The 239,259-nt window shown below is 42.8% G+C and overlaps 61 protein-coding genes and 1 non-coding gene across 62 annotated transcripts; 29 read left to right on the top strand and 33 right to left on the bottom strand.

The window, feature by feature from the left end:
• The first annotated feature begins 2,389 nt into the window (after nucleotides 1–2,389).
• On the top strand, nucleotides 2,390–4,182 carry F5B22DRAFT_615408 (uncharacterized protein). Its single transcript, XM_047975531.1, has 5 exons — nucleotides 2,390–2,775; nucleotides 2,848–3,312; nucleotides 3,435–3,482; nucleotides 3,547–3,947; nucleotides 4,038–4,182. The coding sequence occupies exons 1-5, from the start codon at nucleotides 2,457–2,459 to the stop codon at nucleotides 4,053–4,055; spliced, it is 1,251 nt and encodes a 416-aa protein (XP_047828859.1). The 5' UTR covers nucleotides 2,390–2,456; the 3' UTR covers nucleotides 4,056–4,182.
• On the bottom strand, nucleotides 4,183–6,700 carry F5B22DRAFT_615402 (general substrate transporter). Its single transcript, XM_047975530.1, has 8 exons — nucleotides 6,340–6,700; nucleotides 6,256–6,278; nucleotides 5,819–6,124; nucleotides 5,690–5,736; nucleotides 5,460–5,633; nucleotides 4,841–5,402; nucleotides 4,630–4,776; nucleotides 4,183–4,569 (listed from the first exon to the last, which is right to left on the bottom strand). The coding sequence occupies exons 1-8, from the start codon at nucleotides 6,405–6,407 to the stop codon at nucleotides 4,346–4,348; spliced, it is 1,551 nt and encodes a 516-aa protein (XP_047828858.1). The 5' UTR covers nucleotides 6,408–6,700; the 3' UTR covers nucleotides 4,183–4,345.
• A 604-nt stretch (nucleotides 6,701–7,304) lies between these two features.
• Nucleotides 7,305–8,671, top strand: F5B22DRAFT_307979 (uncharacterized protein). Its single transcript, XM_047970598.1, has 2 exons — nucleotides 7,305–7,690; nucleotides 7,742–8,671. Exons 1-2 carry the CDS (start codon nucleotides 7,547–7,549, stop codon nucleotides 8,024–8,026), a joined length of 429 nt encoding a protein of 142 aa, XP_047828857.1. The 5' UTR covers nucleotides 7,305–7,546; the 3' UTR covers nucleotides 8,027–8,671.
• Nucleotides 8,672–9,141: 470 nt separating this feature from the next.
• F5B22DRAFT_648674 (metacaspase-1) lies at nucleotides 9,142–10,480 on the bottom strand (the record flags this gene model as incomplete). Its single annotated transcript, XM_047979052.1, has 2 exons — nucleotides 9,142–9,167; nucleotides 9,220–10,480. The coding sequence occupies 2 exons, from the start codon at nucleotides 10,478–10,480 to the stop codon at nucleotides 9,142–9,144; spliced, it is 1,287 nt and encodes a 428-aa protein (XP_047828856.1).
• A 1,611-nt stretch (nucleotides 10,481–12,091) lies between these two features.
• F5B22DRAFT_637813 (uncharacterized protein) lies at nucleotides 12,092–13,380 on the top strand (the record flags this gene model as incomplete). Its single annotated transcript, XM_047977493.1, has 3 exons — nucleotides 12,092–12,182; nucleotides 12,239–13,039; nucleotides 13,076–13,380. The coding sequence occupies 3 exons, from the start codon at nucleotides 12,092–12,094 to the stop codon at nucleotides 13,378–13,380; spliced, it is 1,197 nt and encodes a 398-aa protein (XP_047828855.1).
• A 35,131-nt stretch (nucleotides 13,381–48,511) lies between these two features.
• Nucleotides 48,512–50,613, bottom strand: F5B22DRAFT_648670 (uncharacterized protein; the record flags this gene model as incomplete). The annotated part of the gene is made up of 2 exons (XM_047979051.1): nucleotides 48,512–50,146; nucleotides 50,296–50,613. The coding sequence occupies 2 exons, from the start codon at nucleotides 50,611–50,613 to the stop codon at nucleotides 48,512–48,514; spliced, it is 1,953 nt and encodes a 650-aa protein (XP_047828854.1).
• Nucleotides 50,614–51,956: 1,343 nt separating this feature from the next.
• On the top strand, nucleotides 51,957–53,590 carry F5B22DRAFT_307750 (putative cyclase-domain-containing protein). The gene is made up of 4 exons (XM_047970596.1): nucleotides 51,957–52,305; nucleotides 52,373–52,920; nucleotides 53,016–53,147; nucleotides 53,264–53,590. The coding sequence occupies exons 1-4, from the start codon at nucleotides 52,118–52,120 to the stop codon at nucleotides 53,437–53,439; spliced, it is 1,044 nt and encodes a 347-aa protein (XP_047828853.1). The 5' UTR covers nucleotides 51,957–52,117; the 3' UTR covers nucleotides 53,440–53,590.
• Nucleotides 53,591–54,163: 573 nt separating this feature from the next.
• On the top strand, nucleotides 54,164–57,335 carry F5B22DRAFT_307752 (uncharacterized protein). The gene is made up of 2 exons (XM_047970597.1): nucleotides 54,164–55,920; nucleotides 55,971–57,335. The coding sequence occupies exons 1-2, from the start codon at nucleotides 54,279–54,281 to the stop codon at nucleotides 57,071–57,073; spliced, it is 2,745 nt and encodes a 914-aa protein (XP_047828852.1). The 5' UTR covers nucleotides 54,164–54,278; the 3' UTR covers nucleotides 57,074–57,335.
• A 1,218-nt stretch (nucleotides 57,336–58,553) lies between these two features.
• F5B22DRAFT_637809 (uncharacterized protein) lies at nucleotides 58,554–59,369 on the bottom strand (the record flags this gene model as incomplete). The annotated part of the gene is made up of 1 exon (XM_047977492.1): nucleotides 58,554–59,369. The coding sequence occupies one exon, from the start codon at nucleotides 59,367–59,369 to the stop codon at nucleotides 58,554–58,556; it is 816 nt and encodes a 271-aa protein (XP_047828851.1).
• A 4,328-nt stretch (nucleotides 59,370–63,697) lies between these two features.
• F5B22DRAFT_615371 (alpha/beta-hydrolase) lies at nucleotides 63,698–65,854 on the bottom strand. The gene is made up of 2 exons (XM_047975529.1): nucleotides 65,027–65,854; nucleotides 63,698–64,777 (listed from the first exon to the last, which is right to left on the bottom strand). Exons 1-2 carry the CDS (start codon nucleotides 65,424–65,426, stop codon nucleotides 63,903–63,905), a joined length of 1,275 nt encoding a protein of 424 aa, XP_047828850.1. The 5' UTR covers nucleotides 65,427–65,854; the 3' UTR covers nucleotides 63,698–63,902.
• A 1,421-nt stretch (nucleotides 65,855–67,275) lies between these two features.
• F5B22DRAFT_637807 (uncharacterized protein) lies at nucleotides 67,276–68,523 on the top strand (the record flags this gene model as incomplete). Its single annotated transcript, XM_047977491.1, has 4 exons — nucleotides 67,276–67,452; nucleotides 67,657–68,008; nucleotides 68,076–68,389; nucleotides 68,494–68,523. 4 exons carry the CDS (start codon nucleotides 67,276–67,278, stop codon nucleotides 68,521–68,523), a joined length of 873 nt encoding a protein of 290 aa, XP_047828849.1.
• Nucleotides 68,524–76,107: 7,584 nt separating this feature from the next.
• Nucleotides 76,108–78,083, top strand: F5B22DRAFT_648663 (uncharacterized protein; the record flags this gene model as incomplete). The annotated part of the gene is made up of 2 exons (XM_047979050.1): nucleotides 76,108–76,614; nucleotides 76,680–78,083. 2 exons carry the CDS (start codon nucleotides 76,108–76,110, stop codon nucleotides 78,081–78,083), a joined length of 1,911 nt encoding a protein of 636 aa, XP_047828848.1.
• Nucleotides 78,084–78,586: 503 nt separating this feature from the next.
• F5B22DRAFT_307514 (uncharacterized protein) lies at nucleotides 78,587–79,328 on the top strand. Its single transcript, XM_047970595.1, has 2 exons — nucleotides 78,587–78,807; nucleotides 78,874–79,328. The coding sequence occupies exons 1-2, from the start codon at nucleotides 78,675–78,677 to the stop codon at nucleotides 79,113–79,115; spliced, it is 375 nt and encodes a 124-aa protein (XP_047828847.1). The 5' UTR covers nucleotides 78,587–78,674; the 3' UTR covers nucleotides 79,116–79,328.
• A 63-nt stretch (nucleotides 79,329–79,391) lies between these two features.
• Nucleotides 79,392–81,432, top strand: F5B22DRAFT_648662 (uncharacterized protein; the record flags this gene model as incomplete). Its single annotated transcript, XM_047979049.1, has 4 exons — nucleotides 79,392–80,132; nucleotides 80,396–80,669; nucleotides 80,817–81,148; nucleotides 81,298–81,432. 4 exons carry the CDS (start codon nucleotides 79,392–79,394, stop codon nucleotides 81,430–81,432), a joined length of 1,482 nt encoding a protein of 493 aa, XP_047828846.1.
• Nucleotides 81,433–89,603: 8,171 nt separating this feature from the next.
• F5B22DRAFT_648661 (uncharacterized protein) lies at nucleotides 89,604–90,374 on the bottom strand (the record flags this gene model as incomplete). Its single annotated transcript, XM_047979048.1, has 1 exon — nucleotides 89,604–90,374. The coding sequence occupies one exon, from the start codon at nucleotides 90,372–90,374 to the stop codon at nucleotides 89,604–89,606; it is 771 nt and encodes a 256-aa protein (XP_047828845.1).
• Nucleotides 90,375–91,145: 771 nt separating this feature from the next.
• On the top strand, nucleotides 91,146–93,862 carry F5B22DRAFT_657826 (uncharacterized protein; the record flags this gene model as incomplete). Its single annotated transcript, XM_047980078.1, has 8 exons — nucleotides 91,146–91,377; nucleotides 91,492–91,538; nucleotides 91,632–92,100; nucleotides 92,178–92,382; nucleotides 92,450–92,512; nucleotides 92,659–92,903; nucleotides 93,045–93,494; nucleotides 93,606–93,862. The coding sequence occupies 8 exons, from the start codon at nucleotides 91,146–91,148 to the stop codon at nucleotides 93,857–93,859; spliced, it is 1,965 nt and encodes a 654-aa protein (XP_047828844.1).
• A 159-nt stretch (nucleotides 93,863–94,021) lies between these two features.
• On the bottom strand, nucleotides 94,022–95,642 carry F5B22DRAFT_307378 (cytochrome b5). Its single transcript, XM_047970591.1, has 3 exons — nucleotides 95,629–95,642; nucleotides 95,311–95,561; nucleotides 94,022–95,225 (listed from the first exon to the last, which is right to left on the bottom strand). Exons 2-3 carry the CDS (start codon nucleotides 95,367–95,369, stop codon nucleotides 94,772–94,774), a joined length of 513 nt encoding a protein of 170 aa, XP_047828843.1. The 5' UTR covers nucleotides 95,370–95,561; nucleotides 95,629–95,642; the 3' UTR covers nucleotides 94,022–94,771.
• Nucleotides 95,643–96,203: 561 nt separating this feature from the next.
• F5B22DRAFT_307423 (glycolipid 2-alpha-mannosyltransferase) lies at nucleotides 96,204–98,173 on the top strand. Its single transcript, XM_047970592.1, has 3 exons — nucleotides 96,204–96,886; nucleotides 96,946–97,384; nucleotides 97,523–98,173. Exons 1-3 carry the CDS (start codon nucleotides 96,372–96,374, stop codon nucleotides 97,820–97,822), a joined length of 1,254 nt encoding a protein of 417 aa, XP_047828842.1. The 5' UTR covers nucleotides 96,204–96,371; the 3' UTR covers nucleotides 97,823–98,173.
• On the bottom strand, nucleotides 98,038–100,016 carry F5B22DRAFT_307323 (EXS family-domain-containing protein). Its single transcript, XM_047970590.1, has 3 exons — nucleotides 99,825–100,016; nucleotides 98,375–99,756; nucleotides 98,038–98,306 (listed from the first exon to the last, which is right to left on the bottom strand). The coding sequence occupies exons 1-2, from the start codon at nucleotides 99,913–99,915 to the stop codon at nucleotides 98,621–98,623; spliced, it is 1,227 nt and encodes a 408-aa protein (XP_047828841.1). The 5' UTR covers nucleotides 99,916–100,016; the 3' UTR covers nucleotides 98,038–98,306; nucleotides 98,375–98,620.
• A 944-nt stretch (nucleotides 100,017–100,960) lies between these two features.
• F5B22DRAFT_615286 (Pex12 amino terminal region-domain-containing protein) lies at nucleotides 100,961–102,583 on the top strand. Its single transcript, XM_047975528.1, has one exon. The coding sequence runs from the start codon at nucleotides 101,193–101,195 to the stop codon at nucleotides 102,456–102,458; it is 1,266 nt and encodes a 421-aa protein (XP_047828840.1). The 5' UTR covers nucleotides 100,961–101,192; the 3' UTR covers nucleotides 102,459–102,583.
• A 615-nt stretch (nucleotides 102,584–103,198) lies between these two features.
• On the bottom strand, nucleotides 103,199–105,526 carry F5B22DRAFT_307233 (uncharacterized protein). The gene is made up of 3 exons (XM_047970588.1): nucleotides 105,275–105,526; nucleotides 104,530–104,652; nucleotides 103,199–104,456 (listed from the first exon to the last, which is right to left on the bottom strand). Exons 1-3 carry the CDS (start codon nucleotides 105,293–105,295, stop codon nucleotides 103,260–103,262), a joined length of 1,341 nt encoding a protein of 446 aa, XP_047828839.1. The 5' UTR covers nucleotides 105,296–105,526; the 3' UTR covers nucleotides 103,199–103,259.
• A 2,830-nt stretch (nucleotides 105,527–108,356) lies between these two features.
• On the top strand, nucleotides 108,357–110,704 carry F5B22DRAFT_615258 (Alpha/Beta hydrolase protein). Its single transcript, XM_047975527.1, has 4 exons — nucleotides 108,357–108,991; nucleotides 109,141–109,184; nucleotides 109,306–109,944; nucleotides 110,140–110,704. The coding sequence occupies exons 1-4, from the start codon at nucleotides 108,884–108,886 to the stop codon at nucleotides 110,297–110,299; spliced, it is 951 nt and encodes a 316-aa protein (XP_047828838.1). The 5' UTR covers nucleotides 108,357–108,883; the 3' UTR covers nucleotides 110,300–110,704.
• F5B22DRAFT_615252 (uncharacterized protein) lies at nucleotides 110,705–112,382 on the bottom strand. Its single transcript, XM_047975526.1, has 4 exons — nucleotides 111,906–112,382; nucleotides 111,785–111,844; nucleotides 111,593–111,638; nucleotides 110,705–111,321 (listed from the first exon to the last, which is right to left on the bottom strand). Exons 1-4 carry the CDS (start codon nucleotides 112,070–112,072, stop codon nucleotides 111,235–111,237), a joined length of 360 nt encoding a protein of 119 aa, XP_047828837.1. The 5' UTR covers nucleotides 112,073–112,382; the 3' UTR covers nucleotides 110,705–111,234.
• Nucleotides 112,383–112,503: 121 nt separating this feature from the next.
• On the bottom strand, nucleotides 112,504–114,692 carry F5B22DRAFT_615249 (thioredoxin-like domain-containing protein). Its single transcript, XM_047975525.1, has 4 exons — nucleotides 114,492–114,692; nucleotides 114,147–114,300; nucleotides 113,865–114,081; nucleotides 112,504–113,812 (listed from the first exon to the last, which is right to left on the bottom strand). Exons 2-4 carry the CDS (start codon nucleotides 114,289–114,291, stop codon nucleotides 112,657–112,659), a joined length of 1,518 nt encoding a protein of 505 aa, XP_047828836.1. The 5' UTR covers nucleotides 114,292–114,300; nucleotides 114,492–114,692; the 3' UTR covers nucleotides 112,504–112,656.
• Nucleotides 114,693–117,136: 2,444 nt separating this feature from the next.
• F5B22DRAFT_648651 (uncharacterized protein) lies at nucleotides 117,137–120,395 on the top strand (the record flags this gene model as incomplete). Its single annotated transcript, XM_047979047.1, has 2 exons — nucleotides 117,137–117,814; nucleotides 117,885–120,395. The coding sequence occupies 2 exons, from the start codon at nucleotides 117,137–117,139 to the stop codon at nucleotides 120,393–120,395; spliced, it is 3,189 nt and encodes a 1,062-aa protein (XP_047828835.1).
• A 1,151-nt stretch (nucleotides 120,396–121,546) lies between these two features.
• Nucleotides 121,547–123,995, bottom strand: F5B22DRAFT_306863 (vacuolar fusion protein MON1). The gene has a single exon (XM_047970587.1). The coding sequence runs from the start codon at nucleotides 123,858–123,860 to the stop codon at nucleotides 122,022–122,024; it is 1,839 nt and encodes a 612-aa protein (XP_047828834.1). The 5' UTR covers nucleotides 123,861–123,995; the 3' UTR covers nucleotides 121,547–122,021.
• A 7,685-nt stretch (nucleotides 123,996–131,680) lies between these two features.
• F5B22DRAFT_615243 (putative regulator of reproduction dopa) lies at nucleotides 131,681–138,007 on the top strand. Its single transcript, XM_047975524.1, has 6 exons — nucleotides 131,681–132,040; nucleotides 132,102–132,229; nucleotides 132,300–134,710; nucleotides 134,765–135,003; nucleotides 135,055–136,517; nucleotides 136,570–138,007. The coding sequence occupies exons 1-6, from the start codon at nucleotides 131,944–131,946 to the stop codon at nucleotides 137,860–137,862; spliced, it is 5,631 nt and encodes a 1,876-aa protein (XP_047828833.1). The 5' UTR covers nucleotides 131,681–131,943; the 3' UTR covers nucleotides 137,863–138,007.
• Nucleotides 138,008–138,216: 209 nt separating this feature from the next.
• Nucleotides 138,217–140,202, bottom strand: F5B22DRAFT_648648 (uncharacterized protein; the record flags this gene model as incomplete). Its single annotated transcript, XM_047979046.1, has 4 exons — nucleotides 138,217–138,958; nucleotides 139,169–139,724; nucleotides 139,929–140,020; nucleotides 140,174–140,202. The coding sequence occupies 4 exons, from the start codon at nucleotides 140,200–140,202 to the stop codon at nucleotides 138,217–138,219; spliced, it is 1,419 nt and encodes a 472-aa protein (XP_047828832.1).
• A 328-nt stretch (nucleotides 140,203–140,530) lies between these two features.
• Nucleotides 140,531–143,378, bottom strand: F5B22DRAFT_615239 (RNA polymerase I-specific transcription initiation factor RRN3). The gene has a single exon (XM_047975523.1). The coding sequence runs from the start codon at nucleotides 142,952–142,954 to the stop codon at nucleotides 140,855–140,857; it is 2,100 nt and encodes a 699-aa protein (XP_047828831.1). The 5' UTR covers nucleotides 142,955–143,378; the 3' UTR covers nucleotides 140,531–140,854.
• Nucleotides 143,379–143,640: 262 nt separating this feature from the next.
• F5B22DRAFT_615236 (histone-fold-containing protein) lies at nucleotides 143,641–145,808 on the bottom strand. The gene is made up of 4 exons (XM_047975522.1): nucleotides 145,117–145,808; nucleotides 144,703–144,813; nucleotides 144,521–144,648; nucleotides 143,641–144,424 (listed from the first exon to the last, which is right to left on the bottom strand). Exons 1-4 carry the CDS (start codon nucleotides 145,274–145,276, stop codon nucleotides 144,221–144,223), a joined length of 603 nt encoding a protein of 200 aa, XP_047828830.1. The 5' UTR covers nucleotides 145,277–145,808; the 3' UTR covers nucleotides 143,641–144,220.
• A 4,256-nt stretch (nucleotides 145,809–150,064) lies between these two features.
• F5B22DRAFT_648645 (Prefoldin beta-like protein) lies at nucleotides 150,065–150,685 on the bottom strand (the record flags this gene model as incomplete). The annotated part of the gene is made up of 3 exons (XM_047979045.1): nucleotides 150,065–150,329; nucleotides 150,390–150,597; nucleotides 150,649–150,685. 3 exons carry the CDS (start codon nucleotides 150,683–150,685, stop codon nucleotides 150,065–150,067), a joined length of 510 nt encoding a protein of 169 aa, XP_047828829.1.
• Nucleotides 150,686–150,850: 165 nt separating this feature from the next.
• Nucleotides 150,851–151,453, top strand: F5B22DRAFT_306260 (cytochrome c oxidase biogenesis protein Cmc1-like protein). The gene is made up of 2 exons (XM_047970585.1): nucleotides 150,851–151,049; nucleotides 151,125–151,453. The coding sequence occupies exons 1-2, from the start codon at nucleotides 151,016–151,018 to the stop codon at nucleotides 151,331–151,333; spliced, it is 243 nt and encodes an 80-aa protein (XP_047828828.1). The 5' UTR covers nucleotides 150,851–151,015; the 3' UTR covers nucleotides 151,334–151,453.
• A 196-nt stretch (nucleotides 151,454–151,649) lies between these two features.
• Nucleotides 151,650–152,072, bottom strand: F5B22DRAFT_648643 (transmembrane proteins 14C-domain-containing protein; the record flags this gene model as incomplete). Its single annotated transcript, XM_047979044.1, has 3 exons — nucleotides 151,650–151,843; nucleotides 151,900–152,010; nucleotides 152,066–152,072. The coding sequence occupies 3 exons, from the start codon at nucleotides 152,070–152,072 to the stop codon at nucleotides 151,650–151,652; spliced, it is 312 nt and encodes a 103-aa protein (XP_047828827.1).
• A 91-nt stretch (nucleotides 152,073–152,163) lies between these two features.
• On the top strand, nucleotides 152,164–153,460 carry F5B22DRAFT_306503 (defender against death DAD protein). The gene is made up of 5 exons (XM_047970586.1): nucleotides 152,164–152,784; nucleotides 152,927–152,984; nucleotides 153,087–153,150; nucleotides 153,216–153,344; nucleotides 153,402–153,460. The coding sequence occupies exons 1-4, from the start codon at nucleotides 152,596–152,598 to the stop codon at nucleotides 153,280–153,282; spliced, it is 378 nt and encodes a 125-aa protein (XP_047828826.1). The 5' UTR covers nucleotides 152,164–152,595; the 3' UTR covers nucleotides 153,283–153,344; nucleotides 153,402–153,460.
• A 120-nt stretch (nucleotides 153,461–153,580) lies between these two features.
• Nucleotides 153,581–154,818, bottom strand: F5B22DRAFT_648641 (GRASP55/65 PDZ-like domain-containing protein; the record flags this gene model as incomplete). Its single annotated transcript, XM_047979043.1, has 3 exons — nucleotides 153,581–154,438; nucleotides 154,513–154,596; nucleotides 154,654–154,818. The coding sequence occupies 3 exons, from the start codon at nucleotides 154,816–154,818 to the stop codon at nucleotides 153,581–153,583; spliced, it is 1,107 nt and encodes a 368-aa protein (XP_047828825.1).
• Nucleotides 154,819–155,132: 314 nt separating this feature from the next.
• F5B22DRAFT_306236 (RNA cap guanine-N2 methyltransferase) lies at nucleotides 155,133–156,243 on the top strand. The gene is made up of 3 exons (XM_047970584.1): nucleotides 155,133–155,357; nucleotides 155,423–155,521; nucleotides 155,583–156,243. The coding sequence occupies exons 1-3, from the start codon at nucleotides 155,275–155,277 to the stop codon at nucleotides 156,196–156,198; spliced, it is 798 nt and encodes a 265-aa protein (XP_047828824.1). The 5' UTR covers nucleotides 155,133–155,274; the 3' UTR covers nucleotides 156,199–156,243.
• Nucleotides 156,244–159,975: 3,732 nt separating this feature from the next.
• Nucleotides 159,976–163,117, bottom strand: F5B22DRAFT_306142 (WSC domain-containing protein). Its single transcript, XM_047970583.1, has 2 exons — nucleotides 162,967–163,117; nucleotides 159,976–162,865 (listed from the first exon to the last, which is right to left on the bottom strand). Exon 2 carries the CDS (start codon nucleotides 162,661–162,663, stop codon nucleotides 160,018–160,020), a length of 2,646 nt encoding a protein of 881 aa, XP_047828823.1. The 5' UTR covers nucleotides 162,664–162,865; nucleotides 162,967–163,117; the 3' UTR covers nucleotides 159,976–160,017.
• Nucleotides 163,118–168,708: 5,591 nt separating this feature from the next.
• On the top strand, nucleotides 168,709–173,223 carry F5B22DRAFT_615182 (uncharacterized protein). Its single transcript, XM_047975521.1, has 5 exons — nucleotides 168,709–169,878; nucleotides 169,935–171,465; nucleotides 171,559–171,716; nucleotides 171,770–171,909; nucleotides 171,963–173,223. Exons 1-5 carry the CDS (start codon nucleotides 169,427–169,429, stop codon nucleotides 173,030–173,032), a joined length of 3,351 nt encoding a protein of 1,116 aa, XP_047828822.1. The 5' UTR covers nucleotides 168,709–169,426; the 3' UTR covers nucleotides 173,033–173,223.
• Nucleotides 173,224–173,766: 543 nt separating this feature from the next.
• On the top strand, nucleotides 173,767–174,994 carry F5B22DRAFT_306050 (uncharacterized protein). The gene has a single exon (XM_047970582.1). It carries the CDS (start codon nucleotides 173,985–173,987, stop codon nucleotides 174,900–174,902), a length of 918 nt encoding a protein of 305 aa, XP_047828821.1. The 5' UTR covers nucleotides 173,767–173,984; the 3' UTR covers nucleotides 174,903–174,994.
• Nucleotides 174,995–175,466: 472 nt separating this feature from the next.
• Nucleotides 175,467–176,391, bottom strand: F5B22DRAFT_306048 (uncharacterized protein). Its single transcript, XM_047970581.1, has 2 exons — nucleotides 175,965–176,391; nucleotides 175,467–175,865 (listed from the first exon to the last, which is right to left on the bottom strand). Exons 1-2 carry the CDS (start codon nucleotides 176,132–176,134, stop codon nucleotides 175,577–175,579), a joined length of 459 nt encoding a protein of 152 aa, XP_047828820.1. The 5' UTR covers nucleotides 176,135–176,391; the 3' UTR covers nucleotides 175,467–175,576.
• A 2,117-nt stretch (nucleotides 176,392–178,508) lies between these two features.
• Nucleotides 178,509–181,196, top strand: F5B22DRAFT_657809 (kinase-like domain-containing protein; the record flags this gene model as incomplete). Its single annotated transcript, XM_047980077.1, has 12 exons — nucleotides 178,509–178,641; nucleotides 178,707–179,071; nucleotides 179,140–179,537; nucleotides 179,648–179,682; nucleotides 179,748–179,771; nucleotides 179,822–179,846; nucleotides 179,938–180,128; nucleotides 180,203–180,267; nucleotides 180,344–180,390; nucleotides 180,462–180,513; nucleotides 180,579–180,713; nucleotides 180,774–181,196. 12 exons carry the CDS (start codon nucleotides 178,509–178,511, stop codon nucleotides 181,194–181,196), a joined length of 1,893 nt encoding a protein of 630 aa, XP_047828819.1.
• Nucleotides 181,197–181,343: 147 nt separating this feature from the next.
• F5B22DRAFT_305997 (glyceraldehyde 3-phosphate dehydrogenase) lies at nucleotides 181,344–183,000 on the bottom strand. The gene is made up of 5 exons (XM_047970580.1): nucleotides 182,385–183,000; nucleotides 181,990–182,317; nucleotides 181,707–181,930; nucleotides 181,463–181,535; nucleotides 181,344–181,397 (listed from the first exon to the last, which is right to left on the bottom strand). Exons 1-3 carry the CDS (start codon nucleotides 182,871–182,873, stop codon nucleotides 181,728–181,730), a joined length of 1,020 nt encoding a protein of 339 aa, XP_047828818.1. The 5' UTR covers nucleotides 182,874–183,000; the 3' UTR covers nucleotides 181,344–181,397; nucleotides 181,463–181,535; nucleotides 181,707–181,727.
• A 949-nt stretch (nucleotides 183,001–183,949) lies between these two features.
• F5B22DRAFT_637784 (terpenoid synthase) lies at nucleotides 183,950–186,664 on the bottom strand (the record flags this gene model as incomplete). The annotated part of the gene is made up of 8 exons (XM_047977490.1): nucleotides 183,950–184,025; nucleotides 184,091–184,248; nucleotides 184,319–184,517; nucleotides 184,575–184,731; nucleotides 184,880–185,226; nucleotides 185,299–185,355; nucleotides 185,441–185,570; nucleotides 186,658–186,664. 8 exons carry the CDS (start codon nucleotides 186,662–186,664, stop codon nucleotides 183,950–183,952), a joined length of 1,131 nt encoding a protein of 376 aa, XP_047828817.1.
• Nucleotides 186,665–186,989: 325 nt separating this feature from the next.
• F5B22DRAFT_637783 (cytochrome P450) lies at nucleotides 186,990–189,000 on the top strand (the record flags this gene model as incomplete). The annotated part of the gene is made up of 7 exons (XM_047977489.1): nucleotides 186,990–187,239; nucleotides 187,301–187,435; nucleotides 187,548–187,966; nucleotides 188,026–188,358; nucleotides 188,409–188,516; nucleotides 188,590–188,747; nucleotides 188,811–189,000. The coding sequence occupies 7 exons, from the start codon at nucleotides 186,990–186,992 to the stop codon at nucleotides 188,998–189,000; spliced, it is 1,593 nt and encodes a 530-aa protein (XP_047828816.1).
• Nucleotides 189,001–190,287: 1,287 nt separating this feature from the next.
• F5B22DRAFT_657803 (cytochrome P450 monooxygenase) lies at nucleotides 190,288–192,080 on the top strand (the record flags this gene model as incomplete). The annotated part of the gene is made up of 5 exons (XM_047980076.1): nucleotides 190,288–190,369; nucleotides 190,488–190,924; nucleotides 190,998–191,028; nucleotides 191,091–191,287; nucleotides 191,358–192,080. The coding sequence occupies 5 exons, from the start codon at nucleotides 190,288–190,290 to the stop codon at nucleotides 192,078–192,080; spliced, it is 1,470 nt and encodes a 489-aa protein (XP_047828815.1).
• A 1,112-nt stretch (nucleotides 192,081–193,192) lies between these two features.
• On the bottom strand, nucleotides 193,193–195,255 carry F5B22DRAFT_637781 (cytochrome P450; the record flags this gene model as incomplete). Its single annotated transcript, XM_047977488.1, has 8 exons — nucleotides 193,193–193,247; nucleotides 193,331–193,427; nucleotides 193,537–193,587; nucleotides 193,654–193,768; nucleotides 193,846–194,161; nucleotides 194,254–194,824; nucleotides 194,911–194,948; nucleotides 195,017–195,255. The coding sequence occupies 8 exons, from the start codon at nucleotides 195,253–195,255 to the stop codon at nucleotides 193,193–193,195; spliced, it is 1,482 nt and encodes a 493-aa protein (XP_047828814.1).
• Nucleotides 195,256–195,559: 304 nt separating this feature from the next.
• F5B22DRAFT_648628 (uncharacterized protein) lies at nucleotides 195,560–196,065 on the top strand (the record flags this gene model as incomplete). The annotated part of the gene is made up of 3 exons (XM_047979042.1): nucleotides 195,560–195,625; nucleotides 195,718–195,839; nucleotides 195,924–196,065. 3 exons carry the CDS (start codon nucleotides 195,560–195,562, stop codon nucleotides 196,063–196,065), a joined length of 330 nt encoding a protein of 109 aa, XP_047828813.1.
• A 1,172-nt stretch (nucleotides 196,066–197,237) lies between these two features.
• F5B22DRAFT_648627 (cytochrome P450) lies at nucleotides 197,238–199,220 on the top strand (the record flags this gene model as incomplete). The annotated part of the gene is made up of 5 exons (XM_047979041.1): nucleotides 197,238–197,609; nucleotides 197,705–197,804; nucleotides 197,876–197,944; nucleotides 198,052–198,660; nucleotides 198,775–199,220. The coding sequence occupies 5 exons, from the start codon at nucleotides 197,238–197,240 to the stop codon at nucleotides 199,218–199,220; spliced, it is 1,596 nt and encodes a 531-aa protein (XP_047828812.1).
• A 374-nt stretch (nucleotides 199,221–199,594) lies between these two features.
• On the bottom strand, nucleotides 199,595–201,067 carry F5B22DRAFT_637779 (MFS general substrate transporter; the record flags this gene model as incomplete). The annotated part of the gene is made up of 2 exons (XM_047977487.1): nucleotides 199,595–200,207; nucleotides 200,268–201,067. 2 exons carry the CDS (start codon nucleotides 201,065–201,067, stop codon nucleotides 199,595–199,597), a joined length of 1,413 nt encoding a protein of 470 aa, XP_047828811.1.
• A 2,936-nt stretch (nucleotides 201,068–204,003) lies between these two features.
• F5B22DRAFT_637778 (nucleotide-diphospho-sugar transferase) lies at nucleotides 204,004–205,097 on the bottom strand (the record flags this gene model as incomplete). The annotated part of the gene is made up of 2 exons (XM_047977486.1): nucleotides 204,004–204,540; nucleotides 204,600–205,097. 2 exons carry the CDS (start codon nucleotides 205,095–205,097, stop codon nucleotides 204,004–204,006), a joined length of 1,035 nt encoding a protein of 344 aa, XP_047828810.1.
• Nucleotides 205,098–206,296: 1,199 nt separating this feature from the next.
• On the bottom strand, nucleotides 206,297–206,701 carry F5B22DRAFT_648624 (uncharacterized protein; the record flags this gene model as incomplete). The annotated part of the gene is made up of 1 exon (XM_047979040.1): nucleotides 206,297–206,701. One exon carries the CDS (start codon nucleotides 206,699–206,701, stop codon nucleotides 206,297–206,299), a length of 405 nt encoding a protein of 134 aa, XP_047828809.1.
• Nucleotides 206,702–207,335: 634 nt separating this feature from the next.
• On the bottom strand, nucleotides 207,336–208,853 carry F5B22DRAFT_615132 (uncharacterized protein). The gene has a single exon (XM_047975520.1). The coding sequence runs from the start codon at nucleotides 208,492–208,494 to the stop codon at nucleotides 207,568–207,570; it is 927 nt and encodes a 308-aa protein (XP_047828808.1). The 5' UTR covers nucleotides 208,495–208,853; the 3' UTR covers nucleotides 207,336–207,567.
• A 422-nt stretch (nucleotides 208,854–209,275) lies between these two features.
• Nucleotides 209,276–210,950, bottom strand: F5B22DRAFT_615131 (WLM domain-containing protein). Its single transcript, XM_047975519.1, has 3 exons — nucleotides 210,716–210,950; nucleotides 210,478–210,652; nucleotides 209,276–210,426 (listed from the first exon to the last, which is right to left on the bottom strand). The coding sequence occupies exons 1-3, from the start codon at nucleotides 210,846–210,848 to the stop codon at nucleotides 209,418–209,420; spliced, it is 1,317 nt and encodes a 438-aa protein (XP_047828807.1). The 5' UTR covers nucleotides 210,849–210,950; the 3' UTR covers nucleotides 209,276–209,417.
• Nucleotides 210,951–211,471: 521 nt separating this feature from the next.
• Nucleotides 211,472–214,169, bottom strand: F5B22DRAFT_305692 (galactose oxidase). The gene is made up of 6 exons (XM_047970578.1): nucleotides 213,506–214,169; nucleotides 213,281–213,435; nucleotides 213,159–213,220; nucleotides 212,243–213,103; nucleotides 211,917–212,168; nucleotides 211,472–211,862 (listed from the first exon to the last, which is right to left on the bottom strand). Exons 1-6 carry the CDS (start codon nucleotides 213,973–213,975, stop codon nucleotides 211,587–211,589), a joined length of 2,076 nt encoding a protein of 691 aa, XP_047828806.1. The 5' UTR covers nucleotides 213,976–214,169; the 3' UTR covers nucleotides 211,472–211,586.
• A 172-nt stretch (nucleotides 214,170–214,341) lies between these two features.
• Nucleotides 214,342–216,652, top strand: F5B22DRAFT_615128 (amino acid transporter arg-13). Its single transcript, XM_047975518.1, has 3 exons — nucleotides 214,342–215,055; nucleotides 215,111–216,287; nucleotides 216,358–216,652. The coding sequence occupies exons 1-2, from the start codon at nucleotides 214,951–214,953 to the stop codon at nucleotides 216,002–216,004; spliced, it is 999 nt and encodes a 332-aa protein (XP_047828805.1). The 5' UTR covers nucleotides 214,342–214,950; the 3' UTR covers nucleotides 216,005–216,287; nucleotides 216,358–216,652.
• Nucleotides 216,103–217,285, bottom strand: F5B22DRAFT_305696 (TspO/MBR family-domain-containing protein). The gene is made up of 2 exons (XM_047970579.1): nucleotides 216,744–217,285; nucleotides 216,103–216,673 (listed from the first exon to the last, which is right to left on the bottom strand). The coding sequence occupies exons 1-2, from the start codon at nucleotides 216,856–216,858 to the stop codon at nucleotides 216,201–216,203; spliced, it is 588 nt and encodes a 195-aa protein (XP_047828804.1). The 5' UTR covers nucleotides 216,859–217,285; the 3' UTR covers nucleotides 216,103–216,200.
• A 1,754-nt stretch (nucleotides 217,286–219,039) lies between these two features.
• On the top strand, nucleotides 219,040–222,391 carry F5B22DRAFT_305560 (uncharacterized protein). Its single transcript, XM_047970576.1, has 3 exons — nucleotides 219,040–219,322; nucleotides 219,457–221,435; nucleotides 221,488–222,391. The coding sequence occupies exons 1-3, from the start codon at nucleotides 219,202–219,204 to the stop codon at nucleotides 222,007–222,009; spliced, it is 2,622 nt and encodes an 873-aa protein (XP_047828803.1). The 5' UTR covers nucleotides 219,040–219,201; the 3' UTR covers nucleotides 222,010–222,391.
• A 215-nt stretch (nucleotides 222,392–222,606) lies between these two features.
• F5B22DRAFT_637771 (endoribonuclease L-PSP) lies at nucleotides 222,607–223,246 on the top strand (the record flags this gene model as incomplete). The annotated part of the gene is made up of 3 exons (XM_047977485.1): nucleotides 222,607–222,653; nucleotides 222,776–222,859; nucleotides 222,958–223,246. 3 exons carry the CDS (start codon nucleotides 222,607–222,609, stop codon nucleotides 223,244–223,246), a joined length of 420 nt encoding a protein of 139 aa, XP_047828802.1.
• Nucleotides 223,247–224,062: 816 nt separating this feature from the next.
• F5B22DRAFT_305580 (uncharacterized protein) lies at nucleotides 224,063–225,984 on the bottom strand. Its single transcript, XM_047970577.1, has 3 exons — nucleotides 225,356–225,984; nucleotides 225,158–225,194; nucleotides 224,063–225,060 (listed from the first exon to the last, which is right to left on the bottom strand). Exons 1-3 carry the CDS (start codon nucleotides 225,462–225,464, stop codon nucleotides 224,220–224,222), a joined length of 987 nt encoding a protein of 328 aa, XP_047828801.1. The 5' UTR covers nucleotides 225,465–225,984; the 3' UTR covers nucleotides 224,063–224,219.
• A 1,800-nt stretch (nucleotides 225,985–227,784) lies between these two features.
• Nucleotides 227,785–227,884, top strand: F5B22DRAFT_t139. Its single transcript has one exon. It is a non-coding gene; the product is annotated as a tRNA-Ser (tRNA).
• Nucleotides 227,885–228,623: 739 nt separating this feature from the next.
• On the bottom strand, nucleotides 228,624–230,711 carry F5B22DRAFT_615119 (uncharacterized protein). The gene is made up of 2 exons (XM_047975517.1): nucleotides 230,050–230,711; nucleotides 228,624–229,887 (listed from the first exon to the last, which is right to left on the bottom strand). Exons 1-2 carry the CDS (start codon nucleotides 230,106–230,108, stop codon nucleotides 228,864–228,866), a joined length of 1,083 nt encoding a protein of 360 aa, XP_047828800.1. The 5' UTR covers nucleotides 230,109–230,711; the 3' UTR covers nucleotides 228,624–228,863.
• On the bottom strand, nucleotides 230,712–234,651 carry F5B22DRAFT_615117 (component of IIS longevity pathway SMK-1-domain-containing protein). Its single transcript, XM_047975516.1, has 6 exons — nucleotides 233,884–234,651; nucleotides 233,689–233,803; nucleotides 233,541–233,625; nucleotides 233,428–233,477; nucleotides 232,059–233,369; nucleotides 230,712–232,007 (listed from the first exon to the last, which is right to left on the bottom strand). Exons 1-6 carry the CDS (start codon nucleotides 234,001–234,003, stop codon nucleotides 231,127–231,129), a joined length of 2,562 nt encoding a protein of 853 aa, XP_047828799.1. The 5' UTR covers nucleotides 234,004–234,651; the 3' UTR covers nucleotides 230,712–231,126.
• Nucleotides 234,652–239,259: the final 4,608 nt, after the last annotated feature.

Raw genomic sequence — 239,259 nt, 5'->3', positions numbered from 1 at the left:
AAAAGGTTAATATTAATTATTATAATATTATTAACTTTTAAATAATTAATTATATAAAATTTAATAATTTTAATTAATAAATTTTATTAAATAAAACTTTAATATTATAATAAAAAAACCTTTTTAATAATATTAATATTATTAAATATAAAATTTATAAAGGTTTAAAATTTAATTAATTATTTAATATATTAATTAATATTTTAAATAAATAAAAAAAATTAAAAGTTTTAATTTATTTTTTTTAAATTAAAATTTTATTAAAATAATATTATAAAATAATCCTAAAAATATTTTACTTTTATATTATTATTTTAATATTTAAATTAAATTTAATATTATAAATAATACCTTAATAATGCTTTTCTTTAAAAATTAAAAGCATTATAAGATTTAATATAAAAAGGTAATTCGATTAAATATAAAAAGAAGGTTAAAAGGTAAAAACTGACTACGTTGGGTATAGGGATTTATATATGCGAATTCGCATAAAAAGCGCGTGGCGGGGTGGCCCGTGACGTGGTGGCCCGGGACCCTTGCGATTTGCTTATTGCGCCAAATCCACCATCGCTATGACCGGCGGGTGAGAAAATGGACGATAAGAAATTCACAAGTATTAAACGACCGTGGTTATCAGACCCAGCCATTTAGTAATTTGTAGTAATTAGGCATCTTGTATCCGCAATAGTAGCCGAGCCAATGCGAGCGCTAATGTGACTGTAAGCTCCGTAGGAAGCAACCTCTCGAGATCACAAGAATCTACCCATGGACATTGATATATATCTATTAAATCATTTCAACTTTTTCATGTGATTTGGGTTGGAAACATACAGTGATGGATGGCGTAGCAATTGCATCTTCGTGGGGTGGCATCGACCTTTTATTCGCCTCGCCAGTCAGCATTCACACTAATTAGAAGCTATCAACTCTGCATTATGCCGGCATATGTCATGCAGCACATCCTCCAATCGAGCGTAGACGTCCTTAAAACTAGATAAGGCAAAAGACACCTTCATAAGCTCTGCTTTCACACCGTTGTGCAGCATCGAAGGATTCAGCTTGCTATTGTCAGCGGTGTTCAAGCTTCGCACATATTTAGAGACTGTCATTCAATGTATGGTCGGGATGGCACATATTTGCAGAGCAGCGTTGATGGATTCAGATCATTCCTATCATTACCGGATAATATCGCCATCTTCAGTAAACGTAGCGTCCTCGTTTTGTGAGTGTAGTAGGCGATCCAAATGTCTTCAAGTCTAGCGTTGTAGGCCATTATCGCCTTGAAGCCACTTTCTCTCGACGCAAAGAATGGTTCGCGAGTGGCCAGCTGACAATAAATAAGGGGTAATATTGCAGCCCCTATTATGTATGGCATATTCAGTTCTAGGTTGAAGAACGTGTCGGATGTCTGCCGGCGCCGTGGTGTTCGCCTAGCTTAGTCAGACCAGGGACGGTAGAGTTCCAACAACACGCGCCACCATTGCAAGGCTATATATCATTAGGCATCGCCTAATTTCAATGGTCTGAATCATGAAAGCAAGGTACCTACTGAATTGAAGCCTGGTCAGATCAGTTATACTAAGATTAGTGTGAGCTACTCATGTCTATCGATGGAGGGAGAATACGGGGAAAACAAGGCTTTTTAGCAAAAAGACTAAATAGAATTGAAAATACACTTACCAGTAGTATTTGGACGGCTATGGTTCTGTTCCCATTTTCCCTTCAAATTGCTACGCGTGCAAGTGACGTGAGAGTGCTTCCAGGTAACCCGCCTGTAACGGTGTGCACATCCACTGAAGAACCGCTGCTACCTATTTGAGCACAAGCAGTCATCTTGACTCGATCTGCTCTCACGAACATAAGACACGGAAAAGCGACCTGTGAAGCTTTGAGCCGCGCGCAAGGATGCAACTTAGCAAATTTGATCAGATCACCTCGTATCCATCCAGGCAGAAGATCTTGATGTTGAAGTTCCACGGCAGGCGATGTGGCGATGTGTCGACACTCAGTCTTCGTCTTGCACACCTCCTTCAATATACATGCTACTATGCCGTTGAATCCTCCCCCCTCTTAAACAGGGACGTCGCACACAATCTTAAGTACAGCCGAATAAAGCAGAATGTAATGCCCATTATGGAATACCAGCTCTCCTTGCTACCTATGATTCACTACCGAATTAAACAACAGGTTGCATTGAATAAGCTACTGAGGCAGCCTTCATACGGTGAACATCCTTCACCAGCTCTCCTCTTTCCTTATCAGTAGCATTCGTGAACTGTTGCGAGCGCCCCTCTCCAAACGCGGACGCCCGCCAAGGCTCTATGCAAGCTGATCACGATTCTCACTACTACCCTCCTGTAAAAGCACTTTCTATGCTACCCGAAGTATCTGGGAGGTTAGTGTTGCGGCAATGTGCCTGTTCATGAGGTTTCCTGACAAATTTCTATATCTAGGAAATGACCTCTCCATCTGCTTCCTGGCAAGGAGATAATATTCATTATGCATTCATAACCAACTGCTTAGTTCCTGATTCATCAGTTGCCGAAATGGCCCCTGCCACTAGAGACCCTGCTCCGCAAACCTCCCACTCTCACGACTCACTTAGTGGAGAGGTGATAGCTATAGTGACAGTTTTCCAAGCCTTTTCTACCTTAGCGTTAGTGCTTCGGTTATGGACCAGACTCAAGATTCAGCACCTTCGCCTTGGCGCAGATAATCTCACAATTATCGTAGCTTGGACTCTCAGCCTCGCTCTCGACGTCTTGATCGCTTTCCGTAAGTACCACGCTCAGCCCTTCTCCTAACGCCGCTGCTAGTTCGAATCAGGGCTAACTTGAACCTCGAAAGAGACGAGATATGGCCTTGGAAAGCATGTCACAGAAATCCCTCCGGACACGGACTTCATGACGTCCAATATCTTGTTCTATGCTCATCAACCCATCTACTATATCAGCGTATCGCTGACAAAAGTCTCCATTATCTTATTTTACTTCACCCTCCTCCCACAGCGATCGTACCGAAATTTCCTTAGAGGTATGATGGTCATCGTCATCCTCACAGGATTAACTTGTACCATTGCTGGCATCTTCCAATGCAACCCGATCGCAAGTGCGTGGAATGCTAACATCCACGGCACTTGCTTTAACCAGCCAGCGCTCTTCTTTGCCAATGGTGGTTTAAACATTACTCAGGATTTGGTGCTTTACGTTCTCCCAACGCGGATACTCTGGAGCATGAACCTCCCCTTGAAGCAGCGCATAGCCCTTGTTGGGATCTTTGTGGTCGGTGGTCTTACTATCATTGCGGGAATAAGTAGGTAATCAAAGCTACTTCAATACTCGTTATTTAGGAAAGCCGTCTCGACGATCCAACATGGTCACGATTCGCTAGGGGTTCGTGTTCAAAGATATAACCACTGATCACTGACGTTCTAGTACGGATACCCAGCCTGCAAGAGGCAGTGATGTCTAATGACCCAACTTGTAAGTTTCCACCCCATTCGCTTCATTACCTTCATTAGGCAAGCTGACCAAAGTCTTCTAATAGGGGATCATGTGGGCTCATCAATATGGTCCTCAATCGAGTGTAATGTAGGCATTGTGTGTGCCTGCTTAGTGCACTTAAAGCCGTTAATCACCCACCTCATCCCTACATTCTCCAGCTCTTCCCGGTCCTCAAGAGGGGGTAGATTGCTGAAGTTGAGCGACAAGCCAAACGAGGGTGGTGCAAACAGTCCTCTCCAGACAGTCGGTCGGCGTCAAGGAAGTAAGCCTGTCGGAATCTTGACCGAGATAGAGCAAGAGGAGAGCGCTGTGGATAGCCCAACGCAGTTGGTACCCGCAGGATACATGGGCGATGCCAACGTCACCGTAGAGCACCGTGAAGTGAAGGCTCAAAAGACTGACTCGAATGCAATCTACGCTACTCGGCAGTATGCTATTCATTATGTAAGTTGACTAAAGTCTTCATGAGACACATTCAATTTCTTCTCATTTGAATTATGCACAATGTTAGATGCAACACTGACGCGTCATTAGGATCACAACTGTGCCTGATAATTGCTAATGTTATATCCTGATTCTGTAGGCTGTTAGCAATTTGAGCCCCCCGTCCACTAAGGCTGTATATCAGAGAGAGTGTCATAACAAGATAATCACAATATTACAAGAGGACAATTCATTGATGTCATGATCTTGAAGGTGATAATTACACACACTCTTTTTAGTGGTCTTCACTGTTAGCTTAATACTTCTCTCATTTTAGACTAGGTGTATCTATATGCAAGGAGTGCTGCGAATATAATACCGGGAACAATTCCACGTCGTAATAGGCCTAAAATATATTCCTATACATCTTGCTTTTCGACATATTCCGTCCTTGTTCTGCCGCTCTGCGACACCTCCTTAGAAATACTCGTGGTCTGTGCCAAGTTATCTGGTTCGCCGAGATCCGGAGTCCAGTGAAGCTTGACCTTATCGCCCTCGAATAACTTATCAATCTTCTCGAGGGAAAGATTTTGGGTTTCGGGGTAAAAAAAGTATATGAGCGGTAAGAAGAACGCGTTGAAAACTAGTGGTATATGTTAGTTCGGTGATGAAAGATATCATTTGGGGATTTGCGTTAACATACCGGCAAAATAAATGTACGTGCGCCACTGAATGTTGGTGATACTAACAGGAGTTATCTCGACGACGAGGAAGGTAAAGATCCAATTTGAAGCTGTGGCAAGCGCAGCGGACTGCGTCCGAATGGCCAGAGGAGCATATTCAGCGGGTACTAAAGTTCCCTTGTCAGCTTAACTCCTAACAAGAGCGATGTCCTGCGAGAGTGAATCACTTACGTAGCCATGGAATTGCAAGTAGACCGACAGCGAAGAAAAAGTTGAACAAAAAGAGCACTACAATTGCAACGATACCCGCAGGCTTAGACCCGTTCGATACTGTGCCGGCCAAGATCGCCATGCAGGCGGCTTGGCCCGCAGCCGCAAAAAGCATGAGCTTACGGCGACCGAGTCGATCAATGATCCAGATGGGTACGAGAGACGAGAAGAAGTACGCGACGCCGTTAAAACCGGCTAGCAGGAGCGACAAATCATGTGACAGTCCGACAGATTGCTGGAAGATAACGGGGGCGTAGTAGGTGATGAGATTAATACCGGACAGTTGCTGCATGAACTGACCGCCGATTCCAAGTAGGGTTCGGTGAAAGAAGCGTTGAGGCCCGTTTGTGAAGATCGTCTTGAAGCCACCATGAGTGGCAGCTTCTCTCTCTTTCGTGATGGCATACTGGATTTCGTCGATTTCTTTATCTATAGTTGCATCATTGATATCGAGTGTTTTGGCATTAGCCTGAACCGCCCAGATGATTTGTCTTGCCTCGTCGGTTCTGTCATGAGCCAGGAGCTACGTAGTCTTAGCAATGGCTCTTCCGTTAACGTATTGTTTGTTCAAATAGTTTACCCATCGAGGCGATTCTGGGAGAATCAATACACCAACACAAGCGACAAGCGCAAACAGAATTTGCAAAGCCAGGGGAAACCGGAACTGTGCTTCATTGGTTACAAAGGATAGACCATAATCGACCCAGTACGCTGTCATGACACCGAAAATGTTGATGGCAAGCTCGACACACAGCTAGATGTTTCGTCAGTACGGTGCAATCAATGCGAGGTCGAGACAAACTTCCATACCCCTTTTCCCCGTGCATCTGCTTTCATAAGTTCGGAGTGCCACACAGCTATTCGCATTTAGCAAAAACGTTTCAACATGGGAAATTAAACAGTGAAGAAGAAGAAATGCCAGGAAACAAGGACACCTACGAATCGTACTAGTGTTCATGCCATTTCCCAGGCCAGCTACAATCCTTCCAACGATCAAGTGAGGAATGCTGTAAGCGGAGGCTTGCAAGGCACCACCGATGGCTAGGATAAGGCAGCCAATCATTATAGACCAACGACGACCAATTTTCTCGCCAAATATAAAGCAGAAGATTGCACCGAAGAAACACCCAATTTCATATATAGCAACAACTGTTCCCTGCAGACTCGAACTCCCATTGCCGCTCTCGGTGGTGTCGATTTCAGGAAATTGCTTGGTGAACGCGGCGCCAGTCAACAGACCGGACACTGTATGAAGTCAGCATTTGGAAAATGCTAAGATTATTCATTAAAGGTTGAGTCTAATTTGGTGCTTGGTGCTGATAGAGTTAAAAGTAGATATTGTAGGGAGGCGTAAAAGACGAGTTTAGGATACGTACTAACACCCTGATCATAACCGAACCTATCGGAAGTGAGATGTCAGGCATGAAATTCTTGACTTATCAAATCGCAATACCACTTACAGCAGGAATCCTGCACCAGCCGTGGACGTAATAGCCCATTGCAAGGGCTTGCCAATCAGAATTGTCATGGTATTAGGTAGGGCAATTTAACGAAGTTCGACTATCACCCTTTCCCGCGTTTGAAGCACGGAACCTGACACAAGCCTAGTAGAGGAGGATCCAGCAAGTCGGATCTAACTAAGGCAGAAGAGTGGCCTAATAAGGCTTTATATCTACATCTAGGAATGGCATTGTTTCAAGTCAGCCAAGAAAATTAAAGATTAAATTGACATTATAAAACCACTATTCCGTAGCTTGGACGTTGTGGGCATGGGCTGGCGGCAATATGCGGAGAGAATCTGGGAGAGTCCGGGGATTATGGGGCTTGGCATATGGGGAAACGTGCACTTTACAGACGTGGAGATCATACGGCAGAGAAGTTTTGGGCGCTTCGGGCTACCAGATTGGGGAGATGGGAAGTGAACTCGCCTAGTTCTGCCCCGGGTCGCGAGAATAACCCGCCGAACACGTGGAGAAACTCTCCACCGTTAACAGATGATGTACACACCACACCAAGATCACTTGGCGGGGATCATCATTGCTGGTAGCGGATCAAAGCGCTGTAACGATCACATTGTACGGATTCGATTCCCGCTAAGTTCAAAACCGCAGGATGGCCAACTACCGTGGCGGGAAAAACAATGTCCACACTTAAGACCTTTTCTTGCAGTATTTCACCGCTAAGAGCGCCGGTTCAGTGACTCTTGATTCATGACTAGGATACATTTGGATCTGATCATGAATATTGGAGTGTCAACTGCTTCCAACGTAGTATGAGCCGTTATGGAGGTCTAGCTACGCTAGGTCAAAGTGCTGCAACGTGCCCACTATTGTAACAATCATCTGCTCAGATGAGGATATGCCGCGTACATCGATATCAATAGCACATATAGCAATAGGGCGAAGGCACCTAATATGACTGGTTTTTCGCAGGATCCCTAGCCAGTGGGAATGACCCCTTAACCCCGGAAACTCCCACAGAACAAAGTAGTACGTTATCAATACGGGTGCCGGAACCGTAGGCGTAAACGCAGGAAATGTAAGTACTCCGAGTTCATCCACAGGCTACTGTGAATACCCCTTACCAAGCTGATGGGCTGCATCATCATCGTATATGCCCTTCAGATGTGACATCGCTGTTGACCATATAGGTAATGGATAACGACCGATGTGTGAAACGGGCTCTCAAAAAGGCAAAGTCTTTCAATTGGGCATCAGACTCTCGTCCCGCCCGGAAAACAACTATTCGATATCTAAAACTTATCATTCCATGCGACAAGCCTCGGCTCTTGGTCGAGACACTGTTATTGAAGTGAGTGTTATACGGGCAACTAGTTCTATATGTACTGATAAACAATCCCAGTTCTACAATATCACACATAAAATCATCAAATATTATCAGTTTGAAAGTCCAGCATTTGAAGGGGGTCAAAATGGTTCAGAACAAGGTACTAGCAACAGTGAGGAGAGAGGCATCTCTAGCCCAACACCAATGAACCAAGCATCGGTTCCCTACCAGCGACCGAAGAGCATTGGCACCTTCGCATATTCACGAGAACTAGGCATTATGACAAGGCCGAACTATACCAACCGTCTCACAACAGCGACATGCCTGAATCAACCGACTTGGGAAGTCCAGGGAGCATGAATTCCACCGAGTCAATGAGCATGCTGCGATCCGCAGCGGGACAACTCCTAGATCTAGACTGTGCGCCACCGCCGATTGATTCTGAAGGAGATCCTACAAAGTGAATACGGGATCGAAACTCGCGACGTGAGTTTTCCGTGTCAGAGGTTATTTTGAAAGACAATCACGTGAGTATAAAGCGCATGTACTGAAATATCGCTCCCGAACGAAACGCGTGGTCATCGAGGCGTATGCCGCGCAGGGCTGAGAGCGGTATGCGCATGCGGGATACTTGATAAGTACCTTCGGGTACGATGCTGGGTTGGTTGCGGAGAGGGCTAAGGGGTTTTTGACTCACTTGAAGGCTGAGGGGATTGAGGAGCTTGATGGGGAGTTCTGGGATTTGAATTTTAGGAGGCAGTAGTCTAGAAAGGGGTCGTGGTGATAGGTAATGGTAAAAAGGAAATGAGAGAGGGAAGCGGGGAGATGTGATGATAAACACTAAAATCTTATAATATTGATGTAGAGTGATGGAAAAAAGGATGGATGATCATAAATTATGCCTTTAGTTTCTGCAATTGTCAAGGTTCGAGTTTTAGAGGCATTAACTAATACTAGGCGTAAAATAGAGCCAAATAAGTGTACGGGACAAAATGTCTAGGGAAACCTGAAGTCAAGTTGTTCTAATCAAATGGGGAGAACATATTCCTGTGACATGATAAATGTGAAGTTGTTGAGTGTGAGTGTCACGTTACATCTACACGAAGTGAGCTAGTAGTAAAAGATCCCTATTAGGAATTGTGAAAGGAAAGCCCTCATAATTATGAAACAGATCACCTTATAGTAGCCTAAAATTATACTTTTCGGCTTCCTGTACTATAAATCCTTCTTCAATTCTAGAAGAGGCCAGTTGTAGCTTGTATTTCTCAAAGTCTTGTTGTTTAGGCTGTGAGGAGACGTCACGCCTACCTAATCGATTGGTCTTACATCTTCTAGAACGGTGACAACTAGTAAACATAATCCTTTTATTACGGATTTTGTTAAGCACGGTATAACATGCAACACAGCGATTGAAAGCTGCCGGACTCCAGTGACCTCGTGTCTATATGGGGCCCTGTATTTCCACTTCGATTTCCTCACATAACGAATAGCAAGTCGGTATCTAGATAACATGTTAGCAGCTAATTGACAGTTCACGACAGAATGTTCCTTACCCAGCGGATGACTGCAAGAAAGCTGCGGCTTTTGACTATATTTGGTCTCTAGCACATCTCGGATACTGTTGAGCAGCTCGACATAGCTCTGCTTGGGGTCTTGCTTCAGGGCCGTGACGAAAGCCCACGACATGGCACCAGTAGCCTGCGAGGCAATGGTGGCATCGGCACTCGTCTGGTCGTCCTTGCTGCCCGACCACATAATAACATCGGCGGGTGATGTCTTTGTCTCCACGGTCTTCTTGTAGCCCGAGTTTCCTTTAAACGCCGACTTGGCGAAACCCATGACGGCACTTGCGGCGCCGCCAGTGTCACCCGTCGCATACGACATGACTGCCGATAGTAGGCCCTTACCGGCCTCGGCCGCTAGGTTGGGTTCTTTCAGTACACCCTTGGTCGAGTAGATGTAGGGCAGGTCCAGGGCAGAGCCAGAGTGGCAGGCATCGAAGATGGCAGTTAATCTGACACCAGCGACGAGGGGCTTGACTACAACATGATGTATCTCGTCATCCACGATGTGGCCGGCTTCCTTGAAGTCGACAGGATAGATAACCTCATCGTAGCCGTCTTCCTCGTCACCATCTAAATCCTCTGTCTGGCCGCCATGTCCCGAATAGTGCAGAAAGAGGGAGTCGTTGGGCTGGGCGTCCCTGACCAGCCATGACATGGCTCGGAGAATATTAGCTTTGGTGGGTATCAACATTGGGTCGTGCTGGTCATCCGTCAGAATAATCGTGTCTTCTCTCTTGTATCCGTAGTTCTCAGCAAGAAAGCGGAAAAGGTTCTTGGTGTCGTTGATGCAGCCTGCGAGCTCCCCATCTTGACCATAGTAGTTGATGCCGATCAGCAGGGCCTTGCGCCTACCGGTACAGTTGGAGTACTGGAATGTATAACCTTCTGGGGCGCCGTGGCCGAACTGTTGGGGTGCAGACGGTGGGGGAGGCCCGGCGCGATGTTGTCCACCGTACCCTTGCACAGTCAGGTAGCCATAGGTATCCAGTCCCGGAGGAGGTGCAAAAGGAGGCGGCGGGTAGCGGTTCCGCGATTGCTGAGGAGGAGGATACTGGTTGTAGCCGTGATGTGATGGCGGTTCCCCTGGCGGTGGGTATCGGCTATAGTCTTGCTGGGGTGGTTGATAGCCTCCTGCGTAACCGCGGCCATGTCCACCTCCGTAACTTCCACCATAACCGCCTTGCTCAGGGCGACCGCCGCCATATCCTCCGCCTCCGTATCCGCCTCCATATCCACCTTCGTACGACATTGGTTATGCTAGAAGGAGATAGAAGATGATGGTGACGATGTGTCCCTGGTCAATTGTGATAGTGCCAGTCGGCAGAAGAAGTGAGCGAAGTCCGGCGGTGACGACCACAAGGACGGATAGACAGGTTATAGATCAGCGGGTTAGTGCTATGTAATCTAGCTGACGTGTGTGTCCGTTGAGGCGGTGGGATGTCGGAGGTGGAGAGGTCAGGATGTCACGAAGGGTCCCTGCCAGGTTACTCGAAGTACTAAGCACAACACTGCGTGTACTTCGTAGACTCCGTAACCGTTGACTATATGGGCACCGGATAGTGAACGCTAGAGAAGAATAGGGCAGAGCAGAGGCAGAGCTAGGATCTGGCTAGGGTAAGTAATGTATGAGGCCGGAGAGCTTGTCGTGGGTTGATTTGGGGTCGCTTCAGGCAGCGTGGATGCTCAGTGGACAGCTTGAGGCCTCCACCCCACCCGCTGCAAGTCCTTGAGGAGCGCTAATGCATCAGGTACCGCGCGCCGCGCCCCACCGCGACTTTGTCCTAGGTATCTTGTCATCTTCAAGAGTCCCCTCTTGTCTTCATGAGTTATATTTACCACTATGTAGATCTATGTATCTTAGGTACATACCTACCGTCTACAGCCCATGAGGTACATACATACATACCTACATATGTATGCAAGTATGTAGGTACCTACTGCCTAGGTAGGTAGAGGTAGGAGATAATGAGTGAGCGAGGGGCAAGCGAGACGAGGGAGGGGCAAAAGGAAGGGGTAAGGGAGGAGGGGTGAACGAGGGGTAATTGCACTGTTCTGTCTTGTGTTCACCTACTACCCCGCCATCAAGTTGGTCCAACTCCATATCCCAAACAGACACCGCTCCCTTCTTACCACAGCTTTCATGCAAATCGCATAGATGGTATACATGCTTGATCACTTAATTGTTGACTGAATACAGTCGTCTTTTGAAAGTCTCAAGCAAGAACGTCAAAGGTCTGGGTCGGGCTAGACCCTCAACCCTTCTGAGACTCCCTACTCCTCCTCGTGAATTCAGCAAGTAATAAGGGTCCGATGCTGACAGGCCCAAAGCCCCTCATGATCTTACAATCCATCTTACAGTAGTAGGTACATCTAGGTACAACCCACAACCAACAATCCACAATCCACCGTTGGTCGTACTATGTACACGTAAACGTCCCAAGCCTTGGCTGCATCAGTGCTCATCGACGGCGGCCTCTTGGGAACGACACACACACACAAACAACGCTGCAAACACGGCAAGAAATTGCCGAACAGCTTGCCCATCTGTCCAGAATCTGTTCAGAATCTGTCCTTGCCGGTTTCAGCTGTGCAACGACCCTGATAGGAGCGTCCCTGTATACGTACCTTCGTGCGTGCCTGCGTACTGCCTGTGTATCATCGCACCTCACAGAAGTCGTGCGACCCTTACGAAGTAGTAGCAGATCATTTGGAGGGAGCGGGTTCTCCCTCGCGCTAGTTAAAAGCCACCAGCATCAACACTTATCAGCACTATCAACGCCATCATCTCATCACAACCTCTCCTCGCACTTCACCCTTTCTCCCCCCAACCTAGACCACGACACGGGTCTTATATACGATTATGTCGTCTTTCTTCAATAAGCTAGCGAGCAAGCTAGACGATCTTGATCTCGGTGGCAGCAAAGACAAAGATAGGGACGAGCCCCAGCAGCGTAAGCATACATCCCATAGCTGAGCTACATGTGATGATAGACTCACATGTTGCCAGATAATCGCGATTATCCGCCTCCTTCGCAACAGTACGGTCAATACGGCCAACAGGGTGGTCCTCCACCCCAATCATACGGATATCCAGGTCAACATCAGCAGTCGTACGGCAGTCCCCCACCCCCTGAGGGATATCGCCAGCAATCTTACGGTGGCCCGCCACCTCCCGACGGATATCGTCAGGACTCATATGGTCGCCCGCCACCCCCAGAAGGATATCGTTCGGATTCCTACGGCCCTCCTTCTGGAGGATATCACCAGGACTCATACGGTCGTCCTCCTCCTCCTCCCGAGTCGTCAAGAGATTATCCCGGCCAGTACCAGCCACCGTCACAGCATTACAGCAGTCCGCCACCTCCTGGCCAAGAACCCGTGTATCATCACCCAGAAGGAAAGCCCCCTCTTCCTCCTGGATGGGTTCCCCAGTGGGACCAAAAGTATCAACGCTGGTATTACGCTGAAGAGGCTACCGGTCGTACTCAGTGGGAAGCACCCGGTGGGCGTACTCACGACACTCGTGGATATCCCGGCGAGCATGGTGACCGTGGGGCTCCTGGATACAGTGGGGGTTATGGACATGGAGCCAGTGATTACCAGGACCGTGGACACTCTGGTTACGAGCAAGGTGGCGGCTATGGTGGTGGATATGGCGGTCAGCCTGTAGAGAAGAAGAAGAAGGATAACACATTGTTGTACGCCGCCGGTGGTTTAGCCGTCGGTGCCATCGGTGGTGCTCTAATAGCAGATGCGCTAAGTATGTATCATCTCAGAAATCTATCACACGCACAACAGGAGACACCTGGTGCAAAAGTTAAGGAACTTTGCTAATCTGTCACAGATGACTCTGACGATGAACACCATGCTCCCCCCCCTCAACAATCATATGCACCTCCTGCCCCGGCGCCAGCGCCAGTCGCATATCAGGATCCTTATGCAGCCCCAGGACCTGCCTACGAGCCTGCATATAACGCGGATGGAGAATACGTGGATGCCAGCGATCGTGAGTCCGTTGCTGAAGCCCGAGAGGAATACGAGGCCGCACAGAGGGCTGCAGCCGACTCTGATGCCAGCAGTAGTGAAGAAGAGGCGCTCGAGGAAGCTCGTGAGGAGTACTACGAGGAGTACGAGGAGGCCTATGAGTAACACTAATGGCGGTCCAGTTTATTTCTGGACGAACTGAGAAGGTGGTACGTTGAGTTTAGATTAAGCAACGAGTTTTATGTGATGTACGAAGTCTCTTTTTTTTTCATCAAACAGCTGCGGCATGCAGTGGAATATGCATGGACGGCGCGATGTCGTCTCTCAGAGGTCTTGTCAGAGAAAGTTTACGATGCTAGTCTAGATTAGTATTCATCATTGAGAAACTCAACGTCAACCGCATATTGCACATGCCTAACATGTTATCCAAACTAGCTCAGATCATCTACGGGGTTAGATCATCAAGTGACCAGGGGGGGGGGGGGGCGGAAAGCGTCACGTCAATTGAGCCGAAATCCGAAATGGTGGGCGTCGCGACTAGGTTGCGCCAATCACCTAATTGCTACAGTAGGATTTCACTCAGCCCAACAGGAACCGATCCGGTTCCAGTAGTAGCTCCCGAGCATCCCCGTCTCCCACGTGGATTCATCAGGCCCCTGGGTCTGTTCCAATGCACAGGTAGGATGTCACACTTAGGTGGGCCTAGGAATATACGTGAGACTTCCCATGTCTGAACGTCGTCGCTTTGCAGTGCGAGATACGATACTCCTGGTCACTGACACGAGCTGCTTACTAACATCACAACTATATATATACTTACTGTAGCCTTATTTTCTCTATATGTATGTTGTCAGAATAGAGGATATGTTAGCAGATAACGCGACATAGGGGGTAAGCTAAGATAGCTCCAACTCCGGGGATCCACCCTATAAAATTACTAATACACGCCCTAAGGGTAAAGCAGATTTTACTTAACAACAATAAATACACTTTTGAACCTCCAATTAATTAGCTTGCCTATTCTAACAATTAAGAGTTTTATATGCTTAAAAATATAACCCTATTAACCTTTAGGACTAAATAATACAATATTAAAAAATAATATAATAATATTATTAATAGTTAAAATAATATTTGTTAAATTAAAAAACTTTAATTAATAGGAATATAATTATATAATTAAAGTAAAATTCTTAAACTTATAAAATTATTTAAATATTAATAATAGAAAAGTATAATTAAAAGAATTATAATCTTTATAATATTAAAATTATTTAATTAAACTTATAATAAATAAAGTAATAATATTAATAAACTTTATAATAAAAGGAAAGGCCTTATTTATTTTAAATTAAAATATATATATATAAATAAATAAAAAATATATAAAATATAAATAAAATGTTAAAAAAATAATTATATAAATATAAAATATTATTACTTTAAATTATAAATTTATATTTTTAAAGCTTAAGGAAGAAATTTATTAATAGTATAATAATATTTATAAAATTAATACTATTATTTAAATAAATATTAAAAGGAAAATAAAAATATAATATAAAGTAATAATATTTAAACTTTTAATTAAAGTTTTAAACCTATTTATATAAATAAATAATTAAAAAATTATTATAATTAAAAAAATTAAAAAAGGCTTTATTAAATTAAAGTCTTTAAATATATTAATTTTTAATTTAAAATATATATTTAAAAAAGTAATCCTTAATTAAATTATTAATTATTATATAATTAATTAAGCTATAATAAAAGTAAAATAATTAACTTATATTAATATAATAATAATATTAAGGTAATATACTTTAATATATTTATTATTATTTAAAAGTAATAGGATATTTAAGGATATATTCTTTATTTATAGGATTAATAAATAAGAAAAAAGTAATAAAAATAAATAACTTTAATAAAAAATAAACTATTTAAACCTATATTATTAATAAAAATAAAAATAAAGCTATATTAATAGTTAAAAAAAGGGTTTATAAAGAATTATATTAAAATAATTATAAATTAATATTTAAATATATAAAATATATTAAGGATTTTATAAATTTAAAAATTATTAATATATATTATTAAATAAAATTATTATAGGTAAGTTAAATCTTAAAGGTTAAGTATAATGTTATAAGTCTTTTTAATCTTATAATAGGTATTTAATAAAATTAAAGCTTAAAGAAGAAAAGAATCTCCTTTAAAGTATATATAAAAAGGGTATATAATATATATAAAGTATATATACTTTAAAGGCCTTAAAATATTATAATATAATAATTACTTCTTTTTCTTTAATTAGGTTATTTTTAATTTAATATATAATTAATTTATTAATTAAATATAAAATAAAAAGTTTAATTATATAAATATATAATATAAAGTATTATAATAAATATATTAATATAGTTTATTTATATAAAATATTATTATAATAAAAATATATAAGTATTAAATTTATATTTATATTATAAATTATATATATTATATATTACTTTTATAATAGAATTTATATATATATTTTTATTAATTATTTATTAACTTTATTTCTTTTTTTTTCTTTTTTTTTTAATTACTATTAATTTTAAAAATTAATTTTAATTAAAAACTATTATATTACTTTTATTTTTACCTTATTTCCCTTTCTTTTTTTATTATATTTATATTATTATTATTATTGTTTAAATTATACCTTTTAAAGATAAAAAGGGTAAAGGTAAAGCTTAAACCTTAAAAAGCAATTATATTACCTATAATAATAAAGGTAAAGCATTACTATTATTACCGCTATTTAAATATAATAAGGATATAGATAAAGAACGTATTAATAACGAAGCACCTATATTGTTACCGCCAGCATTACTAATACTACCTACTTCTTTAACACTACTAGCACCACTACTAAGCGGTAACAATAATAACGATAATTACGGAAAGGGTAGTTTAGGCCAGGACCACGGTAGATCTACTAACCCTCCGCCTAATAATTATTCGAACTATAGGGGTAACTTAAATGTTAAGGGCAAAAACCCCTATATAAAATATAAATAATCTGTAAAGATTAAAAACTAACATTATAAAAAGCATATTAACCTTATAGCTATATTATCTATATTAATATATTATAATTATATTAAATATATTAAATATATATATTAATTTAACTTTAATCTTTTATTTAAATTTAATTATTTATTTAATAAATTTAGCTCTATTAATTATTATAAATATATTAAAATATATTAAATATATAAACCTATTAATATTTTTATACTTATATTATATATAAATTATTATTTATTTAAATTTAACTTTTACCTATAATAGCTTTTAAAATTATTTATTTTATTAAATTCCTTAAATAGAATTAATAAATATTTATACCTAAAATAATTATTAATAATATTTAACGCATCTCCCACTTGACCTAGCCACCCAATTAAGCTGGCCACCCTAATAACCTATATAAAATCCTATTATTTCAATCTATAATAACTTTATGAATATTGATCGTATAAATTAATAATTAATACCTTTAAATCCGTTAGTTAAAGGGGAATCCAGCGGTATTTTTTACTATTTTTTACAAAATTTATTAAGCGAGATATTAAGGGATACGCTAAAGGAGCGCTAAGCAAGGATTAATTTAGCGCTTACTTTAGCGTATTGCTTAATAACTCCGCGAATATAAGTCGTAAAAGTTAGTAAAGGGTACCGTTAAATAGCTCTCTTTATTACGAATCTAATGGTATATTTTATTATTTTATACAACTAATATTCGTAGAGTTATTAAATTATCACGTGATTAATGCACCGACGTTATTTATATGGGCTAGGGGGGTGGCCAGGTCAATTGGGTGGCCAGGTCAAGTGGGAGATGCATTAATAATAAAGCCTAATAGTTTTTTAACTTTAAAGTTAAAGGTTTAATTTCTTTTATATTAAAATAGTTATTTTTATTTTTTTTATAATTAATTTAAGATTTTTTAAAATCCTATTAAGCTTACTTTATATTTTATATTAATAATATTAAATATAGTTTTAATTTATACCTAATTTATTATTTTTAATTTTTTTCTTTTATTTTTAACTTTATTTTTTTTTAAAATTTTTAATTACTTTTAATATTAAAATATTAAATTATAATATTTATTAATTATATTTAAAAGGCCAGCCTTTTTATTTAACCTTATAATATTAATCTTTATTATATATTATTTTATTTATTATATTTTTAACCTCTTATTCTTTTAAATTATCTTCAAGGTTTAATATAAGTAGATTATATTTATATTTAATAATTTAAAGCTTAATTAATTAAATTAAGAAAATAAAGTAAAGGTAAGTATATTATAATAAAAGATTAATATAATATACCTATACATTAACTTTATTTATAATTTTAAAAGGTTTTATATATTTAAATGCTAACTTTTTATAATAAAACCTTATATTTTTTATTAATAATATAATTAAGTCTTTAATTTTAAAGGTTATTAATTTATATTTATTATTATAATATTTTATATATTATTTTAATATAATTTACTATTATTTTATTATTTTATTTTTAATTGTTTTTAATTTATTAAATTATTCTTATATAGTTAAAATTTCCTTTAATATAAAGTTATTCTTAATAAATAATTTAAATTTAAAAATATAGCTATATAGGGCTTTAAAAGGTAACTTTTTAATTATTAAATTAATTATTAAATTTATAGCAAAAAAGGCTTATAAAAAAAGTTAAAGTTAATTAATTTATTCTTTATTAATAAAATATTATAAATAACCTTTAATACTTTAATTTATTTACTTTATTTAACTATTAGTTTTAAGGTAAAATATAATTAAAAGATATTATTTTATTTTAAAGTAATAATAAAGGTTAGATTAAAATTAGCTTATAAAAATAATACCTTTATTTAAAATTATATTTTATAAGTTATTATATAAGCATTTAATTTTATTATAAAAAAGGATAATTAATTTTATTAAAATAATAATAATATTAATTAAAAATAAGTATATAAGTTTAATAAATTTATTAGTAATAATTAATATAAAGTTAATTAGTTTTTCGTTATAAAAGGTTTTAAATAAACTTATAATAAAGTTTATAAAAAGTTCCTATATAGGTTAATTAGGAATTAATAAAGTATTTAATTTATTATATTTTTAATAATGTTTTACCTTTATTTTAAAGTAAATTATATAGGATTTTATATACTTTTAAATATTATTTTATATATTTTTTTAAAAAAACTTATAATATAAAAGTTTTAAGGTATAGGTTTAATTAAAGTAATTAATAATAGGTTAATTATAATATAATTTAATAAGTTAAAAATGGAGGAACTTTTTAAAGGAAATATAAACCTTTTCTTTATAATAAATTAAGTTTTTTTTTATTAACTATTAAGGGTTTATAGCCTTTTTAGCTTTAAATTAATATAGAATTATTTAATATTTAAAATCTTTCCGTTAAACCTTTAGGATTAAATTATTTAAATTTTTAAATAGCTTTAAGTTTTTATTTTTTTTAATACTTATAGCTATTTATATTTATTTATATATAATTACCTATATAAAAATAATTCGTTTAATAGGTATATATATAATATATAGCTTATTAATTAATATTTTAAAGTATAAATTAAAGACTTTAAATTGTTATACTATAGTAATTTTTTTTTCCAATATAGGAAGAATATTTATATTAATAGGTAAAATAGCTATAAAATTAAAGCGGTATAAAGATAAATTAGCTCTATTTTTCTTACCTACCCTATATTTAATAATAAAGTTAAAAGGAGCTAAATATATATATTAATAAGCTTACTTTCCATTTAATTTTAAGGTTTTTATAAATGCTTAAAAATTATTATAATTAATTAATACTTTAATTAATAAATAGCTTCCTTAAAGGTAATACTATTAATACTTAAAGCAATTTATTATTATAAGCATTTTTTAATTAAGAATATTATATTATATTTCTTATTTAAAAAACTTATAGGAATAAAATATAACTAATTTAAATATACTTTAATTATCTTATTAAAATAGGTTATTTATAAATGCTACTTTAAAGGAATTAGTTTTTAATAATATTTGCTTTTTAGGGTTAAAATATATAAGGAAAATAGCTTTCCTAAATATAGCTTAAAGATCTTTAAATACCTTTACTATAATTATATTTAATAAAATTTAACCCTTTTTTATTTTAAATGTACCTTTCTTTAAATAATATATTAATAGTAATGCAATTTAGGAAAACCTATTTATAAAGCAGTAATAAAAGTTATAAAACCTTAAAAATTATTATAATTCTTTATAGGAATTTAAAATAAGCTATTAATTAATTATATTAATCCTTAAAGAATCTATTTTAATATTTTAATTAAAAATAATAACGCATCTCCCACTTGACCTGGCCACCCAATTAAGCTGGCCACCCCTTTAACCTATATAAAACCCTAATGTTTTAATCTATAATAACTTAACTAATATTGGTCCTACGATTTAATAATTAATACCGTTAAATCCGCTATTTGATAAGGAATCCAGCGGTATTTTTCACTATTTTTTTAAAAATTTACTGAGCGAGATATTAAGCAATACGTTAAATGGGCGCTAGGCAAGGATTATTTTAGCGCTTACTTTCGCGTATTGCTTAATAACTCCACGAATATAAGTCATATAAATGAATAAAGGGTACCGTTAAATAGCTCTTCTTATTACGAATCTAATAGTATACTTTGTTGTTTTATACGACTAATATTCGTAGAGTTATTAAATTATCACGTGATTAGCGCACCGACGTTTCTTGTATGGGCTGGGGGGGTGGCCAGGTCAATTGGGTGGCCAGGTCAAGTAGGAGATGCGTTATATAATTTTAGCTTTTTTAATTAAATTAATTTTAATAATTGGATAATTATTTAATAATATAGTTTATTTTTATAAACTTTTATAAATTAATATAAGGTAAATATTTTAAAATAATAAGCTTTAAGTTTAAAAAATTAACGATTTATATTTAAATTTAATATAATTCCTTAATCCTTTAAGGTAATTTAAAATAATAAAATAAGATTACCTTTTAAATAATAATTATAATTAATAGCTATATATATATATTTAAATTTATAAATAATACTATAATTGTTAATTAATTTATAAGTAACCTAATAGGCCTTATATAATAAAAAACTATTATTTATAATATATTATAATAAAGGGGTTTAAAAAGAAGCCTTTTTTAATTTATAATAAAATATAAAAGTAAAGTTAATATAATTATATTTAATATAAAAATTTAAGTTAATATAAGTTTATAAAGGTAGTTTTTTTAAATTAGGTATATAAATTATATAAAGGGTATAAAAACGATATATAATAGGTATATATAAAGGTAGATTTAGCTTAATGCCTTTTATTAACTTAAAAGATATTAAGCTTTTAATCTATTTTTTAATTATTTATTATATTCCGGAAAATTATAGCATTTTAATAAAAGGGGAGTATAAGAATAATATAATAATTATTATTTATTTTTAGCTTTATTTTACTTTTTATTTATTTAAACTTTTTAAATAGTTTACTTTTATATTATATAATTTATATAATTAAAGTTCCGGTTTTATTTAAATTAAATATAGTTTAAAGTAATGTAGCTTAATTAACTATAATTAAAATAAATTATTCCTTTATAGTTTTTTTAATTTAGTTTATTTTTATTATTATTTTATAAATAATTTAAAGGAGCTTTAAAAGGGGGTTAACTTTTTAAAATAAAGTTATTAAATTAATAATTTTTCTAATAGTTAAAACTTTAAAAATATTAATAATAGCTATTATTATTATTTCCTTAATAATTATAATTATTATTATTGCTTTAATAGTTATTATTATTACTATTACCTTTATAACTATTAATATAATTATAATTAAAATTGCTATTATAACTATTACTATTATATTCTTTAACGCATCTCCCACTTGACCTGGCCACCCAATTGACCTGGCCACCCCATTTTCCTATATAAAATCCAATACTTCAAACTTGAATAACTTTACGAAAAGTGGGCCTATAAACTTATAATTAGTATTTTTAGAATATTAACTTAAAGCGAAATCCAATAATATTTTTTATAATTTTATAGCTAATTTCCTTAGCCCTATATTAAAAACCACGCTAAAACTTTAGCGTGGTTTACTCTACAGCTAGAAATAAAAATAGTTATAAAATTATAAAAAATACTATTGGATTCTGCTTTAAGTTAATATTCTAAAAATACTAATTATAAGTTTATAGGCCCACTTTTCGTAAAGTTATTCAAGTTTGAAGTATTGGATTTTATATAGGAAAATGGGGTGGCCATGTCAATTGGGTGGCCAGGTCAAGTGGGAGATGCGTTATATTTATTTTTATAATTATTATTATTAATTTAGCTATTATTTTAGCTTTAGCTTATATTTATAAGTAATTTATTATTAATTTAAGTATTCTTTAATTTAAGCCTCTTTTTTTTATAGTTAACCTATTGGTCTTTATTTATTAATTTTTAATATTATTATATTATATTAATTATTTTAGTTTTAGTTTTTAATAAAGGGTTATAAAAATTTATTAATTCCTTTTAAAAGGGTCCACTTAGTTTTCAATAATATAATAGCGCTCTTTTACCTTTATTTCGTTTTAAGTTTTAACTTTTAATATTAATTAAATATTAATTAAAAAGTTTTAAGTTTTAATTAATATATTATATAGCCCTTTTAAATTATATATTAATATTAACCTATAGGAAGAATGATTAATATAATAAGGTTTTAATTTAATTTAAGAATATATTTTAATTAAATTTTATTTATTTCCTTTTTATATATTTAAACCTTTTTTTTATAATTTAATATATATTTTTATAATTTTTATTTATTTTATTATATATATAAAGAATTTTAAGGGTATTAGTTTTAAATTTATAATTAGCCTTATAGAATATAGTTTTTAATTCTTTTATTTATTTTAACTATTTTAAATAAATAAACTTTATATTAAAGGGGTTATAATTAAATTTAAAAAGCTAATTTAAATTAATTTCCTTAAAAAAATAGCATTTATAATAGTATATATAATTTAAATATAATTAATGTATATAACTATTTTAATTATACTTTATATTAAAGTTAAATAATAAAGGGTTATTATTATTAAAATTGCCTTCTTTTTAATTCTAATAATATTATTAATTATTAAAGGTTTATAAATTATTAAAGGTTTATAAATTATTAAAGTTAAAATAATACCTTAATTTATTTAAATTTAATATTTTTAAGTTCTTTTCTTTTTTATTTAAATATAATTTAAAAGGGGTATAGGTTACTTTTAAACTTTAAGTAACCTTCTTTCCTTTAAGAAGTTATTTCTTTAGCTTTATAATTTTAATTAAAAGTTAAACATTTATTTATTATAATAATTAAGCATTAGCTTTATTTATTAAATTAAGGTTATTAAAAGATTTTAATAGTTAATTTTAAGTTTATCGTTTTTCCGGAAACGAATTATATTAGCTTTATCCTTAAACTATTATTAAAGACTTTCTTTAATTTAAATTTCCTAAAAAAGCGCTAGCTTTAATTATTTATTTATATATAGGTATATTATAATTAATAACATTATAAGTAACCTTAAAGGGAAGTTTTAAAATTATTATAGGTAGGTTAAATCTTAAAGGTTAAGTATAATATTATAAGTTTCTTTAATTTTATAATAGGTATTTAATAAAATTAAAGCTTAAAGAAAAGAAAAATCTCCTTTACAATATATATAGGAAGGGTACGTAATATATATAAAGTATATATATTCCAAGGGCCTTAGGATGCTATAATATAATAGAAATACCTATTTATTAAATAGGTTAAACCTTTATAAGATAAATTATAATATAAATTATTAAAAATAACTTAAAATTAATAAAAGAAATAATTTAATTAAATAATAAAAAATAGGATATAAAACTTAAAACTTAAAATAAATAATTAATTAATTAAATTATAAATAATATATTTATAGTTTAAAAAGCTATCTTAAAAAGAAATAAGCTATAATACCCTTTTAAAAACTTAATAATTTTAAATTTAAAAGGAACCTTTTATATCTTTAATAAAATAATTAAATTTTTAAACTTTAAATAAATTAAGCTAAAAGATTTAATTATAATAAAGAACTTAATAATATTTATTTTAAGCTATAAAAAGGTAAATATTAATATTTAAAAATTAAAAGGGTTAAAGATTATATAATTATTAAATATAATATATTATAAAAATTTTATAATTAATATAGTTTTATTAAAAAGATTTTAATAAAGTAACTATTAATAGAATATAAAACTTAAACTATTAATACTTTAAAGATAAAAAGATAATAATATTATTTATTAAATATAAAAATAATTTAATTAATTTATATTAAAATATTTTTTATTATTATTAATTAAATAAACATTTTATTTATAAAAAGAATAATTTAATATATATATAAAAAGGAAAATAAGCTTTATAAATATTTTAAAATAATACTTTTACTTAAGTTATATTAGCCTTAACTTTTTTAAATATTTAATATAGGAATTTTTAAAAATTAAAATCAAAAAGAACTTAAAGGTTAAAATAGCTATAATAAATTATAATATTTATACTTAAATTAAATTATAATATTAAATTAAATAAATAAAGCATATAAAACTTAATAAACTTAAAATATAAATTATTATTAACTTTTATAATTTTAAAAAAACTATATACTTTAATAATTTTATAATAATTATTATAAATAAGTATTTAAAATATATTTAAAATTACTTCTTTAAAAATAAATAAATTAAAAATATAATAAATATATTTAAAAAGCTAATAAAGCATTTATAGAATTAATATTAAGTTAAAGTTAAAGTAATTAAATATAATAATAAAATCCTTAAATATAAGGATAGTTTAAAAGTATTTTAAAATATCTTTTTAAATTATAAAATTATATTTAAACCTTTAATAACTAATATATAAAGTTAAAATAAAGCAATTAAATGCTTAAGGGGTATAATAAAAAATAAAGCTTATATAATATATATTAATTTAAATTTATTTAAATCCTTATAGCTTAAAATTATAAAAGTAATAATTTACCTTTATAATAAGTTTTTAAAATATATATATAATTAAAAAACTTTATATAAACGTTTTTATATATATTTTATATTAAAAGATAAGTTAATAAAAAATAGGAAGTTAAAAAATATTTATTTAAAAATATATAAATATAAAGCATTTATAATAAATCTTAATGCTTAATTTAAGGAAGATTGCTTTAATCGATTAAATCTAAAAGCTTAGATTAATTATTTAATTAGTTATAATTTTATAAATATATATAGAATTTAAAACCTTTTAAATAACTATATTAAATTAATTTAAAATATATAGTTTTAAAAGAAATTTATTTATTTTAAAACCCTGGAAAACCTATAAAAATATTAAAAAGCTTTCCTTTAAAATAATTAAAGCATTATTTATAAAAAAAGACCTTTAAAGAATTTAACCTAAAATAATTAACAAATACCTTAAATTAAATTATAAGGTTTATTAAAATATAATAAAAAATAAAACTATAAGCTTTAAAGTAATTTATAAATTTAATTAACTTTATATATAAATTATTTTTATATTATATCTTTTACCTTTAAGTTTTACCTTTTTATTAAATCTTTTTAATATTATAATTAAAAAAGCTAATTAAATAGTCCGCTTTATAAAAGCTATATTAGTTATTAATTATTATATTATAATATCCTAAGGCCCTTAGAGTATATATACTTTATATATATTATATACTCTTCCTATATATGCTTTAAAGGAAATTCTTCCCTTTTTTAAGCTTTAGTTTTATTAAATACCTATTATAAAACTGAAAAGACTTATAATATTATACTTAACCTTTAAGATTTAACTTATTTATAATAATTTTAAAGCTTTCCTTTAAGGTTATTTATAATATTATTAATTATAATATATTTATATATAAATAAATAATTAAAGCTAACGCTTTTTTAGGAAACTTAGATTAAGGAAAGTCTTTAATAATAGCTTAAGGATAAAATTAATATGATTTATTTCCGGAAAAACAACGAACTTAAAATCAACTATTAAAATCTTTTAATAACCCTAATTTAATAAACGAAGCTAATGCTTAATTATTACAATAAATAAACGTTCAACTTTTAACTAAAATTATAAAGTTAAAAAAATAACTTCTTAAAGGAAAAAAGGTTGCTTAAAGTTTAAAGGTAACCTATACCCCTTCTAAATTATATTCGAATAAAAGAAGAAAAAACTTAAAAATATTAAGTTTAAATAAATTAAAGTATCGCTTTAACCTTAATAATTTATAAACCCTTAATAATTAATAATACCGTTAGGATTAAAAAAAAGGTAAGTTAATAATAATAACCCTTTATTATTTAGCTTTAATATAAAGTATAATTGAAATAATTATATATATTAATTATATTTAAATTATATATACTATTATAAATACTATTCCTTTAAAAAAGTTAATTTAAACTAGCTTTTTAAATTTAACTATAACCCTTTTAATATAAAGTTTACCTATTTAAAATAGTTAAAATAAATAAAAGAATTAAAAATTATATTTTATAAAACTAATTATAAGTTTAAAATTAATACCTTTAAAATTCTTTATATATATAATAAAATAAATAAAAATTATAAAAATATATATTAAGTTATAAAAAGAAAGTTTAAATATATAAAAAGGAAATAAATAGAATTTAATTAAGATATATTTTTAAATTAAATTAAAACCTTATTATATTAATTATCCTTTTTATAGGCTAATATTAATATATAACTTAAAAGAGCTATATAATATATTAATTAAAACTTAAAACTTTTTAATTAATATTTAATTAATATTAAAAGTTAAAATTTAAAACGAAGTAAAGGTAAAAGAGCTTTATTATATTATTAAAAACTAAATAAACCCCTATAAAAGAAATTAATAAATTTCTATAACCTTTTATTAAAAACTAAAATTAAAATAATTAATATAATATAATAATGTTAAACATTAATAAGTAAGGACTAATAGGCTAACTATAGAAAAAAAAGGCCTAAATTAAAAAATACCTAAATTAATAGTAAACCATTTATAAATATAAGCTAAAGCTAAAATAATAGTTAAGCTATTAATAATAATTATAAAAATAAATATAAAAGATATAATAATAATAACTATAATAATAACTTTAATTATAGTTATATTAATAGTTATAAAGGTAATAATAATAATAATAACTATTAAAGTAATAATAATAGTTATAACTATTAAAGAAATAATAGTAATAGTTACTATTAATGTTTTTAAAGTTTTAATTATTAAAAAAACCGTTAATTTAATAACTTTATTTTAAAAAGTTAACCTCCCTTTAAAGCTCCTTTAAATTATTTATAAAGTAATAACGGAAATGGACCAAACTAAAAAAACTATAAAAAAATAATTTATTTCAATTATAATTAATTAAGCTATATTGCCCTAAACTACACTTAACTTAAATAAAACCGGAACTTTAATTATATAAACTATATAATATAAAAATAAACCATTTAAAAAGTTTAAATAAATAAAAAGCAGGATAAAGCTAAAAATAAATAATAATTATTATATTATTCTTATATCCCCCTTTTATTAAAATACTATAATCCTTTGGAATATAATAAATAATTAAAAAATAAACCGGAAGCTTAATACCTTTTAAACTAATAAAAAGCACTAGGTTAAATTTACCCCCTTATATACCTATTATATATTATTTTTATACCTTTTATATAATTTATATATTTAATTTAAAAAAACCCCCTTTATAAACTTACATTAACCTAAATTTTTATATTAAATATAATTATATTAACCTTACTTTTATACTTTATTATAAATTAAAAAAGGCTTTTTTTTAAACCCCTTTATTATAATATATTACAAATAATAGTTTTCCATTATATAAGGCCTATTAGGTTACCTATAAATTAATTAACAATTATAATATTATTTATAAGTTTAGATATATATATATAGCTATTAATTATAATTATTATTTAAAAGGTAACCCTATTTTATTATCCTAAACTACTTTAAAGAATTAAGGAATTATATTAAATTTAAATATAAATTATTAATTCTTTAAACTTAAAGCTTATTATTTTAAAATATTTACCCTATATTAATTTATAAAAGCTTATAAAAATAAATTATATTATTAAATAATTATCCAATTATTAAAATTAATTTAATTAAAAAAGTTAAAATTATATATATTTTAAATAAAATTTAATAATATTTTATAGGAATTTTATAACCTTATTAATTTCTTTAATATAAATAAAGCTAGTATACTTTTTTATTTAAAAAGAGGCAATTTAACTATTAAACTTAAAAAAAACGCTATAGTTCCCTATTATTCTATATATCCTTTAATATAAAATAAATTTAAAAAGCTATAAAGGTAGTTAAATAAAATACTAAAGGTTAAAAAAATTAAAAAAATAATTAATTTAATTAAAGCATTTATCCTTTTTATTTTTAAAAAAGATAAAAGCTTATACTTATATATAAATTATAGGGGACTTAACTATATTTTATATAAAAATTATTATACTTTACCTCTTATTTTAAAACTATTAAATAAAATCTTTTAAATAAAGATATTTATAAAAGTTAACCTAAAGGACGCCTATTATTATATTTATATTTATAAAGAAAATAAATAAAAAATAACCTTTTATACTTATTATAACTATTATAAATTTTTAATTATATTTATAAATCTATTAAACATTCTTACTACCTTTTAAAATTATATATAAAAGGCATTTAATAATATTTTAAATATTTTTTATATTATTTATTTAAATAATATCTTTATATTTTTAATGGATAAAAAATTATATATAAAAAATATTCAAGCTATTATTAAAAGATTATAAAAAGTAAACCTTTATATTAAGCCCTTTAAATATTAATTTTATTAAAAAAAGATTAAATTTTTAAGCTATATTATCTTTAATTAAAATATTAAAATAGATCCTTTAAAGATTAATATAATTAATTAATAGCTTATCTTAAGTTTTTATAAAAAACTATAATAATTTTTAAGGTTTTATAACTTTTATTACCGCTTTATAAATAGGTTTTCTTAAATTATATTACCATTAACGCATTATTTAAAAAAAGGTACATTTGAAATAAAAAAGGGTTAAATTTTATTAAATATAGCTATAATAAAGGTATTTAAAGATCTTTAAGCTACATTTAAGGAAGCTATTCTTTTTATATATTTTAACTTTAAAAAGTAAATATTATTAAAAACTAATTCCTTTAAAGTAGTACTTATAGGTAACCTATCCTAATAGGATAATTAAAGTATATTTAAACTAATTATATTTTATTCCTATAAGTTTTTTAAATAGGAAATATAATATAATATTTTTAATTAAAAAATATTTATAATAATAAATTACTTTAAATATTAATAGTATTACTTTTAAGGAAGCTATTTATTAATTAAAGTATTAATTAATTATAATAATCTTTAAATATTTATAAAAACCTTAAAGTTAAATAAAAAGTAAGCCTATTAATATATATATTTAACTCCTTTTAACTTTATTATTAAATATAAAGTAAATAAAAAGAATAGGGCTAATTTACCCTTATATTACTTTAATTTTATAGCTATTTTACCTATTAATATAAATATCCTTCCTATATTAAAAAGGAAGATTATTATAATATAATAATTTAAAATCCTTAATCTATACTTTAAAGTATTAATTAATAAGCTATACGCTATATATATACCTATTAAATAAACCATTTTTATATAGGTAGTTATATATAAATAAATATAAATAGCTATAAATATTAAAAAGAATAAAAACCTAAAGCTATTTAAGGATTTAAGCAACTTAATCCTAAAGGTTTAATAAAAAGATTTTAAATATTAAGCAATTCTATATTAACTTAAAGCCGGAAAGGCTATAAACCCTTAATAATTAATAAAAAAAGACCTAATTTACTATAAGGAAAAGGTTTATATTCTCTTTAAAAAGTCCCTCCATTTTTAATTTATTAAATTATATTATAATTAACCTATTGTTAATTACTTTAATTAAACCTATACTTTAAAACTCCTATACCGTAAGTTCTTTTAAAAAAATATACGAAACAATGTTTAAAAGTATATAAAATCCTATATAATCTACCTTAAAATAAAGGTAAAACATTATTAAAAATATAGTAAACTAAATGCTTTATTAATTCCTAATTAACCTATATAGGAACTTTTTATAAACTTTATTATAAGTTTACTTAAAACCTTTTATAAAGGAAAGTTAATTAATTCTATATTAATTATTATTAATAAATTTATTAAACTTATATACCTATTTTTCATTAATATTATTATTACTTTAATAAAATTAATTATCCTTTTTTATAATAAAATTAAATGCTTATATAATAGTTTATAAGGTATAATTTTAAATAAAGGTATTATTTTTATAAGCTAATTTTAATTTAACCTTTATTATTACTTTAAAATAAAATAACATTTTTAATTACATTTTACCTTAAAACCAATAGTTAAATAAAATAAATAAATTAAATAATTAAAGGTTATTTATAATATTTTATTAATAAAGAATAAATTAATTAACCTTAACTTCTTTTATAAGCCTTTTTTACTATAAATTTAATAATTAATTTAATAATTAAAAAGTTACCTTTTAAAGCTTTATATAGTTATATTTTTAAATTTAAATTATTTATTAAAAATAACTTTATATTAAAAGGAGTCCTAGCTATATAAGGATAACTTAATAAGTTAAAAACAATTAAAAATAAAATAGTAAAGCAATAATAAATTATATTAAAACAATATATAAAACATTATAATAATAAATATAAATTAATAACCTTTAAGGTTAAAAACTTAATTATATTATTAATAAAGAATATAAGGTTTTATTATAAAAAGTTAATACTTAAATATATAAAACCTTTTAAAATTATAAATAAAGTTAGTTTATAAGTATATTATATTAATCTTTTATTATAATATATTTACCTTTATTTTATTTTCTTAATTTAATTAATTAAGCCTTAAATTATTAAATATAAATATAATCTACTTATATTAAACCTTAAAAATAATTTAAAAAAGTAGGAGGTTAAAAATATAATAAATAAAATAATATATAATAGCAATTAATACTATAAGGTTAAGTAAAAAGGTTGGCCTTTTAAATATAATTAATAGGTATTATAATTTAATATTTTAACGTTAAAGATAGTTAAAGATTTTAAAAAACGCTAAAGTTAAAAATAAAAAAAGAAAATTAAAAATCATAAATTGGATATAAATTAAAACTATATCTAATACTATTAATATAAAATATAAAGCAAGCTTAATAGGATTTTAAAAATCTTAAACTAATTATAAAAAAAATAAAACTAATTATTTTAATATAAAAGGAATTAAACCTTTACCCTTAAAGTTAAAGAACTACTATACTTTACTATTAAGCTATATATAAAATAAGGTTAAATTTAATAATTATTAAAATTAATAATATTATAAAGCTTTATTTAATTATAAACATTGCTCTATTAAGTATTATTATACTATTTAATTATAAAAGTCTTTACTTTTATTATAAATAATAAAATAAAGATATATTATATAGTTAAATTAGGATTTTATAAATATATATATAAAAAAATTATTTAAAAGTAACCTTAATATTAAGCTATATTCTATTTAAGTTAAAAATATATATAAAAAGAATATAAAGCAAAGTTATTTATAGCATTAATTAAAATAAATATAATTATATTATAAGTAATAAATTATTATTTAATAATAATATAATTATAATTAAATAAATACTTTTATTTAAATATAAATATAATATTATTATATTATTATAATATATAATAAATTTAAAATAGGTATAAAATAGCTTTATATTTTTTTATTAGTTTAATTATTAATTATATTAAAATAATTTTAATAAATTAAAAGAAGGTATAAATATAATTTAATAAAGTAATATTAAATAGTTATAATATTAATATAAAATTTAAATAAGCTGGATTAAAGTCCTACTTTATTATTATTTATAGCTTTAACATTATTAATAGTTATTTTAAATATAAATACTTATTAATTCTATTTAAAGAATTTAATAAGGCGGATAATTTTAAAAGCTGTTATAAATAAAAGTTAAATTTAAATAAATAACAATTTATATATATTATAGGTATAAAAATATTAATAGGTTTATATATTTAATATATTTTAATATACCTATAATAATTAATAAAGTTAAATTTATTAAATAAATAATTAAATTTAAATAAAAAATTAAGGTTAAACTAATATATATATTTAATATACCTAATATAATTATAATATATTAATATAAGTAATATAGCTATAGGGTTAATATACTTATTATAACGTTAATTCTTTATCCTTATAAATTATTTATATTTTTTACGGGGGTTTTTACTTTTAATATCTAAATTACCCCTATAGTTTAAATGATTATTAAGTAAAAGGTTAATAAATCCACCGCAGTCCTAGCTTAAATTACCCTTTCTATAGTTATTATTATTATCGTTGCCACTTAATAACGGTACTAGTAGTATTAACAATAGTAACGTAGGTACTTTATCATTAATATACTCTTTATTTATATCTTTATTATACTTAAATAGCGGTAGTAATAGTAGCGCTTTACCCTTGCCGCTATGGGTAATGTAGTTGCTTTTTAGGGCTAAAGCTTTACCTTTTCCCTTTTTACTTTTAAAATGTATTATTTAAACAATAATAATAATAATATAAATATAATAAGAAAAGAAAGGGAAATAAGGTAAAGATAAAGGTAATATAATAGTTTTTAACTAAAATTAATTCTTAAAATTAATAGCAATTAAAGAAAAAAGAAAAAGAAAAGAAATAAAGTTAATAAACAATTAATAAAAATATATATATAAATTCTACTATAAAGGTAATATATAATATATATAATTTATAATATAAATATAAGCTTAATACTTATATACCTTTATTATAATAACGCTTTATATAAATAAACTATATTAATGTATTTATTATAATACTTTATATTATACATTTATATAATTGGACTTTTTATTTTATACTTAATTAATAGATTAATTATATATTAAGTTAAGGATAACCTAATTAAGGAAAAAGGAATAATTATTATATTACGGTATTTTAAGGCCCTTAAAATATATATACTTTATATATATTATATACCCTTCCTATATATGCTTTAAAGGAAATTCTTCCCTTCTTTAAGCTTTAGTTTTATTAAATACTTACTATAAGACTAAAGAGACTTATAATATTATACCTAACCTTTAAGATTTAACCTACCTATAACATTAATAAATTTAAATTTAAAGTTAAAAAAGAACTTTTAATGCTTTATATTATAGGTTTAATATATAAAAGATATTAAAAAGCTATATTTAATATAAAATACCTATATATTATAAAATTGTTTATTAATATATTAATAAGTAAAGTAAAAAAAGCTAAAATAATAAACTATCCTTAATATTACTTTAATTTTAAAAAAAAGAAAATAAACTTTATAAATAAAGCTACGTTTAATGCTATAAAAGATTTTAATATAAAGTATTATTAAAATTTTAAATAAAAGCTATTAATTAAAAGAAAAGTTTATAAAATAAAGCTACTTTTATTATTTAAAACTTATAAAGATTTAAATATATATTTTATAAAAAAGGGTTTTTATATAATAAAAAAACTATACTTTAAAAGCTATAAAAAAATAGCTTTATAATATAAAGTTTAACGGATATTTATAGTTAACGGAATTAAACTAGTATTTTTAAGCAGCGTTTTTAAAGTTAAGTTGAAAGTGTTATTTTATTTTTAATCCTATAATAAAATGCATGGAAAATTTTAACTATATAAACGTTCCGGTTAATTTTTAAAGCGTAGCGCCCCTATTAAAAGCGCCTTTATAGGTACGCTTTTACTGGGGCGTAGTATACCCTTATTAGGGGTATATTGTACTATTAGCTAGGAACGCTGTATTATTGGCAAAAGCGTTACGCTATTAATAAAAGCGCTGTACTATTGGTAAAAGCGTTATGCTATTTTATTATATACCCCTTAATTAAATAATATTGCTATATAGTTAATTATTTAATTTTAACGTTCTGTATAATTAGTAAACTATAATATACCTAATATTTCCTTTATATATTTAAATTTATTTTTACTTTTTTAACTTTAAAAACATTTTTATTTAATTTCCTTTTAATATATATTTAACCTTTTATTAATTAAAATAAATAAATTAATTTAAATGCTTTATATTTTATTTTATATTAATATATTTACCTTAATTAATATTTTTTAAATTTATAATATTAGGTTATATAGTTATTTTTATATATTATTTATAATGCCTTACTTTTAGTATTTATTATAATAGTATTTAAAATTAGTATATAAAGTTTATATTATTAATTATTTAATATTTATTAAAATAACCCTTATTGCTTATATTTATTAAATATAATGCTTAAATTTAATATATTAATAAATATTTTATTAAAAAGCATTATTATTATATAACGCATCTCCCACTTGACTTGGCCACCCAATTGAGCTGGCCACCCCCCTAGCCCATACAAGAAACATCGGTGCGCTAATCACGTGATAATTTAATAACTTTATGAATATTAGTCGTATAGAATAATAAAATATACCATTGAATTCGTAATAAAAAGAGCTATTCAACGGTACCCTCCACTAAACTCTACGATTTATATTTGCGGAGTTATTAAGCAATACGCTAAAGTAAGCGCTAAAATAATCCTTGCTTAGCGCTACTTTAGCGTATTGCTTAATATCTCGCTTAATAAATTTTGTAAAAAATTGTAAAAAAATACCGTTGGATTCCCCTTCAACTAATGGATTTAACGGTACTAATTATTAAATCGTACGATTTATATTCGTAAAGTTATTAAAGATTAAAATAATGGGGTTTTATATAGGTTATTAGGGTGGCCAGGTTAATTGGGTGGCCAGGTTAAGTGGGAGATGCGTTAAAGTTTTATTATTTATTTACTTAATATTATTATAATAACTATATATTTAAAAGTATAATATATAAAGGATATATATCCTTTTTAATATTTTAAAGTAAAGCTTTTTTTCTTTTTTTTTTCCTTTTTATTCTTTTATAATTTTTAATATATTATATAACGTATATAATGCCTTTTATTTTATAATAACGCATCTCCCACTTGACCTGGCCACCCAATTGAGCTGGCCACCCCCTTGACCTATATAAAAATCCAATGTTTCAATCTGGGATAACTTAACCAATATTGGGCCCACAATAAAATAAGTAATACCATTGAATTCGTTATTTAAAGGGGAATCTAATAGTATTTTTTACCATTTTTTATAAAATTTATTCAGCGAGATATTAAGCAATACGCTAAAAGGCCGCTAGGCAAGGATTATTTTAGCGCTTACTTTAGCGTATTGCTTAATAACTCCACGGATATAAGTCGTATAAATCAATGGAGAGTACCGTTGGATAGCCCTTCTTATTACAAATCTAATGGTATATTTTATTATTTTATACGACTAATATTCGTAAAGTTATTGAATTATCACGTGATTAACGCACCGACGTTTTTTGTATAGGCTGGTGGGGTGGCTAGGTCAAGTGGGAGATGCGTTATATTTATTAACTTTTTATTTTTTATTAATAGTTAAAACCTTATTTAATAAATTATTTTTTTAAATAGTATTATTTTTTTTAAAATATATACTCCTTAAAAGTATATTTATTATAATTTAATATTATTTATATTATTAATATTATATACTTTTAAGGTTTAAGGAATTATATTAATATATATATATAGAAATATTATTGTAAGCTTTTTTCTACCCCTACTTTATTAGCCTTTTCTTTTTAAAGGAGGGTAATAATTTTAATATATAAATATATTTTTATAGCTTATTTTTAATTAATTTTTATAAAGTATAATATACTTTTATTTAAAGTTTATAAAAAATATAATATAAATATTAATATAGGAAAAATTTAATATAAATCTTAACCTTCCTTCCCTATATTTATTTAGCTTTAGCTTTACCTCCCCTTTTTCTTTTATATTTATATTACCTTTATGCCTAGCTCCCCCCCCTTACCTGCCTACCCCTATCGCCCCTATTATTACTATTACTAATAATGAAAATAAAGATAAAGATAAAGATAATAATAATAATAATAAAAATAAGGAAGAAAAGAAAAAGGAAGAAAATATTCCAGCTATTGCATATATTACCTATACCCTTGCTTGCTTTTACTGTATTTCCTCCCCTATTATACCTTTGCCTGCCTTTTCTACTGCTTTTAACTTTAATACCCGGTTATTAATAATATTAAAACCTATCCCAATCCCCTATAATTAATACATTTAATCCTCCTTTATAAAAAGGTTAGGTATTTATAAATAAATAGTTAGGAAGGATTTCTAATACTTTTAATATTAAAAGAACTATAAGCTATATATACCTATATAAATACCTTAAATATTTCTTTTCTATTATAAGGTACTTTTAATACTTTTAGGTTAATAATATAAAAGAAGCTTAAAGTAAAATTATTAAGCTTTTATAGCTATAAAGTTTATAATATATATTTAATTAAAATAGTTAAGCTAATTAATCTTATAGCTTTTACTATATTATTATTATTACTATTACTATTATTATTACTCTTTTAGCCCTTATAATTAATAAAAATATAAATTTAATTCCTTTTTTATAATTCTTTTAATATACTTTAATTATTTAATAAATGCTTAAACTATTTAAAAGGTTTATATAGCTCTTTATAAGGCGTTTTTTTTAAAGGATACCTTTATAAAAGCTATTAAATCTTATTATACTATTTATTCTTTAAAGCAATAAAAGAAAAAAAAGATAAAGAAGAACACTATACCTTTTTTTATTAATTAAGTAATATTTATTTTTAATATTGCTATACTTAATAGTTTTTTATTTTTTAAAAATGAAGATAAAAAAGATAAAGAAGAAGAAAAAGAAAATAAACCTATTATATCTAGCTCCTTTCTTTAAAAAGAAGACTTTCCTCCTTTTTTTTCTCCTTTTATTATTATATTATTATTTTTATAAGATATAATCCACCGCTTATTATTTTAGTTTAGTTTAAATTTTTAAATAGAAATTAAAGGGAGCCTTATACTTAAAATTAATTATATATTTATTTTTTTATCTACTTTTTATAACTATAATACTTTTATTTTTTAAATTAATAAACGCCTTAAAATGTTTAAACTATACTTTTAATATATTTTTAATAAATTTATTAATAAATATTTATATTATTAATAAATATATAACTTTAAAAAATCTTTTAATATACTTTTATTTTATTTATATATTTTAAATATTTATATAGCGGAGTTAAATATTAATATATTTATTTTCCCCTATTATAAAATATATAGCTTATTAGTTATTTAAAAAGATTATTTATACTTTTTTAAAGTTATATATAATATCTTTAAAAAGCTATTTAAATATTATTATTTCCTTTTTTATAAATAATAAAGCGTTTATTTTAGCCTTAATTATTAATATAATAATTATACTTTATTATATTGCTTTTTATATAATTATACCCCTAAATAGTAAAATAATATACCTATATATAAAGTATTTAATCTTTTAATTATTTATAAAAAAGGCATTTCTTATTATAATAAGCATTTATATACTTATATTTTAATTACTATATATAATATATAAGAACTTTATAGTATATATATATTTAATAATTTAATCTATTACCTTTAAGTAATTTAACCTAGGATTAATTAAGAACTTTAATAATTATATTATTATATAGGTTATATTTAGTTTTAATATAATAGTATTATATAAAATTATTTTAATATATTCTTAAAATGCTTTAATTTTACACTTTATAACCTATTCTAAGAACTTTTTTAATTCCTTATATAATAAAGGAATTATTAATACTTAGCTTTAATTATTAAGTTTATAATACTTTACTACTTTTTTAATATATTAATTATAAAGTAGCATTATAGTTTTTTATTTTCTATCTTTAACTATTTTTATATTAAAGAACTATAAAGTATTTCTTTATTCTTTAAGCTTATAAATACTTTTAATTTAATTAATAATTTTTTATACTTAGGATTAATAATCCTTTTTATATAAAATTAAAAAATTATTAATATAAAAGATAATAAATATATAGTAATTTAAAATATAAAATAAGTATAGCTTTTTTAAAAAAGTAATTATATTATTAGCTTAAAGTATTTTTATAAACTTTTTATATTATAATAGTAATAAATCCTATAACTTATATAAAGTATATATTAATAAATTAACTTTATCTTTATTTATAAATCCCTTAAAGAAATTTACTATAATTACACTTTACTCTTTTTAAATAGTATTTAAAAATACCTTTATTATATTATACTATTTAATCTTTAGGTTTAAATATATTATTAATGCTATTATTAATTTAAACGTTTTTATAGCTAAAATTGTAGCGTAGGTTAATTATAGGGTATCTTCTATTTAAAGGTCCCCTTTTATAATTATTTATAATTTATATATTTTTAAGTAGCCCTTTTTATTAAACTTATAAATGAACACCTATTTTAATAATAGTAAGGCATTTTTAAATTACTTTTTAAATATAACCTTTAAAGTGCTTATATTTTTTAACCTTTAAAATTCCTTTTTAACATTTTTTTTAAACTTTTTTCTTAGGGTATATATTTTAAAATCTTTTTAACTTTTAAATAGTAGATTTTTTAAATTGCTATAATATATATACCTTTAATAGGATCCTAATTATACTTTTTTATTATAAATAACTATAGCTATAAATATAGTATAAAATATTTTATATTTTTTATCCCCTTAATATAATACCTTTATTATATTTAATAAAAACATTTATAAGAACGCTTTTTAATATTTATTATATAGGATATATATTTTATTATCGGAGAATATTATAATTAAAAAAATAGTAATATTAATATTTTTCTTTAAATGCTTTTAGTTTTTATTTTAAAGCTTTAAAGCTATACCTTTAACTTTTCGATTTAACCTTATTATTAAAAGGAATACCCTTTATTTATATCTTTATCTTTTAATTAGTAATTAAAGCTTTACCTTAAGTATAAAAGGTGCACTTATTGATAATAACTTATTACTTTATACGTTTAATATAATAGCTCCCTAAGGTATATTATTTCCTATTTAATTTATATTATTAAAGTTGCTCTTTATTATATAATGGTACTTATTTAGCTTAAATATTTCTTAAGGAGTTATAAGTTTATATTATAAACCTTTAAAGGATCCTTTTTTTTAATCCCTGGATATATCTACCCTTAACTTTTACTCCTTTAAAAGGGTAATAAAGGGCTTAATAAAATTATACAATATTTTCCCTTTATTATTAATAGGAATATTTATATTTAACCTAAATATTATATCCTTTACTTTTAATTAAACGTCCTTAATGCTATTAAAGTTTTTAACTTTTTTTATAATTTATAGGGGCTTTATATACGCTTTAATAACCTTTATTGCTAAATATTCCTACTTTTTATTATAATAAAGCTCTTTATTAAATTTTATATTTTTAATAATAATAACTTCCTTTAATTAAAGTATTTATATTTAATATACCTTAATTAATTTATATCTTATTAAATACTTAATATATATTTAAGGTTTAACTTTATAATTATATTTATATTTATTTATATTATAATCCTTTTTTAATAGGTATACTTTATATTTATATATATAAATACTATTTTAATTAAGCCTTAAGTTATTTATTAGCTTTTTTATTCTTTTAAATATATATTATTAAAAATATTAAATAAATTAGTACTTTAATACTTTATAAAGTATATATAAATTATATACCTTTAAGGGGCTTATATTATATAGCTAAGCTGCTGCTTAGGTTACCTTAAGCTATAACTTCTTTAGGAGCGCTGTTCTAAGTAATATTTTAAATGCCTTTTTAATTATTTCTTTTTCTATTCTTTTAATTCCCCTAGAGCTTTCCTTTTAATAAAGTAAAAAAAGTTTAGCGTTAATTCTTTCATTTTCTACCTAGATCTTATAATACGTTTTGCCCTTTATTATAATTATTACTTTTTTATTATTACTTTAAAACTTATAAATAAGGAGTTAAAAATAATATATTACTTAATGCTTAAATTTATATAATTTATTAAAAACTTTATTTAATAACTTATTTATAAATAGGTATATTTAAATATAGCTATTAAATTTATTTTTAAATATAAATAATTAATTTATACTATTATAACCTTTTAAGTAATTAAATAAATCTTAATTAACTTTTTAAAACAATTTTATAAAATACCTTTTTAATATTCTTTTTAAAAGTATTTAATAAATATACATTATTATATAATCTTTATATTTAAATTTAGGTATATTTAATATTTTTATATTCCGTGCCCTATATATAAACGCTTAAAATATATATAGTTTTAAATATTTTAATTTAAAATATTATAATATTTTTATATCCTTTTATAATTTTAGGGAATTATTTAATAGCTTTTATAAGCACTTTTATTTCTTAGCTTTATTAACATTTATAATTAATTTTATTATATTTACCGGAATTTTTATAAAAAAATCTACTATTAATATTATAAAGGACTTATTTAAATAAATAAAAATAGGTTTATATTTAAGGAATATTAAATTATACTATTTAATTAGCTTTATTATAAAAATATTATTCTTAATTTCTTTAAAGTATAATATATAATTTAAATTATAATATTAAATTCCATTATCCTATAAATATACTTTAAAAATAATATTAATATAAAAGCCTTTAATAAATATTACTTTAATAAGTATTAAATTTATAAAATATAACCTATATTTATTATTAAGCATATTTTTAATAATCCTTTTCCTTATATTAAAAATTAAAAATTATATTATCTTTATATTTATTACTTTTTTATCCTTAATTAAAATAAATATATTTAATTTTAATAATTCTTTTTAATTTATTAGGTATAATATATTATAATTATTAATAAATGTATTATTTAATAATATATATAATATTTAATTAAAGGTTAAATATATTCCTAAATTAAATTTATTTAAAAGGTAAAATAGGTTAATAATTATTCCTATAAAGCAATCTTTATTAATAACTTAATATAAAAGCATAAAGTATAATTTATAAAGTGCTACATTCCTATTATTATAATTTAAAGAAATAGGATATATTAATATATAGATTATTACTATTATTTATTTAAAGCTATATTATATAAGGATACTTTAATGCTTTAAAAACTTTTTAAAACTATATTACCTTTATTTATATTAATAATAAATACTTTTTTAATTTTATTAGCATTAAATAAATGTGCCCTAATGTTTTAAATGCTTTTTAATAGTAAATTATTAAAATTATATAAAATTAAAGTATTACTTATAATAAAAATGCAGTTCCTTTTCCTTTAAGTTAAATCTTATTAAGTATACCCCTAATAATAAAAGCATTAAGCTAATTATAATATATATAACTTATTTATTAAAGAACTTTTTTTTCCTATTTAATTTTTAATTAAATAAAGTTCCTTTATAAATAACTTTCTATTTATTAATAAAAATAATTCTATATAAATTATTTTAATAAATATATTTATAATATATTTTAATATCTTTAATAGTTTATTTATCCGGTAATTTTATTAAATATAGGTTACTTTTTTTAATAATTATAAATTATAATCTTTTATACTTTTATAGTTTTTATAAATATATTTCCTTAAGGTTTAATATATATAAGTATAAATATCCCTTCCTTTTTTTATATACTTTTAAGAACTTTTAAAAAGTATTATTATTTAAATTATTATTTAAAGAGGTTATATTAAATATTATAAAGATTATTATACCCTTATATTTTTATATATTATTTTTATTAATAAAGCTTTTAAATACTTTATTAAAATTATTTAATATTATAATTAATCTTTTTAACATTTTATTCTTAATAACTTTTATTAATTATATATTTATTTATAAAGGCGTTATATATTATAAAAACGCTTTTAAAAAGTTTTTTACTATTAGGATTTCTTTAATGTTTAAAATATCCTTTATTTTAATATATTAATATATTAAGTCCTACTTTTAATATTATTTTATTATATTAATATTTTTAATGCTTACCCTTTTAAATATAATATAGTAATCCTATTAAACTATTATTAAAATATTAAACTTTAATAAAATAATAACATTTTAAAACGCTTTAATAAGGTTTTAAATTTATAGTTTATTATTATTAATAATTATTATATAAATAATCTTAAAGCAATTTTTATTAACTATATAATTAATTTAATTAAAAAGTATATTATATTTAATTATAAAAGTATTTTATTAAACTATTTTTAATAGTTATATTATTATAATATTATTATATTATTCTTTAAGCTTTTTATTATTAATGTTTTTATTTAAGATTAATATTAATTTATTAAAATTATTATACTTTAACCCTTATTTAATTATAGCTTTAATATAAACTACTTTTCTTTAAGTTATAATATCTTTTTTTATAAATTCCTTTATAGGAATTAAAGGTATTTAAAAGCTTAAGAAAGTATTAACCTTTTTAAACATTTATAAAGGATTTAGGTTTATTATCCCTTAAATATTATATACCTTTATATACGTTTAAAAATAAATAAATTAACTAGCTTAATTTTTAATTAAGTATAATATAACATTATTTAAAATAATAAATTCCATTAAGTTTAATTTAAATATTATATATTTATAAAGTATACTTATAAATATTAAATAATTAAAGAGTAAAAAAAAGAAATATACTTTATATAATTAATAATAAAAAAGTATTAATCCTAATTAAAAACTTAATTTATAAACGAACCGAGCTTATAACTTTAATAGATATTTATAATTAATAAAATTAAACTAATATTTTTAAGCAACGTTTTTAAAGTTAAGTTAAAAGTATTATTTTATTTTTAATCCTATAATAAAGTATATAAAAAATTCTAACTATATAAACGTTCCGGTTAATCCTTAGAGTGTAACGCCCTCGTTAGGGGTGCATTATACTACTAGCCAAAAGCGCTGCACCATTAATAAAAGCACTACACTGCTAGTAAAAGCGCCGCGCCGCTCCATTATATAAAGTTAATTAAAAAATTATTTATAAAAAACTTACTTTTAATTATATATAGGTATATATATATAAGTTTAATAAATATAATTACTTTATAAAGTATAAAGCTTAATTAATAATTTAAGGAGATTAATAACCCTATTTAAGTATAAAGGAAATATATACCTTTATATTAATAGGGAGATTATTTAAAACCTTAATAATAATAGTAGTTAAGTTTAACTTAAAACTAAAGTAATATAATATAGTTAATACCTTTATTAATATTAAATTAAATAAAGAAATTTATATAAGGATACCTTTAAAGTATAAAAAAAATAATACTTTTTTATAGCTTTAAAAGGCTTTATATAAATTTAAAGAATTTCCTCTTTTATATTAAAAAGAGTTAATAATTATATTCTTTTATTTAAAATATATAATAATATTATATAAATTATATTATTATATAAAGAATAGAATATTAATATTTATTTATATAAATAATATTATCCTTATTTATTAAAGTTATAAAAAAGCTTTTATAATAAAATTAATTTAAAAACTTAAAATTAAATATTAACTTATAAATGGAAAAGATTTTTAATAATTTTTAAAAATTAAAGTAATTAAAGATTATTAATAAAAGCTAATTTAGCTTTTTTAATTTTTATATATTAAAAAGATTAATAAGTTAAATAATTTAAAAAAAAAGAAATATTTAACCCCTATAAAAACCTAGGAGTTATTTCCTTATTAAGGTTTAATTATAATTAACGAAATATATTTTTATTAAAAAAAAATAAGCTTTATTATATATATTATAATAATTATATACTTAAATATTATATTTTTTATATTAAAACTTTTCCGATTTAATTTAAATCCTAATTTAAAATACTATTATAAAGTTAATTAAACCTTAAATTACCTTTTTTAAATATAATATTATACCTTTAAATTTAAAAAAAAATAATAACCTTATTATTATAAATAATTCTTTATTTATTAATAATACTATTAATTATAAAAGTTTATAAACTTATATTATAAAGCTATTTAAAGGAATTATTAATTAAAAGGTAAATAAATAAAATATTATAATTATATTAACTATTAAAGCTAAACTTTTAATTTTAATATAAATTAAGAAAGAAGCTATATTTATTAATTAATTAATTAAGGAATTTAAAGTTACCTTAAATAATTAATGGATTATTTTTTAATATAATAATTAATAAATTATTAAACTTTTAAAAAAGGAAATATTTATATTAAAAATTAAACTTTAATATATAAATATATATAATTATTAGCTATAATAAAAGGTTTAAGGAAAAACTTTAAATATTACCTATATTCCTATAAGTAATATAATTATAAATAAACTTATAAAGGTACTTTTAATAATTAAATAAATTAAATTTATAATTTAATTAAGGTTAAAAGATATAAAAGTATATATTTTAAAACGAAAGTAAAGAAAGATTATTTAGGAAAACCTTAATATCTTTAAAGATAAACTATTTAAAGGAAAAGTAAAAATTTAAATACTATAAAAGTAATTTAAAGGATAGCTTTAAAGTAAATTATAGGGCAATTGGCCTTAAAGGGGTATATTAAAATAAAGGATATATTAATAAATAATACAATATAAGGGGTAAGCTAAAATAGCTCTAACTCCGGGGATCCACCCTATAAAATTATTAATATACGCCTTAAGGGTAAAGCAGATTTTGCTTAACAACAATAGATATACTTCTGAACCTCCAATCAACTGGCTCGCCTATTCTGACATGTGTTACTTTCAGATTTGAGATTTTGTTACCCTGCTGATGTAGGGTGATTTTAGATTAGATCCCATCTCTTAAGATGGGTAGGATTGCGCTAGGCCAGCTGTCTGCTGCTTCTAAGCGAAACTCGGCGATTGGCTAAGCGTGCTGCAGACGTTTGCTGTGCTGACCTGTGCCGCCCCCGAGTCATGGAAAGATTATTCTATGCCGTATTACCTGTTCGCCCAGTTGGGAAACGAGCCGCGCTCTTATTGAGCGCTTAGATATAGAAGTGGCACAAATCTAGGTGCATACGCTGTAGAGACTACTGATCTCGGGCAGTATTAAGTCGTCACATGTGTTAGCATCTGGTTAAATTGTGGCTATATTGGATGGAAATAATGAACAGAAAAGAAGCTCATATTCTCTACTCTACCTCTCCCAGTTCTTTTAGGTAACTATTTTCTTTTATAGATAGAAACTACCTACATTGCCTGCACATATAGGAAGATAGTTGTTTATTTACTCCCCGGTTCTACAAAACAGGATCAGCAAAGTCTGCAAGACCTAGCAGTTTCATTTAATAATTAATAACACAGTCGTTATAAACTTTAACAAGGACATTAAAAGTTAAATATTTAAATATATATAATAATTAAACTATAAAACTTAATATAAAATAATAATATAATAAAAGTTAAATAGGTTTATTTTATAATAATATAAAGCATTTTAATATATAAAGCAGTTATATAATATAAATAACCTAAGGGAAATAAATTAAAAAGTATAGCTAGCTTTTTTAAAGGTATTTAAAATACTTATATTAAATATATTGTAAAAGCTTTTAAAGCTATATTAATGTATTAATTTAAAACGGAATTAAATATACCTTTTATTAACCTATATTTAAGCAATAAAATAATAATAAGCAAAAGTTAATTAAAAAACTTAATATATTATAAAGTATTAATAAAAGTTATAATAAAGGTTAATTAACTTATATAAGCATTTTAAAAATAATAAGCTAAAAAGTAGATTAAAGGGAAACCTATAAGTAATATAAGGAATTAATTATAAAGCAACCTAATTATAAATCTAAATTATTAATAAAATAAATAAATAAAGGGGAAAAAATTAAATGATACCCTAATTAAAAAGTAAAAAAAAAAAAATAAAGCTATATTAAAATAAAATATAACTATCTTATAATAATAAAGTAAAAGCTTAATAGGAAAAGGGTATTATAAAAGTTTTATAAACTTTTAAAGTATAAAGCAGCTTTAATTATATAAATATAAATCGGAAAAATAAAATTTAAAGCTTTTTTATATAAAAGGAAGGTTTTAAAGTTTTTAACCTCCCTTTATAAATATATAAAGGGTAAAGAAACTTTATAATATATAATTTTATAATATAAGCTATTAAAAAATAAAAGGAAAACTTTAATTAAAAAACTAATTAAAAAATAATTATAGATTAATAAAAACCTATAAATAATAATAAAGGACTTAATAAAGATAAAAGTAATTATAAAGTAGTTATTAAGTATTAAAAGAATAACTATATATAATAAGGTTAAGGGGATTAGGAAGATTAAAAAAGGGGAAATATAAAAGAAAAAGAACTTAAATAGGAAGGCTAAAAGGGCCCCCTTAAAGGTTCTTAAAGAAAGGAAGAAAGCCTTCCTTTTCTTTTTAAATAACTAAAAAGTATAAAGAAAGTAAAAAAGTTCGAACTTTTTTACTTTCCCTTTTCCTACTATATAGTTGGATAATATATATTAGCTTATATAGGGTTAAAAAATAGCAAAGCAATAGCTAGAAGTTATATAGGGTTTTTATCCAGCTATTATATAGTTTTACTTATAGCTATATAGGTAAAAGTACCGTACCGTATAAGCAGTATAACGGGTATATAATAATAATAATAACTTAATAAATTAAACGATAAAGTTAATATTATATTAAAACTAATTTAATATTGCTTTAAAAAAGGAAGGAGTAAAGATTAATTAATTAAATTAATTTTATAAAATAAATATTTTTTATATATTAAAGGATTAATATTTAATTTAATAATATTTATATTATTAATCTTTAAATAATTTTATAACCTTTTTATATTTAAATAGCTATTAAAGTTTATTAAATTTATTAAAAAAGTAATAAAGGATAACTTAAAGTACTATTTATAAAAAAATAAACCCTTTTAAAATATAAAATTTATAAATAATCTATTATATAAAAAGCGATATTTATAAATATTTATAGCTATATAATAAAAAGTAATAAAAATAAAGTATAATATATAAATAGTTAAATATATAAAAATAAATAAAATATTAAAACTTATTATAAAAAACTTTTAATAGCTTAATATTAAAGTAATTATAAAGAACTTTATATAAAGCTATTACGTTTATTAATAAAATAAAGCTTTATAATATACCCCTTATAAATTATTTTAACCTTTAAAATTATATTATACTTTATAATAATTAATTATAATAAACTTTATTATTAACCTACCCTTATTTAATAGTTATAACTTTATTTAAATAATAATAAATCCCTTTATAAAAATAAAATATTTTATACCTTTAAAGGTTAAAAAAAAGAAGATTAAAGATTTTATTAAAATCTTTATTAAGTATTATTAAAAATTATATAATATACCTTTTAATATAATTTTTAATAAAGACTTTAAGTTTATAAACTATTTATAAAAGGATTTTTTAAAGCTTATTAATATTAAACCCTATATAAGTATAGCCTTTTATTTTTAAATTAATAAATAAATAAAATAGTTTAATTAAATTTTTAAAATTTACCTTTAAGCATTTATTAATTATAAAATATTCAATTAGGAAAACCTTTTATTAATTATTAAATTTATATATAATAATACTATATTAATTTTAATATATATATTTCCCTTTTATATAAATTATAGCTATTATTTAATTATATATAACCTTTTTATAATATAACCCTATAACTTATTTAATAAATTATATATTTATTAAATAATATAAATATATAAAGAAGTTAAGGAATAATTAAAAAAGGCTTAATAATATATAAAGGAATAAATAAATAAAAAATAAAGGGCTTTACTTTAATATATTAAAGATTAATTAATAATATTAAACATAAAGAATATTAAAATAAAAAAACCTATTAAAAAGTTAAATAAAAAGATATTTAATTCCTTTAAAATTTATAAGGTAATTTTACTTATTATTATTAAACTTATATTATTTAAAAGATAAAAAATCTATAATTTATTTTATATTTTATTTATTAAGCTTTATTATATTAATAATTAAGTATTATTTAACTTTAATTAAGTTTTATAAAAAGTACTTTTAATAAAGTTTAAAAACTATTAAATAAAAAAAATTAAGAACTTTTTAAAAATTTAAAGGAATATAAAGTACTTAATTAAATAAAAAGGTTAATTAATTAAAAAATATTAGATTTAAAAACTATATAAATATATAAATAATATTAATATAAAAGCTTTTATTAAATAATTCTATTAATAAAACTTAAATAAATTAATGGATCCTTAAACTATTATAACTTTAAACTTATAATCTATTTAAAAGGTTGAATTATATTTAAAGTTAAGCATTAAAAAGGAAGAAAATAGTATTATATAATTAAAACTTTAAAACTAAAGATAACCGATATTACTTTTAAAAGAAAGTAAAGCTATAAGCAATTAAATAAGAATAATTTATTAGCTATAAGAAGACCAATAGTTAAGGCATGAATACCTAATAAACAAAAGGGAGTTATAAATTGTATAAAGCTTGAATAAGCATAAATAGCTAAGGAATCTCCCACTCCAGGAGAGGGAGAGAGAAACCAAGGCCCTAGAGACCCCTAGTCGATTATTAATGAATATGACTAAGTTCCAAGCCCTCTACAAGAGCCCTTGTCACAACGTCCGCATATCTTGAGTTATGGTCTTGTGCAGCCTCAACGGATATTCAATTAGCGAACTCAACTGAAAATTGCATTAAATACCTAGGCGACACTGGCAATCACACCCTCCAGCTCACCCTTTTTATAAAAATCGTCCAACATGTCCAGAAACGCAGGGAAGCCACTGCTCCAGGGCGATCTCTTTGCCAGCTTAACGAGTTCCTCCATGCTCTTCCCCTTGGTGGAATCTCCGGGCCCAGTCTCGGCAGTCAGATAGCTCGGCGTGCAGACGGAGATGGTAGCGAACCGCGCTGCGCCCTGCATTATGCGGTAGCCCCAGTTCATCTCGGCGGCGGCGTCGATCTCAGTAGTGACACGTCTCTGCGTCTTCGACTTGTCGCCGACTTTGGCATGGCTCTCACCGACCATGTATGCCGCTAGTTTGGCCAACGTGTCTAGCGCCGCGGCGTGATTCGCGCTGATGGGGCCCTGCGAGGGACCCAGCCAGAACAGGTTCGGGAATCCATTGGACGCGACGCCGTAGAGCGTCGACACGCCCTCCGTGAAGAACTTCTCGGAGAGATCCCGCCCGTTTCGGCCCAGCACCTTGATCCCGGCGCGGACAGACGGGTCGCCGCCGTCGATGGCAGGCGTGACGTAGCCCGTGCTCAAGACAATGATATCGAGTGGGATTTCGGTGCCGTTGGCGACGATCCCGGAGGTTGTAATGCTGTCCACACCCTTACCGTCCGTATCCACGAGATGCACGTGCGGTTCGTTGTAGGCTTGGAGGTACATGTCGCTGTAGGTTGGTCGTTTGCACCACGTAGGATACCACGGTGTCAGCTTCTCAGCCGTCTCCGGGTCCTTTACAATGTCCTTGACGCGCTGGCGTACCCGCGCAGTAGTTGGGGTATCGACCTGCAGGAAGTGGCCGACCACTTCGGAAGCCTTCTCTGGCGCAATAGCACCAAATTCTCTGTCGCCTGTAAGCGCACGGTAAGAGCCAAGATGCGTCCACTCGTCATCAACGAGATTGGGGACTCCTTCCGGTAAGCCATCTGCCATCGCCTGTACAAAGTTGCGGATGCGTTTCTGGGACCATCCCTTCCCATTAGCTATAGAAGTAGCCCACTCATTGGGGTCCGTCGGCTTCTGACCGCGCGAGAAGACGGAGCTTGGCGTGCGCTGGAAGACGTAAAGTTCCTTGACATATTTTGCGAGGAATGGTACCACCTGGATGGCTGTCGCGCCTGTACCGACGATTCCGACTCGTTTACCGGCTAGCTTGGACAGTTCTGGAAAAGGCTCTTCCGACGAGCCGCCTGTGACATCGTAGTTCCACAACGACGTGTGGAATATATCTCCCTGGAATCCCTCAAAGCCGACACCACCGACTTTGGGTATTTGTGGCGTCGTTAGTAGGCCAGCTGTCATGTAGACGTACTCAGCAGTAACCGAGAGGGAACTCTTCTCATCCCCCTTTGGTCCTCGCCGAGCGGTCAACTCAACCTTGTATTGACGGGCTTCATCGTCCCACTCGATCTTGTCCACTTGCGCTCGGAAGAGAATCTTGTCCGCTAGATCGTACTTTTTGACCACATCTTCGAAGTAATGCCGGATTTCGGCCCCAGCGGCATACTTGTGCGAGGGCATGAAGCCCATTTCTTCTAAGAGAGGCAAGTATATATACGACTCAACATCGCAGTGCAAACCTGGATATCGGTTCCAATACCACTACAACCGCTGGAGTCAGTAATTACTCTTTTAGGTAAAAGTTTCGGAAGTTCTGCGTACTCTTGAGTCACACTTGTGCCCTTTGATAGGCAACTATGGCCTCTGGGAGTAACTAGAATAGGGAGAAAATGACTCCAGTGGATACATACTGTGCCGCCAACTCCGCCGGCGGTCTCAACGAGCCGTATCTGATCAGGCGTAAACCCTTGCTGAATAAGCCGAACAGCTGATGTGATGCCGCCAAGACCGCCACCAGCGATCAGGAACTTGGGGGAATCGCCCGTTTTGAGAGCAGGAGTTTGCGCGTCAAGAGCCGCGTGGTCGGCCCAGATATCGTCGACAAGGTGACGCAGACGATCATTGTCGCTCTTTTTCAATACTTGAAACTGCGCAAGGCCTTCTTCCTTCACACGCTTCTGTGCTTCCTCGGCGTATTTCTGTTGAACTTGGCCGAATTCAGCGGCCATGGTGGCGGTGACAAAGAGAGCTGTATACTTGCTCCAGACGAATCGGGGTCGCTCTCAGCGGTAACTGAGAGGACTACGGCTGAATATATCTCCAATCCTTCTCACCCGAATACGCCAGGTGTTGTGGAGTCCAACCGGATACCCTGGATCCACAAGACCGGTAGCACCATCACCAGTCTTACGGTAGTACGCATAAATTGGAAATTGTGATCAAGCCCCATCCTGATTGCTTTATACTGTAGGTGTCCGGCCTTACTATTCTATCTATCTCTTGCGTTAGACGCTGTCTTCTGGGCATTCCGCGTATAGAGTTATGCTTATCATAAATTATACAAATCTCGGTGAGAACTACCCAAGCTTGTGCGCCAAGGATGGCCTGGCAAGTCTTTGGACAAGTGTCTTCCCTGGTGCGATGTCAGGCCTACTGTAAGGCGACCGATGATCCTTAACTACCTACCTAGTCTAGGTTAACCGCTCTACCCCTGTCCGTAGTGTGTTATCCACTTACATATGGCAGCAACTTGTTGCTTTAGTGTATCGACAAGGTGCTAAGAGTCTTCCAGAAACGACAATCATAAAGACTGTCCAGTACCCTTGGAACTAGCGTAGCCCCGGCTTGCGGGGATGACTCGCAAGAATGACATTGGGAAACGAGTGATGTGGCGAATTCATTCCATATCTGCTCAGATTGCATAACTCGCTCCTCGGTAACTGTACTCCCGGAGAGTGACATCCGAGGCGGTGAAAGAAAAAAGTGAGAGACTCAACACCTCTGTACTCAGTGCAGAGTCCCTCACTTTTTTCTTTCACCGCCTCAACATCCACGAGTTCACATGCATATGTGCATGGAGTTCGTTGCTTGACCCCGCGTGCAAGCAATAAGACTTCAGCCACCCCTTGCTACCCCTTCTCCCTTCAGCGCGTATTCGGTTTATGGCAGCGCGGTTCGGCCAATGAAACAGTCTCTACACGACCGAGGCAAGGGTAAATGTTTTGGTCTTCAAACGCTTCGGTGCACAGCCCATGGGAGGAAGGCGATGTGCTCATCAATATCAATATGGCGTGTAGTTATTCAGGAATTTGCCAAGAACATGTGTTGTTCTTCACGCCCTGGCCACGATGGGAAGTATTGTTGGGGTATCATGTGTACAGTAGTAGTCGAGGTACCTAGTATCGTATGAATTAAGTAGGGTGAACCTAGACCGCCTGCCCCGCACCTCTAAGCGAGCCCGCGGTACGACGATGGATGTTTGATCTAGCTAACAGCAATTATTTTAGTATGCAGGTATACAGCCTGCATAATAGTGTGCATGGTATAACGAGGCACAGATAGATTGGTCATGCGGTAACGGGGGTGTCAGAAAGTAGCTGCCAGGAGTGGTGATGGGTAGGGGGTGCTACCTAGTCTTACTTAAGTATACCCATAGCCGACCCAGAAAGTATTATGTGTAGACGTCCACCTACAACTAGTACCTTCGAATTCCAAAATTGAACAAATTGGAAGATGGGTACCCCGGAAGTTCCAGACTTCGATGACCTTCCCGAAGTGAAGGGAATGCCTCAAGGCTGTGCATGGGGTGTCTTCGACAAAGACGGTAAAAAGGATTTGCTAGGAACTCTAAATCTCCTGACCACAGATGTCGTCAAAGCGGCATGCTTTGAGGCCAGAGATGGGGTCTCAATATCTCTTAAGTGAGTTTCAAGAGCTCATCTCTCGGTTTCTGGTCCAACTTACTTTTTATTAATGCGTTGCCTGCAGCTGGCCACTCAATGCCATGGGCTTTCCCCTGCCGGGGAGGATGCAACCCGTTCACAAACAGGTGACCTTGAAGGAAATAGGCTTATCCGAAGGTGCAGGGTGGGATGATGAGATCCATTTCAACACGCAACTCAGCAGTCAATGGGACAGTCTGGTGCACTGGCACCACCAACCTTCCGGTCTCGCATATAACGGCATCAAGGTGACCAAGGAGGGACTAGCAGCATCGAACACAGCCTCAAACACGACGCCAACACTGGATCACTGGCATGCTGCCGGCGGGCTCGTCGCTCGAGGTGTTCTGATCGATTTCAAGGAATGGGCAGAGGAAAAGGCACGGGCCGAGGGGAAGACAGGCGATGATGCTATCGCCCATCCACTCGACGGTCATCGTATTACGGTGGAGGATATAGAAACAATAGCCAAGGATCAGGGTGTTGAGTTCCGGCACGGTGACGTTCTCATCGTCCGTACTGGTTTGACAGAATATCTCCAGGCCCCGACGCCAGAATTATTTGCAAAATTGCAGGGTGCGAAGATAGCAGGCGGTGAGTTGCATTATCCTATCCAGAACCCACACGATTCTTTCTATTTCTTGTTGTTCGCGCTACTAGTGAATGGCAAACTAACTGTAGCTCGTCAGTACATGGGACCGTTGAAACTGCCAAATGGCTCTGGAATAAGCATTTCGCTGCTGTGGCTGGAGACGCATGGGCATTCGAATCGCTCCCTCCGGTGAAGGAAGACGGCTCGGTGGCAACACACACGGATTTGGGTAAGCCTCGAAGCAACGCACATCACGTATCAAAGCCGGAGAGGCAGACATGCCCTCGTAGACGACGCCCCCATTGCACAGCGTATAGATTGCTGACGTGATATTCCAACTGTTAGTACTCCATCCTTGGTTGCTCGCCATGTTCGGCATGCCAATTGGTGAGCTGTGGGATCTTAAAGCTCTCTCAGCCCATTGCAAAGCGTCTGGACGGTACAGTTTCCTGCTCTCTTCGGCGCCGTTGAATATCCCAGGTCTGATCGGTTCGCCGCCCAACGCAATCGCCATTTTCTAAGACAGAAAAGGCCCAAACAACACAAGGTAGGCAGGCCGTTTGACATCTGTATGGGCTTATTCGTGAGATAGTGAAACGGTTCGTCTGTGGCCAGTGTTATCAGTCAATGAAGGCTATTTCAATCCACAGAGTGTGCACGACTTCTCAGACGTCGTCGTCGTCGTCGTCTGTGTTACGTTTCCTTTGCATGGGATGACTTGATGCTGTGAAACATGCAAATAGAGGCCACTCCACTTGGTCCAAATCATCATTGTCTGTCGGTAGATCTACAGGCCGCACTCCTTGGCGAAATTCCGGCAAGACTAGCCGACGGGAAGGATGAAGCAGGGTATCATAACCGACACCCCGGTTCCAGCCACGCCATTCACGGTACGAGATGAAACAAAACGCGTGGCACTGGAGCAGGTAACATACCGTAACATTGGGTAACATTTTATTCGTGACCGTCGTATGCAAGCGCTACTGTACATACAGTACGGTAGGTACTGTAGGTCGGGAGAAGTGTCAAGCTCCACCGCAGCTGTACCAGTAACAAACAACACATTGTAGGAAGAGGTAACAAGATTCAGGTAACACATAGCAAGTAACAGCAGCCAAACTCCCATCATGGATCATGGGTGACTGTGACTGATGGAATGGACGGGTAGGATGGCTGCCCTCCACTCTCCATTCCCTCCCTTTCTCGCCCCGTCCCCGTCGGCGTCCGGTTCTCTAGACTCCGTGAGATTCGTCTATCGGCGCCTCTCTCTGCCGTGGACCTAGCCAGCGGCCAAATCCACCCAACACCTGAGCTGGAGCCGTGGTGCTAATCGAGTCCACTTACTCCGCCCGCGCCGGCCATGGAGTCTACTTCTTTGGACTCCCGTCTTCGCGAGTCACGCGAGGATTCCATTTCAGTCGTTGTGAACGATCCAGCTAAAGACCCGAGCAATAACATCACCACTGTTGCCGCCTCCAATGCGACCACAGCCACCGATAGTGAAGATGCATCCCTAGATGCTTCATCGCCGCAGCAACAGCTGCCGCCTCTAAACACGACTACAACTCCCAACGTTCCGCCTCACACTCCGTCCCACAGTACCTATCCGCACCCTCTCAACACACCAACTAATACCGTCGCCATTGCTCCTACTCCCACTACCGCCTCGGCGACCCCACACGATCCCAACGATCCCAAGCGCCCCCGTGCTTGTGAAGCTTGTCGCGGTCTGAAAGTCAAATGTGAGCCTGACCCGCTCAACCCAGACGGTCCTTGCAAGCGATGTGCGAAAGCCGGGCGGGAATGTCTAGTCACACAACCAACGCGGAAAAGGCAGAAGAAGACTGACAGTCGTGTCGCTGAGCTGGAGAAGAAGATCGACGCTTTGACGGCGAGTCTGCACGCCAGTAGGAGCAACGCAGGAGGGGCACAATCACAACCGACGTCAACAACGCATCCTCCTCCTAATCACTCTGCCGTAGAAGACGAAAATACAAGAATCGCGCGAGAGTGGGGTCCGCCCATGTTTCCTCCCATGGACCATGTCAGAGACGGTCGGAAGCCCTCGCCGCCCCAACCAGGGCTGGCCGCTCAAAAACGGAAATTCGATGCCACCAAGGATATCGAATCGGATGAGCAGAAGAACCTGGGCGCGAAGCGGACCTTAGCTTCTGGCGAGGAGCAGTCTTGGTCCGATATTGTGGATCGGGGAATCATCACCATTGACCAAATGGCCGCTCTCTTTAAAAGATATACTGACTCTATGGCTATTCACCTCCCAGCTGTTGTCTTCCCGTCCGGCACCACTGCAGCTGAGATCCGGATGACAAGACCCATACTTTTCCTCTCCATCATGTCGGTCGCTTCTTCGGAAACGCCTAACATGCAACGCCAGCTAGTCAAGGAGCTGATGCAAATCTTTGCCGACAAGATTATCATGCGCGGCAACAAGAGCCTAGAATTAGTACAGGCTATTATAGTGAGCGTAGTGTGGTACTTTCCACCGGAGCATTTTGAGGAGCTCAAGTTCTACCAGATGGTTCACCTTGCTGCTGTTATGGCCCTAGACATGGGCCTGGGAAGGAGGAAGAATAGTCCCAAGTCTAGCTTAATCCCCTATACTTGGCGAGATCACCCCTTCCGGAAACACCCTCTCCCGGATTCCTCCTCCATTGAATCACGCCGAACATGGTTGGCCGTGTATTTTCTAGCCTCCAACGTCGCCATGGCCTTGCATCGTCCAAATCTAATTAGGTGGCAGTCATTCATGACGGAGTGCATGGATATTCTCGAGTCATCGCCTGAAGCGGCGCCTAGTGACAAATATCTTTGTCATTTAGTGTGGACTCACCGCCTGGCTGAAGAAGTAGGCATTCAGTTTTCAATGGACGACCCTAGCGTTTTTATCAATATTACGGAACAGAAAGTGCAATATGCGCTGCGAGGATTCGAGAGAGACCTGGTGAAGTACAGCGAGAGCATACGAGAGGAAGACAAACAACGTAAGCGTGTTGCTACCCAGCCATATCATGACTTCGCTAACCAACCCCAGCGTCACTTCTCCTCAGCTTCAGCGTCATGAGTCTGTATATGCACGAGATCGCGCTGCAGACCAACGAAGAAAGAACGGCACCATCCAGCGCCGAAGCACTACGCGACCCAATTCCTGGCCTAAATGACAGTCTCACCCCCGCCCACATTAGTGCGCTGTCTTCCTGTCTCACGGCGATAGACGGAATTTTCGAGACCTTTCTAGCCCTCGATGAGTCAACTATTCGCTGCTTGCCTATATTCAATCTAGTCCGGGTTTCGTACGCAGTAGTCGTGCTTATCAAGATCTACTTCAGTGCCACCTCACCTAATTCCGAGCTTGGGAAAGTAATTAACAAGGATAACATGAAGGTTGCGGAATATCTCGATAGCCTCTACGGCAAGTTTCGGGATACGGCAGCCTCAGATAAATCTCGTCCTGCGAGCAAGTTCCTCATGGTTCTAGACACGGTGCGCAATTGGTTTCATAAGGGTCAACAAGGCCGCCAGAACGGTGATAAAAACTTAGATAATGCCTTGAAGACGCAAGCTTCTCGAAGTAACTCTGTCGCAAATCAGCGGCCCAATTCTCAGGACAGCGAGTCCAGCCCCAACACATCTCACTATCAACAGCCACATGTCAAGACCCAGCCCGAGTACAACTCGGCTAACACCCCGCTTCAATTGCTTTCCGAAATAGCCACAGGGAACGGTCCTACCCGAAATTCTTCTCACTACAACAGAACACAATCAGCTTCTAACCCGAACAACACCTCGAACTATTCGAACTGGATGGGTCCCGGGTCCCAATTGCCGTACATGTATGGTCCGAACTCGGGTCTGCCGACATCAGCGCCTGCAACAGTAGGATCAACGGGCCAGCCGCTCAGCAACATGCCCTGGATGGCCGGACCCTTCGGAGGCGACATGAACTACCTGAGTATGGGCGACGGCTTCGAGCAAGCTATGGACCTCACGCTGACAGGATTTGGCGGCAATAGTCCCAGCGACTGGGCCAACTATGAGAACAGCTGGCGCATGATGGCGCAGAACGACACTAATTTAATGGCTCCCCTCCCGGATGATTTCTCTGCGAACAGCAGGGATGAATTCCCGGGGTACTAGCCCGTTGCACACCCTCCCGCGCTGCTTCCTTCTGGGCATTGTCGTTTTATAGTGGGATAGGAGCTATTACTTATTTCCAAATCCTTAGAGACAACTACCTCATAACTTTCCTCGTTCCAACAACCACCCTCTCACGGCCTTTTCCAGCGCTCGGCTATTTACATTGTACCCCTACGGCAGAAATGTTCTTTTCCGTGTTTCTTCCGAGGCAAGGTGACGCTTTTGGTTTGTCACTGCATTTGTCAGCGATCGTGTTTATTGCGTCCCCGTACTGTATAACATCTGTTTCTATCCTCATTTCAAGATCTGGGCTTTAATAATATTAGCGGGAGTGCGGGAGTTAAGAGATTGGAACTCATTCATCATCATCGCTTAATATTGTTAGCATAATCTTCACCGCGCCGGAGCAAGTGTGTATACTCAAAATATTCATATTTGGCGTACTAGGGACTTGGGGATTGTCTGGTCTGGTTGAAGGATTCCTGTGGTTATTATCATGAGTAGTTAAATAGATAGCGAGATAGTCAGCCTGAGGGCTGGCGTGCTTTTTTATAAACAGGATTTCTACTCAAATAGGATGAATGCCGATTACACTGCTCGATTGTGCATCTCTTTGCCTTGAGTGAGTGCTTTTCTAGCGCTTGTGATTCTTGACGTGCGTGAAACTTGTATAGAAGACGATGGAATAGGATAGCGGGGCAAGATATTGACATTGATACTCGGTAATCAACGAAAATAAATCAATACGACATGGGCGAATATAAGTCCCAACACAATCATCATAAGAGTTTTTGAAGTTGAATCATCTCAATCTTGTTGTTAGCTACCCGTAATGAAACATATCTGCAGATATTTCGTTTCGTTTCGTTCATACATAATGCAGCCTAGGTTTCATCTGGCGCATTGTCCGGCAATTTATGCCTACCAAAAGTGTGGATGAATAATCCCGTCAATCGGCATCCTCGTCCCTCGTCCCTCGTCCATTTCATATTGTACATGTAGGTACATTGAACATTTCATACCGCGACGCCTGTCCGTCCTGTCCCTTGGAAAATGGGGAAGAAAATAAAGCTCTTGGGCATAGTGCCGTTACCGTACTCCATCCATCATTTCAATCCCAAGCCAAATTTTGAGCACAAATTGTGAAACAGCCAATTGCGCCTTGAAGCGCTTGAGCACATAATTCGCCGGGTTGGCCGAGTTCAACTTTCATAGATAGGTACAGGTGAAGTACCCTTGATGTTTTCATCTTTGAACGCTAGTGTGAGTTGGGCAAATCTTGTTTCCGTAACAGTTTTCAGCTTACACATCAACGCGGCCAATGGAGAGAAGCAACAAGCTCCGAAAAATGGAGCAATGAAAGGGGATTGCTGTAAGTGATGTAAACTGGAATGGTAGAGCAGTCCATGTCTACCACCATGGGCAAACTGAAATATGATTTCATTTCGTAGATTCATCTAGGACCTCTAGCCACCGGTTATCAATCCATGTAGAAATCGCCCTTGAGGATACGCTCCTGCATATAGTCTGGCTTTGGCCGCTCGGGTTGTCTGGACTTCATAACCTCAGGCTGTCTCGGCGGTGTTGGCATGTCAGAGACTGACTTGGCACGGTCATGAGGTGTAGGACGCGGGGGCGAGCCAGGTATGGCTGTGGGACCAAAAGCAGGACGGTGGCCGGTAACGCTGCTTTCAGCACGAGATCTAAGCTGCTCAGTCCAATTGTAACCGTTGTCTGAGCGAGCGGAAAGCATGTCAGAAGCTGTTCTTGCGGATAGTGTGTTGCTTGCCTGAGAGACGCTCATCCTCCTGGAAGCGAAGGATGAAGTACTGGAAGGTGGTGATGGGCGTGGGGCTGCAAAGGAGGTTCGTCTAGCCCGTTGGGTTGGCCTACCAGAACCGGGACTTGTTTGGCCAGTTCGCATGTTGCGCATGGCCTGAGCACCAAAGCTTGTGCGACGAGCAAAGGGGGAGGTGGTTGGCATCTTAGCCGGCTCATCGTCATCAATTGCATTTTCGTCGATGGAATCTGAGTAGTTGGTGGAGATGCTGCCCCGGCGAATACCAAAGGGAGTGGTTGCTGACGACGGTGAGGAACCTGACAGGCCCAGCGTGGTTACAGAGAGTCGTCGACGTTGATCCCGCGCGGCAGCAGCTGACACGGACTCACGACCACCACTTCCATTCCCAGAGGCTGAAACCGAGTTACTACGGTGGAATAGGTTGGAGAAGGCAGCAGAGGTGACAGAGCCACGACGCTCGTGGGATTGTCCGTTGCTTGAGTTGTCGTTCGACATAGTGATACAGAGGGTGAACCGAAGTTCAGGCTGAAGTAGTTCCGACAAGAGTTCGAGCCGGCCGAAGTTGCACAATTAAAAAGGGCCAATGACTTTTGTATTGATTGATCAAGAACAAGAAGTAGTGGTAGTAGTCAATGGTGATGCGATGGTTGTAGGTGGTAGTGGTGATTGTTAACGTGGTTGTTCAAGTTGGGGTGGTAGTACAGGCACGCGACACGTTTGTGGCAGTGGACGATGATGAAAGAAGAGGAGAGAGATGGGGAGAGCGTGGTTTATGTGCAAGGTTTATGTGTAAGGCAGGCGGTCCGGTGGTGTCGAGGCAGTCGACAGGTAAGTTGGGGTCGTGAAACAGTCGATCGGAAGAGATGGTCCTTTGTCTGGCTGCATGGAATCATGTATCGTACGAAGGCCCAGGCAAACCGTGTGACGTTGTGACGCCAGATGCGACAGCCGGCACTTTGCTTTGACTTGCGGGATACAGGAGCATGGAAACCTGATCAGAAACCTGCCAAACCTTGTCTGTCTGTTCGTCTAAAGCCGTACGCTTCGTGACAGGAGCAGGGTGTGCGTTGCTGACTCGAATGCAGGGAGAAATGAAGTTGGTGTTCAACACCTAAGGAGAGGCTAGCTGGAATCCGACGGCGGCGTTTGGCGCTGGGATGATGGGGTCTGGGACAAGGCGAGCGGGGTAAAATGGGCTAGTCGTACTAGTCGTACTAGGGATGGGTGGACGAGTACCTAAGCTCAAGCCTTTGAAGGGTAGACTGGAGCAGCCAGAGAGGCAAAGAAGGAATGTTAAGGGGGTCTAGAAAGGTGTTGTCGGCAAGGTCCTTATCTTGGACTTTGGCTGAGCCTTAGGCTAAAGGTTGCTATAGCTCGATGGCTAACGGGAAGGTACTACAGGGAAAAGAGAGCCCTCCAGTACAATTCGAACCAATTACTTAAGCTTCTTTTAGCTGCTTCTAGCTGAGGTGTGGAAGACTAGATAGGCAGTAGGCTGAGATGATGGTTGTTTGAAAGGGGGGATCGTGATGATAGAGCTTGTGTGGGGGTTGATCAAGGATTGGATTGGGTTGGGTTGAGTTGGGTTGGATTAGATCTGCTCGATAGAATCAAAGTAGATATGAGTAGATATGAAATGATATGAAATGATATGAAGTTGGAAGTCATAAAAAGGCGATTAAGAGATAGAGAGAGAGAGAGAAAGAGAGAGAGAAAGTGGTAATGCACTGTAGCATTGACGCGGTCCACGTAGGTAGGAGACATGATATAGTCGTTCGATGCCTCGTCCGATTGCCTGCCACGAAAACATGTGCCTACCCAGATGCTGCCCAGATAGATGGTGGATGCATCTCAACATGGCGCAAGGGGTATCCTTGCCCCCATCTCCTGCCTCCATCTCCAGCCTACCTACTACTACTTAATAGCATCCTCTAGTGGATACCTACATACTTAGAGTAGGTATCTACCTACTTGTCTATCTGGATGAAATGCTGATTTTCAATATCTGATGAAACGGCCATTCGAAAGGGGTAGGGAGTCATCATATCAGGTGAGAGGTAGTGTTACATGGTACATACATACTTACCTAGGTACATCGGCCGAAGCCGGTGGTGCAAAGCACGACCGGTCAGACCTGCACACTTTACTGTAGACAGCAACTACCTACATACATAGACGGTAGGTAGGTATCTATCATGTCCAATACATACATACATAAGATACATACATAAGTACCTGCCTCTGTACCCGGGGTACTCGACCACGCTGGAAGCTCCTACCACAACCCCTACTGCCCCCAAAGACAAAGACAAAGACAGAAAAGTAGGGAACCGGGGAGCAACCGGGTAAGGTTCAATGATTTATATCAGTGATGTACAGTAGGTACATGGCGAGCACTCCTGCTACAGCTCGTCGACGTCACATGTCATCCAGACCCTCGATAGATTTGCGGGGTAGGTGCAGCACCCACTCTGGTAGCTAGTCTGTAGTCTGTCTGTAGCTACCTAGGTAGGTACTTCATAGAACTCGGTAGACTGCAGCACGCTAGCGCTGTCGGCAGGGGGTCCCTTACTGTAGAGGGGCGTTTGGAGTGTTTTGGAGCCAATCCCTGCCTCATTCTGCTTCGCCTGATTTGCTACCACGGTGCCCCTCCTTTCATCTCCAATCAGACTTTCAATCAGCCCTCTCTTTCTCCAATCAGTTGCGTCTGTCTACCTACGTTATGGCTGTCTCCCTACGTTGTGTTGCTTGCGATCATGGCCGTCTCAATTACGATTCACTGGACCTAAGCCGAGGGATGTAAGGGGGAAAGACGTCAGTTGTTACTGGACTGAGCAGCCAATAGAGCAATATCGACGGTGGCAACAACAGACTATCTATCTACCGTTATAGAAATGAATAGCCAGTGCTGAACAGAAGAGTGAGCAGAGTGAGTATCTCCTTGAAAACATCCATCATGGATATGTAGATCCATTGCCCACTCTCTGGGGATCAGACTGGGATGACGAGGAGTGGCTCACCTCCATCTCACTCTCTACCCATCCAAGTGCCCTTTCCATTCAATGCTCAGTCATCGCCCCAGTAGAGTGAGGAGTTGGCTTGTAGTAGTGTCAACTGTTGACGGAAGCCTCTCCGTTCTGTCAATCCCATCTACACTTCTCATGTAGCCTATGATCTACGTAATTCGGTACCGTCGACGGCGCATCCGTGGCTCGGCCACGCAGTCTTGGTCCTTACTCAGAGAATCCGCCGATCAAAGAGGGATACCTAGGAGCAGCAGGTCTGAGCAGGGGTTGGCATACCATGTACCTAATGATGGCATATGCACCCTAGACTCCAACCCATCTATGTATTGTCCAGTATCGTCCAACCAATTCAACTCTCACGACTCCACATACTGTAGTTCGCATAGCTCTTAACCACGTCCGTAGCCTTACATGTATCCTCGACCGCCTCCAGTTTAAGTCGAGTCAAGCTTACCGTCACAGAGTACGTGTAGGGTATTTTTGACTGGTTCTGACTGGTCTTCTCGATTCCACAGTAAGTTTGCGCCAAGTGACTAGTTGAACAAAGTGGACGGGGTTTCCCCATACCCACACCACCATCACCATCTATTTCGCTCCTCTGCTAATGTATGTCGGACAGATTTAGGCATGAAAATGCCAGGGCCTAGTTGGCATAGCACGCTGCTATACGGGGGTGACCACCCAGTATGAAGAGAACACATATTAGGTAATGTCCATCCAATTTCCTTGGATACGACCTGATTGCGTAGATACGCATGTTAGATAGGTCGTACTATGACGAAGTTATCTTAACTGCTTGTATCTGGCCATGCTGTTTGTATGCATACAAAGAGCTGGTGGCAATAAGTATGCCTTTCTTTCCGTTGCCTACTTCCCACTAGCACAGCATGCATCTCATCATCGTCTCGTGAAACGGAGCCCCATAAGATGGGTACCCTGGATCATGCTCAGGCATCTATCATATAAGAACTCTTTAACCGCTTGATACCACACTGACTAGTATCTTACTGCATAACTTAGCGGTTGATCATCGAAAGATACTCCAACCGACTTGAAAGCGGCCTAGTATGAGATTATTTGTATTCTCTCTTGGAATTTGAAGAACGTCGAGCCCGCTCTTCGATTTACTGCAGTCTCGACAGCACGCAGAATACAATAGTTGGTCAGTGTTCAGAAACCGTCATGGTAGGTTTGAAAGTGTCTAAGGCATCACATCGCAGCCCGGCACCAAAGTAGGGGGATTCCATGTTTAGGATATACTTCGGCTATCCCGGTACAGCGTCTTATTGTTACCAACACCAATGTTCTACGAAGACCCTCTGTACATCCTGACTCACTCGATTTCAATAAGACTGGGTTGCGTGCGCTTCATTCCACATGGTTGTCCCTTGAATCGAAAATGGTATTATATCATCGAGCATACATTTTACTTCTTCACGACATATTTGCTGCCGTCTTCTACCATGAAATGAGGCGCATCTTGCAGGAATCGTGCGCGCTTTAGTGGTATAACAACGCTGTCTTGCGTAAGGAGCGAGCGCAATATACTTCGGCTACTTCTGCCGATCTTTGTCAACCCCGACTTTTTACAAGTTTAGGTAAAGTCAACTCCACTGATAGTGACACGAGCATATGGTTTACGTACATGTATATTTCAAATCCGACAGGTACGAAAGCAGCGTGTCACCAGTTTTCTCACCGTTTATGTTATCGCAAGCAATGCTGTGTTAGTCGAAGTAGATCTTTGATATATGAATCCATTGCAGTTATTCTTATAAGCGTACTATCCCGGCAACGTCCATTTAATGAATTATTCTGTCATCCGTCAGATATGGCTCGCGAACTGATATAAATTTAATTATATTACCACGTTCCACGTAGGGTAATCATCGGCTACAAATCTAGGGTAATTATTGCTTTCTTGACGTGTACGCTTCAAAATATTCCCTGTCGCTTGGTACCTGTTCCCACCCATCTCAAAGTTTATCAAGCCCCGATGTCTCTATATAATTTTCCAGAAGCCTTCGATGGACTCTGCGACCCTGCCACTTGATGTAAAAGGTAACTCGTGTCCTCCCTCAAGGGCCACAAACTCAAATGCGTCGCGACCCAACACCGATGTTGTGTCCTCGATCATCTCGTCCGGGACGATCACGCCATCATCCTTCCCTAGCACAAGGCAGATCTTGCCCCCTTTCAGTCCGGCCTCAAACTCCGTTTCGTCGTCGTCAGCGCGAATGCCAGTACTTCGTGTACACCGCCTAATCTGGAGTATCCTCGCTAATGCTTGCCAATCCTCCTGGGGCGCGTAAATAGGGGCATTGCGGATCGTGCTTAGAAACGCCATCACGAACCCCTCGTGACTATCTACTTGCCAGGCCACCACGTCCGAAACTGTCACATCCGGCCTTGCCTTCGAGATCGGCGCGCTGTCCCACCCCGCGCCGCCGGTAGAATCCCCGTCCCCCCGGACGTTCCGCTTATGCCCTTGTTTCTCACCTCCTTCAGCAGCTAAGATATCCTCAGCTCCCGCTGCTGTGGGCTTTTTCGCTACAACAGGACGGATCCGTCGTCTCACGAGGTATTTTACGAGAAACTCGGGTAATATCCCGGAATTGTAATACAGCCAACTGCGCCAGCCCACGTGTTTGTCGCGGATGAAACCGCAGGGAGCGATGAGGATCAGAGAGCGTAGGAGACGCGGGAAGTACCGTGTGAATGCGACACTGAGGCCGCCACCGAGGGAGTATCCTACGAGATGGAAATTTGACCAGGGAAGCTTGGAAGAAGCGAGTACCAGGAGGATTTGTGTTGTGTAGAGACGCGCGTCGTACGTTAGGTCGGACGGGGCGTCGGAGTACCCGCGGCCGAAGAGATCTGTGGTTTTTTACTGATTAGGAACTGCGCGCGGGAAACTCTATTCGGCGTCAATGGATATTTGCTATTCTGATTTCCCCCCACCCTAATCTTTACAAGCGGGAAAGGAGTTAATCTTGACAATGAGAGATGTGACATAGATGGAGAGTGAATATTTCGAAAGAGAAATAAATAGAAAATAGGTTCCAAAAAAAAGTAAAGAAAAGGGGTGATTTTTATGTTTATGGCATGAGACGAAGCCAAACATACCAAACAGCATAACCCTATACCCTCTCTTCACCAGCTCATGTCCAAGTTCTCCGAGCGCAACAACGGGAGTGCTAATGCCGTGCACGAAGAGCACGCACTCTCCGTCCTCGGGGCCCCACTCGTACACGCGGATCGAGCCGTACGGCGTCGAGACGTCGCGGGCTCCCGGGAGTGCGTCCTCGGGCGGGTACGGCGCTTTCTTGAGAGCGGCCTTTGAGAGGGTTTTAACCGGAGATGGGATATATGGTGGTGGAGACGATCGAGAGTTATGTCTAGATTTAAAGACCGGGCGGATGAGGAGTTCTGCGCTTATGGTTATGCATAGTGCTGCTGCGGTGATTAAGATGAGTTTTGAGGGGAGGGATTGTGGCTTGAGGGGGGTAGGGTTGAGGGTTATCATTGTTTGTGTGGATTAGGCGAAGGGAAGTCAATTTGTGATTTGGTATGATGATGTAAATAAAGGGTTAGCTCTTAGTAGCTTCGGATCCTATCTCACACTCTCGTGGCCTCTGTTTCTTTCAAATGAAGAGGTGTTCGTGTTGGGTTGTTGCTGTCGAACTACCGGCTAGGGTCCGTCCTGGTCTGCCGAGGTGGGGCCTGGGGTAGCAGCGGGCTGGTTTGTGACTGCAATCCAACTCTCTCCTCGTGGATTCTTCACGCTGTGATTGTTATGGCACTGCTTGTTAACTCCCAAGTAGTAAGGCTGTTTTTGTAGTCTTTGCGCTGGGTCACCGATGATTATATGTTACTTGGGTCTCCTCCCGAACCTTTTGCAGAATGTTCGCCTTGCACTTCGGCTGTACAAAAGGCCATTGCAGGCTGTTCATGATCATTCAAAGATATGCAGGCAATATTGGAAAGTGAGGTTATATAGATTTCGCTTTTTGAAACAGATCCATGAGACCTAGGCGGGTCCGGGCTGGTAGAGTAGTTGTATAGAGTCGAGTCAAGCCACCAACAGCTGAGAAGAAGTTGGTTGGTCAGGACTCATGTAGCCCTAATTGATCATTGTAGTAATCTGGATAGCATCAAGTTCCAAGCCTAGTTATCTGCCCTTGTTATAGCTTACGTTGTATTAAGACCGAGGCAAGGCATACAACTCGGCGGCTAACAACTTTTTTCTTTCTTTTTCTTTTTAAGTACTTGATCTTCGATTAGACTTAGCCCCATTCTTGATATGCCGTATTACTTCGTGTATTATATTGGGGTTTCACTGCTTAGAAATTACTTCGTACAACGGGTTTTTCTATGTCTTGTCGTCTAGCCCCCAGTCATCATTGCAGCCATCAACTACTATTACGCCGCAACAGCGGTGCTGAGCATTGCCTAGGGGTGTAAACTCGGAAAATTGAGCGTGGTTTGTCCGATACCTTAAGGAAGGACAGGAGAGCATATTCCTAACAGCCGACGAGAATCCAGGGTGAAACAGATGCTAGACACAGTCATAGTGTCCGATGCCTTTTGTATACGGTACCTACCTAGGTATGGCGACTCGGGATGGCTTGAGCAGACGCATGTACTTGAAGTAAGTATGATGCGATCGCTACCGAGTACCGAGAGACAGACCTATCGGTACCTAATGCGGCGTAGAATCCCGCTCTCTCTCATTGGTGAACCCTTACAGGGCTTCTACTTTGTTACTGGTTGGCGGTTGCCTTCTGCCGAGCTTTAGTGAGGTAGGTACCTTGCTGATAGACACAGCCTACGGTAGCCTCCTAGACTCCCTAGCAGACCCCGTAGCTTAGCTTGGACCTGCTTACTCCGTGCTCGCATGAGAATAAGGGATCATGCGATCAGCTTGGCTAGTTATCGACCGGGCACTGCATTCGGGCTTGTATCTGTAGATATTTGACTACTCTCGTTTGATTCTGTGCCGAGCAAGTGGCCATTGGGCTGCACTCATGCTTGAATCCCGAAGCACGTTACCTATCTCGTGCTATTGTTGAATCATTCCGTGTCACCACACCTTAGCTAAGTCAAGATTACCGTTTGCCGGTCAGCCACCCTGCCTCAACGGCCGGCCTTTGTCAAGTCGATCCTGGGCTAGATCGAGTCTTTGGTTCCGATGAGCAGCACACTTGTGGGGACCTTGCTGCAGGCGCTTCGACCTTGGTGCATCGATCGGGCGACGGGGACACAGCACGCGCCGGATTGAGACTCGACCACGTTGAACGAGATAAGCCAAATCTGGATGCGCATGCCACTGTTACCGACAACCTTATTCTAGGCTGGCCATTCCATTAACGACAATGGCTTCTGGTGAACCTTCCAGTCCGGCCAAGCCGTCCACGCCGACCCGGAGGACCGTCTCTGCGCAGCCCGTGCTACAGGGACAGCAAATACCGACTTCACTACCGCGTGCGACAAGCTTCGGCACGTCGCCGTCACGCCAGTCGACCCACGACAGACTCAACGACATTCTCGAGGTTCGTCTCCCCTCGCTGCCACTATCAGTGTTTAGCGAAAAAGCCAAGCTGCAATTCAGCTGCAATTAAGCTTCTAGCCCCGCCGCTGCGATCCACACATTCGTCTGATGTGATTATGCCTAAGATGGAATCATCTCTAAATGCACTAGACCCGACCCTGAAGAGTTTGGGAGATCTGACTGACCATTTCCCAATCGTCTCCAGGTCGGCATACGGCGCGCCAGCTCCATGAACCTTCGTGACCTTTCTCCGAAATCGAGCCCCAGCATGCCTTTTGACAATGAGCCTCCCATGTCCGACCAGGTCGATGGACCCGACGAGACAACGAGCTTCGGTGCGGCTAGGAACACCATGAACTACCAGGCCACACAGACGACGTCGAGCCTACGTATACGTCAACCATCCTCCCGGTCTGAGGCGAATCCTGCGAGTCAGAGTGGGAGCACAGCAGTTCATGATGCCGAAAAGAAACACTGGTTATGGGACGCCTTGGACGGCTTCTGGTCGATCGAGCTGGAGAACAAGGGCAGTGTTGCCAGGGATCATCTGGCCGTGGGTATGACATGACGATTTCTCATAGCTAGCGAGGAATCGTAGTACTGACATGGAGGGTGCAACAACAGAACGAACATTCCTCGCTTGGATGCGGACTTCCCTCGCATTCGCCTCGATCGGCATAGCCATCACCCAACTGTTCCGGCTCAACTCTTCTCTGGCCAATGAGGCAGCCAATCAGCATTTTAGACGCCTGGGAAAGCCGCTCGGCATAACCTTCATCGGTATATCGATACTGGTATTGTTATTGGGGTACCAGAGGTTTTATCAGCCCCAGCAATGGCTTTTAAAGGGGAAATTCCCAGCATCTAGAGGGCCTATCATCCTAATATCTCTTGTATCATTTGCTCTTATGCTTGCCAGTCTCGTTGTAGTTATCATCGTACAGCCGCCGGACATGGGGGAGCACAGCCTCTCTGTGTGACGGGCTGCAGAGGCTTGGCTCGCAACAATTTGCACAAATCATAATGTATAGTGTTAATGCAGCATCTAATCGGTAATACTGCCATGTGTTGATATACTGGTCTAGCTCTACCTATCTAGAGTTGCATGCTGTAGTTAAGCCTGCAGACTTCAGCTCAAAAGTTCAGCTGTCCAGGTTCTGACGTACTATTACCAATAGGTAGATCATCTTCCTTCTTCCAACAGCTCCAGGCAGACTCCAGAAGCCGGACTTCTGCACTGTTGCGGATTCGCTAGTACTCCACTGAGCTGCTAGCCAGCCAGCTTCCACTACACAACCCCGGAACGGACCGAAACCACTCGATTTCCTGTAGCAAGAGAACTTCCCCGCCACGGCCATAAAATAAATAATTTCCGGGGCCGGGTAAACTATGTTAAATTGTAAGATGAGCCATTCTGAAAAACGATAAAGACAACAAGAATGTCGCTCCTCACGGAATCGGTCGACATCCCCGCCTTTGCGAGCACACAGCTGGCTTTGCTAGACGCAGAGCTGCAGAGTGAGCTGCAGGAGACGAGCAGCCTCATCTCCAATACTAGTCCCACCTCGCTGCAGCGTGCTGGTCTCGCCATTACAAATCTGGTCGTCTCCTCGCAGCGCACCGGCCTAGGTGGAAGGACCGTCCTCGAGCTGAGTCCGGACAGCGCCACAGCAGGGGCTGGTGGCGAGCTCCCTGAACATGGCGTCCGAACCGGCGACATCGTGCTGGTGTCTGAACAGCCTGCCGGGAGCGCCAAGAAGCGAGAGATCAAAGACCTAGAGAAGAAAGGCGCGCGAGGTGTGGTCACGAAGATCAAGAAAGACGCCGTTGCCATTGCGGTTGATGAGGACAAGGAAGATGCCCTGTCACTGTCTGGCCGCATCTGGCTGGTCAAACTTGCTGACGATGTCACTTATCGCCGCATGAACTTGACTATGGAGAAGATGCAGAAGATGACTGAATCTGAATACAGTAGCTTCATGCGTGTACTCTTCGGGATGAGCAGTCCATCGCCGGTGCCTCGTGATCTTAGCTCTGGTCCGGAGTATGGTAAGATAGAATGGCTAGACCCAACGCTCAACAATTCACAGAAAGATGCTATCAGGTTCGCCCTCGCGTCACGCGAAGTTGCCTTGATCCATGGACCACCGGGAACAGGCAAGACTCATACTCTCATTGAATTGATTCTACAAATGGTGAAGCGAGACCTGAGAGTCCTCGTATGTGGACCATCGAACATCTCTGTCGACAACATCGTCGAGCGCCTATCACCGCATAAAATACCAATTCTACGGCTTGGACATCCCGCTAGATTACTTCCCTCTGTTCTTGACCACTCCCTAGATGTACTCACGCAGACATCAGAAGCCGGCTTAATCGTCCGCGACGTGCGCTCCGAGATGGACTCTAAGCAGGCATCTATAAAGAAGACGAAAAGCGGTAGAGAACGCAAGGCTATCTACGGCGAGCTCAAAGAGCTGCGAAAGGAGTATAGGGAGAGGGAGCGAAGGTGTGTCGACACGCTAGTCAAGGGCAGCAAGGTCGTTCTCGCTACATTGCATGGCGCTGGTGGGTACCAACTTAAAAACGAAGAATTTGATGTCATCATAATCGACGAAGCAAGTCAGGCGCTAGAAGCCCAATGTTGGGTACCACTTCTCGCAGCCAAGAAGGCCGTGTGTGCGGGTGACCATCTCCAATTACCCCCTACTGTAAAGTCAACCAATTCGAAAATCAAGTTGAAACCGAAGGAAGGAGAGAGCATAATCAAAGGCGTGAGCCTAGAAACAACGCTCTTTGATAGGCTTTTGTCAATGCATGGCTCATCCATCAAGAGGATGCTCACAACGCAGTATCGCATGCACGAGGCCATCATGCGGTTCCCATCGGACCAGTTATACGAGTCTAAGCTGATTGCTGCAGAAGCTGTCAAGGGTCGATTGCTCAGAGATCTGCCTTATGATATTGAGGACACTGAAGATACTAATGAGCCCGTGATCTTCATCGATACTCAGGGCGGTGACTACCCAGAGAAAAACGAGGAGGAAGAGCACGCGGGAAGGAAAGGGAGCATCAGGTCACTTTACGGGGAGAGTAAAAGCAACGAAATGGAAGCGGCCCTGGTGAGACAGCATGTTGGGAAACTCGTCAATGCCGGTGTGAAGCCCACGGACATTGCGGTTGTTACGCCTTATAATGCGCAGGTGAGTGTGGGGTCAGGGATGCAGTTCCTTAGTTCGCTCGTTTGTTTGTTGTTTCGGCATTGACCTGATCCGTTCTCTTGTGTGATAAATAGCTCGGGCTCTTGGCGCCGCTCAAGGAAGCCTTCCCCGGCATCGAGCTCGGATCTGTGGACGGGTTCCAGGGCCGTGAAAAGGAGGCTGTCATCGTAAGTCTGGTTCGGAGCAATGCCGAAGGCGACGTGGGCTTCCTAAGCGAGAAACGCCGGTTGAATGGTGAGTCACTTACTGTTTATACACGTGGCGCCTACTTGAGCTACGAGGGCAGATGTCCGTGAGCACCGGAGATATGGGTACTGACCAATCGCAGTGGCCATGACCCGGCCGAAGCGGTCACTGGTAGTAGTAGGCGATTCGGAGACCGTTAAGAGGTAAGCATTCTTCATTTGATTCAGTCTTTCCGTTGCACAGAACTGGGTACATTTCCATTGGCAGCTGTTTCCATATTTGTCACGCACGTTCTCAAGCTTCAAAATCTGGATTTTTCTAACTCGTATCTTTCACACCCTTGCCCCCGAGATAGAGGGAGCAAGTTTCTTAGTAGCTGGATGGACTGGCTCGAGAATAACGCGGATCTCCGCTATGTCGATGCGTCGTCGATCGAGACGGCATAATGCTTGGGCCTCCATCTTAATTTAGCTCTTGTCGTAAACGACGGGAAAGAACCATTCGCTCATGACCGATTACCCAAAGCAGCCTTGCCGCCACCGGCTTTCATGCAACGAACTCTGGAGTCGAATGTTGTCGAAGCCTGGGCCTTCAGCCTGAATGAATAGCGTACAATTACCAGTCTATATAACTGTTGCGATTGGCGGCCGATCCCAACCTACCGGTTACGCTGACGCATCTTTACATTGTTGTGAGAGCATAGTGGCGTCTTAGCATACTAGGTATGTGTGTGAACCAGAGAGGAATAAAGGGGAGACCCCTGGTCGATAGTTGAAACTTAAGATGCAGTTTCCGAATCTGCCGTAGCTGCAGCGTGCGTGGGTTACTCTATTCGTGTTTGAGAGGTTCAGCGGAACTGGGCCTGACCATGAAGATCAGACGATGGATGTCGGCGCTGCTATGCCCGCCATTGGTCGTTTCAGATTGTTGGTCGTGGGGCTCAACACCAAGGTGGTATTACCTAAGTTATCAATGCGCTACAGCAAAATGCCGGCAGTCTGATTATACAGGTTCTGTGCGGTAGTAAACTCTTCAGACGTGTGAAAGCGAGTGTACAGTCATGCGGCATTCCACTGTCGGCGACTCACGCTCAAGACGTGCCTAGCAGACCGATAGGTATTGCATTCTTTTGTACCTACCCAGCACAAATCTCATACTTATTTACGTGCGTGACTGTACTACCACATCGCATCTCATCCAGGCTAGTTCGAAAAACGCCCTCGAACACGTGGCAGGACGTCAACAGAAAGCCCACTTGTCATCGCTGGCACGTTATGGTAGGTTAGGGAATATAGATTGTCCGAGCCGCACCGCTTGACGTACGGCCAGGCTTACATACTTACATATATAGGTACCTACATGCATACATACTGTTCCACTTACCTACTTTACTACAAACGTCGACACATATGTATCTACATGCGCGTAGACGCGCAAACAGAGCTCAGCCAAGGCGCGGAACTCGCTTATTCCCCGACGGCCATTCGCTGCCTCAGACAATGCATGATTTATATATTCTGCAAGAAAGAAAACAGCAGTTGTGATAGGTCTACACAAATCGCTGGCATTGGCTGGGGAGGTTTTGGCGTTAGCATAGCTTACACACTTACTTCGTAGTACTTCGTAGACTGACTGCAGTGTCAGTAGACGCAGCGACATCCGGCACAGGAAGGTCTACGCAGCTCGCATACTTACCCCCACACACTCACACAGCCTACGAAGTAGTCTACCTACTAACCTTGCAGCTGTACGCCCGCAAATGTATAGTAGGTCACAAGCTGCCGATAGGATGAGAAGGTAAAAGGGGATGGGGGGCAAAGAGGAGCGAGACAAGCGAGACAAGCGAATGGGCTGGCGGAGGCATCGGCCGAGCCAAGCTGCTTTCCAGAATAGGTATGAGACCAGGGGCCTCCTTGGCGAGCGTACCTCCGCGCAGCAAAAGATGTCTGTTTTCGGATATAAATCGAATGATGAGATAAATTAAAAAGGGCACGTGTGTACGCACGCAGGAGAGGGAGGAGGGAAGAGAGAGAATGCGCCTTGTGACCTATTTGTTGCATTAGGTATGTGGAGAGGTAACACGTATTAGCAACACGGAATAGTAGGTAACACTCGCACGGCTTTTATTTCATTATATGTGCAACTTGACGTCCGCGCAGTGACGAGACATGCATGGTTAAACATATACCTACTGATTCACACGCATACCGTTACGTATCTAGATTACACAGAAAGAGGGACAGAGAAGTGATATGTAGAGGCAGCGTCCGTGTAGAGAGAACGAGGCCCATACACGCACACAGACACACACATGGAGAGACAGAGAGAAAGAGAGAAGCCCCCAACCCATGAATATCCTAAGGAGGTGGTATTTTTAAACATGCAGTGTTGGATTTGTGATACAGTACGGTGATAATACCCTACCAACATACCCACCTACCTACCCTCAGAGTCACATAGCCTTGTGCGATGATGCGCATGACCTTTCTCCCTCCCTCCCTCTCTCTCTTTTAACGCCTCCGGAAGACGTCCGCTAAGGAGGATGTTCGGTAGGTTTCCGTGCCCATACATACTTATGCACATACCTAGGTACTACGCTGCTGAGACACTACACCGGATTGCCCTGGTATGCTAGGACTTGTCAGGAGTTACATACAATATTCCTCGTAATGATGTGCCGCTAGGCTGAGCGATATCATGCCCGTGTCCGTATTTTTTCTACGGACTAGGTGCACTGCTCGAATTAGCTATGTCCCCGACATATCACATCTAACAGGCGAAGACGTCGCGGCCGCATGGGGCAGACCTGCCATTTCAGTCACGTCTGAAGCTGGGGAAGGCCGTGACACTTGAATACTTGTCCCCCTTACATTAGGTACATAAGGTAGTTTGCAGAGTTGATGTTGCGGCATGCAAAGCGCAACATTCGACGTGGACCTTAAGTAATAAGCTTAGGCTTGCTTGCCTCGGCGCACTGTCAAAATTGACTTACTTGCATATGCAGCATATACTACGGGGAGACTACTGTAGCTAGTTTGTCTCTAACGTGCTGCAACCCTGAAAAGTAAATAAATCCCCACCTTGGGGAGCGTGAGGGGAGGGTTTTCGGTGAGATCTGGGCTACTTAGTATACCTAGTACAGTTGCAGCTACTATGGTATGTACTAAGTAGCAGAAGGAATGGGAAGAAGGGGTGCCGAAGTAAATAGGTACTGTAGTAGTGTCCGGAGGATTTTCAGAATGTAACCACTGCAGCGCTTACAGTATATGTAACACGGCTACAGGTACGGTTGGAGAAATAGGGGGCATCTGATTACATACATAGTATTTGCATACCCTTCATTCATAGGTGAAAACAAACTTCTGCCGAGACAGATCGCGTTTACATGTAATAGAGTGAAGACATTTCGTCATCGACAAGCTGACCCCGTTTGCTAGCGACATGCCTTACCATCTGTTTCCCGAGTCAGAGTCTCAGACAGACTTATAATAGCTCTCTATAGACCGAGATAGCGTACCAGTCTACGGGGACCATGAGGAGGGGTCGGGTCGGGGTGTGGTGGTGGTGGTGGTGGTGGTGAAAATAACCTGTTTATCAACTCCACCCTTTTTCTTGGCTTGTGATGCATGGGAACCCTGACTAAAACACGCAAACTAGAATGCCTAGATATAGTACGGTAGATGAATAAACAGAGCTACATACCGTAGGTATGTACTTAAGTGCAGGATAAGCAGGGAGAACGAAGGAGGACTGGCTGGTAGTTACTGGTGTGTTGTTACTGTAACAAGGTGCTGGCATGTAGGTAACTAAGTAGAGAGAAAACCCCTTGTAACTTGCTTTGTAACTTGCTAAGATGGTACGGTAATAGGGGTCGATGTGGGGTGGATAAAGTACCTACTTCGTACTGCCTGCTGGTTATCGGCCTTCCAACACCTTTCAATTTTCCACGATCTCTCTGCTCGGGCGCTCGATCATTGCAACCAGTACATTAAACTTAGCTAGGTACCAGGTACGTGTAGGCTCGGGTAGGTACCTACATATGTACGTACCTAGGTAGGTACATTAGGTAGACTAAAGTGCTGACCGATCTTGATCTTCTACGATTATCTCTTGTTGTATCGGACATCTCATTGCGCATCGTCTCGCTATCATTCGCATGGTTTCTGTTTCCTGCCCATCTTGCTTGCGTATCCGCAGGCCAATCAATCGTCAGTTGGTCCGAATCCCGGAATCCAGGTAATGGCCAGCCAGTGACGAGACCACGGACCGCCTCTCTGCCTCTCTCTCTTTTCTCTCTTGCCCTGTAGGATCGTGTAGCCAGGATCATGTATGTGATGCATTTGGCGTAGTGCAGTGTTGTGGCATGTGTGGCCAATGCAGGTCCGAGCAAGGGCTGAGCCATCGCAGTACCTACCTACCATCATCTCAATCTCTCTACTGTACCTCCGAGCGAAGGCCCTTCAGGTATCATCATCCTGGTCCCTTTCTGGTCCCTTCGTCATCCCACCTTCAACCCCCGGTTTCTGCCCCGGTGTCCTCTGGCTGCCTCCCCTGTCGGCTGTCTTAGATTGGTCTTTTCCGGCCAACGGCGCTGGGCTGCATGTTTCATAAAGCCACTAAGTGGTAAGTAGACGGCCCTGCCAGATCAAAATAAAATCTGGCGTGCTGCCTACAGGACCTAGTAAGTATGTAATAGGGTCTGGGGTTTGCCTGGGCAGACCTGGGTTCAGACGCTGCTTGATGCATGGCCGTTGCAGGAGCTCCGTTGCAACGCGCCGCGCTGCGCTGCCAATTTTGTCCCAATTCTGTCACTGCACACGGCCCGAATCTTGTTGCCTCCCTTTGGTCTTCACTCGCTCTCATAAATGGGCTGGAGGAAGCTTCCATCCATCCCTCCCTTCCTCCCCCCCCCCCCCCCCCTCCGCCCGCCAGCCTGCCTTCGTTTCTCCGATTGCTATGGAGTGGCCCCTATAGCTACTGACATTTCCCCCACTTCTGATTCGAAATCCGACGACTGTGTCTCGATTCCTCGCATTGCTAGCGATGCGTACACACAGAGGACTGCTGGACCATCACCTCTTACAAATATGAAGTAGAGGGAGAAAAAAGGAGAGAGACAGAGAGATCGTGGCATCTTAGTATACCATGAATCGGTCTCAACTACAACTCCTCTACCCCTCGTCGTTCACCTTGCGTAAAGGTCTTGCCAAGTCGACCATTCAGAGCACTCACATAACACTTTACGCACAATGAATCTATTCAAGTCCGCCTCCAACGCCGGTCGAGACCGACCTGGCCGGCCGCAACCGCGCTCCAACATCCGCGGCAAGATTAGTGGGCCGATTCCCATACCTGATGACGAGTTCCCATTGAGGACTTCTGACCCGCCTGTAGCCGAGGAGGCGGTACCGGAGCATGTTGAACCAGCGGCTCCAGCCCTACGCGACTCTGGGGCCGAGTCGACGAACACAGGTTCCAATGCCACTCGCGAGGAAAAGACTGACTCAATTGCTCAATCTGGGCCTAGCCAGGCCTCGATGACATCGAACCCCATACAGCGGCGCACTAATCGGTCTAGTGTCGTGAGATACTCGCACCTCAGTGAAGCCACAGACAGTGCATCGCCTTCGAGGAAGAAGTCAAGTTTTAGGTTGGCCATCAGCAAACTTTTTGGGAAGCGTAACAGGAAACGGAACAGTCGTTCGCAATCCGACTCTGAAGCCCAGCTACGCCCATCTCACGATCCCCATCATAGTGTGAGTACTGCCTGTTTCCTTGCTTTCTTTATGCGTCGTCGAAAATGACTAAGCTTTATAAATAGAGCCCTGTTGCTCGGAAGCGAAGCTTGAGTGATCCAGAAAGCGAACCAAAACGTTCGGCATCTTTACCTATCACGGAGTTCAATAAGGCCCTGAGGTCGCATTCTATTGGTCCGGACGATTATATTGCAATTCACAGTGCCCGCAACTCCTTACAGTCGGATTCGGCATTTTTGAGGAGGAGAGCTGTGACAACTTCCGGTGGACCAATCAGCTCTCGGCTACGCGATGATGGCATGGACATCCTGGGTCTAACCCCAAGACCGGCGAGCACTCATGGTAATGATATGGGTCATGAGCATGATCCTGAGTCAATTGGTCGTGCTGTTTCAGTCGATATATTCCCGGCCCGGCGGAGATCGAGGAGTCTGTCACAGCTGCAGGACGTCTCAGAAGAGCATGGGCTTGTCCGGAAACGAAGTGAGGAAATTCGGTATTGGCGAGCGAGCAGTATTGGGCTTTTGTCCCCAGATCTATCAGTGTCACAAAATGAGGATCCCGAGACAACCGATGCAACTGAGCCAACTACGGAAACAAATGAGGAGGTGGCCCAACCGATCCGCACTCCACCGCAACCTTTTAACTTCGGTCCTCTTCATACCATGAAGATCACGCAAGCCGCCAGCCTGGAGGATCGCGTAGCCACCCTAGAAGTACAGAACCAGAAGCTTGAAAAGCTTGTTTCCCAACTCTTTCATGTAGTATCAGGTATCGATTCTGAGGCTCTCTCCCCTACGGCGCCATTTGCCAGCCACCATCGGACGAGTTCTACTGCTGTGCAAACCTCTAGTCATCATAATTTGCCCCCCGATGCTGGACCCATTCCTTCCGGCTACAGTGTGTCAGAGCAGTCAAACGTATCTTTTGAGGATGAGCAAACCTTCATTGGCTCTGTGCACCCTTCTACCAGAGAAGCCCCTCGACCCATATCAAATGTTACGGTAAGAGGTGCAGCCAGTCTCGTGAGGGATCCATCTGGTGCATTTACTCCAGAGTATGCCAACACGCTACAGGTGATGCTTGATACTGAACGCGCCGCACGACATGCACTGGAATTACGCGTTACCAAATTATCTCATACTATTGACATGATGTCCCTGGCAATGGACAAGCTTGGTGCCAATCCGCCCGCACCCATGAACATATCAGTTTTCGACCATGATGATGATGATGATGATGATGACGATATGGGCCCCCCCAGCGCGAGCATAGATGACGACTCGGAAGCGTTCAAAACCCCTCACGAAGAACAGCCAGTTCATGATTACGGCCTGTTCGGCGATGACGTCCCAGATGAAGCTGACGATGGGTCCAGAAAGAGAGCGGCTAGGGCTATTTCTTTGGGTCAGCTAACACTTGGCAAGCCCAGGCTTTCACCACAGCCCGGTGCTGGCGTTGATTTATGACTACATGGCCTGAGCTTGATGAACGAGTCTAACCATGGCCCGCAATTCTTCTAACAAAACTTGGGCAATGTTTTAGGAAGCCCTGAAACTTATATCATCGCGCCGTGAAGCAGCAACGGATTCCGCACTGGAGATTCCAGTTTGACTCTTCGTTCCCACTGAGCTTCATATGCAGGTCAGCGCTGCATCTTTCGAAACACTTTACACTATCTTCACGCCCACGCTTCTTCTCCTGTATAGACGTACAGGACACCTACTACTCACAGTATACTTATGTCTTCAACCCCCTCCTCCTCCTCCCTCCTCCTCCTTTGCCTTGGTCTGGTTTCATCAAGGGAGCGAGCTTCATCTTCTACGATTCCTAGCGCCTCTGCACACGACCCATTGTCAGCTACATATTGTAGTGCCTTATAGTTCGTAATTTATTTCGACTCTCTCGCTTATCTCTTCCCTTCTTCATTCCAACTCGGGCGGCCAAGTGCTAGTCTTCTCTTCTCTAGGGGAACAGAATTGAGGTTATACCCCACGACATCCCGCGAAGAACGCGAATCCCCAGTGTAAAATAGCCCTTATCTACGTAATCATGAGTGAATGACAAAAATCATGAAAAACTGCCCGCAAGACTCTTTTCCTGACCTTGGGATTTGTTTAACCACCAAACCTCATACAGAGTATGGCCCTGTCGCTTCAGGTCTTCGAAATGGTGTCAAGCGTATGTCGGTCGGTAAGTTCCTATTGAGCCCCACCACATTATGTGACAGGTAGCATATCTAAGTTTCGTTTTCTATAGTAATTTTCAAAGGGAAAAATGGTCTTCCGAGGCCCTTCGACAGTATAGTCCGTGATGCCACAACCTACACTGACCACGCCAAGCGCACGACCATCACGTGGCTAGACGTCGCCTATGTCCTAGGCCTTCAAGAGATATGGTTGACGATCTTTCGGTTTTCTCAACAAAATCCCCAATTGACCCCTCTTCAATGTGGTTTGAGCTTCCATATACAGAATAGCAGCAAGACAAATTTTGTGTGATTGTACCATATTCTTGTCAATCGCTTATCGCCATGCATCTAGTGGGCGTCGATCTTATTGGGTAATGGGCTCGCGACAATGTAACGAAAGGAATACTTGGCTGCCCTTCCGAGCCATGTAACCGGCTTCGCAACGAGGAGAACCCAGCAATTCGGAAACAGGGATTTGATAGCCGGCGACTATTAGAAGCTTGCTTCAGAATGGACCTCGCCCGTGAGCAGAGTCTTAACACTTTCACCGTCAAAAATACATATAAGCCGAGACCGAGGTCGCGCAATGTGGTCTAGATTTGCAATTGTGTTTCAGGCGGTTCTAGCCGTCGCTACACCTCTTATATCGAGGAATCCAGCCAACGTCCTGTATGATCGTGCAAGCACCATCGCCGCTGCGGCTCCGGTCTTCGCTTGCTCGGCGTCGAGCTGGCCGCCGAACACCATCGGCAAGGCCAACGAGCCACAACAGCCCTCGGAGGATTTGACCGCGATCCTCGCGGCTGTAGACCCAGCGCGTATCCAAGCGACAATCGAGAAACTAGTGTCCTTCGGTACGCGTCACACGCTCTCGAGTCAGACGTCTAAGACAAGGGGCATCGGAGCCGCGCGCGATTGGATCCATGCTGAGTTTCAGCGGTACGCAGACATGAGTGATGGACGGCTAAGCGTTAAGACGGTAGGTTATGTACAAGAACCCGATGGAAATCGGGTCACATTTGCGACGAGGATTAGCGACATCGTGGCTACGCTCAAAGGTACAGATGAGAACCGGCTCTATGTCATCTCGGGCCATTACGACACGCGGAACACGAATGTCCTGGATTATGAAGGAGATGCGCCTGGCGCTGATGATGATGCCTCTGGCGTTGCGGTCTCGCTGGAGTTGGCAAGGGTCATGTCGAACCCAAAGTATCCTGTGCCGAAGGCGAGTATTGCGTTTGCCGCTGTAGCGGGTGAGGAACAGGGGTTATATGGCTCGCAGTTCCTTGCACAGACATATGCGAACAGTACGCCGAGAGTGAATGTATGTTGCCGTTTCTTCTTTGGGCTGGATAAGCTGGTCTGGGACACATTGGGCTTCCCACATGGATTTGTTGCAGCTGGCAACTAGACTCTTGACCATTCCTACCTTTTTTTTGTCTGCCTGCTACCACATATCCATCGAATCATGATGTCTTCCTCTCTGTATATTTGCAAACTCTCTTCCCCTACTTAATAACCTACCGGCTCTCTATCTCGCGTGATACTCATATATCAACTGTGGATAACTTACTCACACACCCGCAGGTAGAAGGAATGTTAAATAACGACATCGTCGGGTCCCCCAACGAAGCAGATCCCCACGTGATCCGGCTCTTCGCACAAGGCCTTCCCCCCCTGACCGTAGAAAACTCCACAAAACGGGAATCGCGGCTGCAAATCGGCGGCGAGAACGACACGCCCGCGCGCAACCTCGCGCGCTTCGTCAAAGAAGTCGCAGAGAACCACGCCACGGGGATGAACGTCTCGGTCATATACCGGCTAGATAGGTATCTGCGCTCAGGCGACCACCGCCCGTTCCGTATGTAACCACTGGAGTCATTTTCTTCTTGTTCCAGTTACTCCCGGAGGCCATAATCGCCTAATAGGGGCACAAGTGTGTGTCTCAGGATTACACAGAACCCGAGATATTTTACCTGAAAGGGCAATTACTGACTCCAGTGGACAGTCGAAGCCGGGTATCCCGCGATCAGGTTCACGGAACCCCGCGAGAACTTCGCGCACCAACATCAAAACGTGCGTGTGGATAATTCCACTGGCAACCCCGTGCAATACGGGGATCTGCCGCAGTTCTGCGACTTCGAATTCATCGCGCGCGTGGCACGCGTTAACGGGGCCACGCTTTGGAGTCTTGCGAATTCACCGGGTGCGCCGACGAATGTGCGGATTGATACGGAGGCTCTGGGGAATGAGAGCACACTGTTTTGGGATCCACCGCTGAGTGGTGAGGAGAACGTTGCTGCGTATGAAGTTGTTTGGAGATCGACGGCTGCACCTGCTGTATGTAATCACTGGGGTCATTTTCTTCCCGTTCTAGTTACTCCCGGTGGCCATAGTTGACTATTGGGGGGCACAAGTGTGTCTTGGGAGTATGAAGAGCTTCTGAAAACTTTACCTGAAAGAGTAATTACTGACGCCAGCGGTTGTAGTGGACGGATGTGATTGATGTTGGATTGGTGAATCGGGTTACGCTGGACCTGAGTAAGGATAATGTCGTGTTTGGCGTTAGGGCGAGGAGTAAGGAGGGGAATAGGGGTGTTGCTGTTCTGTCGTTTCCTGGGTAAGGGAGATGGTTGGGAGAATGCTCGGCATATTGAGGTAGACGTTGAGTATATTTCTCCATAAACCATCGAAGAATGATTGGGTTGATGGGGGTGAATAGCTATCTTCGATCAGTGAGAACCCGTGGCGAACGTCAATGATGCATTGATAGATCAAGGAGGGCTTAGCTGGTATCTTTGCTTTCGTCCTTTAGGCTGACCGGTGTCTGCGATGGCGTCACAGGACGATGTCTTTGACGGTGTCTCTGCAGGCCCGCGGAGTTTGCTCTCGGAGGCTATTCGGGTCAGCTTAGGTAATTGCATATATATCTTAATAAGCAGTTCAGAAGATGACTAATAAGTAGGGTAAATGGATGAGTCATTTAGTTATCCAGTATGGAAGGAGAGTTGTATGAATAGGAATATAGAATATGGTTTTCCTGATTGCGGGGATAACCCGCTGTATATAGACCTAGCCGCTGCCCTGAAGGTGCCCTGAAGGGTACCCTAAAGGGTTCCCTATCGAACCCATTGGAAGGTTCGAATCTATGACTCATACCCAGATAACTAATACCCTACAGGTAAATTACCTAATTAGGTATTAGGTAAACAACCTAATTAATATCCCCCTTTAATTTTATAAGCTGAATACAACTTATAGAATTAGTAATCCAATTCTAGAAAAAATAGATAAAATCTATTAAATTAATAAATAAAGGAAAAAAGTAAAACCTTTATAAGAATTTTAAGGGAAAAGTGAAAAAACCCTTTATATATATATATATAAGGTAGTAAATACCTTAAGGTGAGGAAAAAAGCATAATAGTTAATATATAAAAACCTCGTTTATTAATTATTATTAGTTATTTAAACTTATAGCGCGCAATTATAATAAATATAAATAAATATATTTAATGAAAAAACTATACATTATATAAAAAAAAGTTATCTTATTTAAAAAAACTATATAATAGATAAAAAATTACATTAAAAGTAAACCTTTATATATAAGGAAAAAGCTTTTACGTATATATACCCGTTAATGCCTTAAATGCATTAAACCCTAGTTTAGCTAATATTTTAACCAGAAAATTAGCTAAATTGTCTTTAAAGGGGGTATATATTAATTAAACTTATTTATTATTTACCGCATCTTTTAAAAAGTAGTAAATAATAAAAATATGCTTGGATTTTTTATAAAATTCTTAATTTTTAATTAATTTAATAGCGGACTAATTATCTATTAATATAATAGGAATATTATCCTTATAACCAAACTAAAGGTTAACGTTTAAAAATATAGTTATACTAAATAAACAAATAGCTTCTTTAATTGCTTCCTTTAAAGCTATATATTCTGCCTTATATATATTTAAAGTAACGGTTCTTTATAATTATAAAGCTTAGCTAATTATATTATTATTATTTAAATTACCTAAATAGGAAAAGGCATAACCACTTATAGATTTTCTAATATTAATTTTATTAGCCTAATTATTATCTATATAACCTTTAAGGGTTAAATTATTATTAATACAGTTATATTTAATACCAACTTCTTTATATTTTAATAAATAATACTATATATAATTTAAAGCATTAAAATGCTCCGTATTAAGGTTACTTATAAAATAAAAATAGTATATTATTATAAAAGCAATATTTATTTTAATTTTTAAAGCTAGGTATAATAAACTGCCTATTTGCTTTTAATAGCTATTAACGTCTTTAAGGCTTATAGTTAAGTTATTTTTCTCGAACTTAAGTTCTAAAGTTTTAAATAGGTCCTTCGGCCTATATAAAAGGTTATTCATTATATTAAACTTATTTAATAGCTTTTCTATATAGCGGTTCTAATTTATAAATAATTCTTTAATATTATAATTTATATTAATATTATTTCCTAAAAAGAAAAATATTAGGCCAAAATTTTCCAATTTTATAAATTTATTTAACTAGTTTTTAATTATTTCCACTTCTTTATATAACGGGGCTATTAAAAGTATATCATTTATATAATAGATTAAAGCAGTTTTTAACGCTTTATTTATAAATACCCCTTCGTTTTAAAGTAATATAATAAATCCTATTTTATATAAATAGTTATATAGGAATTTATACCATAAACGAAGTAATTGTTTTAAACCATATAAAGCTTTATTTAAAAGCCCTACTTTATTATTAGCTTTTTCTTTATTAAAAAAGCCTTAAGGTAATTTAATATATATTTCGATATTAATTCCAACATAGTAGAACGCGTTTTTAACGTTGTATTATATAATTATATAGCCTTTATTTACTGCTATTATTAATAGTAAGTGCTAGAATTCTAGGCGATAGGTTGTTAAAAAGGTTTTTAGGAAATCAATACCTAGTTTTTAATTAAAGCTTTAAATATAATATTAAGCCTTAAATTAAATATTTTTATTTTTATTTAATATATATTTATCCTTTATTAAATTAGGATTATTTATCACCTTTTCCTTATAAACCCAATAGTTTAAAAGTGCTTTTTTACCCTTAAGTAAATTAATTATATTAAAAATTCCTTAATCTTAAAGTTCTTTTATTTTTATTAAAGAAGCTAAATATTACTCCTTTTTATTATTAAATTCTATAGCTTCTTTTTAATTTTTTAGTTTAGCTATAGCTATAATTAATATAAAATTCCTTATTTCTTTATTATCTTTTTAATTTTTAATATTATTTAATACTATTATAAAATCTAATAATAAAGTATCTTTTATACTATATAGGTTATCTATATTAATTACTATAATATTACGGATTTCTTCCTCTTTTTTATAGGGGTCTTTAAAAATAATAGGTTTATTAGCGTTACTTTTATTCCTTTTATTTCGTTTTTCTATTTCTTAATTTATCTTTTCTATATTTTCATTATAAAAAAGGTTGAATAATTCGATATTTTTCAAATTAGTAAAATATATATTTTCTAATATACGAATATTTTTAACATATTTAAATCTTTTCAATAAAATATTATATACTTTATATATATTACTCTTATATAGCTAAAATAAATATATAGCTTTATTACCTTTTAGAAATAGCTTATTCTTCTTTTTATTATTGTTATAATAATATAAAAAACTAAAAGCTTTTAAATTATTTATATAAAGTGCTTTTCTATTATAAGCTTTATAAGGGGTTTTTAACTTTAAAGCTATATAAAGAATAATATTATATAAATAAACAACTTATAATAAAGCTTCCCCCTAAAGATAAAACGGAAGATTAACTATATATAATAATAATCTAACCTTATTTATTAAAGTTAGGTTTATCCTTTTAATAAAACCATTATACTCCTTATTATACAAAGGGCTTTTAAGGTATTTTATCCCATATTATCTAAAATAGACTATAAAGCGGTTATTTATAAATTTACCGCTATTATTAAAGAAAAACTCCTTTATTTTTTCACTATTATTAATACTATTTTCCACTTATTCTTTATATTTTTTAAAAGTAAGGAATATTAAATCCTTATCTTTTAATAGCTTAACTTCTAAATATTAAGTTTTCTTATTAATAAAGGTTATATAATAGCAATATTTATTATAGGTTAACGGAAAAGGTCCACCTAAATTGCTATATATCCATTCCAACTTTATATATTAATTTTTATTATTAAATTTCTTATAAATCTTTTTCCGCATTTTAGCTTAAAAGCAGGTTTTACATTTAGTTAAATAAGCTTCTTTTATAGCTTTATATAATATTTATATCTTTAAATTCTTTAATAAGCGTAATAAAGGCTTTTCGCTTATATGGCCTAAACAAACATACTATTTATAAAACTTATTATTAAATAAAGGAGTTTTTACTAATTAAGTATTTACTCTTTCTCCTAGCCTTATAGGGTTATTCTGAATAATCTTATTAGCTATATTAGTAACCTTTTCTATTAAATTAACTATTTTAATAAACGTATATAATTTAATATAGAAAAGACCTTTATTCTCCTTTCCTTAAATTAATAACTTGTTATTTCTTTTATTTATTATTTTAATTATTAGATTATTAATAATAGTAATAGTATAATTAAGTCTTTTTACGCTTATTAGATTTATTTTTAATTGGGGAATATAATAAACCTTATAAAATTTAAAAGATTTTCCAATATTTTAAAAATAACCTTTTAATTTACCTATTCCAATTATACATATAGTTTTAACTTCTCCCCACTTAATAGACCTATTAACTAGTTTATAATTATAAAGAATATCCTTATTACAAATTACGTAAACTATAGCAGTACTATTTATTCCAAACGGAATTATTTTATTATAAAAATTCGATTTTTTATAGGTTTTTAAATTTTTATTTAATTTTCTATTAGTTTTTCTTTTAATTATATTAATAGATTAATTGTTAAAGCAAATATCCTTACTAATTCCTTTATTTAAGTTATCTATTTTAAAGTTATTAATTATAGAATTTATAAAAGGCATAGGGGGGTTATTTACCTCTGTATCCCCTTCTTCTTCATTTTTATAATCCGGTTTACCTACCGGGGTTTTAACTTAAAGGTCGAAATTAATATCCTTGGTAATTATATCTTTATCGTTGAATATATTGCTTAAGTTTATAAGGTTTTTAATTTAGTTAACTTTTTTAAAATTTTTTAATTTCTTTAACTGTTTATTCTGCTTCTTTAACGCGGCAATTAAAGCTAACTACTTCTATTTATATTTTTCCCGTTTAAATTTAATATTATCCTTCTTTTTCTTTATCTTTTACTTATTTTTCTAAATTTTTAACGCCTTATTTAAGTATAAAAAATAGCATTCCTTTTTAATATAACCTTTAAGCTTACAATAGGAATATTATTTGTTTTTATTTGCTTTTTTAGCATTTTTAGCTTTATTTATTGTATTTATAACCTTATTATTATAATTCTTTAATTTAAATGTATTAATTAATATTAAAAAAAGCATATCAAAGGTATAAACGTTAGGGTCCTTTTATAGGTTTTAAATAATATTATTAATTAATCCTTTATAATTACCATTTAAATAATATAATACTTAGGATATTATTACCTTTTTAAGTAATTTAATACCCTTTTAATTTAAGTTATTATTTAATTCTTTAACTTTATTTAAATATACTTTTATAAAAGTGAAATAAAATAAAAAAGTATTAAATAGTTCTTTAAAGGTAAGGAATTTAATTGTAAAGCCTTTTAAGTTATATAGATTTTCCAGCTTATTTTATACTTTAATCGGGTTATTAATGCCGTATAAATATATAAAAGGGGCATCCTTATATAATAGTTAAATAATATTAAATGCTTTTTCTTTTTTATGTAGGCTAGTATTCCTATTTATAATAGCAGAATAGTAGTTATCCTTTTTTAAGGTTACCTTTACTTTCATTTTTTAAATAAGGTAATTAATGGAGCCTATAAACTTTACTACTTTATAAATATTTAATTGAAATATATTTATCCTTATATAGCGTATAGTGCGTTTAGATATATAGGGTTATAGGGGTAAAGGGGTGTAAAAGTGTAGCTTTTTCGTGGAAAAAGTAAAGGTTTTGCGATTTCGATCGAAAACGTTTCGGTTATAGCTTAAGTATAGCTTAGTTAATTCGATTATAGCTTAGTTCACTTAATAGGGGTTGTGAAAGGTAGCTTAGGGGTTTCGAAAGGGTAGTTCGAAAGGGTCGAAAGGGGTCTTCATTTCCGGTGAATATATACGCAATTATACCGGGCTTATAACCTCTCGGAGGCTATTCGGGTTAACTTAAGTAATTGTATATATATCTTAATAAGCAGTTCAAAAGATAACTAATAAATAGGGTAAATAGATAAGTTATTTAATTATCTAATATAGAAGGAGAGTTATATAAATAGGAATATAGAATACGGTCTTCCTGACCGCGGGGATAACCCGCTGTATATAGACCTAGCCGCTGCCCTGAAGGGTGCCCTGAAGGGTTCCCTATCGAACCCATTGGAAGGTTCGAATCTATGACTCATACCCAGATGACTAATACCCTACAGGTGAATTACCTAATTAGGTATTAGGTAAACAACCTGACTGACATTTGCGAGGATCAGTTGGCAGCCAATTTGGCCCACATTTGATCGCCACTGCACCTTGGCAGCAAAGTAAATAATTATCTTGTGTCCCAGATTCAGACCACGTGGGTGATATTTACAGGCGTTCATTTATGTGATTAATCTTAATGTTTGAGCTCCAGTGGACGCTCTAACATGTAGTTTCGATGAATTTGATATTCTAAATAAGGCCCTGTGTTAGCCAGCAAACTACAACTACGAATTCAATAATGGCTACTCAACTTTTCAAAATAAAGAGCGTCGATATTTGGGTATGGTTGCTATGAAGGCGTGCGTCATTTATGATTGCATAGCCACCATTAGTACTAGTAACTGGCTGGGCTGGGTCACTTTCATCCCAAACTTCTTCAGGTCTGTCACAAGGCTACAAGGCAGCTACAAGGCTGTAAGGCAACAAAGAAATCCTTCCTATATGTAGCTTCAGCTTTTCCCCCAAGAAGGTTGGAGGGACCCTTGCGCAACAGTAGAAGTTATTAGAGGTCCCAACATGGAAAGAAGACCCTCACCACATTGGAGCACAGTTCAACGCTCTTAGATCAGTCTCACATGCTACACCTAGTCCCACAATGATCAAGCTATGCTGACTTTCTTTTTACTGTATAAAGCACTTGACGAGCTGTTCTATTTTGGAAGGACTAGCTATAAGAGCGCTTAACGCTCTTAAGTGACTGTGAAATGATGTCTGAGAATTATGTCCTATTTGGCATTATTTACCCTTTTCTAGAGCAACACAATGATAACATAGGGCAAGGTTTGACTATGATAAAAGAAAAGATGGTAAGACGTGAATCGCTTGGTTGTAATGTTGCGTTGCTTTGAGATGGCGTTTTGACTCCGAGCGACTTACCAGTGCAACATCATAATGGCGGGCGTCTCCCAACCTGTGAATGTTGATTGAAACCGGTAATTTCTGCCTTAGTGTGCCTGATATTAGCCTCAACAGGAGGCCCAGATTTGCTTTTGTTACTGTCAAAAGTATAATTACTTGCATACATACATTCCTTGACTAGTGCAGTGTATTTTAACGGGCGCTTACAGTAGGAACTTGCTTCAAGATACTTGTACTAAATCTATGGCAGATTTCGATGCTGCGCAATGACCGATCGGTACTCCTCTTTTGTCTGACAATGCTGAGCACATCCCCAGTAAGGCTTCATACTAGAAAATAAAGACATTGTAACTCTATATATCTAATCGCTTATAGCTTCACTCTCGCAGAGGATATGGTTGGCTGCGGATGGCCTAAAGGGTCTTGGCAGTCTCAGTCGTGTGACATCCCGCTTGCATTTGAGATCGATCAAATTGTTATGCGCTACGAAGAATTACGAAAGATTCAGAGAATGGATTATGGCACACCAAACTGACAATTTATTGAGCTATTGAGTAGGGTGATAAGTTATCTTGGTATGTAGCAGAAAAATTCGTTGTCCCCTAGTTGTCCCCGTGCGCAGATATTGGTACCTATCTTGACTCCTGCAACGACTTATTGCTAATTTCTTAGGGGTACTTGACGATCAAGTAGTGACTCAGCCATCTTAGTAGACAATTGCGGAAGAAAAATGCGGTTGAAGATTCCGTAAATTTAAGCCCTGAGAGTTAGAGCTAATTATTGCTGATTACCCTCCATGTACTGGCCGTGTTTCACACTGTTACACGTGCAACCTCTGTATTAGCTGAATATGCAGTTCGCCTTGCACTTCGGCCGTACGAAGGATTTTTGCAGGCTGTTCATGATCTTTCAAGACATGCAGGCAACATTGGGCAATATTGGAAAGTGAGGTTATACAGACTTCGCTTCTTGAAACAGACCCCAGAGACCCAGGCGGTCTGGGCTGGCAGACCAATTGTATATAGAGTCAAGTCAAGCCACCAACAGCCGAGAAGGAGTTGGTTGGTCAAGGACTTATGCAGCCCTAGTTGTTCATTATAATCTGAATTGCCTAAATTCCAAGCCCAGTAATCCTGCCCTTGTTATACACACGACGGCCCTTTGTCCAGGAATCATAGCCCAAATATTACCCGATAACCAATAATAGTTCAACTTTGTACATTTTCGCCAAGTATCCAGAATATGCACCGCCTACTAATCCCAGAAGGATTGTCTGATCTCCTGGGGAGGCGTAGGAGGGCCCGAGTTATCGAATTTGGGTTTTTTACTCCTGGGCGATTCCAAAGATAATTGTGCCATACCATCTAAATCAGGCGTGCCTATCTTCCGCTTTGGTCTAAGACCAGATTTTGGCTTGGCATGCTCTGTCGAATATTTGTTCAAGGCAACGCCAGTTCTCGTAGCGTCTAACTTTCGCAATAGTCTGTCAACATAGGGCCGAAGAAATGGAAAGTTGTTGAATTCAGCAATCAGGCCACGCAAGACCCGAAATACGAGGTCCGGCGAAGAATCTTCACGGTAGATGGCCGTGAAGATCGGACTATCGCCATAGATATATGCGTCCACACAAGAAGCTAGCAATTCACAATATCCCCGAAATATGAAATCCCACCCAGGATGTGGTAAGGCAGGGATTAGTAACGAAAGGTCAAGTGGTTTGTGATCTCCATTAATAGCCTGCAACTGGGAATCCAAGGCTCTCACTTCAGCAACAAGTGTTGGGTCCACTGGGTCGACCGGAGGCTCTTCCTCGGCAATGAGTAGAATTACCAAGTAGGCATCTTCACAAACCTCGCAGATCAACCAATCCATGTCGAACCCTACATTGGGATCCAAATTTAGTATAAAGCTTCTGAACTTGGAGCGGAGGAGGGGGAGACGCTCCTGTTGAACTTTGAGAAAATACGGTGATAAAATTGTGTGGCCTTCAGGCCAGTCGGACTGGGATGCCAAGGATTTAGCCATGATAGAGTGGTATGCGATGAATCCGGTATAGGATAGTGCTTGAGCTGTGGATTAGGGAAATTTGTGATGATTTTCTGGACTGGGTAAGAGGAAAGTTGAATGATTGCGACAAAAGATATACGAACTATCCACTGATGCCTGGGATTTCCTTTGGAGACGATAACCGGGCTGACATGGTTATGGAAACAATTTCCATAGACAAAGCGGATAGGGACAAAGCCAACATCATGAATACACTTAACATTCAGTTGGACGCGGACAAGGAAACTTGCCGCAACCAGGATACGACACAAAGCGGAGATATTGCCACAAGGAAACATGTAAGTTCATGTAAATGATAGCAACTAACGATCTAATAGCTGGTTCCGTGTGAGAGGTGAGCTCCAAACTTCTACCCAATTCACCCGAGGAACGCTACGACAAAGACCATCCAGGGTGGTTCATAATGCGACAACATTCAACGATCCAAAAAACTACTTGTTAAATCTCGTTTTTGATGCAAACATCCTTCTCGTACGACTCGTATACTTCACGCCTTATTCACCAAGTATGAAGAGGGAAAGATCTATGTTAGCCATCAACATACTCACCTCCCTATATACAACATCATTCCTACCACCCAGTTTGTCAACGCTTAGCTCTTTTCTGACACCCCTATTTCTGGCAAGTATCTGTGGAGCTAGGGATAGGCAAGCACGATATCATTGTTTCCGACAATAGGGCAGAAGCAGTTGGCTATACCCTCCCTCAATAAATTGGCGAAGAGTCATCATGTCGTCACTGACCCCACGTGAGAGGCGTAGATATCAGCTACAGGTCAAATACAAGGAAAAAGAGCGGTTAGCTTTCCTCGGCTTATTCCCTGGCTTTCCGGATCGCGCCAGATGGACGGTGAGAGGCATATATAACATGCTAAGAGTGGAACTAAACAAATATTCGGAGGAGTTCCGAGAGATGACAGCGAAAGAGCTAGAGGAATCAGGAGAACTACGAAAAGAAGCCAGTACGTAGTTGTTAGCCTGAAGAATGTTGCATCACACCCAGTTCTCCTTCAACAAACTCTGCAGTAATATGTCATTGTAAGCCTTAGTGGTGGTTCCTAATGGATGTCTTATAGTACTGTTATGGGACCCTGATACTGAAGCCGAGAGGTCGCATCAGCATGTATGTAAAACCACTGGAGTCATTTTCTTCCTGTTCTAGTTACTCCCCGAAACTTTTACCTTGGAAGAGTATTACTGACTCCAGCGGTTCTAGTGGATCGAGGCGCTTGAATCGATGGTTCATCTACTGAGATCACCGTTGAGTGTTCCTGGAGTTGAAGATCGCCAGTCTGTGGCTGCATCACCACCTAGACCCTTGGCTGGATCCGCGGCTGGATCTTCGTCATCTTCTCCTTCACTCTCGCGCTCGTTCCGAACTTTGGCCATAACTTCGACGGCAACTGCACCTACGCCTGTTACACCCGTTACACCGCCTCGACGGCCACCGGTACCTAGGCCTGTTACACCTCCTCAACCTGTAACTCCGCCTGCACCTGTGCCTGGATCTCCACCCATATCAGTAACTGGATCGCCGTCTTCCGTCGTCGATAACGGCGGGGGTGCGTGGAGTACGCTGGACTTGGTTATTTGTCTCCAGGAAATAACCTACTGGCGGGAAATGGTGGCCAAAATATGGCAGAAAGCCATAGACGATCCAACTGAAATGAGCATGGCAGATTTATGTAAGTTGTTTCAAAAGATGGTTATTAAAGTAGCTATGCATAATGAACCATGAACGAGCTGACGGCGCTGGGACTAGCGCTTCAAGCCGCTGTACAATTCTTCAAACAAGAGCTTCAATGGATGCAAGAAGCCAATATGGAGTGGTACGAAACCAACGATCCAGCCTGTTGGAACCGTGAGACCTTGGAATATATGGCAGAGCAGCAGCCGAACGGGACCGGCGGCGCTCTATCCCGAATCGCAACCATGCTTAGAGAGGGGGGATTCGACCGTCTGAAGGAGTGCGTGCACCCCCGTGAACACAGAATGATAATTGAAGCAATTAAGTACTGACATTGAGTGGTTCAGGACAGTATTATATCCTGCCATCGCGCCTATCCAACAGGGGCCAAGTGTCTGGTTTACCGCCGAGTTAGTTCCCTGGAGTCATTTATCCCCCCTCCCCTCCCCTCCTTCCCCTTAGGCAGGCTTTGCGCTTCATTGCTCCTACAATGCTGCCGAAACATGAGTAGTGCTTTTGATCTTTCTGGTTATTACTGACTCCAGCGTGTAAATAGTGCAGCAATGCACCAATCCCCACTCTTGGACTGGCTGGCGCAAGAAAAAAACCACATGCACCCGGCGACTTGTGTTGCCTGGCTGTTGTGGGAGGACTCAGTAGAGCTCTCAAGACAGCATGTAAAAGACCTAAAGACCGCAACTGTCCGCCGTCTTAGTGAAGCGTTGGTCGATTTTCTTCCGCTGCAGGGCATAGGTGTGGGCAACAGGATCTATGCAAGAATAGGAGAAAGGGTAAATATCAGTAAGTCGAACTTACAATACCATCTATGTTTTTCTCCTTTACTTTTTGCCTACGACAATTTTGAAACTACTATGAACCCTTCTCGCCTTTGACTATCGTAGCTCTCGATGCACCCCAGCTAGCTAATTTGATTCGCCGTAGTGACCAGATATGCTCTAGCCCAAAATTGCGTCCCGTGCTTTGCTATTGCCCATACATGGGCGGATTATCTTAGGATCATGGGCAATATTTTTGCTTTTGAGTTCTGTGGACATGCTATACGGGCAGTTACGTACTCGTACGAACTCAACGCACTACTGGGGACCTGGCCACCAGTCAATGGAGCAATCGAAGCTGAGCAGTTCTGTAACAAATTCGGAGGTTATCTACATCCCGGATACAAGCGGCCTACCAAATTAAAGGAGGGCAGGAGAATGCTGTCTCAGTGGTTGCGTGATGCCAATAGGATTGCAAATCAGGACACACGGCAAAGAGGGGCGAGATTGGACTTACGACTACGCGACCATAAGGTTGTCGATGAGTACAAACAAAATTGGGCACGAATTACCGTAACCGAAGCCCGGTTTGAAGTACGCCGCAACGAATTTATACGTAAGCCCCCCTCCCCCCTCTCTTTCTTTTCTTTTCTTTTTTTCTTTTCAAACCCTCAATTATAAGGCTCACTTGGTTATAACGGGCAACTTCTAAACAATTTATTTATAGGGAATGGAAGCAATGAATGGTGGGAAGCGATAGCGGAAAAAGCCAGACAAAACTTCAACGAGCCACGTCTTCTCAAAACTGCTCTCAAGATGCAAGGTCTCATGGTTCAAAATCGGCCCGATTGGAGAACCCGGTTGGAACTGCTTAACAAGATAGAAAAATGTCTTGATAAAAAAGATGAGGAGGGGGCTAAGAAGTTCCTCGCTGAAATGCTATATAGAAAGGAGTTTTTTGAACATGTAATTATCCTCTAGTCTATTGAATCAAGAAGTAATCACGGGTTTACGGAAAGATTAGCTAAACGAACCCTACATTTACTGGTATATTTATGCATAATAATCTGTTGGTGTTAATACTGTTTACAATATAACTAACGTTAGTTATAACTAAAGTTAAATTTAAATTATTAAAGCTAAGGAGGAATTAATTAGATAAGGGCTTTTATAACCTTGCTAGACTGTTGTATTGTGGATAGTATTAAGTTCTAAGCCTATATCTCCGCCCTTGTTATATTCGGGATCACACTATTCAATTGTGTATCATATGGCTTCATGATTCTGTGCCATAGGACTCACTCTTGAATTCAATTTGCAAATATGAGTCATGTAGCAACTCTCTGAAGAGTCTCGCATGACGCTTCGAGTGAGACTTGTCCAGAATCCCTTAATGAAATTCATCGAAATAATATGTGACCGTCTTGAATGCCTTTAAATACCGTCTCCAACAGCATTAACTCGGGTCACATTCAAGAGATTTCGTAAATGGCACATACGCTTGCATAGTAACTTGCGTCATTCACTAATACCAGAGAGTACGAAGACAAACTATGCAAAATATAGCCATGAGATAGAGATGTTGCAGCTTTAGGGTACGGCGACAGGCGTGTCTAGTAATATCGTCTAGTTTCACAAACTTAGCACTCACCTAGTAGTATACATACTCAGTGGCATACAACTACATCGCTGCCATGTCCTGGGATGTGGCCGAAGCAGGGCTTCAGGGCACGTGGATTCCGACGGTTGGGCATACTGACTTGACTCTAGGAACCAAGATCAATCATATCTTAAATTCATATGTCATTCCGAGCTAACTGCCAATATCGTGTCTCTCGACGGGCGATGAAATAAGATATAGGAGCGTTCGTTTGGAGAAAGCAAAGCACTTGCTCATTTCTCGCCCTGGGCGACCAGCTTGCCAACAACAAGGTACTTGCTGAGAAACCTCTCCTCCCAGCCCTGCAAGCTCTCCATCTCCTCGGCGCCGAGGCCTTCGAGTGTATCAAGCGGGCCATCGAGGTCCTTAGTTAACATCTCCTCGTCGAAGCTGTGGCACGCGAGACCACGGCTGGCGTCGCGACCAGCGAAGTTCTCGTATGGCCCGCCCGGCCCGTAGAAATTGCGGCCGCTAGTGACGTCGAAAACACGGCCCCGGACGGCCATGTACACGGGCATGCCGTTGGTGCCGTTGTAGGGTAGCAGGACGTGTGGGGTGAAGGTGCGGAAGACGACGGCGGGTGGCTCGCGCGGGAGTGTGGCTGGTGGCGCGGGCTTGTAGAGCAGATAGGTCGTGTAGAGGGTGATGGCGACGAGGATGAGGTTGAGAGGCGTCACGAGCCCCGTGCTAAAGTTGCCAGTGTCTGTTAGTCGGGCCGGTCCGTAGTAGAAGCTATAGGGAATCGACGAGAATGAGGAGGGGCACTACGAACTAGAGCTCGGCCGTGTCTCGGGTGGCCTCTTGGACCATGCGCTCCTGGACGTAATCCATATCGGCGTAGTCGAGCAAAATGTCTATAGCTTCGAGGTAGAAGAATGTCTTCTGGTCGCACCGCGTAACAACGATGTCTAAGCGATAGGCGCGAGAGATGTTTCCGATGACAGTGGGTTGTTGGGTTGGGTCAGTTTCCGGGCTGTCCGGGCTTTCCGATCACGCCAGTCCGAAGAACTGGGGTGGCCGGACCTGGGCACAAAGCTGGTGGTAAGCTTGGGTGGTCTAAGCGTTATATAATCGTTCTATTATCACCTACCTACCTTACTGTGTAGGTATGTACGTAGTAGACATGAACCATTACGTCAATAAGGTCTTGTTCTTTCAATCAAATTCTACTAACTAAGCTGTTTTGAAAGTCGGCCTATTATCGTCTTCAAACACATCTGCTAGAAGGAAACGAGAGTTGATTGAAACAATGCCTTATTAACGAGGTTCGATCTAGCAGCGCGGTCCCTTTTAAGATATTAAGATGCACGCTAAGTCGGCAATTGAAACTTGACACCCCTTAAGATGATCAGCCAGGTTACCGTAGCCCCTACGGTTAGATACCTACTACCTACCTGACTAGGTATTTGGAAATGCCGCTCCTGCATCTTCATCTCTGTGAACAGTACCTCATAGCTGTCTGCCATGACAATTGCGCCGTACTTCTCTTCGTCCATTCAATACGGCTCCAGGTCTGGATAGCTTGAGAGCCCGGGGTGTCATAGTAGGTATGGCAATGTGGAACCCCGGCAGCTTTGCATTATTTGTCTGCCTGTTTGCGACTCTCTTTTGCCGACTAGACAGCATCATATCCTCCTACTAGACCTGCGTTCATTCATGATACGACTGATCGGCATTCTCTTGATCGAGCATAAGCATTCACGATAACAGAACACTTGCGTATCGTGCGACACGTTACTGCTATTGCCGATATCAATCGTGACTATCTATCTATATAGCAAAAGGAACTATGCCAAGCGATGCCCTTCTGACTTTGAATATATACCAAACATCATGCTGCTGAGGCGAATCAGCCGCGCAGCGCGCAGGCTACCATTCTTTCTCCTGCTTGTCACGGCCGCGCCTTTTATTCTTGAGGCCATAATCCACGTATGGAGGTCGCAGGTCCCGCGCCCCGCCAGGGACCTCGACGCGCCCTTCTTTACGACTTGCCAGGAGCCTGACGTCGCTGCCGAGCGAGAGAACGCCGTGCTTGTCATGCTGGCGCGCAACTCGGAGCGCCAAAAGGCGAAGAGGACGGTCCGGTCTATCGAGGCACATTTCAACCAGTGGTTCGAGTACCCCATCCTGTTCCTCAACGACGAACCTTGGGACGCCCGCTTCATAGCTGAGCTGAACAAGACCGCCGGGGGCAGGGGCATTTTTGAGGTTATCCCCAAAAACCAGTGGACTTTTCCAGATTGGTTGGACCAGGATTCGGCGAAGAAGAGCATAGAAGCGCAGGGCCATGCTGGTGCGCCACACGCAGGAAAAGAAGGGTATCACCACATGTGTCGATTCTATTCGGGGTGAGTTCAACTGTGTTTGATGGAGCGCAAAGATGTAGCCCGCTCATCCCCAATTCTAGCAAATTCTATCAGCTGGAGGCTCTCAGCAAGTATAAATGGTACTGGCGACTAGAGCCAGACGTTGATTTCACATGCGCCATCACGTATGACCCTTTCGTGCAGATGGCCAAGCATAAGAAAGTGTACGGTTATACGATCGCGCTATGGGAAGTCGGGAAGTCGTGCCCTGGTCTCTTCCACGCAACCACGGCCTGGAAATCATTAAAAGGCATACCCTCGAGCAGTTTATGGAGCGCCATGATGGAAGCGTCGTGGATGCCCTTCCCTTTTCGCAGCTTTCTCAGCTGGCTGCCTCACCGCGATGCTGCTGGCGACGTATGGAGCCTGTGCCATTTCTGGAGTAATTTTGAGATTGCCGACATGGACTTTTTCCGCTCAAGGGCGTACCAAGACTACTTCGAGTATTTGGACAAGAAAGGCGGTTTTTATCAAGAGCGGGTATGTGTTCATGCACAATATAAATCTACTCCAGCCTCCACCGTTCTCCCCCACCCTTGGCCTTCTTGGCGATTCATTTTTACACGAAAGCACAGCACAGCACAGCACAGTAAAGTACTGACAATATTCTGTGAATAGTGGGGCGACGCCGCTGTGCATTCGCTGGCCATCGGCATGCTGGCCGACCCTCAGCAGGTGCATCATTTCGAAGATATCGGATATCGGCATGCGAAGTTCTATCAATGTCCGGCCAATGCGCTTGATGGCCAGCTACCCGACTCCCCGTCGCTGGTGAAGAACAAGCCGTGGTCGCCCGAGTCTGCAGGCGGGATTGGGTGTCGATGCGAATGTGACGGTAAAACGGGACGCAATTTCCAATCTTATTGTCTCGATAGGCTCAAGCAACCAAGCAGCCCTAAGAAGGGATGGTTTTCGTGAGGATATTATTTCCTCTAGATCGAAAGTAAGATGATGATAATTATTTGGCTATCTTCTACGAGATGAACCTGCGTATATCGTAGGGGAGGGGCTATTCTGGAGCAGATTCATTAATACAGCCTTGGATGACGGTTGATAAAGATCAATATATTAGAGGCCAACGATGAAAATACGAGCTAGCCTCCCTCGACCATCATCCTGAAGACGAACAGCCATGAAGCCATGCTCACCCAAGTTGGGTCAATGATATTGAGATTCGGCAAGCGTATGCTACCAAATGGTATGATCAAACTACAAGCAGCTTCCTAGGAAAAGGGCAAGCATAATTCTAAGCATTCACGAAAGCAATACCATGTACCTATACCTATATCATGACGAGCAATAGACAGATTTGACTCAGTTACTAGGTTAGACAACAAAGGTTGCCCTTAGTCAGCATCCATGAAACACTCAAGTAAGCTTCAGTGTGCTCGAATACGTGCCTCTTAATAAAGAGAACATTAAAATGATCAGATTGGTTCTAAAGAATACAGTGAAGCTATGTATACATACTCGAAACTGGTAAATCAGCATGGTATTAGATAACAAGCCCAAACCGTGATGGATCACGTCTATGCCAACGCCCCAAGTAAATGCATCACAAACGCCGGTATTGGTCATTTGAAAAGCCCTGCGTACCCTCATGATATGCATTAACATCAACCACTAGTCGTTACGCCTTGGGTTTAATAACTAGGCCAAAATCAAAATTCACCATCACACCATCTTGATACCGCGGACCACGGGACGAGGTAATCTCTAATCCTCGTCCTGGTACTTGCCCTGGTAATCACTAAGCATGATGTCTTCTATGCCGAGGCCGATAGGCTGGCTATTGTTGCGAATCCACTCTGTCTCGACACGGAAGAAGATCCAGATCCAGCGGCGCATGACCTCGAGGAGCTCAACGATGAAGATGGAGCTCTCGAAATCTGCCACACGGTCGAGATGCGGACTGAGCTTAAGACTCCACGTACAGCGCAAAACGAGGTCGAGCGCGATGACGCCGTAGTATAGCCCTGGGGGTCCGAGGCGCAGCATCCGCCGCAGTCCGAAGGCGTGCTCTGGGTTATTTCTTGCGCGCGCGCCGTCTAATAGAGTGAGATCCCAATCTTTGGTCACGTCCCAGTAGAAGCTGTAGAAGCTGTTGATGGTACAGGCCAGGACCCAGAGACGGTATATCGTCACCGACCCAGGCGCCCAATTGCGCTGGAGCGCGCTGAGCAAGATCACAGGGAATGCCGTAGAATACTTGAGTGCGTTAGCGAGATGCTGACCACCCCATCCCCCTGACTCCGTGATCGGGCCTCGGCGCACGCGACCATACTCGATCAAACACTGGCGCAGCCGGATTATGGATGGGATGGCCAATATCAAAGGCACGATGATAGTGCCGCCACATCCACGGTCAGGTCGCGCTGTTGCAGAGCCATTCGTCCTAAGAAACATGCATAGTGCGACGTAAAGGTCACCAAGCACCTTGGCGTAGCTGGTCAATACATCGGCGAGCAATATGTCGCCGAACTTTCCATCCCTCGCCTCTGCGATACCACCAATGGCTATCCGGCGCAAAGTGGCGCGGAGGCGCGCACGCCCCGCATGCGGAAGTCCCGTCGTGCGTGGGAGGGGAAGAGCCAGGAAGGCGAGCAACACGAGAAGGTATGTAAGTGGCAGCCAATCCCATGCCAGCACGAGATGCGGGTTGCGTTGGGTGAAGATCCAGAAGATAAAGAGGGAGAAGCCGAAAATACACGAGAGGACGCTGGCAAGTCGGTATACGGAGAAGTGATGCGGCGGATGGTGCGGTGAAGGCCGGCCGGGGTATCGAATCAACGAGGGCACGTCGATCTTGAGAAGGTACAGGCAGTGCAGGTTGATGCCCCAACCCCAGACCGCTAGAATCGCGTTCTATCAGCATTTCCTACATCAAAGCGGCTTGAGGAGACATGGAGAGGCGCCATACCTAGAACGACAATAAATGCCACGCGGTATGGTAAAGGAAAAGTCAAGCTGAAAGAGTCCAGCTCAGACTCGACCGCTGGATCACCGTCCATGGTTTCGAGGCTATATCAGAATGTGCATCGAGTTCCGGAGGAATAAGGATTCCGATGATCCAGCTGAGGGCGAGAGTTTGGAACAAAGGGTTTGAACGAATGTTGCGCCGTCAACTAACGTGGATTCATGATAAGGCCAAGATACAATCGGTACCTATTGCAAGTGCAATTCTGCACAAAGTACAAATTAGGGGAGATCTACGTCACCCGTAATCCCTGTCGGCTCCGAGTCGCGCTAATAATAAATGGGAAACCGTCCGACACCGTCCCTGGCAGCCTGCAGCCTCAGTGGGCAGCCCACTAACAGGACAGAACTGGGAAGTACCGTGTCTGACCGTGAAAGTACTGTAACATGTACCAGAGTTGTAAACGACATTGTTTAAGTAGGTAAGTCTCGTCAAAGTCTTCGAGCTGTTTTGAATACGTATTCCGGCGAAATCCTGTTTACACACACTGACCATTCTATACGCCCAATAGAAACAGTCTGAAGGTTAGCAATAGACATCAATTATACCTAGGTATCGAGCCAGGGTCAGCTAGCAGGGTCAGACATAAATCCAAATGAACCATATAAACCTTTGCCAAATCAACTATAGTAGTGTCCTTGGGAACAACGTAATTCTATTAATGAATGAGTTAGTATTAAGACCTGAGAACGAGCGCTAGATGCCGAGAAAGGACGAGGTCCAAACCAAAAGCGACCTTTGGTAAAGTACTACTATATACCGTAGTATTGATGGATCTGTCATGGAGGTATATCAAGTGCCTATTCCATTTAGACCTTTTAAGAGCCCGTGTCCTGTTCGAGGCATCGAGCTCGGAATAGACGCGTGTTATTGAACGATGAAAATCATTTCGAGATACGGATGGAATGCCCGGATACTCATTCTTCTTCACAGTGAACATTGTGACATATTGGGCTCTCTAGAGGACTCTCCATGCTCATTGACGCGCTTACCTAATGTATGTATAGAGTGCTATTAAGTGGGGATAAGTTGGTGGTATGGGGGCGTGGTCGGCAGGGAGCTTGTTGCGCCGAGGTTCAGCACTTTGAGCCTTGAAGCGCTCGCTTCATCATACCGGTATGCGACTCAGCTACTATCTACATCACGCTACAACATCGACGAATTTCCTTCACGTAGATAAGAATTCACATGTGCCGGAAGTTCTCTGCACCGTAAATCAGAATCTAGCGAGCAAGGACTCCACTAGCACAATTGGCATGCCCAGCCGGGCGGGAATCAGGGCGACGAGATAAATAAATAATACTGCCGACCATGGCAACATCGTCAACCTCATCATCACCACCGACCTCCTCATCCTCCCTCGCCACCTCGCCATACCCATATGCCTTCGCGCCAGACATAATCCGCGCGCACCAGAAAGATGCTTATTTCCAGGGTCTTCTCACAAACCAGCTCACGGACCTACACCGGCGACTCCTGGGAGCACGGTCCGCACACTCCTGGTCGACTGAATCGCGCACGCTCGCCGACCTCATATACCTATGTCTCACGACGCTCCTAGGGAACCGCACGCTAGGAGAAGAGTACTGCGGTCTAGTCCAAGTCGAATCGTCTTCCTCTCCCCTACATCCGGACCAGGGCCGACGTCTCCCTTCCATCCAGCGCCGCGCCGCGTACATCGCCGGCAGCATCCTCCTCCCTTACGGGCTCGCCCGGCTTCTCCCCGTGATACGCGCGCGTCTCCGGGCGCGACTCGAGCGGAATCTAGCGCGAGCCGAAGCCCACGCACAATCGACGAAACCGAGTAATCTGAAAGGCGGCTCGAAACCGCCGACGCAGACGTGGAGATACAAGGCCCAAGCATATCTCCTCGCGAATCTCTCGACACTTACATCCCCGGCGCCCGTGCACGCCCTCAGCCTGGCACTTTTCTACTTCAGCGGGTCGTACTACGAGCTCGCGAAGCGGCTTACGGGTCTCCGGTACATCTTCACATCTCGTGCCCAGACAGGGGACGCGAGCACGGGGGAGCCCGGGGCGGACCGCGCCGGATACGAGGTGTTGGGTGTGCTCCTCGTCGTACAGATGAGCGTGCAGGCATATCTGCACATCCGGTCGACACTCTCCTCGTTCTCTACGTTTTCGCAACAAGCTGCATCACGCGAACGGAGCGCCGCCGGCGGAGGGGGGAGCGTCCACGTCTCGCTAGACGAGCACGCATACAGCGCCAACAACGCCGTTCTCCTCACAGAGATGGGCACGCCGGGCACGAGCGGCAGCCAGACCACGCGCGTCGACATCGCGGCCGTGACGCACACGCCGGCGCCGCCCGCGAGTCCATCGTCGAACGGCGTGCGCTATGACCTGACGGACGAGGACGCAATGCGCTGGATCAAGGGCGTGCAGCAGCGCAAATGCACGCTATGTCTCGAGGAACTCAAGGACCCCGCCGCGACGCAGTGCGGACACGTCTTCTGCTGGGCATGTATTGGCGACTGGGTCCGCGAGAAGCCCGAGTGTCCTCTGTGTCGGCGGGAGGCCATGGTTCAGCACATCCTGCCCTTACGAGCGTTCTAGATCCCTATCACGGGACACCAGCATATATCATGTACACTAATATGACACGTATCCGTATTACCCATAAGCCATCACGATAAGCATAATCATCCAATGTCACATAGCGAAGCATAGCAGGGAAGACAATGCTGAGAATCAAGTTTCATGCAATTTGAACTGATAATTCAAACATATTAGTTAGTGCGTACATGTGATGTGCCTCGCATATCTATCCTACCCAGGAACTGAAACATTGAAGGAAAAGAAATGCTTCTTCCGCATCAGCTAGACTAGATCAATTACAGAGCGAAATGGGCGAAAACAGCAAATGTAAACAAGACACGCTTCAAATGACAGTTTCCATCAAACTATGAATAACGCCGCAGAAGTTGGACTGGTCCCCCGCATGTCGTATGTTTCCGAATACTGAACAACCCCCCTGATTAGATGACGCGCGTCCTGTTCTCTCTCGCCCCAATTGCCCCCAAATGCTCCAATCCTTTGACCCTCCGCAACACCGTTTCAAGTCTCTTCATCCCGGCTCTATGAGTATGGGCTCCAAGTCCAGCTTCAAGAGCAGAAGGGTGGCGATGATATGCTGTGTTCCAAGTGGAAAAGGTTGCATTCGCACAAAAGAAAGTGTGTGTAGGTATGCCAACCGTACATCCTCGACTCCGCCTTGCCCGTGTCGTACACTGTAGTTCCTTAGGTATCATTGATGTTTCCGAGTAATCCTCGACCGCCGCCGCCCCTTAAAAGTCCAAAAGCAAGCCTGTTAGAACGCCATGTCCAAGTCTAGATCCCCATGCATCTATACTCCTCCTATTGCCCTTCTTCAAGAGAGAAGAGGACAATCTCGCCACGCTCGTTCCGTCGCATGCGCAGAGATCTCCATAATTCCTTCTCCTCCAGGCCCTTGCCGAGACTAGTACCTGACGAGGACCGTTCGCGGTGGTAACGCTTCAGGGCTTTGTTCACACTGCATCCACGGTCGCTCTCCGGGCCCTTATTACAGAGGCTTAGGAAGAGATCTGATCGGGGCTTAAAGACAACCAGAGCACCGCTCTCGCCGTCTTTCTCGTCACCAGATTTCGCCTTGAACTCAATGAGCTTCGGAGCCTTCCGAGAGCTGGAGCTGGAATGGCTATGTGTTCGGCGCTTCTTTTCTTTCCTCTCGGACGAATGCTTCCTCTTTTTTGAGACCTTTGACTTTGAGGTTCCAGTTACAAGTGCCTTTAGATTGCTACCAATGCTGTCTGTTCGTCTAGCCTTGGATGGCTTGGTGTGCTTCTTCTTTTGAATTGAGAGTGCTGGTGAAGTTTCGCCAGCATCACCTCCAGAATAATCCGGCGATGGTGGGAATTGTGATGGCCGCATCATGCGGTTCAAACCACCTGTTAAACCAGAATGTAGAACAGGGGGAGCGTCTGTCATGACTTCGTCGGTACGCGCTAATGCCGCCGGGCTCGTCTCAATATGCAGTCGCTTCCGTTTTTTGTCCTTTTTCAGTTCACGTTCGGCATCCTTAGTCTTCTTTCTATGTGCTTTTGGCGCTGGTGTTTCGAAGGCTGTTCCATATTGACCCATTGAACCGTCATCGACCATATAACCCGATTCATCGATATAGTTGTTTGAGTCGTCATCGAATCGTATGAGTTGACGGCCTCCTCCGTATCCCATTGGGGTTTCTTGCGACTGGAAAGTTTGCGCTGGGAAATTGACTTTTGAGGCATTTGGGGTTGCATCTACCATGTAGTCGAAGACATTTACATTCGCCTCCTCAGGAACAGCTGGCGGAGGCATAGGGGCTGCTGGCATGCCATTGTACGAGTCACCATAGTCATCCGCTGGTTCGTGGACTTCGTAGACCTGGTATTGTTCATATTCCTCCACCGCGTCCTCGACGTACGCTCTGTGTGCCATGGCGTCGTCGTTGGTTTGTGCTTCTGTCTGATTGGGCTTTTGCCTTTTGGGCTTGTATAGCGCGCCTTGATATTTTTGGTCTTCTGTTATACAACTCTACTCAGAACATCAGCGACACGAAAGGAACAACCCAATGCAGGCTTAATGATTAAACCCTGATGCAACCTACCGTATGCGAGCGATACTCAGTGCCAGGAAAATGGACCATGCAGTCGATGCAGGTGAAAGTTGCGCCTCGACAACGATTTCTGTGTGGGTCAAGCTTCTTCTTGGTCAAAACATCACCACACTCCTATGGCGGAGGGAATACAGTTAGATTACACAAAAACGAATGGCAAGAATAAGTATTATACAGATGCGACGAAGGAGACGTATACAATTGGACTTAAGGGAGTGTAACTGGCGAAGTTGGAGGGTTGGAGGGGCGGAGGGGTGGAAAAGGTCAGGAGATGACGGCTGTCCAGGTGCTCTGCTTCACGGGGTTCTGACTGGGGCGGGATGGGATGACAAGGGAAGGCCAGTGCGGGCCAGGGGTCAAGGTCGCAGCCCCAGTGTCTGCCCCAGTAGCCTTAGCGCCCAAGGACTCCAAGGAATAGACAGGGAAGGGGCCGAAGTGGCAGATCAATGTCCAGGGTGGGCGAATGGCGATCGATGAACAAGAGAGGATGGTAGGAAGAAGAGAGGAATGTGGTGTAGGTGTGTATGTGTGTGCGTGGATGCACCTAGAATCGTGAGGGAGGGGAGAAGCAACACAACAACGCGGAGCTATTGTCTTTTCCTGTTTTCCTTTTCCGCGATCACGCAGGGAGAGGGATGGGTAAATGCGTTGGGTAGAGACGGGTACAGGGAGAGAGGCGATGTGATGTCAGGCATCTGTGGTTACTGTACATGGCTTATTAAACTGACTGACATACCTCGCACGAAAAGGAAACCATTGTTCCTGAGTGGTCTAAGACTGCTGTAACTCTGGTTCGGATCTGATTGGACAGGGCGTCCTCAAGTACTTGGACGCGTTGCCCGAGGTCGTTACCGGCTAGGCGATAAATAGATTTGATGTTTATGCGCTCCTCTGGATTGGCCAACTTGGTATGAAGACGACGACAGTAGAAGCCGACGCTGGCAGTCCAGAATGCCAAAGCAAGAAGCCAAGGGAGTCAAGACACTGGATTCCTGGAAACGGCCCGCGTCTGGGGATTGGGCTATAACAGATAACTGACTATTAAATTTGAGCAAGGTGTGGCAGCCACCACTAGACGTCGATGGCCAAGTAGAGCAAAGTGAAGAGCAGAGGGGAGCACGAGATAAACAAGTAGCTGACGTAGATCGCAAGCAGTACTACCTAGTAGCACCTGTATAATCTCTCCCCACGTCCCAGATGAAGAGGTGGTGTATCGGTACACTCACTGTACTTACAGTCAGTATACGCTCCGTCGCACGGCACGAGAAACGCCACGACTGGGTTCAGTCCAAGCCGTCGGGTTCCGGGCCACAGCCTTCTTGGGGGTTGTTTTTGGAACAATGTGGAGGGGCTCGGCAAAGAGCTTTCCTGTTCAGGTCTGGGGTTGTTTCTGCAGGTGTAGATAGGAAAGGGCTGGATGGGGAGACGGGGAGGATGGAAACAAGACAAGAGGATGATTGTCCAATGGTGGGAGGAATGAGGATCGCGATGGATGTGATAGAGCAGAATTTCAGAGTCAATGGCACACAGTCTCTGAACCTCGACCACCTATAGTAATGTAGCGTATAGGTCCACGGGTACGTTACAAGGTATAACAGTACCTACAGAATAGAATAGCCTCAGCGCAACAAAGATCTGTAACAGCTGGAGTACCTAGCGTGTGTTCGTGAGGCGTGCCGTTGTTTTTGTGCAAGTTTTTTTCTTTTGATTTCCTTTGTTTTTCTTGCTCATTATTGGTAGTACGGGCAGATACGGGGCATATGATCATTCATTAACAGGGATATCCAATGTTATGCTCGGCCCAGAATCCCCTCGGACCGTCTGACACTCCAATACAGTCGTTTGGCAGGGCAACTGGCCCTTCGACAGCCCGACGGGCTTGGCAGAGAGCGATGGACGGAGATGGACATCGTGATCGTTCGTCGAATAGTTTCACACCCCTACTAGGGTCGTCTGACACCTCCTACTTACGTCCCTGAAGACCTCAGACACTGGGCGAAACTACCGAATCTGGATCTGCCCAGCTATGAGTCTGTTACGCGTCAATGGGACCACAGCATGCCACCCTACACTCTTGGACGTCTTACTACCTACTTACTGTACGGAGTAGGTATTTGTATGAGAGCCATCAATCTGCTGTAGGTATGTGCTATGTGCTATGTTCTAAGTACAAGGGAGCCCATGAATTTACCTGAAAGGTTGAGACGTGATCAGTTAGACCATGTACCTGGAATGAATATCTCAATTGGACTGGCTTGGTGGGAGGATCAGCAACTGCGCATGACCTCTTGCGAGCTCTTGTTTGATTTGATATCGTCAACTGACTATTGACAGATATCCTCCCCGTCTCCCTACGCATGCATAATGATGAATGGCGACAATCAGTGGGGTTGTTCGAGCTGTTGTTCCTGTGGCGTACTCCGTACAGATCCGTACTAAGTGCATACATGTGTTCTAGGTATTCTAATATCAACTTGTACATTGTTATTCTTTTCTGTTCTTTGTCGAGCTTCGTCCCATCTTCGTTGATCGGAACCTCTACCCTGCATTGCTTTAGAAGTTCCAGCTGATACACTAACGCTACCAAGGAAGTAGTGCGCTACTACTTGTCTCCTACCTAGAGCAAATTCGCTGCTAGGAGTATTGAGGCGAGCAAACATCTAGCAGCACAGAGTAGACCTGCCCATGCTCTATGTCAAGCTACCAGTACTGCGTACGGTCATTAGTTCAACATAGCAACAACGGATACATAGTATTGTTAGGAGACCACTACGTAGACAATACATGAGCTGCGAGCTGCGAGCTACGCGAAGGAAGACGAGTTGAGGCGCGCGTCTGCATATACCTGAAGCACGGGATGCAGCCAAGGAACCAATCAAGATGCCATGCCGGTTGTTTCTAATTTAGCACCGGAACAATCGCGAGTCAACAACCTGCCAGTCGCGCGCACGCGAGTCGCCTGCAGCTAACTAGGTATATATTTATATTTATATATATATATATATATATGAATCCATATATTTCATTCAATCCTTGGTGTGCCTACATGTACCTGCGTTACTTATTTGTAAAATACAATACATAGTAGCTAACTATCGACATGCAAACCTCTCTTCGTTTTCAAAGTGGCAGCCATGCATTTTATATTAACTCCTCCATAGCCATGTAAAGTGTGTCCTCAATTGGCATGTCGATCACCCCTGTCTTCGGCGATACAGTCTATATCCCAATATAGATACATTGAACTTCGGAAACAATCCTCTTTTTCTGTAGATATTCCTCCGGCGCGATTACGAACAGTACCAACAGGTCTATCTAGCTTGAGACTTTGCCTATACCGTATACTTCTATATAATCGTACGGTACAGCTGATGTCAGAAATGGCTAATATTAGATTGGTATGCACACTTACCTAATGTAGGCTAGTAGTAGTATACTGATTTACGCCGTCCATATCATAAGTTTCAGTGCTTTAACGATGTGTTTCGATTACAGTAGGTGACCATATAGCGAGCACACATTCGACTTCATCTACTATGTAGCCGTCTTCAATTCAAGGTACCTACTTGGTGTGCATGGATTTGCTCATTAGGTACACATAGTTGGACGTAGGTAGTTACAGGTACCCAACTGGCTGTTTAGGATTCTTTGGAACCGGACCACATTCCATTTGTAGAAGCTTCAAAGGCCCCCGATAAATCGCATTATGCCGTAACATACCTAGATATCCATGTAAGCACCTGAGGTCATGCAACTGAAAACTTCCATGCAGACAAAGGTACTCTTCTCGCAGGTACTTACTTGTATACCTACTATCAGACATGTCATTGGCATGGATTAGTTTGCTCTTAATATCCGAATATTGAAGGGAGTGCATAATAGTATAGGTAAGTAGTCTCAATAGACTCAGCAGTGGGTAAGTTGGCATACAGTCGACCGGTGACAATTGCAACCCTTAGCGAGTTCCAAGGTTGCTTATTGAACGTTATACACGTGTCGAGGTGCTGAATCGGGATAGCCAAACTTTTGGGGTTGCCAAGGTTTGCTGTCTAGCTCCAAGTTCTATAGAATATCATTTGCTGGGCGGACGGACAGAGAGAGATAACTCACCAAGTTTCTCTGCTAGCTTGCCCAATTCAAGTAAGCAAGGCATGAGACACACCCAGGCCCGTCGTGTATATACCTACACCGATCCAGAGACAGACAGTCCACGTAGGTAGGAACTGTGGGCTTGCCAAGTGCCTCCTCCTGTCTCCTTCAGGCTTCCCGTCCTCCTCCCCCCGACTTGGTCGTTAGACCCCTTACCCAACCCAGAGAGACCCGTCAGCGACCCAATAACCTAGACATGTCTCCTCCGGGAGCCTCAATGTCACAACCGACCTATCTCGAGCAGACCGCCTCCCTGCTCAGTTCCGTCGCCGGCTACATGCGCCTACCGGCGTTGGCGACTTCGGTATGCCTCCTCGCTCATCGTCCTTTCGGTCAACAGTCTCTACTTCAGCTTCGTCCTATCACTCGTCCTTGACTCGAGCCTACCAGCGCGCCCAGTCTGCCATTGCAAGTCGTCGCCGTGCCGCCGCCGAGCTAACTGAGGTTGCCCAGGGTGTTGCTGCTATTCTAACATCGCTCCTATATTTCAAGCAGAAGTGAGTAGCCGTACCGTCGTTTATATACCTGGTCCTCCCTTTGCAAGCCCTATACGATCTGTACCACCGAGACATAGAACACAAACAATTAGCTGACGAGTCCTATTTCACTCCTATGTAGGACTTTGATCTATCCCTCCAATATCCCCGCCAATGCCCGAACGGAAGTACCTCGACCTTCGCAGTTCGGTCTCAACAACTTTGAGGAGCTTGTAATACCAACCACAGATGGCGAGAAGCTATCCGCGTTCTACATCCGTGGGCCAAAGCGTGGTCGCCTCGCCAATTGTACCGTGTTGATGTTTCACGGCAATGCAGGCAACATTGGGCATCGTCTCCCAATTGCTCGTATGCTGATCAATACGATTGGCTGCAATGTATTCATGCTAGAGTATCGAGGCTACGGCATGTCAACAGGCGAGCCAGACGAAAAAGGCATCACATTAGATGCCCAGACCGCCCTCGACTATCTTCGGAGCAGAGCTGAGACAAGTAATCACAAGCTCATAGTATACGGGCAGAGCTTAGGAGGCGCTGTCAGCATCAAACTCGTAGCGAAAAATCAGCAGGCTGGCGACATTGTCGGCCTTATCCTAGAGAACACATTCATATCTATGCGGGCCTTGATACCATCCGTTATTCCACCAGCCAAATACCTGACCATGTTATGTCATCAAGTATGGCCCAGCGAATCCATATTACCAAGCATCACTGAAGTCCCGATATTATTCTTGAGTGGCTTGCAAGACGAGATTGTTCCGTAAGTCACCCTTCCTCATTTCTACAATAATTAGCATATGGCTCCCATGATGACTTGAAACAACCATCCACAAAACCTGAATCCCATCGTGGATATGGATTATAACCATGTTTCCTGACTATTCCTATACATCTTTATGCCTCGCATGACTTGTCCACGAGACTCGATTGGATGCAAACTAATCAACTGGCGTAGTCCTTCTCATATGCGCAGACTATATGAAGTCTCCACATCCCCAACTAAAATATGGAAGCCATTGCCCGGTGGTGATCATAACTCGAGTGTTCTGGAGGACGGATACTTCGAAGCTATATCTGAATTCATTGCCAATGCTGCCGGAGGCGAGAAGTCATGATTGCATCGGCGTTACGGGGAAACGGGGTTAATCAGATTTGCATACATAAGTTAGGGGCGGCCACTTGATTTTTGTTTTCACTTTGTTTTGGCAAACCACGGCAGACCCCATAGCAGATGGGATCAGTGTACCCTCTCCCACCTAAGATACCCCTACTACTAAAGTCAATAATTTAGCCCATTCCGTAACAAATTATTGATTCTAGTACGACTGCGCCCTAAATATGTATACTTAATACAGTATTGCTTCAACCAAATTTCACAGCAAAATAATGACAATCCAATCTTATTGGGGAAACTATGTCTCATTGACGTCTTGGAGATAATTCAGATCAACTGTATTAGTATCGGGTAATTTAGTGATTAGGTTCCCTTGCACAACGTAACATTTTAGTACTATACCTAGAGTCTAATCAAAAGTCCCGATTCATAAGACGATTTTGCATTTTCAATGGTCTGACTAATATGGGAAAGACTGTAATACCATATCGACGCAGAATTTTTGTCTTCGCACTTTTAGACACCACTAGCTAGTTGTCGATATTTGTAAAGACTACAAATATCAATACGTCATGAGAAAATGCGCAAGCGTCAATTCATGTAAGACTAACAGGAATCGAAAGCGAGAAAATGCGGCTGCTACTATTTGTACACGATGATTTGGTTTTCAGGTTTTCTATCGCTGACAATGCCCAAGAACTCCCGCTAACAAATTCCGTAGAGTTCTCACACAATCTTTTTTCCTTTTTTCCTTCTTCCTTCCTACATGATGACTTCAGTCCTTCTTAGTGTATTTGATTGTCTGTTCGGCAAGCAGACACGATGGAACTAGTGAAATTTGTGCCTTTTCAGACTCACGTCGCGTACGCATGAGTGCTCAGAGTGTATGTGTGTTTCTCGGTTGTGTAGAAAAGATAAAAGCAATAAGCCTCCCATTTACTTCCGTTTCCGTTCCGCGGCGTCCATCCTATCCTCCAACTCCTTGACATAAGCGTTCAATCGTTGGCAAGCCGCCTGCAGTGCCTGTTTCATAATCATTCATTAGCAAGAATTCTCATCGTACGGGTCGCTTGTGGTAGTGGTGGCGAGTGTATTCTACGGAGAGAATGGAGATGGCAGAGGTATGAGGGCATATGTAGGGTGTGAATAGGTAAGGATTCTTCACTGAAAAACAACGCAAAGAATTGGGGACCCGTGAGCAGTTGAATGTCACGAGTCCCCGTCCCGTCCTCCCTTTCCCATATTCAAGAGGCCAGGCGACGACAAAGCGGATCAATCAAATGCAGTAACGCACATAGATGTCTTCCGTCAATAGCTCGTTCGACGCCTTGTAGTCTCTCCTGCGCGATATTCAAGTTAGCGAGTGTTCGGCAGAGGCAAATCAAGGCATCGACAGGAAGCTCGAGTAACGCCACGACAAAATACTGTTTCTTCGGGTATAGTGTGTGTGAGCTTCGGGCAATCGGGGAAAGAAGACTGTACTGACAAGGTATAACCGTAGACACCACCTCCAGCGAGGGTCGTGCCCAAGAGGAAACCGAAGAGACTATTCAGTCGCAAATTGTTAGATCGTTGTACATTTCCATCAGTCGTTCGTTAGTACTCACCCGCCGCGGAAAGCACCGACGGGCTTGCGGACTGGCAGCGCCGCGGCGGCATCGGCAAGATTTCGTGAGGTCGCGTGGAAGCTGCGGGCAGTAGCGCGCATAGTCAAGGAAGTCGAGGAGGCCGCGAAGACGCTTCGGGCCCCCGCAGATACAATCGGCGTAACCATCTTGGTTTCGTGGTTGGGTTTGGTCGATTTTGAGTAGAAGTGTGACTAGTGCTAGTGATGGTAAGAAGAGAGCTCGAAGACGTCGACAGGGTGGCTAAAAGTTGCCCGGCGGCGATATGCTCAAGACCGTCCGTTCAGGTCAACATACGTTGCTGACAGGTAATTGGCAGCGGAACGTCCCGGCGGTCTCTACGGCTATTGGTCGGCAAAACCCACAACGGGGTGGCCGTCTCTCCCTATAGTATCTCATTCGCCTCCAATATCTAGATGACAGCACCCGGATTATACTTTACGTTACATTGGAAATTTCTGCTCTCACCTCATGTTACTTGCAGGTTTCATCACATGTCCAGGCACTCATTGGTTCCAAAATCTTGAATGTTCTCTCAATCATCTACGCACAGTATCCTGAAAATTAAAGGGACGAGGGGTTCATGCAAAACCGTTAAATTCATTAGATATGCTAGCTAACCGAAGCCGGCAATTTTTACCATAATCCCGTAAGAGTGTTGCTTAAGGGTAGTCGATTGAACTTCCCAAGACGTAACCATAACCGCATAAAGAAAATCACCGAGGTATACAATCTATAGTTCGTCATGCTCCGTCTCCTTGGCAGCCTCGCTGCTTGCTGTCTCAGTCGCGGCGGGGGCAATAGGGGTCTCCTCCTCAGCAGCCTTCTCCACGACCTCGGCCTTGTACTTTCCGTTCTCCTTGACAAACTTAATCAGATCCTCAACTGTGCGAGAGCCACTGTAAGTGACAGGCTCGCTCTTGGCTCCGGCGGGGTACAACTTGATTGTAGGAAAGCCTCGGATCTCATCAGGAACATCATTGGCAGTGGCGTCAACCTTGGCAATAACAACCTTGTCCTTGTACTCATCACCGTAAAGAGCGGCAAGTTCTTCGTACTTGGGGGCCAAAGCCTTGCAGTGACCGCACCAAGGAGCGTAGAACTCAATCAGGACATCCTTGGTGTCATCAAGGACAATGTCTTCGTAGCTCTTGCCAACGACAACAGTAACAGGGCCCTCCTGTGTCTCAGGGATAGGCTCAGACTTGACGCCGGGCTCAATCTTACCAGCTGAGAAGTCCTCAACAAAGCTGCCAATGGTCTCGACGGTGATCTCCTTCTCAATATCGAAGGGGAACTTCTGGTTCTTAACCGTCTCCTGGATGGCAAAAGAGGGAAACTTATCAGTGGGGAGATTGAGGTTGCCGGCATGAGCGCCGAAGGCTTTGGCGTCAATGGTGGCGAAGTTGATCTTGCCACGGTACTTCTCGGCGAGGGGCTTGAGAGCATCACCAAGTTCCTTACGCTCCTCGGGGGTCTCGGCGAAGATATACGCAAGAGGGATGCCAGCAGACATATAGTCGGAGTAGGTTTCAGGGCCGACCTCGCCAACCAAAGGGGTTGAGGCAGTCTTGGTGAAGCTTACAATAGCCTCCTCGTCGAATTTGTCTGAGAACACAGCCTTGCCCTCATCAAAGGACTTGTATAGAACGATGGCAGGGGCGGTGACCCCCTCAGCTTCGGCCAGAGCGGCATCGTTTGTAGCACCGAAAAGGTAGTTATCTCGAAGCTTCTCAGCAATAGCGGAATAGACTTCGTTGGATGCCTTATCGGAGGCATCCGTGTAGGCGACCAAGACAACCTTGTCGGCGGTCTTGAACTCCTCGAGGGTCTCGGCGTTCAACTCCGACACGGCAGGAAGAGATTGCTTGATCATGTAGGAGGTAATGCTGTGAGAAATGTTAGCACGAAATAACGTTATGATACCTCCCGGAGACTTACGCAGCAGATTTCCGTTGACCAGAGTAGGGAGTGATGTTGTCGGGTCCCCGGAAGATCTTGAGCGTCGGGTATCCTTCAACGCCATATGTCTGGCAGAGATCCTGCTCCTCTGTGCAGTCAACCTTGACTAGCTTGATATCCTTCTCCTTTAATGTTGTGGCAGCCTCTTCGTACTCTGGGGCGAGGGCCTTGCAGTGGCCACACCACGGGGCAAAGACTGGAGGCAAATGAGTTAACCGGTGTCCCAGATAGCAGTTCCAGAACCGAGATTAGACGGCTTACATTCTGCTAGAACGAGGCTGTTCTCTTTGATGAAGGCGTCAAAAGTGTCCTTCTTCAGTTGAACGACATCAGAGGGCGCATCAGCTGCAGATACGACGGCAACAGCCGCGAGCAAGCCGAGGGCGATGTTCCGTGCCGAACGCATGGTGGCGGGCTGCGTATGGTAAAGCCAATTAGCAATTGAGCAGCGGAAGAAAGAGACAGAAGAATGTAATTGTCCACGGTTTGCTGTGCGACGTTGCAGGATCGAGTCCTCGAAAAGTGGACAGCAAGCCGAGGGGAAACGAGTGTAGACAGGTAGGAAACAATGTCGAGCAAGCACACACAGGCAAGTTGCAAGGTTACCTTTTTCGAGAATGTAACGGAACTAGAAGATGGTGGTTGCGGAGAATGAAGAATATAAAGAAACAATACGCAATATTAAATGCAGGGCCAAAAGACTTTATTCGGCAACGTCTACTTCGTTTGAAAGGCTAATGGAGATGTGTCCCTTTGCGCGCCCTGGATCAATGGGGAAAGAAAGCTGGATGCTCCGAATATAAATCTGGCCACATGGGATTACAGAGCAAAAAGGTAGAAGAGCTGAGTTGAGTCGCACCACCAACGGAGCCAATAGAGTGTCACGTAGGCCACCGTGGCGGGGGAGCAGAGGAGTGGAGGGGTGTTGGAGGGGCGTATCAGGGCCATTTCTAAGCTCCATCAGCGGGTCCACCAGCACCCTGGACAGCCTGCCCGCCCTCGCCTGCCCTGGATCAAGCGCCCTGAAGTTCCGAGCCAAATGACAGGTGTTCTTTTTGATATACACATACCGGTACAGTAGGTAGGTAGGTATGCCTACGCAGTAGATCAGCGGCGGTGTCCAAGCCAAATCCAGCCTCCTAGGTACCCTCCAGCGGCTAGTGGCTAGACGCCCTCCCCTGTCTCGCCCAGCCTTCTGTCGAGCCAGCTACTACAGTACCTACTGGATACCTTGGTACCTGGTACTAAGTACATTATATCCTAAGGTGCAGCATCTATGTACCTGGATAGGTATGTACATACCTAAGATAAACCAATATCTGACTAACTTATTTTGGCCGGTAGGATATCATACCAGACCATACCTGAGTACCTAGGTAAGTATGTACCTGGCTCTGTCTGGCTATGGTACATCAAAATTTCCAAGTTCAATGTTGGTACCTTAAGTAGATACATACATGCATGTAGGTACAGTTGCATGGCACTAGAGGTCTTTAGTGGGCCCCTTGCCACTTTGTTGGCCACCTGGGCAGAACTTGAAGCCTGTTCTGGCCTTGGCACACTGGTACAAGTATGGTATACCTATGCTTAGTCATTCAAAATAGAGTACGTGTAAGTACCTAATTGAGACCAGTTAGCAAGGGAAATTACATACCTAGTAGAATCGGTCTCAACGTCCTCATGGATATCCAGTTTGTGGTGTGGATTATTTCTTGCCTTGACGCATAGCTTTGGCTACGCGTCTATTGATCCTCCGTCTTACGCTTCGTCAGGTAATTTAGCACATGTCTTATTACGCCTCTCTGCAATCCTTTGCCCTTAACCTTGATTGAAGATAATTAGAGATAGAACTAATCACATCTAAGATACCTACTACCTGTCCATAATTACGTGGTGCTGCCCATTGACTGAACTATATACTTCGCGAGGAAGATAATTTGATACTATGTAGACAATAAAGGTCACAGTAGTACAGTCGGTATGAGTCGGTTCTTCAAACAGTATATACGTCTCATTGAGATAATAGGCGACTGGTTCCCCCAAAATTGGATCTTACAGTTAATAAATGTTCAAGGCCACGACGTATTCTCTTACCATGATGTTATCTTGAGTATCGTTCTCATCGAAGAAACTTGGACGCCGCTTGAAAGACACTGTGTATGGCTAAAGTTTGAATGCCCAAACTCTATCATGAACGCGTACTCCCTACAAGACTATACAAAGTTCACAAAAGACCTAACAATGCTGCATGGTTTGTCAAGACCATGCGAGCAGCCTTATCATAACTATCTACCAGCTTCTCATTCTTGTAGACGCAACCCCGGTGAGCTTGGCATTTAGAAGGCTAGCTCATCAACCATTACAAGACGACAGAGTAGATTTGCAGTCAAATCACGTCCCAGGATAGTCACCGGTGATTGATTTATATAATACCCTTCGAGATAGTCTCTCAGCACATATTCCAAGTGTGCGTATCTGGGAAGCTGAGAGCCGCTAGCGAGGCTTCCGAACATCTTCATATTGTGAGTACATACACAAAGTAAACATTTAGATAGCTATGAGCTGCTCGGGCAGCCAAGATAGCGGCCAGGAGGTCGTTTTCGTATAGCAAGCAATGAAGACATGCCTATGTAGGTAGTATCATGCGACATGTCGGCATTATGGATGATGAGGTTTGCAGTATTTCGCTACAGCTACGGGAGAAACATAGCTGACATGAGCTCTAGACTCCTTGCTGTTAGTTGCTACCCGTGACAACTTGATGATAAGGCTTCGAGAGTGTATTACATATTACACAGAGATCAGTTCGCTTTTCGGCAACTGCTACGGCACGCCATTAGCGACTTCTAGATATCGCGCTACCCGTCCCAGGTCGATCTTTCCAGCACCTGTCTTCGTCTAAAAGGGTGCTTTCCCCCTTGGAATTACCAAAACCCCATCACAGTCAAACTTTGGAAGGCATCTCTATTTGTTAAAGTGACACCAGTTCATTCTACCTCTCTCTCCTATTCCAACCCATTGCCAATATCTACTTCACTCTCGGCTCTCGTTGGCGTTGCTGGGCTGCTGTTCTAGTGCTCGTCAATAAAGCCACTGGAGACGAGTAGAGTGCACTTGAAAGCTTCTGTCTCAGTGGCTACTCGTCTCTTCTTTCTTACTCGTTTCTATACTATTTTATTTCATACTATGCTCCTCCCGTTGAACGTGGTGTTTCTGTGTCTCTCCCGATCTTCGAAATAGTTGCTCTTATAATGGAGCAGCATCACTTTCCTCGACGAAGTGCTAGTCATGGCACACTTCGCAGCAGCTACTCATCCCATGGAGGCCCAGCTCCTGGTCTCCCTCCCTTTCGCCCCCTTCATAAGCCGCTTCGTAGCGTTAACGAGAATTCTGTGCTCTTGCATTCTCCAGGGGCGCTGGAAAGCATGCTCAAAACGACAACTGAAACTGGAGACATTGGCATATTCACCATCAGGCCCGTGCCGCCTTCACCTCTACTGCCAAGAGATTCTCTCTCAGAAACCGGCTATCCCCACTGGAGACCACGTCGTTCAGTTGACAATCTATACCGTCAAAACCAAACAATGAGGCCACCGTCTCATCGAGATGCTACATCCGAAGTCTTTTCTGTTTATGGGTCAGACAGTTTGAAGTCAGGGACAAGCACCCTTTCTCCCACCTCGACTGAAGACGCGGGCCAGCGTTCCTATTCCATGACAACTTGCGGCTCTCGTCATCTATCCCACCACAGATCAACCAACACTCTGCAGAGCCAGGCAAGCGGGAGTAGTCAGCTCCAACGTCCACGCTCTCCATTTCCATACCCAACGCGCTTGAAGCGCCCAGGGGTTCGTCCTGCTTCCCCAGCTGTTACAGAAAATGGGCGAATAGATTATAGCCGTATGGTGGAAATCGATAGAGTCTCCTACGTGAGCACTCGCGTCCCCTGTTCTTTTCGGTTTGTTTAAATGACTCGGAATTGCTAACTCTAACTTGTAGAGAACGGTTCACAGCCACTTCAAGCATGTGTGCTCGCCTATGGCGAGGAGACCGCCCCCACTGGGACTAAGAGCAGACATCAATCGCTCAACTCCATCGCTGGCTCCTCCTGGGCCACCCCCTAATCGTGGTCCACCTCGTCCACGGTCTATTAGGACTCATTCGCCAGCGTCAATGGCGTCGTGGAATCCTCCTTACCATGAGAGATTGGATAGCACAGCAATGAGAACCTCTAGCCTTACTTCAGTGACAAATATATACCGTCGGGTGCCGCCTATGCTCAGAGATGGCCAAAACTACCCTCCGCAGACTTCACCTCGCTACTACGACTACACTGAGGATTTTGAGGATAAAGATTCTCAATTAACTCCATTGACACACACATTCACACCATTGCGTGCTCAGATGGTCAGATATCCTCGGTCAACAATGTGTCGAGATGATGACGACTATCTTGCTACACGCCATCTTGCTGCTGTTTTTGGTGAAGGAGATTCGGCTTTCTTTGATTGCGAAAGCCAAGTAGTTGATGAGCAAGACGTTCCCCCTGTTTTAACGACAATTCCGAGCCGAAGTCAGAGTCGCGCCGAGTCAATAGAAGGATCAATATCCCATCGCCCGGACTCCGCAATATCCCAAAACAGCACAATTGAGCTTGACGCCTCGGAACTTGGTGGCAGAAACGCAAGAAGCAGTGATATTGATTTACTCCCATCACAAATTGGGCGAGAATCAATTGATACATTTAACCCGAGCCTTGACCTCGAATCCAGGGATCTACCACTATCGTATAAGTGTGTCACTTATCACGCACACACAGCCCCGAAGACTCAGAAAAAGTCACCCGAAAGACGTGTGCAGGTGTTTGGAGGCCGGGCTCCCACAATCCGAAGTGAACAAGGGGTAATTCTTCGGGATGATACACATTACGAAACAATTGACAAAATAGCCCCAGAAAGCCATCAGCTTTGTGCTGAGACTGGGACGGGTGAACCGGATGAGCTACACGAGAGTAGTGATGTTTCTTATCACCACGTCGCAGGTGTTCCCGAAGCTTCAACCGCGAACGGGCCGCAGGGTACCCTTTTTTCGTCTAGCCACACCGAAAACATGTCTCCTAGTGTTGGCTTAGATCCGCATGGATCCTGTGGATCTGCATGTCCGTTGGCGGGAGATGCAGTAGCAGAACCAGAAGAAACGAGAAAAGAAGAGACTAAAAAATCGCCAGACAATAATGGAGTTGAGATTAGCTGTCCTAATCAGTTTCGCCGTCACAGAAGAAACCATGCTGCGTTGAGGATTAGTACCACAGGTATACCCCGGAAAGATAACGAGGGCCATCCGCACATCACGCCGACATGTTCTATGGTACCTCTCGTCTCTCCAAAGCCAATTTCCCCTGCTCGTCAACTCAAAGTTAAGAATAGCATTCCTCAGCTTATGAAAGCCCTACCTCCTTTGCCAGGCGTTCTAGGATACGGTCTGCCTTCACCTGCCACAGAAATTGTGGATGAAGACGATTTCGCAGAGATTCTCGTCCCATTTAGCTTTCACGGATCAGATGAGCCCTTGCAGCTTAATAAGCCGCAAGCTCCCAATCCTGTGCATATGATGCGAGATGAGGCGATCCTAACCCCACAAAAAGAAAGTCCCAAGTTCAAGCTGAAAATCAAGACATCTGGGCTGTCTGAAGCTTCAAATTCGTTGGAACATAATGTACGATCAACCACAAATAGAGGAATCCCTCGCCTGGATCATATGTCAGGTGTAGAGACTATCGATGGATCTAACGAAATGCAAGGACGAAATCAAGACAGAAACAGGTTTAAAGTCAAATCTCCCAGACATCGTTCCGGCTTGAGCTCCTCTCAGTATTCCACTGTTCGGCACAACCCAAGAGTTGAAGCATCTGAAGTTGTAGCAGAACTCATGAGACAAAAATCCCAAGATCTCTTTGGTGGACCTCTGAACGCGGAGACAATGCTGTTACAGGAACGTAGGAAGCCCTTGTCCCACCTAGTATATTCATACGGAGTCAATAAAATCAATGTCTCGGACTCTACTTCAATGGATAGAGGAATTGAATCGATCCGCTATCGAATACCCTTAGCTATGCCGAATTGTACCAATGAGTTGCCTCGAATGGGTAGCGAGGGGCTCACCAGCTCGATTCCTTGCCGTGGATTGATCAAACGCTTATCTAACCTTCGTACACTTCTGTCTTCTTCTTCTACCTTGTCTATACGTCAAACACAAGAGCTTGATGGCTCAAAACTCACTAAAGTCACGGCTAATACCTTAGCAAGCTCTGATATCAACGTTGAGAAATCTGTGTCGACGACTGAGTCCACGGCGACAGAAGCAGGTCAATTACGAGTACGTCAACGCATCCGAGCAAAGTTGAATAGATGGGTTAAAGGTGCTAAAGCCGCAATGCGAAAGTATGGGAGAAATACCTATAACCACCACAAACAGGACAGCAAGGAGGGGGGTAATATAACCCACGTATGATATGATGGTTTTTTAATGTTTTGTTTTACAAGAATCCCAACATTATTGGATTCGATCGGAGGCCGTTCAGGAGTCCTTCATTATCTGATTTTGGAACCCTTTTGGACCAGCACTCTCCAAGGCTGAGCTATACTAACATGTTTGCCTTGTCTTCGCTCCCTTTTTAGCAAATCGGTTGGCTGTGACCTTGGTATAGGCCGAGAATGGTACGGAAGGCTTTCAAACCCAGGGTAACGGAAGTTTGGCAAGTGATCGAAAGCGATTCATTCTCTAGATAACTTACTTACCATATCCAATATACATGTTACCATTCTGTTACCTTGAGAAGTGGCACCCTCTTTACGTTTAATATGCGCATCATTCTTTCGCACTTTGTAGAACTTACCACACCTGCAATTCGTTCTCAAAGCCAGTTGGCCACTGTTGCGGCCCGTAGGTAATTAATCCGTACTGGTTTGTTGTAAATATCGGTTCAATCGGATGGCGTGCTTTGATTAGTATCTGGGTATCTACTGGAGGATCATTGGGAATTTCTCTACAGTAATTCTACGTTTGGCAGGCAAAGAACTAATTAGTTTGTATAATTGATGCAAATGATATATGGGCCGGAGCTGTTTACAAGAAGAGAACGCAGTGACATCTGAGCCAAGAGACTGATGCCTTGAGCAGAAGCGCATTGGAAGCAAGATAACTGGTGATTGAGTCCAGACTGATTAGCTGAATGGAGTGAAGACAGATATTTGCGCCATCTGTTGGTCTAGCTGGGGTTTCATCTTTAAAAAAATATAAAGAGCAGCCATCCACGTATGCACACTTCAGTGTTTGTGCAATTACAGCTTTCCATCATGTTAGAATTGGCTTATTGCAGTCAGGCAGAGGGGCAGAAACTGGTTAAGATTCTATATAGTAGTTGACTCTGTTCTTGGAGCTCTTATATAACCAAAGGTGTACGTATGAATATGTATATGTCCAAAGTCCAAGATAGCCACCCCTAGAGTCTATGTGACGATATACATTGACGGACTGCATTCGTCAAGCCCACTTTGATCTGTGCTAGCTGGAATGAAGTCATTTTAGGGCGTCGTCTTGGAAAAAAGATCCCGGTGTCGTTATTGTCCACAGAACGGTTGCTTCAGTACCATCGTTGTCACGATGGTGCGTTGTGTGAGCGGCATTCTCAGAGTCGTCATGCATACTGGAAAATTCAGAAAAAATTTGACATATGTCTAGGATCTTCCAGGAAAAGCAGTAGCAGGACGCTGGTATGGCCACAGGGTCGAGGCTGTGAGTTTGACGGGATGGTGCATAAACTACTGCCGAAGAAACTAACGTCGGACGACTGTAGTTAAAATGGCACCAACAAAGAGCTAAGGCGAGTCCAGCACGACCTCCAAGCCCCAATCTCCCCCATATCCCTCAAATGGCCGGGGAAAGAATTTGGGCCAAGTAGTCGCGATAAATGGAGTGATATGTTGGGGAAAAGATGTTGGGCCTTGCCTGTAGGGCATGCTTTTACATCCTGTAAACATGGCGGCACTGGGAGAAGCCTTTGACAGTAGAACTTGGTATTGCTATATCTAGCAAATAAAGCTTGGAGCTTGTAGTAACGTTGGGAACAACTTGATCTCAGAAGACCCCTCCGCCAATGATGAAGAGTCGCTCCTCTTCGCGTTTTGCCCACTGCATCACCTTGTTAGCCCCTTGTGTCAGAACAGCCCGAGAGGTGTTGGGCCCAGCAACACAATAGAACTCGAATATAGGGGTAACCCAAGCGAGTGATGTGGCCTCATCACTGACACAATGAAGCACCTTCAGATGTGAATGTCTGGCATGCATGTTTGTGTGCAGCTGGGAATATAATGAGATGAGCCTTCGATGCGAAACCAGGCTGCTAAAGGTGGGCTGCAGCGCCGGCATGCAAAACTGAACATTGGCTCTTGATTTGAACAAGAAATGGCTGATGTGTGTGTTGGGGGCGATCTCTGCTGCCGAGGGGCGACCTTTCAGTGCTGTTACTTTGATAAGGTCCAAGTGTCCCTTTTTCTTCAGCTCAGTTACGACATCATCCCGCATTTTCTGGAGGGCGAAGAAGCTTTCTTTATCGGGGCTGATGAGAATGATGGCAATTGTCTCGTCCACGCTTGGCGTATCTATTGTAGGTGTAGATTCTTCTGGGCGATCGTCCAGGAAGCTGACGTACATATAGAGATAGCCTCGATTGTTGAAGGCTGGTAGACATAATGGTATCCAATTCTCTCCACCTGCAGCTTTGATTCCACCCGATTCGAATAACATGTTAAAAATAAGCTGCAGGTCGCTCGGATGGAGGGAATGCCTGCGAGGGCGGATAACGCTGACAAGTCTTCCACCGGCTACTATCAAGCCATAAAGAAGAGGCTCAGCTCTAGCTTTCAGGAAAGCGTTATTAATGGAATGTCGATGGGACTTCCGCAGCCGAAGACATTCCAAGGCTCCCAACAGAATCGATGGCGAACCTCTTGTGAAGCTATCAGCTAGTGAGGACAGTAGTGTTTCTGTTCCTTGCAAAGGCCGTCGCAGATCGGTAGAGGGTCGGTTGGCAAAGATGTTAGTTAACACAGGAAGCGTCAGTGTGGACAAAATTTGCATATATAGTGCGTTAAGCTGGGCTCTTAGTTGTGAATCGCTCTCGCCGAGTCTACTAATAGCTACGAAATAGAGGGGACCTTCTGTGACAATGACGAAGCGCGCATCGCCGGCAGTAAACCCTAGAAGCGGGCTCTTAGCACCCTCATAGAATGATATAATAGTCTGAACCACTCCCATTGAGGAGTTGATCAATCCTAAGTCACCATGTCTACTGTAAATAGGTTTACCTGCTGACGACAGTATCATGTAGTGTTTTAATTTAGATTTCCAGAGTTGGAGGCGGTCCCCGTCGTTCCAATCTCTGTCCAATTCGTCTGGGATACCCTCAAATTCTTGCTCAAAGCTAGCGAACGTGGACGTCTGCTCTGGTGGGGTTGTTTCAAATGGCTGTACGGCGGCGGACTGTGAACGTAGAAGCATCCAGGCCGGGCTTTTCTTGGCCATGTCTCCGACAAGCAGACTCTCAAGGTCTCCAGGCGGCCGTAATGTAGGAGCCATACTCATGACACTCATAGACTCGTCTGTATCCTGCTTTCTTGTACTACCGATGGAACGAAACCCCATGGCAGAGACATCAAAGCCATCTGTAGGGTGGACCGTGCTATCGTCAGCTGCCGAGCTATCGACAGCTGTTGAAAACGTACCGCGAGAACCGTCGGGAAATGACAGTGTCTGGATGTTCATGGACGATAAGGCGGTCGTTGGTTTCGACGCCAAACGAGGCCTGTCATTTGGCGTCGATGGTTGAGAATGCCTTGGAGGCAAAGGTGGTGGGCGCTCCTCATCATGCGCCGTGCTGGCGCCGGACGGTAAGCCAGCGTCTTCATTGCCCGTCATATTTTGGGATCAAGATGAGCTCCTATCATCATTCGAAGCAGTTTAACGATCGTTAGATATGTATTTGCGCCAGCCGTATCCCGCGTTGCGCCCGCGTTAAGATGTACTTCCAAGCGCATGCATCGTGTCTTTATCTCTCTCGTCCGCTCGAACAGAGGTGCCGTTGAGATCGAGGCAGGCGGCGGTGAGGCTGTCTTATGTTACTGGTGGGTAGAGCTTGAAACCATGCTCGAACTCAGCACAACCACATGTTGCGAGATGTGCATAGAGTCAGGTAAGGTTGGGACGAGCCGAAGATCCCTGCCCCCACGTCATTACCCGCGTGAGATACAAGTACATGGTACTTACACAGTACCTAGGTAGGTACTTACTTGAAGTGGGTAAGGTACATACATAGGCAGGTGGTACAATTCCCCTTGCACCTTTGCGCTTCTAAGTCTTAGGAACAAGACCGGCAACCAGGCGAGGCGGTCTGATAAAAAACTGTCAGACTCAGCCCCCCCCCCACACCACCTATTTAACCACCTATTCAACCCCTTATTTTTAAAGCTATTCATGCGCCTATATATTGTCCTTTTATGTTAATTATATTGAATATACGTTTAGGTTTATTTTTAACTTAATTATTTATTATATTTTATGATAACTTTACTTAACTTTTTTTTACAGCTATATAAAAGGCCTTTACGTCTTAAATTATATATTATTTAACTTAACCTTTTAATATACGTTAGGCGTTTTTAATAGGGGCTAAATTAGGGGCTTTAAAATAGTTAAAGAAGTATTTTAAGCTATTTTTTTCTTTCCATTACTATATAATATTATTATTAAAGTTCCTATTATAATTAAAAGTATTATCTTTTTTTAAAATAAAGTTATAACCTTATTTAATCTATTTTTTAATTATAAGTTTTAAAATTTAATCCTGGTAAGCTTATAGGGTAATAGTATTATTATTATTAATTATATATTAAATAAATTAACTTTTAAAATTTTAACTAATTATAACTTAAGTTAAAAGGTAAACTTAATGGTTTTTATTTTTTATAAGCTATTAATAATAGTAAATATAATTTATATAATATTATTTATTATATTATTAAATTATATTAACTTTACCTTTAGGTTTAAATTTGAAATGGACTTTATTAAAATAATAAATATAGTATTAATATATAAAATTTAACCTATAATTTATTAAAGCCTTATAGGTAAAGGCTTTATAAAGTAAAGCTATATTATAGTTGACTTAAAATTTATTATATATAATATTACAATTGGGGTTTTAGGGTATAGCTATATTAATGCTATAAATAAAGATTTTAAGTTAAAGAAAAAAAGAAGGAAAAATAAAATTAAAATATATATATATATAGGAATATATATAAGCTAACAGCTATTATAAGTTATATAACCTTATTAATATATATTTTATATATCTTTATAATATCCTTTTATAATATATATAATATTCCGGTATAATATATATTTAATATGTTTATTATACTTTCCTTTATTAAAATTAAAATATGGGCGTAAAATAGGTTAAGGAATTATTTATAGCATTTAGGTTTAATTATAGTACTATTTTATACAGCAACATTATTATTAGGGTAGTTAATAGTAAATTTATTAGCTGCTATAGCTTTTATCTATTTGTTTAACTATTTAAGCAGTTTTAATATATTAGGTTATCTTTTATAAAACTTTTATATTTTAATTAATAAATTTTTAAAATTCTTTATTAAGTATTAAGTATTATTAAGGTTATAACCTTTTTAAGTAATTTAATATTATAGCATTTTATTATACCCTATTATTTATAACCTAAATAGCTATTTAACTTTTTATTTTAGTTCTTTTTTAATATTTTTAAGCTTTAACGGCAGTTAGGTTTATTAAAGTAATAGGTTTTTATTCGCTTTATATAATCAATTTATATAAAAAAGGTTAATTATTTTTATTAACTTTAAAAGGTTTAATATATAGCTATATTCTTTTTTTTTAAATATTTTAAAAGGTTTAACCTATTAAAAGTTTAATTAAATAGTTAAGCTATTAATTATAAAGCTCTTTTTCTTTAGGAAGACCTTATCTTTTATATTAAAGTCTATTAAGCATTGCTTTTTATTTATTTATACTTCTTATCTTTTTTATATAGCTTTTACTATTTTATAAGCTACCTTTTATACTTTATAGGTTTATTATATTAATTGTTAGGTTAGCTTTTTAGGTGTTATTTTTTTAATAATATCTAATAAGAGTAATAATAAAGGGTTCCTTATATTAGTTCTTATTAGGACCTTTAATAGTACTATATTAATAATTAAATATTAAGAAGTATTATATATAAAATTTAATATAGATAAATAAAGGCTTTAATTATTTTAATATTTATTAATATAAAAGTATAACTGTTAGTTTAGCTTTTAATTTATAAACTTTATAACTTTTTATATTTAAGGGTAAAGGGTACTTTTATACCAATATTTAATATAGGTTAATTTATTAATCTTTATTAAAAAGTATAAAATAAAAGGTTCTATATTATTTAAAATTTATACCTTTAAGAAATTTAAAAAATAATAGGTATATTTATAATATTAATATATTATATTTTCTACTATATTGTTTTTTTATTAAGTATTATAATTAATAAGTAGTTAAATTTATTAATAAATACTTATATATAATTGTAGCTATATTTATTTAAAGGTATATTTTTCCTATTAATTATAATATAGCGTTAAATAGCTATAAGGATTAATAATAAGTATAATAGTTTAAGTATTTTATTTTAAGGAACTTTATTCCGCTAATAATTATAATAATTATAAATATATATTTAAATATCTTATTTTAATAAGGGTTAATAATAATCCTATTTAATTATTTTAATGCATTTATTTTATTTAGGGTAAATAGCAATTATTAAATAGTAGGCTTTTTTAATTAGGGTTATCTAAAGATAAATCTTTAGGTTAAAGGTTTATTTTAAAATGATTAACCGATAGTTTTTATATCCTAGACCTTATTTTTCGTTTTTTTATTAGATTAAATCTATTAGGTTGGAGCTATATAGTACTATTGCTTCCTTTTCTATAGCTATTACCAGCCCTTTTAAAGCTTTAAATAGGATTAAGGTTATATTCCGTTCTTTAGCTTTATAAGCTTTAACAATTAATAAATTAATTGTTTTATAGGATAATATATTAACTATTATATTCTTTTAATTAAACTAATATTAAAAGATAATGTTAAAGTTAAATAAAAAGTTTACCTATTTTACTTATTTTATAAAAAGGACTTTTTTAATAATAAAATATAATAAGGCTTAATGGTTAATTATTATAAAAAACTTTATATTTAATAGCTTTAAGCAATTATACTTTATAGTTTAAATTATAATTAATAGTTCTTTATTCTATATAAAATAAATTTGCTTAATTAGTAATATAGTTTTTAAAAAGTATTTTATAAGCTTTTAAATACTATCTTTTTATTATTATTAAATAGCTTTATTAATAATATTTTAAAAGGTATTGGTTTTAATTTTAATAGGTTAGCTAAGTTAAAAGAAGGTTAATATTAATGCTTTATAAGTTAGCTTCTTTATTAATTCGAAAGCTTTTTATTATTTATTACTTATTTCGAATAGTATACCCTTTTTAAATAAATAGTTTAAAGGTTTTGCTATATTATTAATATAATATATAAATATTTAAACAAAGTTATATAGCTTTAAAAATAAATAAATAGCTTAAATATTAGTTAAATCTTTAAATTTCTAATTAATAATAGCATTTATCTTTTTAAGGTTTATTTAGATATCCTATTTAGCTTTTAAAATTATACCTAAATAATCTATAAAGGTTATATTAAAGTAGGATTTTTTTATATTTTCTTAAAGCTTAATATTATAAAAGCAATATATTACCTCCTTATATTATTTCTAATATTCTTTTTTATTATTTATAAATATTAAAACATTATTAATATAAGTATTAATAAAAAGGTTAAATAATTTATATAGTTAGGAATTAATGAAGTTTTATTATTAGGCGGGGTTAATCTTTAATTTAAAGGGTAAAATTAATTATTAGAACATTTTTTATTAGGTTTAAAATGTTATTAAATGTTAGGATTTTAAAGCTATCCTTAATTTATAAAAAGCTTTAATAATATTAAGCTTAATATAACGTTTAACTTTTTAACTATTATATATAATGCTATTTAAGTTTAATATTAAAATAATATAATTCTTTAAATATTTATTCCTTTATTAATAATTAATATAAAACTATTTTTTAATTAAATTTAATTTAAAGGTAAAAAGGATAAAGGAGGTATTTACTTTTATATAAGGTTTAATAAAGCTATAAGTTAATAATTTATCTATTACTTCTTTTTTTAATAATAGGTATTAAATTAGAATTTAATATTAAAGGGGGCTATTTAAAGGGTTATTAATAATAGTTTTAAGGATTATATTATATTTTAATTATAATAAGGGTAATTTATTAATTTCCACTTTTAAAAAGAACCTTTTTAAATAGGTTAGCTCCTTAAGGATTAAGTAATAAATTAACTTAATATATTTAGAATTTTTATTTTATAGGAAGGGAATATACTTATTATTAAAGGTCTTTTAAGTCTTTTTTAATATTATTATAGCTACTTTTAAGGCCGCTTTAATAAATTTAATAAGTATTAGTTTATTTAGAAGTACCCTTTTCTTTTATTATTTCTATTTAGGGTTTTACTCAGTTTTTTTAATAAGTTATTAAATAATCCTTTTATTTTAAGATTGCTTTATCTTTAGGTTTTTAGGTTAGGTGTTTTTTTAAAAATGTATAGCTAATTACTTTAATATAATATATTTCTTTTTTAAAGCGGTATCCTTTTAATTAGTATCCTATTAAATAATAGGGTTAACTTATTAATTGTTAAGGGACTTTTATACAATTTTAATTATAGGTAAAAATAAAGCAAAGGGGAATAAATCTTTTAATTAATATAATATATAATAGGTATAATTTAAGGTAACCTTATTTTTAATTAGCTATTTTAAATTAATTATAACGTTATATCCTATATTAATAATTTAAAAGGTTTAATCTTTAAACCTTTATTTATTTACTTTTAAAGTAGTAATAAGGTATTAGTTAATTATATTAATAGGTTATCCTTAATAATTATTTAATTATTATAATCATTTTAAGGTAGTTAACCTAGCTTTTAATTAATAGTTAATATAATAAGCTAATTTATAATTAATTATTAAATACATTTAAGCTTTAATATTATATAATATAATAGCTTTTATTTTAAAATTATTTATTTATATTTAAACGAAGTATATAAATCGAATAATATTTCGATTACTTTTTATATAGGTTAAGGATAGTTTATAAATTATTAAGGAATCTTTTAGCAATTTAGCTAATTTTCCGATTTAAATTTAATAAAAAAGAAGTTAATAAGCTTTTCTTTACTTTCTTTGTTTTATATTTAAGCTATATTTTTACTCTTTTTAAAATAGTTTATAATATAGTATTTTATTTTACTATAGTTAAAGTAGGTATTATTTTCCTAATAAGTCTTCTTCTTTTCCTTTAAAAGCTTTATTTCTTTAAGCTTTATTATAATATTTCCTTTATTTATATTCTTTTTATTATTAAAGTTATAATTAATGGAGTTAATAGTTTATTTTTTCTTTTAATAATTATAATAATAATTATAGTTATATATTACTTTTATTACTTTATTATAAAAGTGTTTATATAGTATTAATAGGTTAATATTAGCTTTAAATACTTTAGTTTTAAGGTTAAGGCTTATATATTTCTATAAAAATTAAAACTATTTAGATTTAAATAATTTTAACTTTAATGTTAAATTATTAAATCGAAAAATAAATTGGTAAATATTGGAGCCCAGCTTAAAGTAGAATTTATTTAAGGCGTTTTATACCTAGGTAGCTTAATTTAGGTTATAATAAGCAGTTTTTAACGTTTATACCACTTTGGTTAAATTGCTATATAGTTGGATAATAAAATAGAAATAAGTTTTAACTGCTTTTTTAACATCCTTCTTTAAGAGGAATATAATATAATATATTTAGCTTTTTTTAATATAGTATATTATTACGTTTTTTTTAAGTTTATTAGTTAACTTTCCTAATTAATTATTAAATAAATCCTTATTTTTAAAAAAGGTACCCGGATTAATTTTATAGGTTTTAACCTTTTTTATATATTTTAAGTTTAGGCTTATAAGGTTACCTACCGGGCTAATTATTTTAAAAATAGTTTATATAACTATATTAATTAGCTTAAAGTTAATTTTACTAAAGGTACTTTTAACTATATCTTTTTATAACGTTAAGGTTAAGCTATCTTTTTTTATTTAAGCTTAAAGAGCAATAATTTAATTTTATAATTATTATATTAAGGTAGCTTAATTAATAGCATTTATTTTATTTATTAATTAGGGTAGTTTTATTAATCCTTTATTTAAATTAAGGTTTAATAATAAAAGCGTTATATCTTTTAGTTTAAGGTTTAAAAAGTTTTAAAAGCTATTTTTAAATTTAATATTAGTTTTTTTTTTTAATAAAAAGGATAGGGTTTTAAGTTAATTATTTATTAATTGTAGGAATGTTAAATGCGGTATATAATAATAATTATTAAAATTATTTTAGGTTATTTATTTTAATTAAGGTTTTTTTAGTTTTAAGGGGTATAGGGTTTAATTTTATCAATTAGGTTTATTATAAAGTTATATTCGTTTATTATTAAATACGGAATATAATAATAAAGAAAGGTTTAATTTATAAATTATAAATAATAATAATTAAATATAGGTAATATATTTATATAATATTTATTAATAAAAAGAAGGAGCTTAAAATAGTATTACAATTAGGGTTTTAAGGTATAGCTATATTAATGCTATAGATAAAGATTTTAAGCTAAAGAAGAAAGGAAGGAAAGATGAAATTAAAATATATATATACGTAGGGATATATATGGGCTAACAGCTATTATAGGTTATATAACCTTATCGGCACATATTTTACATATCTTTATAATGTCCCTCCATAGTGCGTACAGTATTCCGGCACAGTATATATCTGATATGTTTGTTATATATAGTACATTTCTTTTAACTACGTTTATTTAAGTATTTTTAAATTGTTTAAGCTATTAGTAGTCCCTTTTGCATTGGAAATTTAAAGCTAGCGGTATTATAAAGGTTAACCTAAGGTAATATACGCCCTTTATATCCTTTAGCTTTTAAAAATGTAATTAATTAATTAACCTAATTATTTATTAAGGCTGGCTAATGGCTATAAATTTCTTTACAGAATGGATTATTGTGAAATTGTTATAGATGGTCTTTAAATATATGATAGCCCATATAGGGGTTAACCTTAATATATTTAAATAGGGCTTTATTTATATATAGAAGGTTATTTATATTACGGAACTTCTTTAAGGTTAATAGTTCCGTTTTTTTAGGTATATCTATATATTTTAATTAGCTTTGCGGAGGAATAGACGGGCGAGTTATATTGGAAATAGCTTTAAATTAGTAGTTGAGTAGGTGGTTGAACAGGTGGTTGAACAGGTGGTTGAACAGGTGGTTGAATGGGTGGTTGAATAGGTGGTGTGGGGGGGGGGGGCTGAGTCTGACAGTTTTTTATCAGACCGCCTCGCTAGGCACATACGGTATGTAGGTAGGCTAAAGTCTACCGACTTACCTAGGTGGGTATCTACAGTGAATGGGGTTCCTTAAGTACGCGGTACCGGCTACGCGGTCTAGCGCCTCGATCCTCCTTCTACTTATGTATCTTCACCAGGGTACCTACTGTAGGTATGTACCCAGTAGGTAGGTAGTTACTTACACGTATGTCCCCTGTTGCGTTTCGTCTCTCAGCCTTGACACCTTGAGAGCCGCGAGACAACTTGCGTAGGACGCATTTGCGAAAGGAAAAAGCGATGCGCCTTGACCTATTCTTCAGCTGCCAGCACGACTCCATGTTTCTTCGACCCGTACCACCTTGATACCTGAGCCAGATATGGCGCTCGAGCCCGGTCCTCGACGTTCCATGTCTCCCAACAGCTCTGGGCGCAATACTCCCACCCTACGACAATGGCGGAATCAACTCAGTGCAGGTACGGGATGACCGCAAGCTGACTGCAGTTAGTGTTCATATACTGATGTTCGGCTCCTTAGATGATGACCTCCCCAAAGACAAGCATTACCGAAAATATGCTTCAGGTGTTGAGCGAGCCCTGGCGCTGTTCGATACGGCTTTGGAAGAATGGGCAGATTACATTTCTTTCTTGAGTAGGCTCCTCAAAGTTGGTGCTCTATCCTGTTACATCGCCTTGCGAGCCTGTCGACGGGGCACTGACACCTCTCGTTCTTTAGGCCCTGCAAGCCCGACAAGCGAATATTACAACTATACCTTCGAAAGCACTAGTCGCAAAGCGTCTTTCTCAGTGTCTCAACCCGTCCCTCCCGTCCGGTGTTCACCAAAAGGCCATCGAAGTATATGCATATATCTTTTCCGTTATTGGTGATCATGGACTATCGAGAGATCTGCCGTTATACCTCTCGGGCTTGGCCCCGACCCTTTCGTTTGCTTCCTTGGCGGTTCGAACTCGGTTCCTGGATTTACTTGAGAAACACCTTCTCCAGGTTGAGCCGTTAGCCTTGCGCCCAGCCCTGAAATCTATTATAATGGCACTTCTTCCGGGTCTGGAGGATGAAACAAGTGAAGATTTCGATCGCACTTTGCATCTAGTCGAGAGCTTTAAGGCTGTTATTCGGCCACCTAACAGTCGTCCTCTTACAGAAAAACACTCGACCGGTGACGACTTTTTCTGGCAGTGTTTCTTTCTGGCTGCAATAACGAGCGGAAGCCGGCGTCCAGGTGCGCTAGCATACCTAACCCGAAATTTGCCCCAACTTGGACAACCGCTAAATTCCGAGCCTGGACTTTCATCTAAGAATAGTGAAGAAACGGAGAGCCTCAATTTGACAGCCGCACTGTCGAGTATGGTAACTTCTCCGGAGCCTGGTTTACTCTTGAGATGTTTTGCTGCAGGCCTTAGGGATGAGCAACTCTTGATTCAACGAGGCTTTCTTGATCTTCTCGTAGCCAATTTACCCTTGCATTCCAAAGTGCTTCAAAAACGTGTGAAGCCGGGCGACTTAGAGCTGCTTCTTCGCGCGGCTGCGGGGGTTGTTACGAGGCGAGACATGAGCCTAAATCGGAGACTCTGGGCCTGGTTCCTTGGGCCCGAGCAACCTCCTCAAGACCAAGAAAATGGTCCAGAGTCGCCTACATCCCCAGCCGAGAACTACCATGGATACTTAGCTTCAAGAACAAGCTACTTTGAAGAATTCGGGCTTCAACTGCTGATAGACGCCTTAATGTCCATGATCAAAAGTTCGTCTAATAGTGATGTTGCAGAAAAAGCAAAACCGTATCGAATTTGTCTATCTCTAATGGACAGATGGGAGATCGGTGGTCTTGTTGTACCCGAAATATTCCTCCCTGTCATTATGAGCGTGCGCGATTTCGGATCGAAGACTACAGATAAGGCCGCCTTCAACGAAGTTCTTCGTAGCGCCAGCGTATTTTTTGATGGTGTAGAGAGTGGCCTGATATATGGCGAACTTGCAGAGCTCATAGCTCAAGCTATAGGTCCAGGGAATCTTTTGGTATCGGAGCGTATCGAAAAATTGACGCTTGTTCAATTCATCATGACTCACTTCAACATACGAGAAGAGGAAATGGTCACCCTTCATGCTCCTCTCGTTGCGTTATTCGGCCTTGCAATTGTAGATGTTAGCGGACAACGTGAAGAGTCACAGTCCCCCCTGGAGAGCGAGATCAGTCCTATCATATCCCAGGCACTCGAAATTGTTATGAACATGATTCAACTTGTCCCAGAGCGCACTTTTTCAGTTACCTCACACCAAAACTCACACATATTGAGTGAAACTCCCATTCTAGCTCCCATATCAAACGGTGAATTGATACAGAAGATCAGACGATTCTATGTATCTGAGCAAGGAAATGTGGAGGCTGGTTCTATTCCACTCTCAGCACCAAGAATAGGGGATCTCCTAGTACAGAAAGCTTGTAGCTTAGTCTGCAGCAGCTTTACATCCCCAAATCATCTGGCTGATGTGTCTATACGAAGCCGTCTACTGGTCCTATTGCTATCAAAGACATCGCCCAAAAATGTTCTCGACACAGAAAGGTTGCTCGCTTCAATGCAAGCTCAACTTGCACATTCTCCAATACCTTTTGTCTCCTTTAAATCTGTTCTATCGCTTTCAACACAACTTTACTATAGCGACCTGATCCCAATGCACGCATTATCCGAGTTAGTAGACCCTTTAGTACGTCACGCATGGCGCTTTTTATCAGTTGCAGAGCCAAAATATCATGTCGAAGCTGTGAGGTGTTTGTGGCAACTCCAAACAGCCCTTTCCGTTTCCAATCGTGATATTGAAGCAGCAATAGCAAACATCATGCTAGAGAACGATACGGCTGGGATGCTTGCAGCTCGTGCAGCTGACCCAGGTCGAACCTTTTGTCTTCTGTGGTCTCACACCTTACAAGACAATGCCTCGTATTCCGACCGAAGAGCTCCTAAAACGCCAATGGGAGAGTTCCCAAATCCTCCTCGATTATCTGGTATGGATTACTACGAGCTCATCCTGACGAGACCCCTATTTCTTATGCTCGACGCCCTACTCGATGAGAAAACCCAGCTATTCATGGTGATAAAACACTGGCTTAATAACGTAATTGGCATTGAAAAGTTCGTAAAAATGCTCACACCTAGAGTCTCACGGGTTTGCTAACGTTCTGCTAGACTCTTTTTAGTCTTTGTAACGAAATTTTCGGAACTTCAGTTTCTTCATAACCTTCCGAAGACTATGAGTCATGCCGCATCGAATTCGTCAACCAGCTTTTCCACCGAAGACGAACTTGACCTCGGCTTGTACTATATCCGTGCATTATCTAATGTTCTTCGATGGGCACCAGACGCCCTTTGGGGTGTCTTGGCCACTAGGATCATCGACGCGCCCGGGCAGCGTCTACCAGACATCAGTGAGCTCTTTGCTGAAATAGAAATCATGCAGCTGAACTAACGATTCACAGTCGGCTCTGAAGGTGATGCCTCACTTCAAGAGTTTTTCGTGCACGTTTGCCTGCGTTGCGTGGCGGGGAATAAAATTCCTGAGGATAAAGGAACGCAGATTCGTGCAGCCCAGCTTCACCGCAGTGCCCTTACACTACTGCACCAAATCCTCCTAAACCCTTATGCTGAAGTGCTTTCCTCCCTTAAACTAGAGACAGGCCTAATCGATCGACTTAGTCAGTCACTAGAGCTTCCTGATCCATACATACAAGTTCTTCTATTGGATGTGGTTTTTGCCTCCCTCAGACTCCGGGACGCATCGCCAGCAGAGAAACCAAGTTCCCCGACCGGAGAAAAGCGTGCGTTAACTTATCCGTCAGGCAGTATGCGAGGACCTCCTGCCTCGATAGAACGCATTGCGGAGCATTCATCGCCGCCGCCTTCACTTCTTAAATGCATACAAGCGGGGCTCAGTTCGTCAAATAGCCGTTCTGTCCTAGATAGCTGGGTGGGATTTTTGACCGAAAGTCTACCACTTTATTCAAATACCATATTTCAGGTACTAATTCCTCTGGTCGAGACTCTATGTGGTCAGATTGATCAGACTTTCGATGGCCTCCAAAGGATGTTCAACCAGAGCGGAAGCCCTTCTAGCACGAGTGCCCCCGAATCTACGCTCATATCGCTATTAAACGCGCTCGAACAAGTACTAGCCAAAGCCCATGACCAACTACTCATGGAAGAGTCTAGAGCTCAGGTAGTTAAGAGCCCCGATCATCCACAAGGCTTCTTCGGGAACATGGTGTCCGGTGTTTTCAATTCGGACGCACCGCAGTCCCGCAGTGCCACTGCAAATGATAGACTCACCGTACTCCTTGCGTTCCAAGATGCTGTTCGAATGTGTTTCAAAATTTGGTCCTGGGGTCAAGGCCGCGAGGCAAATCACATTGACACTGACTCAACATCTTCATTTAAATATACATCTCTCCGGATGCGTAACCGCGCAAGACGTTTACTTGAACACGCCTTCACCGCTGAGGCTTTGGAATGCCTCGAGACAGTAATTGATATCTGGCGCTCAGTATTAGAGACATCAAGTATTGCGAAGCAATCCGAAGAAGTTTTCAACCTCCTTCCTGCACTGGACGGTTCTCGTCCCCAGCATACGATCCCAGCTATCTTTAATGCGATATATAGCCGCACGAACCCTAGTGCATTGGAGCCCTCAAGGAAATCGACCATGACTGTGTCATTGCAAGACACGGATTTGGTCATATTTTTGGTCGATTACGCACGATCACTTGAGGATGATGCGATGGACGAAATCTGGCAAGACTGCATGGTTTTCTTAAAAGATCTCCTTGGCAATCCTTTTCCACACAGGCAAACACTACCTAGTCTGCTAGAATTCGCCGCCATACTAGGCGAGAAAGTAGACAACACAAACTTTGGGGAGCAGCGTAAGATGAGGCGAGAACTCGGGGTAAGTTATCTGTCTTTCTTTAGTGTTCTAGAGCCTTACTAACAGCGATTAGGACCTCTTCCTCAGACTCTTGACAGCTCTTTTTACAACAAGACCTTCGTCTTTCGCTGATGGGCTGTCAGGCCCCGACGTAGACGTAGAAAACAAAAACAGGACTCCCTCTGAAAGAGCAGATGACGTTGTTGGTATTCTGTCTAGAATCGTACCGAATCTTCCGAAGATCCTAGTGGAATCGGACCGTGTCTTGAGCGCCGCACAGGCAATATCTACTAGTCTTATCGGGCCAGCTATTCGCTCAAAAAGTTTCCCGGATACTGTTACAAGAACCACATTAACCCTTCTCCGGGAACTTACGAGGCTTCCGAGCAACCAGAAAACCTGGAAGAAGGATGTAAGCGATGCGTTCAATGATCCTAGATTTTTCGCCTCGCCTGCTGCTCTTGTACAGACTGACTGGCTACCACTCCTGAAGCTTTGGACGGTTACGGACAAAGATCGTATGACTGAAATTTTAAGTCGCATCTCATCCCCTACAACAGCAGGAATCGTTTTTGGGGTTGGTGCAACTTCCGCAAGGCTTGAGGCCGACCGCAAAACTCAGCTGAATCTTCGTCGTATCGCAACTTTAATCCTAGCGTGTGAGACGGACACATTCGTACCAGATCTATCAGCAATTCTGGACCGTCTTGTTGAACTTTTGGCGGCAACTGCGACGTCTTCACCCTCGTCGACCACGAGAGCTGACATCTATATGGTACTCCGCGCTATGGTGCTACGGACATCAACCGTCCACTTAGCCCCTATCTGGCCGATTGTCAACTCGGAGCTGCATGCTGCTATCTCGTCTGTCGTGGCCCCTGACAATAGTTCTTCTTCGGATACGTATAGTAATGTGTCCATTCTCCATGCATGCAAGCTGCTAGATGTCTTGGTTGCTGCAGCGCCTGATGATTTTCAGCTGCATGAATGGCTATTTATCACAGATACCATAGATGCCATATACCGCTCGGCTACCTACCAACCAATCGCGTTAGTGGATGAAATATCGGAAGAGCTAGGAAACACCCTCGCCAGCTCAGGGTTGCCTCAGGAGTCTGCCGCGATGATCGCCTCGGGTGGCTCGGGACAGCGGCGACCTCTCTTAGGACCGGGTGGGATCAACGATGAACTCACGGTCGACAGGAGGGATGAGCTTATTGTTAAGATTTTGCGGCCCTTCTTTGGCCAGCTTAGCATTTATGCCTACGAATCCACGTACGCTATGGGCGCGCTGGATGTTGGGGCGTGCATAGAGAGTCTCCTCAAGGACCTGTTTGATGACAAAAGCATCGTTAAGGCATTGTAAGGCGTTATGGGCTTGGGTGACTCAGTGTCAATGTATAACATTAGCCAAAGGACTCCTTTAGAATTATCAACTAAACAAGCAAAAAAGCTATACAACAATGGTATACTTACTACCTTACCTGTACGTTACGAAAGTAGAAACATAGTACAAGTATGCTAGATTACCCATAATGGCTAGATTTGTACCTCACTATTCTATCCTACCGATGCTTCTTTTATATTTTCCTGATACTATATCTTACCATGTAGTTGTAGTAGTAGACTAATGAGATGGGCGTGGATGATCCTTCTCGTTTTCTCATATGTTGATCATCCACGGGGAAAACTTTTTTTTTTTTTTTTTGTTTATTAATCATCAATTCCCTTGGGGACTCAATACCCTCGCACTCATATCCTCTTCTGCCCCTTGGCCTATCCCCATCCCTCTCCCCATCGCCATCCCCATGTTCATTCCCATTCCCATAGCCATCATCCCATCGTAATCATCCTCACCTTCATCGTCATCACCCATTTCCATCATCATCATCATCACATCCATATCGTCCTCCTCCTCATCCAAGTACGCAATCCCCGCACCATCCCAAGACCGCGGCAAAAACCCGACGACCTTCTTCAGCGCGTCCTCGAAGACGCCTCGCTTCACCGCGGCCCCGTAGACTACGCAGCGCACCTTCCCGACGAGCTCGCGCCTGATGTTCTCGAGAACGGCGGCGTTGGTCGCGGTGTCTACGCCGTACAGCGACGCGAGCTCGAACCAGGCTTGCACCGGCGCCAGCTCGGAGTCGGATGGATTGAGCGTGCGCGCTAGACGGCGCAGGTTTGTCAAGGTGAGGGCGCGCGTGGACCAGGCTAGTTGGTGGTCTCCTGCGGCTGTTGGTGATGGGTGAGCGGATGGGGATTCGCTCATGTGCTCGAAGACGGTGTTTGGCGCGCTTTGCAGCGCGAGGGTCGTGGCCATGAGAGTGTGGCCGTTTAGGCCTTTGTTCATGCACATCTCTTCGGGATGTGGCGGCTCTTGTGGGGAGTCGTGATGGTGGTGGTGGTGGTGGTGCTCGAAGCAGGTTTGTGGAATGTGATTCCAGCAGCAATGCTCCAGTCTAGATGTCGGGGTCAGATTGGCGTTCTCAATACGTAGTGTCAGGAGTTGTCCCTCCAGCTTTTTTCTTTTGTTTTTCTCCTTTCTTTGGGTACGATGCGGTACGTTGTGTATCTGGGAAAGCAGATGTGATGGGTACCGGGGGGGGGGGGGGGGGGGTGCGCGAGAGGTAGTGTGAAAGAGAAGAGTCATAAGAAAAGGAGATGCGTACGCTAGAATGAAATTAATCACCCGATCGATCTGGTCCTCCGACAACGTCGACTCCATGGCCGCAACGTCCTCCACACTCGTGCCCACCGTTGACGCGGGAGTGGTGCCACTCACGGTTTCGGTCGCATGCGAATACTTAGCCAGGCTACTGCTCGTCGTGTCGGGCAATGAAGACGAGGGGCGGCTGATCTGGTACGTCGGGGTGCCCAGGTCCTCAGACATGTCGAGAGAGACGGTATAGTTCGGCGCGAGGGACGTTGAAAACGCCATGTTGTTCACCATGATGTTCGTCGATGGAGCCACGTCAACAGCCCCGGCAGCATTTTCCCGACCAGCAAGTTGAGACTTCACGACACCGTTCTGACGTCTCAGAGCCTCAAGCTCCTCCTCGACGCGAGCGATATCGTCGCGCAGTTTCGTAACGTCCTTCTCGAGCTGCTTGGTGTAGTTTGCCTTTCGCTGGCGATGCTGGCGCTGAGCATTCCTGACCTGTTGTCGGCGCGCTTTGGCCTTGGCCTCACTTTGAGGTTCCGTCTGAGGATCATTTTCGCCTTTGTCTTAGATAAAGGGGGGATATTAGTCTCCATTCGTTCGAAAAGAGTGGTATTAGGAAAACCCGATTTGATATCCAACTAGGTACACAGCTATAATGCCCAGTGATAGGCCCCGGTGGCACGTCTTCAATTTGCTTTATCCCTTCCCTTCAGCCATAGCTGATCGATACGTACTGAGGGTTTATTGAAGATAGTTAAAAATTGTACCTGATGGTTGACCTAGTTTGCTCGAGACGAAGGTGAGATTCGAGGCCGCTTGTTGGTCTTTAGAGCGTTTCCAATACCCAGAAAACGATGGTCTAGTTCGAAATAGGGAGTTAGCAAGTTACATCTAGTGAGAAGGATTAGGCTTTGGTCCTTGCAGCTCGTTGAAAAGTCTTCATCAAGCAACTCACAGCCTCCGACATCATGAAAAAGAGGGGGGAAAATATAAGACGCTCCGATCTGCTCACCTTGCCAAGTCAGGCTGTGGATCAGACATTATAATCACTTTTTGCTTGAAACCTATTATCTATCCTCGCTGTAATCTGAGTTATTCAATTGACTGTTATGATTTCAATTGCCGAGACAGCTCAAAAGTTTATTTTTCAATGTTGTGCTCAAAGAAACCCTGTATGTGAACTCTAACTGAAACTGTTGTCAGCCTAGATGGAATCTTTTGAAGATGACGTAAGCTCTAGATAATGAACGCCGGGTCATGCATGGATTGACTGAAGCCTGGCCACTTTTACGGAAGTGACTGCTAGGTATGTAATAATTGCATAGAAGAGTCACGCCGGAAAAAAAATAATACAAAATTGGAGGAATGTTAAACCACAGCTGGGGCACAGCGGGCCAATGTAATGCGAAGATACCTATCGACGCTGATTCGTAGGTGCATGACACTAGGAAATTCGAACTGTGGCGCACTTAAAGAAGACGCAAGAATTCACATACGCTGACTTTTGTAGACCAACAATCGGGTTTTACATAGAACTCAGTACAGAGAAACCAGACCAGTGTGCTTCGTCAAAACATGGTCAATCGTTTTCGTTACATCCCCAACTCCAAGCAAATCCTAGTAGCTAGCCAGCCATTTCCACAAAACGCCTGTAAAACACCACCCAATGCATCATATATCATGACAAAATGTGCTAATCATGTTCTCCTATGCCCTCCTCAGTCGCTGTGTCTTCATCTATTTCTTCATCCTCGTCCAGTTCTTCTTCGTCGCTGTCATCCTCATACTCTGGGTTTAGGCCGGGAATAGGTCGCCATGGCAGGTAATCATCATCAACCCAACGCTTACTCTTCGGTAACTGGTAAGGATCGAATGGGAAATAAGAACCAAGCTGTTGCCAACTCTCGTCATTCACATCGAAGGCTAAGTCTCGTAACCCGCCACCGTTTGAGTAGGCACCAGCAGAGAATTGGGAGAGCCGAAGTCGCTTATTCGATTCAATGAGAGGATAGACGTACATGAACCGGAAGTGATGCGCAAGCTTGGCGAACTGGTCCACGATGACGGGAGAACACACCTTCATAGGATTAAGCACCGAGTAGATATTACGCCTCATGATGTCCTTTATTTCTGGCACCCACTCGATGTCCTGGTCTAAATACGACAGTGGTTCTTCCCGATCAACATCATCCGGGGTAGATCTTATAAGATCCTGCCACCTGAAGCAGAAGACGTACATTAACGCTTGCATTAGTGCATAAAATGGCGCGTACCGACGCACATCAGGGCCCCGACACGATGTTTCATAAACAGCGCGCATTTCGTCTAAATGGTAGCCAAGCACTTCGAAAATATTAACAACGATGTGGCCTGGAACGTGTGCGCCTCTAGCAACAAAACTGGCAAGGTATGCACAAGCCGACTGTCGTAATACAAGGGGGCGTTGAGATTCGAAAGCTATGTTGATACAGGTGCCGCAGAACGCATCGATGAGCCTATCTGATTGTTGGCCGAAGTGAAATATGAGGAATTGAGTATGCCGCGACTTGATAGTGGGAAGGATGAGATTTGAGAATTCAGCCAATAAGTCTTCAAACACATCCATAGCTCCCTGGGAGTGAGGATCTGCAAACATGGGAGTGTAGAGGTCAAACAGGGTATCCAAAATTGCATCCATCTTCTCAATGTTCTCTTTGGCTGTCTTGACGCGATTGTATTCTTCGTCTTCGGACTCTGCGCTAGAGACTGATTCATTGTCACTGTCGTCAGAGTCCTCGTCTTGATCATCGTGTTCCTGGGCGGACTTCAAAGCCATGCCAACCATAGCTGTGAGCTTGTCATCCATGTCGTCGAGATCCATTTGCATCTCCACATCAATTTTGACAAGCCGACTGATGATGAGGTCCATTATATCGTGTCTAAGCCCAGGACTATATTGACGAAGCCGGAGGAGATTATCAACGTAGGCCAAGTGAGTTCGTTTCGGTTCTTCATGGAAAGGATATTTGCTAGCCAAGATGGGCTCGAGCACAGACTCAGCAGCTGGGAATAGGCTCAGAATATAGCGGAGAGCTACGTGAAGCCTCTCTTGTGCGACTTCACGCGGAACCGGAGACCAGCCTTCAACAGCCCATTCCGAAGGCCGAGAACTGGAGAATTTCTCTGCAATCATAGAGAGAACCTGGGTGAGACGAGGCCCTTGAGCGCTGACTAAAGCGGCAAGGAAATGAATATAGATCTTAGCAAACTGGTCATCCCGGCCGAGCCACTGGCACTGGAGAACATTCCTGATCAGGCCATCACACGATCTTCCAAGGCGGGGTGCGAAGGCCGTGAGGGCAATGAAATAGCCCTTGAGCTCTTGGCGCTGCTTTGCCATTGCAACTGGATCGGGAGCATCGTCTTCGTCTTCGTCTCCGTTGTCGTGATACAGCGCTGACTTTCCTTGCAATGTCTGCTTCAAGACATCATAGTCTTCATCATGGCCCTGGGCGTGGTGATCTAAGGCATCTCGAATCTCTCTCCTTATTTCTTCCACAGACCGAGCGCCAACTTCGTGTACTTCGATATTCTCCAGGTCGAACTCTACGCGCGCACGCTTTCTCTGCGGGCTGTGGGGTCCATCCATACTGCTCGCATCATCGCCTTCGCCGTCGTCGTGGTCATCGAGGCCGGCGTCATCCCTTGAGCGTCTGATACCGAGGATTGAGGAGGAAGATTTGAGGATAGGTTTCAGAGAGTGGCCGGTAGGAACCCGTGCAAGCTGCACGGTTGTCAAGGCGGAGGGTGACATCAGCGAGTATACGACAACAGGAACGCGGAAGGCTGTAATGAAACCAGTAGTGCTGTGGCGTTTCAGAATGTCGCCGGGCGATCCAGACTATCCAGAATGTAGTGTAAGGCTGAAGGATGTGTCTGGTCACTAGGACCGTCCCATATCGAGTCTGTTACCAGCTCGCCGACTGTGAAGAAACGCGGTCTATGTAGAACCAGTTGTCTTGCCTTTCAAATGGGAAGAAATGCAGAATCGATGCTGTTGAGACTGAGGGATGTAGAATACTATATCAGTACATGGGCGTAGAAAGAAGGCTTCTGCACAAAATTGTTTTTTTAATCGGGGGTCCTCGAGGTGTCTAATGGCGGGGCAAACGCCAAGCATCTGATTGGCTGGGCACTCTGTACATTGTACAGCATGTACAATGCGGGCGAGTTTAGGCACATGACGATGCCTTAGCCACTGATCTAGAGCTGTAGCGCTGCCTAGCCTCCGTCTGTGATATGCTTCATCACTTGGGTAGATGCCCAGGTACACATGAATGAATGAATGAATGAATGAGCGGAATAGAGAGCGTTTGAATGGGAGAACAAGAGACAGTCGTTGGTAGTTACTGAACATTGATCACGAAGGAATAGGGAGGGATGAAGGATAACCCAAAGAGAGCAAGGCTAAACCAAGTCAACTTAGGTAGAATACATAACATTTATGCAAAGTTCGTGTTAAAAACTACAGCTATATCTGCCTTGAACGGGCTTGTTAAATGAATGCATACACACCAGTCGCTATAGTCAGCTCATTCCCTAGACATCACCAAATTGTATTTGCGGTTATCCACACCTGCGAAAAGCATAGACTTCGGGGTATTGTTTGTGTACATAGCTAGGCTTCAACAATAGGGCCGTGTCTCCTACAATTTGAAGCTATGGTGACTGTCGAAATAACTGTCGATGCCTGGCCTCAGGAGCGATCCCGAGTGCGCAACGACCAAGTGTGAGAAACACCCGATGAGGATCTATCGAAGATGAAAACGAGGGACTCGTTGCTTTTGTCCCCTTTCTTTTCTTCCTCGGCATCCGTGCCGGCCTTTCATATACATATACAAACACGGCTACCGAACTCCAGTCCTCGAGCAAACAAAGGCAGCTTTCCTCGCACAAGAAGACGGCGCCTGGAACGCAGAATGCCTTATTTATACATACTCGAAGAAGATGGAGTATAAGGTGCCTGGAAACCACCGCACCCTTACGCGGAAGCCAAATTGCGAAATCAAATCCGAACCGTTCAATATGTCGCGGGCTCGCCTGCTGCTCCATTATGCCCACCTTGAGCGTACATATAGCTCTCGCCCGACTCGGCGATGCCGCCGGAGGCGTCTCCGCCCTGAAAGCCTGTAGAGCCGACAGCGTTTGATCCGCTAGCCGCGTTTGCTCCATAGCCCTGGCTACCGGGCCTGTTTTGTTGGCTATCGCCCCGGTTGGACTGAGACTATTAACCAGTTCAGTCAGAAAATGATAACTACCGCAGAGAAGATAGGACTTATCAATCTCGCAATCACTGGAGGTAGGATAGTGGAAGCATTACCTCTCTGTATTTCGTCAAATAGATCTTCAGCGCCTCGGCGTAGTTTTCAAATCCTAGTGAGGTCATGGCAAACAGGATGTCCTCGCCATTGACAGTTTTCCTCTTCTCTTGGTGGCATTTTTCGGAGGCTGCGTCTTATCAGCCCAACCTGACGGGAATAGGCGTTGCTCAGGGAAACTCACCTTCACTCGTGATAAATGATATAAATTCACTAACACACTCTTGCATGCACTCTTTGGCCTCCTTTGCTATCTTGGCATTTTCTGGTAATGCTAGCTTCATGATTCGAGCAACTGGCGCGAAATTGCGTATGTTAGCATCGTATACATCGTACTTGTGGGCTTTGGAAGCGCTTCGCGCTTCTGGCAACGGCTCCGGCGAATCGTGAGACATGACGGTAGCTAGGATCATGCGCGCCTATCGTCTGTCTGAAGCTAAAGGCATGGAGCACCAATTGCTGAAGCCGGCCACAAGCTCCGCAGGAAGCGATCCCACTCATGGGCCTGGGTTTGGAGTCGAAGCGTGCAGACAGGACCCAGATACAGACTCGAGACGCACCAAATCAGAGGCAGAGGTTGATGAGGGTCTCAACTCACCATTGGCTATGGGCAACCACCTATCTTGCTCTTTCACTTCGAACTCATAGGCGAGCCCGGCGGCGTGTGGGTCCTGAGGGTCGTTCATTTGTGCTTCATCGTCGGGTGATTGTACACCTGGCTCGACGTCCTTGGGAGGAGATTGGGGGGAATCCGACATATTTGGCTACCTGCAGCGGGTGCTAGCTTATGATAAAAATTTTCGTGAATTGCCAGCTCGCACGCTTGTTACAAGGCGAGAGGTGATGTGTCCTTGCCTCTGACACGTCGCAAATGGTAGGGCTTGCAAAGTGAGCGCGGCTTAGCTGCAGAAAGCTGCGTCAATCCTGCCCTGTCGCGCGGATCTAAGCTGTGGGCTGCCTACACTTCGGTCGAGAATGCTGTCAAGTGAGCCCTGTCGCCAGTTCAGGCTATGACGGAATCTGGGGGGGTAGATGAGGGAGGAGTGTGCAGAGATGCGCGGTAGTGCCCGGGGGGGTGGTCTCGGAGGGGGGTTGGGCTTGGGGCAGTCTGCAGACGTGTGTCTATACGATCGTCTGCCAGACCACACGAGAACGAATGTGAATGGGTGGTGTTGTGCTGATGGATCTGGGTACTTGAAGGTTGTGTGGGATGGCACGGGTAGATTTGGGTACCTAATAGTGCTGGGGCGGACGTCTGGGATGTGGGACTTGGGACTTGGGACTTGGGGACTTTGGGGGGGGGAGAAGGAGGGGGGCGGGGCGCGTCTTTGTGACGACGCCGAGGGTCGCGCTATTACTGTGCCAGACCCGATGTTCTACTGCGTACCGTCTAATACTATAAGATGGAGCTAGGTATAATAGTGCAAATATAAGTACGAGGATACTATAGCCGCAGTTGTAGATGGGATTCTTCGAACACTCCCTTGCTTAGCACGGTACGCTGGAAGAGTCGAGGGCGCGATGGATGGCGGACAAGCTTGTTGCGGGCTGGCTAGCGGCCACGGTACCAGTACTTGTGTGCCTCTACTTCGTAAGTAGGTAGGTAGGTAGGTAGGTAGTCAGCCAAGGCGGGCGCCTGTGGCGGTATATCTTTAATGTAAGTAATGTAAACCGGGGCGACAGATCCTCGAACACCTGCGTGACGATCTAACAATCCGACGATAGCCACTTAGCTACGGGCAGCGCGACAACGCTTCTTCTTCTTCTTCTTCTTCTTCTTCTTCTTCTTCTTCTAAGTCCGACAGGTAGATAGTACGTTGTATCTTTGTTGAGTGCCGGGTTCCAGCAAGCGAGGTTCTGAAATCGGAAGGCCTCGCAGTTAGTTACACAGAGTAAGGCGGGATTGTGGAATGATGGCAGACTTGTCAGCGGCCTTGCCTACACGTGCGCGAAGGGACGTGAGATGGCACGGGTAGCCGGGGACGGACATTGACTGTGACGGTTGGCTGGAGACTGGCATCAGCACTGCAAGGGCTGCAGTTTCGCATCCAGAGCGCGCCGTCGCTGACCTGTGCGCCAATCATGCCCAACGTCGAATGACGAGGTAGGGGAGGGATGGAAGGGATGCCCGCGGCTTGGGAACGTAAAGACTTGGCTTACCGAACTTGGGACGGCTCTAGCCAATGTGGTGGACAAGCGCAGGCTCCTTGGTCCGGAAGCGGGATGCAGGGAGGATGGCCGCGCAGGGAGATCGGGTCGCAAGACGACAAGGTGAGATGGGTGCAATGACGCATGAAACTACGCGACCTAACTCGCTTTCTGGCAGCTATGGTAGCTCTGGCGGGGTTCGCTGTCGGATCTAGAAGCTTTGGATCTTTGGATCTATGGATGGCTGGATGGATGGATAGGTGGATGGATAGATGGACAGATGATGATGCTGGCGATGAGGGATGGGTGGTGATGTGTACGCGCGTGGGGTGCGCGCAGTGCGTGCAAGTACCTAGAAGCGGAAAACAGGTCGGTAGAGGTACCTAATGATAATAATAATAATAACAATAATAATAATGGTAGTTAATGATAATGATAGTAATAATAATAATGATAATAATAGCAGTAGCCACGCGAGGATCTCACTTTACGTTAGAGGTACCGTACTGCAGGGAGGCGGCGAAGTATGTAGGTAGATAGATAGGTAGATAGATGGTCGACACCTACCTAATCTAATACCTGACGTAGCGAGGGAGGTATCTAATGTAAATTGTAAGTCAGGGGCCTGCGATATGTAGGTCTGCATCTCCAGGCTCGGATATTCATTCAACACAGAAACACGCAGGCGTGGAAAAGCCGGCGGTAGGGTGGGGAATAGAAGTTGGTATACCTAGGTAGTAATGTACTTCGTACGTGGAGGGAGGTAGACGGACGGTGGCGTTCCCGAGTTCTCTCTACCTCATGTCTGCTCAGGTTTCTTCTAGGTATGCTGTGTTATCCTGTGTGCTGTTCCCTGCTACCTAGGTATGTCTCTCTGTCTCTCTGTCTCCATGCCTCCATGTCTCTACATACATAACTAAGGAGGTGTGATGTGCAGGTGTGTATAGTGTAGTTCGAGGGGCCAGCCAGTCGATCGATCGTACTAACCATATGCTGGTTCATGGAACCAACTCGAGGATGGGCTCGTGTGGTTCAAGTCGTTGTATTTTGAACCAAATTGTACGCGCTGTGGGAGGACAGAGGACGAAGTTTCATGGAGAATACTACCGTGGCATGGGCGCGTGACTTGTATCCAGCTACTTGCTACTACTACTCCAGCAATGTAGTGTCCTTCAAGTAGAGCTCTACATGGACAGGTATCCTAGTCTTATTATAGGTATTTGCATCCTTACTTACTACCTATGGTACTACTTACGCTGATTCTTTCGCACCTCGTCAGAGTTCCTGGCACGAGTTATGAGTTATATACCAATCTGAATCCCTTGCCCAGACTTGCCCATCCGCCTCCAGCCCTACAGATAACAAGTGCCTATATCTCTACTGATTCCCGCTCTCAACAGCAATTTATCCGCAACAAAGGTGCTACTACTCATTTGCGCTCTATAGTAAGCTCTCTCCGCGTCCCAGGCATGTGTGCATGATGCTATCAGCTAGGTTGCACAGGTCAACGTTGCCTTGTCATGCATCCAGTAAATTAACCATGTCTCACTGCTACAACACAAAGATAAAAGGGATAAAATCTAGATCCATTCGGCGGTGTAAGACCGATGACACCCAAGCGTCGGATAGCAGCTGTGAGTTATGTACATTATACTATGATTCCAGGATTGGGAGCGCGAGCCTTCGACTAGGCACGTAACTCTCTCGTGGTAATAGACTGACTGATGTAGTCCTCCCTGGCCAGTATGGAAGAGCTACATGCAACCCTACAGGAACTGGACAAGAGACACATGCATCCGTTACACCCGTCGTTGATGAGCACAGGTAGGTATCCGACCTGCGAATTATGGACCAATCGAAAATTCAAGCATCAGCTCATAATTTTGATTGGCACCGACACTCGATTTTCTGTCCAATCCCAAGCATTATCCGATCTGGCTTCACGACAAGCGAGTCCAGTGGGCGACTACGGAACCCGGGTGTTCACCACATTGTCGACATTTCCAACGTTGAGCCCCGTGGGCATTACCCTGTCACCTTCGCGCATGGCGTGTCTACCGGTACTTGACGCAAGACCAATACCTACTCCAGTCCAGGTCTTGCAAACACCCTGCCCAGTCCAGGAGCATGGATACCCGGTGCCCTTTGTCTGACCATCACCATGTCATGTAGGTAGTATACACTACTGCTGCATGGGGTATGCGACCTAAGTCTTGTCCCACGGACCTGCATGGCGTTGCTTGACGGTGCCCAATCGTCCGAAGGAAAGTCACATTCGCAAACGTATTCTCTGGAGTTTCCTCTTAGATAGGTAGCTAATCGGTCTTTACATCACATAAAGCCCCATACTGGGAGATCAATCCAATAATGGGTTCGGGTTATGCCTTAAGGCATCAAACCAGGGATCGTACTCATTCACGTATGTACTATCGGGAGAGTTGAACAGTTCTGACAATGCGTCACATTGTCTTCTTACATCAGGCTGGGCTGCCCCGCTTACGGAGCTGATGCCTAGATTAGAAGGTTCAAGCGGTCATAAAACTTCGTTTCATGATACATGTATATAGGAAAAAGAGGGGTGTGACTCTAGAGTATTTCTCGTGGTTTCATTACGACAATTTGAGCCAGCGAACACTACTCTTGATCCTGGTCGTGGGGGGGTTTTGTCTAAAAATCGGCGGACTAGTTGCGAGCAGGGAATAGAATCACTACCTATCTATGAGGATTTGGTGTGGTAGCTATGTCATCCGCATCCCATCTACTCGGCCACAAGACTTTTCAATCGGACTGTACATGCAATATTTGAAGAAACGGCCGGGCTGGGTGTCATGGAAGTAAATTAGAAACGTGGAAGCTAGACGCCGATGTAAGCCGCCTTACTCGATGGTTAATTCTCAACCAGTTAAAGAGAGCCGCCCTCGGCCGCGGCCGGCCCTCAATCGGCGCCGCCTCCAAATCCGCATACTAACAGCTTTGACGACAAATCTGTCGTTGGGCACCGAGGCGCCCTCGACGCTACTCCACTGCTTGCGACCGCAGCTGTACAACACACCAACACACGGCCCTCTCGGGGATAGTCGTGATATCAGGATTACGCGAGCTCCTCTTCAGCCATGCTCCAATATAGTCTACGTCGAACCCGTCGATCCCTGCCGTTATGCACGGGCGATATGGCATGCGCTGATCGTGGTCACTGCGATATCTACTTGTGTCGGTATCACCAACATCCTCCAGACCCGAAACCGCAGCCACATTGTGATTTCCAAATGATGGTATAGCCGTGTTTCTACACTTAGTTTCATAACCAGTGCTCTAGCCGCCATTTCATTCTAGGACTGAACGACCTGAATATTGTTCTTTTTCTGTAGAGGCAACATCTTAGCTTGATGATACCACATTCAGAGGGTTGGCTTTCGTGTAAGTCGACCGTCCAAATCGGCGTTGAGAATGAATGAAATCCAATAACCCACCTTCCACTTTTCTAAGTCATCTTGTTTCGTCTTGTATTGCTTGACTAGATCATCGAGGACTTTTTTCAAGCCTTCGGCATTCGTCTTCAGGGCCGGAACAACATCCTTGACGGTCCTCTCCACCAAGACGCCATTGATCATTCGGAAACACTTGCGATCATCTGACAATGGCTCTAGAGTCTCGAGGACAAGCCTAAGAACCGTAGTGTAAGCACATTAACATTAGATCTCGGAAGCGGTGAGCTCGGTCAACAAGGCGGTGAGCTTCATGACATCCATCAAGCTCCACGCTAGGGACCAAAATCCTTCAGACCAAGCGAGCCGGTAAAGCAATGGTGGGTAGACGGCTGCTGTGGAAGACGTCACTAACTTGTGCTCTTCGGCCTCTTGCTCAACGTCACCGATCTTTTGCGCCAGTTGTTGAAGAGTATTCTTGTAGTTTGAATATGTCGCCTGCAACTCTTGAGTTTGGGTTAGCGTTGGTTGTACGCCGTGATTCACTGGGCACTCACCTTGCTGCTTCTTGGCGGGAATCCCTTTAGACGCCATGGGGGTCTTATTTTATACTATGATTGTTTATGGCAAGGGGCGTTTGGCTCAGTGCCACTGATTTGAAGGAAGAGGAGAAATCCTTGGACGCGATATCAATTTATGAGAATGAGATGCGCTTTTGACGAGCATGCGGGATACCAGCCAATGAGCCCTGATGGAGTCGACTGGAGGGGTGGTAGTGGGGGGAGAAAATGTGGCCCATGCTTTCTGCTAACCAAAGAAACAGGCTAGAACCTGGGACGAACCCTTTCCCAAACTTTGCCCGCGAAAACATTCGACCTCACCAGCGACGCTCATTTCCGTCGAGGGCGGAGCTTATGAGTCAAGATGCACCCTCACTTGCATACAAAAGACAACATAGGTATGCTCTTTGCTGTTTGAGGCTACATAGGCCTTTTTCTCCTCGCTGTTAGCTAACCTAAACATATTAATCCAGCATGCGAAGAAATCATGACTGCACTTGAGGAATGCCACGCTCGGGGTTTCTTGTGGAAGTCGATGGGCATGTGTAATGATGCGAAACATCAGGTCACCTTGTGCCTACGGGCCGAGCGATTGAAGCGCACAGCTGTGAACCGGGAAGCCGCCAAGGTCAAGCGCGAGAAGGTCAAGAAGGTGTGGGCTGAAATCGACGAGAATTCATGAACGATCCCTTTGCGAGCGCCGAAAAAGCGGGATTTCAATACTTCGATTCGTTGTACGATAAATGTATAAGATGTCATGCATTGCGCTGGGACACAGCAAGGCGTTTAACGGGGTTACTGGGTGCGGCTGTTCATCGCGGATCAAGGGACAGACAATTCACCATTCATAAGGAGTCGATAATTTGTTTGATTTGATATCTATTTCAGCAGGTTTCCAATCTGGAAAAACGATTCTACATTATGCGCGGGATTGTTCGTATGCGACAGCCACTTCGCTCTGCCGCGACCGTTCCACTATTCCCAATGCCTCCACCCTTTTACAACGTCTTGCGGAAGGCGTTGCCGTATGTGAGGAGACCGAACGTAGAAATCAGACTGAGGACCACCGGGACTGGTTTACGAAGGCGGATCGCTCGGGGAATCGAGGAGCCGCCAAGAACGACCGAGGCAAGCAGAGCAAGCTCGACTCCGTAGGGTTGGCGCGTTTGTAGGCGGTAACCACCGAGGCCATCTGGATATCGAGATCAGTTATCATTGCTTTCTCCTGGCGCGTTCTGCAGAACGTACATAAAAGCCCAACTGTGAGGCCCGCAGCAATGGAGGGCACGGAGCCGGTTCGAGCGTAACCGATTGAACCGCCACCCGCCGTCAAGGCACCAAGCACGTAGGCTATGTTCTCTAGCGACTAGGAGCAACGCTTAGCTTGCTTGTATAATCATGCAGTCGTAGCTACTTACCATATTGATGTGGAATTGAATTAGAATCAACTACGATTCTCAAAGGAAGAGCAAATCAACAATGGATTCGCAGTAGCTCGAATGGTAATCGTTACTTCAGCTTATTTCAGCGAGTTCAAGACGCAAGGCTGATTCGGAATCACATTGTGCAAAGGCCGAGGGAGAGCGGAGCTCCCTAATGACGCTGACCAGCGGTCTTGTGTTCAAAAGGTACTTACCTAGGTATTGGAAAATTGTGGCTGAAGCTCTGGTGCACTAGCCACGTTCAATGGATAGTACCTAGGTAGCTTCGGGCAGGGGTCCTCTCCTCTGATTCGTCACTCTCTCCCAATCTGGATTGTAGCTTTCGTGTCCCATTCATCTGTCCATCTTACCAGGTATTTGATTGTGCAGGTTGAGCAGACAGCACCTCACCGTAGGATCAATTCAACATTCTGCTAACCCCAAGTGACTGTTCCCACCACTCCTGACGAGATATTCATTTGCGACCGGAAATCGACTCTTTGAACAATCCGTCACGGTCGCAATGGCTCCCAAGAAGCCCACGACAGCCACAGGCGCATCCGCCAGCCAGATCGACAAGATTGCTGGCAACATCTTCCAGCACTATCAGAAGACAACGCCGCAGCGCACAATGCTGATCGATGCCTTCATGGCTTTCCTCGTCATCGTCGGCGGTCTCCAATTCGTCTACTGTATCTTGGCAGGAAACTATGTACGTCCTTTGCAAGTCTTCTACCTCAAGAAATCAAGGAAACTAGAAGAACGAAGAAAGCGCAGCGGAATATATGGATATGAGATTTGCTTTGTGAAAATGGGGCGCTACTGGATCGTGCTAACCCGTGCTGAAACTATAGCCCTTCAACGCTTTCCTCTCGGGCTTCTCTGCTACCGTCGGACAGTTCGTTCTCACAGGTACGTGTGCCTTAATCTCGTGTCAGCCGTCTCGCAAATAAAGCCCAACCCCCGCGGTTGGAAAGGGACATGGGGAGATGTGCCGCTAACCAGATACCATAGCGTCCTTGCGCATGCAAACTACCGAAGCCAATAAGTCCGAATTTCCATCAGTATCACCAGAGAGGTTCGTTGCAGCCATCTAAGCTTTAGTGAGGAGCTTCCTGCTGACATTGGGTGTTTTCTACGCAGGGCATTTGCAGATTATGTCGTCGGCAGCTTGATCTTGCATTTCTTCTGTATCAACTTCATAAACTGAGCAGCAACAATAACAACACAAATCACAATACAAATACGGCGCAAAAGGATGGGTATATGCATGTACGATGGAATATTGGTTCAAAATGCAATGGTAGAAAATGCTCACAGATGCGCCAGTGCTTGTTTCGACATATATATAGCTAAGCAAGCGATGACTTTTCCAAAAATTGAGACTAAAGTAAAGCCTTACTAGGGGGGCTTCGTTTTTATTCCTATTGCATCTCATGGATATCTTTTCTTGTAAATTTAAAGGCTCAATATGATGATATATTCTTGGCTTGATCGTACAAGCCTATCTATTCCTCACCCTCAGGGGCATTGTTCTCTGGTGCTTCTTCTGCCTTCGTAGGCGGCGGCCCCGAGCTCTTCGGTGGCCCGCCGCTTGCTTTTGGCGGGGGAGGTGGAGGCGTCTTGCTCGCTGAAATATTACCATCGAGCGCTTTGCTCTTCTTCTCTTCTTCCGCGAAATAGTCGTCCAGTTTACCTGGACTATGACCGTGCGCACGCCTGTCTTTCTTCTTACCCCGTGGCGGTGCACTAGTACCTCCCGCAGGCGGTGGCGGGCTGACCATCTGTGCGGGTACAAGGAATCCAGCTCCTTGCGCCTCTGCACCCGCGTCTCCTCCCGCAGGTATGAATGTGTTATCAGATGAGGGCAGGTAACCTGAGGGTTCATTTGGTGGCGGGGCCAATGTCGTGAACTGTTCCCCAGCACCATAGTTTCCATCCATGCCGTCAAACATAGTCTCGCCAGGTGCGGAGACAGGCTCATCGAGCGGTGCGGGAAGACGGTGTAATGCGCCGAACCCCAACACGCAGCCCAGGGCGCCCTCGCCACCCCATTCCCGCGACGGCACGATCTCTAGTTCCCTCGTCACGTTGTATTCGTTGTTGTAGACCCATAGACGCAGCGGCCGACCGATAAAATGGTCCACAATGTCGCCTAACCCGCTTTCCCCGTACAGAATTCCATCTGGCGTCCCGAGGATATAGTCACTGTAGGGTAAGAGACCCGCTACATCAGCCGGCGAGTTGGCGGGCACGTCGAGGACATGCCATATTGTCGAGGCAAGGGACAGTGAAGCCCACTGTAGGGAGAGGCCTAAGGAACCCGTTTGGGGCACGGGGATGTGCAATGCTCTGATGCGTTGGCCCTGGAGAGAATTCCGGCGTTAGCTCCAACCCCCTTAAGCTTAATTACACAGCGCCTCTTTCATCGACCTCTTACCTTTGCGCTCCATAATCCAAGGGCAACGGTGCCGCCGGCGCAGTTGCGTACTTCTTGGGCGAAGAGTCGCGGGTCTGGATTATCCTATGCCAAACCCTTGTCAGGATGGGTCTTTAATGTTTCTTGGGGCTTTCTCCGTACAATCATGCGTCCGTTGATCCCAACTATGAAGTCAAACCATGGTTCTATGCCCAATTCTAGATTCGTATTCCGTAGCACTTGAAATCCATAGCCCTGGCTCTCCTTCTGTTGTTGTCGTGGGTCGCCGTCGAGGCGCGATAGATAGCGATTGAGAGCGTTAAACATGATTCGATGTGTAGTTTCGCTCGTTTGCCGTGTCAAAGGTGGATGAGAATTGTTTGGCTCTCAGCTCGGCATGTGCGCTCGTGATAATGTAAGTACAAATGAAGCCACTCGAAGTAAGACAAGTAGTCGGTTTCAAAGCTCAGCCTTACTGGCTAGGTACCTAGCTTCAACGTCCCCTGTAGGGAAATGTACGCTGAAGGTAGTGCTTATACAGGGGATTGCCCCTACCTAATGTCGCTAAAAATTACCTACCCACTACCTAAGCTCCAAGCTAGCAAGGTACCTAGGTATGGCTAAGTGCTGCAGCCTTATTCATTTTCATAACAGCCATTTCTACTTACGTTAACTATGTTACTTTATATGAAGCTTTCGGGTCTAAAATTTTGCAGATCCAATCCTTACTTCATCTCTGTTCTCGACAACGTCGTATTCGAACAGGGTTCGTGTTGATTAAGGATGCAGAGTGTCAAGAGTCTCCCATTGACGGATAAGTGCCACCATTGGACTCATCTAGGCGAGGTGCCATGGGACTTACAAAAGTGAGGAATATCCAGTCACGCATTTATCTTCGTCGTCGTCATGGCTGCTAACCCACAGTCTTTAGGTATTGGCAACAGCGATACACAATCTTCCCGTATTATGATGATGGCATCTATATGACCGAGGACGCATGGTATGGCGTGACCCCAGAGCCAGTTGCCATGTTAGTAGTCTACGCTGTCAAGCCACCCCCTTCCTAACATGCTTATGCTGACCTTGCCTAGACATCTAGTGTATGATCTTGTTGGGTTCATAAGTGCAGATACGCGCACCATTATCGACATGTTCGCTGGAGTTGGTGGTAATGCCATCAGTCTGGCAATGGCTACCGAGGAAGATGGTTTCACACCACGTTTTGAAAAGGTGATAGCCATCGAAGTAGATGACGCAACCCTAGCGTGTGCACAGAACAACGCCGCGATCTACGGTGTTGCTGACAGAATAACCTGGATCCTAGGCGACAGCTTCAAGTTTCTAGAGCTGCTGACCAAGTCCCCTGATCAGTTAGGGGACGACCTCCAGGTCGACATCGCCACCACGGCCATTTTCGCATCGCCGCCTTGGGGTGGTCCGGGCTATCGAACTGATGAGATTTTCGACTTGACTACGATGGAGCCGTACAACTTAGCCGCATTACACGAAGCTTACAAGATCATGGACCATGCGCTCTATCTACCTCGTACCAGCGACCTTCGACAGATTGCTAAGTTAGTTCCCGATGGTGTCAAGATTGATATTGTTCAGTATTGTGTCGAAGGTGCTAGCAAGGCGATGGTTGCGTATATCCCTGCAACCGATAAAATAAACCCCGTCGAAACAGCCGATCAGCCCATGTCATGATCTTTGCAACTTCTGGAAACGAGGGAATCCCATACCTCTAATAAAGCTTGATGCGTTTAGCTGAAGCCAACTATGATTGTCAATACACCTCAGACGCCGGCCCACGAAGGTACCGGGATTACAGCACGCACTCGTGGTATTGCGCTATCAGCCGCACTATGGCAAACTCCTGGTAGATAACAAGGAAGACCTCTGAGCAATCCGTCCCGGTGCGGTCTCTTTCTTCCGCGCTTCTCGCCATTTATTTGATAAACTGGGCTGAGGCGATGCATACGAGGTTGATGAAAACACTTGAAAGGTACAGATAATTCTGCATCTGCCCAATGATAAAGGGACCGCTACAAATTAGTAGAAGATACGGCGGTACTTACTACAATTCTTGTTCTCGTGGCAGTTACTGCAATATTCCGGCGCGTATGCCCAAAACTTTCCACGTCGAACAAAGGCGAATGACAAGATACTTCCAGGAGCCATTCTCAGAAGCACCTGATTAAGTAGACATCATAACTAAGGTGGGCGGTATATGGCGAGATATCTCACACAGCTTTACTAGCAAGGACTAGTTTACTAATGGTTTCTGGTTATTACCTATTGTTGCCTTTTCTCTCGCGAAGGGGTCTGGTTCGTGTCACGATGTGATGGTAAGTTAGACCCCTCGCCCGCTCTCTTGAGCCCTTGGGCCGGACTGCAGTTTCCCTTGTCCAAACATGACAAAGGAGACTGCCTCGTGGATCCTGATTGATGCGCAGGCTTTGCGGATTGAGTTTCAGCTGTAGATTGTGCCCGAAGAGATGAGGTATCCTCCAGTATTCCGAAAGGTGTATTAAGTTGACTACCACCAGTTCGTTGCTTTCCAGATGATTTTCTAAATATAACACACTCATCCAAGAAAGCTGTGCGCTACATATATAATTACCTGCTTTTTCCCGTGAACAGTGACAAGTAGTTTCTGGTCTGTGTGAAGCTCAAAAAATATCTTCATATCAAAATACTAAGAATGAGCTATAGTATGTTAGCCACAACGCGCCTAAAGAAGACATTTTGGTCGGAGAATGACAGTTGCTTACCTTGTAGGATACTCCCAGGGGGTCATGTATTTATTGGTTGAAGCATGTCTGTAGCGTCAATAAAGTTAGCTTCCAGGTATTAGGCCAAGTATGTTTGAGACATGTCGTGGCTTGGGAATAGAGCACTGCACCAGTCAACGTGACAATGAGCCTATTTGAGGTATGTGACCATCACATCGCCGAACTGAGATTCGATGAGGCTCAGGTATTATTCTCTCAACCTAGCTGTCTCAGTAGCTTTGGTGCTTTCACCGCTGCCGCATTCACAGTTGGATCGTTGCGCCGCACCCACATTGCATGATTCCGAGACCGATCTGGTTGGCTGAAGTGCGGTAGGCGAAATCTTCTTAGATAACATCAGTCGACATTTCTGTGCGAGTTCCGAAGCGCTGATGACTCCCGGTTTCGATCCTATCGCAGCTCGTTTTAACAGAGATTTCTGGCAGAAGTACTAAGATACCACGGAGCGGTATTTATCTGCAAGATTCTGCCTAGTATGGTTATTGGTGACGACATTGGAACGCCTTGGGATGCATACATCCGTGTCGGTAGGGGTCAGCATATACCCGTGTGACCCAGGGTTGACGACACTGGAACGCTTTGGAATCCATAGAGTGTGTTCTTTCAGGGGTTCGTTTTAAATCTGTTCCAAGCCTCGATGGCTAAACATGTCAAGAGAGTGACGAATCCAAATATGGCCTGCCGTTGGCTCTATCAATATCTCCCCAAAGCTGGTAACCCAGTCCCACCAAATCCTCTGTAATATACTGTGTATACGTTCGTCGTGTTGAAGAGGATTCGGTAAAGATGGAATGCTTCCCGAAGAGAAATCAAATTTCACAGAGTCCTCTTCTGTCCTGCGGTCAACGGAGGAGAAGACGGAGAAATCAACTGTTATCGAATTAGTTGTGTGAAACTCCATCCAGATTTTCACGCAGACCGCGAACTAGAATAACGTACTCCCGCCTCGCATTAGTTTATTTGGCGTGGTATAAAGCCTACTCAACTCATCCATTATATTATGGGTCTTCTTTAATCTTAACTCTAATTTGAGTCCCATTATAGCCTCTTTGGGTATCATGTTTGATTTATGTCGGAGAAAAGAGACAGGCAGGTCCAGTCCTGACGAATCCACATTGGACTAAAGTGCTGAAGACCTATTTGAGGCAATGAAAGATAATGAATCATAGTAGCTCATGCTCGCTCACCGACTCCTTTAGCTCTAGCACTATATGCTGTCACAATTGATAGTTAATTCTAAGACTATGACATCAGGTAAGACTCACAACAGGCTGATATGCATTCCGGATGATCGAGGCTTTGGATTCATCTAAGCCAAGAGCACCTGGCGAAAGGCTCTTTCATTTCCTATTTTGGAGATAGCTTCTAAGATTCTGGTTAATATTGTAGTTCTTCTCTTAACAACTTGCGCCACGCTATTGTAAATTAAAATTGTGCAGATTGCACAGCAACACAGGTAAAACTCAACAAACAAACGGCCACGAGAATTTCAGCAGTTTAATGAACAAGCGAGTCAATGTCTACTTGTGCGGCATCTTGAAGGAGATCATCATAACTTTCCAGCCCTACTGGAAACAAAGTCCGTCAAAACTGACTTTTCTTTGGTTCAGAGAGAACTCAAGCTTGAATAAAATATTTCAGCAGGCGATTCCAAGAATACCTGCTGGTTACCTACATAGTGATGGCTCAGGCTGCCTTCTTGTATAAACACATTAACAGACAGGCAACTAGAGATACGTGCTTATGGAACGACGTACTAGTCTGCATGCCCGCACGACATAAGTATTTAGTATACGGTGATCCGAGTGAGCAGTTGTGGTGTTACGTGGATTTGTAATCCGCCGCTCACTTCACAACCTATTCTTATGAAATACTATCTAGAATCTGAGATTGGCGTTACTTTCATAGATGATGCGAATGTTCATGATAGCAAGTCTTTCATTTCGGGTTATAACCACCCCAATGAACAATCATGCGCACAGTGTTCAGGCAGTGTAGATGATGGTAAACACCTATGAAACCTGAGTAGTCGCCGCCATCGCCTTGACCTCGGTTCATCATGCTCACATTAAAACGGTGCAGCTCATCTTGCATAAACCGGACCTTGTTTCATAAGTCGTAACAGCACATTGTTGTGGCTTTAGTAAAAACGACACCTGATGCTGACGGATACACAGTTCAATTAGTAGGAGAACCAGTTTCCAAGGTAAATGCCGTCAATTCATGTAAAAGTCTAGTATAAAAGGAAGTCGTAACCGGACCAGAGATTCCATCTTTCCGAGAACCCAATATCAAACCCTCCTCTTATTGCTTCGGAGATATCTAGACTTGTGTCGCCGGGAAATAGAAACCCCATCTGAACCAGTTCATAACATAACATACATACATAGCATCATGTCATATTCATCGCTGAGAAAAACCAAAAAAGGCAATATCTGATGCATCATCTTTCGTATGAAGACGAAACCCAGATATGCCATAGACGGACCCTTGGGGACTGCTGTTGTCCTGACAAATGGGCGCAGGTCTGGGAGAAAGAAGTGAACTCCAAAACATGCTGCGAGTTGTTGGGAGCGAGTCCCCAGAGGGCGAGCGCATTGGCGCGATACCATATGAGTCATGATGCCGAAAAAGAACTAGATATTTAGATACTAAATATTAAACTTTACGGTCGGAGGGGGGGAAATGAGGCCGTGAAAAATAACTGGCAAAGAGACAGGGGAAAGGTCCCTCAAATACCAGGGCGGGTGAAGTCGTTTCCAGGGGGCCAGTTGCCGATCCTGCCCGGGTCGCCACCGATACGGACGTACACACCGACGGCTGGGATGCCGTCCTGCAGGATGTAGAACTGGTACCAACCCGGCGGGCAGATGTACTTGTTCGGGGGGGCCGTCACCGTGCACGTCCTTCCGTTGCACGAGACCGCAGGCATCAGGGTGCGGGCACCCATCGAGTTGCCGTGGGTGCTGGACACGGAACCGAGGAGCGAGGCCTGCATATTGCCTGCAGCAGCAGCGCCAAGGGTGACGGAGATGGTCTGGCCGTATGTCCAGTCCTTGTTGGCGACGGTGAATGACGGACGGGGCTTGCTGCTGTACAGGTATGGTGGCGTGAATACTTCGACGCGGATCTCCTGGGGATGTTTGCCGTCCTGAGGGTCAGAGCCGGTGATGAGGACACGGCCGTCGAGGAGAGTGATGGCCTCGCTGTGGTAGAGGCGGGCGACAGAGGTGTTGGCCATGATAGACATGCGCTGGTTGACGGGTTTGAACGGGTCATAGAGGACGGCGTTGTAGTTGGGGTCGTCGGCGAGGCCAAATCCGGCAACACCCTGCTTGGCGCCGTTGGCGATCAGATATGTGCCGTCAGGGAGAGGAGCCATGCAGGGCATAACACGCTTGGAAGGCATGCGCTCCAGAGTCCAGGTGGGGTTGGCAGCTTCGGGATAGAGGCTGACGCAGTTATCGAGAGCCTCACCACCGCCTTCGGTAGATCCACCGCACATGAGGATTCCGAGAGGGTCAGTATAAGGGGCGATCTGAGGCAGCAACACAGAGGCACCCTCAAGAGGATAGGTACGGCCAGATAGGGGGTTGATCACAGATCCAGGCATGTTAGGCAAGACCTTGGTAGTCTCGAAAGTCACCTCGTCGAGAATCCTGGCCTCGTTCCAATAGCCGACGAAGATGCCACCACCAGGGAGAACAGCGAGGAAGGGATACAAGTTGTTAGGGTCAGTACGGGCTAACCAGTCCAGGTACTTGTAGGGACCAGCGTTGGGTAAAAGCTCAAGAGTAGGCTCGGCCCTATCGTTGGAGCCAATCTCACCACCAATGACTAGGACGGATCCGTTAGTCATGACCATAGCAGAAGGGTACCATCGACCTCTTTGGAGCTTGAGGACATTCACGTTCTCTTCCCAGTCGTTCTTTCCTGGAACGCCTGGTGAGCCATCAGGTGTGTAGAGACGGACACCGTAGGTCGAGTCAAGAGACCATCCACCGACAGTCAGCTGTCGACCAGCCTTATCAGGGAGAATGACACCGGCAGAGCAGAACACATCAGTCTTGAGGTGCATAGTCCTCCAGGCACGAGAGAAGTTGTCGGTTTGGCTGAGATCGAGCTCATAAGCTCCAGTGCTGTTGGGGGGGCCGGTTCCCCATTTCTCGAGGAATGTGACCTTACCAGTGACCGACTGCATTGTCATCAGAGGAGTGACGACACCGCCAACTAGATTCGAGTAGGTACCCGCATTGTTGCCCTGAGGGTAGCCGAAGACATAGAGAGGCTTTGATCCGGTCCAGAAGTACGTGCTGAGTCTAGAGCCACCACCGCAGATAGACGACGCGTTTCCAGCGCAGACAATGTTGCAGTCGCCCTCAGCCTGCTTCGTAGATCCTGCGTTGGTCATATCTCCTGGGTCACCACAGTAGCACTCCTGGCCGTATTCAAGTCCAGCAGCAGCATATCCAAATTTCGCACACTGGTACAAGCAAGTGGTGGCCGTCATAACGCCGGGCTGGTTGAGTTGCCACGGGAGAGCACGCTTGTTGTTGACGTTATCACTGTAGCAACCTTGGTACGTCCAGGTTCCGTTTAAACCACTTCTTTGCGGGACGGGTGGCTGGAAAGTTGTAGGCGTTCCCTTGGAATAGATGGTCAGGTAACCTGGACCACCACAGTTGACTGAGCTATCTCCGCTGCAGGGAGTGTTGCATTTGCTATCATCGGTGCTCTTGACGCCTCCATTGTAGATGGCGTTGCTGCAGAAGCACTGCTTGAAGTATTCAGTTCCTGAGATGGTGTAACCCATGCCGTTACAAAGCGCAGCGCAGCTCTGGGGGGTTAGTGTATCACTGTCTTGTGCCTGGTATGTAGGCATGATACGGCCATTGGGTCCATCCTGCCAGCAACCCTGGGAAGTCCATCCGGCCGGGAAAGTAGCTGCTGGAACAGCAAGAGCCGTAGTAGTGGTTGTCGGAGCAGCAGATTGGGGATTGGTGCCATTGACGGCATAGACAGACAGACGATCGCCATTTCCACAGGCCAGTGTTGCGTCGCCAGCACAAGGCATGCTGCAGTCAGATGCAGGAGCTCTGACGGATCCCTTTGAGAAGGAATTGCCGCAGAAGCATTCGCGGCCATATTCGGCGCCGAAATAGGTTGTCCCTTTACCACTGCAGAATTTTTGGCACGAGCTCAATGTCATGGCATCATCGGCGTAGAAGAAGGCGGTCAGAGCGCGGGCACCAGTAGCCTCTGTCTGACAGCCATACCAGACATAATTGCCCATTGTAGCTGGCTGAGATGGTGCGGCCAAGGCAAGGGATAGGAGGCCGGCGAGCGGCAGGGCCGAACCAGCCCGTGTAAGCCTCATCTTGGACGATATTCGCCGGAGGGCGGCTCAACTAGGATCTCAGTGAAGAGAAAAAGCAAAATCCGGATCGATAGGGACGGGGAACGAAGAGACAAGGGCACAAGATTGATATAGAGCAAAGTAATTATATGAGACTCACGGATGCTCTACATAAGACCCGTGAGGTGTCTTGAACGCTGGCGAGGGAATGTGAAGACAGAGCCTGGGGGAGAAGCAGTCATTTAATATTCGACACTGGGTATGCAGCCCACCCTTCGTCATAGATTAAAATAACGCCTAGGTACTTAGATGCGATCAGCTTACAAGTTACAACCGCGCAGCTAACCCACTTCACGATGTACGCTGACCGGGGTCTCGTTCTAGCCGCAGTCAAGCGGCAAGGAAGGTCGGCCGAGCACTGCTGTCCTGAAGATATGAAGTGAGAAAACCACGTCCAGCTGGCCCACGCTCCTATAGCACCCAGTACTATGAGATGGAAGCGGTTTACGACTGAATCTGTTCATTCTACCTAGTACTACGTAGACTAGGTATCTCAATAGGGGTAGTTGGCATGTTTTGCAGAACGCCAAGACGCCGCCACGACTAGGGATTCTAGTCGGTAGCGGCCGCTGCAAGAAGCATCCTGATCATTCTGATCATTTGGCATTGCCCACTCCTTCCACCGTTTGGTGTACATACTTACGCATAGTACACTACCTACCTCGTCAGGGACCGTGGGCCAGGTGGGCAACACGGTAGGAGCTTTGGCGGGAGGTTGCTTAGCGCAGGCGTATCAGCATATAGGAAGCCATAATAAACCCGGCACACATTATTTGGGGCCGAATCTGCGATTGGACAGCCCTGGGGGGGCTAAAAATCGAGAAAGAACCGATACGAGACGACACACATACACTAGGATAGGAGACAGGGGGGCAAGGGGGTGAAGACCCTTAGTTTCTGCTGCAGTGTAGCATGGCAACAAGGGTTTCTTTTGACAACCACATACATGTATAAACATACCCCTGCGCTGCAAGACTATACAATACTACTCTACATTACATTACAGCTATGCACGCCTGACCATGTGGCTGTACAGTCTCAACCCCAAGGCATATGACCCCGATCAGTTCCTCTACATGTAGCTATAACTGTGGTTTTGTGCGTATACCTAGTAGACATGCCAAATTCCTGTGGAGTTGATATCTAGCGTTTACCCGGCTCAAAGTAGTGTATTTCCTGAGTGGGTATGGGAAACCAGCTGAGCGACTACATTTGGGTTAAAGCATTCATGCCAACACCAAGAGCCTAGTACTTAGTTTACCAAGTGCTCGGCGCTCTGTCTACTGGTAGGATACCTATTGTTGGTGTAAGCATAGTCAAGCAGCAGCAGCAGACAGATAGGTAGGCATCCCCCACGCACACATGTGATACCTACACATCTAGAAATTCGAGGTCGCTAAGGGAGTGTTTGCTGTGGGTATCGTGGTCTGATGGTTTCAGCCGCACAGCGTCCTCATCGTAATTAGCCCACCCTTAATCAATGACCTGATGCGATATGAAGTAAGGTGTCTGACCTGCTGCAAGCCACATTGATACCTCGATTCCTTGTCACCCGTCGGTGTCGAGCGAGTCTGTAAACTGTGTAGCCCGCTAGGTAGTTCTTGAATAGATGTACTGTAACTACAGTATATAGCGAGTTATGTCGTGGCTTGACCAGGTTGATATGTGTATGACCTGTTGTTTGAAAACGAAAACGTACCGCTCAGCAGTTTGTGTGAGGGGCAGATCGTGGGGTACCCTGGCTCGCCAGCATTGGGGGAAGCCAAGGAGGTAGGGATGATGCGCCTTTTGACGATGCTCGTGAGGAGTGGCAGCGGGATCTCGCCACGATAGGCAGGCAGCAGCTGAACATACTGTGAGTGTAGGTATAGATATTGTCCGAGTCCTATACCTACCTACTTAGTATACTGACAAGAGAGTAACACAATCGGGCATCATGGCGGTCAGGACTCAGGACACAGATGGAGCAAAAAGATGGGGGTTGATTACACTAGGGGAAGGTAGTACAAAAGGCGCAGATGATGGCTTACCACGAACTCCCTCTACTTTACTACGTAGTACGGTATACTACGATTGCCATGTTCGCCATGTCTCTCTCGGTATTGAACCGGCACCCCTGGCCGAAGACAAGAACCCCCTTGCTGCGGATCCTTGTGCTAGCCTGAGAGTATGTATGGAGAGCCTAGCAGGCATACGAGCTCCACTAACCCCCATGTGTGCTAGCTGTTGGGCTGTTTGTACTATGTATGTAAGAAGTCTCCGTTCAACCCGTTCAGACGAAAAATCTTTTGACAGATGCCGTGGACCGGGCCGATTTGGAGAGCCTTCTTCTGCGACATACATAACTAGGTGGCAGTAAAGTGGCAGGATGTAAGCAGTTGCATATTACCGATGCCTCGGTTAAAGACTAGTCGCTCAGCGAGGTTGTTTAATAAAAAAAATAAAAAAAATAAAAATAAAGAGAGAGAGAGAGAGAGAGAGAGAGAGACCTCGCTTCCCTAGGCTTTGAATAGACATCGTGTACCTACCTACATAGAGTATGTAGTTCCCAACGGGAAAATCCACTACATAGTACTTACATGTACTAAGTAACATAGGTTAGCAGGAAAAGCGTGATGTTGGCGGTGGCGAGTATCGACATTGCTTCGTTACTTAAGTCTGCTGTGTTTATCATACGTAGTACACGTGTAGTGTAGTGCAGAGTAGCCAAGCGACAAGATAGCTGTCAACAGGGAGCGTAAGTACATACTTACCTAGGAGCCGACCCACACGTTATCTGAATGCTTACCTATGTACCTGAGTATCATAGACCAAGACATATGCTTAAGTACTTGGAATGTAGGTACCGTACTACAAAGCTGTCTCGGGCGTCTGGACCGTAACAGAAGCCATATCACTGTGGCGTAAACGTTCGACGCTGGTCGTCCGATTGCTCGGATGACACACCCTTCGGATGAGGGTGAGCAATTCTAGACATAGAGTATGTATCTGCGATACCACCTGCTTGCCTGGTTTCGACGTTCTATTCTCGGGCGTTTCCGTTTCCGTATTCGGGCATTATCGAGTCCAGGTTCGAAATACAGCATTGAACAGCTATTGGTAGGAGATCAAAATGGATTTGTCGAGATGCCATTTCTCCCATCAGCCCTGACCGTACATAGTATACATAGTATATACAAACACCTACTACGTACAGCTAGCTCAGTTATGTTTTGACTCGATGTCGAACCCCGCACCAGATCTGACAACACTAGACTAGCATCTGGCCACACCAATAACTTGACGCGCGATATGTTTTTTTTCTTCAGCTCAGCACGCCTACAGGACTCGAGGGCAGTGTCCAGCTGGATGTATAGGAACCCCGCACCGCCCCACGTGTAGATGGCATACCTAGGTTAGGTGGTCGAGTGGTCAAGGTGGCCAAGGTGGTAAAGGTGCGGTTACAACACACCTCAACGCCCCGTTCCTTGCAGATATGCCTATGCACAAAGAGATGCCATCAACGCTCGACTGTTCGAGACGCAGCATCGCTAGTCCCTTCTCTTGTTGCCAAGGACCCTGAAGATATCTCTCATTGGGTGATCTGTTTGAGAAATCCGATCTCACCAAGATCACCAAACGCCAGCTGGCTTGGCATCTGGGGAAGTGGGGATGGCGATCGGAGGAAAGTCGATTGCATGGACAGCACACCTGATGGAGATGGACGGTCAGAACGGTCCTTAACCGGAAGTGAGTGGCTTTGGTGTCGTTGCCATTCTAGGCTTGTCGCATGACTCTCTCTTCTTAGTACGCAATTGCGTATGAGCAAGGGAGTCCATGCTAGCCTAGGTAGTATTTGATAGGAACGTGGGATGTGAAGTTGCCACGGTCAATATTCACATGCAGCTCTGACAAGAGATCTATCCATCACATCTCTGACATTCGTTGCAGCGGGGCAATTAGCCGCACGAGAAAACCCAGGTAATACATACCGGTAGTACACGCAGGTCTGGCTGATATGGGTAGCGATTGCGGATTTGACTAGTAGTGGCGGTCATCAGCCGCATTAGAGCCTCGACTCGAATGCATGCTAACTTGTTTCCTCTGATAAGGTCGATTTGGGTAGGCACCAGGAATTGAAGCAAGAGTCTGGGCCTCGAGACGGGTATGATGCTTGTATAACAGCTTTCATCTGACCTGTCGTGGCTTTGAATATGTTAATATGAGAGTGGGCCAACCGTACTATCTACCAAGTCTAAAGTCGTTCGCGAGGCGAGTACTACATGGGAACATATTCCGATTTGCTGGTATCTAATATCAATAAGTAGATAGATAGCGGGTTTTCTGTTAGGTGTTGTGATCGTTGTTGCACGGGGCGAGTCTCAGGATGCCGAAACGCCCAAGCAATTGTCGCCAAGCCTTGCAGGACTACGTGTAAAATAGGTAGGTCGATTCGGCGCCGCTTGTGCTGATAATGGTTTTTTTTGGGTCAGCGCCCCCAGACGCGTGTGAACGACTGCAGTGTATTGCCAGCAAACTTCTCGTAGGGAATACCTATGCGTACTGCATTCGTAAGCAGCCTGAATGAGGCTAACAGCTGCAAGACTCAAGGCCTGCTCAAGGCAAGGTACCCCGCTCACACGGGCATAATCTCCGGAGGCCTTGAGGGTGTTGTGGCCAAAAGCATTATATGCCCGCTCTATGGCACAGAAACGCTGTCGTCGGGTTAACGACGCTTTCATAATTCGTAGGGCTCAGCTACATCTTCCAATCTGGCTCCAGGTCGTTCGAGACCACCTGCGGTAAACAATAGAGTGTCGGCCGTTGCCTATAAATGTGGCAAGTGTGATGTTTTGGCTCTGTATGTAGTAGGACTAGGACTTCGCCGATGTCGCGACTATCTCTAGGGCTGAGTATGAATGTGAACATGCCTTTGAACGTGAACCTCAGATGCCCACTAGGAGTGATGTAGTATTGGGCCTGGACTCCTATCGAGATGACTTCTGGGCTTGGCTCTGCCACAGCGTATCGGACGATTCTTCTCAAAGATTGATATCCTAATACTCCTGAAGGTAGCGATAGTGTGTTACATATAGCTCGTCGCCACTCTGTAGTTAGTGATCTAGTGACTATACCTAGTGATAGTATCCAGGCCCTTGGCTATCTATTGCATAGCTCGGTCACCCTTCCGTTTCTCTACTCGGAGATAGAGCCGAAAGTAAATAGCAGATCTAGTCGCTGCCCCTGCCTGCCTATATGGGTGGAGAATTATTTGATTCTACCTACTATATCCTATTATCCTACAGGCATGCAAAGTAGCTTCGCGTAAGCATCTTAACACTGCGAGGCTTATAGACTGGCTAAGGTAACGCTACCGGAAAGTATTGCCATAGAGATGCTCGCACAGACAATAATCTTAGCCGCTAGTGACCATAGAGGTCGAGGTCTCCGAATGAAGCTTACCAGGGCAGAAGCTTGCAGTTGAGTTGTCTTGCTGGCTTCTCCTTCGCTAGATGCACAGTACCTACTGCAGCGAGATGAGATCCACTCTGAAAGTCAAGTTTGAGCCTTCCAGCCAGAGTTGTACTCAAGTCTCAAGTGCACGAAGTCCGGATTGAATTCACTCCTTTCAAGTTTTGGCAAGAATAAGAGGCAGGGGATGCCAGCCCCCGTCTATGCGTCGTCTATGTGTCGGGACCATACAGATAACTTATAAGCCACATAATTGAATACCTACTGTGAGAGAGTGAGGTGGCCGTAGCCAATATGCTTTATTGAATATCTTGACCAGCGAGTGCTGTAGCCAGCTAGAATTGAAGGTTTCGGTGAAGAGGTTAGGGGCCGAGACCCTAACCAACCTGCTATTCTTTTATACCCTAGTGGCATATTATACCGCCTAGGTACTTATCTAATTTGGACAGTGGTGGCTGTCATGCACTTACCTACATAGTAACAAACCCAATCTGGAGGATCATCCAAGCACACTTTTCAGAATACCTATGGTACTTAGGTAATGTAGCGATGAATGTTGAATTTCTTTGCGATGATACTCATCTTTCATCTGTCATCTGTTCAATCACCGCTCATGCACATAGTAAGTAGGTGCCTATGTGCCAGCCTATCATCTACCTATCTCTAGCTCTTATCACCAGATCTGGCTGTGGTGTTTTCCCAGAGGGCTTCGGCATTTATGATGGCGACTAAATGCCTCGGAATGTGCTCTAGCGGATTGATAAGACCATGTCGTAAGATGATTATATGTAAGAGATTTCGCGTGAAGCACTTTTTGGCAGAATGACAACACTGCCACAATGACCGCAATTCATTCGCAAGGCTGTTGTTTGTAGTTCAGCATGAATCATAATGTCTCAACGCTTGTCTGTGACTCATCCAATCAGATAGCCTCGCATATGACTGGAGTCTCGACCCACAACCGCCACCTCGACAGAAGGTGAGGAGGTAGATATAACGATACATGTGAGATATCTGTTGATTCGGCCCTGAAATTTTCCATTCGCCTCTTGCTGTAGCAAGTCATTCTCTCGAGCCTTCATTTTTTTTTTTTCCGCTTTAGCGAATTTCTCTGTCTCATTTTTCCCCATTCGAAGCCGCTGTATTTCAAAAAGCGCACATTGTCAGCTCACTACCTAAAGTGGGTTTGCAAAATCACAATTTTCGCAGGCATACAACTCATTCGCCCATCATTCCTTGGCCGTGCCGGACTCAATTGCAAATCTGGGTTTCAATGGCAAACGACGTGGCCCTCGAGGTGGGGTCTCATGAACCGTTGAGAAGTCGAGGGCAGCGCGCTCGAGGTGGACGGGCGTCTAGGGGCCGGGCTGGTCGGGGTGGTCGAGGGGATCGCCAGAGAAACTCCCGACCTACAGAGCGCGGAGATGAGCGACAAGAAACGTCTACGCCGGCTTCAGCGTCTGCACCCGCTGCTGGTCAGCCGTCTTCACATGCTACCCAGGATGGTGGCGCTCCACGTGGAAGAGGTCGCAGGGAAGCTAGAGGCTCGAGAAGGGGTCGCGGTGTCGCTGCTAGTGGCCAGAGAACTACCATCGCAGCGAACCGAGCATTTGGTGGCCACCTTACGACGGGACCAGAAACCGAAGACCAAAACGGCGAGGCTTCTACCGGCTTGGACGCGGGCGCCGCAGTCTTTGTCCCTGGTCAGCCGTTTGTGCAACCGAGGTATATATTCAATCTAACTGGCACTCATCTGTGCGCGGAAACTGACTAAGTCATAGTACCAAGTCGGCAGAGAGTGCCCCTCCCAAGCCGGCTCGCCGATTGTCTAAATCCAATGCTCCGGATCTTCCTACGAGGATCCACGAAGATATCAATAATGGACAATACGAATGTGTCATATGTACCAATGAAGTACTACGCAACTCACGTATATGGTCTTGTTCAATCTGCTGGACTGCCACTCACATGTCATGCGTCAAGAAGTGGTTTACCAATAGGACTAAGCCTCCTGAACAAGACGAACAGCAACCTCATCAGCAAGCCTGGAGATGCCCTGGATGTAACTCGACTATGAACGACGAACCTGGTGTGTACCATTGCTGGTGTGGCAAAGAGATCAATCCCAAATCAGTAGCCGGTTTAACCCCTCATGGCTGCAGCCAAACCTGCTCCAAACCAAGAGGGACTTGCCCTCACCCGTGCCCATTAGAGTGTCACGCAGGACCCTGTCCCCCATGCCTCCTGATGGGCCCGAGTCAGTCATGTTTCTGCGGGAAGAATGTGTCTACTAAGCGATGTGGCGAGACTGATTACACGAAGGGCTGGAGCTGTCACGAACGATGCGGTGACCTACTTCCTTGCGGGGAACATGAGTGTCAAAGAAAATGCCATTCTGGCTTATGTGGAAGCTGCGAAGTTCCAGTCGCATCCCGCTGTTACTGCGGGAAAGAATCCAAGAATATACCCTGCGATACTCTTGGAGACAAATTAGAGTCATATGATTATGACCCGATACAGAAAGGAGATGGCGCAACTGGAGCTGAAAAAGAAGAGCCAGGGACCTGGTTTGTTGGCGCATTTAAGTGTAATAATATTTGTGGGAGGCCATTCGATTGTGCCAAGCACAGCTGTCAGAGAGCCTGCCATACACAAGACGAGGCCCAGACTCATTGTCCATTCTCCCCCGATGTCATCACCCACTGCCCTTGCGGCAAGACGCCGATTTCCGATATAACCACGCCCCGTGAGTCCTGTTCAGATCCTATACCAACTTGTGACAAGGCTTGCAATAAGCGTCTGGAGTGCGGACATCTCTGCCAGGATGCTTGCCATAGTGGACCCTGCTCGGCGTGCGAGCAAGAGATAGAACTTGATTGTCGCTGCCGTCGCACGAAAACAAGCGTGACCTGCAACGAAAGAGAGTCGTGTCATCCACTATGCGAAAAGATCTGTCGAATTCAGCTCAACTGTGGGAGACATGAGCATGGTGCACGGTGTTGCCCGGCAGAAAAGCGAGCAATTGAGCGCTTAGCACTAAAGCGGCGTAACAAGAGTTCAGCTGCTTCAAACGAAGAATTTGAGGCAGAGCATATCTGTATCCGCGCATGCGGCAGGGAACTGAAATGTGGAAAGCATCGCTGCCAACAAATGTGCCATCGCGGCCCTTGTCCTTCATGCTTAGAAGCAATATTTGAGGAAATCAGCTGTAACTGTGGAAGAACTGTCTTGCAGCCGCCCCAACCTTGCGGCACAAGAGTGCCGGAATGTCGCTTCGACTGTACGCGGCCTCGGCCTTGTGGCCACCCTCAGGTAAGCAAGTGTGTGAGCTGTTACCTCCATATCCAGCTACCGGCTTTTCCATTCCCCACGAACATTATATTGTATGCTAATATACTTTAACAGGTCACGCATAACTGTCATCCGGATGATATAGACTGCCCCAAATGTCCGTTCTTGGTCGAGAAACGGTGCATTTGCGGCAAGAAGATGCTCAAGAACCAACCCTGTTGGTTTGATGAGCCGAGATGTGGCCTTCCATGTGGCAAGAAGTTAAAGTGCGGGTACGTCTACATTTCGAATTCAACTGAGGAAACTCTGGCTAATCATAATTTAGGACTCACTCCTGTAATAAGCTGTGCCATCGCTCGGGCGCTTGTGAAGATGAAGGCATTTCGGGGTCTCATTGCCAACAGCTATGTGGCAAGACACGTAGCTGTGGCCACCTCGATACTGAACAATGCCACGCTCCTTATCGTAAGCTACCATCCATCTTAATATACCGCACACGAGCTAACATGAAAACCCAGCATGTAAAGAAGATAGGCCTTGCCAAGCCAAAACATTCGTGACCTGTGAATGCCAACACAGGAAACAGGAGGTCAAATGTCTAGCTACCAAGGCTCAACCTTCGCCTCAGCGTTCATCATTGAAATGCGACGACGAGTGCCTTCGTTTACAGCGGAATGCGCGTCTAGCTAATGCACTTAACATCGACCCTCAGTCGCATACAGACGATCATGTGCCATACTCGGACACGACCCTGAAGTTCTACCGAGAAAATCCGCAATGGGCACAGGTCTACGAGCGGGAGTTTCGAGTGTTTGCGGGGGACAGGGGCGAGAAACGGTTAAGATTTAAGCCTATGAAATCCCACCAACGCGCCTTCATGCATTCACTGGCTGAAGATTTCGGTCTCGACAGCGAAAGCAGCGATCCAGAACCTCATCGTCACGTCTGTCTATTCAAGACACCTCGCTTCGTCTCCGCCCCAATGAAGACGCTGGCGCAGTGCGCCAAGATCCGCGCCAGTCAAGATCCGACTACACAACAGTCCACGCTAGCTAATGACGCCACCGTCATCCCTTATAATGCACTTCTCTTGACAAATCCCCAATTCGGTCTGACCATTGAAGAACTGAATGCTGCGCTAAGAAAGGACTACTCAGCTCACCCTACCGTCACGTTCCACACGAGCTTTTTGCCGTCCGAAGAGATCGTCATAAAAGGTTCAGGAACCTGGACCACGCAAACCCTCGAGGCCGCACTCACTGCTCTAAAGCTAACCCTACAACAAACAGTTCGACGCTTAAAACTCGCGGACAATGTTTCCCTCTGCTCCGTCGACGAGTCCCTGAATGTGCTCCGGCGAGAGGAAGGGCGTGTCCAAGCCGGCAGCGGAGGATGGAGTGCTGTGGTTGGTAAGGCTGCAGCTCGACCAAAAACTGTGACTGCTCCTGCTTCCGTACCCCTTCGTAGCAAATTTGTGGCGCTCAAGAAAGAGTCGAAGAAGAAAATAGGGGAACCAGTAGAGGAGGACTGGGAGGCTGCAGCAGAGAGATCAGAGAATGAAGAGGCTGGTGCTCAAGAAGCTGTCTAACCCATATGTACATTAGGCGTGATGTTTCTATTATGTCAGCTTGATGGAAACATGGCGTACTTTATGCGAGGATGATGGATGACGGGAATGACTACAACCTTTACCTAGACGCAGCACTAACGGTCTTTTACCATGCTTAATCAAACCTCGTACATAAATTAGATAGCCATCTGCTAATACTTAAAAACACCAGCGCTTGACATTGTGTATTCTATGATGGTGGTTAAGAGCATGATGTCCTCTCGCTCAGTGCGGGATAACAAGACCATGCTATAAGCAATGCTGAATCCCTCCCGCACTCACGCTACTTATATTCCAAATTACGTTGCTATTATAACTCAAGACACTGAGGGAAGATAGGCGATACAATCTGTCAAAGACAAATAAGGCAAAAGAGGGAGAAAATGGAGAGAGGGGGGGACAATATCAGAAGGATTCTCGGCAGCCGTCCGATTCGAACCAACTCCTCTTGACTTGTTGGATGGCGGTCGATGCCACCAACTGTGCACCAACTGAATCAAAACTACCTTGCCAATACGAAGAGTCGTCCTACCATGATACTTACTGTCTTCTACCAGTTGATACCTGGTCATTTCCCTTCCGTGTCGCTCGGCTACGTGCACGGAGGATGGGTGAACGCATCTATCAAGGGGGGAATGAGCCTCAACTCCTACCCCACCTTGTTAGCTCTGCCTTCTCCAGTAACTGCGTAGGTACCTACCTAGGTAGGTAGAGTGCTGCAGACCTGCTATGCAGGGGGTTTTCCACTGGCTTACTTAGGGTTTTGTGCCTTAAGTTTTTAGGTACATAAGTTACGTGCATAGATACTTACCTAATGTATGTAGGTATCCCATCAGGGAACTCATCCCTACAATATGCATTAACCTTGAGCTAAAACATCACCACCACCAACAAATCACCGTTGCAGTAGAAATTCATATTACGAGTTACCATGAACAACTTCGGCGTAATAGAGATCGCCACCACAAGAACAACCAGCGCACCAGGCTGGGCCTACGTGCCAGACCGACAACAACTACAGCTCCCTAGCGCCGCCGCACCATCGAACCGCAAGCGGTCCCGCGCAGCAGCCAGCGGCGCCGCCAACCTCAGTCTTGCCGATGCCAACGTGCGGCAGGAGACGAAAGCGCGCAGGGAGATCGAGATCCTCGACCGCGACAACGCGCGCGACGTGCACATCGCGATCCCCGTAAAGAATGGGATCGCGCGGACAGGTGGGAAGAAGTACACGCCGAACGTGCGGCGGATATTACAATCGCAAAAGACCTTCGCGAACCACCTCGACGACTACATAGCGCTGCAGGTGCAGCAGGCTGAGACGAATCCAACCGGCAATGCAAAAGCCAACGATACGGCCGGTGCCCGCACAGGGCAGAGACAAGCTTCCGCTTCCGTGGGACCGTCATCGTCCAAGAAGTCCGGCGCGAAACAGTCACAGTCACAGCAACAGCAAAAGCAAAACAAAGATTCCGAAGACGTAGAAATGATCGACCCGTCTGATCCCCAATCCGGAGTGCAGAAAAGCGCGATCTTGGCGTCATATCCGCCACACCCTTCGCACCCCGAAGACGCCAATCCACTCCTCGCCTCGCGTCTCCCACCCCTCCCAAGCGACGACGAGCTGCGCGCCCTCCTGGCCGCGCCACCGCTGAGCTACCTCGAGGCGCGAGGGTCCTGGCCGTCCGGGGACGGCGAAGGCGGGCAGCAGCAGCGGTACCCGACGCGCGTGTTCTGCGCTGTGTGCGGGTACTGGGGCCGTGTGCGGTGCATGAAGTGCGGGACGCGGGTGTGCGCGCTCGAGTGTCTGGAGACGCACCGCGAGGAATGCATTACTCGATATGGGCTGTAGGGCAGTAAATCGGTAAGATTCGCGGAAGGAAGTTAACATAGCGGTAGACTGTGAGGTAGAGGAGCTTCTTGCTAGGGCACTGCAAGGCGGGCGTTGTGGCATTTTCATTTGATGAGTTGGGGGCGAATCTTTGGTGTTCGCCATAAAATCAAAAAGCATCAGTACTTCAATTCGGCATACATAGATGGCATTGGAAACAGCAAGCAAGACACGGAGTTATCACACGGAAGATACCCATATACCTACAAGAACTAAAAAGGCGTTTGCATCAAATTTCATTCTTGATAATGGGTTCAGTTTTTCTGTCTCAACTGTAGCTGGAAAGAGTTCATTCATTCCACACAGGGGGTTTATAGGTATTTTTACAGCATATGTACAGCAAAGAGCAAGAGCAAATATACAGTTTGTCTTCTTGTTCATTGATCTCCGGGGTCTGGTATATCGCATCTCATAAGACAAGGCCCGTGAACGCCGAATGATGGTTGTTCTCTAGCTTTCCCGTTCCCTAAGGGTAGGTATCTTCCACCCACATGCTCGCATGTACGAATCGAATTATGAAAGGTTTTTTTGATTGCCTGCTCCAGTTCCAGAAAGGAGATGTTGTTCTGCTTCAGCACCGCTGAGTCGAGTAGTAATTGAATAACGGCTGATGACAGACTTCTATCTCAAACGCTTTATGGCGACTCGAGGGTAAAGTTGACATCTCCTGATGAAGCGCCGCCAGTGCACCTCCCGCTCATGCTTCCAGTTGGGCAGATGGCGCGGGCTGCACGAATACATTGTTCCCAACGACCCTTGCTGATGTTGATCGTGGCACCGCTCGTGGCGGTGGTAAGTGTGAATTTTGCGCTTCCAGACTGACCGACTGTACGCTCTGGTGAGCCACCGCACTTTGTGATGGAGCCAGCGATTCCTCCGCAGATGCCCAGTTCGGCTACATTTTGATCATGGAAGACGATTTTACTGGGCCGATATTAGCAGGCGGGAAGATATGCATTGGCACGAAAACCGTGATGAATACTGGCCGAAAGGGAGTAGGAACGGAAGGTATGGAAGACTTACAGGTTGGGGTCAATGCAGGTCACGTCACTGACGGCTGCTGGGTTCACTTGGGTTGTTGCTCGAAGAGCGAGGACCTCAAAGTGTTCGTTGTCAACAGTGTATCGTGGCCAGACAGGCGATGCAAAGGAGCAGACAGCGCTAGCGAGCAGAAAAATGGCAGAGTAGTGCATTGTGATCCGATCTTGTATGCTTCGAGCCTGGTACCTTTATATGTCGTTTCGTGTCTAGAAAGGGCGACAAGGTGCAAATGAAAGTTCTGGAAAAGGCACGGCAAACCGAGAGAAAGAAAGAATGACACCGGGGCCGGAAAGAAAGTGACAGACGTCGAGTCTGATGGCGTTCGAAAAGAAAGGAAGGAAACGACTGTAACCGGCAGCTGGAGAAGAGAAGTGAAGGGGAAGGGAAAGAGGGGGAAAAGAAGAGGAGGCCAACGACACAGCGACGTGATATCCAGATGCAACGGAAGATGATGGTTAAGAAAGGCAGTCGCGAGCCCCAAATCAGGTGGGTGCCAAGTGTACTTATTAGTATGAGACGAGCTCTAGTGTACTACTGTAGTGTAAGTAGTTCGACCGGGGGCCATGGACCGGGGAAGGGTGGGAGGAGCAAGGTGTAAACCTTGGCATTTTATGTCGAGATGGGTGCGTAGGTAGGAGGTACCGGTATCTGATGTAGCAAGTAGGACATGGTGTTCATTTGCGTGTATTCTACGATACCAGTCTCGCCAGTTGTACACGATGAACGGCCCTGCATAGCATATGATAAGAGAGTGTGACGATGCGGATGTAACCTGGATTTACCACCGAACACTACAGTGCTACCTGTTTCGTGCCTGTGAAGTGTATACACACAATTGAGCCGTACTACACGAAGAGGTCGCTTGCAGATTGCTTGTTGGCACCACCACCACCGGCGGCGAATGCGATTGGGGAAGCACGAACTCACCTCAGACGTGTATTGGAGATCCTTGAAGATCCACGGGCAAGGATCCCCAAACAGGCAGTCATGTTATTTCGGGACAGATCGAACAAACGAGAGCCACACTACGTAGTAGAGATATCGGTTGCAAAAAGTTGCTGAATCATCTTGCGAAGACGAGTTTCACCCGCGTCCTTGGCAGGGTCAGACCAACATGGCACAGACAGCCGTTATCATATGGAGCCTCGGGCGATTACCTGCTTGTACTTAAGGCAGTATGGCCCGTATATGCATACCTTCCTGTATATAGCCATGAGTTGTACTACTAGTAATCTCGATGTCTATACTTATACAGTCAAGGGTGGTTTCGCGATCTACAGAAGGGAGAAGACGATCTTGAGAAGGTCGGCGCGAAGCTACGTTTTCGGAAGCTCGCAATGATGATTTTCTCGCGAGATCTCCTCCCAGTTTGCTTACCTCAACTCTACATGGCTACCTACCTAGGTAGGCAAACGATGGCAGGTATCTGGCAGGTAGAACCGGGCGAAGTTAAATGTGAAACACGGAGGACTAAGTATCACGGGGGGCTAGCGCCGGAAACGGGAGGAGGTTGAGACGGAGGGGTGTGTCTAAATTGGGCCGGGCGTGGGGAAGAATATGGGAACTGTGTTCTTCACATGACATGATAGGTGGCTTTTCACTCATTAAGCTACGTGCACACCCTGTATTAAAACTGAGACGCCTCAACTTGAAACACGCAGGACCCTCTGAGGAGCTCTTACAGAGTACATAGTACAGAAGACCTTGGCCCCCTAAACCTGATCAGGCCACATCTGGCAACTCGCAAAGTGGTTAAAGATAGCTGCCCCTGTGCCACAATCCTGTCACACTCTCAACTCTGTCGAAATAAGAAGGCCGAGCATCTCAATGATGATTATAATCATTGTTGGTACTCGGCTTACCTGCTGTCATTCAAGCAAAGTCTAGTCCGTGTTTTGACAGGCCTAGAATATCTTTACCACACACAATCACACATATAATATCCCAATGCACAAAAAAACATACAAGAAAATACTTTGATGATCGAGAGATATGCTATTTAATAGCTGATACTTTGTTTTTCTCTCTTTTTCCAGTTCACCCAAAACCATACTGCGTTGCTTTGCTATACTCTATCATGAGGATATTCAAGCGTTATCATCATATAGGTAGGCGGAATTTCTTTCGTGTATCTAACTATAAGGAGACGGAGAAGGGCGCCTGAGACACGATGCAACTTTATCTAGAGAATGGCTTATCAAAGCAGCGCTGAGGCTAGAAGGTAGTTAGTATCCTGTATATATACAACGAAAGCCAGCTCTTGTATCGTGATAATAGAAATTGGCAAAAATAAATCGATGCATGCGACAGAAGTGGACAAAGAACAACTATTAAAATTACATTGTTTACTGCTTTAGTTCTGGTATGTAACTTCGTGGCCACGGCTGTGAAAACATCAAGATCCTTTGTCTTCGTAGCATGATACTCCCACTGTACAACTGCCCAGGTACAATAAGCAATGGTGAAGTCAGCTATGCTCCTATACCCACGAGAAAGACTGCCTAGGTTGAAGTATATACAGAAGATATGGCGACCCCGGAAAGCTTCTGGGAAAGAACACTTCGCAGCGATGGGTGGTTTTTTCAAATGTATCGGCGAAAGAATTGGCCAACCCACCATCTAGGACGAAATACGTTACGGAATTTTCGACATCTATGGGGTGAGTTGCGCCTCATTCCACGCTGAACCATACTTGGTAGTCCCTGCTAACTCCTGAGATGGTAGTGAACCGTCAACTACCGCGACCCGGCCGAGTCAGGCGCGAACCCCCTCTATCAAGGCCCCCTAAAAGAGTGCCCGTTTTGAGAGCACGCGGAAATCCCAATCTCCATGGGCCAGAGCCGAGGCGAGGCAAAGGACGAAAGAGTTTTCGAGAAGCAAGGAAGGTATTTAACTCGGCCCGCACGTACTTCTCTGAAGCCTCCCCGCGCTTAGCGCTGGTCAAAGCCTTGGGATATGGTGGGAATGGAGTTGTAATCAAATGCCACTATAGGAGAGATGAGTCCACCCCGGTTTTCACGTTGGTTATGAAGTTGTCGCTGCATGGCTGGGACGCGCCCGAGATATATACAGAAGAGAAGATCACAGAAGTAGGTTATCTATTGATAATTCTCATGCGTCGCAACTTGATACACGCTAAGGCGGTGCTTTATATCAGATTTTCAATCGTGGCGCGCATTTTATCCAGGTTATACCACGAGACAGGATCAACTTTCCGCCCCTAGAGCCACACGTCATACCAACCCGCCGTTGGGAGGATACGAGTGAGTCGGAAAGTGACAGCGGAGACGAGTCTTATGGCGACGAACCGACTCAGAAAGTCAAAATCAATGCGACCAAAACAAGAAGACAGAAGCGGGCTGCTATGAATCCATTTGTGCTTGCGAGAAGACATAAAGAATGGGTTAAGCGAAATAGCAGGTTGGAAGATTTGGAATATGATAGAGAAACGTACAGGGACGACCCATATGCGGATCCCGCATTACAGGTCAACCGTAAAGACTTTTTGCTACTGGAGTTCGTCGAGAACGGTGACCTCGAAACACTTCTTGCGAGGTGAGGCCTGGATGCTTCAATGGAGAGCTGCTTAGTTTTGGCTTTTCGTTTCTCCTAAGCTGTAATATTGGTTGAAATCTAAGCTGATCGAATCATCACATTGTGTTTAGGGTCAATCAACAAGGAACGATTATTCCGAATCGAGGTAAGCAAAGGGTGTCTGAATCGATACAAGCTTGACTTCAGAATCGCTGATTCCTGATGATATAGTGCTGTGGGGGTTTTGGCTTTGCCGTAAGTTACAATTAGCTCGATGATATTAATGTGACTGACAATATTTCTAGTAACCCAAGCCTGTCTAGGCATGCAGTACGTTCTTACAACCCTATTTGTACTAGATCTTCTTGCCGAATATATAAGGCATACATTAGGCATTGAATTGACGCATACCAATATGCAGATATCCACCCCGTAAATTTCACCCAGGCCGACATGAAGACCACCCCATCTTGAGACCCGATGGATTGCCTGACTACGATATGACAACAACGGGCAAGCGAGTAGGTGATGACCTATTCGAGCAAGAACCGGCCCCAAGACGGCGATGGGCTGTCAAACGCATTGTGCATTTCGACATTGACCCTAAAAATAGTGAGTGATATTACCGAAATCGCGGCTTGTCAAAGAAAAACCTCTTCTCGCAGATTTGACTGAGAATCAAACAGTTTTGGTGGGAGGTCTGGATGCCGGCGCAAGAGATAATGAGCACCTACTCGTTCCAAGACTCAAGGTACGTGGTTTACCGCGAAAAATCGACCGGAGAGCAAGTCGACGTGTCGAGAACTAACTAATGGTTTGTAAAACAGCTGGCGGATTTCGGGCTCGCGGATCCGGTGAAGCCAAATAAAAGCAAGTGAGTCCGTTGAGCCTTCTCACAATTTATAACAATCCAATGCTTTGGTGAAATCTCATGAGATATCATAGTCAGTATTATAGAAATTTAAGAATGCGAAACAAAATGGGTTATTACGCACCCGTGAGTCCCAGCGGCCCTAAAATACGGCAGTTTGATATGGCATACTAAGACCACTCTCGTCATAGGAACAATTCGGAGCCGACTGGGATTATGTGAAAAGGCCGGATGACGGGTTAATAAGGGAACATGGCCCTGAGCTTTCCGAACAGCCGGTCGCTGGAAACTACGGCTCCCATACAAACGTGTGGGGGATAGCTCTAGTAAGCCCGCCTTCCGGGTCTCCGTCGTCCGGCATATCTGACTTTTATTAATTCTCGCAGACCATGTGGCAACTCATCACAGGATACGAAGTCCCAGTGTCCCTTCCTTTCCAACTGTCACGCGTGCCACAGACCCAGATGCCAAATCACTACTGCATCGGCATCCTCACAGAGCGCCAATACGACAGAGTTGACCGCGAACTTAGAGAGACTGTCGCTAAATGCCTCGCTCACGAACCAAGATATCGTCCTCAGCCGCGGACGCTTGTGCAGCAGGCAAAGAGGGGCATCTCGAAACGGTTTCAGGGCGAGACAGATGCTTATATACGTCAATGGGTTCAGGATGTTATATTCGACCCGCCTCCACCTCCGCCACGAAATATGCCTCAACAAGGCGGGGGCATCGCTGCTGCTTCGGCACCCCCTGGAGAACAAGCCCAAGATGATGCTGCTTCTACTGTCCGGGGAGGTAGCGTACCTTAAGGGTAATGTACCAAAAGGATTGTCTATAGGAACATGTACATCATATTCTTTAAGAATAATTTCTTAAATTGTAGATATCGACTTACTGGAGCATGCGTTGCGAGAACAATCGAGTTCCAAGGTGTCATGGACCATAGTATTATAGATTTCAATAAGCATGTCCTGATGCAAGATAGACAGGCAGTGTCGCCATCATCGCGCCTGTGGTAATAAATCAGTCACCATTGCAAACTACTAATTAGATATGCATGATTAATTTCATGTACCTCGTATATAATTGCAAAAGCTGGGTCTGGAACAGGCCAAATCCCAGAACGAAACATTATATCCCAACTGTGACTTTAGATGCAATTATTAGACTAGGGCTCCTCATCGACATTCTTTAAAATATAGTCATGCCACACGAGAAGGGCGTGCTAATTACAAACGGTTTTCTTTTTTCTTCTTTAGTTTCATCTAATTATTACCCAGTGAATTCACGAACCTGTCCAAACCAAGTCCACGACATACCAATTAGAAATGATAGGCATTCTATTTGCCGGCATCCGCCTTGGCGACATAGGCGACCAGGTCCAACACACGTCGGCTATAGGCATACTCATTGTCGTACCAAGCAACCAACTTGACGAAGTTGTCGTTGAGGGAAATTCCGGCCTTGGCGTCAAACACAGCCGAGTTCGTGTTGCTAGTGAGATCGCGGGAAACAACGTCGTCTTCAGTATAACCGAGAATGCCTGATGGGTGTTTGGTTAGTATGCTGGGTACTGTGACAGAGTTATCAGGGAGATGTCACCTTTGAGGGGACCTTCAGAAGCTTCTTTGATAGTGGCCTTGATGTCGCTGTACGAAGCACCTTTCTCAATTCGACAGGTAAGGTCGACTACTGATACGTTGACAGTAGGAACGCGCATAGAAAGGCCAGTAAGCTTGCCCTGGAGATCAGGAATGACTTTGCCGACGGCCTTGGCAGCGCCGGTGCTGCTGGGGATAATGTTGGTGGCAGCAGCACGTCCACCGCGCCAGTCCTTGGAGGATGGGCCATCAACAGTCTTCTGCGTGGCAGTATAGGCGTGGATTGTAGTCATGAGGCCTTCGATGATGGTGTACTTATCATGGACGACCTAAGCAGACTGCTATTAGTTGGACACGACCCACGATTATTGGATAGCTCGTAGGGTAATCAATCACCTTGGCTAGGGTAGCGAGACAGTTGGTGGTGCACGAAGCATTGGAGATGACGTCGGCTTTCCCATCGTACTTATCTTCGTTGACGCCCATCACGTACATGGGGGCGTCGGAGGATGGGGCAGAGATGATGACTTTCTTGGCACCACCCTGGAGATGGGCCTTGGCCTTGTCGGTGGTGGTGAAGACACCGGCGGACTCAACGATGTATTCAGCTCCAGACTCGCTCCAAGGGATGGATGCGGGGTCACGCTCTTGCGTGAATTTAATGAGCTTCCCGTTGATGGTCAGACCCTTGCCGTCCTCGGCGACCTCGACGGTGCCGTCAAAGGTACCGTGGACGCTGTCATACTTGAACATATACACGGCGTAGTGGGTTTCGATGAAAGGGTCATTGACGTGAACGACCTCGATATCGGGGTGGTTCACAGCATTGCGAAGAACGATGCGGCCGATGCGGCCAAAGCCGTTGATGCCCACCTTGACGGCCATTGCGTGCTCTAGTTAGATGAACGAGAAGATGCGAAGGAGTTGGGAATATTGCGTTGGGCAGTGAGGATTGGGGACAGTCTTGATTGAAAAGAGAAAGGGCAAGAGAATAAGAGACTTCTGTTGGCACCAGGAAGGGGATTGAGGAGATTGCGAAGGGTAGGGGAGGTAATGATAAGCGTGAAGGTGGCGGGGTTCAAAAGCCTCAAAGTTGTGATGAGGAAGGAGGAGGGGGGGGGGTTAAGTAAGGTGGGCAGTCATGCCACGCCAAAGCGGCCGGGCGGGAATCGCGGGACAGGCCGAGTCAAGAAGGGAGAGGAGGGGCCCGGAGATATTGATGTTACGTGCATGTAGGTACGCATGTAGGTATCTCGGGTGTATGTAGGTGTGTAGATCTTGGGCCACCTTCGCTTCCAATGCCGAAAAGGCAACCATCGACTGGGAGGGTGGGTTATCATCTACATAGCCACCTGGACAGTATGTAGGTACATAACTGCAGAGGAATGAGTGGGGTGACGTGATGTGATGAGCGTCAGACTCTCGGCTACCATTGTTTTTACTCGCCTCAGGGCTAGGTGTGTGTGCAAAGGAAACTGACGTCTATGACACGAGGTTGTTCCTGAGAAAGATGCGTCACGATATCAGTCAAGTCATGCTGCCATGTATCTAATCTCCTCAAGAAGCAACAACTACATAAAGCTGAGGTGGCCTCGGCCGAACAGGTGGTGGCCGTGCCCGGTCGTGGGGTTTATCGCTCGGCGCATTCCGACCATGTCCTATACCTCCGAATTCTCTGTCCATAGCCAAACAGAGCGGATTATGCAACGGCCGCCTGTGACCAGTTCATCGACATCGATGGCCTTGTAATCGATTCTACGCAGGAGGGGCCGTGGCACAATTACATAAGTCTCAACAGTTGCTTAGATAGTTCATGTCATATGGAATAATATTCGAACTACGTAATCTGCCATGTTACCAATTCTAGATCAAGGAGCTGTCAATCTTCATTTCTCTTCATGTCCCATACTATCCGCGAGCCATTGTTACGAGCTCTTCCGAAATTCGAGCAAACAGCTTCCCTACACTACCTGGATGGTCATGCCTCCGTCCTCATCGCGGGGAACGTCCCCAAGGCCGTAGCGAGTAGTCACAAGACTGTTGGTGTAATTAGTGTTAGCATATACTCGAACGGTAAGTCAAGCAAGACGAAGTCAACAAACCTCCAAAGAAGATTGGCCGTCTGGTTGTGCCGGCACCCCTCGATGTAATACTCGACATCGGCCAAGACATCCGGCTGCTTCTCCTTAACAATCGCCAGCAAGTCCCGAGCTGACTCGTCGTGACGATCAATGTTTTTCTGGAGCTCATGGCAAGTATCCTAAGAATTATTGGTCTAGTTAGAGACGATCATGTTTGGGAGCTTGGCTAGCATTCATGCGTATACGAACCGCGATGGCTTCTTGGACGGTGAATCCCTTGTTGTAGACCAACACCGGGACGATACTGTCGATATCGCCGTGCTTGATCTCCTTCTTTAGCGAAATCATGTCATTCGACAGGGACATGTTCAGGTTGACCTCGCGCCAGATGTCCATCATCTTGCTGTGGGTCATGATCCAGCGGGGGATATTCTGCCCATCGGCAAATCTATAGCCCCTAGTTTAGCAATGTCGTTGGGAAAAGGCAAGGGGGATCAAGTCATACTCATTTAATGCAAGCATGGAGGTGACGGCGCTTGTTCCAAGTCGGGTCTCCCAGTATTGCTCAGGAGTGGGAATGACGCCGGTCAGCTTTCGGCCCTGTTCGCGTTGCTGGCAGTCCATGTAGTAGTAAATCTCGTCCACGAAAACCATAATCTGGTCTAGAGATATTTTAGTTCGGCGTTGTACGAGGGTGTGAATATAGAACAAATATTTGTCACAATTGTTTGGACCGAGGCTCCAGTATTCTTCCAAAGAATCATTTGTCCACCAACGGCAACAGTAAGGGTATCACATATATTTGCTTACCTTTGTTGTACACCTTCTGAAGCTCTGCACCGATGACGTCCAAACTTCGGATCAGAGGTCGGTTGGGCTTGTTGTTATCAAAATCCCACTTGTCAGTCTCTTCGTTCCCAACACCAAGGGCATAGCGCACGAAGTGGTACGACTCGTCTCTGAACTGGTTGGCATTGGGGAGGTTGATGAATAGTTCCGAAGTAGACTGGTCAATTTCATCGTCCCAGGTGAAGAGCCAGAGGAACCAGAATGTGCAAGTTCGAAGTCTGTCCAGGCTAGCACGAGGCCACCATAATGATGACAGGAGGCCATAATCACCCTTAATCAGGGCCACTGCTCTTGCAGGAGGATACAGCCTATATTCGCGGACAACATTCTAAGTCAGAAAGTGTTCCGAATATCCTTTGTTTATGTGTGCTTAGACCTACTCCTTGATACGGGCATCAAGGGCCACTTTCAGATGATAGTAATTCGGGTTGACCTTGCTGTTTGTGTTTCACGTTAGCATTTATCCATGCTATTCAGAGACTAAAGGTTTAGACAGTAGAAGCATGTGCTATGAAGACATACTCAGGCCAGTGCTTATAGGGCCCCTGTAGGTTGGGTAGATAGTAAGGCTTTGCTAGAAGCTTAGATGATAGTCCGATTCTGGGGTCATCTTTAGGTCGTGGATCATCCACAGGTCTTGAGAGTAGGGTTGCTGGAGACATTTTAAGAACAACGAGCTGCTTAACCCGTAAATGTTAGAGTTGGATGGGATAATTGTGCGGTGAAGTAGAACTGTCGAAGTCAATACTTATAGACAGAGTCACTCTTTTAAATGATCCAAGGTGCGTCTCCTAGTTACTGATTAGTGAAATGAGTCCGCACACCCTTTCCTTTCCCCTCTCAGCAATGCTATCGGCCGAGTTTGAGAAAGCACTGCCACGCGTGCCCATCAACACCTACTTGATGTATTTTCGCCCACAATGCTCAGTGTCTACAGGTTCCTTCACACGGTCTTTCCATGTTATCACCTGCATTAACCGAAACGTGCATACAGCGTATCCATACAGGAGAAGATAGTGGCAGGCATAAAACAACGCATTTATTGGACTCTGCATAGGGTCTCGAAGGGCTGTATCAATGATTGGAGAGCCTGCATAAAATCTCACGATGCTTTGCGGCAATACCATGACTGAACATGGACTAACAGTTGCGTGGTCCAGTGGCCAACCCCACAACTTCGCAAACAGTATACCCTCAAAGATAGATCTGCATGCTGTAGTCTCGGTCGGTCTAGACACTTGATACACAGTAATTATGGTGAATCATTATAAATCATTCGTATAGTTTATCAACAATTATTGTGATAAGTTCGGGTCAGAAGAGGTCTAAACACAAATTTTACACCCCACCCAACCACCAACCCTCTACAACTGGAGTAACCGACTAATACTTAGCCAAATGAAATAGGAGAGCCAGTAAATAATTAAAAGAGATATTTATTAAAGGATTCGAATTTATACACACACACATATATATATGTATATAAACCTTGGAACTAATAATTTATTTTATTATTTTCTTATTAAAGGCTATTTAATAAGTAGCTTGCTAGTAGAGAATTAAAGGATTAATCGCATTTGGGGATGTGAAATCTTAGCTTTGACTCCCTTTTTTCTGGAGACCATCGGTCCAAACCACCCTTGCACAACAAGCCTTGCTAACTCCGGGAGCCCCGCTTAAGAGCGAAGAAGCGACAGAGGCCGATGCCAGTTATGTATCTACACAGTACAGCTAGGTACACTTCATGGTGGCACCAAGAACAGACCGAGCGATCCTGGCCTCGGAATCTATCCTGTCATCCAGGGGCTTCGATAGCGCGACCGATACGCAAAGATTTGAGTAGACGACTGTCTTGTGTGTTTCGAAGTTTACCAAGTGATAGTGAGGGCGTTCGTACTTAGACCTAATTGCGATATCTTTTCCTCCTTACCTAGTTCTCACAAATATCCTCCGTGCTATATCCTACTGCCCTATCTTCTTCGGAACCCTTTTTTATAGTCCTGGCATTGGGTACCTCCCTCAGATAGTACATCACCGTTGTGTACTAAACTATAGTCATTGCCCAATCACAATGGCTAATATGTTAAGTCTTGAAAGGTCCGCATTGTTGGTGCAAGTATCATGGTGGTTGGCGTTGCCCATTCTTGCTATCTTGTATGGCTGTTTTCTGGTCGTATACCGCCTTTATCTTCACCCTTTAGCCAAGTTCCCTGGTCCCAAGCTCGCTGCAAGTACGAAGTGGTACGAGTTTTACTATGATGTAGTAAAGAGCCCTGGCGGGCAGTTCTTTTACAAGTTGAGCGAGATGCACGACAAGTACGGTAAGTGTCACGAGAAATGGCTTGAGGTTGCAAATGCTTCTAGTAGCTGACACAGCATTAGGGCCTATTGTTCGGCCTAATCCTCATGAAATTCACATTCGCGATCCTGCATTCTTCGACACTCTTTATGCTCCAAACCCGACTGTCCGGCACAAATATCCCCCTTCTACAGAGATGGCGGGGCTACCATTTGGCAGTAAGTCGCTAGGAAAACTCATTCCTATTCATATTCTCATCGTAGGCCCTATCGGCCGCAATGTTACTACTTCCTAGTGAAAAGAAATGTGCGCTGAGTGAATGTTTCACAGCACACGGCACAGTGGACCACCACGCCCATAAACAGCGTCGCATGGCCAACTCACGGATGTTCTCGAAACGCGCTGTTGCAAGTGCGCAAAGTCTGATACATGGACACATCGAAAAGTTGGCCCAAATTTTTGAATCAAAATGCGGCACGGACGAGCCAATAGACATGCAGACAACGTTTTTAGCCTATACAACCGATGTTATCTATCACTACATGTTCAACATTCAAGCTGGATACCAAAACAACCCCGAAGCTGCCAAAAGTTGGAGGCATTCAATGGAAGCCGTGGCTCAAGCAACGCCCTTCTCTAAACAATTTCCGTGGCTTAACGCAAGGTTACTAACGCTCCCAACCTGGATACTGCAGCCCATACTTAAGCAGATCCAGCCTGACCTAGCAGGACTATTGGGGGCGCATAAGGTCAGTCATCGGTCATCTCCCATCGACTATTGATTCACAGCCATCCCTAACTGCCATAGCTTATGGCCGATATCGTTTCATCTTACATTAAGGACCGAAACTCCCAGGACATGAAGTCAGGCAAAGAGGATGTTAAACCGGAGACAATATTCCACTCTATCGATCAAAGTAACCTCCCCTCTATTGAGAAAACACCGCTTCGTTTGTACCAGGAAGGTCTGACGGTACTCTTCGCGGGAGGCGAAACGGGGTCAAGGCTTTTAGCCCACACCATTTTCCACTTACTTCAAAACCCGGATGTCCTGATTAAAGTTAAGCAAGAGATTATTGAGGCAGCAGGCGACTCCAACCAAGTACCCGATGTCAAGATTCTGGAAACTCTACCTTGGCTTGTCAGTAAGAGAATCGCTCGTACCCAAGCAATGCTAACACATCATGACAGGCCGCATCAGTACGAGAGTCGCTACGATTAAGGGCAGCAACTACATCTCGACTCCCACTTGTCCTAAACCAAGATTTGTTTTACAAAGACTGGTTGATCCCTGCAGGGGTAAGATCGCCTTACTCTGGCCATGAACAGTATCAGTTCGAAAGGGACATACTAATAATATACAAAAATGTAGACGCCTGTTAGTATGACTCATAGTGACATTCTTCACAACGATGAAATATTCCCAGAGGCTATGAAGTTCAAACCGGAGAGGTGGTTCAATCCTACTGAGCAACAAAAGAGAATGTACGTACCTTTTGGCAAGGGTACAAGGATGTGCATTGGCGTAGAGTAAGTGCAGCCCCCTCTTGACGACATGAACTGGCCAAGTAGATAGCGCTTACATCTAAACAGATTTGCCTATATTGAGATGTACATGTCATTGGCTACTATTATGTGTCGCTTCGACCTTGAACTCTTTGACACTACCTGGGAACGAGATGTTGCCTATTCAAGGGACTGTTTCCTGGGCGAGGCTTCCCCTTCTAGTCAGGGGATCCGTGTAAAGGTCCGCGGGGACAGCAAGCGATTCAAGAAAGACTGAGTGGGTAGGTAGGACCAGTTTTCAATGCGAGATTAGCGTTTGCGGTTTACGTCCTATCTTTGTCTTTAGTTCAGTATCATACTGGCGAAGATACGACATGTGGATCTCCCCTCTTCCTCTCTCAAAGTAACATACGGATTTAGCATTCACATAATCATTATAAATCATGCTGATCCATATTTACCTTCAAGATATTCTACTGCTATGTGATGAACATGTAAAGAAAGTAGCTTGTATAAATTATGACCGTATCAAAGCAGTTCGCCTAATGAGACATGGAAGCAAAGTACATCGAAAGCCCCCCGCAATGACTGAATATTTATTATCGTTATTACGTCATACCTTTACCGCAACATTGAAAATTGTGTAATTTTCATTAAATGACTCTAGACTTTTGACCCTAACAAATCCTGGTAGATATAATTATGTAGCAGGAGTGCAGTATTAAACTATAAAACCTTAAAAACGACGTTATCAGGTCGGGAACATGACCGCCTACACTTACCATATATGGTACTGTGACAAATATGCATGAAAAATCCCCACCAAGGCTAGAGATACGCATAGACTCCCACATAGCCGTAGGTGGGTGAATACAAGATTATTCATAGAGAACAGAAAGGAAAACCCACAGTAGCTTCTATACTCCAACTATCCGAAACTCTTATACGTCATACATATGTAACTAATCGAAGGCGTTCGTTGCTGCATATATACTACCCACGTAATAAGGCACTGTTATATCCTGGCAGTACTATCCTAGCATCAATCTTACGGTAGCTTAGGCCACAGTAATGCCACCCTTGAACTGGGTCAGGGTTTCATAATTAGTATATACATCAGTATATATATTAAGCTTTAAATTTAACCTAATAGGTATATTTTAAATTTATATAAAGATAGTAAGTTAATACTCTTAATATTCATAATTAATATTTTTTGTTATCAAGATATTGACGTCGTAATTTGCGCTTATCAAGCATTTTATGAAGCGTGAAAACTCAACCCGCCAGCCTGTAACAGTATGATCTATCCTATCCTAGTAAGGTTCTGAAGTACACAGTGCTCCCTGCGTGATAGTTTCCCAGGGTTTTCACATGCGGAATTCGGCCCCCGAACAACAATGATGGTGGGTTTCCCAGGTTTCCGGGGTTTGCTATGTAGGGGCCGGGTTGCTCTCAGTCATCCACTGTTCTCTATGTTTATTCCCCCTGCCTTTCATCCCCGTTCACTTTTCCGTTCCCACTTCAAGCCGTTCTCAATTCAGGAAGAATAGCTGCTGCAAAGATGGCTATCCAGCTCGCCGGAGTGGTTGCGAACCACAACACGCTGCTCTATGTTGTTCCAATTCTATTCGTGATAGGAGTGAGTAAAATATATTATCATCTACGGACTCAGATGAAATTTCCATATTGACATTGATGCTCAGTGGGCGATCTATCATCTCAGTCATGGGTTTTACAATCTATTCTTGCACCCTTTACGAGACTACCCCGGCCCTCTGATATCAAGGGCCTCAACCCTATGGTACTCTCGGGCGCTGGGTAGAGGCACCATAGCACAAGATCTTCTTGCTCTTCATGAAAAGTACGGCGATACTGTCCGGATCACACCCGATGAAATTTCCTTCATCGACCCCCAGAACTGGAAGCAGATCTACGGTTACCGTACCAGCCCAGCTGGGAAAGTTGAGATGATCAAAGATCCACGCTACCACGATACGGTCAAACCAACTGTCACCATCTTGACGGGAAACGATGCCGAGCACACATACTTTCGAAAAATTCTTTCGCCGCCGTTCTCTGAGATCTCTCTGAAGAAAAACGAGTGGATTCTGCACCGCTTTGTTGATAAATTTATTGCTCGCGTCAAGGACGCAGGCGATAACGGTAAGAAGCCGGTGGACATTGTTGACTGGTTTAACGTAAGTTCCTCAACTTAAAGTAATCATTCTATGGCATTCAGCGTGCTACGTAGCTGACACCTTCATTTACCAGTATCTTACCTTTGACATCATTGGTTATCTCGGTAAGTCACCGTCATTCTGATATTGGCTAAGCGAGCTGAGACTCACCATTGTGCAAACTCAGCATACGGAGAAGACTTTAATTGCCTGGGAGAATCCAAGCTGCACGAGTGGATTGATTGTAGTCTGGCGATTGCCGGCCTGATGACCCTTGGCCAGTCCGCCCGCCAGCTCCCCTACCCTTTTGACAAACTGTACAAGTGGATGTTCATTCCTGACTCAATATACCGCCGTACCAAGACTCACAGAGACCTTGTTGATGTAAGCTCGATTCTAGCTCATATACGCGTTTGTCTGAATGATAAGTCAAGTCCTAACTTCAGTCCTACAGCAAAAAGTCCACACCCGCCTCGGTCATAATCCAGAGCATATGGACTTTCTCCAGAAATTAGTCGAGCTGCGAAAAGATGAGAAGATGGAATTCGGCACACTGTCGGAACACGCCTCGCTGCTAACTATTGGCGGCAGCGAGACGACGGCTACGCTTTTGTCCGGTGCCATTTACTTCCTAGCCCTGAATCCAGAGGTATACGCCAAACTGAAACGGGAGATACGCACGACATTCGCCAAGGAGGAGGATATGACTCTGCTTCGACTGTCGCAGTGCGCGTACCTCCTCGGCGTCGTAGAGGAGACGCTCCGTATGTACCCACCGTCTCCAGCGAACCACACGCGGATGGTGCCTGAGGGCGGGGCTGTGCTCGAGGGTAAGCACATCCCAGGCGGGCTCTGCGTGAGCATGCCCATGTTCGCGTCGTTCAACGCCAGCAGCAACTGGGTGGAGCCGCGGGTGTTCGCGCCGGAGCGTTGGACGGGCGAAAACCCGGACAAATACGCGCGCGACCGCAAGGAGGCGCTGAAGCCGTTCTCGTATGGCCCGCGGAACTGTCTCGGGCAGCAGCTCGCCAACCACGAGGTGCGCTTGATCTTGGGTAAGGTGGCGTGGCACTTTGACCTCGAGCTCATGGAGGCATCGCGGGGCTGGGAGAAGCAGATCAGCTACACTTTCTGGGAGAAGCACCGGCTATGGGTCAAGATGAAGTCTGTGACGTAGGTGGTGGTTTGGTTAGATCTTCCGTTCTGACTTACTTAGTTGCACGCACGTTCAATGCGGACCATGCCCTTCTACTTTGAATTCAACGTCTGTTTTCACCTGAGCTCTACCAGCCTACTTTACTGCTCTATCCACTGTATTCCTGGATTAGACGCCAACAAAAAATGCATACGCAGTTTGATGCCGCGTAAACTTGACCTACACGTACCTATCCCGGGTGTTTTCTGACAGGCTAAGGTAGCCTTCGTCTAAGTAAGACCCACGATCCTTGTGTCTCCACAGCTAGGTACATACCTAGGTAGTACTATGTAGGTAATTAGCCGAACGTCGTATTGTTCTAGGTACCTATACCTAAGTAGAATCCCTTGGCACTCTAGCTTACCTACGAATAGCTTGCTCGGGCTCTGCCGACGGCTTTCGGCAGTATATACCTACCTGCATACTTATGTATGTAGGTACCTAATGTACTAGGTACCTAGGTAGGTAGTAGATATATGTACATATGTACCTAGGGGTTGTCATAGCAGATAAGAGAGAAGGTTATCTGAACAGATCTGACTGCGGATCTCACTTTCTCACTTAGTTCTATTAGTTTGATCAGACCATTCAGTACACAAACTACCGATGTACCTACCTACAGTAGGTAGGTAGGTAGGCAGATAGCGAAGTTGTATCAACATTGGTATGATAGGATGTACCGGTACTTAGGTTAAGTAGGTATTGAGGTACCCATGTACCTGGAGATAGGTATGGAAGTAAGTAAGCCAAAAGAGAAGGACCACAGTAGCCAACACGCCTCGCCCGCTACAGATGCCCAGTATCCCCACTGTATCCTCTGGACTACGTATCCTCTAGACTACGTATCCAGTGCGCACTCTAACTCGTCTAACTGATGCTCTTCAGGGGGGACGTGCACGGAGCAGCGGATCGCGCAATTCGGCACCTACCCGTCCCGCTACTACCTACCTACTGCATGTCCCGCGTAGGGCTGGCCAATGGGGCAACCGCGCTCGGCCCCGTGATAAGACCTGATAAGACCTGATAAGACCTGATAAGACGGTGCAGAACCAGCCAGGACCAGGCCAACCTACGCATTGAAACTTGAACAGCCCTCATGCTTCGCGGCGACATACCGTGACGCGTAGGTCTTTGAGGAAGACAAGCGCTCTGCGGTCTCGCGACATCAGCATGTGCACTCTCGACGTGGAAGATCGGATTCTTCGGATCCCAGTTTCGCACCAGCCACTCACCCGCAGTACTCGGATATCATGGCATCCGACGCAAGCTCGAAGTCGTAGCGCATCACAAGCGTCGACACCAGCTTCTCAATCTCCAGCCAACTAATGTCTGTGTCGGACTAATGTCAGCTCCGTCGTACCCCATCACGCGTGCATGGTTATAACTTCTAACTCGGCATCGAGAGAGAGCGAACCGCCGCCAAGGATTTGTCACTCACTGCGTCCGATGCAGGTTCGAGTGCCCCCACCAAAAGCGAAGAAGAAACGTTCTAGCCACGAGGGAGATACCTGGTCAGTCTCGGCAATGGCCAGCACGTCAACGGATTGCCACGCACTCAAATGACCGGGGTTCTCTGCCTCAATCCACCGCTCAGGCCGGAACTCCTCGGCGTCTCCACCCCAGACCTCCACGCAACGATGGATGACCCAAGGGCTGGTGCCCACAACTGTCTGTGTACACAATGAGTCATCAATATCTTGCTTCGTGGATGACACATCGGCTCGCACTTAGTGGAGATAACACTTACACCTCCAGGAACTCGGCGACCGCCAATCACCATGCCTTCCGCCGGTACATCCCTGTCGAGCATGAACCCGGCCGGACTGAACACTCTTAACCCTTCGTAGATGACTGCCTGTAGATACTGACAGGAATCAGCCTCTGCGGCATTAACTATTTTTCCAGGGAAGTTGTTGAGATTATCCTTGAGCTCCGAGCGGAGCTTTTCCAGGACATGCGGATGCCGAATGAGGCTTAGGAATATTGCCCGCAACGCGATAGACGTTGTATCAGATCCTGCAAAAACGTTTGATGTCATCATGTACGAAATGCTAAGGTCGTTCCTATGTGATCAGACGGCTCCAGTCAGTGTCATGGACTAGGCGAAAAGGCAAAGCCGACGTGAATTTCCTAAGCTTCGATCTTTGGCACCTACAATTCTGCTTTCGCCTGTTGTGCTTGAAACAACTGGCCGACGATGTCAAGATCACTACCTCCCTGATCTTTCCGAGCCTGCACCTCACGCTGGGCAAATTGGAAGAAGTAACCATTTCTATCATTCACAGCCAGCCAGTTACCCAGCCACGGCATAGCTTTCTGATGCAGCCGGAAGAACCAACTGGCGTGCATAAGCCACGACGCGCTGTGCATAGTTTGCTCGAGACGTGGAAACATCCCATTGTCCGACCCCGATGCGAGGAATCCATACGGCTTTGTAAAGGACACTGTGCCGATGGCATCGAAGGCGAATAGCTGCAGCCAATGCCCAAGATCGATGACCTGTTGTGTGGATGACGTGGCTACCGCATCAAGCTTACCCAAAAGTATACGTACGAGCTCGTCAATTTGTGGCTCTAGACGCAGTGTTGATTCCATCGAGTAGGGTCTCGCAACGAGCCTTCGTTGTGCCGCGTGGACCTTCTCATTGCGCTCGCCAGCTAGGTCAAATGGTCGCGATCCTTGGACGACGGAGTAAGAGGCCGACTTAGAAAAGGGCCCACTAATGCCTAGAGCCGCACAACATACCCACGTGAGTGTCAGGTCATGCGACAGGGAGAACCCCAGATCGTTTCGGATGATAAGGTCTGCTTACGATATATCTGGAGAAAAGCCTCCGGGTCTCCTATACTTCTGTTGCAGTAACAATGGTGGTAAGCTTTTGCAACGCACGTTTTGTCACACCAGATGTTCAAACTCACAGCTCATTTGGACCTATCCTTACAACAGGCCCATAGCGCTGATGCAACCTCACGATGTCAGAGTGCCATCGACCCCTGTATGTCGCATATGCACGCCAAAGCTTGTTAATCTTGGCAGGGAACGGGCCGGGGAAGCTAGCCAGGGGGGAGAGGAGACATTGGTACGCAACGTACGAGACGAACGCCGTCAAAAGGGCCGATATGACCGAGGTGAGAATTATACCAGAGTGGGTCTGCATTGCGTGAGGGGGTTTTAAACAGATGACTTGATAACACTCGACACTATTGAAAGTAGAAGTCGTCCCATGCGGTTCATGCCACGGAAAGTGGATTAAATATATAGCCGACTCAACTACTACTACTACTGTCGAAGAACTGGACAGCCTATTATTGCCCCCTCATCTCTCCATTTATGCAGGTCTCCCCACAGCGCGCCTTCGAGTTTCGTGGCTGTCCATATCCAACCGCGGAGATATAACACGCAGCAGCAGGCATATATCGCATCGAATGTGGATTCGAACGGGTTAAGAAGATTGTGCCGAAATGACGAACTCGGAAGAAATCTTCCAATCGGTCTTCATATATCCCCGACCTGAAAAATGGGAGCTGGTACGTACGGCCGTTACCACATTCCTCGTAACGCTATGTCCCTTATCTCAACGCCGTCAGCTGACAATGCATAACTGTTTACTTATCTCAAGGTCAAAACGCTCATGAAGGACATTGCGGAGTATGTTAGAGCCAATGAACCCGGCACGTTAGTCTACGCGGTCCACGAATGTACCAAGGACCCAAACTCGCCGGTTCTCGTAGTCTGGGAGAAGTAAGCAAATACACAATATATATCCTTAGTGGGGAATGGGGGATCTCCAGGATCCGCGCTGACGCACATTCTACACTTGCGCAGATATCAAGATAAAGCCGCTCGGGCCAGACACCAACAGAACCCCGGACTTGCAGAACTACTGCGCCACAATGAAGCTGACGCGTTGATTCGGCAGCCCTTTGAGATAATGCCCCTGGCTCCCATGGCCGGAAAAGTTCCATGATCTATCTGATGGGATGTAATGGGCTCGGTATAGGGGGCGAGTTATAACGGTATACCTACATCCATTTGACCGATGGCCAATAGATGGGCTATGGTTTCATGTTATTTTCAATTAATCATGATGATTCGTTGAGATAGCAATGCTTGCTCAAGATATAGATCATTAGGATAGCTTCTACATTGTTAATAGTCTCGCGTTTTTGATTTCATTTTCTCAGACCACTTAACGATCCTTGTCGGCCGAGTAAATGCCGTAACTTTGTTACGAGGAGATCCACTGCCCGTATAGGAGCTAGTGATATGTTAATGAATTATCATCCATATATCTACATAGCAGGGGTAGTAGCTAGTACGCAAATAAACCACATATGCTTAACTTTAGTAAAACTTTATTAATAACTATATTAACCTCTTTTAAGATATTTATATTTAACTTAACTACTTTAATTAACTATCTTTATTTATTAAAAGGATTAATTTTATATAAAGTAATAACTTAACTATCTTCAGTTATGTAATAGAATAATTAGTTCGATTAGATTTCATAACTAATTAATAAGCTAACAGTACTATTTGCTCCATGGTACGACTAATATTGGTAATTATCAATGCATAGAAAATCTGGCCACATCGTTAGCCTAGTTTCACGCACATCATAGATATAGATCAGAAGGGTCGGGCCAATAGTGCCCCCGGTGTCCATCTTCTTATCGTGCATATGCATTCTATTTACAGCAGGTAGTAATATGGTGTAAGTCGTATTTCCATAGTGAACAGCGCTCTTCGTATGGTCGGGCAGTGGATCTATGATAGCTGCGCAGCACTGATCAATGAAGGATGGGAGCAAAGCTTCGCGTCTCATAGCTGTATCACACGGAGTACATGCAACTTGCACTGTATACAAACCCAAATCAACTGCGGTTGCTCGCAGCGGGTGATGAGGCTCACGGACACGCGGGCTAGCAGTTCATTGATACGAAATTCGGATACAGAAAGGAGAAAGCCGTGACGAGCGAGCAAGACCCATAGGCAGCCAGTCATCTGGCTTTCGATGGTCTCTCTTCAGATAGCTCACTCGCCTAAGTCAAAGAGGACCATAGCTTGCCTGGGGAACTATTCAGGAAGTAAACGCTCAGTCGACTTTGTCGCGATCCTCACAAATCATTAGTCGTCATGAATTCCACCGTTGACCAGCCATACTCCTGGCTAGGAGTCCGAATAGACGCCTTCGCAGACCGGAACCTCCTTGCCGCCTCCGTGGGGACGGTGGCGGTCGTTCTACTCGTCTATCTCTTGAGCGTGCGCAAGGCCACGCGCCTGCCGCTCGTCAACCCGAACAGAACCTTCGAGTTCTCGACCAGCCGCGTGCGCAAGGAATGGCTCGTCCACGCGAAGCGCATCATCGAGGCCGGGCTGCGCCAGTTCCCCGGCCGGCCGTTCAACATGATGGCCGCCGACGTGGGCATGACGACGGTGCTGCCCCCCAGATTCGCAAATGAGATCAGAAATAATCCCGATTTGAGCTTCGTCGAGTTCATGGCGCATGTACGCATAGATACCCAAAAGCCTCGGTGCTGCTCGAAGTGAGGTTTGATGTTATAAGCAAGTTGTGGCTGATGAATTGTGTTGTAAACTTGTAGCTGTTTTTCAGTAACCTGCCCGGCTTCGAACCGACGCGGGAGGGCATGTTCGATAATGACATAGGAATCGTCGTGATACAAAAATATTTGACTAGTCTGGGTGCGTTTCGTTGCCCTTGGGTATATTAGATGAGAAAAGCTAATCAACGTGTGCTCTTGATAATATTATAGCTAGAATGACTGAACCCCTATCTGAAGAAGCCGAGTTTGCACTCCATGATATCTACACTGAGAACGAAGGTAACGACGATGAAAAGAAAAATGAACCAAAAAAGCTTCCCCTAGTTATTCTCTTCCCTGTTGATTATTGACTGAGCTGACAACTGCTGGCGATATCAAAAAATTAGACTGGCACATAGAGAACGTCAAAAACATCAACCTGCCTTTCGTGGCGCGATTATCATCCCGCATATTCCTTGGCGAGGAGCTCTGCCGCAACGAGGAATGGCTCAAGATAACCGTCAATTATACGGTAGACCTCATGCGCGCCGCAGAGCAGCTGCGACAGGTCCCGGGCCCATTCCGACGCCTAGTGCACTGGTTTTTGCCCGAGGCCAAAGGGTTACGCGCCGAGGTCAAGCAGGCCGGCGACATCATCCGGCCGGTGCTCGAAAAGCGCCGGCGGGAGAAGGAGCGTCACCGGGATCAAGGCAAGCCGCCCGTCGACTACTACGACGCCATTGAATGGTTCGAGCAGACTGCCATCGAGAAGGGTCGCCCGTACGACCCTGAGATCGTGCAGCTGTTCCTTAGCACAGTGGCCATACATACCACGAGCGACCTACTGACTGTCACCATGCTGGACATTGCGCGCAACCCGGACATCATCGAGCCGCTTAGAGAGGAGATCAGGAGTGTGGTCAAGGACGGCCAGTTACTGAAGAAAGGGCTGGGTGATATGAAGCTTATGGATAGCGTGATCAAGGAGAGTTTGAGACTCAAGCCAATCGGCCTCGGTACGTTACTTATTTTCTCGACATTCTATTCACTTCTTACTTATAATCTTGACTGCGTCTCCTGAAGGCCAGCTCGTCGGTGCGGCTCATTCCGAGCTAACGTTGATTGCGTAGTCTCGATGCGTCGCGTTGCCACGAAGCCCCTCACCCTGTCCGACGGCACGTATCTGACAAAGGGCACTAAGATGGCTGTGTCATCGTACAAGATGTGGGACGCCGAGACTTACGCGTCGCCCGACACGTGGGATGGGTACCGGTTTCTGCGCATGCGCGAGGCAGGGCAGGGCGGTGGCGACGCTGTGATCACGCCCCACGAGGCGCTGCTCGTCAGCACGAGCGAGCGGCATCTGGGCTTCGGCCACGGCAAGCACGCGTGTCCGGGGCGATTTTTCGCCGCGAGCGAGCTCAAGGTCGCTCTTGCGCATATTCTGATGAAGTATGATTTCAAGTTGCCCGAGGGTGTCGAGGTCAAGCATCGCGTCACTGGCGCTAGTTTCTATGCAGACCCGTTTGCTCAGTTGGCGATTAGGAGGCGGCCGGGGGCTACGCTTGGGAGCTGATGGTATCAGAAAAGGCAGTCGGGTGTGATAAGACATCTCGGATCTATACCTTGGTTAAACTTATACTTGGGTAGTTCACATACTAACAAGTATCAAGACTGTAACTCCTATCCGGTGTATTGTCGCTTATCTGCCGTAGCTTCTGAAACTTGGTACTGTGTAACCATCCATTGGATGATCATGCTGCGTTGAGTACCCTGAGCGGCTCGGCATTTCTAACAAATATATGCATTCTAAACATAAACACTACATACGTATTCGCTCGTTATGCAAAATACTTTGAGATGGCTTCGTTGACGGAAGTTGCATGCTAGGAACCCGCACTGTCTAAAATGATGCTTCCACATGTGATGCTTGTCAGCATGACACAGTATCTAGTCCTTGTTCAAGCTCATGCGTGACCACTCCCTGATTCTCTTGCCATAGAACCAGAATGTAATCGGCACGGGAACCAAGGCAACTGAAATGAATCCGAGGAGGCTAGTCGCCCAAGGAACTCCTAAGCGACCGTACAAAGCGCCAGCAAACAGGGGAAATACTGCGCCCAGAAGGGATCTGATAAGGGCGTTGCCCGCCAGTGCGCTGTTAGCATACATGAGGTAGACGTCAATAATGTAATTGAAGCCCTGAATGAAGATGATAAGGACCCCTGCGCCAGTTGGAATACCTGCAATTACCTGGGGAACCCAGATAATGTGCTTGTCGCTCGTCCAGGCGAACAGGAAGAGTCCTATTGGTAGCAGAATACCACCAACGATCATTGGGGGGAGACGTTCCTCGGGTGATACGCGGCCGTACTTTTTCTGCAGGGCAGTATAACGAGTCACCGTGTACCACACGATAAAGGAGGCACCGAATATGATGCCGATGATGATGCTGATGAAAGGTAGCGAAGAAAGACCCGCGGACCATCCACGCTTGGTATGGAAGGCAATGGGGTAAGAGAAGAAGAACAAATAAAGGATACCGTAGACAAAAGCCAAGTAACTTGTAGTTCGCCAGGGAGTCAATCACAGTTGAAACAAGGACGGGAGATTATCTACTTACATGGTCAGAAGTAGCAAGATTGGTTCCAGGACCAACATCTTCAAAGGACGAGCTAGATACTTGACCACAATGGCTTTAAGATCGACTTGCTGCTCATCGTAGGCAGCATGAACGGCCCAGTTCTTAGTTTCGAAGCGAATTTTCTTGGCGCGTCGTGACAAAAGCAAGGGCCCGGACGTCTCAGGGACAAAAATGACGGCGACGATGCCGAAGAAGAGCATGATGATGAGCGTCAGCCACTCGACCCATCTCCAGCCCAGATAGGATTCCGTGATGAAGCTCCCAGCGATGGGAGCGGCCAAGGGCCCGACGAAGGTGGCGCCAGCGAAGGAGCAAACGGCGACGCCTCGCTCGACGTTGTCCCAGATGTCAGCCAGTGCGCCGCCGACGACGGCAATGGGAGAGGAGCCGAAGACGCCAGCCAGAAAACGACATACGAGGACGGTCTCGGTATTTTGGGCGACGGCGACGGGGATCTGGAAGATGGCGGACACGAAGAAGCCGACGAACAAGGGCGCCTTGCGGCCGTACAGCTCGGACAGAGGGCCCCAGACGCTAGGACCGAGAGCAAAGCCCAGGACAAAGAGACTGGAGCCGAGCACCATGACCTCGTGGCTAACATGGAACTCGTGGGCGGCGGCATCGGTGGCGGAGCTGAAGACACTGCTGGCGAAGGTAACACAGAAGGTCAGGGTAGAGAGGATGGTGGTGATGAGCCATTTCTTGGCCACGGGCCAGTTCTGGGGGTTTTCGGGGTCGTCGGTGCCATCCCATTCGACGAGGTTTGTATCACGGCCCATGGTCGGCGCCGCTTTATCCATTGCCGGGATATTTCTGTGCTTGGCTTGTCGTGCCTAGAGACAGACAGACTGGCTGACTGACTGACTGTCCAACGTTATCTGGGTAGAAATACAGGTAGTTAATATGAGACCGGAGCATGCGACTCGGCAGAAAGATACTCAAGTAGCTATGCCAGAATACTAGCAGGTCCTGCCACTTATAACAGGCATCCTATTTACCTACCGTACCTACCTAACTGTGTAATACCAGGTAGACGCCAGGTAGGGGTGTGAGCTAGGGCAGTTAAGGATGGGGATGGACCGTGCCGTGCCAGAAAATTACTCAATTACTCAAGTAGGCATTCCGCAGACCAGCCCACCAACCTTGCTCTCTCTCTCTCTCTCTCCAAGTACTTATTTCCAATGTTACTTACTTAAGTGCATCCATCCCCAGGTACCTAGGTAAGTATTTATGCTGGATTTGAAATCCTCGGGGCTACTGCCGACTACTGCAGCCGCACTGTTGAGGATGTAGTACATACTATGCTACTTACTTAGGTAGGTAGCGTATAAGCTCCGATCTGCCCTGATCCGCCCACGCCCGTCATGGTTCTTCAATTTATACCTAGTACTTGACCTAACTCCTAGCTCGTCGTACAATCAATTCCTGGGGATCGTCAATACAAGCTTTGATCCCGCACTAGGTACATGACCAAGAGGTACTAAATAAGCGGTAAGTAAGTACAGTACATGGATACTGAGTAGCGCCAGACCCCGCTCTGCTAGATCCCGCGAGCTTAGTTGCAGCGTTAGTGGGATTATCAACCATTATCTTACTTACCTAAGTACCTCTACCCACCCACACCCATGATCACCATCAACACCATCATCACCATCATCACCAACACTTCCCCAGCCATGATACGCACCAAACCGCCGGCCCAAGTTTGACCACGGAAAAGCGCGTGTCTTGGTTATGAATGACAATCAGCACCAGCATAGCATACTACAGGAGCGGCCAGGCCCGTGGCAACTGTTGTTTCCGCAACTGAGATGGACCAAGGACGACAGAAAAGATATTGACTCTGTTACAAATGAATACATGCTTGGCCGATCGCCTCGGAGCCATGGTGAGAAGTGCTATCCGACTCACATCTTTCTTAAACATGATACCAAAATACTCCCAAGTTTTTGTACCTGCCGCTACCTTGGCCTCATATACACCATCAGCCGAGCCACCGAGCCTCTTACGACGCTATGATCGTTGAGCCCGGCCTGCCGCATAGGAATATACAGTTTAATATGAAGCGCCGACTAGTCGCTACCAAGTCAAAGCATTAGTAGGCATACTTTGTCAGGAGTCCGGACACGTGCTCAGCATAGGCCGGTACGGTGGCCACCACTGCGGTTAAATGTATATATCCATAGCAGGCAAATAAATTGATTAGCCTGGCACCTATAATTCTGTATAAATCCATTCACCAGCACCAACTTTAGATCGTTAACAAGAGTTAACTTTGTGTCTCTCTACCTCCGGCGAAATCAGCTATATCAAACAAGAGATGTACATTCCAGCCCTCCTTTCCCCCCTTATTCTCGCTGTCCTTCCTTCAGCGACAATAGCACAGTCGCCATTCCCAATGGAATGCCGGCCCGGATGCAACAACTGCGTCTATGCTTGCTGGACGCTACACTTCTGGAACCCCGTAGGCATCGACTGCTCTTTTTGTCAAGACTGCGTTTTAACTGGCCCGCCGGGATGCGTGGCAAGAAACAAGGATCCGCCGGTAGATAGCTCGTTGTGTACCGGCTTTTGCGGCGAGGCTGGCTTAACTGCCACCTGCTTGGGCTACGTTGTGTGCGCCGATGATGAATGGATACCGCCGGAGACTCCAACAGCGACCTGGACCCAGAGCCCAACGCCGAGTCCAACGGGAGCTGGCAATAGAGTGGGATAAAATAACAACGGGCGATGGTCTCTATACAGATGAGTACCATCAGAATGGACTAGTTGTTTCGTGGGTGAATTGCGGAGAATCTGCTACTGATCCGTGTGTGACCCTGAAGTGTGGTCTCATATAGAGACATGCCTCTATAACAAAGACAGGCTACTGGGCTTGGAATTAAAGCTATTCAGATTATATTGATCAACTAGGGCTATAGGAGTCCTTTACCAACCAATTCCTTCTTAGCCTAAGTAGCTTGGCTTGCCTCTATATATAACTAGTTTACTAACCCTAACTACCTAGGTTTTATTATTTTGTTTAATAAATCGAAGTTGATATAACCTTATTTTCCAATATTGCTTGTATACATTTAAAGATTTTAAATAGTCTATAATGGCCTTTTGTACAGCCGAAGCGTAAGGTGTACTATATGTTTGGCTTGTATGCGGGTAGCAGCCTGATTGAACACAGGTACAGTTCGAGGAATATATAACACTACTAAGCCAACTATCAGGCTCCTTTATCATAGACACAGTTGGATAAGTGCGATATTCCAGAGTAAACGACTCATTACGAATGACAGATTCATCGCTGGAATATTTCCAGTGATCCAATAAATCAATCGTTTTCAGGTAAAGAACCTCGAGTATTTTGGCCAAAGATGAACCTGATGTGGCTAGTGTTTAACATCATGATCTACACAGACCACAACCGTACCAGCCCATTGCCTGATATACAATGTGTAGTAATCCGTCAAGCATTTACTGCCTATCGTTAAGAAGTACTGATTGATGCAACTAAGGGAAATGAAGTCTTTAATATTCCTCACAAAGGAGAATATAAGCTTGTGTAGTTCTAGAGAGAGATTGGAAAGGGGGGAGGGGACATCAAAGGCAACCACACAGGCAAAACATTCTAGCAATAAGCAAATGGAGCAAGAATTAATAAACTAGTAGAAGTTGTTTATTAATCATATTAGATTATTAAATTCTATTACTTATCTATTTGCCATCAAACAGTATCATCAGCCTCGAGTCTCGTATACGCAACTGTGGCTGTCTTTCTTCTTCTTCTACTCCACCTGCAACAACAGACACAACCAATGATTAGCAGGATCAAAACTATTATGCCCGTAGCACACACTTCAATAACAAACCATATGTTATTCCCAAGCCAGCCAAACCAAGCACTATCCCAGTTATCCCAAGTTCCACCATGTTGTTGATTCCAGAATAGATACGGCTCAGGGGCGCCGAGACGCATATCCATAGAAATAAAATGAAGTGGCTTCCACTTATTATCGACGGTTTCGATTAGCCCATGGTACTTCTCCCATATCGCGGTGAAATACCATTGACCGCTAGCATAGCTAACGGTCACATAAGGGAGAACCCAATTCCAGTTCCACGAAATGAGAGACTCGGTGATGAGGTAGAATAAAGGGTGATTGGGTTGGCCACCAATGATGTTATTGCTTAGCGTTCCGTGCCCTCCGAAGGTGGTGAATGCAGGTAAGTAGGTAATAGGGTCGAGGTTTAGTTTGCAACCCTACTCAATATGGTCAACCGGCGAACAGAACATGATGAAAAGTTGGATAATAGACACACGTTGTCAAGATCTATGTAAATACCACCAAAATGCCGCAGCGCAAAGTACCGGATCACGTCGACTCGCTGGATATGGTATTCGTAGCTATCGTACGACTTAAGGAACCAGGGGAACTCGTCCTCGATAAAGGCCCGTGACGTTTTAGCTGTCCATAGCTTGTACTCCCAGTCTGGGTTTAGGGCTATACAGGATTGACGTGCGGCTTCCCAATCACTTGGCAAGTCTAGGGAAGTGCTTTCGGGGTCAGTCCAGTTATGAAAGACCTGATGCAGTATTTTCGGGATCACCGGGACGCTCTCATTCTTGCTTGTAGCGAAGGCATCGAGGATTTCTTGTTGCGTGATCTGAACACCGGAGTGAGGTTTGAAAAAGGCAAAAAGGTTGGCGAAGTTGTAAACGCTGAAGATTACGTGGATAATAAGGATGGCAGCGAAGAATATCAATACAAATTTAACAATGCGTCGCGTTTTGAATGAGTTTGGGAGAAATTTTGGCATGGTTTCTCATTCGCTTCGCCTGTCGGTTCTGATGTCTCTTCAGCTTGATAATTATCGTACTCGGATCGGGACTTCGGGCACTCGTTAGCTGTGAAAAGATAGAGAAAATATGAGAAGGACGAGAAGAAACAATGTGATTACCCCCTCGCCCCCTTACGGTTGCTGTCAGCAACATATTAGGGCTTATCTACGGTTCCGGATTTGCGTTTTAAGTTCTATGCCCAGAGATTAATCTAAGTTTCTTAGCCTCACTTAAGGACTACACCAGTAACTCCTTCCAACTCTCACCCCATTAGGCCTATCTTAGGACTCCCAGCTGGGTGTATCTAGTCGGAACATTACAGGGAAATTGTGGCTTAGTTAGGTCTGTCTTATTTTTGTGCGAAGTACTTCTGGGTTATGGCTTCTATCGCCGGTCGGCAATCTTATATCCATGACGTTTTAGTAGCTCCAAATCTACGGTGTCCCAGACGCTTGATTCTGAGGCGACATCCATAGCTCTCAGATGAGTTACATAGCAAACAATGGATGTTACTGTGTGCACAGGGTCTTGGAGGCCCTAACTGTGACAATGGACTCAACACTGGCCCACATGGAAGATCCTAACCTATTGAAATCGTTATTATTTGGCTGCCTAAATACTTAAAGTTGCAACTAATTATTCCCGAGCTTTGTACCAGTGTTCTGGAAATAGCCGGCCAATAGAACAGCCTCTGACTAGATAGCGAAGATCCGACGTATCATATACGAAAGATGCGTCAAGCTTCTTAAAGATGTTGAGGTCCATGGGTATCGAGACATGTCCTCATTACATTGTATCAACTGAGACCGTAGAGAGCTCTCTTCACATGGTTTCCGCCCGTACTTCGAATTTGTCACATGCTCAGGTAGCAATGGGAGATGAACGTGTAGATAAATGCTAAGGATAGGAGTAAGGTATAAAAAGAGGATGTTTTATATAGAATCGGAGAAAAGTCGGGTTTAGTTGTATTCTATTATATATTTGTTAATGTAAATCAGAGAAGTTATATATGCGTAAAATGCTTACATTATAATATAAGCTATGACCAGACACCCCGGCATAATGAAACTAACAAAATGGATGAAACTTCTACTTTTAAAAAAAACATCTTGAGAGGATAAGGTTGGCTGTATAACAAGTGTAGCTGCCTTTCACAATCAGCCTGATAGAGCAAGCCTTAGTCAGCAATATGTACTTTGTTTAGGTAAAACAGCCTCTCCATACCTGATTGTCCGGAAACCCTGGAATATTGGGCAAGAAAGCCAACGGCATTGGCTACGAAGCCAAAGTCTTTCAGGCAGTCGGAGCTAACAGCTTCGTATCCGTGGTTTGGTTGGCTTGGAGCGCAGTTATTGTGGCTGTAGAATGTCACAGTGCCGTAGTTACCCTTGATGATCTTGGCCGAAGACCATCCGGTTCGGACATTAGTGTCGCAGCTATTAGCCTCGACACTAGTATTTCCAGTACCAGGCACAAGCGTCTCGCAGTTATTATCTTGGTAAAGGCGCATAGTTACTTTGCCCTGGATCCCAGCAGCGAGGAGCAGGTGGACGGCAAGAACGGTAAAAGTGGCAGTGAGCATTGTAAAGATTCAAATGGAGAGCTTGAAGAAAAGATGATTTTAGCCTAGAAAAACATAATGCTTTTTTTAATTGAAATTGAAATAGTGATATATATTGATGACGAGAGACTTGGAGTCGCAGGGAAGCGGAATCTTCTACTTGGACTCAAACACTTACGTGCGTCCATTCTCCCAACAAACTCAATTGCACCAATTAGGCTCTTCCGCTGCATGTTGTAGGTAAACTCAACGAGACATGTAGCTCATCCTCCTGTGTGAATGTCACCGATGATAATCGATCTGATTTCGTAAGTCATATCATTGTAGCCTCAGCTACGAGTTCCTTTTGGATCTACTATTCCAGCAGTCCGCCATGTTTCACCTGCTTCGTACTTACCTGCTATAATAATAGGCATTCATTAGACCTAGAAGTTTTCTCAGATGCACTCGAACTCTGTAAAACTGGGCTAGCTTTTCATTGATCCATAAAAGCTCTGCAAAAACCTTGGTTAGTCCAACTCTATGTTATGTACGCGTATATCTACTCTCAATTTAAGATAATTTATATTTTAGTATTTAAATGGAAGGCTCTCCATAATTTTCCCCCATTATAGTGACAGCATGCCTGGTGCTATAGTGACTTATTCATGTGTGTGTGAAAGGTAACCTTAAGGAGCTATCGTGTTTCAGAGCTTCAGTTTAGAAGGGACTTATGACGTAGGTATTTCCAATTAGAATCGCAGGCTCGTTATTTCCATCGAATATATATCGAGGGAAAAAAAACAGAGATGAGAATAATCAGATTCCGTAGAAGTTATATAAAAGTCGTTACCATGCCTAGCTCGAGAACAACTCAGGAATGTGGCCCGGACGACATCTAAAACACATTACGCTTTAGTACCAAAGATCAGCACAACTGGTGTTTCGACCCTAACATTCTGACCGCTCAAGGCAACCTCTAGCTTGTCCCAAAGGCACTGGATCTCCGCATCAGGGATCTGAGGAGTCCACGTAGCAAAATAGGGCTTGAACCAATCGATGCCTTTGACATCCATCCAATCTTTGTCGTCTTCTTCCCATATCTTCTCGTCGCCTTCTCCAACCTTGCTCTCAGCCGTCCGATCGTCGAGTGCGAATGGCTCCACACTTCCTCCCGTGTTGATATAAATCCGCTTCACCCCCCTCCACTTCGCCTCGGGCAGCTCGACGCTTTCCAGCCCGGAGTTGACGATCCTCAGCCCCCGGTCGTAAAGCGCGCCCATCGCCCCGATCTTCTCTGCGAAAGCGCCGAAGATGTCTCGCCAGGCTTGCTGCGCAGCCGCGTTCCCCACGATCCGCGGCCGTGAGTAGTATGTGATCACGACAGTCCCGCCAACCTTGAGCTGGCGGTGGAATTCGTCCACGGCGAGAACTGTGTCGGTCCAGTGGAGCATCTTGCAGGCGGTGACTAGGTCTACAGAGTCCGACGCAATAGAGCTCTTCTCCGCGCCCTCCTGCAGGAACACGAGCTTTGCCGCCGGGATCCCCAGCTCGTCGACTAGGATTTTGTGCCCGAGCGCTGCGTATCCATCGTTCGGATCTGACATGACCACGCGGTCGAACCTGCCCGCAAGGCCGGCAGCCACGATCCCGGCCCCGGACCCGACGTCGTGGGCCTGGGACCAGGCTGCTTGGGGCTTCGCGCTGTGGTACGCGTATATTCGCTGGAAGAAAGAAGGCGGGTAGACGGGGCGGTAGGCTGCGTACGTAGACCAGTCTACTCCCCCGCGCCCGGAAAACCCGTATTTCTCTGCCGTGGTGATCATGCGCGACATCTGTGAGTAGTTATTCGAACAGTAATGAGCCTTTGATGTCAAGAGATGCTCGCGAATTAATTGGGCTGTGGAGGTTGCGTTTGGTGGAAGGAATGGGGAGCAGTACGATTCGTCCTGACTATTCGTCTTTACATAGGTCCTATGTACTACTCTGCTTGCCTGTACTGAATCGGCGCAGTGGCTTACCTGTTCCACAAACAATACTTGTGATCGGTGCCTTGGAATTATTGGCTTATATCTATCTCCAATCGCAGAAGTAGATTATCCTTCACAAACTCTTCAACATACGCAAGAGAGATGCTCGTGACTTTCAAACCTCTTATCAGTGCACGGAATGAATTTGATTTTTGTTACAAGGCCCTTCTTGATATCCATCTCGAATGTACCCGTATACCTTCTGCAGAGGTGATAATCGTGGGAAGCTAGGCATTTCTCGGTAACGTATTCCATGTTCTGCACCGCAAACCCCTTATTGAAATGTTGGACTTCACTGGGCCACCGCGAGAAGAGGGGCTTTCGGACATCTGCTGTCATGCATAGTGGAACGAGATATACAAATATTTTATCATTACGCGAAGGATTCAAGAATGAAGGTGTTCAAATTCTAGAAGTGAGTAAAGCATCCGGAGCCAACGCCTGTATAACAATATCTTAAACAGAATAGCTTCCTACAAGGTCTTGACCGCTAGGACCGCTGTGATACCGCCATAATCTCAATTAAGGAGGAATTAACATCTCATTATTGTCAATAGATATTGCGAGAGGAGGCCAGTTCGGAACATTCATTGTAAGTCGTCGTTTTCTTAGCGATATTTGTACAAAGGGATTCAATTATATGCCTTAATTTGTACAAGAGAACGAAATGAATAGGACATATGCCAAACAATTATTCCCCGAACTGTTATATGGAAGCTCACTCGTTCTCATTTCAAGACTCCTTTGTGATCACCACAAACTCCACATATACCAGAGTCCCCTGGATTTAAATACACGCTCCCCTGGCATGATTTGCTCTTACATCTCCAGAAAGACACCTTACTAGGCGCTAACACGTGAGAACATACATCGCAAATCATGGAGTCGGGGGCATTTGCGAACGAACAGATGGGACACTCCCCAGAAGCAGGCTTCCTCTCTACCCGCGGCTTCAGTGGAACTGGTGTGTTGGTCGAACTCCCAAACGACTCGTATCTGCTAGTAGCCGGCCTCAACTGGATTGCTTGAAGTGGGACTTCATCTATCTCTGATTTCACAAATGCGGGCGACCGCGATCTTTCCCGCTTAATGCGTGATGCCGAAGCTAGCTCGCGCATTTCGTTTTGCGCGTCGCCGTCCGCCGGATTTTCGTCCTCGCATACCTTGATCAGGCGTCTTCCTTCTTTGTCGACAATGCTTGAGCCCTTATCATCAGCATCAAAGTCAGACATGGAGTCACTAGCTGCCTCGTCGTCTTCGATACCCGCCTCTTCTTCTTTCATCTTATCGACCTTGTTCTGTTGGTCGAACCGGGCGAGGGCAGCAGCGGCCCTTAACTCACGACCTCGCCTGCTACCTGCAACTCTTGGCTTCCCTTTCGGCCTTTTGCCCTTTTCTAATTCCGTTTTGATCTCCTCGTCCTCACCGAGCGCAACGCCGTTGGCTCCGAACTTCTTCAGGATACGCCGTTCCTTTTGCTCTTGATAGGACAGCTGTTTTTTGGGCCTTCGTTTTCTTCCCCGAGAGCGATACGTTCCACCACACAAGTGCTCGGGTAAGGCATCGTCAGCAAGAATAGTGTTCGATTCGAACTCCCCTGATTTGAGTAATGTGCCCCGCCCCCATAGTCCTTCGCCCGTGTATTCGCGGGACCAGAGGCCTCTCATCTGATCTGCGTACTTGTTTCTGACAGCCCAGAAAGCTTTGGAATGATTCATCTGCTTGCAGTGTGCGAGTCTGTTATCTACTTGTTAAAATGTGTCCCCCATGTGCAGAGGGCATACTTGCTCGTGCATCATGACCATCTGTACGTATTCAAAGGGGAGCCAGCGTCCTGTTGATGGGGACTTAAGGACTAGCTGTATCACTTCGCCTGCATTGAAATTACGGCCGACGAATTCCCTATTTGGCTCGTACTCTTCAAGTGACATCACATAGATATGATGCTCTCGCATGACGGGGACTGCCGCATTCAGTATGATGGTAGGACTTCTTGGCAGAGAACCGACTGGTTAGCAACACTTACCGCATTGTGCAGCGATACGCTCTAAGAAATCTTGCGCGATGGGTTCATCGCCGCCCTTTAAGGGCTTAATGAAATTGATGTGGTCATTTGGCTGGGACTTTCTCGCGTTCAGTCGCTCGAAGCCCAGCGGCATCGTCTTTTGTTCTTTTGAGATGGCACACGAGTCGTCTGTGCGGCTTCTGTTAAAGAGTCAGCGGCTCTGGTTATGGTGACGAGATGGAAATGTAGTTGTCGCGTCTGCTTGTGGTAGAAGGTCATCGTTGTCTCTGGTGTTCGTGCTTAGGTATTACTCCGGCGAGCTAGGCATCATTTACAGCAGTCAGTCAGCTAAGAACTCCCCTGTACCACAGTGGGGTCGCCTCCCCTAAGGTTTTCCTTCCAGTTAGGTGAGACGTGTTGTATCTGGTTCTTCAATCACTCGGTCAGCTTCTTGGTTTCCATTCCATGACGGGCGATCTCATTGAAAATGCTCCTGTTCTCCTCGATCTCATACCACCTAAACGTAATTATGAGGTGGCGATGTCAACTAGATCAACTAGATCATCTATATGTAACGTGCACCACGGCATTAAGCCTCAATAAATGTACCCTGACGCTGAAAACCTAAACCACGGCTACCTAAGCAATTTGTTTACGATATATGGACTTGATATCCCTTGACCAGGTACTCAAATAAGAAAGACTTTGAATTAAGGCCGGTATAATTAGTACTTGATGTTTATGGTGACTTACCATGTGGCCGGTGATACCGGAACCAGGCTTCGCGGGCGGACTAAAGCCGAGCAGTTTCCAGTGGCACCAGATGCTTTATCTGGTTAATCTCGAGTTTCGAGGAGTAGTATTTATTGACGAGATACAAGATATGTCTTCATCAACGCCTTCGCCCAGCACCGCCAGCCCCAGAGTCACCTCTATCATTCAGAGATACGACCTCGCCAATACCAGCAGCTTCTTGTTCATCTTCAAGGGCGGTGATCTCTTCTCTGCAATCCCACCATTTTTCTTCACTGAGCTCGAATGCCTTGCTCTTAATCTCTTTTATGGTCAGAGACTCTGGTTGAATATTCTTCCATCTCAGGTTGGTCATCAAGATCTCTTGCCATTCGGCTGAAGTTCTAACAAAGAACTCGCGGCGTGATTCGAAAGGCTATAAGAGATTAGATATAAGTAAACGGACGAATGAGAAAGCATGAAAACATACTCGGGGGTGCGGGAGTCCATCATCAACCGAAGTCGCTGCAGTATCGGTTTCGCTCGTGTCTTCGTCCGCTGGCGTCGAATCGGCGACTGATGTCGTATCTATACTTGTAACCTCATCCGCCTGCTTATCCTTACGTTTGCTAGGCGACACCAGTTTCTCCGGTTCTTCATCAGCGTCACCCTCTTCATCTTCGCCCTCTTCGTCGTCCTCATCCTCATCTTCGTCTTCCTCATCATCTTCGTCGTCGGATCCCTAATGGATATCGTGTTAGTAGATTTACAATTCCGAGGCATCGTATCGCAAGCCGAGTAACAGGGTTCACTTACCACCCAAGTCTCGTCCTCCCTCTTGAAAATCTCTTTGCAGCCATCCATTTTGCCAAGGTCAATAGCATGCAGATCATCGAAAGTATACTCTCGGTCCTTTGCCTCGAAAGTCCCACCGTAGATGTACAACATGTCTTCCTGCACAGCTAGCAGGGCATTGAATCTGGGCGACGGGTATTCCATGGATACAGGCATCTCTCGAACAGGTTTGGCAGGTTCCTCTTCTTCTTCATTCTTGAGATCAATCTCCATCTCATCGGCGTCCTCTAAAGATGTTCCAGCTTGTAATGCGGCAAGCTGTTTCAATAGCTCTTCCTCATTGGCCTGGGCCCTGCCACGCCGACCAACTCTTTGCTCCGCGGGTGCTACTTTCTTCTGATTTCTTGGCTTTCGAAGCATCATCGGGAAAAATCGATTTCTCTCAATATTCCAAGTATAAAGCTGGTTGAAGAATTCGCTATCAATACCCTCCTCGCTCTGTTCAACGTCATGAACACCGCCGAATAGCAACCCACGGCCACGGTGAAATGCCATAGTTGCACCAGCCCGAGGAGGGTTAGGTGTGTTAGCTGGCTTCTTTCGCTTCTCCCATCTCACGGTAGGAGGCGTATTAGGTGGCGAATCCGGCGGTGGCTGGTTAATACGCAAGTAGAAGCAATCCTGGTGCACCAAGGGCTTCAGGATGTTCTTCTGTCCCTGTGAAGCTCCCTTCGCTGACTTATTGGCGGTGACGGTTGCTTTCACTCTAGAGTAGCCGCCGAACAGAACGGCGCCTTGCTCGTGGGGAAGGAATGTGAAAGACGACCTTGCATCAGGCTTTAACTGCGCCGCTGGCAGTGTCGGGCTGAACCAGAAGTAATTCTCATCAAATGTTAGCAGATGAATGTTCCCACCACCGGTCAGAGCGCCAACATACTTGGGTATCAAACAGCCAGAGATCATTCAAATACTTCGTTTGATTTGAAGTATCCTGAAAGCCTTGAGCCCGAGATTAGTTTGCCTGGAGAATAGTCACAGGGCTACCTTTGCATTTCTTACCTCCGAATAGGATAATATAATTCTTGTAATATGTCATACGATGTCCGCTCCTAGAAGGCGGCGTCTTCCCCTTGACATCTATGCGCGTCCACTCTCTCGTACTAGGCTCAAGACGCCAAAAGTCGTTATAATGATAGAATGTGCCCTGTTTCGGGCTGTCGTGGTACAATATCAGTATACATGCTACTGCTACTTGGATTTATTCCAAAGGGCCGTGTTACGAACCTACTAAATTCACCCCCAAAAAGGAACACGGAGTCTTTCTGGTTGCCTCCCCTGCACCAGGCATGGCCGGATCTTGGAAGAGGGGCATTAGGAGATGTCACGCAATGCCATTCATCTCTATCTGTATAGTAGATATTGAGGTCGTTGAAAAAATTGGCAATAGCTCCATTCCATGTTTCACCGCCAAACAACAAAAGTTGGTTGCTATTTGAGGGGGAGGCGAGGAAAGTGGCAGAGGAACGGGGTTTGGGAGGGGCATCAAGGACAGTCTCGGTCACCTTGAGAAACAGCTCTTGCTGCTTCTTGTATTCGGCCAAGACAGCATCTAGATCCACATCCTCGGCATCGCTACCGTCTAGCTTCGCAGTCTTTGACTTCTCTTTCTTTTGCGCCTTCTTCTCCTGCTTCTGTTTCTTCTCGGCGAGCTTCTGCTTCTTCGAGTCCGACTTGCCTTTCTTGTCTTTTGCCATTTTGTGGATACAGGCTTACCTACCGCAAGTGACCAGGTAGAGATGAAAATTGGGGCAAGACAAGAAGCTAGATAACTTGTAAATCCGAATAGATATGGAGCTAAGTACGATGACCCGAGAACAAATGACAGTGTTTAGGAGGAAAACACTGCAAGTCGGCTATGTCCCCACGAGACCCTCAACGAAGATGCAATTTCAACCTAGAAATGAAATGAGTCGTACCCCTCTATCCCAGCTGGCAACAGGTGAGAGCTCCTCGCCTTGCCGTTCAGAGCTTGTACCCAAGTACTGATGATCTGATAAGATAATCTTTTTCTTCTTCTTGTCACCGCTCACTAGCCCCACTTCGTCAGCGCCCTTGCGAAGCCATTCTCCACTGAAGCCCATCTTAGCGGGCGCACCCTAGCAACATCGCTCCGCTTTCGAAGAAATTTCCTGTCGCAGTCACATCCTCCATTCCGCATTCCGCACATGCACTCCAATTCACCGAGCATAAACCGGGACGTTTCGAGATTATCGTGTCCGGCGCGTCTCGGGCGCTGCTAACTAGCAGCTCACCACCCAGTTCACAATCCAATCTAATCCGTTCCGCTCGACGCAGCGCCTGCTCCTGTTTCTCATGTCCCGCGCGGCCCTATCGCTGCGTCATGCGCATCCACTTAGTCGATGATTGGCGGTGACTGGCTGCCAACGCCGCTAGATCGCGTGTCCAGGCCCTCCCGAACTCTCTTTCCTCCACCAAAATTCAAAACCAACAACATTATCGGCCCACCTATCACAAAACTCCCGTCAACCCGATTCTCCAACTGGAATAATATGTTATAGCAACTCACGCCCGAACCTGTCGCCATCGCCTGCCGTTGCGCAAGATTATCCCTCATCCAAGCCCGGCAGGCCTACTGGCGACACCGTTTGCAACTCTTCTTTCACAACCATTTCAAGTGCGTTCCAATTTGGGCACCATAGGTAGCTATCATGGCGACAAAAGAGGCAGCCTCTCCCGTTGTACTTCCCTCGCCATCGACGGCCCAAGCGAAGTCCGCTGTGATGGAGACCATAGAAGACCTGGCGTATGGATCTGTAAGTCACGTTCTGTCAGTCTCTACCCGTCGAGCCATTCACTCATAGTTTGCAGACTGCAGGTATCGTGGGCAAGTATATAGAATACCCATTCGACACGGTCAAGGTTAGGCTGCAATCCCAACCTGACCATCTTCCTCCTCGCTACACTGGTCCCCTCGACTGTTTCCGACAATCCATCAAAGCCGACGGTGTCCTTGGGCTATATCGTGGAATCAGCGCGCCCCTCTTCGGTGCCGCTGCCGAGACTAGCAGCCTCTTCTTTTTTGAGCGCATAGGGCGCGAAGCCGTATATGCTTCTGGATATTGTTCGCGCGACCTAATTCTTCCCCTACCAGCATTGTGGTTCACAGGCGCCTTCGCAGGTGCTTTCACGTCTGTCGTGCTTACGCCGATTGAGCTCGTCAAGTGCAAGGTCCAGGTGCCAGCTAGTGCAGATGGTGTAACACCCAAGGTGCCTAGCGTTACTTCGGTCATCCGTGATGTCTACAAGCACGAAGGAATCAGAGGCTTCTGGCGTGGCCAAATGGGCACCTTTCTGCGAGAGTCAGGTGGCTCCGCGGCTTGGTTTGGCGCGAAGGAAACAACTACCAAGATGTTCTACCTCATGAACAACCGATCAGCTACTTCTCAATTAGAGAGGGATGCACTCGCTACAGAGGCGCTGCCTCTGTGGCAACAAGCCGTAGCGGGTGCATCCGCTGGCATGTCCTACAACTTTTTGTTCTTTCCTGCGGACACTATCAAGAGCCGCATGCAAACCGCGCCGGTCGGTGGAAGCAGACAGAATCGGTCCTTCATGCAGGAGGTCAGGTCTTTATGGAACCACACTGGTCTCCGTGGGTTCTACCGGGGATGCGGCATCACGGTGCTACGCTCAGCCCCTAGCTCCGCCTTCATATTTATGGTTTTTGACGGTCTGAAGCGGTATCTGCCGCTATCAGGGTAATATTCTTCAGAATAGATCTAGATAGATGGTATCGCGACATTTAGTGAGCGTGCACGGCGTTGGGGCGCATTTCGTCGATTGTTTTGAGATGGATCAATACATGGCATCGCTATTGGTTGGGTATGAGTATACATATCTATATGCGAGGCTCTAGGGCCTATCCAAACCACCGTCAATTATCATTAACCGCCATCTTTTACTGGTCTTTGCCGAGCGCCTTCCTTGTAGCAAGCGTCGACTCCGAGATGTCCCAGCGATTTAAGTACCCCACTCCAGCATTCAGGTATGTAGCGAAACCGAGCCAAGCCAAGTAAGGAACCATGCACCAACCAGCTACCTCATCGACGTTAAAGTACAAGTACGTTAGATACCCGTTTATGCCGACGAGGGACACTATGTTCGCGAAAGCCAGCGCGGGACGACGCAGCCCAAAGAACAACGGCATCCAGACCAAGTTAAGACCGAGTTGTGCCGAGTACAATGTTTGTAGACTATCGGCGGAAATCCCCAGCGGAGATGAGAACAGTGGCGAGGAGGCGCGCATTACCGCACGATGGGCGGCGTAGCCCATTAGTCCGTAGAGCGTTGTCCAGGCTGGGCCGAAGACGTAGGGCGGTGGCCGCAGGGGCGGCTGCTTCATCGCATTGTAGGTTTCTTTAGTCTGCTGCGCTGCGGTGTTGTTAGTTGTGTGTGGTGTGACTGACGAGAACTTGTATTAGGTCTTCATAGGTAAACTTACGCCTTGAGCTGTAGCCTACGGCCGTGCCCAGCGCGATGGGGAGGAGGATGGAGGCTGACGGGCTGGCAAACACATCGTAGGGTATCGTGGTTATCTTGGGTATGTAGGTCGTCATTGTGCCGTGTCGAATGTCAATTGGGGCTTTGAGATGTTGCTAATTGGGAAGTTTCTCGAATGAATTCCATGAGTGTCACTTGCTGTGAAGCGGTAAGAAGATGAGCTGATCTGTGGTGGAGCTAGATCTGGGCAGTGATGACGTAGAGGGTCGATCGTATTTGGAATGCCAGTGGGGGGGTTGCACGTCTTTGTCCAAACATCGATCTTAGCTAAACAGCTGAGTTGAAACGGTACAGTTCCTTCTGTTCTGCTTCGAACAACTAATTTTCGGGGATTAAGAGACAGCAGCAGCAGCAGAAGAAGAAGAAGAAGGGAAAGGGGGGGAAACCCGGAGAGGGTTTTTCGTGTATATCAAAGGTGGCAAGCTACCTAGGTAGCATCTGTCATCTGTCTGTACAATACACCTCTTCCATGCTTCTTATTGTTTACGAAAGGGTGTTCTGTGTGTGCATTGCTGCGTTGTACCCTTTCTTATCAAAGAGGATATGGCGGTGTGTCCGTAGTACGCTCTTACTCGCTACAAGGGAAGATATCCGTGTTTACGTTGCTCTGTAAAACGAGGGTTAAAGTTAAGAGATAGTTGAAGCTATATGTAATAATCTGTACACAGATTCCCTCCACTCCATATCCTCCGAAAGCCGTCAATATGTCTCATATAAGCGAAGGCTGAATAGCCTCGCGTTCAATACGAATTGTATTCCTCGTTGGTATTGGGCGTGTAACTAGGATCCATAGATGCAGGAGCACAAACTGTTCAGCGCGTGTAACAATTCGCCAAACGCGGTATCATTCGTTGGAAGGTGCGAGAAAGAGAGGCTGTGCTGAAATTACCGAGTCCGGCATATATAAAGTATCATGCTGGGGCAATTTCGATGATTGTCTTGGTCTGCTTGCTATGTAGGGAATTGAGGGCAATCAAGGTCAAGTAAACAAGATACCTACCTAGTTGCTCCTTTCCTCTGATCGAGATGCCTACAGGGGCTAAGCCTTTGACCGTACTAGCCCAACCCAGGGCACGCGGTACCTGCATTCAACCGCGCTGTCAGTAACCATGTACCTACTTACCACCTACCTACCTAGGTACACTCAATCGGTAACGTCTTTACCCATGACAAGGAAATTTATGAGAGACACAGGCTCGACAGGCAATACAGGTAGATAACAACGCCATGTCATTATAAAATAGTCAATCAATCAATCAAATACTAGGTAGGTATGTATACCAGCTGGTAGGTAGGTCACGATCCCGACATGATACATAGTCCATACACTAGGTACCTCGGTAGCACATAATGTCGCGGTCTAGAGCTCCAGCCTCCACATGTATCCAACAAATCCCACATTTGACCTGTTCCGATTGGCTGCTTCCAGCCTGTACTGTACATACCTACTAGTACTTACTAGTACTAACCTACCTAGGTAGGTACCTAGGTACTTGGTTGTGGACACTCTTTCACTGTGGCTGGGCTCGCTCACGATGGGTGGATGGGTGGATGGAAGGATGGATGGCATGGGCTACACCTTGCGCAACTGCTGACCTCCAGCCTTTGTCTTCCTTTCCCATCAAAACAAGCTGCTTCAGCACACCTCGTCGTCGTCACAGTAGATCTTCTCGGCATATCTGCTCTGACGCTCGCAGGCGTGATACACATCATTCAACTTGTCTTGTCTACATTGCCGACCCGCCTAGTTCGTCTATCCTTTTTCTCACCCTTCCCCTTGGCCCTTCGGTTCGCTCTCCCCCATCACCATCATCTAGATCAGCCTCAAATCTCTCATTGTCATTGTCAGCCTCATAATCATCCTGAACCTCATCAGCCCTGCACCTTTTGGAATATCCTTCTTCTACTTGTGGCTCGTTGCTCCTCTCCTCCTCCTCCTCCTCCTCCTCCTCCTCCATATGTGCTTCGCTTCCCACTACGGCTTCTACAAACCATTGACAAACTTGGCACCTTCTTCTCTTTATTGCCACGGCTTGTTGTTTGCTTGTTGCAGGGCCTTTGCTCTAGCCACTAGTCGCCAAAATCTACTTACTTTCTGCTTGTTCCAAGCGCGTCCATCCACTGGTCGCTTTAACTCCATCATTATTTGCCATCGTACCCTCACCATACTTGTTGTCATGCTCCCTCACATGCTTTTCAGAATGATTCCTCTAACGCCAAGCGCTTCGCCAAACAACAGGCATCTGACACCCGCGTACCCAATCGAAGTGATCTGACGACCGCCACGACCCTTCGCCTGCGCGCAATCAATCTGATCATTTAAATACAGCCCATCTCTCGATGTATTATATAATTTGAACCTGTCCATCCACCGCTCCTCCAGCATACGAACACCCGAGATGGATTCATATTCCTATCGCGATGGCTCAGCAAGGTCACCCAACGATCGCACTTGGAGTGCACGAGAAGATAGAGCAAAAGATGAATCTCGCGACAGTTTTTATCGAGGACGTTCACCCGGTACGCTCCATAAAATTTTCTGACTTCCTGCTATTGATTTGGAAGCCTAGCGCTTGAATCATTGTATCAATTGTTACCTAATCGGCGATTTGTAGCCAATCACTTGAGTCTTGCGTAGAAACTGACCTTGGCAGGCTACGACCGCTCTCGCCGCCGCTCTCGTTCTCCTCAAGCTGTCGATAGATACGAGCCTCGGGGCCGCGGGAGAGATGAGCATCCGAGCGCCCGCGATCGCGACGACCGCCGCCGTATCAACTCGCCTCCTGCTAATATAGACCGTTATGTTCCTGGCTCGAACAGCAACCCCGCTCCTCCTCTAACCTCTAACCCATTAATGGATCCTGTTAAACTTCCTTTTCAGGTTGGGTTCTCATATTTCGGCGAGTGGTGGCGGACCAATGAAAAGATCAAGGAAGAAAAGGAGCGTGCACGTACCGGACGGAGACGGGAACCTGAACGTCCCCGTGGACGTGAGACTCAGGAGGATCGCGACAAAGAGAAGGCAAAAATTCAAGCTGCCTATGATGTGTACAGGGAAGATCTCCAGGCTAAAATGGCGCGGAGTTTCGTTTCAGAACATAAGAAGGAACAATGGTTTCGAGAGAAATATGTCCCTGAAGCTCGTGATCCTCTGCGCGCTCAAGTCAATGAATTCCGGCGTGGCGCATACAATCAATGGGAACAAGATCTAGAGTCAGGCACGTTTGATGAGTTTTCTCTCGAAGGCCTTCCAAAGAGCGAGAGTAATGGTGCTGGAGGCATCGTGGAGAAAGAAGAAGGTGAAGCAACCGCGGCGAATGAAGTTCTTGGCGTTGGGGACTTGGTGCCTGTTACAGCGAACGATTTACGTGATGAGAGTCTCTATCAGCCAACACTCCTGATCAAAACCATAGCGCCTCACGTTAGTCGCCAGAATCTAGAGGCCTTTTGTAAAGAGCATCTTGGCGAGGGCGAAGGTGGTTTCAAGTGGCTATCGCTTAGTGATCCGAACCCCAGCAAAAGATACCACCGTATGGGATGGGTTATGCTGCATCCTGCTCCCGACACAGTTGCCCCTCTTGATCGTCCAGACCCCAAGGATGAGGAAGGAGACATAGATGCCAAGTCACCTGCGCCCGTCTCCACTGCTGAGAAGGCTCTTGAGGCAGTCAATGGCAAGACGGTCAAGGATGAAGTCAGGGGAGACTTTGTTTGTCATGTCGGCGTCCACAATCCCCCTAACAATCCTCGTAAAAAGGCACTCTGGGATCTTTTTTCTGCACCTGAACGAATCGAAAAAGACCTGAGCCTTGCTAAAAGACTGGTCGACAAGTTTGAAAATGATTTTGGTTCCGACGTCAATGCTAATCTGAGGATTGAGGAGCGAGTAGACTCTCTCAGGAATGCTGGTCGTCTTCAAGTAGCCGCTCCTGCTACTCCAGCAAAGAAGGTGAAGAAAGATCGTAATCTAGATTTTGATGCCGAAATGGATGAAGGGGAAGAGGGCGAGATGGGTGAGTCCGACGAGGAAGGCATTGTCGACGATGAGGTTGACGACGAAGACCTCCTTACCAAGAAGAAGCAACTGGACCTGACAATTGAGTATCTGCGCCGGGTCTTTAACTTTTGCTTCTTTTGCGTTTTTGAAAGCGATTCTATTCATGAGCTTACTCGAAAATGTCCGGGTGGACACCTTCGTCGCCCAAGAAGCACTCTCTCCTCCGCAGCCAAGAACGTGGCTCGGGCTAGCGCAAATGGCGACCCTTTCCCATCTAAGAAACGCAACGAAGCCAAGGACGAAGAAGAGGGTGAGGCACCTGAGCCCGACCGCAAATTCCGCAACGCCTCCTCGAAAACTGAACAGCAGTTGGAGCGAGCGTACAAATGGGTGAAAACCTTTGAAGACAAGATCCAGCAGATCTTGGAACCAGAATTGGTTGACGTTCGAAAACTTGGGGGCAAGGCGACAGAGGATGCATTGAGTGACGAGCTGACAAAGTTCGTTAAACAAGAAGACGAGCACAAATTTCGATGCAAGGTTCCTGATTGTTCCAAGCTCTTCAAAGAAGAGCATTTCTGGAAGAAGCACGTTGAAAAGCGACATGGAGAATGGCTTGAGAATATGAGACAAGAGGTAAGCGGTTCTCGTGAATAACTTCATAAAGATGCGCTAACGGTCATTCTAGTTTGATCTTATCAATGCATATGTTCTAGATCCTGCACATATTGCACCATCAAAGACTGATGCAAACAGCAATGGGCATTTCCCACCGGCTAGCGGGCAGAGTCAGCAGGGCACCCCTAGAGGGTTTAATCTACAAAATTTTACTATGAACAACATGATGGCAGCATTCCCGGGATTCCCCAACATGACAGGGATGCCTCTCTTTGCTGGCAACGCTATGCAAGCGCCAGGTTGGAACGCAGGTGATGAACGTGGTGGCGGGCCAATTCGTCGCAACGGACCTGGTGGACCGGGCCGTTTTCACAACCGAACTGGACCATACGACAGACGCCAACAGCAGGGACGTTGGGGTCAAGATGGTGCTGGTGCTGGCCGCGGTAGAGGGGGTCCTGGTCGATGGGGTGACGGTGCCTCTGGCGGCGCCGCCGTTGGGCCCCGTGAAGCTGTTCAGGGACGCAGCCTCAAGAGTTATGAGGACTTAGACCAAGCCCCGGGGGCAGGTGGTGGAGAGCTAAACTACTAGTTTCGAGTTTGGCTGTTGCTTTTCTTCGTTTCATTTTGGTTGGATCTTCGTCGCTGTTCGAGCAACGAGCATGACAGGATCGAGGCCATCGCTAGCATTTTATGGACGGCATATCAGATCTAGCAAATCTCGCCGGGAGACTTGTGTCTGTAGAACGGGCGTTAGTAGTCCGCATTCGACTGCCTATCGCTTAACTGTACAAATTTAGCTTGAAGATCATTGATGGGGGCACAATCAACTGGAAGTATATATCATAATTACGAGCTCCTATATTTCTCTATTTATCACGCTCTTCCTAATCAAGAAGCCTAGTAGTGAATCAAGATATCTCTTCACCCTCCTTTTAGTCGCAATCAATTGCCAAGCATCTAGACAGCATCAGAAGTTCGTGACTCACCGCCCCAACTACGTATTCTTGTATTTCAGACACAAACTAGCTCCGAATTACGGAGACAAGTACTGTCCTCATTACTCAACGCTATCTCTCAGTCCCAACAGCTCATATAAATACCAACGACAGTACTTTTTATATTTCCTAGAGGTCCTCCTTCTCCCCGCGTTGAAACGTTTCCACGTTTTATTGCTTAGTTTGTCAAAATGTCTGAGCCATCCGCTCAGTCGCCTAAAGCTCGCACGCTCATCAGGTTAGTTCTCTTCTGGAGTCATTTATTTATTTGCCCTTTAGGCAAGGCAAGTTTCGGCTCTCAATGGCATCGACTCCCTTCCCTGTCTAGCAATTACTAACTCCAGCGTATGTAATAAATAGCTCCGGCTCAGCCTTCGAGGAGCAGATCGGATACTCACGCGCCGTCGTCACGGGCGATTTTATATTTGTCTCTGGATGTACCGGGTACGTGTACCTCAAGCAGCTAAATGAAAATTACAACTACCCCGTCTTGGATTGACTCGGGAAACTGAGAGTTTTGAGTTGATGGTTGTCGTGCATAGGTATGATTATAAGACCGGCGCTATATCCCCCGACATCGTCGAGCAGGCAGAGCAGTGTCTGGTAAACGTGGCGTCGGCGCTCGCTGAGGCGGATTCGAGTATAGAGGACGTCGTCCGCGTCACGTACACGGTTCCCGAGCGCGAGGCGTTTCCGAAAATTTGGCCTGTCACGAGGAAGTGGTTTGGCAATGCACGGCCTGCGGCTACGATGATCTCGGCTGGGCTCATGAAGGAGGAGATGAAGCTTGAGATCGAGGTCACTGCTGTCAAGGGTTCGGCGAGGAAGTGAGAGGAGAGAAGGTTTGAGACGGGACAGGAGAGAGGGGGAAAGATTCGGTATTGCGGATGCGGGTTTGTCATGGACATTGACAATGCATGACATCGCCGCAATAGTAATATTGCAGTCCCTTCTCGACATATAGTTCATCCCAACATCTACATTCACGTCTGCAGACGATGTGTCCTCGGAATCTCGCGTGCGTATTCTCATTGGAGAGTTAGTTGGTCACTGAGATAAGCTTCGAAAGTCGGCGATTGGCTAGTCGGCTCGTCTGCCGCGCTTATTTTGGCTTATTCAATGTCTTGCATGGCTTGGTAACTTGGATACATTTGCTACTGCTGCGCAGTAAGCGGACGGCAGACCAGCTGAGCCGTTATCCGAATACGCGCAAGTGATTTTATGAGCACTGCCGCATTCGAAGTTGAGAATCTAGCTCGTAGTATATAAATAAATATACATGTGCATACACATGTATCCAATACGCGTGCCTTAACCAAAATATGTGCATTGCATTGCATACGGCAGCAAGTCCCTCCGTCGGATCCGGCGCAGATGGCGACGCCAGCCCCGATATTTCCAGAACAGTGGAGCCCGACTCCGAGTCCGTTTCTAATAGATTGACTCCCTTGATACGTTTGCTTAGTTTCGGGTGGTTTTGCTTGAGTTAGTCTATGGTTTCGTGGGTCGCCGAAGACTTAGACGCATTTCCCCCTTTTGGAGGCCCTTCATAGGTTTAGGTAGAGCCTTGCGCTTTTCCCGTCTCTCTCACCAATGAGTTGAAAGCACCGCTGCGAATCTGTAGGAGATCTTTGGGAACCCCTGATCTCGCTGACTTGTGTGATCCTTGACTCGAAACAAGAGGCAGCATAAGGCAATGGGTAGCTAGTCCCAATTTCAACCTTCTTGATAGCGCGACTATGATTTCATTGGGTGAAGTAGGCAAATTCAATTAATATTCGTTATTCAAGAGTCGTTTATCTTCTCAAATCAGTGCGGCGGTACTTAATGCGCCAGCAAACATAGCAGCAATAGAGACGAAGCTTGAGACGGAAAGCAGCGAAATACCCGTGATTCCGTGACCTGACGTACAGCCTCCTCCCATTCTCGAGCCTATAGTGAGTAAGATGCCTCCAAAAATGAGCCTCATGGTTCCAACATGAGCCTCTGGGAACGGTATTTGGGGGATACGGCTCGTTAGAGAAACTCCCAGAGCCCCTATCACCATACCAGTAACAACAGCCATAGAGTTGTAAGCCTTGGGCTTGCCATCGCCACGTCCTCGAATCAACCAAGATGCGTAATCCCCAAGTTCTTCAAACGAAGCGGATGTCCCCAGAAGTGTCCTCCTAATCAGAGCAGAAAAGAGCTGCGCACCAGCTATCGCCAAGCCACCAAGTATGGGATTAACCAGGCCTCGTGTTTTCACCAGCCCTAGGGACGATATCGCCGTCACAGCGCCTGCGAAAATCGCCTCGACACCCACGAAAGCCACGGCCTGGCTTACTCCAAGGGCTCCATGGATGGTCAAATTCTCAGGTTTCGGGGGCGGAACTCGATCTTTGGGTCTGAGTGCGGAACGAAGGAATCCGGACCAAATGATGCCACCAAGCACTGAGCCGCCTAGGACATAAAGACCGGAGCGCACGCCTGCGCCAACCTGCGCAAATACGGTCCCGGGACACGAGCCAGTCAGAGTCATGCCGACGCCGAGAAGGTACCCTCCTATAATATTGCCGTCGAGAGGGCCGAAGAGACCCAAGGACGAGTAGCTACGAGGACTGACGTGGATGTAGCCCAGTTTCTGGCATAGTGTGACCACGAATCTATTGTTTAGAGTGGTTAATAGAATGGTTCATAGATACAAGGTTTGACGATGTACCAAGAAAAGGTATTTGTCACATGAAGTTGGTCATAACTTACGTGCTCGCCGCCGACGCCGTCAAGAATGTCTGCACCACTGGGAAGGTACTAAGTCAGCCATTTTTTTTTTTTAAATGAGCTGTCCAAGATTCGGAGAGGGAGGCGTTCAAGAGCGTATCTCGAGCCGCAAGGGAAACCCTAATGCCACCCGCGAAGTTCCTATAATAGGAGGAGGAATAATATCGAGGAGTAGCTCACTATGCCAGTTCTCAAGTTTCATCTGGGAGAGGATAACGGTCGGTTCGTACATGCCACTCGCGGCCAGCGCAGCGCCAAAGGAGGCACCTGAGAGCAGAGAGTCGAACATCGGAACAAAGTTTGTTTTCGAGGATATTTCTTTTCCCTATCGCTTCAATTTTGGTTTGCTGGCTTCTGTCGGTCGTTATTTTTGCCGGAGAGAAGAGTCGGATCACGATCTATCCCTCTTCACTTCCTCGCCTTTGTCCCGTCACACTACTCGCCACTTATACCCTAAATCGGCAACACTTGTCTCCTTTTTGCCCCTATGCCTTGTTCGGATGATCGTAAGAGAAGTCGGGGACTAAAAGCACCCCGTTCGCTGACGAACGAGTGGGTAAGGACTTATTAAGTCTATCAGGGTTCACCCACGGGAGAAGTCAACCCGGAGCCGCGGGACCATGTCAGTCAAAGAGCAGGAGGATTTACGGAGACGGGTCTTATGCCTCCTGCTTCCTCATGGCGGGATCCACATCGCGAAATGCCGAACGATGATTGAGGGTAATTAAGCAAGTTTAGATCCTTCAGGCCAAGCGTCGCTCCCTTGGGTTTACGAGATCCTGGACTAGGCTAATAGTTCGAAGGAACTACAGCGTTGACAGAAATCCTAGGACGCGGGACTAATTAATACTCGAGTCAGATGGGATTTGTTCTCTGTAGCTGCCGGCTTTCTTTGCTGGGATGCTTGCTAGTGTGTGTGCTAAATAAAAGGAGGGTCGCCGACTTCATCCCCGTCCCTCCGTCTCCTCCCCGAGGACGCTGTTTTTTTTTTTTTTTTTTTTTTCAATTCCCAATCACATACATGTAGATAAGTAAGTAGTAGGCCGGTGTCTTGTCGACGTAGCCACTCTTGGCTTCGGGGAAGGGAATACTCGAGAGCTTAATGACAGATGTATACGTCAGCAGACGAGGCTAAAGCTATAGACGGGATTCGAGGGGGAATCCTCTCTGAACGCCGTGTCCTTTCATCATACTCCCTTACTCATTACCTAATCTAAAAGGAACGTGATTAAGACCACGATCAAACAAAAATGATGCGACTGGCACGCATCAATTCTGGTTGAGCCATTAGCATTGTCTCATAAGCCACTAAGCCAGCTGTAATATCCGGTGTCAATCGCGTCCAGCCACGTTTAGTCACGCATAAGAAGCTTGGCCATATCGCAAGTTCCAATATGCCTACACCACCAAACCGCGTGATGCTCTTGGAACTATATGTGCGTGTTATATAGTAAGAATCGTTCTAGAAGGGATCCCAGCTTCTCGCTCTTTCGGGGAGTGAAACACATTGTCTCTCAAGACCGGGGCGCCAAAGCCCTACCGGTTACCCGTATCCCACCCGTGGCGAACGCCGCCGCAAGCCAAACGGCGTCGTGGGGGCGTCGTGGAAGCTTGTAATCAATATTGGCACGCACAAATCCACCCGCATACAAGAACGGCGGAATTCACGTTTCTTGGTTCTGGTACAACGTTCGGTAGCATGATCTTCTTGCGTCAAGGTGTGTAAGGTAATACTACCTCTCTCCACCAAACAGAACACGTTCCATGATAATAATAATGTGGGATGCCTGGTCCGGGGATCAATATGCAGAAAAAGCAAGCCCCTAGAAGAAACAGAGCCCCTCCCCCTCCCCTCTCTCCCTTTGTACCATTCTGAGTAATCGGGATCCTAACTCCAAGTGCATTATCGCATTTCTGTTTGTTTCGTGATATTAAAGGATTTGTTAGGTTAGCTAGCGTATATTGTTCGGCGAGATCCCACGCGGACGACGGCGAAGATGCAAGGACGGCGACCAACACTAAGCCCGGGCAGTGGGGGGGTCGCGCTCGGCGATCGAACAAGCTCACAGCCTCACAGGTACTTCCCTACTTCGTAAGCGCATTTATTGGGTCACCGGCTGCGCAAGTCTGATCCCGCCCTACCGCCTCTGGGCTATGGGTGCACTTAGATTACGTACATACGTAGTAGGCCCTTCGTCTAATGTTGCCGGTCGTGAAGACAAGGGCTTCTGAAACGCTGCCATAACGTGCCAGGTTCCTGTGGTCGGCGATATCTGGCAGGCTGAGTAGGGTTTGTGTTGTTTGCTCGCTTGCCTCCGGGACAAATTTGTAGAGCAAACATTGTTGTAAACGTAGCAATAGGTTACGATCCTTGTTGGAGCGAAGAAGCGCCACCCTTGCTGAGCTTTCCCGAAAGGCTTCTTGACATCATGCAGCCGTGAATTTCAGGCATTCCTATCAAACCGCTAGATATAGGTAGTAAGTTTATCCATAGTAGGTATCTCGTCCTCGACTAGGTATTTGGGTCCAGTGTATTCACATAGCAGTCGTAACTTCTTAATGATTTTTCTGAACCCATGTTTTCAGATGGAAACAGAAATCCCAAATGAGGCATGTTGCCAGAGTGGTTAATGGGTGAGACTTGAATTCAACTATGAATTAAGCCATCTCATGACTTCGGTCGCGTAGGTTCAAATCCTGCACATGTCGCTCAACTTTTTCTTTTCAAAATGTTTTTTTTTTCTCCTCCTTCCCTTCTTTCACTCCTCTTTATGCTTAATCATCTGTTTATCATCAATTGCTTTTTCTTATTCTATAACTAAGAGAATTGAATCGTGAATATAATATTTATCTCACTCCCTTTTGGTTAGAATTACTATATTCCACAGTGCTCCACAAATGAAGCTGGCCAGTAAATCCACTACTGTTGCCCCTCACAGCCCCAGTCATACTCAACAGTTTTGACGGTAGTTGATCAATCGAATATAAGAAAGAAGACTCAACCGACAAGACTGTGGCCCCTTCTGAAGGTGCTTCATATCCATAGTTACACCACACTTCTTAAATATTTACTATGATTATCTCAGGACCTACCCTAAGTACTTGAAGCGCGCTTTATTATATAACTGATCCATGTGTGGAAACGCCCGCATGAGGCAGATTGGAATTTCAACCGAATATTAATACTCTACCACCTATATATATATATATATATATATATATATATCATAAGCTGTTTAAGTAAAAGAGGATACGGAAGTAGAGAGAACCTTCATACCCTCTAAACCGAAAATCCGACGTTTATCTTCAGTTCTATCGGTTTATCAAGTGGGCTACCTGATTGTGCTGGTACGCTCGTTCGAAGATTTGGAGAAGTTGTGGTGGAGAGGAGACCATACCTTTCAACGTAGAATTCGACATCGGGATTGTCTATGTATGAGTCGTGCTTGTGTAGATCTTTGTATTTATATCGTATTGTCTAGGTAGATATCTAGGTTTGCAGTATATCCTCTCAAGGCGACGCTGAATTGGGGAAGCCGCCAAACAAATGTATCATACCATATCCCCAAAGTAAGAGAGTTTAGCCCTCCTACCCATTCTAAAGAGAGAATGAATGTATCGCAGAACCGGAAAGAAATCTGCTGCCTCCTCCTATACCATCCTAAGCAGTGAGGGTATTTCTCCTGATCTACAACTTTGCACCCCCCTTCTCATCGGGAACAATCTCAATGATCAATTTCCCAAACTGTCGCCCCTCGCGAATATCCTCATACAAGCCCTCGATCTCGGACATGTTATCCAAGCCCTTCACAACCCGGCTCACGATAGGGCGAATCTGATGCTTCTTCACAAAGGCCACCATTTCCGCGAACTCCTTGCGCGATCCCATCGTAGACCCGCGGAGCTCGATGTTGCGCATGACGGCGGACATGAGCCAATCCATCTTTGGCCCGACCGTCATCCCATACGTCGAGACAATACCACCCGGCTTCAGCAGCCGTGTCACGCGCGCCATGATATCGCCCCCCGCACCATCGATAACGGCATCCAGATACGGCCTGTCGCTCGGCAGCAGCGCAGTGAGCTTCTTGTTCCAGTCGCCATCGCGATACGACACCCCGCCTTTCGCCCCCATCTCCATCGCGCGCTCGAGCTTCGCGGGCGACCCAGAAGTAACGTACACATTACACCCCACGGCGACGGCGAACTGCAGCGCTGAGAGCGCGACGCCACCCCCGATACCTGTGATGAGGATATTCCGTCCCGGAAGAGCGTTGCCGCTCTTCGTCACGAAGGCGCGCCAGGCCGTGAGGCCGACCAGTGGTAAAGCCGCTGCCTCAGCGGTGCTGAGATACTCGGGCGCGAGCTCGACTTCGGCCTCAGGGATGACGACGTAGTCCTGCGCCGTGCCGCAGTCCGTCCCCGTGTGTGCGCCGATAGTGAAGAATGCGTCTTCGGGTCCTTCAGGCGCGGAATCCCAGCCGCGGGACGGCGTTAGTATCACACGTTTACCGATGATGGAAGATGAGGCATTCGGACCCGCGGCCTCGACGACGCCGCAGCCATCGGCGAGAAGCGGGTGCTCGAATGAGATGGCCGGGTACAAATGCTGGCGCTGGAAGTGATCTCTGTGATTAAGGGCCGCAGCGTGGAGGCGGACGAGCAGCTCGCCCGGCCCTGCGACGGGCTTGGGGTTGTTGTTGAGTTGGAGGCTTGAAAGAAGGTGAGTACAGTCATATACCACTAAGTTCATAAGCTCGATCCCGCTAAAGAAGACAGTCCACTCTTCCCCGCAACTAAGATACGAACTCATGCAACGGAGAGGAGGCGCAAAGTCTGGGGGAAACGTATACAAAATAGAGAACTACACTTACGGATAGTACACCTCGCCAGGCTTGCCATCAATTTTCTTCAGAGTGAGAGACCGAGACATTGTGATGGTGCTCGTGGTTGTTCCCAGTCTCACTTGTACACACAGACTCGATCAAGCTTGCCTCCAGATCACAATCCTAGCATTCAGTCCGATAAGTCAGTGCGTAAATCTTTGGGGTCGGCACCCAGCCAACTGCGAGAACAGAGAACAGAGAACGAAAATGATGATGCTGAATTGTTTGACACTGCAATAAGCGGTAGGAAACAAGAAACAGCTCTGGCGCCACAATGGTTCATCTATTGCCCGCCTGACTAATCTATGGCTCCCTGCAGTTCACCCCCGCGTGCTCTTCTGCACCTCGAACATAAATTACTCCGGGGCTTCGGAGTTCCTGTCAAACCCCCACCAAAAAAAAAGCCGACATGCGCTATCTTGGCTTGCCGACGACAGAAATCCCAGAAATCCCAGAAGCCGTGATCCGAAATCTCAATTTTTTGAACCCATGTTTGATTGCCATGTATACGTGTTGTCAAGATATTGTGTGTGACACCTTTGGTTGGCGTGATAGTTAACTTTTCCAATAAGAGAAGAGAGACAGGGGAGATAATAACGTAACTTTGCAGGGCGCGGAGCGATGCTCTCTAGTCAGTCACAGATACAAGCCAAAGGGAAATAGTCTTTTACATGTTTTCATTGTATGATCGGCTATCACATTGATGGGCTTCTCCTTAGGCCAACAAGTTCGAGTGTCGATGGTTTTCTAATAGTACAGGTGACACCAATTGCCTAATTCAATCTCTGCAGTTGAAGCGGCTTGCTGTACTCTAGACGGAGTCTTAGACGTCAGAAAGTCCGCTAGGAGTTTCGCAGGCGGCCAATCCTTTTTTTCCCTTTGTGGCTCAAGACCTATTGCCATGGTTCCTAGCGAACTCAGATTCTATCCTTTCAAAAGGCCATGGTAGAATGGTTCCTACCCCGTCCGAACGCCGACCCTCGTACCCCGTCATTATTTGGCTATTGACGAGCCCTATTCGTTATGGCATGCATGTAAACGTGCCCGATAAATTGCGCTGATACTTCAGTCATCACCCTCCAACATTCCCGATTTTGTCGCAGCTGATAAACTAATGGCAATCTTCTTGGGGCCCCCACCAGAATCTCGAACGCCAGTTGGCGTCCTTTTTCTTCGCAGCAGCGGATTTGGAGTACCAGTTGATGCATTCGACCCCGCTGATGTACTGTTCCGACGTTTATGCTGCACCATTTTACCGAGGTCATCTTCTTCGTCCTCTTCACGGCGCCGTTTCTCGGATACTCGTTCCGGTGGTGGCACAGCCACCATCGGATTATCATCGGCGTTCCGGGTCCGTTCTTCTAGCTTGTCCTCGTCGCCAGAGATTGCTCCCGCCTCGATATTCTCGTCCGGTTCTTCATCCGATGCGTAATCAACTAAGAGCTTGGAACTGTGTGATTCGCCATTCGTGGACAATATGTGCTCACTAGGCTTCACTTGTAGGTCCTCTTCGTCATCCGATGTATTCCAGTATTCCTCTTGGGCCTCATCCATTGTCAAGTGCTCCATGGGATTCCTGTGCGGGGGCGGCCGGTTGCGCCTAGGGTCACGAGAAGTACCCTCTTCACGCTCCATAAAGTAATCGTTGTCAGCCGTGAATCCAGAAGTCTGATCGTACCTAACGATCATTGTCCTGAAAAGCTCCATATATGAGAGACACTGCAGCTTTTCCCGGTAGTTTTCCACCATATGCTTTATAAGCTCTTTGATCATTTCCTTCTTAATATGCTCAAAGAGTTCCAAACATGCAGAACTTATTAAGTTATCACGGGGCATCGTCTGAATGAGTAGGTCAAGTACTGGCTCAAGAACTCTTTTCTCCGACAAGTGCTTGATGTAAAACTCATCTTGCGAGCCAACCAGTTGGCGAAGGAAACGGACAGCAACTAAACAAAATTAGCAAATCGCCACGGAAGATACGGGATGAACTGTCTGACCAAGTTTCAAAAACTTTTCTGAAGACTGCAATAGCTGGGTAATTCGCGGGACAATATTATTAGTCAAAACAAAAAATTTGCTACGATGCTGATGTTGCCTGATGAAGAAACATAAGATCTCGACTAGATAGCTGAAGGCAGACGCTTCAACATTGGTGAACTCCATAGTAGTGCGGTCTTGCAATGCGATCAAAGGCTGGAAAAGCTTGACGGCAGAATTCTCATAGAAGAGGTTCAGGAATTGGTCTTGTTGAGGATCTGGAGCAGGGGCTAATCTAGCTCGGGCGGCATACTCCCCATTGGCCTTCGCAAAAGCTTCAGCCTGTATAGGGGGTCCTTGGTCAAGAAGTATCTTGAGAGTATCCGAGATTTGTGATTTGACGCCCAAATCGGTCTCCACAAGTAAGAGATCGATGAGAGTGTCGGTTAAAGGAGCTTGTTTGTCGCTTATTTGACGATATATCAACTGGCGAATCATCTGAGGATCATGATCAATCATAGACACAAGGATATCTGTTCCACCAACGCGAACCGATACGTCACTGTGTGTGAGACCGAAATGAATGACGGTAAGTAGACCATGAGCGATGAAGTTATTGTAAAGTGTCTGTCGGGCCGGGGGTTGAAGGTTCTTGGCGATGGCGCAGCATTGTTGAATAAAAAGGACAGCCTCCTTTTTTCGGTTCGAGTCTTGATCGGGTTTGAAAATAGTGAATAGCTCGTGCAAGAAGGCTGAGTTAGCTTGTACATGCGTTACTATATCCACCTGATTGAAGAAAATCAGCGAATTGAGTACCGAGAAGGTATTATCATCCAATATGCGAGCAAGCACCACGTCCTTCAGATATTGCAACCGATAAGTCTGGTGAATCTTTTTGAGGATTTCACCATCCTCAATGCGCACAACCTCCCGAAATCGGCCTTCACCCTGTAACCATTGGCGGTGATTGGCCTTGTGGCTAGGAAAATCTGGATCGTATTCTAAGGCGCCCACAACACCAATCACACATGCATCCGATACAGCGTGTTCTATAATCGCCGTATCGTTGAGGAGAATGATAATTTTCATAATATTACAGAGACGGTGCAAGTCGGCAAGGCTTTCGAGATCCTCGGCATCGGATACAATAGGTATGAGTTTATGGATGTAATTTTCGGCAATGACATATTTGGTGAGAGCGTCTCGGCCATTAACCGAACTACTCATCATGCGCATCTGTGACTCGATGTCGGCGAGGTTGGCCATCGATACCTCTGGAAGATGGATCGGGTTGGTCATGTCCATGGCGAGATCATCTGACAGACTATCATCTGTGAGGAGATTAACTTCAGATTCAGCTGAAGAAAGGCTGCATGCGATAGCGTTTACCTTGGTTATTTGAGGGGTTGTACTGTTGCTGTATGCTATTAATGAACTTCCTATAATGCTAGTCAGCGATCTCATCTTCAACCGTAGTAGAGGCTAGTATGCTATCTACTCACCAAATTATAGCGCAGCCTTCAGCCTCCTGGAAGCTTAGTGCCATGTCGACACCGTTGGTAGGCTCAGTCCAGACAATAAGAGTTTCTACAGCAGCTTTAAATCAGTACACTGCCAGAGAGGGCGTGTGGTAAACAATTAATGGCGAACCTTGTTGCTTGTGAAACCCATCTTCCTTGCAGATGCGAGTTTTCAATAGGGTGCGGTCAGGGTGGTCTTCAGACTCAACGATCACTTGTGCATCTTGTGGATGGCCATCTTCGGACTGCGCAAATAATCAAAGTGATTAGTACGAGGACACGGAGCATACGACGGGACATACGAAAATGGTGCGAGAGGGCTTACAGAATTGAAGGTGGCTGTACAGAAGCCGGTGCCGCGATCGAACCAGTCGTTGTTACGAAGCTCATAGACCTTGACTCGCCTCCGATCCGTCGACGGATGAGGCACAGGCTGTGCCGCCATCGTCAACGGGTAGTCGGAGTCCACCTCCCCAAGACGATTGTATTGCAGAAGTTCGGGCGCAAGATCAAGGTGCTGCTGGAGGGAGAGCTCAGTATCGGAATGACTGAGGAGAGTGAGGGCCGCCACGTTTCGTCGAGGTCGGCGCGCTAGTCGGCCGGGCGCGCGCACACACGACAACAAACAGTGCGACCGCGGGGGGTTGTCGTGCCGAGTAGATAACGGGGTGGGAGGACGAGGCTAGAGGAGGGGCCTGCACAGCGATCAAGGCGATGATGCGACGGCGGAACGGGGCAGCGGGATCGGGAAATGATGGATCACGCAGGCCAGACAGAGCCGAGGGAGCGAGATGGAGGTGTGCGGTGCACGAGATCAACGCGGGCGGGTATCGGGAACCGCGGCGGGCAGGGCAGCGCCTCAATTGCAGGCCGAGGGTTAGTAAGGCATTCGATGCAGGAGAAACGTTACGGCAGTACACGGGAAGTAGCAGACGAAGGAACATGTGGCTCGTGGCTCGTGTGTCGCGGGAGGGCGGTGGAGGGCTGGAGGCGCGACAGATGGGAGATGGTGGTGGATGATGCGAGTGTGAGAGAGGGAACAGGGCGAAAAGCCCCGACAAGGTCGTTTGGGTTGCGATGAACTAGAACTACCTAGGTAGGCCTGGGCAGGCGGCAAGCCTCTAAACCGCCAGCCGGGCGCCGGGGCTCTAGTGGACTGGGGTCCGTGCTTGCTTGCTTATAGTATGATGTGCTGTGCTGTGCTGTGCTGTGCTGTTCTGTGCCGACGCTTCGATGCCAGGCTACCGAGTACCTAGGTACCTAAAGCAAGTCCCTACCTCATACTTTCCCTACTTATGTACTTACTTGGTACTCTAGCTACATACAGAGGGTAAGTACTGGGTACCTACATCGCTAGCTTATGTAGGGGTAGGGTAGGCGTGGCACCGTGGCAGTGACGGCGACTCAGCCAACAACCTGTGTCCGGGTGTAGCAGGGTCCATTATCTGGCACTTGTACTAGCTACCTCTATACGGAGTACCTACTTGCTCCAAGGTTCACTGGACGACCTAACCACGCTCAGAGCCACGCTGCTAGAGTTGAGCCAAGCAGGCTTGGTCTCGGTAGGGTCAGAAGGATCGTACCTACAATCTACATACATAGTACTTTTACACTTCCATAGTAAAGTATATCTATCTTGAAAGCACCCTTTCCCAGACTTTCCCTTCAAAGGGAGAGAATTGAGGAAGCCGAGGCGGTTAGATTTTGTGGGATAAGTGACGTAGGTACCATACCCCATTGGTACATGCATGTGTATACTCGACTATCACATTGAATGATGTACAACAGGCACAATCAAAATACGGCAAACGGATAGAAACGCGCAATTACTTATAATGCTCGACCATGAAGATGGTGAAGTAACAATCCCTGCCTACTTTCACTCATCGCAATAGCGCGAGCGATCTAGCATGCATACACTATAGATACCCAGACATCAGCAACAGGTGGTGACAAGCTACCTACAGTATATCATGATAGGTATAGGTATACCTAGGTACTTACCTAGGTCCATGATCAGGGAACGTCCACATGATGGACGTGGGGATTGTTGAGATAACAGCTGATGGGCATGCCAAAAACAGTTGGACTTGCGTGAAACAATCAACACACGGACCACCTCCAGTCGATGCACTCCAGACATGATTTAAAAAATAAAAAATAAAAAAGCATCATCATCATCATGCCTATCCATCTGCAATGATACCTACCTCGCAAGATAAGAAGCAAACAAACACAGGTAGCACCGTAATTGTCTATCACATTTATAGTAGGCATATCTAAGATGTACATAGTACTACTGACGTCTGAGCCTGTCTTACGCCGAAAATAGGTAGCGGCTGGTATCCGCGAACTTGTCTCTCCCATTTAGCGCACAAGATTCCCACTGCCCCGATAAATAGCCGCTGCGCGGTCTTGGAGATCTTAGATAGCGTCGGTAATGCACATCATCCCGGCCTGGCACGTGCCCTGTGCTTAATTAACCCTTCGACTTTATATTGACACGAGTACCCGGGGTCGCATGTTTCATCTATGTTGTGATCATTGGTTTCGAAGATCATAAATAACCCTTAAGGTCATATTATTAATTAGGTAAGGAGCTGTGTGGGTCGAGGCAGTTCATGCAATCAATTTGTCGATACATGTATCATATACCCACTGGCGCATGTTTGGACGTAGTAGCACTTTCAATGAGCTTCCTTGGAAAACGTATACTAACTCAGTTCATCTGCGTTGACACTAGTGGTATAAGATCCGAAGTGAGAAAGTGAGACATGCGCTTACTCGTATTATGATTATGTCGGTATGGCGGATAGTCGTCATTGCTTCAAGAGTGAGACTAGCAAGAATGCGTTCTTGTCCCTATTGAAACCTGGAGCTAGTCTGGCTATCTATGTTTCAGAGTGAGACTTCAGAGTATTGAAGAGCACGTCATTCCACTGTTCTATATATATAATTGAGAATACTTTCTAGGCGATCAATAGAATTGCTTCTTAAGTGAAATCATTGAAAATTTCCGGAATGCAACATGAATAATTAACATCCGAGCCTGATCTTGCTAATACAAAATACCTAATTCCATCTTGTCCCCGCTAGGAGTCGGGGCCTCGAAATATTCAGTATGTTGATAGGTCAAATTGAATTGAATCCGAATGAAATAAAGCTGATGTTGATATGACCATGTAAACGACAACTTTCTGTTACATACGTATGTCCTAGCTAAGAAGCACGCGGCTGACTTCATTTTACGACATCAATCATAGTATCCCTTTGGCTTCCACGAAGCCTCCGATACATTGCTGTCTCCAGTTTTACTCACATGCTTTATCCTTGGCTATCCCTATATCTCATATGAAAGATACTCGAAAACTGATATAATGATTCGTAGTTATAAATCAGTTCAAATGAAATACAAGTTCAAAAAATATTCAGAGCTCTGATTGCTTAATCAATTTCTTGGCATGTATACGGAGGTTTCGTGGAAGCCAAAGGGATACGGGCCCAAACAGGCGGGAAGTACTGCCTATGGCTTGACCCAGAACACTCGGATACCCGAGTTTACTCTCAAGGGGATCTTCGGTAGAAGATTCTATTGTGGATTTCGTAGATCAAGCGCAGACGACTGTAATCATACAGTAAATCTACATGTAGCTGAAAGTTAGATCCCTTGTTACCGTTGCAATCTCAGCTTGCCCTTTTCATTACGGATATATTAAGTTGTAGCTAATCTGTTACAATACATAAATTTACAATAGGTGATTCCACGCCCTAGCACGAGCAAGCTGGAGTAGTGTGAAAATCTCAATACCCGAATGGAAGTCAAATTCTGCTGATAGCCTATCAATCTTGGCAACTATGATGTAGGTTAGGGGCGCACTCGTCCGCAAACCCCTTGCTCAACGCTCTTATGCATCAGTACTCTCTCTAGAAGGTCACGGCCGCGAGGCCTGGAGCTCAGCGGCGGAGCTGACGAGCGAAGTAGCTTAGTCTATTTTATAGAGTGGAGGTCGGACATAGACAGGTAGGACTGTGAGAGCTGCAACCATGAGCGACTATACTGATAACTGTTGTTGCACGAAGGCCGTTGAAGCCTTCGTGGCTAGGCTAAGGCTATATACCGCGAGTCTCTTCATCCGTAGCCCTAGGATCATGACATCGTGACAAGGAAGTTCAAATGTACATAGAAGAGTTCAAACTTGTCAATTCCCGAGTTTCAATACTGTGACCTGTTTATGCCTCATAAGGAGACGCTGCCAGCTGGTGTACATATCTAGACATAGAAACAGTTTATATCCAGCCCCTCCAAAGTGCTTCTGGTGTCATTCAATTGTAATTGTAATTTCGTCCTTCAGTGGCCTTCTAGCCATTTTAATATGTGTGTTCATCCCAGTAGGAGGATAGAATGAGATTTTTCGTACTCGCAAGCGTTTTTCACTAGGCATTTCAAAACAACCCATCGTCCTCAAGTGGCAACGGTGGCCCAACCCTGAATTAACCACAATGCCCAGTGATAAATACCGAGAGATATGTGAGACTGGGGGAGATGAGCCGTCTTATACCTACCATCAACGAGGCAACTTATAACTGGTTCATAATACCACTCTTTGTTTTGAGCTTATAATTGTCGTTTTCCTCATGGATGAAGCTTGTGACGTACTTGACCGATTAACATGCGAAAGCCTCTGTCCTTCAGATTTTTGACAGTGATGTCTAATTACGGCAGGCTAATAATTTTTTTCGTATTCTGGTTGAGATGAGTGTCAAATTTGAGTGCTCTGGAGCGAGTAGAAGGCTAACGTAGTCAACTAAGTTGGTAGAAGGGTAGTGTAGGGGTTGTGACAGCACCATATGGTGAGTGTAGGCGCGCAGGATCTCGACCTAATATCGTCGTTTCTATCTTTTGCAATAGCCTAGCGGTTTAGTACTACACTCCTGTTCTCGTTCCGTGACGAGGGTCGATAATCCATTAATTAATGAACCTTCGAACTCGTAGGGGAGAGACGGGAGTTCTAGCACCCCTTTATTTAATTAAGAAGTCTAATATAGCTATTCATAGGGCCTATGTAACTGTACTCCGTGATAATTAGTCACAGCTGAGTGACTGATATTCAACAACTCTAGGATAGCGGCTTAATATAACTGGTTCTCCTGGGTTGTCCCTTAAATCCCAAGAAGACAGTGGCTTCCTATCTAGCCAATATGCTTTCAATTACATTTCTTGTAGGTTTGAGCCTCCTTCGACGGCATTCCATGGCATAGATAAGCAAGCCAAACACTGCGCGAAGGCTGCAAGTATCCTTTGTAATAATTTGAATGTTTATTAATATTAAATGCGACGCGTTCAAAGATAAGACTATCTGTACTCTTGTGGGTTTGTGCCTGTATGTGCCCTCCTTTACAGACGAGAACTAGGACACACAGGAAAAGCAATGATACTGCCTAGATATTAAGGAAAGGAAACCGGTGGGTAGATGAGGTATCAAGCAGTGTATCGGTTCACTCGAGGGAGGGGGTTAGATTAGGTGATGCGAGTAGTATTACTGGCTGGGTGTATAGATAGATACGTCGATCCATAATTCTACCTAGACAGGCGATGATGAGGAGAAAGAAAGGGACGGAACACAAAATAAGCTCCCCGCCAAACTGATGTTTGTATACTGTAGAGTTGATCATGAGAGTGAAGCTGGGTGAAGAGCGCACA

This window comes from Xylaria bambusicola (genome assembly GCF_022495145.1).
Source record: "Xylaria bambusicola strain CBS 139988 unplaced genomic scaffold F5B22scaffold_35, whole genome shotgun sequence".
In the NCBI taxonomy this organism is placed as follows: Eukaryota; Fungi; Ascomycota; class Sordariomycetes; order Xylariales; family Xylariaceae; genus Xylaria; species Xylaria bambusicola.
The sequence above is the reverse complement of the archived record's forward strand: the minus strand, read 5'-3'. Positions and strand labels throughout refer to the sequence as shown.

Coding starts and splice junctions, on each gene's coding strand:
- F5B22DRAFT_615243 (XM_047975524.1), top strand. CDS start 131,944: ATGGCGCTCGAGCCCGGTCCTCGACGTTCCATGTCTCCCAACAGCTCT. Junction 132,041..132,101: donor GCGGAATCAACTCAGTGCAG/GTACGGGATGAC, acceptor TCGGCTCCTTAG/ATGATGACCTCCCCAAAGAC. Junction 134,711..134,764: donor AACGTAATTGGCATTGAAAA/GTTCGTAAAAAT, acceptor ACGTTCTGCTAG/ACTCTTTTTAGTCTTTGTAA.
- F5B22DRAFT_615408 (XM_047975531.1), top strand. CDS start 2,457: ATGACCTCTCCATCTGCTTCCTGGCAAGGAGATAATATTCATTATGCA. Junction 2,776..2,847: donor CGACGTCTTGATCGCTTTCC/GTAAGTACCACG, acceptor GAACCTCGAAAG/AGACGAGATATGGCCTTGGA. Junction 3,483..3,546: donor GATGTCTAATGACCCAACTT/GTAAGTTTCCAC, acceptor GTCTTCTAATAG/GGGATCATGTGGGCTCATCA.
- F5B22DRAFT_615128 (XM_047975518.1), top strand. CDS start 214,951: ATGGCGACAAAAGAGGCAGCCTCTCCCGTTGTACTTCCCTCGCCATCG. Junction 215,056..215,110: donor AAGACCTGGCGTATGGATCT/GTAAGTCACGTT, acceptor CATAGTTTGCAG/ACTGCAGGTATCGTGGGCAA.
- F5B22DRAFT_307750 (XM_047970596.1), top strand. CDS start 52,118: ATGGGTACCCCGGAAGTTCCAGACTTCGATGACCTTCCCGAAGTGAAG. Junction 52,306..52,372: donor GGGGTCTCAATATCTCTTAA/GTGAGTTTCAAG, acceptor CGTTGCCTGCAG/CTGGCCACTCAATGCCATGG. Junction 52,921..53,015: donor GGGTGCGAAGATAGCAGGCG/GTGAGTTGCATT, acceptor GTAGCTCGTCAG/TACATGGGACCGTTGAAACT.
- F5B22DRAFT_615236 (XM_047975522.1), bottom strand. CDS start 145,276: ATGTCGGATTCCCCCCAATCTCCTCCCAAGGACGTCGAGCCAGGTGTA. Junction 144,814..145,116: donor GTGGTTGCCCATAGCCAATG/GTGAGTTGAGAC, acceptor ATTTCGCGCCAG/TTGCTCGAATCATGAAGCTA. Junction 144,425..144,520: donor ATTTGACGAAATACAGAGAG/GTAATGCTTCCA, acceptor ACTGGTTAATAG/TCTCAGTCCAACCGGGGCGA.
- F5B22DRAFT_305692 (XM_047970578.1), bottom strand. CDS start 213,975: ATGGCAAAAGACAAGAAAGGCAAGTCGGACTCGAAGAAGCAGAAGCTC. Junction 212,169..212,242: donor GGGAGGACGAGACTTGGGTG/GTAAGTGAACCC, acceptor GATATCCATTAG/GGATCCGACGACGAAGATGA. Junction 211,863..211,916: donor ATGGACTCCCGCACCCCCGA/GTATGTTTTCAT, acceptor AATCTCTTATAG/CCTTTCGAATCACGCCGCGA.
- F5B22DRAFT_307514 (XM_047970595.1), top strand. CDS start 78,675: ATGACAAAAATCATGAAAAACTGCCCGCAAGACTCTTTTCCTGACCTT. Junction 78,808..78,873: donor TGTCAAGCGTATGTCGGTCG/GTAAGTTCCTAT, acceptor CGTTTTCTATAG/TAATTTTCAAAGGGAAAAAT.
- F5B22DRAFT_615239 (XM_047975523.1), bottom strand. CDS start 142,954: ATGTCACCCTCCGCCTTGACAACCGTGCAGCTTGCACGGGTTCCTACC.
- F5B22DRAFT_615252 (XM_047975526.1), bottom strand. CDS start 112,072: ATGGTTACGCCGATTGTATCTGCGGGGGCCCGAAGCGTCTTCGCGGCC. Junction 111,845..111,905: donor GTCGGTGCTTTCCGCGGCGG/GTGAGTACTAAC, acceptor GCGACTGAATAG/TCTCTTCGGTTTCCTCTTGG. Junction 111,322..111,592: donor TATTGACGGAAGACATCTAT/GTGCGTTACTGC, acceptor ATTATGAAACAG/GCACTGCAGGCGGCTTGCCA.
- F5B22DRAFT_307323 (XM_047970590.1), bottom strand. CDS start 99,915: ATGGACGGTGATCCAGCGGTCGAGTCTGAGCTGGACTCTTTCAGCTTG. Junction 99,757..99,824: donor GGCATTTATTGTCGTTCTAG/GTATGGCGCCTC, acceptor ACGCGATTCTAG/CGGTCTGGGGTTGGGGCATC.
- F5B22DRAFT_615286 (XM_047975528.1), top strand. CDS start 101,193: ATGGCAACATCGTCAACCTCATCATCACCACCGACCTCCTCATCCTCC.
- F5B22DRAFT_306236 (XM_047970584.1), top strand. CDS start 155,275: ATGCAGAGTGTCAAGAGTCTCCCATTGACGGATAAGTGCCACCATTGG. Junction 155,358..155,422: donor GTGCCATGGGACTTACAAAA/GTGAGGAATATC, acceptor CACAGTCTTTAG/GTATTGGCAACAGCGATACA. Junction 155,522..155,582: donor ACCCCAGAGCCAGTTGCCAT/GTTAGTAGTCTA, acceptor GACCTTGCCTAG/ACATCTAGTGTATGATCTTG.
- F5B22DRAFT_615371 (XM_047975529.1), bottom strand. CDS start 65,426: ATGATAACCCTCAACCCTACCCCCCTCAAGCCACAATCCCTCCCCTCA. Junction 64,778..65,026: donor GTATAGGGTTATGCTGTTTG/GTATGTTTGGCT, acceptor AAAAAACCACAG/ATCTCTTCGGCCGCGGGTAC.
- F5B22DRAFT_615119 (XM_047975517.1), bottom strand. CDS start 230,108: ATGTCTCGGTCTCTCACTCTGAAGAAAATTGATGGCAAGCCTGGCGAG. Junction 229,888..230,049: donor CCTGGCGAGGTGTACTATCC/GTAAGTGTAGTT, acceptor CCTTCTTTCAAG/CCTCCAACTCAACAACAACC.
- F5B22DRAFT_305997 (XM_047970580.1), bottom strand. CDS start 182,873: ATGGCCGTCAAGGTGGGCATCAACGGCTTTGGCCGCATCGGCCGCATC. Junction 182,318..182,384: donor GTCTCGCTACCCTAGCCAAG/GTGATTGATTAC, acceptor CAGTCTGCTTAG/GTCGTCCATGATAAGTACAC. Junction 181,931..181,989: donor TTCTGAAGGTCCCCTCAAAG/GTGACATCTCCC, acceptor AACACCCATCAG/GCATTCTCGGTTATACTGAA.
- F5B22DRAFT_307979 (XM_047970598.1), top strand. CDS start 7,547: ATGTGTGAAACGGGCTCTCAAAAAGGCAAAGTCTTTCAATTGGGCATC. Junction 7,691..7,741: donor GTCGAGACACTGTTATTGAA/GTGAGTGTTATA, acceptor AAACAATCCCAG/TTCTACAATATCACACATAA.
- F5B22DRAFT_615117 (XM_047975516.1), bottom strand. CDS start 234,003: ATGGCGGCACAGCCTGTGCCTCATCCGTCGACGGATCGGAGGCGAGTC. Junction 233,478..233,540: donor GAAGGCTGCGCTATAATTTG/GTGAGTAGATAG, acceptor CTAGCATTATAG/GAAGTTCATTAATAGCATAC. Junction 232,008..232,058: donor AGAAAAGTTTTTGAAACTTG/GTCAGACAGTTC, acceptor AATTTTGTTTAG/TTGCTGTCCGTTTCCTTCGC.
- F5B22DRAFT_305580 (XM_047970577.1), bottom strand. CDS start 225,464: ATGTTCGACTCTCTGCTCTCAGGTGCCTCCTTTGGCGCTGCGCTGGCC. Junction 225,195..225,355: donor GAAACTTGAGAACTGGCATA/GTGAGCTACTCC, acceptor GTACCTTCCCAG/TGGTGCAGACATTCTTGACG. Junction 225,061..225,157: donor ACGGCGTCGGCGGCGAGCAC/GTAAGTTATGAC, acceptor TCTAAACAATAG/ATTCGTGGTCACACTATGCC.
- F5B22DRAFT_615182 (XM_047975521.1), top strand. CDS start 169,427: ATGGCAAACGACGTGGCCCTCGAGGTGGGGTCTCATGAACCGTTGAGA. Junction 169,879..169,934: donor CAGCCGTTTGTGCAACCGAG/GTATATATTCAA, acceptor ACTAAGTCATAG/TACCAAGTCGGCAGAGAGTG. Junction 171,910..171,962: donor ACAATGCCACGCTCCTTATC/GTAAGCTACCAT, acceptor ATGAAAACCCAG/CATGTAAAGAAGATAGGCCT.
- F5B22DRAFT_615258 (XM_047975527.1), top strand. CDS start 108,884: ATGTCTCCTCCGGGAGCCTCAATGTCACAACCGACCTATCTCGAGCAG. Junction 108,992..109,140: donor TACCGGCGTTGGCGACTTCG/GTATGCCTCCTC, acceptor GAGGTTGCCCAG/GGTGTTGCTGCTATTCTAAC. Junction 109,185..109,305: donor CTCCTATATTTCAAGCAGAA/GTGAGTAGCCGT, acceptor ACTCCTATGTAG/GACTTTGATCTATCCCTCCA.
- F5B22DRAFT_305696 (XM_047970579.1), bottom strand. CDS start 216,858: ATGACGACCTACATACCCAAGATAACCACGATACCCTACGATGTGTTT. Junction 216,674..216,743: donor CGTAGGCTACAGCTCAAGGC/GTAAGTTTACCT, acceptor ACAACACCGCAG/CGCAGCAGACTAAAGAAACC.
- F5B22DRAFT_307752 (XM_047970597.1), top strand. CDS start 54,279: ATGGAGTCTACTTCTTTGGACTCCCGTCTTCGCGAGTCACGCGAGGAT. Junction 55,921..55,970: donor ACGAGAGGAAGACAAACAAC/GTAAGCGTGTTG, acceptor AACCAACCCCAG/CGTCACTTCTCCTCAGCTTC.
- F5B22DRAFT_615249 (XM_047975525.1), bottom strand. CDS start 114,291: ATGCGTTCGGCACGGAACATCGCCCTCGGCTTGCTCGCGGCTGTTGCC. Junction 114,082..114,146: donor CAGCCTCGTTCTAGCAGAAT/GTAAGCCGTCTA, acceptor ATTTGCCTCCAG/TCTTTGCCCCGTGGTGTGGC. Junction 113,813..113,864: donor GGTCAACGGAAATCTGCTGC/GTAAGTCTCCGG, acceptor CATTTCTCACAG/CATTACCTCCTACATGATCA.
- F5B22DRAFT_615131 (XM_047975519.1), bottom strand. CDS start 210,848: ATGCCGCTGGGCTTCGAGCGACTGAACGCGAGAAAGTCCCAGCCAAAT. Junction 210,653..210,715: donor GCGTATCGCTGCACAATGCG/GTAAGTGTTGCT, acceptor TGAATGCGGCAG/TCCCCGTCATGCGAGAGCAT. Junction 210,427..210,477: donor CAGATGGTCATGATGCACGA/GCAAGTATGCCC, acceptor AGTAGATAACAG/ACTCGCACACTGCAAGCAGA.
- F5B22DRAFT_615402 (XM_047975530.1), bottom strand. CDS start 6,407: ATGACAATTCTGATTGGCAAGCCCTTGCAATGGGCTATTACGTCCACG. Junction 6,125..6,255: donor CGGTTATGATCAGGGTGTTA/GTACGTATCCTA, acceptor GACTTCATACAG/TGTCCGGTCTGTTGACTGGC. Junction 5,634..5,689: donor CAGATGCACGGGGAAAAGGG/GTATGGAAGTTT, acceptor CGAAACATCTAG/CTGTGTGTCGAGCTTGCCAT.
- F5B22DRAFT_615132 (XM_047975520.1), bottom strand. CDS start 208,494: ATGTCGCGCATGATCACCACGGCAGAGAAATACGGGTTTTCCGGGCGC.
- F5B22DRAFT_307378 (XM_047970591.1), bottom strand. CDS start 95,369: ATGGATTACGTCCAGGAGCGCATGGTCCAAGAGGCCACCCGAGACACG. Junction 95,226..95,310: donor CGAGACACGGCCGAGCTCTA/GTTCGTAGTGCC, acceptor TGGCAACTTTAG/CACGGGGCTCGTGACGCCTC.
- F5B22DRAFT_306142 (XM_047970583.1), bottom strand. CDS start 162,663: ATGAGGCTTACACGGGCTGGTTCGGCCCTGCCGCTCGCCGGCCTCCTA.
- F5B22DRAFT_306863 (XM_047970587.1), bottom strand. CDS start 123,860: ATGACGGGCAATGAAGACGCTGGCTTACCGTCCGGCGCCAGCACGGCG.
- F5B22DRAFT_306503 (XM_047970586.1), top strand. CDS start 152,596: ATGGCTCCCAAGAAGCCCACGACAGCCACAGGCGCATCCGCCAGCCAG. Junction 152,985..153,086: donor CGGACAGTTCGTTCTCACAG/GTACGTGTGCCT, acceptor CAGATACCATAG/CGTCCTTGCGCATGCAAACT. Junction 153,151..153,215: donor CCATCAGTATCACCAGAGAG/GTTCGTTGCAGC, acceptor TTTTCTACGCAG/GGCATTTGCAGATTATGTCG.
- F5B22DRAFT_307423 (XM_047970592.1), top strand. CDS start 96,372: ATGCTGCTGAGGCGAATCAGCCGCGCAGCGCGCAGGCTACCATTCTTT. Junction 96,887..96,945: donor ATGTGTCGATTCTATTCGGG/GTGAGTTCAACT, acceptor CCCCAATTCTAG/CAAATTCTATCAGCTGGAGG. Junction 97,385..97,522: donor GCGGTTTTTATCAAGAGCGG/GTATGTGTTCAT, acceptor TTCTGTGAATAG/TGGGGCGACGCCGCTGTGCA.
- F5B22DRAFT_306260 (XM_047970585.1), top strand. CDS start 151,016: ATGCACCCTCACTTGCATACAAAAGACAACATAG. Junction 151,050..151,124: donor GCATACAAAAGACAACATAG/GTATGCTCTTTG, acceptor ATATTAATCCAG/CATGCGAAGAAATCATGACT.
- F5B22DRAFT_305560 (XM_047970576.1), top strand. CDS start 219,202: ATGGATTCATATTCCTATCGCGATGGCTCAGCAAGGTCACCCAACGAT. Junction 219,323..219,456: donor TTATCGAGGACGTTCACCCG/GTACGCTCCATA, acceptor TGACCTTGGCAG/GCTACGACCGCTCTCGCCGC. Junction 221,436..221,487: donor TTGAGAATATGAGACAAGAG/GTAAGCGGTTCT, acceptor CGGTCATTCTAG/TTTGATCTTATCAATGCATA.
- F5B22DRAFT_307233 (XM_047970588.1), bottom strand. CDS start 105,295: ATGGTTTCCTTTTCGTGCGAG. Junction 104,653..105,274: donor TGGTTTCCTTTTCGTGCGAG/GTATGTCAGTCA, acceptor CCTCCGCCATAG/GAGTGTGGTGATGTTTTGAC. Junction 104,457..104,529: donor CTGAGTATCGCTCGCATACG/GTAGGTTGCATC, acceptor TGTTCTGAGTAG/AGTTGTATAACAGAAGACCA.
- F5B22DRAFT_306048 (XM_047970581.1), bottom strand. CDS start 176,134: ATGCACTACTCTGCCATTTTTCTGCTCGCTAGCGCTGTCTGCTCCTTT. Junction 175,866..175,964: donor ACCTGCATTGACCCCAACCT/GTAAGTCTTCCA, acceptor ATATCGGCCCAG/TAAAATCGTCTTCCATGATC.
- F5B22DRAFT_306050 (XM_047970582.1), top strand. CDS start 173,985: ATGAACAACTTCGGCGTAATAGAGATCGCCACCACAAGAACAACCAGC.